The sequence below is a fragment of the Dermochelys coriacea genome, chromosome 6, assembly GCF_009764565.3.
Source record: "Dermochelys coriacea isolate rDerCor1 chromosome 6, rDerCor1.pri.v4, whole genome shotgun sequence".
In the NCBI taxonomy this organism is placed as follows: domain Eukaryota; kingdom Metazoa; phylum Chordata; order Testudines; family Dermochelyidae; genus Dermochelys; species Dermochelys coriacea.
Window position 1 is genome coordinate 117,212,646 of NC_050073.1, and position 269,840 is coordinate 117,482,485.

Consider the following 269,840-nt stretch of genomic DNA (forward strand, 5'->3'; position numbering starts at 1 on the left):
AAGCTGAAAAATAGAAAAGGTTCCGAAATCCATCCAGACATTTTGATCAGAGCAGTGGAACCTCCTGACTAAGGAAAGGAAGTAGTTTTTGTGGGGCAAGTATCTCCTTGTTATATACGGTACCCAGCACCAGTCTGGCTATTATGGCCCAGATTGTGTGACCCCTTCCAATGGAAATGTTAAAGGGGAGAGGGGGGCAGGGAGGAGGAAGAAATCCTGTGGGTTTTCCCAGATGGAGTTTTTTTGCAGAGGGGGTTTTCCATCTGCAGAACAACCAGCAGTTCTGTCCCCAGACTCCACAGATCCCAGGGACTGCACCAGAAGCCAGGGGTAGCTCCGCAGATGTTGGGTGCCTTCACACTGGTGCTGAATCCCCCTGCTTCCCTCCCCAAGCAGGACATCTTACAGTACATGAACTTTGTGCTAGATTCCCTGCATGTCTTAGGGGTGTGAGATGAATCCCTAACCCTCGTGAGCTTGATCTTCCTGGATCTACAATCCCCATGCAGGGTTCTCCGTGGGATCTGGGCTAGACAGTTCTCTGACCACACCTCATAGGTTCCAGCCAGTTTCTGAAATGATTCTGAACATGGTACCTATTTGGCTACACTTACAGCTAAACCACATCCTTTGTTAGCCACAGGCTGTTCCACAGTTCAGACAAAGCTCTAAAGGGTAAGTGCACAAGGCCAACTCATGAGTCAGTGGCATAGCTGGGATTTGAACTCTGGCGCCGGGTGCTATGCTCTGACCACTGAAACACACAACCTCCCATAAACCATACAGGCCCCCCAGGCTGCTGTCACACAGATGTAAAGCAGGAGTAACATTGTTGCCGTCAATGGAATTATACCCCCGTAAAACTAATGGGAGAGAAGCATGAGTTGCGTTTTCTGCTCAAAGGGGAAGGAAAAGTGACCACCAGTGGAAACGAGTACCCGTATTTTACAACTTCAGGCTGGCTGTTCAAGTACAGGCCACTTTTCCTGGGCAGGGGCAACTGTTTTCCATTGTACACCTGCAGTCTACATGACAAAATAGTGATTTACTCCACAACAACAGATACCCAGCATCTCACTTCCCTCACCGCAATATCCTGACTGAAGACACTTAAAAAGAGGCCAACCATAGGCCCCAATCCTGCAATCACACATGCACCAGAGTAATGCCATTCATCTCACTGGGCCTGTTCACAGGCAGGAAGCACAGCACGTGCACAAGTGCATCCGAGAACAGGACATTGGCATCATTGATTCCAAAGCCAGAAGAGCCCTAGGCTATGGCTTTCCATGGTACAGCAGCACCAGCCACGAGGGAGCAACCCAGGCTGCATGTGGACCCCTGCAAAGCATGGGTGTTGGCAGAAGCAGCAGGCTGAGAAACGACACTGGAACTGACTTTGGGAGGAGGCCAGCACCAGCACTAGGAGGCGCTGGCACAGGCCAGGTAAATGCTTCCAGCTCTCTTCTAGCTCCTCTGATGTGGGGCAGAGTGGGGCTTGCTGCCCCCCATCCCTCCTGGCCAGCGCAGGAGCAGCCGGTTGTGTAGAGAGAGAGCATGGAGGGAGGTTGAAAGGGGAAAGTGGGTGAGAGGAAGGACAAATGGACCGGGGGTGGGGGGAACCCAAGAGGGTTTTATATCTCCTCTGTGCCCCCCTGACACCAGGGGCCAGTTTGGTCTCCAGCACAAATTCCTGCAGCTGCCATTGTGAGATCCTGTGGGCAGCACGCTCCAGCCATGCCGCCTCCCTGCCATACTCAATATGTGCAATTACAGTAGTGCCTCTGGCCAGCAAAGAAGCATCTACCCCCTGTGGTAGATGCTGTGTGAGCACAGAGTCGCAGACAGTCCCTTCCCCAAAGAGCTGATCGGCTCCCTTTGCCAATGGCTGTGAGAGGAGTTGGCTCTGCACCGCCTAGGAACTCCCCGTCCCGCCAATTGCACCAGCTTTACGGCTGCTTTGCACCACTGAAACAGCACCAAGGATCCAGCCCATTATTTGTACAGGCGTGCACGTCGCCAAGGAGGCGGTGGCCAGAGCACTGCACTCAATGAGCCTGACCCTCAGCCCCAAAGCTCGTGGGGGCCGCAGGGTTTGGCCAAACAAGATGATGCCATTGGTGTGTTTACAATGATACATTATTGCGAGAAATAACCTCGTGTACAGCAACCTTCAACCGTTACAGCTCACGCCATCCCTCTGCCAGATGCAGCTAATATAAATGCGGAGAGACGTCCAGAATTCAGAATACAGCAAACCAGGAGCGAAGGCACTGGCCTAGTACCCACAATGCACCCGGAAATGATCACAGCCACGGGGGGGGGGGGGTGTCCTGGCACACTGCCCGTACGTACATTGCATTCGGGGATGAGGAGGCAATGCTGTCGCGCTGGGTGTGATGGGCGTTGGCTCAGTTTTGCTCTCTGGCTTTCAGAGCTGAGCTCCTTGCAGCCCAGGAGTTAGTGTGCAGGAATTACATCACATCACAGGCCAATTATCACCTGGGAAGTGCTGAGCGGTACAATGACAAACGCCACCGCCACTGGTTCAAGTCCAGGTGTGGTGCTAGGGAGAACTGCCTGAGTCGGTGGAGGCTTCCTGAACTGCCAGGCTCATGCCGCTTGCAGGCCAAATGCTGAAGTGCTAACTCCTCCGGCAGAACTCCTACTCCCTCTGAGGGTTGAGAGGGAGTGTGCATGTGCGTGTTGGGTGTAACGAAGACCAGCTCAGCTGTGATTTATTTTATTTTGCAGAGCTCAGTAGTCACATGGGACCAGATCCTCGGCTGGTGTCAATCAGCATAGCTCTGTTGACATCAATGGAGCTATGCTGATTTACACCAGCTGAGGCTCTAGACCACTGTGTCTTCCTCTACTACAGCACTGCCTTCACCCCTTCTATCCCCTCTGCATGTATTTTTGCTCACTTGCTGCCCTCTGTCCCAGTTTCAGAGTAGACAGGAAGAATATGGGTGAGTTAATTCCTTGGTGGGAGAGAACGCCTGTTTGCTGGTAAAGGTATCTTTTCCCAATGTAGTCATGGGGTCAGTACAAACACCTAGGTCAATAGACTGCTAGTCTGATTTTATTGACAAGGTGCACTTGTTTTCATGAACGAACAGCTAAAACAGGAGCAAAGCTCGCACAGCTGTAGTACCCCCCTTCAGAACTCCAGCAAAGCAGCTGTTTTCACACTGTCAACCAGATGGCTTTGCCCACCCAAACAGACCCCAGGTGCTGTCCAGAACCTATGTGTCTACTCCTCCTGCACATTTCAAAGTCCTCCATGAGCTGAATGCACTCAACCTGTCATTTCACAGTCAGTGCAGTAACCGGGGTGTGGGGAGTCTGGCGAAGGATTGAGTATTTTTATATCAATCCCTTCAGGACAACACTCCAGCTGACAAAGTTTTTGGGCTGCTCTTAAAGCTCAACTCTCCCACCAGCTTCTCAAATCCACTCGATCCCACCTTCTCCAGACGAGCCAGGCCTCTGTGAGGCTCTCCCCACTTTCCAGACTCTTCAAAGGTGGATGGTGGGTGCTGCTTTACTTAATGCCTTGGCCAGATGAGCCCCAGTCCTCCTGGCTAGGTGGGGGCTGGCTTAGGTTTCTGTATCCTTTCTTTCCCGACACTGGCTGGCTGCATCATGCGTCACCAGACTGGAGTACACTCAGCAGCTGCCTGGTAAAGGAAACCCTCAGTCACCTGCCTGGACCAGTAGCAGCAGCCTCTAGGGTCAGGTGGCTGAAATGCAGAGCTTGGAGTGTGCCACAGTCTGTCGCTGTGGCACATAAGGAACCATCCACACTGGGGATGACCGTGGAAAATCTGGGGATGGCTGCCCTCTTGCTGGGAACTAGGCGCCTGTGGTAAAGGTTTCATGAAGTCTTGTAGCCTATTCAGAATAATGGATGTTTACTACTCTGTGGCTAGGGTGACCAGACAGCAAATGTGAAAAATCGGGACGGGGGTAGAGGATAATAGGAGCCTATATAAGAAAAAGACCCAAAACTGGGACTGTCCCTATAAAATCGGGACATCTGGTCACCCTACCTGTGGCGTTTGCTCTATTCCTAATCCTTAAAATATGAACTACTACAAATGCAGTGATGAATTTAAAGGTCTGCTTAGTAAAGGCACAAACTGCCATTGGCTGGCTGTTCCTGACCAATGTGTTTTGTGTGACGTTATTCTGAAATTCAAGATGAATCAAACGTTTCTATAGAAAAAGCAAAGGCTATTGCACTCCCTCAGCATTCATTCAAGGGATCATTTGAGTCTATTTACCTTCACCACAGCAGGCCGGGCGCTGCACCATGTCTGAGACACAGAGACTGTAAGATCAACGATTCAAAGCAGGTTGTTTATCAGATTGTTTATCAGATCCTTAGACAAAGCTCCCAACAGGGAGACATGAAGTAGTGAGAGTGATGGATTAGGATTATCCCCTACTAGGGATGAAATCAGGAAGGTGTGCTTTTACTTCTGTTTCTAATTAGTATGGAAAGAAGTGGGGGGAAGAAAAGAACATCCCCCACCCCAAAAGGGTTTGGATCCCTCCAAAGAATGCTAGTAGCTTGTCCATCTCCCCAGCCCTTGGAATAGATAGGCGAAAATATTATTGTGTGATATATTTTTACATGTTAAATGTTACTTTAAACCCTTCCTTTCTCCTTGGTTTTTCCTTGGCTTTTACTTCTGTTTCTAATTACTATGGAAAGAAGTGGGGGGAAGAAAAGAATACCCCCACCCCAAAAGGGTTTGGATCCCTCCAAAGAATGCTGGTAGCTTTTCCACCTCCCCAGCCCTTAGACATAGGAATAGATAGGAGAAAATATTATTGTATGATGTATTTTTACATGCTAAACGTTACTTTAAACCCTTCCTTTCTCCTTGGTATAAAGCCCTGCACTGATTTCATGTTATGTTAACAATCAAACCATATGGTGAAACTCTGTAACAAACAGCTGTGATGTTAATCACCATTACATGTCAGTGCAGCTGGAGTTTGACAAAACATGAGGTCACACAAGCTCTCTTCAGTGGGAAGCACTGGTCTATAAATAGGAAAACCATCCTGTATTTGCCAAGACTGTGGCCACACCAAAAGGAAGCTACAACGAATAAAGACTAATGGTGAGCTGGACGGAGGTGCTCTGAATTACAGACATCATCAATGTACAGTGTTGTGCTTAACGGGTACAATGTCGCTGTTACTGGCCAGCTTGAAATTAAAGTTTTTAAATGCAGGCACTTCTTTTGAGCAAGAATCCTGGAAAAATGAGAAAGCACTGAAAATCCAGGAACCTTGATGGAAAGTGTATAGAAAGAAGAATTGCGTTATGATGGGGGATTTCAATCTGGAGGATATATGCTGGGTATGTCATGCTGCAACTAGTAAAGTAACTCTGGAGTTCCTAAAATCATAGATGATAACTATCTAAGGGTTTCTACACTTACTGGGGGATTGACGCATGGTGATAGATACATTGGCAGCCGAGTTAGCAGGTCTAGTGAAGACCCACTAAATCGACTGCAGATCACTCTCCCGTACTCCATCTGAATAAGAAGTGCAAGGGGAGTCAACGGATCGACATAGCGTAGTGTGGACCCTCCGGTAAGTAGATCTAAATACGTCGACTTCAGCTATGTTATTCATGTAGATGAAGTTGCATAACTTAGATCGAGCTCCCCCTGTAGTGTAGACAAGGCCTAACACAACAAATATTGTAACTCAGTGTAATTCCATATTAGCCCTCATTTTGACAGATAAAGATAAATTGATCAGTGACCTAAATATTGACGGTTGCCTAGGTGCAAGTGATCATGACCTAAACTCATTTGCTGTGTGCAACCGGACTACAGTCCCAACAATAAATATATTTGGTGCTTTTAAAAAAGCGGTTTCCCAAAGCTGAAAACAATTGTGAGCAAAATTGAGTAGGAGAAAAAGAATCTGAATGATAATTGGGAATTGTTTAAGAATGCTTTTTAGATACCTAAACCACACAATACCACAATCTGGAAAGAAAGCTTCTTTGGGTAAAAAACATCCTGATTAAGAGGAGAGATGAAAGTAGCAATGCAAAATAAAAAAAAATATTATATAGCAAATGGAAAAATGTGGAAGTTAATAGCAATGAGCACAAATTGGTACTTAGTACATGAAGACGATTGATAAAGGAAACTAAAGGTACCAGTGAAACATCTGTGGCCAATAGGTGAAAGGAAAATAAGGAATTCTTTAAATCTATCAGTAACAAACAAAATCCTAGCAATGATATAGGTCTGGTACTAGATAAGGATGGTGAAATTGTAAATCATGAAGTAGAAAAAGCAGAAGTGTTCAATAAATATTTCTGTTCTGTATTCAGAAAGATGATGATGTATTCATAACTTACTCTGATAATACAATACTTTCTACTCAGTCAGTAACTAGGGAGGATGTTAGACAGCAACTATTAAATGTTTTTAAAACTGCAGGAATGGATAACTTGCACCCAAGAGTATTAAAAGAATTGGGCAAGATGCTATCTGAAACATTTATGTTGATTTAAAATGGAATGGTAAGTAATGAAAGAGACAAGTCAGTTATTCAGGTCAACCTGGACCACTTGGTAAGGTTGGCTTGTTTGAGTAACGTGCTTTAATATGCCCAAATGCAATAGCAACAAAGAATATAGGTTACACTTACAAGATAGGGGACTGCAGCGTGGAATGCAGTGAGACAGAAAAGGACTTAGATATAACAGTAGATAATCTATTAAACATAACCTCCCAGTGTAATGCTGTAACTAAGAGGACAAATACAATCCTTGGATGCATAAGCAGGAGAATACCAAATAGGAGTAAGGAGGTGGAATTACCTCTGTATAGGGGAAGCGTGAGACCATTACTGGAATACTGTGCCCAGTTCTGATATCCACACTTCACAAAGGATATTGTTGGAATTAATATTAGATAATTACAAATATTAATATGGGTGTCGGGGGGGGGGTGGCTCCAAGTTAATAAAGGAATTTATGATTAAGTTTGAAGGCCAAATGGTATTTTATACAATTGCTCTAAACCTGCCTACCAGCCTAATCAGCTGTCACTACACCTAAGACCAAGACAGTAAGGTAGTCTTCAGAAGCATGTGATTGGTATACTTACGAATAGACAGCCAGTGGGGAAAACCGTTTCATCCTGGTGTGCTCTAGCCCCTTCAGGTAAGATCTGACAAAGAACTCGCCAATTCCAAATCTTGTTATACCTTTTCACAAATCAACAATGTCACCACCAATTACCACTGGAGCTAAGAACTAATTTAAAGGCAGTTCACCCGAATGTTCAATTTTAATCCAGAGAAGAATTACAACCTCCTTTCTCCCTAAGATCTTTCCTCCCTATCTTTTCCCTTCCTTCCTGCTGACCACCAGCTTTTCACTGCACCTGGTTCACATAGGCTTGGCTTTGCAGATAACACTGATATCCGGGGTGGAAGTTCCATGTTGGCTCCTTAAGACAGATTCTTATTGTCTTATTTAAAGCCCTCTGCAGTCACCTCTATAGTCAGAGACCTTCTTTTTTTAAACTTCCCATTATCTCATCAGTTGTTCTTTGAACCAGATACTCTCCCTACCTCATTCCTTCTGGCCCTATTGTTTTCAAGGCCTTCCTTCTCCTTGCTGGTCAAGGCCTTTCTTTACAACACACATTTTTCCTTAACCAAACTTAAGCTAACTTGAATCTGTTGATTTCATATTTATCCTATGGATGTTGACAAATTAAAAAGGATTCAGAAGGGCACCTGAGGCTTCTGAAGCTCAATCTGTGTAGTTTATCCAAGAGAAGATGATTTGGTCACAGTCTACAAGCACCTATATGGAGAAGAGATTTCTGATAGCAGATGGCTCGTTAACGTAGCAGATAAATGTATAACAAGATCCACGGGTCAGAAGGTGACTCTAAAAAAATTCAGACTAGGAATACAGTGCAAATTTTTAACATTAAGGGCAATTAGCCATTGGAACAACAATGTGGTGGTTTCTCCATCACTTGAAGTCTTTATAATCAAACTAGCTGCCTTTCTAAAGGAGATGCTGTCCCACAAACAGAAGTTATGGCTCAATGCAAGAATTACTGGGGGAGGTGAGATGCAGGAGGTCAGCTGAGATGAGCATCAGCTAGCCTTCAAATCTATGCATCTCCCCTGAGAATGAGGCACTTCCTGTTGGCACTATGTTTTCTCCCCCACGAGTGAGAACACATCACATCCCAGGACAGCCACTGCCCAACAATTGCTTCATCTTCTAACATGGGCACTTGTTTTGATAAATGGCTGATAAATACTTTCTTCATGCTCAGGATATATGTCGTTTTCCCCAGCACCCACTTAGACTAGTTAAGGTTGAAAAAGCAAGAACTCAGCAGATTCGCTCCAAATGAGCTGATGCCCTGTTTTGCATGTTTTGATGAATATGCATTGCCTAATTTACATAAATGTCAGCAAATAGCCTGATTACCCCCAATTTAAGCCTGACAAGTCTGCAGCATGTAGCATGCTTTAGGAATAAAGCAATCGCTGTGCTCCTCCCTGGCTCTTGTATCTTATCTGGGTTGGTGGCCAGATAACCTAGGCAACTCCTTGAAGCTTTGTCCTCTTGCTCCTCCTTTGGGAGGGGATGTAGCTGTGTTGCCAGCCCTAGACTGGGAGGGGGAATCTGGCTGCTTCCTGCCACCACTTGGGCTTTCTCTAGCTGGGCTGCTGGACCCAGCTGGGGGCTCCTTTCCCCTCACTGCCCCCCCTGCTTGCTACTCCAATCCCTTGCTTGAGGGAGGAAGGAGGGTCCTGGCTAGGCTGGTTGCTCCCTGGCTGGAGATGGGGCCACATCTCAAGGTCATTCTAGCCTTAACCTTGAGTCTCTGGACAATGGTGGATTGGAGGTAGGGTGACCAGATGTCCCAATTTTATAAGGACAGTCCCGGTTTTTGGGGATTTTTCTTACATAGGCTTCTATTACCCCCCACCCCGTCCCAATTTTTCACACTTGCTATCTGAACACCCTAGTTGCGGGACTATGCTCTTGGCCTCATTCTGTGGTTAGAGTCCTCCCAGCTGCCCAAAGGACTGACCACCCTTCCCCCGCCAGAAAAATCCCATAGGTTATAAAGCCTAGAACATCTCTTCAGCTTCTCCAGAACAGGCCCCTCCCTGCTGGAGCTGGATCCCCGTACCACACAACTACTGGCTGTCCTTGCATTGTGGTGGGCAGGGTAGGAGCCCTGGATGTCTTTGGCTGCTTTAGAGCCACAAAACAGATGAGATATTGAACTTAAAACATCACTGAGAGCTTCCCATAGGCAGACCAGGGGCTGCAGGTGGGTTGATAAACCACATTTGTCTGAAACTGAGGAGCTATTGGCTAGACCAGTGTTTGTTAACCAGTGGGTCGCAATGCCCAGGGTCATGAGAGGCAGTCAGGGGATGGGGTAGCAAGACATTGAAAATTTTATACTCTAAGCACAGAAAAGCTCTCTCCCCCGTTCCCCTCACTGTTCAAGGCAAAATATTCTCTGTTAACCTCTAGAAACACACACACACAACTTGTATTGGCCTTTCGGTGTTGTCACTGAGATATGTTTTACTCATATTTATACAGTAAATGTAAGCGGACGCAAACATTTTTGACTATAACTAAGGGGCTGTGAACTGGAAAGGTTGAGAAACACTGATCTTGACTAATATTATTATTTGTTACACAGAAGCTCCTAGAGGCCTTGACTGAGACTCTGTAAAACCATGTTATAAGAGACAATCCCTGCTTCAAAGGGCTAGTTTAGAAGCTAAATTCTGCTCTTATTTGCATGTGATTAAATCCAGAGTTACACCCATGGTTTTCTCTGGAGTTACTCCAGATTTACAGTGGTGAAATAGAGCAGATTTGCTTCTAAGTGTTTATAAATGTAAATATCCATTGCTTGAAAATAGACCCAATGTAACTGAACACAAATGTCTGCCATAGAAGTCTGCATATAGGACCCAACTCAGCAATGGAAATCTGGTTAATGAGATGTCATTTTTCACCTACTTTTCCCCTCTGCATTTGGGCCTCACTTGTCTTGGCTCTTTTGTGACTTCCCCCTGGCTTTTTTTCTTCTTCTGTCCTCTTTGTGCTTTTCAATTATTATTATTATTTTTCTTTTAAATCTGATTTCATGGTTTTCATGACTTTTTTCTGAGCTGATTTTTCCCCTGTCATTTTTTCTGTCCCTTTTGGTCAGCAGAACAATGACACTTCACACATGGACAGCTAAGGAAGGAAAGAGAGGAAGATTCTAGTCAGTTTCCCCCTCTGGTCCTCTGTGGTTTTTGCACTTCATAAGACAGGAAACTGACTAGGGGCCTAATCTTGGAAACACTTATTGCCAGGTGTATGCGTCCCACAGCGAGCAATCTTATGGATGGATCATTTGTAGGATCAGGCCCTTGTATCGCAAGATCACCATCAGCCTTTGTGACCAGCTCCCTGTATAAACAGCTTTCCCTAAAAGGAAACTGACTGATCAGTTAATCTCTCTTTGCATCAAATGCTTTTCACAGGAGCTGATTATTAGGTACCAAGGGCCAGATTGTTAAAGGTATTTAGGTGCCTAGTGCGGTTTTCCAAAAGCATCTAGGCACCCAACACATCTAGATGCTTTTGAAAATCCCACAAGATGTCTAAATATCTTTCAAAATCTGGCCCCAACTGAGTAAGTCACCAATCCTGCAAGCTGATCTGTATGAGAGGGCTCCTGCACAAAGTTGTGCCAGTTTCTCTAAAGGCATGTAGTTAAATTGGAGCACCTCTGTGTAGACATTTTTAAATCAATTTAAAGGGTTTCTAGCAGCTTAGCTTGCCTCTATACATTTACAAAGTCAAGTTAAACCAGTATAACCCATTTTAAAGCAATGTGTGTGTCTACACAGGGGTTTGCATTAGTTTAATTTAAGCAGTGTGTGTGTGGGGGGGGGGGGAAGACAAGCTCTCAGCTAGGCACAAGGACTCCTTAGAACCAAGGACAAAGGAAAGGAGATTGTCTTGACTAACATGTTTCTTAAGTCTCCTAGCTTGGCCAGAAAGTGCCCCAGATAAAAAAAATTAGTGCCTCTCCCTGGTACTCATTATTGGATGAACAGATTCCCTGCTGCACCAAAACACATTCTGATTTCTTCTCCCTTCCTATCTACATTAACATTAGAAAGTGGAGAGGTAGCATTTCAACATCTATTCTCTGGGAGGCAGGATGGGTCTTGGCTGCCGAAATGGAAAAACAGTGCCTTGAGCCTGCATAACTCGAAGAGTGAGTACATGCTGAAGGATCTATAAAGCTTGTCTGCTTTTCCTTAGTGAAAACCAAACCACATTTGAATTCAGTAATCAGCATTTGTATCTTCATCCCACATGAAATCACGCTAGAGTATGGAAGAGGGGGCAGGCTGAGAGCTGTGTGCAGGGCTTCCATGATGATCTGCTTCTGCTGTCATTTCAGCTGCAGGAAATCCTTTGTTTACTACAAAGGAAGCACATACATGGTTTTGCCCTCCCTGGTTTTCTTCCACGTGAGATCTGAGATGAAAACTTAATGCTGTTGCTGAGGCAACTGCTCTAGAAATGAAAAATAATTGCTGGGAACATAAAGCCACAGTACAACCAGGTTCTGCTGCTGTAGTCAGGGTGCATTTTAGACAGTTTACCCTCATCGTTTGAGAATGAATTATTTCAAAGTGATCCATAGTGCTTTTCAGCTGGGAGATCTGAAAGCACTCGCTAAAGAAAGGGAGGTGCCATTATCCTCATGGTGAAACAGAGGCATAGAGAGATTAAGACTCAGAGCCAGTGGGAGTTAGGATGTCTTAAAAAGAACAGGAGTACTTGTGGCACCTTAGAGACTAACAAATTTATTTGAGCATAAGCTTTCGTGAGCTGCAGCTCACTTCATCGGATGCATTTGGTGGAAAATACAGTGGGGAGATTTATATACGCACACAGAGAACATGAAACAATGGGTTTTATCATACCCATTATCATACCCATTTATGATAGCTGCTTTCAACTACTTGAAAGGGGGTTCCAAAGAGGATGGATCTAGACTATTCTCAGGGGTAGCAGATGACAGAACAAGGAGTAATGGTCTCAAGTTGCAGTGGGGGAGGCTTAGGTTAGATATTAGGAAAAGCTTGTCCATTAGGAGGGTGGTGAAGCACTGGAATGCGTTACCTAGGGAGGTGGTAGAATCTCCTTCCTTAGAAGTTTTTAAGGTCAGGCTTGACAAAGCCCTGGCTGGGATGATTTAGTTGGGGATTGGTCCTGCTTTGAGCAGGGGATTGAACTAGATGACCTCCTGAGGTCCCTTCCAACCCTGATATTCTAGGATTCTAAGAGACAAGTCATTTGAACATTCCTGTGCCTCAGTTTCCCCATCTGTAAAATGGGGATAATGATACTGCTCTCCTTTGTAAAGTGCTTGGAGATCTACTAATGACAAGCTAGGTGTTCATTGTGTGTTCAACTTTATGCACATGCTTAAGTGCTGTCCTGAAGCCAGGCTGTGGAACTTAATATTCCCTGACCCCCAAGGGAGTTAAATAATTGATCTGATCAAACATGTATTTTAAGCATTAATACTGCAAATAATCACTGTGCTCCAGTATGGAATTTGCTAGGCCCTGGGGGAAGCGTGCTGTAGAAATAAGCTTTGCCCTGGATTTTAGCTCCCTTTATAGCCCTGAAACAGAAGCTGTGACTTCACTTCAGTGAAACACAGAGCTTCTCTCGGGCACCAGTCTCCCCCATGTCGCTGGACACAGCTCTCACCCCTCAGCCCGCGCACTTTTAATGCTTATTGGGAATTTTTTTTAACCAAACTAATGCCCCGACTCAGGCCGACCAGAGGAAAGAAAAATTCAGTCCGGGCACTGGTTTACAACCAACCAACCCACCCAGAGACAGGTAAGTTGTGAAAGGATAAAAAGACGATTGACTCAACAAAACAGAGTTAAGGGGAAAGAAAGTAAAAATGCCAGACAATGGTTCACGTCAGGCACTTGCTGCCATGGTAACAATTTGGTTTTGAACCGATGAAAAAGCACAGAGAAGGCCAAAGAGCACGTGAGACCTTTTCCTCTGCAACTTGCTGACTGGCATTTTTCACATGGTCTTTGTGCTGCTGAGCAGCTAATGCCTCCTTCACTCGCCTTTCCACAGTATGTGTGTGGGGGGGTGATGTTCAGATTCAGGCCCCATAGAGACAGAAACGGTCTCTGCACAAGGGACTATTCTTCAGTACGTAGCAAGGAGTTTCTTCCACTCCCTGTCCCTGCAAACCAGTCACCCCCCACTTCTGCATTTTGGTTTGGGGTGGGCAAAGCCCACTAGAGCAGGGCAGGAAGGGATTAAAGGTCTCTGTTGGGCTGCTGGCAGAGGCCAGCCGCATCCCACACCACTTGCTGACAGTTCTGTTCTGTAGCCCAAGGCAGAAGAGAGCAAGTGGATGCTCCGAGCAGCCTGGGACGAGAGGCCCTGGAAGCAGGCCAGCTGGTGGTTAACCTGTCTCACTGATCTTATTTGTTAGTGGAATCAGATCCCAGGCACGAGGGCCAGATCTTAGAGCCAGAGCCCTAGCTGTGCTGTATCTCCCCCTTCCTCCCCACACCTGCTGGCCCTACTCCCACACCGCACCCCTATTTCCATCCCAGAGAGGCCAAGATGGGAGCAGCAGCAGGGCCTCTACCCCCACTTCCAGAGGGGGGCCCCCCCAGGACTTACCCCAGCTGCTGGGGTAGAGTGGTATGCTCTCCCTGCAAAGCAGTGGGGCTTAGCCTGAACACCCAGGAGAGACGAATGGGGCAATGCACACCTCTGGGACTTATTGCTTCAGGCTGGCCTCAGACTCAGCAGCGTTAGTTAGACTCGGCTTGCAGTGCCAGGCTTTTCTTTACAGACATGAGGACCAGAGATTTCCTTTTTATTTTTAAATCTGAGCTCCTGACACTCCCATGACTCCAGGTACTGCGCCCCTTGATACAAATCCACACTGCCTGTGCCTAACTCCGGCCCTGCCTGGATCTGGTGGGGAAAGTCACCTACTTCCAGCCTTCTTTTAAGAACCGATTTTTGTTTAGCCATTCAGAGTTTGTGGAAGGGACAGCTCATGGGACACGCTGTGTAGCGCCCAGCACAGTGACTTCCCCAGTGACCGAGTTTGGCTGTTCACATCTCTTTAAAACGTTTGTTATCCTGCTGTCATCTGGTGAGGGAGAAGATAAGGTCTACTTTCCCAGTAAGCTAGGCCCTAGGTGGGTGGGTTCTGGCTATGGATATTTATTCACAAGCCGGCTGAAGTGCAACATGCAGATCTCCCCCCCCTCAGCCCACAGGCAATGAAGGAGAGGCTGATCTCTCTTGCTCCCTGCAGTCCCAAGGGGGCTCCTTCTTGGCATGGAGCACAAAATGCTGCCTTGGCACCCAGGGCCATTTGCAGGAGTGGCAACAGCTGAGCAGAACATTGCAGGGCCATGCTACCTATGCAGGGACCACATAGGGAAGTGCTGCTGCTCCTGCTCCAAACAGGATCATTGTGAATCACTGCCCCTCTGCTCCACCCCGAGCTGGCCTCATGGCAATAAGCATGCTGGGCCCAGGGCCCGGGCGCACCTCTGGCTACACCCGCTGGGCCCTGGCTGTTATTCAAGGAGCTGCTACATTAGGATTCTGTCTTGTATCTGCACTTCAGAGACAGGAGATGGGGGGGGGGGGGGTGATGAGGATTCCTGAGCCCTCTCACCTTCCCTGTCCCATGCAGCCAGTGGGCAGTTTGCCTGAAGTAGGTAACAAGGTGGCTGCCTGAGAAAAGAAATTAAACTTCATGGAGGATAGATCTGTCACTGGCTATTAGCCAAGGTGGCCAGAGACCCAGGTGTCCCTAAATCTCTGACTGCCAGAAGCTGGGACTGAGTGACCAGGGATGGAGGAAACACAGTTGTACTGTTCTGTTCATTCCCTCTGAAGCATGTGGCACCGGCTGCTGTCAGAAGACAGGATACTGGGCTAGATGGACTGTGGGTCCAGCCGTTCTTATGTTCTAAAGATTTCCAGAAACAAAAGCACTAGGAGCAGCAGATGGGCTACATCAATGCGTTCAGAAACATGGCAGGTGCCACAACTCATCGTTCTGCTTGGCTGCAATCGGTACGCAGCCAGCAGTGTCTCCTCGGTATTGCACAGCCCTGTCTTGTTCGTGGCACCAGAACCAAGGGCACCCGCAGGGACGCGCTGTTCCCCTGATCCAGGCATAAGGAATTCAGTAATCACAAGAGACAGTTTCAAAGGTTAGGAAGAGGATACATGTAAACGATTCTGCCTCAGAAACAAAGAACCTTTTCCATTCATGGTCTCAGCGCACGTTAGTAAAACAAGCACCGCGCTGACTGCTGCATCCTCTTCGGGGGTAACGCCTTTGCCACGGGCCTCAGTTAACCGATACAGCAACCTCCTCTCCCAGGGCCTCCCCCACCCGCAATCTCTTCTGAGCAGGAGGGGTGGGGGCTGGATGCACGATCTGTCCTGCAGGAACGTCGGAAATTGGTCTCTGCACACTGGAATCTGGGTCTCATTCAGCCTGGTGCAGAGCAATGGCAGGAGGTGGACGCACCACTTATGTCCCACGTCAACTCACACAGCTGGGCGTGAGTGGTGCAGACACTTCACACTGACTCTGCGCCCGGGTGGAATGCAACCTCAGACTGCTATCAGCAGCCGACCTGCTCTTTTGATCACACAAGGGCACTAGACAAAATATTTCTCCCCTCAGCCCCTCACTTAGCTGTTCCCTGCTCAGGTAGCCCTGTTCTCCCCTTTCTCCTGTTCTTCTCACCCTATCCATGTCTATGCTATTCCCCTCCCATCCACGTTTTCATCTCCCTGCCCTTCAGATACCCCAATCTGACCAACCTCATTGCTCTGCCTGCTCTCCCCCTTCCTCAAACCCCCTCTGCTCCACAGCAAAGACTAGATCTCTCCCTCCTCACTTTATTGCTCTGCCTTGGGCCAGGCTCTGTTTAACTGCAGCACCTCCTCCACTCTGGGCTCCATTCCCGACTGCCACAGACTTTCTGAGTGACCTGGGGTGAGTCGCTGAGCACAAAAGGGCCTTACCTGACTAAGGAGTCCAAGTCCCACTGACTTTCAGACTCCCGAGTCAGTTAAGTGCTTTTGGAAAGCTTTGCTTTTAAATCTTTTGTTCCTCAGTGAAATAGAGACAGTAATTCCTTCCCTTACAGGGGCGCCACCAGAGTGAATTCACTGGCTGTGAGGTGCTCAATATGCAGACTGTACCAGCACACAGGTTGATACCCCAGGCTTACACCGGCAGACAGACAGATTAGAATCTGGCCCTCTGTGAACTCATTTAAAAAAAACCCAACAAGTTTTTTGTTTCATCTGTCCTTAGGAATCAGCAGCCTACTCGAAACTATCCAAAATACGCCGCTTCATTTTCTTCTGAGGACACACAGGAGCGGCTGCTCTACAAATCGGTTTGAAAAATAACTTGTGGGCTCTGTGGATGTACACTCAATGCAATTCTTTTGCTTTATTGCATATTGCCATCTTAAAAAATGTACAGTCTCATAACATACACAGCATTTCCTGGCAGCTAAAACTACTAACATTCTTGCGCCTAACTTGGTTGACTATTAAGCTACGAAGGTCCATGACATATACTTCAGTTCACAAGTAATTTTTTCCTTTTTGGCATTATTAAAAAAAAAATCTGTAAAATACACACCCAAGAGAAAAGAGTGGCTACCGACACCAGCACCTGTTTAAAAGTAGCTTTCAACAATGGCACATGAAATTACCTGCACACGGCCTTTTGTTTGGAAAGAAAACTAAATAGCAAATGCAGCCCAATAACCAGGCTGATGGAAAACAAGAATGATCTGGAAGGGCAACTAAGCTCCCGAGCCTTCACTGGAATCCCATAGGGTGAAGCTCAAGAGCACCTCATGGCTACCATAGGCTGTGGAAGCGGGATCCCAATGCAGGACTGGAGGCCTTTTCAAAATGCATTATTCTAGCTAAACAATTAACTGACCATTCCTCAGATCATCAGACATGAGACTCCCCCGCCCACCAAAAAGAGTCCGTTCCCTAAATTGTGTCAGCCCAAATTTCTTAAGCCATAAATAGAAAATATAAATAGAGGCACTTTAGTTAAGGAACAAGAATCACCATTAAACGTTTTTTTCCCTTCTTCTTCTTAAAACAAAGTGCTTCACTCCCAATCTTTGAAAATTTGCAGGTTTCGCAGTTGCTTTGATAGGAGGTGCAGGACTTTACTGAGCTGTAACTTTATATTTATTACTGCTTTATACGCTTTTTTATACTTACAGTGCGTCTAACGTTGCAATGAGGAAAAACAAAAATCGTAAGACCACCGTTCTTGACAACTCTTTTTAGAGTGATACTTCACAGCTTTCAGAAAGCACAGACACCCCGGGCCGGCTATAGGTGCCAAGAACCATATTTTTATACAATTAGGTTAAACAGCACATTTGCTATACAGTACATATAGGAAAAATGACATCCCAATCCCACCAATAATACCCATTACATGAAAAACGTATTTTGAATAGTGTTAATATCTAGTACAACAGGGACAAACTAATCTCTCCACAGGAAAAAGAACAAAAAACAAAAAGATCATAAGAATATTGATGGTATAAAAGTTTGTTGGTTTTAAAAAAATAAAACCATCACAAATAAATAAAAGCAAAAAGTAACAGTCTTCCATATATTCTGTATAATTTAAGAATATTAAGTGTTACTAGGTTAATGGCATTTACTTTTTATTTTCCAATTTTTTTAATTTTTTTTTTAAATTTATGTATTTATTACTTGTTACTATTTTACTCCCTGAGCTTTGGGGTTTTTTTGGACTGACATTTTACAGGTAGTTTTGCTAACAAATTTTAATGACAATATAAACAGCAAACCACTTGAAAAAGTACATTGTTAAGAGAGAAATATTTCTTGGCATCATTGCTACTGTATGTCTGTTAAAAACAAGCGGCCCGGTTCAAAGCCCACTGAAGTCAATGGGGGCCTGTCCATCGACACAATGGGTTTCGGATCAAGTCCTTTGTGCATTGGTTTAAATGACTTTCAGTTCTGACCTACATTTAGGTTACGTCTACACTAAAAAAGCTACAGCGGCATAACCGCAGTGCTGTGCTGCTGTAGTGCTTCAGTGTAGACACCCGCTACGACTACAGTCACTGTAGGTTGTCCATCTCCTCAAGAAGAGGTTGCTAGGCCAACAGAAGAATTCTTCCATTGACCTAGCACCATCTGCACCAGGGGTTAGGTCGGCTTAACTACATTGCTCAGGAGATTTTTCACATCCCTGAGCGACATAGTTCGGTTGATTTAACTTTTTAGTGCAGATCTGGCCTTACAGAGGATACAGTTTGTCCCACTGAATAGAAAAATGGAGGGGAGGGGGAATGACAACACAAAGTTGATGCTCTGTCTCAGCAGAGAGCCCCTCCTTCCCCCGCTTCCCATTTGTCGTGGGCAAGAAAACGCGGTCAAGTTAGAACTATGTCTATGTATTGTTATAGCAATAAGCACACTGTGATAATCTGTCTTCAGCAAGAACAAGGATTGTGGAAAGACAAGTACGGTGCTTCCCAAAAACAACTGAAAAGGGATTATCAAGAGAGTGTACAGTACGGAACTCACTGGAACCCGCACAAGAGCACAGATGTTCAAGTCTTGAATAATAATAAAATGGATTGTTTCCACTTGACTTTTTTTTTTTTTGTTAAACACACTTCAGACTGTGTGCAAGGCTTTCCTAATAGACTTTAACATAACTGTATTCTTACACCACCACTGCGGTCTCCAGGCTGATCCCCAGCAGTCCGTGATGACACCCCAGCACCAATGGTTAGGACAGCAGTGCCATTTTTGTTTCTCTCTGTGTTCTCCGACACCAGTTACACGAAGATAAAAAATTCCAAAGGGAGACCAAGTAGAAAATATTTCTCAATGCCTTTGTTTACTACAAGGAATGTTTTTGTCATCTCTTTCTCAGGAGACACAATGTTGTGCTTGTGCACCAGAATAACTACTTTTTGAACAATGTGGTTGAAGGAAAGAAAATGGAATTTGCATTCAGTGACCAGTGACTATATATGCGTTTGTGTGGCACACATATATACACTGTCCTGCTTGACAGAGACATACAGACACTTATATTCTCCATACATACCAACAATCAGATTTTTATATACACAACACATACACACACACACACACACACACACACACACAGAAAGAGTGTGTCACTGTTTCGGTTTGAATTACAAGGCAGTATAATGAAAAATCCTAGCCACTTCAAAAAGACTGCTAATCAGTTTTCTAAAAAATGTTTACAAAACCAAAGGATCAGAAGTTGAGTTTGGTGACCGGCCTCTCGCGGCTGCTGTCCGTCAGCTGGTTGGTGATGCGCTTCCGATTCCGTTTCAGTTTCGAAAGGTCTTTGTCAAAGACTTCACCTGACCGTAAAGCCGAAACGAGGTCGTCAAACTCCCCACCTTCCTCACTGTTTTCCTTAGCCTTTCTGGCCTTGCGTTCCCGCTCGCGCTGTTCTTTCAGCTAGAGGGGAACCAAGAAGAAAAATAATCCAGCTCATTTTTTGTAACACATTGACCTGAAAGGACGCTGACGTATATAATTTAAGGCCTTGTTTTGGTTTTTTAGCCTGGTCTACATTTAAGTAATTTACCATCCTCACTCTGTGGATTGGGGCGTGATTTTCTTTTTAAATCAAAATGGCTATACTGCTACAACCACTTGAATGGATGCAGTTATATTAGTACAGAGGTGACTGACTGGTCTAGTTATTCTCCCTCTCAAACCGGAAAGCGTTAGCAATATAAAGCACATACATCCCAGTATACCTGAATCCAGAGTACGGGGCTGTATTGCTTTAACTGTGCTGATACAGGTCCTTATAGACTGTAATCAAGTCACCCCTTAGCTTTCTTAGCTCAGACTCAGAGATGAATTGACTTGTCCGAGGTCACAAGAAGTCTGGGCCACAGCTGGATAGGCTGGACCCAGGTCTTCTACATCCCAGTCCAGTGCCCTATTCACAAGACCATCCTTCCTCTCAAGGGGAAGAGACAGACCTAGGTGGTTCCCAGGTGGGATTTCCAAAATTTCTCAGCATAGGCTTACCTGTTCCTATTGAAGTCATTGGAAGTTCCACCATCAATGTCAAAGTCAGCAGAATTAGGTCAAGATGCAGAACTTCCAAAGTCCCACTGCACACTAGCCCAGAGGACTGAAATGAATCCTACATTTCTGAGCACATGCTAATGAAACAGTCCCCATCTCAGTTCCTCCCCACCCTTCTCCTCCCTGTCAAGCATCCTGACGCACACACGGACATTGACTCAACCAGGCCTACAGTACGAGCACTGGAGATCGTAGCGAGCGGGTTTTCTTCTAACCTGTGCTTCCATGCGTGCCCGACGCTCCTCCTCCTCCTTCCTTTTCCTCAGGTTTTCGTTCTCCTGCTTGGCCTCAATCACAGCTTGAAGAAACTGATCAAAGATTCCAAAGAACTCATCCGGCTGCATTTTGCCCGCATCTTCCCCAAAGTACTTCACTGCCTTGGTAAACTGCGAAAAGAACAGGAAGGAGTAGTTTAGTAAGCTAGTGAGAGAATCCACTGAACCAATAAAATCTTTCCTAAAAACCATCTGCCTTTCCTAAAAACCATCTGGGGATGGTTAACCATCTGACAGATAACCAGAGTACTATTTAAGGTGGTATTTGATGGCACATGGAATTAAAGGGGAAATGATTATCTATTAATTCTAGTCTCGGTTTACAAAAAAAAATAAAAAAAATCATACTTTGTCTTCTGCTCATTAAGTGATGGCTTTTAAGCAAAGATTTTCCAATTGGCTGGTCCTTTAAATGCCCCTTTTTTAAATCATGTAAGAAGTTTTACACTCCTGTTTCTGCTTAACATCCTTTATTACCTAACTCGGTTTTATTAACTAAGCAGTAGTAAAAACAAGGAAGCAAAATATTGTGGTGCCAAAGACTGAAGACATAAAACTAATAGTAGACACGGCAGGGGCAGGAAACTTGCACTTTTAAGTTTTCTTTGAAGTATTTTTTGGGGGTATTATTTATTGTTGCCACATGGTTCAATATTAAAACCAAATGTGTTAGTGAAGCTTTTAAAAGGAATTTATTATTCAGCTCAGAAACTACTCCAGTTAGAGGAGTAGGAAGTTTGCAAGACCTATAGTACCATTCATGGACAATTAATGTGATTATAGCAACACTGCACCTAAGGTTGACGCAAGACGTCCAGTATAAGCCCCTGCTTCTAGGTTTCTTTAAAACTGATAGAAGTTGTCCTTTGGACCGAGGTTCCTTGCACTTATTTGCAGCTTGGGAGAAGGAAAGGCGAGAGAGAGAGAGTGTATAAAGCTTGTTAAAATTGTGATTGCACGTTTTTGAGATTATCGAGCTTTAAAAAAAAACAAAAAAAAAAAAACACCATTTACTATTTACTTTCGTTTCCACTCTGCTAAGTAAGGATAAAGATTATGGGTAACATTTTTGAAAGTGCCTAACTGCACTTATTTTCAAAAGAGACTTAGCCACTTCCTAAGTCTCATTGAAAGTCAGTGGAACTTAGAATATTAAGGACCAGATTTTAAAAGGTATTTAGGGGCCTAAAGATACAAATAGGTGCCTAGTGGAATTTTCCAAAGCACCCACGTGACTGATTCCCATTGAAGTCAATGGCAGCTAGGCAGTGCTTTTGAAAATCCCACTAGACACCTATCCTCACCTTTTAGCCCCTAAATACCTTTAAAAATCTGGCCCTGTATAGTCTAAGTCCCACTGACTTTCAATGAGACTTAGGAACTGAAGTGCTTACAGGGGTGTGAATTGCATCACACACCAGTGTGCTGCGCTGTTACTCCCCTCTGTGGGCATTGAGGGCACAAGCTACAAGATACCTACCTTGTGCTAACATAGTCCCATTGGAAAGAGGACGATGTTCACGCGATCTAGGTACCTTGCACCCTCAGCGTCCACACAGGGGAGGTACAGCACAGCAAAACTAGCATGTTCTGCAATTCACACCCCTTAGTCCGAACTGCAGGGCAAAGTCTTAGGCAAATTCTGAAAACATTACCCTCCTACCACCTGGAACTTTCCAGAAGATTGACCCAGCGTCCCCAAAAATAACGATGGCGAGACTCAAACCCAGAGGAGCCTTTTAAAGGTGGGCATCACATTAACTGAACACAACGCGGGGCCCAGTGCCTGGCTGCTGCACTGTCTGACAGCTGTCGAAGCAGCAGCTCAGCCGTTTTAGGGCAGGCCTTGAGTGACACTTAGGACTTGTCGACACTAGAGCAAGCCGTCAACTGGAGCGTCTCCGCTGACTGAAATGCATCTTGTGTCTATACATAAGAGTGTACCAGCTGATTGGCCAAAGGGCAGCATTAAGTTACCCTGATAGCTGGTACTAGTAAATGCCCACTGCAGCTCAATCTGCTGAGTGCCAGCATGGATGCGGCCCATGGGGCTGTGACTACCAACAGGTCCCATCTTCGATCATTCCCTCAGCGAGGGAACTTCAGAGACCTGCTGGCTGAGAATCCCACAACCCCACTCTGCACCCTGCAGATCAGGAGTGGAGGTGGCATTTCTATGGAGTGGAGTGGTACAGTGGGGAGACATGGTCATATGGGGCAGGAGGGGGACTGAAGACCTGTGGCGCTGGAGTTGGGGAGAAGATATCTGAGGGCCATGCCTGAAGGGCATTTATGGGCAGACGGAAGTGTGTGCGCGCGCGCGCATGCGCGCTCGCTCCACTAGTAGTGACGCCGACTGAAACACAAAGTGCTCTAGGGCAGACGAGCCCATAAATTGCAGGATTTGAGAAAGACTTCAGTCATCACGGGTTAGTCCTCTCTTTCTCCGGAGATAGCAGGGTCAGCCACACAGGTCTCAGAATAGAAGACTGAGGTTATGTCACTTTATCAATCAAATCACTAGATACAACAGGATGCCTGCTCACTATCCTCAATCTTTGTAGGAGACCACTTACCACAACATCCAGCAATAGCGTTTCTGACTTTGAAATGCTCAACTGTTCAAGTTCTTAAAAAAAAAAAAACAAAAAAACAAAACAACCCCAAAAAAACCAAAAAAACCCCACCATTGGGTTTGAGGGAAGGTTTTTTTGATAAAAATCTAATGCGAGTAGTTGATCTATTGTTTCTATCCTTTGGGGTAGATCTATGGACATACGAACCACTCCCCTCTAAAGTAATTCTCTATGGATTATACCAGGGATCTTACCAGTTCTTTAGCTTCCATCAGAAGATCTTCAACGTCTGAGAAGCCAAAGCTGGCTAATGTGATGAACTGGCTGACGACCGACACAAACTTGTCTCCAGGCTGAGAGAGCTGCGATTTCTGGTATTCCAGTTCCTTAAGGAAATAAATTTAATTCTGGTCAGTGTCCGTTTAAAAAGGGACATAGGATAAATTTGGGGTTTGTTAAATATGCGCAATCCTATCTTAAAACACACTTTATACTTTCCCCACATAGAAGCTATAACACAGGTAAGATTTCAATTACTTTACTAGATGGTCTGACAATAAACCCTAGGACCTAGATGTCTGATCATGGGCACAAAGATGTGACATTGACTCTGTTCTTGCGAGAAAGCAGGGTGTCGAAATACATCAGAACATAAGAACAGGCATACCGGGTCAGAGCAAAGGTCCATCTAGCCCAATATCCTGTCTTCTGACAGTGGCCAATGCCAGGTGCCTCAGAGGGAATGAACAGAACAGGTCATCATCAAGTGATCCATCCCGATGCAGACTCCCAGCTTCTCGCAAACAGAGGCTAGGGACACATTCGCTCTACTCAGAGCAGGTACACTGAGCAGAAGTGATGCATGGCAAAACACACTCAGAGGTGGCAGGCCTCATTCTAGGACTACCTGTCCGGAAAGCGTTGCCAGAGCAATAATTGATTCCCATCTCTTCCCATTGTGCCCAATTCCTTGGGGGCGTGACTGTGCAAAAATAGGACAATTTTCTGTTTTATTTCCCCTCTGAAACCAGCTAAACTGTTTGGAATTTGTCTGCCAAAGGAGTGGTACTGGCAGAACCACTGCTTCCCAGATTAGCATTTTGCTGCCGTGTAGCTACAGAAGGGAACACAGCATTCTCCATAGTTAGTTGGCTGTTTTCTAGTTGTTCCTCTTGAATTTTCACGTTAAGGCTGACAACATTCCTCAAGCCTCTGCAGAAATCAAATAAAGCTGAACAAACCATATCAAACCTACAACCTGGTCTTATTTATGCAGGGCTTTCCCCTAAAAAGGGCAAAACTGAAGCTTTAACTCCACCACCATCTCTTTAAACTGTCAAATGCAAGAGTTATTGGAAAAACTATAGAAAGCCTATTACTTTTCTTGCAGTAGTTAGTTCCCCAAACTGCTATTATTTTTATAGATATGTTCACACGCAGTCAGTACTGCTCAAGGCGCAGTTGCTATCATCGAAGGGAGCTGGGCACAACACTTTAAGGAGCACAACAGATTGCTTAGGAATTGCACGGCAAAACGTGCCCTCTCATCTTTATAGGCTCAATGTACTGTCAGGTTACCAGGTCAGGATTATTTTGGTGCTCACTCTCTGTCTACATCTATACATGGAATTATAGAGAGCCACCCAACTATCAATAGATCCCCTTTTTCTACGTGCATGGAGATATCTTCCAGTCCATTTGTTCACCATTTCTTTCCCATGCCTCATGTGAGCTCAAGATCAAGCAAAAGAAGCTGCTGTCTGATCCGGGGGCTCCATGATGGGCAGTTTTAGAGTTGCAAGCCGAGTACTCTTCATGGTTTTGGTCAACACAGCAAATAACTAAACTTACTCCAACTCCCTGTGAATCTATTCGGCGTTTGGCTGATTTATACCAACGTACAGCAACTCCCGTCCCGAAGCAGCCTTGAAAGAACAGGCACACATGCAGGGCAGGAAGGAAAGACAAACTGATCTCCAGGAAGTAAGATAAAAGCAGCTTTGCTAAGGGCTTCCTGTCCTGCCTCCCTAAGGATGGATGCTATGAAGCTTGGAATCAGAGTGGACTATTAAGTGAGTAAATAATACTTACAGTTTCCACAGCCCTCAGTCCGCTCCTCAAGGTGTTTATTTCTTTCTCCAGCTCAGTCATGCTGTTGAAAATTGCAACACTTTAATTGTAAGCCTTTTCCAAAGAATTGCAGAACTTTGTGCTTGAGTCAACTTTGTTTTCCCCATTTAAAATAATCCCTCACGGTGCTTCCTGTTTTCAGATGAGCAGCTTTCAGGCGACAAGTTATGTTGACACAGTGGCCAGAGAGACTGATGAATGTGAAACTGGTTATGGTTGTTTATTTTGAGCTACTCACACTTAGTTATAAAAGGAACAGTCTCAAGTTAAAAATCATGGGCCAAATCTTGGCGTAGAACCCATCTGTGGAGACTTGCATATGTTTGGGGGGAGGCAACCTTATCCGCGACCCTCCCGCTAGCCAGGTAGCATGGTGGGGCCACCAAATTCTTCCTCAGGGGTACTGTTTGTCTCCCCCTGTTCCCCGTTCCCTTCCGCCTCCCAAATGCCACATATAGCCATTGGGACACAGGGGAATGACATCAGATCAAACGGGGGCTCCGTGAAGTCCCAAGACAGATCAAAATGGCTGAGTGGGAAGGCTCGATAGGCCCAGCAGCCTGACGGCATCTCTAGAAGAGCTGTCAGTTGTGGAAAGGTCTTATGGCTTATTGGGGAAAAGATTTTTCCTCCTCTCCCTGAGGGGCTGGGGAAGGAGACAGTAAGTTAGACCCTTCCTGCTCCCCAGCTGACAGTCCCTCAATCTTCCAGCCCCAGGAATTTTTAGATGAATACCATAGGGGAACTCTCCTCAGTGTCTTTCCCCTCAGAGTGGCAATAACCACCATCACCCCGGAGTGGAAGGATACAAAGACCCACAGCGTCTGCAGGGAGCTGGTTGTAGGGTTAGTGGATTAATCTCATTTATATAAGGCCTCCCCCACCCCAAACACTGCTCTCTGCTCCCGTGGTGTCTCCACCCATATTCAACACCAGATCTAAGCATCCTCTTGACTGGTCTACCTGGTGATGGCATTTTGCATGTCACTGGTCTTGGACAGTGAATTTAAACTTTGCATTAAAAGGGCCCTTTGAAACTAAAAGAACCACAAGCCATTACGAGGTTTTGTAAATTCCACACATACCCATCTCACCCCAATCCGAGAATTTAGGATTAAACAATCTAACATTGTTCCTTTTAATATATATCAATATATCCTCAGACACATGCAGTTCAGCCTTAGACATGCCTGCACCTTTGACTTATTAATACACACTCAAACCCCACAACAGCAAAGCATACACATTTTGAAACCTCATTCATTTTAGTGTGACTTAAGCATGTGCTTAAGGGCTTTACTGAACCAGGGCCTCAGTCTGGTTACAGAGAAATCCAATCCACTTGCAACTGGTTTAAAAAACAAGTGGGCAGAATTTGGTAAGCAATAGGCCACATTTTCAAAGAATGCAGCAGATGCCACAAGGCTTGCATTATTGGTTTAGACATGCTTGGGTGAACAGCTCCCCGCTTTGCATGCCCTAAAGTCGGGTCACATGCAGAAAAAGAAGTACACACATTTGTGCAGACAATGACATTGCATTCACATTTAAATATCTGACCTATATCTGCAACTCCATCTTTGCACAAAATTCATTCATTTTAAAATTGTGTCTATACTCAGTTTATGAATGTAAAGGCTTCTGCAGTAAGCGTAACAGGACACGGCTATTCTGAATGGCTCTAATTTTGAGAGATTAAGAGATTGATTAAGAGATTTACAATTCTTTTCTGTTATGTCAGGGGTTTAAAACCCTCTACAGTTGACGTGTGCTTTGTCAACAGCCTCTCTCTCTCTCAATGGTGGATTCCAGTCACCGGTCGGGGAGAGAGCTCATCTGAAGAAATGCAAGCAAAGAAGAACCCAGGAATATTTTCACACGTACAATATTCTGTCGGTTTAAAGTTGCCACTTTAACTTCTACCTACTTTACTTTGGCTGCTTGAGGGATGTCTCGCAGCTCTTCATGAAGACTGAGGACTTTGGGATATTTCTTCTCAACTATAGTTATGAGATAGTGCAAAAGGGTGATGTTCCTATGAAAAAAAAGAAAGACGACATTAGACATTAAACTGTCACTAGCCTCAGAAGTTGGGTATTAGCCCCAGTGTCCTGGCCAAATTCTTGTTTGGGTCATTACATTCTACGTGTCTAAACTCTTCCGGGAGTTCCAATTAGTTATGACATTCTTCACTTCCTGTCCTGATGGCTGGGTAGCATTGGGCACACTGTCAAACAACAGCTGCCTTCCACCCCCGAGGTGGCTAATGCTCTCCACCCAGGCCTGATGTAGAAGGTGGCTGCTTGTCTGTTAGGCAACATTAAATGCAGGGGACATGTTATCTTGGTGCTCCAGGAACTGCATCCATTTCCTATGCAGTTCCAGGTGTGGACTTTGGTTTATAATTTCTTACCAGGCTTGGGTCTGGCTATCATGGAGGCTGCCTCTCTCCCCGCAGGAGCAGAGGTCAACTGGGGAGTTCAGGCCAGGAGCCCCTACAATCAGACATCTAGGGGCTGGTGATCAAGGATTCTCAATGGAGGGCACTAGACTCTAGAACAGGGGTTCTTGAACTGGGGATTGTGACCCCTCAGGGGATTGCAAGGTGGTTGCATAGGGGTTGCGAGCTGTCAGCTCCATGCCCAAATTAAATTACCCCTCCATTTTTAATGTATAAGGGGCTCACACTCAGAGGCTTACTGTGTGAAAGGGGTCACCAGTACCAAAAGTTTGAAAACCCCTGCTCTACAACATCATTTCCCCCCTGGTCCAACACAATTCAAGTCTGTTGACAGCTAGGTCACAGGGCAAGGGCCCATGGATTCTCTCAAGCACCTGCTGAAAAGGGTGGCTGGAGGGAGACAGTCCAGAGAAGTGTCCTCCTCCCTGCGTCTTGGCAAAGAAGAAACGGCATGTTTTATTACATTTTGTAGGGTGCCAGCATTAGACACAGACTGCCCCTGGGCCCATTTAGGATACTATTTTGTACTGGTGCCTCCAGCCTGGCTGCTTCTCACTGCACCCTGCACCATCTGAGAGCCGTCCCAGCATGGCTGCAGCCCCTTCGAGGGGGCCCCTGCACTTTGCAGCAGCTCTCATTCACCATGAGGTGACTGGAACTTGGAACCAGTCTGGCCAACCCCCGACTCCAGGACAGGGGGGGGTGGAGTGTGAGAGAGAGAAGCTGGGGCTTCCCAACCATCCCCCTCCCCACAGCACCAGCAGGATACCTGGGTGCCCCACCAACACAGCTCTGGCCTGGCTGCATGGCCCAGCACTGGAGGGATGCTCAAGGCAGCAAAATTCCTTATGTTGGTCCAAGTGGGGGATGTGCCCTGCAATGTATTCAGGCGCATTTTATAAATTGATCTATAATTCTACAGAAAGAGACCAAAAATCATCCCTGGCCTGCAGCACAAATACTCCATTCAAAGCGGACCCAGCGACCAACCACCCCAATCTTCGGACTGAAGAGTACAATGAGGTGTGCGTGAAACCTAAACGATCCCGCCTTTGCGGGATCCGCTAATGTTCCTTCCCAGAGTCTGCTAGAGACAAAGAGGTGCCCTACTCATGGTAACTGGAGGGAATCATTTCAATGGCATTTCCTCAACTCCCTGATGTTATATGGTTGGTGTCTATCCAAGGGATTTCTTAGGTGCCTACCACTGTGATGTCTAAGGTATCCTTGAGCATGCCCAGAAATGCAACTGAGATGCTGGCAGACCAGGTGCCTGCTCATGCCAAAGCCACTAGGCCTCACTGAACACTGACAAATGCACAGCTGGAAACCAGTCTGTCTCAACTGTGTGTTACTATTGTTAAAACAGATAGTAGTGTTATAAGAGAGTGTTTATACTTGATGAAAGCTTGTAGGATGCTGCATGTATTGATCTCACAGATAACATCTATATCCCCGATAAAGTTATATTCAGTGTTTGCATTGTAAACCTCTAACTGTGTAACTCAAACAGGGAAGATGCATGAACTAGTATAAAATACTGGCTTTCTACTGAAGGTATTAGGTCTTGCTTACAAGAGGCCCATTGAAACCAAATTAGACATTGTGAAACACTGACTGCTCCCCCCACACCGATGAAGAAGGGAGTAATTATGGATCCTCTGAGCTATTCAAAATCCATAAATGCTTTCACCAATGTGACAGGATGAGCCACTCACTTGTCAATGCTGGACTTCGTGTCTGCAATCTTGTTTAGGCTGACTATTTTGAACCCAAAGGCATTGCCTCTCTGGCCTTTATTCATGTAGTTTCCAAAGGCTAGAACCACCTCCAACAACTGCTTCAGGCTGTTACTCTGAAGCACCTCCTTTGAGCCAGCACGGATTGCTAAAAGGGGGAAAAATGTTTTTGCTGCAGTTAGGTTCTGGCAATACATAATACACAGACTAGTTTGATGGTTACTTTAAATACCAAGCCACCACAACAAAAGCTATCTGGAACTGCAGACCAAATGTTGCAGATTACCACTGTGATGCTGGCAGACCAGGAGTCAGCTAATGCCAAAGCCCCTCGCCTCACTGAGCACTGACAAATGCATGCCGGCTCACCTGTGTGTTAGCATTGTTAAGAGACATGTTAAGTTGATAATGTGTTAGTGTTTGGACTTTATGAAAACATTGTGAGTTGCTGCATGCACTTGTAATGCCTGTATCCCATGTTATAAGGTAATATTTAAGTGTTTGCTTTGTAACTATAGAAGTGTTGGCTCTGAAATTGGAAACCCCACAGTCTGAAGAGAAGCATTTCCAAGTGTGACATACACCTCTACCCCAATATAACGCGGTCCTCAGGAGCCAAAAAAAATCTTGCCGCGTTATATGTGAAACAGCGTTATACCAAACTTGCTTTGGCCCCCCTGCTCCTTGTCCCCTGACCGCCCCCTCCAGAGACCCCCGTCCCTAATCACCCCCAGGAGCCCACCTTCTATCCAACCCCTCTTCTCTCTGTCCCCGACTGCCCCGAGCTCTATCCGCACCCCCGCCCTCTGACAGGCACTCACTGGAAGCAGCGGGAAGTGGAGCAACGTTGCTCCAGCCTGCTCCACTCTGCCAGCTCCCAGCCACGGTGCTCCTCTTCCTGCTGCTGGTGACATTGGGGAAAAAAGACACCCCCCGCACTAACCTGCGGCGGGAAGCGGAGCGCCACGGCTGGGAGCTGGCGGAGTGGAGCAGGCTGGGGCCGGGCTGCTCCACTTCTGCCGCTGCCGGTGAGTGCAGGGGGGAGGAGAGGAATCCCTTCCCCCAAGGCCCTCCCCCAAGAGACACAGCTGGGGCCAGGGCAAGGGAAGCGGAGTGGGCTGCTCCCGGTCCCCCGCTAATCAACTGGGCCACTGTGGGCCCGCAGGGCCCCAAAAGTGCCCCCCCCACAGCTCCTGCCTCCAAGACCCTGGCTGTGGGGGAGGCCTGCTTTACCGCATTGTATGCGAACTGGTGTTATATCGGGTCGCGTTATATCACGGTAGAGGCGTACTACATTAAACACAAGAGGTGTCATCTCCTGATGACCCGAAGAAGGCCTAGAGACATCAGACAAGCCATTGTGGAACATCAGTGGACAAAAGACTTTGTTGATCACTCCCCCCATACCCAGGAAGAGGAGATGTGCATGAACCCTCGCCCCATCACACTAAATCCATGACCAAAGGATCTGTATCACTGTGCTGTTTGGAATTTGAGAGGGAAACTTTTCTAAGCAAAAGCAAGGGACTCCGAAACTGCTTAGCTTGGCTTAGCCCTAAAAGCCATACTGAGCTTGCACATTACAGCAGTTTCTACTACTTTTGAAACCTAAAACTGTAACTCATCTATGCGTGTATATTACCTACTTTAACCTTGTAAATAACTCATTTCTTTTTCCCAGTTAATAGGCTACAAGTGCTGTCTTTGGTGAGAGATCTAAGGTACAATGACCTGAGGTAAGTGACTGGTCCTTTGGGACTGGGAGTAACCAGAGCATTGCTGTGATTTTTGGTGTAAGGGACCATCTATCACAAAGGCAGGCTTGCCTAACTGTCAAGATAGGTCCCGAGTGTCCAAGGGGACTGTCTGTAGCTCCATGTTAAGGCTGTTACAATGCTTGAGAAGTTCATGCTTGATACTTGACTGGTGAAATCTAAGTACAGATCACACAACCAATTTGGTATTTGAGCCCTAGCTTGTAACAGGCTGCCCTGAGGTTGGCACTCACATTCGTGAGCCACTCCAACCAGCTTGACAACCACCTATTGGGGTTGATGAATTCAAGCTATTCTAAATAATATCTCAAACATCTGAAAGTATTAATATTCATCTCCTCCTTAAAGCAATCCTGTCAATACCAATACATCCAAAATCTGACCTCTCCCTCTTCGTATATATTTGCTACTTCCACATAGCTTGGGTTTATTTAGATTTGAGATTAAAAACCTCAGTGCTCTGCCTCCAATCCCCATTTAAAAAACAAACAGACAATGGCAATGCTACAACAACAAATCAATACACCACTGCATCAGGAGGGAAACTATTTCTGTTTAGAAACAAATTTCTGTTTCTGGATTCCAGGGACTTGTTAGACACAAACATATTTGGTTTTATTGTGAAGAATACATTGAGCGAGTCTGGGCTTTATGAGTGATGTGAAAATTGGGGAAGACTTCACACACCAGCAAAAGCTGTCTAGCAAACCAGTAAAAACAACAAAATCCCCATTTACTTACATTCAATCTTGGGCTTAACTTCTGCAACTCTCTCTGCAAACTTCTTTTTGAAGTAAAGGGACTGCAGCCTTTGCTGATAGTGATTTATCCTGTCAGAGTAAAAGATGCACACATTGAAATTCATTTGCTACTGACGGGACTCAGCCACTCCACTATTCACAGCTGCAGATAGGAAGGGCCAATTTTACCCTGAGAACACCTCTCTCTTTGAACTGTAGTGGGACAGAGAAGATGATGCCTTAAACTGCCATCTCTTAGGCCCCAATCCAGGTAAATGCATACTGAAGTCCATCCCCCTTCAGGGCATTATATCACCACTTGCTTAACTTTAGACACAGATTTCAGTCCCATTGGATTCAATGGGCCTTAAGCATGGTCCTGCTTTGAGCAGGGGATTGGACTAGATGACCTCCTGAGGTCTCTTCCAACCCTAATCTTCTATGATTCTATGACTCTCATGAGCTGTCCTGAACAGAGATGCACTCCTGAACTGAGTCCTCAATACTTTTGTAATGGGCCATAGCTGCACAGACAGAGACAGACAGACAGACAACACAGCTACCAGCTATGTAGAACCTGCAGCCTTCAGTACCAAAAAAGCTGCCCTCTACAGTTGGCCACGTTCCTCTGAAGCATTAAAGATATATCACTGCTGGAGGCAAGGCAAGGCTTTGGAATCTGTTGGCTTGAAGATCTTTGCCAACATGGCAAATCTTATGTTCATAGGTCCTGAAAATGCAGCACTGTTTGCAAGGTTATTTTTTTCCCCCTGGGTAATGCAAACTACAATTTATGGTAAAAATTTCTAGACAGAGGGCCAGATCTTCAGCTGGTTTAAATCCATGAGAGTTCTACTGTTTTATATCAGCTGAGAATCTGGGCCACAGCACTGAGAAAGGAAAAATTGCTCCTGTCTTGCATAATTTGGACAGTGCTTTCTACTCTTAACCACACTCTCTGCAGAGAGTTCTAGCTTTAAGCATTCCGCACTGGGAGATGAAGGTTGCAGATGGAAGTTCCTAATTTATCCCCAGGGCAGCAAGGCAACAGGCTCACACAAGTATATGTGAGCTGCAAAATAAATAAAAATATCCAAGTGGATTTTCAAGCCAGGCCTCATTAGACTCCAGCTGCATTACAAAAGATTATCTAGCTCCATTAGCCAAATATTTTATAGAAGCACTGTGACTAATCTACTCAGCTGCCATTCCAATAGGTCTAGTGTGTAATCTGCTGACATTCTGCAGCTGGTAGATTCAAGCATACCTGCTCATTTCAAAGAGGAACCTGTCAGCCTTGGCCATGCGATCCAATTCATGTTTGTGCTCCTCCAGGAGGTCAATATCGCCTTTCTCAGGAACAAATTTCAGGAGCTAAAAGGAAAAACAATTTAGACACGAGACCCACACTTGTTTTTATGCAGTCCCTTTCTTATAAGGAGCTTTGGCTTCATTAACATTAGAAAATGAAACATTGCTGTGTCTACTTCCACACCAACACCTCCCCCACGTACAGAGGGTGCAATATGGAGCTATTACAGTTTGCCTAGGAAATACTGAATGTCTGCCATTTCCCACACACATAACTGTTCAATACTTTCCACCATGCCCTGGAAATATGGTTTGGTTTTACATTGGCTAAGCTGAATCTTCACCAAGTCTGTTGGAATACAATTATTTTAGATGGTAGCACATTGGTTCTGAAATTTCCTAGTGGTCAGATCAAAAGAAAGAAAAACTGACTTGTTGCAACTAAAGACATTCTCCCCCATTCCCTCTCCCAAAAAACCCACAGTTGTGTTGAAACCAGAATGTTTCCCAATGAAATGTTCATTGACACCACTATGTTTCTGTGAAAGTTTCTCAGGTCCAGAATGCAACAGAGAGCGAGAACCACCCCAGACTATTCAAGAGCCCACAATAGAATGTGGATGACTCAGGTTCATGTCTTGATTCTGCCTGATCCAGAGCAGGGATTCCTGGGTCTCCCACTTTCCAGGTGAGTGTCATGACCATCAAGCTATTCAGGGGTGTGTCTCATGCTTTTTCCATGAAAAGTTTCAAAAGGTCTTAGCCCCATGATGATAAACCTCAAAACTTTTCAGAAAATAGAATTCTTGTTTTTTGGCCAGCCCTGGTTGCCATTAGGGTGTTTTTACTTGCAAATTATATTCCAGCTAATTAATCCTCCCAACTCTGCTCTGGAGGTAGAAGTATTATCTCTGCTTTACAGACAGTGGATAGTTCTTTGTTTATTTCCCTGAGATGCCCAAGGTCTCACAGCGATTGAATGTCAAAGCTGGAATTAGAACTCAGGTATTTTAGCTCAGGTATTGAGTTGGCTAGAATGTAGATCAGTGCCTCTTCGGTACTGCCGGGAAAGCGGCCCTCAGTCTGCTGTCAATGCACCACCACTAGTGCTTGGCTGATATCAGCTCCTGGATAAGGAACAGCTGATTGAAGCAGAACTGGAGTGAGAGAGAGGCGATGCTGGTGGGCAGAGAAAAGCATGTGTGGGAGCTTACAGCCATGGTGTCATCTCATCTGGTTAAAGTTACACACCCACAAACTGGTCAAAGCAGCCTGCAGCTTACGGTGGCCCTCAACCCCTCACTGATGCTAAGCTCTCCTATTCCAGCATCCCCAAGTGACTTGCTACCATCTCTCGCCAGCTAGGAGACCCTGTGCCAGGCTGGCGGATGACATGCCTTCTCAAATGGACACCAGCAGTGCAGCCACCTGGGCACAAAACCGTCAGCCCTCAGGAAATTCCAACGAGAATAAACCAACAGAGTAGCTCTCAATTATACCCAGCTGCCTGCAGCCCCTAGGGACTGGACAGGAGGGCTAAAGCTGTGCCCCCTTTTGTCTGGAAAGGCAGGGAGCTGCCATCTGGGGATATCCCCATAGCAGGTGGTTCCTCAGATGGCTGACTGTGCCAATGCTGCTGTGCAAAGGGGTACACAGCAAGATCAAGACTCTTGACTTGCCCTTTGAATTCTGTCCATTTGGCTAAACCAATGGCCCTTACTTTTTAAGCAGATAAATAAACCCGTAATTTCACATTTCTGCCTGGAGTGAATCGATCCGGCAGAGCTAGAGTCCCCTGGAGACAACATTGCTCAAGCAATGAGGCATTCCAGGGTGCGGAGCTGCCCTCCCACACGGAGAGCTTGGCTCGAGGTGTGGTGATGTTAGTCAGGCAGCATCACCACACTCTGGTGCCTACTGCTTTTATAAAATGGCTCTTTAAATAAAATCATGCCAAGGAGGGGCAGCTGCCCCGCCTCCATTAGGAAATAACAAGCCTTTCCTTTTGATTCACTTTTAAATTCCTACCTCCACCGCACCGCATGTACTGTGCGTCACTAATCTGAATGAAAGCACTTACTCTAAGGAGCTGGAGCCTTGTGTCTGGTTTCTTTGTGAAGGGCCAAACGCCCTGTAGAAGTTCAATCAATAAAGAAATCAGGATTGTGACAACATTGCCTGATAGCATTCATGGGCTGGGAGTCCCAGTGACTAATCAGATTCGTATGGAAGTAACATGGTGTGCACCGAAGTCAATGAATCTACACTTGCCAGTTCTAGCTTGAACAGAATGTCATCTTCATGCTCTGCATACCAACGTGAGCCCTAGCTCAGGGAACCTGCAAAACAGCACTGCAAGGAAAGGATCTGGGGCCAGACTCACTGCTGCACTGCTCCAGCTATGCACCAGCAGAACTCCATTGGTTTTAAAAGGAGGGACAGAAGCCTAAAACTGGAATAGCACTGGTGCAGGAGACTCCTCATCTGACGTACTTCCAGAAATTGGGATTTTGTCTAGCAACAGCAAACCATTGATTGGAGTGAGCAGTCCCCTATGATGTCAAATGTATTGCTGGAATCTGAGCACAAGGATCTGTGGTTATGAAAACATGATCAGTAAATACTGTTTAGGTCACATTTTCTGAGTGGCACATCCTCTGCTTTGGAGAGCAAAGGTGTTGTAAAGGCTCTGTGGACAAGCTCATTTCTGTGTCGCAAATCCCAGCTACTCACTCGGAATCATTTTAAGCCTACCGTTCAATAATCTGTCACAAGTCGTTGCCTTTTTTTGAAAGGCATCCATTACTAACAACCAGGCACAACAATTAGCATGACAATAAGCGTCTGTCATTCACCTGCTCTAACATGTCTTTCGGCAGGTCCTCTTGTTCATCCATTGTTAAAATTGCATGTTTGATTTCATCATTTGATAATTTCAGCCTGGGAAATGAAATAAAAGGATGTTCAGAAGACTTATTCACACATGAAATGCAGCCTAGTATTTGCATTACCAACATTGGTTCTTCATGATGCTGTTTTGCCTGGACAATTTAGGCAAGACTCATCCAGTAACCCAAGCACACCCCTCAACAATACGGCAAATCCTTTCCGCAGATCTGAACTTCCCTCAGGGCCTTGCATAAGAATCAGAGATCAGCTCAAGGGATGCAAGCAGGACCCTTTTCTGTTTGACTCACTGCTGTAGAATTCCTCATATTACAAGGTCGGGGGAGGGCAATACAAGCTGGAAGGAGAGGTTAGTTTCATCCAATTATAATTTAACACCTGAACAACAAGACAGCTCTTCTACTCCATGCCATGAGTGACACAGAAGGAGAGTGGAGGTGAATAATATCTTCCTCCCTTTGACTTATTACCTGGTTGTTTTTCAGCAGACACTTATTATTTGGCCAATTAGCATGTTAAAAATTGGCAGTTATATAGGAGTAAGATTGCTAAGGAAAGTGTTTACAGTTAAAATCCTTCCTTTCAGTCCATTCCACACCCTTGGCCTGGGTCAATCACTTCACTGTATGTACTCCACCTTGGAGGCAACAACGCGGCTTGGTCAAGGACTCATTCAGTTACAAGACCAGATCATTTGGAAGCACATGTAAAGCTGCAGAAGATCGATCTTCACAGCTGAAGGAGACCTGGTGATATTTACCTTTCCTCCTGCTGCAAAGTGGCCTGGGAATGTTCTCTGAAAGTGCGCGTGTTCTTGTCGGCCACCCTTTTTTAAAATACCGCTACACAGTCTGTTATATCCATAACACGGCAATTCATTTCTTTTCTATGGAGCCAAATATTAAGGTCCTCATGTGACAGCCGCCATCTTGGCCGACACACTGGGGATTGACTACCAGAGCTACAATAGTTTGAGCTAGAGAGTCACTACTTCCTACATGGGGCTGTAATATGCTCATATCCTCTGTGGATCGGGTACAGACAGGGGCCTGCAACTCACCAGTTGATTACGCTGACTCAGGCAATTTCCCCATCGACTTTAATGGGACTTTGACTAAGTCACGATCGCTGGATTTGGCTCATTATTATTATTTTCCACGTGATTATAGGACAAACTGTGTGTGTAAACTAGCAAACTTTTGCTGCCCCTTGACATCTTTTTGAGGTTTAATTTACTTTTTCCACTTTCTCTGACATCAGACAACCTCAGGTTGGAGTCTATTAAAAAAAGAAACTACCTCAAAAAACAAGAGCTGAAATTTTCAGCCGTAACTAGTCATTCTGGGTGTCTCAATTTTCAGGTGCCCAACTTGAGACACCCAACTGCTTGATTTCCAGAGAATGGGGGCTCAGCGCTTTTTGAAAATCAACCCTTTCCTGTGTCTCAGGCTGGAAGCCAAAAAATGAAGGCACCCAAAATTACTAGGGCTTGTCTACATGGAGAGTTCATGCGTGAACTCTACCGTACTAGTTTACTGCACATTGAGCCTCCATGTGGACCCTGCTACAGCACTGCTGTTTCCAAACAGCTGTACGTCAGAGCTCACTATGGACCATTTAATGCACAGCAGCATGGTCCACATGGCCAGTTAGTGCAAAGCAAGCTAGTGTGCTGTGGATTCACAGCCTAACTCTCAACATAGGCAAGCCATTAATCCCTTCTGAAAAGGTAGGCAAATGCAGAACAACAAATAAAAAAATCATTTGCTATACTCCCTATTGATTTGGCACCAAACACCACAGAATCTAGGCACTTTGGATAACATCCTGGCCCCCACTTCAGTCAAAGGAGTGGTGGTGGGGAATGTGGGGAAGGGGAACAAAACAACAAACAAAAACCCTACACCACATTCAGCTCCTCCTCCTTGGTTTCACCAGCCAGTGATTAGGGCTAAATGCATCTGCAGAATTCCCTACCCCGCTCACTGGGAGGGCTTTGCTTGCTTCTCTTCCTATTTTGCATTATGGTGGATGGAATAATTTAGATACAAACGGAAAACACCCCCCCTCTGTAGAGTTAATGAAAGAGTGTTCATTCCAGGGAGTGAGCATGGCATTTGCATATTATTGGAACACTTGGGCTGTTTTATTTTCAACACTGTGTCTATTTGTGTGCTCTTAGCACCCTCCGAGGCTTTGTCTGGATTCCACCTCATTTAGCCTAGGTTTGAACAGCACAGCCTCCGTTTCCCTTTAAATGCATGCCTACAAGAGAGAGCGTTATAGGGTGAACTTGCACAAGGAAAAAAAACCAACAGAACTTGCACATGTTGCAGTATCAGGAGCTGGTAGGGATGGTTCAAGTCAGCATTGTGATTCCCTGGATTTCACACACACCAATCTACTGAAAAATTCACTTTCTTGCATTGATTGTCTATGTATTCTCTGTGCCTGAAAGCCATTTCCCACCCCTGCCCTTGGTAAAATTTGAGCACAATCCGTTCAGCTGTTTATTTACAAGTTATGCGAGAGTGACCACACACACTTTCCCAATTGTAAAATTATTCTAACCATCATCCCTATGGGCTTAAACAGGATTTGAGTGGTGCATGGGCATCATGCTAGTCCCCTGCGCACAGAGCGAATTACACCCTGAGTGAATAAATACCACATTCAGCTGCACATGAAATCAGCTCCTAACCAAAGCATGGCAGTGGTTTAGCCACATAACAGTTACAGGAAATAATTTAGCAAACATAATCATTTTGGTATTCCTGTGCAAAAATAACTACAATGCATTTTCAGAAATAGAATTTGCTCATTTGGGGGAAAATTGTCTGAATTCTTAGGATTCAAAAAGCATTGTTAAAAGCAGAAAACTACTTCTATATACACAGAAAGAGTCTTTAAAAAGAACAAACCACCAAGTTAACATTTGAAAACAGCCAATTGTGCTTAATTAACAGGATCTATTAACGTGAAGTATTATTTGTTGCGATTGTATAAGGCATTGTTGAGACCATTACTGGAAACATTGTCCAATTCTGGTGTTCATGCTTCAAAAAGGATGTTGCAATATTGGACAGATTTCAGAAAAGAGCCACAAGAATGATTCAAGGCCTATATAAACAACGAGGAGTCCGGTGGCACCTTAAAGACAAACAGATTTATTTGGGCATAAGCTTTCAGGGGTAAAAACCCCTCTTCTTTAGAGGCATATGTATAGTAAATAAAAACCATGAATTCACACAACTGTAGCTCTTTTGGATAATGTTGATCACTAATTTGGCTTCTGAACTACTGAGGTCTGAGTATCACTGCTTTAAAAAGAGACTTAAGTTCCATCTATTTAGCTTAACAAAAAGAAGGTCAAGAGGGGACTTGATAGTGGTTTAATAGTACCCACACTGAGAGAAGATTTCTGATAATAGAGTTCTAATTTAGCAAACAAAGACATAACGAGATCTGATCGCTGGAAGTTGAAGATACAGACATTCAAATAGGAAGGCACATCTTGATTTAAACAGTAAGGGCAATGGCCCATTGGAATAATCTATCACGGGATATGATGGATTCTCCATTACTTTGAATCTTTAAGATTTCAAGATTGGGGGTGAAGAGTCAGGAAAAAAAAAAAGTCCTGAAAGTATTTGCTCAAAGTTCACTTTAAGCTCAGTTTTATTCTACGCTATTCAGTTCTCCTTTACTTTCGACACCAATGACCACAATACAAGGGCATCACAAGAGAGCTCATCCAAAAACAAGGAGGAAAAACGGTGCCTGACCTGGGGGGAAGAGAGCAATGATGGTACCATGCGGTGCCCACATCAAAAGCTGCCACCAGAGAAGGCATGGGTACTGCTGTTAAATGGACATGGGGGTTGGGGGGGAAGCTGTCACACCTGCAGCAACATGTAGCTGTATGCTGGGGGTATCCTCCCTGTCTCGGACAGACATCTAGCAAGGAAGGAAGGATGGCCTAGCGGACAGGGTTCTAGCTGGAACTCTGGAGAATTGGCTCCAATTCCCATTTCAAACACAGATTTCCTATGTGACCTTGGGCAAGTCACCTGGGCCTCAGTTCCCCACCTGCTAAATGAGCATAACACTTCCCTGTCATCACAGGTCTGCAGTGAAGACAGACACACAAATGCCTGCGGGATGCTCGGATGCTACTGCGATAAGGGCCAAGACTGAGATAATCAGACCTGTAGGGTCATCCATCGGGTTTGTTTATTTAGGATTACACACTTCAGTCACGCTTGCGTAGCTTGCCGCGCCAATGAAATCTCACTGCATCGCCTCAAACAGTTGGACAAGGCTTATGCTGCTTGTGGTCTGCAAACGGTTCAAAGGCTGAAACAGGCATGAAATCATTGGTTTCATATGACAAAACTATAGAATGGTTTTCTCTGGAGGACACAGAAATGCAACCGCTCCCTTACTTTGATCAGTCCCAATGGGGTGTTGAACTTGTCCTCTCCTGAAGCCTAACTTGAGGGCCACTACATTAGCTTCACTCCTGCCAGGGAGCAGCCCTGTCGCTCTGGCTTTTAGATGGTTAAACGGCCTCCAGGCAGACTAATCACATCAAAAAGCTTTGCACCTTCCCCCAGAAATGAACACATTAGCTCCACTGAACAGCCACCTTTTACCAGATGACAGAACCAGAACGCAGGGAACTGCAGTGGTCTTCGGGGTGGTTTTCTGTGTGGTTTCATGTTCTAGCACATCCAAACCCTCTGACTTGGCCAGTTACTAGGTCAGTCTGGCCGGTACCAAGATCACTGAAGACTGAATTTAAACTAAAAGCATGGCCTGAAAAGTGGCAATGCCACCTTCTCTCATGCTCCACCAGTGATCCCTATTCTGGATCTGTGAGGTACCACCTCTAGGGAGAAGCACACAGCTCAGTCTCCTTACCCAGCTAGGCCCTGGTTTTCCTGTGCAGACTACCAACAAGGGTCATAATTAATGCCAGGTGTAACAGTGCATTTTCTAGGTGACTACATAAAGCTAGTTTTACACCCATGCATGGGAGCTAGGGCAGAGACCACTAACTGATGCCATGTAGGTCACTGTTCAGCCAATAGGTAACAATTACATTTCCATCACAAACATCCTGGGCCCTATCTGAACTGGAGTCCTACTACAGACTTTTCATAAAGCCTGTTCGTTATATGCCAAGTTTAAAAACTTTTCCCAGAAGTGACCCAAAATGAATGCCAAGAATTGCAATGCTTCTTAGAACTAGAGTGTTCCTTAATATCTTGAGAGAGAAATCACCCGGTGCTGGAATTAAACAACTTCTCAGACAATTTGATGGGAAAGAGGCCAGTGAAAGCTACAAGCCTATCACTGCTGGCAGCAGCTGTCGAACACAAACCGTCTGAGAGGAACGGGGTCACAATATTTGCTGTCATGGGGATTTAAACCCCGCAACTTAGAGATGCAAAGTGACAGTTCGCAAGCTTGGCCAATGCAGGGTATTTGGGGCGGCTTTGGAGAGGTGAATGGAGAACCTAATAAAAGTGTGAAAGGAAAAAACAAATTCCACATTGAAAGAGGCGTGGCCTCTTGAAAAGCTACATTCAATTAAGAAACATGCTCGACACAGGCTCGCAGAAGAGAGAAACAAAACCAGCCCTTCACCTACACAAGATTTAGAAATAGACACACTAACGTATTAATTTGCATCTTATAAAACACTCTACATGCCTCCTGCACTAGAAAAACCTGACCAGAGCAGAAGCTGTGATGCGGTGGTTTGTTGAAAGAGGCCCAAAATGCATTGACATCAGCATGCTTTGAGCTATACTAAAAAAAGAAATGTCAAAAATATTTCCATGTTACATTACTAGTTTGAGGAAAATCTAGTGATCTCACTAAGCAGCAATTTCTCCCAAAACAAGAAAAGCAGGCAAACATCAAGAAAGAGAGATAAAGTATCTAGCCAGCCATAATCTTTCCACGCTGCCAACCAGACAATGGTTGTTTAGCTTACAAATGTCTAGGCTAAATGAAGAGCTGACTGTGCAGTCTTTTCACATGCAAAACTCTAATAAAAATGTCTACTGGTGTTCCACAGATACAGAAACATGACAGCATTCACTGTGAGACAACTAAGTAACTCTCTCTAGGTTCACACAATACACCATAGAACAAAGTGCATGAATTTGTCCTCACAATACCTAGGAGGCAGGGCAATGCTATTATCCCCATTTTACAGATAGGGAACTGAGGCACACAGAGGCTAAGTGACTTGCCCAAGATCACCCAAGAAGTCTGTGGCAGAGCAAAGAGTTGAACCTAGAGCTCCAAAGTCTCAGGGTAGTGCACTAAACACTGGGGCATCCTGTGCAGTTCCTTCCCCGCAAGGCAAGGCCCTCCTTCCTCTCATCCATTTTGTGTTAAGAGTAAGCAGTCTGCAAGCTTTAAGGGGCAGGGACCTGATTTCTCACCTGCTTGTAAAGAGTCGTGTAGCTTTATGGCACTGCACAAGTAACTTAACATGGGCCTTGATCCAGCAAACACTTGGGCCCAGATCCTCAAAGGTACTGAGGTGCCTAACTCGCACTGACTTCAACAGGAATTAGGCACCTAAATATCTTTGAGGATGTGGGCCTTACTGCTGAGCATAGCGCTTGCTACTGTAATTCTATTGGCTTCACTACTTACAGCAGCAAAGGTTTGCAGGATCAACCTTAGGGCTGCTACCGAAGCTCTGAAAGTTAGTTATATAAACCGCACAAGCCTCTCCAAACATGCTGTGAAGTAAAATGTCGGCATGACAGAGTGGCTGGTCCTCCCGTGTCATTAAATTGAAAACAGGCACCAAACTCACGCAGTCAAAGACAGGCCTGTCCTTCAAGCTCAGTAAAAGCTCACACCAGGTCAAATTACCTCTCAGCTACAGAACTACTATTGTCCAGCACACAGAGTCCAGGCTGTACTTAACTGCAGGCTGAAGATCAAGGAAACATCAAACGGCCCATTTCAGCAAATAAGCTCTATTTGGATCTGTCAAGTGTCTATTTCTGGCTTATTTCACTTCTTACATTAAGGAGAATATAAAAAAATAATACACTGTAGTTTAAAAATTCCCGCAAAAGACCATAGCATTCCCCTGTAAGACTATTTGGTGTTTTCCACAGTCAAATCAACTTACAAATATTAACTAATATTCAACACATTCTATAAGGGAGATAAGAATATTTAAGCCAATCTTACAGAAGGGGAAACTGAGGCAGACACGTTATGTGACTTGTTCAAGGCCACAGAAGAAGCCAGTGTCAGAGGCATGAAGAGACCACCATAGTCCTCAGTCAGGCTCAGGTCACTTCCCATGAAGAAAGGAATCAGCTGGCTAATGCACTGCCCTCGTTACCAGTCTAATGAGAGGGTGGGTTATGAAGAAAAGAGGCTACTGGTTCCTCACCAGCTCCACACTGGAGGGGGAAGGCTCGTTAGAAAAACAAACTGAGGTCCTGAGGCCCTTAAAAATATGCTTTAAAATTCAGTATGTGAGTAGCCCCAACCAAAGTCAAAAGGACCATTCATGTGTTTAAAATAAGCACATGCTTAAATGCTTAGTTAAACTGGGGCCAAAGCCAGTTCACAATGCAAACACAATCAACTTAACTTGTCAGGAAGTGAGGCAACCAACTTCCTAAATGTTAAGTTATTTTCCTTTAAATTGCCCTGTTTAGGGAAATTTCCTCAATGATGAGACTTTTTTTATTCAATATTTTCCCACCTCTTTGAGCTTATTCTGAGTTAAGATTTCTTTTCCTGTCCCCCTTTTTTTTAAGCAAATCTTTGGAGATAAGGCATCAAATAGCTATGGGAGGGAAGACATTTAAAATGCAAAGGTTTACATACAGCTTGCTGTACTGAGGGTTAACTTTGTCTCCAGGACAAAGCGAGACATCTAGGATACACTGAAGAAATGCACCCCAGGGAAAATTAACCATGCTTTTTAAAAAGAAAAAAGAAAAAAAAGGTATTTTTAAAAGAGGTATTGCATAATTTTACAAGGAAAATAAGCTTCCCCTTTTCTGAAACATTAGTTTTATTTATTCTTATCTAGACATGGTGTTGGTGAGATGAAGGAGACTAAAGGAGTTAGCCAGTGGAGTTAGCCAGTGGCGTTCACCAGCAAAGGCAGACAGAGAGATCGGGGTTGGGTTTTTTCATCTCCTTGACTTGCAGATATTATACAAGGAAGATCCCACAATGGGAGGAAAATGGCACATCAACTCCACTGCTAGCGCTCCCTCTGCTTGCTCATGACAGGCATTTTGATTCTGGACGCTTCCACCCAGGCCCTGGGTCTTGACTTGCTAGGAACGTGGCCAGAGAGTTCTTTAAATACATTAGGAACAAAAGAAAGAAAAAGCAAAACACGCCTGCTTAGTGGGGAAGGATTGCTAGTAACTGATGACATCAAGAAGGCTGAGGTGTTTAATGCCTATTTTGCTTCAATCTTCACTGAAAAGGTTAATGGTGACCAGATACTCAACACAATTAATATTAAAAATAAGGGGGAAGGAACTTAAGCCAATATAGGGAAAGAAGAGGTTAAAGAACATTTAGATAAAGTTAAATGTATTCAAGCTAGCACGGCCTGATGAAATTCATCCTAGGGTACTTGAGGAACTAGCAGATGCAATCTTGGAACTGCCAGTAATTATCTTCTAGAACTCATTGAGGATGGGTGAGGTCACAGAAGAGGGGTAAAGGGCAAACATAGTCCCTATCTTTAAAAAGGAGGGCCCAGAGAATTATAGACCAGTCAGCCTAACTTTGATACTTGGAAAGATACTGGAACAAATTATTAAACAATCAATTTGTCAACGCCTGGAGGAGAACAGGGTTATAATGAACAAATATGGCAAACCAACCTAATTTCCTTCTTTCACAGGGTTACTGGACTTGTGGAGAGGGTGTGGGGGAAAGCAGTAGATGTGACGTATCTTGATTTTAGGAAGGTTTTTCACACAGTCCTACATGACACGCTCATAAGCAAACTAGGGAGATATGGTCTAGATGAAAGTACTACATGGTGGGTGCATAAGTGGTTGAAAGACTGTATTCAAAGAGTAGTTATCAATTGTTCACTGTCAAACCGGGAGGGTGCATCTTGTGTGGTTCTGCAGGGGTCAGTTGTGGGTCTAGTACTATTCAATGTTTTCATTAATGACTTGAATAATAGAGCGGACCGGATGCTTTTAAAACTTGCAGGTGACACCAAGCTGGGAGCAGTCATAGCCAAGTGGTGAGCAGCCAGACCTAGCAGCCAGAGCTAGAATCCACATGCACGAGACAGGAGTCAAGAGTTGGCTGGGTCAGGATACCGAGAGGTCAGAAGCAGGAGACAAAGAGGAGACTGGGAACCACAATTCAGGTGTCAGGAGTCAAGCCAGGGAAACCGGAGTGGGGCGCACAAGGCACATAGTGCACAGCAGGGTGGTGCCCAGTTGTTCGGACAGCTTCCTGTTCCTAATGCTGGCTTATGTAGGAGGAGTGCCCAATCAGCTGCTCTGGGACTTTGCCGATAGGACTTCGGGGCAGAACCTCACATTGGGGCTGGCTTTCATAGGTCCCAGGCAAATTATTGCAAGCAGGCTGCCAGGCGGAGGGTTGGAGCATGGCTGCTCCTAGGAAGCTTGTGGGCCTCCGGTCAAGACCCTTAGGCCATGACAGGAGAGGTTGCAAGCACTTTGGAGGACAGGGTTAGAATTTAAAACAACCTTGACAAATTAGAGAATTGATCTGAAATAAACAAGATGAAATTCAATAAAGACAAGGGCAAAATAGTTTACTTAGGAAGGAAAAAAAATCAAATGCACAACTACAAAATGGGGATTACCTGGCTAGGTGGTAATGCAGCTGAAAAGGATCTGGGGTTTATAGTGGATCACGAATTGAATAAGAGTCAATAAGGTGATACAGTTGTGAAAAAAGCTAATATTCTGGGATGCAATAACAGGAGTGAAGACAGACACAGGAGGTAATTATCCCACTCAGCACTGGTGAGGACACACATGGAGTCCTGTGTCCATTCTGGGCGCCACCCTTTAGGATAAATTGGAGAGAGCCAGAGGAGAGCAACAAAAACAATAAAATGTTTAGAAAACCAGACCAATTAGAAAAGGTTAAAAAACTGGCCATGTTTAGTTTTGAGAAAAGAAGACGGGGGGGGGAGGGAGGACAGGATGGGGACGGACCTGATAACACTCTTCAAATGTAACGACTGCTATAAAGAGGACTGAGTAACTGTTCTTCATGGCTGTTAAAAGAAGCACAAGTAGTAATGGGCTTAATCGACAGCAAGGGAGATTTAGGTTAGACATCAGGAAAAGTTTCTTAACTGTAAGAGTAATTAAGCACTGGAACAGGCTACCAAGGAGCTGTGGAATCCTCATCACTGGAGATTTTAAGAACAGGTTGGACAAACACCTGTCAGGGATGGTCTAGGTTCATTTGGCCCTGCTCCCACACAGGAGGCTGGATTTGGTGATCTCTCGAGGTCCCTTCTAGCCCTACATTTCTATGAAACATGGAATTTAGGCATTGAGAAGTTGAAAAACTGGACCTACCCAAATTCCACATGATACCTTTAAAGTGATTCTTAGCTTATACGCAATATCAACATTTTCATGTACGGAAGGAGACATTTCCTAAATGGGTCAGGAAAGGTATTTTTTAAAAAGTATTTATCATTTATTTAATCATTCTCATTTGCACTCCAGACTAGACTGGCTTGTATTTTCACATAAAATTAGTCTAATCCATTTACTTTGCTAAAGTGCTCCTTTTAGCATGTAAACAGAATTTAGTTTTAAAGACTAGATTAAATTACTCATAGTAATTAAGCAATGATGTAATCCCTTCCAGATTGTGAGACTAATTTCATCAAGGGAGTCCAATGACATCACATCCAGGGCAAAGTCAGAGGGGTTTTGCTTGTAGCTCTGAACCTCTTCAAATGAATTATAGTCTTGATGAATGAAAATATCTTTGGAAATGTAGTGGGGTCTATAATTCTCTCTCTATTCTTTAGAATCTCTTGCCAAACCTTCCCTTGTTGCCTCCTAATCCTAGAAGGATAGTTTGAATCTGAAAATCATTCACACTCCAAAAATCAAAAGTCGTGCATTGAACCCTCATTACTAGTATTGGACATCAGTTTCCAAACAGCACTCCCCACCATTCAGAAGCCTAAATATAATTACCACCTCTCAGAGACCACTTACCCTTGGGTGTTCTGCCTAATTGAGCATTTAGAATCTATTTCCCTTTATGATTTTAACAGAGTCCTTCTTAAATATCCCCAAAAAAGTAAAGAAAATCTGCGGTATAAAAAGGATATAAAAATTAAACCTTTCTGAACAGCAACAATGGTTCCCGTAGCATTCCCGCACTGACATCAGGCATTCTTGTGTATCCTTTTAAATGCACTTGCCTCTGCAAAACTATACATAAATGGAAGATGTAATTCCATATCTGGGTTCAGGTGTCAGTGAAACTCCTCTGGTTTTATTCCCAGAGTTTCAGTTATTAGAATCCCTCGAGAGGGAATTACAGCATGATCTCCAGTTCAGGGCATTATTCTTTTCAGCTCACAAGTATCAGAGCTTAGAATGATACAGTTAGTAAAAAGTCTCTAGGTCCTCTCACAGGACACAAGTAGCACCTAATAACCAGTTTCTTTGAAGGGAAAAAATATCAACAATACCTGGAGAGAAGAATATTGCAGTTCTGAGCTCTCCGGCCATCTATTACCGAAAGCTCCTTGACTTTATGTCTGGAACTCAGTGCGTCATCGATGGCATCTTCTTTCTACAAAAAGCATGATGAGAAAATATGAAGAAACACAGCATATCAACATTTGGAACCCTCCGCACACACCAGTATCATATATAACTGGTCTTCATTAATCATGAATGTCACAAAGGCTTAACATTAAAACTTGTAGCCTGTAACTGAAATATAATAAGCCATTTTATAAACCAGAGCTTGCTTTGAAAGCCACTAGTAGATATGTAAATATGTTTTCACACAGGAAAGTCTGAGAATCTACTAACGCACATACACTAATAAATAAATAAAGCAAGCCTTTCCTAGCATATGTATTTGAGATACTTCATTAGATCTTCTATTGAAATGCTGTGTTATGGATGGTCACAGACTCACGTTCACTTTAGTTTTTGTACTGCCACTCTAAACATCTGCAGCATCCACTTACACAGTAATACTCAATTCATGCAAAAAGAAAAGGAGTACTTGTGGCACCTTAGAGACTAACAAATTTATTAGAGCATAAGCTTTCGTGAGATACAGCTCACTTCATCGGATGCATTTGGTGGAAAAAACAGAGGAGAAATTTATATACACACACACAGAGAACATGAAACAATGGGTTTATCATACACACTGTAAGGAGAGTGATCACTTAAGATAAGCCATCACCAGCAGCAGGGGGGGAAAGGAGGAAAACCTTTCATGGTGACAAGCAAGGTAGGCTAATTCCAGCAGTTAACAAGAATATCAGAGGAACAGTGGGGGGTGGGGTGGGAGGGAGAAATACCATGGGGAAATAGTTTTACTTTGTGTAATGACTCATCCATTCCCAGTCTCTATTCAAGCCTAAGTTAATTGTATCCAGTTTGCAAATTAATTCCAATTCAGCAGTCTCTCGTTGGAGTCTGTTTTTGAAGCTTTTTTGTTGAAGTATAGCCACTCTTAGGTCTGTGATCGAGTGACCAGAGAGATTGAAGTGTTCTCCAACTGGTTTTTGAATGTTATAATTCTTGACGTCTGATTTGTGTCCATTCATTCTTTTACGTAGAGACTGTCCAGTTTGGCCAATGTACATGGCAGAGGGGCATTGCTGGCACATGATGGCATATATCACATTGGTAGATGCGCAGGTGAACGAGCCTCTGATAGTGTGGCTGATGTGATTAGGCCCTATGATGGTATCCCCTGAATAGATATGTGGACAGAGTTGGCAACGGGCTTTGTTGCAAGGATAGGTTCCTGGGTTAGTGGTTCTGTTGTGTGGTTGCTGGTGAGTATTTGCTTCAGATTGGGGGGCTGTCTGTAAGCAAGGACTGGTCTGTCTCCCAAGATCTGTGAGAGTGATGGGTCGTCCTTCAGGATAGGTTGTAGATCCTTGATGATGTGTTGGAGAGGTTTTAGTTGGGGGCTGAAGGTGATGGCTAGTGGCGTTCTGTTGTTTTCTTTGTTGGGCCTGTCCTGTAGTAGGTGACTTCTGGGTACTCTTCTGGCTCTGTCAATCTGTTTCTTCACTTCAGCAGGTGGGTATTGTAGTTGTAGGAATGCATGATAGAGATCTTGTAGGTGTTTGTCTCTGTCTGAGGGGTTGGAGCAAATGCGGTTATATCGTAGCGCTTGGCTGTAGACAATGGATCGAGTGTATGATCTGGATGAAAGCTAGAGGCATGTAGGTAGGAATAGCGGTCAGTAGGTTTCCCATATAGGGTGATGTTTATGTGACCATCGCTTATTAGCACCGTAGTGTCCAGGAAGTGGATCTCTTGTGTGGACTGGTCCAGGCTGAGGTTGATGGTGGGATGGAAATTGTTGAAATCATGGTGGAGTTCCTCAAGAGCTTCTTTTCCATGGGTCCAGATGATGAAGATGTCATCAATGTAGTGCAAGTAGAGTAGGGGCATTAGGGGACGAGAGCTGAGGAAGCGTTGTTCTAAGTCAGCCATAAAAATGTTGGCATACTGTGGGGCCATGCGGGTACCCATCGCAGTGCCGCTGATTTGAAGGTATACATTTGAAGGGATAATATGTTGGTCAGAGGTGTGTTGGAAATATTCCTTGAGTCTGAGACGTCGAAAATAGCTGACTTAGAACAACGCTTATAACATTCAAAAACCAGTTGGAGAACACTTCAATCTCTCTGGTCACTCGATCACAGACCTAAGAGTGGCTATCCTTCAACAAAAAAGCTTCAAAAACAGACTCCAACGAGAGACTGCTGAATTGGAATTAATTTGCAAACTGGATACAATTAACTTAGGCTTGAATAGAGACTGGGAATGGATGAGTCATTACACAAAGTAAAACTATTTCCCCATGGTATTTCTCCCTCCCACCCCACCCCCCACTGTTCCTCTGATATTCTTGTTAACTGCTGGAATTAGCCTACCTTGCTTGTCACCATGAAAGGTTTTCCTCCTTTCCCCCCCCTGCTGCTGGTGATGGCTTATCTTAAGTGATCACTCTCTTTACAGTGTGTATGATAAACCCATTGTTTCATGGTAACTGTGTGTGTGTGTGTATATAAATCTCTCCTCTGTTTTTTCCACCAAATGCATCCGATGAAGTGAGCTGTAGCTCACGAAAGCTTATGCTCTAATAAATTTGTTAGTCTCTAAGGTGCCACAAGTACTCCTTTTCTTTTTGCAAATACAGACTAACACGGCTGCTACTCTGAAACCACTCAATTCATGGTGAACACAACCTGCAGCATTTATTACCCTTTAAGTGGGAGACTTCCAAAAACATCTATGGGATTCAAGAGTACAAGTCAACAGGACTTGTGTTCCTAAATCCTTGGTAGGTTTGACAATCTCCCTCAAATGATTTACAATATATGAAATTGCAGTTACACATGCAGCAGAACAAAAATGGTCAGAGATTTAGTAAACCTGGCTTATGAGGAAAGGTTGAAATAACTGGGCATGGGTAGTCTGGAGAAAAGACGACTGAGGAAGGATCTGAGAACAATCTTCAAATATGTCAAGGGCTCTTATAAAGAGGATGGTGATCAATTGTTCTCTATGTCCACTGAAAGTAGGACAAAAGGTAAGCAGCTTAATTTGCAACAAGGAATATTTATGTTAGGTATTAGGAAAACTTTCTAACAACAAGGATAATTAAGTACTGGAACAGGCTACCAAAGGAGGTTGTGGAATCCCTGCCATTAAAGGTTTTTAAGAACAGGTTAAACAAACACCTGTCAGGGATGGTTTAAGTTTACTTGGTCCTGCATCAGCACAGGGTGGTATGGACTATATGACCTCTCAAGATCCCTTCTACATTGCTATGATTCTATCCATGGTATAAAATACATCGTAACAAACAATGAATATGACTGAGCTACACAAGTGGTCACGTTTCCTCTGATTTTATTTACACTGTTGCAATAATCTTGATTAATGTTAATAGGTGAATACCTGCCTATTCCATTGATTTCCCAAGGAACAGAACCCTAGGAAGGAAGGTGATAATGCTAGCAGATGTGTGTCAAAATGCACAGCCATTTAGCTTGGGCATCAGACCACTTCATACTTCCAAGGTTTAAAGTGAGCAAAGACATGAATTTCTGTTATGGAAGACATTTGCAGTCCAAAATAACCAAGTGCCTTTTGATCCTGTTACCATCTAGGAATGAGATTTTTCAAAAGTATTCAAGCATTGGCCCAACTCTGCTCCCAGGAACTTCAATGGGCCTACTTTGAGTGCTTTTGAAAAAGCTTATCCCTAGGAATAAAACAAATTTTCAAAAGCATCTTAGTGACTTGGAAACTTAAGTCCCATTTTCAAAAGAGTTGCAAGTCCAACTCTCATTAAAAGCCTTTAGGATAAACTAAGCCACTTTTTTCCCCAAAAGCATTTAAGACCCATTTTAAATTTTACACTTGTTCTCAAACTCTTGTACCTAAGGCAAATCTGCACAGGACATGTCAAAAAGCATGGAGGAGGTTTGGTATTATCGCTATACTTTCTCAGGTTATGCTGTGTAGAATTTTTTTAAAAAGCACCAATTAAAATATTAATAATCTTTTACAATTATTAAAATATAATATCCAGTAGTACTGCATATAGCACTATCCTACTTCTAGATAAGTGTGCTAAACCTGCGGTAATTGCCCAAGGTAAACATTAGCAAAATCATCACGTTAATAAAAACATAAGATTTCAGCAGAAGCTCACTTACCTGTTTGGAGTTATTGTTCAAATAGAAGTCCTACAGCCATAGCAGAAGCATGGAAAAGGCAGTAAAACCAAGTGCAATTCAGTGGTCACAGCAAAAGAAAAAAGAGTCAAAGCATAGTCAGGAAGAACGTATAATACAGAGGTATCTACTGCAAGAGAAGCACCTGGGGCATATGAATTCTGACAATGGATAATGAAAATGCATTGAGCAGTAAAAGAATATAAATGAAAGGGCAATGAATGGGAAAAGCACGCAAAACAGTGACAGGCAAGGGAAGAACTGGTATCTGCTGTTTCATCAATGAACCATGCAAAGGCACTCTAAAACAGGGTATTAAAGCAAAACATGGAAGACAAACAACAGAAAGTCCGGTGGCACCTTAAAGACTAACAGATTTATTTGGGCATAAGCTTTCGTGGGTAAAACCCCCACTTCTTCAGATGCATGGAGGCCTAACAGACTAACACGGCTATCCCCGATACATGGAAGATAGGGAATCCCTCCAAACGTTCTGAAATTCTGCGATCCTTTCATGCAAGGATCAAAAAAAGCTGTGGAACAGCACCAGTGCTTGTTAAGCAAACACTGGGGAGAAAATTGCAATTTCAATGAGTTTTTGGGAATTTAAAGGAGTGAAATGTCAACACATCTGCCAGGAAAAAACAGGGCTTTGAAATGAAAATGAGATTCTCTTCCGGAGCAAACTTTGCAATGGCAAAACTTTACCATTTGCCATGGCAACATGTTTGCCCAGAAACTGTCTCACACGGGAAAAGCTACTTGGGAGCTAGGCAACCTTGCTAGGACAAGAGAAATACCCTCCCCATACCCAGATTAAACTTTGCCATTGCTCAGTTCCCCAGATATTTGATGGACTTGGGCATGCCCCTGTAGCATCAACCACATTCAACCAGGCTGCAAATTTGTGCAGCTGGGGTTTTATCATGAAACCACCACCATGGGTTTTCCCTATTTGTATGCTAGGGTCACTCTGCATAGCTCTAAAGACCCCATCGTTCAGATGTGCAATCTGGAGTAATGTTCAAAGGTGCAGAAATACACCTTTTTAAATCAAAATGACTTCAGTGTTAGATTTACCCCAAATCAAGTTACTACACGATCGTGTTTCCTTCCTGGCCATTACACTAGAAAGCAACTGACAGTCCGGATGGCTGTTTTAAGTTATTATTAATCCCTAAACAGCTTTCCATCACTACAGCAATTTTAAAGGAAGCCTTTTTACGTAGATTCCTGCTGACTTTCTGTCAATCAGTTTATTAGCTCATGAATGGGGGGCGGGGTTGGGGGGGGAAGAGAGAAAGGGGAAGTGGTTATATAAATTACTCCAGAAGTTTTGGGCATTGATTAAACTAACAACTAGCAATTAACCTGAGTTTTAGCCTTTTCTTTCCACAATGCTATTTTTCGCTTCAATAAAGATCCAAAATGAATTTGTAAAAGCTTCCTAGAGTTTTGAACTAAATTTAATCCAACCGGGGAAAAAACCCCTAGCCAAAATACAAAGGAAGATCAGCAAAACACTGGCCTGAACTCCACTGTCACTGCCTGCTCAGCTGACATGCCAGAGATCTCTTTCACAAACAGCAATACATGAAGCTTCACAAGGACCTAGAGTTGTGACTAGCTGGAGAAGAGCGATGATGCTCTAACTCCACCTTGAAACATTGCTGGAGCTAAGCATGTTTCTGCTCCCATTAGGGACAGGGCCTTAGTTTCCAGATTCTTCATTCCCTGGGTAGAAGCCCCCTTTTTGCAGGTTTCACATTTCTGTAGCATTTGAACAGCAGCAGCAAAAGTGATGCCCTGAATCTTGCTTTCAGCTTTGTTGGGGGTGGGGGGTCAGTATTCCTTCCTCTCCCTCAAGATTCAGTGCATTTCTCAGGAAATCTGCTTGATACACAGGGAAGGGAATAAATGGGTGAGAAGAGGTATGGGGAGTTTGGTCCCAATCCACAATTAACTTTACCACTGGGAGTGGTCCCACTGGCACATGCCTAAATCTTTGTGGGTCTAGACCCTTGGAATGCATGTCTGCATGGGTGTCTAAAATGTAGGAAAGGAAAAGTGACGGGCACCAAATCAATATACAAGCTGCCTTAGTGGGTTTTTTTTTTTTTTTGTATTCTTAGAAAACTTGCATGGGCCAATTCAGATCGATCCTATGCAGCTCTGCCTTGCACAGCCACGATTTAACTCCACGGGTTACCCAACTCTGGAAGAGCTCTCAGGAGCATCATTCCACACAAATGAGCTGTTCCTGAACAGCTTCCCTAATAAGTTGGGCACAAAGGATGCCCAAAACTTTTTTTTTTTTTAAAAACATTCCCAGACTTGAGCCCCCTCCAAACATTCAGTGAGAACACAGCTCAGCAAGGATAAAAGCAGTTATAAGAACATTGTAATCATCTCCAAGGATGCATTGCATTGCTGGGACATTTTAAATCAATCCAAAGACATTAAGGTATGGAAATGCAGAGTTACAGCTCCCAAACAACCTTCACTCTGTCCTCTAGTGAGGTCATGAAGGTGGAGAAGAGGGTTAAAAAGAAACTGATTTCTTTCTTTACAAAAATCCTCCATCTAATCAGTCCCCACGAACCCTTAATTCTAATCTTAAAGTTTTTGCATGGGTCATGCCTTCTTACATTGGTACCCTGGGGAGGCGATCCCTTTGTCCACTTTGCTTTATTAAAGGGGAACTATTTCCTAGCGTCAGGGATAAACTCTCAGCCCAAAAAAAGCACTGAAGGACCTGTTCTATTCTGTCCTATCTAGGTTCTTATACCTTTCTCATCATGGTAGTAACCATAGGCCGTGGGAGGTGTGTGTATGGGAGAGGGGCAAATCTGGCCAGGACCTGACCACTTTTTGGCCAGGCCACAGCACCACTCAATCAAATGTGGCCGCGGCCACCTCTCTATCATGACTTAGGGGTGACTAGGCCAAATTTCAGAGTGGGTGGCGTTGTAACCTGATGTGCGTGGGAGTCAGAGGCAAGGTGCTTCCAGGAGCTGTTTGAGGTAAGTGCCGCCCGGAGCCTGAACCCCTGGGGCCCTCCCACGCCCCAACCCCTACCCCGATCTCCCCCCTACCCTCTGAACCCTTCGATTCCAGCCCGGAGCACCCTCCTGCACCCCAAATCCCTCACCCCCAGCCCCACCCTAGAGCCTGCACCCCCAGCCAGAGCCCTCATCCCTCCCCCCACATCCCAATCCCCTGCCCCACCCCAAAGTCCCCTCCCACACCTTGAACTCCTCATTTCTGGCCACACCCCAGAGCCCGCACCCTCAGCCAGAGCCTTCACCCCCTCCTACACCCCAACCCCAATTTTGTGGGCATTCATGGCTCGCCATACAATTTCTATACCCAGATGTGGCCCTTGGGCCAAAAAGTTTGCCCACCCCCAAGCTAGTGCTTGGCTGGTTTGCCATTTTGGCTGGTTTGGGGGCAGAATACAGTGTATCCGTCTGGCTAAGCAGGTTTCCAGAGTGTGTGTGCGGGGATGGGGGGAGAAGAGGACCATGCATAGCAGGGCAAAAATAAAAAAGCCAGACAAATGCTGCAAGTGTGCAGAAATTGTTCATAATTTTTTTCCATAAAGACAGACAACGCACAGAGCTATACAGGCATATGCCATTTTGTAATTGTGCTGAAATGGAAAGTCCTTGGATGTGGATATTTCAGGGAGTGCAGCTTAAATAAATACAGGGTGGCACAAAGGGGGTTATTTACAAAGCCAGGATCTGAGGACCTTCAGACCACAGCTCAAAGTTCACTTTTTTCCCCAGGCATTTGAAAAGGAAGGGAATTTGGCAGGGGTGAGGAAGATGAAGGCTTTAAATGGGGAGTAATTGTTGGAGGAAGATTTGGCCTCGAGTGACCTGGTTTGCTGGTGGTAGTATATTGAACGGCACTGTTCCAAATATAACTAAAGTGGAACAGAACTCAGATCTCCTGACTCCCAGTCCTGTGCTTTGGCCAAATGACCACTTGCCTCTGCCCTGGCCCTGATGCTGCTCTCCAGCTGTGCTTAATGCCTTATGTACTATTATTGTTCACCATGATCACTTGAAAGCAACATTACCACCTAGCTGAGGTCCAAAATCTGGGTTCTGTCATAAAAATGATTTTGCAGAAAACAATATGTCCCCTGAAATATAGTCAGAGATGGGTCTTGAAATGTGTCCCCTCCAATTTCACAACATTCCTTTGAGAGATCAGAGACTCCAATATAAGAGCCCTTTGGACACAGAGCAGAAAGTTCAGCTGATCCATGTAGGTTCCACTGTCCAAGCAGAGTGATGTGCCGGAAGCAGCTGAAATGCTCTACTAATGGCAAAAAAAGTAATATTGATATTAATTAACCCTTTACCTGTATTAGTCACTGGTGTGTTATCAGTACTAGGGATTTGTGTTCTTAAATTTTTGATAGAATCCCTCTAAATATTGTCAAGTATTTTGAAATATTTTAAGACAAATACATATATATTCAATGTTCTCAACATTGTTCTCTATGTGCAGGGGTGTACACACACACACACACACACACACACACACACACACACACAGAGCAAGAACACATGCACACAATGTTGAGAACACAATTGAATTGAAATATGAAAAGGATGCACCATGCTCGGGCATGGGTGATCATTAATACACCCAGGCACTTCGGAGAGTTACAGGCTACAGATATACACCCTTCAGGAAAGGAACACCACTCCTTTCTGCTTTCCTGACCTCCCCCAACACTGCTTATTTAAATGTGTCTTTTGCCAGCCCCTCCCCAGCCTTTTGCTTTACTATGAAATTCCTCATTCACCCAAAAAGTTTGGCTTTGATGAATTCCTGATTCCCCCCCACACACACACACTCACTCTCGTAAAGCTCCTTTTGATTCCAGCTCCTCTCTAGAACTATACACATTTCAACGCTCACTAGTACCCATCTACTCAGGCTGAGCAGTTTTCCTGTGATGTTATTCCAGGAGGTACATTTCTATGCCAAAGACTTGGCAGCAACGGCTGTTCAGAAGTGCTGGAGAACGTGTTTTGCTGGTCATGTCTCCAGCCTCTATGCGCTCTGGTGCCGGGAGGTATTGAGAGCCTTTTAAAAACATCTTTGGTCCATGCTCTGTGCTTTATCTTTCATTACTATCACCTGCTCTCCCAACCAGGCCATTGGCATTAGTTACAGATCAACAGCTGCTCAAATTAGGTATTTTTGTCCTTCCTGAGCCCTCCTCTCCAGAGCATTTGAAATATTCCCTACATATTGGCCCTACAGCCAATACACCTATTTGAGGCTTCATCCAGCTGTACTGTCAGCTGAGAGACAAATTATTTTTAACTCTCTGCCTTGTAATAGTCTAGTATCTAATCTACCTGTGGATTAACTGGCTCACACTGACAGCTAGGAGGACAAAGACACAAGCTACCCACTAGCTCTCCAATTCTTGCTTCCCTCCCATTTCTTATTCCTCTCTCACCTTCCACTGTGCCAGGAACCCTTTTGCAGGCTATTCTACAAATTCAAGAATGGAACCCAACTGCACCTTCATCAAACTCAAAGCAAGGGGGAAAGAATCACTCTTAGTGACCTGTTTCAAAATACACTCTCGCTGTGCTTCCTTCTCTTAGGGAACTCTCGACCTCTGACCTGTTCTAATCTGGTGGTGATCTCTACCTTGATTAGCATCAGAAAGAAATTAAGCTCCTTACAGAAGGTGCACTGTTTATCTGTTGAATCCATTTGTTCCCTGCAAAGTCCCTCTGCACCTGCAACTAGCAGAACACCCACTGATCATTCTGAACAACTGACTAGGCAAATTTCACCATTCTTAGCACTAGGAACTCCCCTGCAGTCCCATCTCTTTTGGCAGCTCTCAGTCTCTGTTGACCCTCATACCATGTTAAAAATCTCAATCTCTTGCCCGTCCATTCTCCCCAATTCAGGAAAGCAGGCAACTATCCTTATGTACTGAAGTTATTTGCTGAAACAGTCTGTAGCGGGATGGTTACCTGCGCCTGCCCTGTGGGGCTTAAAAGCCAGCCCTGGGAGAGAGCCAGGGCTGAGGGCAAGCTAGGCTGATTGGGGAAATGGCTGCAGCTGGGCCATGCCCCAATCAGGCTGCAGCTGGGCCTATCAAGGGGCTGCTAGGCTGAAGCTTAGCCATTCTCTCTCTGTGTTCACAGAGGAAAGGGCCTGGCTGCAGGGACCTGAGGGAATACCTGGAGTGGAGCAGGGCTGAGGGGGAAAGGCCTTGGGAGCAGGGGAGCTCCGGCCTGGAAACCCCCAGGCTGCGAGGCCTAGATTAGGGCCTATTAGGTACTGGGGTTGCAAGGGGGCAGTCCATGGGTAGACAGAGGCAGCAGGTCCAAACCCCCTCGCCTGTGATGAGTGGCTGATACACTGCAGTCTGCCCCAGGGAGCAGGGCTAAGTGATGACTGGCAGTAGCCAAGACTGAAGTGAGGTGGGGGTAGTGGGTGGGGGTTCCCTGGGGAGGGGAGACCCTCAGGGATTATTGGGATTTACTGCCGGGGGCAGCACTCCAGTGGGAGGAGGCACCAGGTCCTGGAAGGGACTGGGGCCAGCGGTAAGGCAGATCACCAGACAGCAGAGGGCACTCCAGAGGCTGATGAGCTAAATCCCAAGGACAACCAGCAGGAAGCGCTGGGTAAGTCCAGCTCTATTACACTGTCCCATAAGGCTTATAACAAATTGAAATTAAAAGCCGAGACTTGTTTGCAGTATCATCTTTTGTTTAATACTCAAACTTCACTCTGGGCTTGCTAAAAAAAAAAATAAGGAACGAGATCCACACATGGCTTGAGACAGACATGAATTTTCAACCCAGTATGTAGAAGTGAAGCATTTGAAGTTAGAAGTGATCCAAAAACATGACTACATTGTAACCACATCTGTGTGTTATTTTTAACCATTCCCAATAATTTCTTTTGCGATACATCTTCCTTACATGCCTCCGCTTACACTGTAAAGCATGCAGTCAGGTGCGTATGCGGTGTGAATAGATCTGTATCAGGCAGCTAACCAACATTTAAATGCAAAACACAGGCATGCACAGGCAGCACAACTGAGCTGAGCTGACAAGTTAAAATGGCATTAGTGTGAAATAATGATAAAATGTATATTCTGAGATCACATCTGACATGGAATGATTGAATCTGTGCAACACACACACCAGACCATTACCTGCTGTCTCTGGTAAGCAGAGAATGTCCTTTCAAGGTCTTCAAGATCAAGGATTTTAAACACTTGTGTATCATCAATGTCAGTCCACACGGTGCCTGCCAGCTTGTTCTGAAACATACCAACGTTATTAGATGCTAGGTTTCTTTATCACAGCAAAATCCGCTGTTTCAAACACTGCTGACATGTGGTGCATCACGCGCCGCCCTCAGTTATACGAGTAGGCTACATAGGCCACGCATCACAGGTCCCAGATACTTGCACAAAGGTCAAGCGATGGAGTGAGACTCTTTTCCTTGCTAGGAAAACAAAATCATTTAATGGTCTGATCCGTGATCTCTTTATGGAGAAGAAAGTGGCGTGTCAAACAGCAAGTGAGAACACAGGGCTTACCTCAGGCAGCTTAGACCAGTTGAAGGATTTGAGGGCATTCGTCGGCTGTGGGATGTTTTTCTTTTTGAGGGCCGAGCCCAGCGGTGCTCCAGGAGGCGGGGTTATCCCACCTAGGGGAGGGGGGCCAGGTGGAGGGGGTGGGCCACCAGGAGGGGGAGGTGGGAGTGGTGGAGGAAGATTTCCACCAGGTAGAGGGGGTGGAGGAGGGGGAAGAAGGGCTCCTAGAGCCTGAGAAGGTAAAGGTCCACCAGGTGCTCCAGGTGGCAACGGGGGCCCTCCTGGAACAGGAGCAAATACTGTCCTCTGAAAGAGAGAGAGAGAGAGAGAGAGAGAGAGCGTAGTTACAAAAGGGGGCTATGGTCAATCATTTTAAGCCCTTATGCACATTAACCTAGACCAGGTGCTGCTCACAGAGGGCTCTGTTAGCTAAGATGGATGTCAAGGGTTGACACATTCTTAACGAATCAGGAAACCAGTTTAGGATGTCCTGCACTTCCCGGCAAAGGTCCAGGACAGCGCATCGGGATAGCTGCCATCCTGGAAGACACTGGAGATTGAACTGGGGACCTTCTGAAAGGCATGAGTCTCTACAGCTTGAGCTAAAGAGCCAGGCTCCATTGCTGTGTGTTGAATCCAGCTCACATACTCAGAGGATGGATACAGAGTGTTGGGGTGGCCAAGGGATTACATATCGCCTCTAGAAGCTCGCCTTGAGCACCAGAGGCCTCTAGAAGTTTGAATCCCCAAAGAGCCACTATTTATATCCACCATCTTGACAGACACCTGGGATTGAACCAGGGACTTTCACAGCTAAAAGCACGGGTCTACAGCTTCAGCTAAGGCACTAGGCCAGTAGCTGGTAGCTATAATGGATTCACATCCTGTTTAACTTCCAGTTGACCCTAAATGGGTTTCTATGTAAAAGAGCATCTAACAAGCCTACATGGGAGGCAACCAAGGAACAAGGCAATAGCCATCGGCCTAATAAGGCTATTTCCATGGTTTAAAGCTGTCCCTTCCCCAATTAACTACAACTCTGATTTCTTGCAAACACAGTTGGGCCTTTCCCATACTCAAGACAGTTTTGTATCCAGAATTCTTCATCTACATTCTCTGTTTACTGCAGTGAAAGAGAATCTGGAATTGCATCATAAATTGGAAGTCTGTAGCGTGCCCTTACCCTATTCAGCTCATGGAGCTGTGCTGTGAGGTCTGCCACCTGTTGCTTGACGTGCTTGTGCTCGGTAGACTCTTTTTCGAGTTTCTCTTTCATCTTACTTAAGGTCTGCATCATCTCCTCTTTCTCCTGAGTCTTGGCATCGCACTCTCGCTCCTTCTTTTCCAATTTCTGCTGAAGCTCGTTGTGTTCTAGCCCCCCCGCCCCCAAAAAATTTCATGAAGTCACTTAACTACATGTTCTTCCTGATGGCAAACTACACACATACACGCGCACGTGCGCATCAGAATAAAATCCTTGATTTCGAAAGAAAAAGTAAAGCCAACAACAAAGAGAAAGGAAAGATTGTTAAGTCAACAGGACAAACTAGGACCATTTACTTCCCTCCCCTCCCCCTTGTGCAAAGGACATTAACCCCTTCTCAAACATGATGGCCAGGACTAGATACTGTATTTAGTGTGACTAAGACAGATCATGCACAGCGACAAGGAGTTTGCCAATGAACTTTTCTTTTTTTTAAGTTACACACAAAACAGGGTGAAATCCTGAGCCTATTGAAGTCAATGGCAAAACTCCCATTGATTTCAATAGCGCCAGGATTTTATCCTTAGTATTCCTGAGAACAGTGGCTTTAGAGAGGTCATATGTCATGGACTCTCTCAAGCGCTGATGTGGATATCAACACTGACATTTCAGGCTTTTGTGTCTAATGCTGTAGTCTAGGTTGCCCTGCCTTAATTTAGCCCCCAATTCAGCAAAGCACTTAACTTTAGCCACCTAAACCCATTCAAGTCAATGGGACTTAGGCACATGCTTAAGTGCTTTGCTGAATCAAGACTGCTGTCCATCCTGTTAATTCTGCTGTAAACATCTAATCCACAATGTAGCAAGAACTAGTTCTTCTGCTCACAAGACCAGGCTTTGGAGTAGCCCAAGTTTAAGCGAGGGTTAAACGACGATGCATAACTGAATGGGAGGCAGCGAGCACTGACTGCTTGAGCTGAGGTCCCAGGGCAGTAAAATAGTATGGCTGGGCCCAGAAAGGCAGGGATCTACATTGCTGTACAAAAGGAGATAAAGAGCAGGCTTGCTCTTGGCTAGCAGAGCATTTAAAATGGATTTAATTTACATGCCATATTAGAACATGACATTCAAGATTTTTCCACCAAAACATTTCCCCTCACAAAAGAACAGCGTTTCAACCAAAACTAAAAATTCTTCAGAAAATTCATATTTTGGTTTAAATATTAGTGGTTTTTTTGGACAAAAAAAGTTGAAAAACATTGGATTTCAGTTTTTCATAATAAAACCAATACATTTTAACTGAAAACAGACTTTTGTCCTCAAAATTTCTTGTAAAAAATAAATTGGCATTTTTGACTATCTCTAGTCATGGGCACTATGGATATAGCATAGTTTTAACCTAGTTAGATGCACAACTCCCATAGATAAAAATCAATGAAGATTCCAGTCTGTGTGTGCATGTGCGTGTGTACACACACACACACACACACACACTCTATCTTAAGGTATGTATGTACGTATTAGATTTAAACTTAATATTTTATATTTCTCTGTCATTCACCTTTTCGCATTTTTTCTGCTTGCTCTTTCCACTGCTTAACTTCATTTTCATTAACTAACCTAAAAAGAATAGAAAAGTAAGTTTAGGAAATAATCTAACATAGAAAATAATACAAAAAGCAATAAACGAGTTTAAAGTGAAGTTGGGTGTAGATTGAAAATAGCATTTGCAAATACTTGTTGAATACAAATCCTAAATTGACTTCACTGGTGTTGAGAACATCTTCTATTTGCTTTCGTGAACATTGACAGACAAAAATTTGCCAGTGTGAAGTCTTTGCATGGCCATCTTAAAAGCTCTGTGGGTTTTGGAGTCACTCAATCAGGAGGCAGAAATGACTTTCAGTTTAGGTGGCCAATCACCGTACAAATACAATTATGAATAAGGAATACAGGAAAGAATAGCCATAGGAAATAGTTCATGGGCAATCCATAGGCTGAGCATGGTTCATAGGCATATTTTATTGAGTAAGTTCAAACAAACAAATTCCTAAACATCAAAGTCTACCATACAGAATACATAAACGGGAAGAGGGAATATATTAAATATCATTCCCCACAAATGGTTCACCCTGCTCTACTTCAGATGTTCAAGAACAGAAGGCTGAAAAGCAAAGTCCACTTTCAAGTTATTAAATACTAAGCTGTTTAAAGGAAAACTAAGAGCAGATTGTTAAAGCTGCCTTGAGTGCGTGAATTAACCTTATAGCTTTAACAGATCACAGCCACGTCAAAACACAGCATTAGGACAACTACTTGTCCTTTGAGCATACGGTTCCCAAAGGAGGCCACACACTTACATCCGGACGACGTTTTTAATATTAAAGTTTTCCAAGGGAGTGGAGTCGGGGTCCTGCCCTTTGTCATTCTGTATGACTATTTGCTGTACAATCCTATCAAGCAGTAGCCAGTACTGGACAGTGTTGCCGGTTCTTTTAACTAAAAAGAGAAAGAGAATAAGTAGTAGTGGGAGGGAAACAAACAAAAAAGTAGGGTTTTTGGAAGCTGCTTTTCCACAGCATCAAACAGAACCACACAAGCATGCATTTGTAAAAATAAAAGCTTATTTATAGTGTGTCTAGAGGCCCCACCTGAGATCAGGCTGCTGCTGTTAGGCATTATAACATATCCAGAGTTTCTGACACAAAAAGCTTAAAATCTAAGGGTGGGTCCACACTTGTGTTGGTGTGTAGAGTACAGACACTGCATGCCCAACTAGCACAGAAATAAATCGCAGTATAGACAGTCAGGCACTGCTTAGGTGAGCAAAGACATGCCTGACTCTTACGGTATGTGTCCACCCTACATTGCTCTCTACACATCCAAGCAGTGCCTCCAATGATTACTCTGCTATTTTTAGCAATGTCGTGTCCAGTTGTACAAGCCTTTCCCTGCCACAGTGAAAAGCTCTCACAGTGGGGAAAGGCTCTGGCAGTTCCCTACCCCTACCAGAGCCTTTCCAGAGTGCATGTAGCTACACGCCGCAGTGTGGATGCAGCCTGCCTTTTGCTGCGGCGTGTAGCTATGCTGACCCCTATATGTCACAAGTGTAAACAAGGCCTCAACAGAGAAGACAGGGAAAGTGTCTTGGCCAAGATCACACAGTAGGTCAGTGGCAGAGATGGGACTAGAAGCCAGGTCTCCCAATTCCTAATCTAGTACTCTGCCCATTTCTGCACTCCGCCTCTCCCATGCTAGCTTTAGTTTGCTGCCAAAGATTAAGAAATTAAAAGGCATTCACATTGTATTATGCACTGTGTACAGTAATTGCTCTATTTCAGCTCCAGGCAAAATCAGAGATTTTCTGGCAGGGCTGAAATACAAAGCCACATGCAACATCAATTCCTTATGCCCTCCTGAAGGGCTGTAAATGGATTTGTCTACTCACAAGGCATTTGGAGACAGTGATGAAGGATAGACATAAAGTGCGGATACGCTTCTGTGTGAGTCAACCTCTTCCTCGTCAGTTCAAACATCTGAGTGGCACTCTTCGTGTCTACATGAACCTGTGGAACAAATTCAACTCAAAGGTAAAAATAAAAAACGCGGACCCAATGATGCTACTTAGCATTTTCACAGCTCTCCCAATGGCAGGTCAACAAGCCAAAGAGAACTTGAGCCAACCAGCTCATTGCTAGAGCACTGCATGAAAGACAAAGGATGTAATCTAAAAAATAAATTAATAAAATAATATGAAATGTGTAGGGCACAATCTACCCTAGGATCAGTCTATTTAGGCACTTATATGGGTCAATCAAAGTATTTCAGTGCCTCCAACATTTATGAATCTATCCTCAAAACATCCCTGGCTAGATAAGAAAAGTATTATCATTCCAAGAAGAAACCAGGGCACAGGGCAGATTAAATGACTTGTTGAAGGTTGCACCAGGAGCCTGTAACTGAGCTAGGAACTCCCGAATCCCATCCCATTGTCCTAGCTGCCTCTTCCATACAAGAGTACTTTCCAAACATCAGTCCATGTAGACTGCAAACCTCTCTGATGCAAGTATTATCCCCATTTTACAGAAAGGGCACAGAAGCAGAGAAGGGATAAGTGGTTTTCCCAATATCAATTCAGAATTCAGGCTTCCCCACAATCTCCCAATTTTAACCAAGACCACAATATGCTGATTTCAAACAAACATCAATAATTGCAACAATAGGCAGCATACATACTAGTTCAAATCTTTTGGCAAATTCCAGTTCATCTTCATTTCTAAGCATTTCAAAAAAATCTAAATGCCTGGTGGGGAAGAAAAAACAAAATTTGAAAAACAGATTTTAAAATAGCACTTATCTATCTTATAAGAGTAATCAACTGATTTGAAGGGTTTCAGAATCAATAATTAGCAATGATTTTCTAGAGAATACCAGCAACATCTACAAATTTATAGGATGGTTAAACAGTAATAGCAAAACGTCAGTTATCAGAGTAAGGCCTGTCAGCTATACACTCTAAAATGCTTAAGAACCCCTTAGTCAGATTTTGGTCTGGTTAAGTATCATAGTAATGCTCTCTTGCTCTCTCTGACAGCCCTGTGGAAGAAGGAAAAATTATGCTCGGACAAACTAGGGGTGAAACTCACAAGGTCTATAATGCCACTTAAAAATTTAAAATTAGGGTGAAGTGGGATTAAGATTAGGGTGAAGATAGGCCCTGCACCTGCCCTCTGCACAGGGTTGAATTTCACCCTAGATGGCTGAGAAGTGTAAGCTTTCAACATACATAACAATGGGCCAGGTGCTGAGTAAACCTCCATTAACTTCAGTGCGGTTTAGGCAGACTTTTGCCAAATGTTATACTACATAGATTCTGCTTAGAGCCAAAGAATCTAGAAACATGTGGCTGTCACTCTGAGCACCAGCGAGGGAGTCCTTAAAAGGAGGAAGCTGGCCCGCAAGAAAAGGATGAATATAGCAGATGAGCTGCAAGTTATTGAATAGTTTTCCTCACCTGTCTAACGTTGAATTTTCATGCTCCCTTAGTTTATCAATGACTGGTTGAATTCCCAGCATTAAAAATTCATATCTAAGATGGAGTCTGAAATCCAGACTTTCCTGAAAAGAAAAGACAAAGGGTGAACATTGCAGGATGCGGCTCTACTAAAACTCTATTTAAAAGAGTCCCCCAAAGAGCCACACAACTTACCACTCCAGCCCCTTGGCTCAGGACCGCGTTAATGAAGGACATGATGGCTGTCTTTAGATTCACTTCATCTCGATACCTTCCCGTGCTTTTATCCAAGTCATTCATCAGCGTCTGCCAAACAGACCGATATGCCAGAGGGTGAAAAAATGCACCACAGAAACAACAAACCATGAAGATTTGAATGATTCATTTGTAGGCTCCCAGAAACCTGATGAGCCCCACGCACTTCTGATAATGGTAACCCATTTACAAGGTTTAAATGACTAGACACAGACTTCTACAGCTGTATAGTGCTGCTTAACATTCCCTGCCTTGACATATACTGCTAATGTCAAATTGTTACATCACATCTTCCAGGGGGTGTTATAGTCCTGGAGCTTTAAGATTCCAGTTGCTCTGCAAAAGCAAGTTAGTTTGTTTTATTTCCTTATAAACCAGTAACTCTTATTCAATGGAATTCAGCTTGCAGGACAGTGGGGTTTTTCAGGCTCCAAGACTACATCCAGCCTCTGCCAGGTAAAACAAGGAGATGCAGGGGAGAGCCCCAGTTCCAATTCCCTAGTTTTCTGCTCAGCCCTGGCTCATACCAGAGCAGCTCAGGGGGTACTCTAACTTGCACTATCTGGCAATGGTCCCCAAAGGGCTATCCCCTGGCTGGAGACTGCCAGAGTGCATTGTGCCCTGGCCTCGCCCACTCTCCATGTGCCCCCTCAGAAGGAGGTGCAGGAGGTGTCTCTGAGTAGCTAGGGGCTTGCATCCGATTTCCAATCAGGTAGCATAAGGGGAACAGAGCAGGGCAGGGCAGATAATCTTCCCCTCTCAAACACTGCGTAAACCTGAGTATAGGAGTTTATGAAGCATGAGGAGAAAACGGAAGACCACGTACCTGAAAGCGAGTCCTTTCGCTGGCATATTTCTGGTAGTGCAGCATGGCCTCCAATACCTTTTTGTGGCCCCCAGGAACCAGGCACACAGCGCCCATGATTTCCAGCACTGCCACCTTTGTCTTTATGTTCTCAGTGCTCAGACTCTGAGCAATTACATTAATACTCTCTGGATGGGCCAGGACATGAGCCCGTCCTTGAGAGTTGTTCATTAGTGCTTTTATACACCCAATGAGAGAGGTATGTATTCGAGACTCCGAGGTCTCATAGTCCATGCTTTTCAGAAAGTTCAGAATACACGTTAAGCCATCCAAGTCGATAAATCTGGTTACAAACCTGTCACGAAGAATATCACATTAAAATCAATGGAAAGAATCCCTTGATCTACACATTAGACTGTATTGCATTTGTTAACTCACTCAGCTGATGCCATGTATGGCAGGTGCATTCTCTCCTGGCAGAAGGCACCTGCTAAGTGGATGAACACACAAAAAGCATGCTGTTGATTCCAGTGTATGGTAACAGATGATGGCAGATGCCCAGCAGTAAAAGGATTAATCACAATCTGAGGGCTTGTCTAGATGGCAAATTAGCGCCTGGCAAACTGGGGGGGTGTAAATCTACAACACACACTAGTTTGTTGTGCACTAACTGGCCCTTTGGATCCTGCTATAGTGTACTAAAAGTGCCTGAGTACGCTTTGATCCACTCCTGTTTCAAAGCGGAGCAGATGAAAGTGCACCAGGGAATGTTCAACATGTGGCAGTAGGGTCCACATGGCCAGCGAGCGCCTGGCACATTAAGTCGCTGCAGATTTACACTCCAGCTTGCCTCACACCAGCTCGCAGTCTCCGCAAGCCCTCAGGAGAAAGTCATTTGATACTCCCAGGCCTCCTCATTCTCCAGCTGAAGCCAGTGGCAAAAGTAACACTCATTTTCAGTGATTTTTAAAGTCCCTAAATCCCATTGACTTTCAATGGGGGATTTAGGCTCCTAAAACACTTGGGCACCTTTGAAAAGGTTTGCCCAAAATCAGAGGCTGGGATTTTCAAAGGCACCTAAGGAAATGAAGTACCTAAATCCCCTGGGATTTCAGTGGGAGTTGGATGCCTAATGCCATAGTCCCCTTTGGTGATGCATCTAGCACTGTTTGTTTCACCACCTGTTTTTTAACTGTGAAGTGGAAATACTTTATGGAGCTACATACATTTGCAGCACTTTTCGTACTCAGAGAGACACCCCATGAAGTAGATATTGAAGTTGGTTGAAAACTTTCCAACAAAACAGTCTTCTGCCAGAAAATACTGATTCAATTAAATCTAAAGGGTTAGCGGGCATGGGTTGATTTCTGCAAAATTTAATTTAGAAAGGGGAAAAAAAATCAGTATGAAGCATTTCATTTTTTTTCCCCAGAATAACTTTCAGGGTTTTTGTTATATTTTAGCAAAATATAAAATGAGTCAAAACCAAAACAAAAGGTTTTGATTGACCCAAAACAATTTTCTCCCCAAGTTTCCAAGGGAAATTCGAATTTCCCGAGTGCCACTCCAATCTGGAGTGAAAGTAAATTTCAAAAACACAGAATTTCCTACAAAATGGGAATTCTGGGTCCCACACAGTCCTAGTAGATATCATCATGCCCCATCTTACAGATGAGGAGACTAAAGGAGAGCTGGTAGTCCCACGAAGTAGCTAAGGTCTGAGCTGATATTGCAGTTCAGGACTCCGCAGCTCAAAGTCTCATGTTCAACACTGATTATGCCTCTCATCTATCAATAATATAAACAGATATTTCTATTTTAACAGGTTTCAGAGTAGCAGCCATGTTAGTCTGTATTCGCAAAAAGAAAAGGAGTACTTGTGGCACCTTAGAGACTAACAAATTTATTTGAGCATAAGCTTTTGTGAGCTACAGCTCACTTCATCGGATGCATTCAGTGGAAAATACAGTGGGGAGATTTATATACACAGAGAACATGAAACAATGGGCGTTACCATACACACTATAACGAGAGTGATCACTTAAGGTGAGCTATTACAGTGTGTATGGTAACACCCATTGTTTCACGTTCTCTATGTATGTAAATCTCCCCACTGTATTTTCCATTGAATGCATCCGATGAAGTGAGCTGTAGCCCACGAAAGTTTATGCTCAAATAAATTTGTTAGTCTCTCAGGTGCCACAAGTACTCCTTTTCTATTTTAAGATTCCTGTGTTGGACCGTGATGGAGATCAGAGTGAGCATCACCCTTTGTAATTGGGTATTTTTACAGGATGGACTAACTGCAGCTGCTTGTGTTGGAAAACGGTGGCACCAAAGCAAGGAAAGAGAAAATAATTGCCTCATTGGTTTTGTCCTCAGTGCCGTCTTCAAACTCTCTATTGTTTTATTTCTCTCCTCCTCATCTTCTTTTTCCAACGCTATCAGCGATTTTCTCTGTAAATGGAGAAAGACGGATTTATACAACAGGGTTCGGCTCTCTGTCAGCAGGGTAAATACATAATTACAGTTAGGGGCACTGCAATAGCAAAATGAACATTCGTTGTAATATGCAACTTCGACCAAACAGGTCACTGAGCAGATGTACCTAGTAATCGTCAAACTGTGTGTACAGTAATATTCTAGGAGGAAATATTTATTTGTATTGCAATAGGAATAAAAGTCCCAGTCACAGACCAGGACCTCATTGTACCAGGTGCTCTACAGACATGGAACAAAAAGACAGCTCCTGCCCCGAAAAGCTCAGATTTTCTTTCTATTTAGTAGCCAGGAAGAACTTCATTCCAAACTCAGCAATTTAACGTAACAGGCAGTGAATCTTGTATCTAAAACTAGTTCCTAATTTGCATTATGGTAGCACCTTGAGGCCCCAACTGAGATTGCAGTCCCTTTGTACAATGCACATTGTAAGAATCTGCCCTTGCTATAAAGAGGTCACACTCTGTTGAGGCACGGGTCACTTGTAGGTTTAAATAGTGCAGATGGCGGATTCTCTGTAACTTGAAGTCTTTAAATCATAATTTGAGGATTTCAGTGTAACAACCATAGGTTAGGGGTCTATTCCAGGAGTGGATGGATGAAGTTCTGTGGCCTGCAACGTGCAGGAAGTCAGACTAGATGATCGTGATGGTCCCTTCTAACCTTATAGACTCTAAGTCTAATCTAAAGGTAGGTCTGCACTTGGAGCTGGAAGTGTAATTTCCAGTGTGAGGAGACAAACCCGACCCAGCTCTGATTGAATGAGCGTGCTGAAAATAGAAGCATAGCCATGGCAGTGCAAGCCGCAGGAGGAGCTAGCCGCCCTGAGTAGGATCCTGAGTTGCTAGGCCTGTCCTTGGGCGGCTAACCCCTCCTGCCGCTCACACCATTGCAGCAACGCTTCTATCATTAGCATGCCAACTTGATCTGAACTAGCGCAGGTTATGTCTTCTCCAGCTGCGATTGACCCCTCCAGCATGAAGTCCAGATGTACCCTGAATAGACCAGACTAATAGACGGGAGTGGCAGCAGAGGTCCAGAGAGAAGTGCCACACAGCAGGCTAGAGGCAGAACCAGGAATTGGACCCAGATCTGAAGAGTCCCATTCCCTCCCCATTGGAGGGCTCTGCCCCTCCTGCTCATGGGTAAAGGCCAATCCATTTCACCACCGGAGCTTCAGCTGCAGTTCCTTGATCATGAGATATGGGGGGATTGTTATGCTGGATACTCAGCGGACTCTGTTTACAGCACAGCTGTCTCTAGATTAAAAATTTAAGCCAGTCCTTCACCGGGTAAGTGCGAGGGCTGTGCATAAAGGTCATCACTCTACACCACCCTGTCAGCAGATCTGAATGGACCACAGGACTCTGTAGCAGAGTGTGTGCCTGAGTGGAAGTCCCTTAAATATCTGAAGCTGACACACCCTTAATTTCAGGTGCTCCACATTCATAGTGGGTCCAAAAAAGAAAAGCCCTACTAAATACTCATGGAAATAATCTGCCAGTAGTAAATAGCCCACCTTGGATTAATGATATGCTGCGGATAGGTCTATATACCGGTTGCATGCATGTTTACACTATTTAGCTTGAATTTTGCTTGTGTGAAGCTTAGCAGTTGTGAAAATTGCCAGACAGATAACCTTGTGAGGGTCTTATCTATGGGCGCAGGCACAGCTAGAGGCATCGCTACCGGCAAGCTTCCCTCACCAGCTCCGTCCAGGAGCCTCAAATATGGACTTGGACAGGCCACTTAAATCAGCACAGGCAAGTGAGTAGTTCAGTCTCGACAGCCAATTCAAGCCCTGGCTGCTGCCGAGGTTGCCAACCAGGGAGCAAATCAATCAGTGTACATCCTGGTGGGGCTCGGGGCACGCGAATGCTGGTCCACCGGGAATTGGGTTCACTCCATATAAACCACTCAACAGCTGCTATTTTTCTGTCTGTCACAGATCCTGCTGGTCCCACTGAGGCAAGGAACCCTGACTGGTAAGGTAGTCCGGACTTTCCAGAGTGGCTGGCCAGATTCCAGCCATCTAGCTGGCCTTTCCGCTTCCCAGATATTCATGCCTTGACCCTCAGCAAGCCTCTGACTTCAAGGGGGGATCACCCCCATTTAATAGCTAAGGAAACTGAAGTAGAGAGGGGCTAGGACCCTGATCCTCAGGCATTCAGGCACCCAACTCACACTGGTTTCAACAGGAGCTAGGGGCCTAAGTACTTTTGAGGATTTGGGCCCAAATGACTTGCACATTGGCCACAGCCAGAAAGAGAAGCCAAATCTCCTGACTCCTGATCTAATGCTCTAACCACTAGAAGATGTTCCCCTCTATCTTTCTCTGTAAAATAGTAACTCCTTCTGCTTTACTGGGGGACAGGAATGTGGGTGACCACAGTACTGCCAAACCCAGTCAAAAATATGATGAGTCAGGCCCCCCAAAATCATGAGGTGGTTTTTTTTTTTAAATTAAACGCTGGATGTCATCCCCCCTCGTGCCCCACAATCTGGTTTTTCAGCCTGTAGAGTTCCCGTTTTCAAGCTTTTCTCTTCCTTTTTAAAATCAAAGCTGAGCTTCTCACATAAAGTCACAGAAAGTCAGGAGCTGGGGCATTAAGATAGACACTAAATATCACAAGACTCACAATAAAAATCATGAGTGGGTAATACCAGGAAGGAATATGCAAGTTTGAACATAAGAGGCCTGAGCCTGCATATAAACACACATAAAATAGGTTTTAAACATGTGTGTTAAATTTTGCCTCTCTCTCTCTTGCACGTTGCTGTTAACAGTGAGCATTATAGATTTATATATCAGGGATGCCCACAAAGGCATCAGTTTGGTCCCGCACATTACCCATTGGCTTTTCCCCTCATTGGACCCCTGGATTTTGTTTCAAAACAGAGGGAAAGGGAGACCAGTGAGACTCCAAGCAAAGGTGAACAAAAAAACCCCGAGGAGGAGTTTTTTTTTTTTAAATGGTTATTGCTTCCGCTCAAGCTGCCTGCTGGTTGGTGATGCAATTGGACAGCTGTCACCGCTGTGTTACAAGGGAGGAAGCTGCCCTGCAGAAATGTCTGATAGATGATGTCACCGCTCCATGAGAGCAATCCACTGTAAAATTCAACTGAAATCCAGTGGGGTACATTTAATCTCATCCAGCACAGCTGAAATGTTTTATATACACCAGGACAATGAATAGTTGAGGCATTTATGATCCCATAACCCAGTGCCCACATCTGAGGAACACCAATATGCGGTTTAGCCACGCTAGGCTTACCGAACCATGGGAAAATTGCAAACACACAGACAAAAGGAACAGAGCTTCTCCGACTGGCAGCAAGTAGGCAACTGCTTGTATTTGTTCCTTTCAGCAAAGGGAGAAGGGGCTTTTCATCCAGGGGATATGGTGGCTTGCAGAATTCTCATTTATACAAAGAAAGGAGGGAAAGGGGTCACATATTGATGAGAGCAGCCCTGGCCTACTTTGAGTAGCTCTGAAACTTCCCACTGGTTAGCCAGGATGTCACAAAAAAAGGGCTCATTGAAGATTCCCTCAGACCCAGCAAGGACGACACCTGAGATACCACCTTAATGTAGCTTTCAGGTGATCAAATAAAGAAAGCCCATCCAGAGAGGGGTCTCTCTCTCTCTGATCTAGGTAGGTGTACTCAGCTGTTGCCCTGCTTCCATTCGAATCAATGGGAAAACTCCCATGATTACAACAACAGAAGCAGAGTTGGACCAACACTGAGCAGTTATGAAGACTTATTTTCCAACATTTCTGAGGACGCTCATGAAGCTGGAGGGGATGAAATGCTGATGCAGCAGGGAGCTTGTGTGTTACATAGTCAGTAGATACTGCTACAACTCAAGGCCTTGTGTGCTCTGCACCAAGCTCCAGTCCTGGGAAAGGCTTCCAGTTTTGATGTGATGAGCCAATGCTGAATTCTGCAGCAGGTTCACTTGGGGGAAAAAAAGCATCAAACTCCAGACTTTTGGGAAGATTACTACAGCCAGTGCATTGTCCCATTTCAGCGCGCCAGAGGTGTTTGAACTGACTGTGCATAGCTGTGCTACTGAAGAGCCAAGCAGGAGCCAGAATGTTAGACAACAGGGCAGGGCGCAGCTGGAGCTTTAGGGAAGCAGTGGAGACTTTTTCCAGTACATAAGGGTTACAGCTTTTTCCCCTCTTCCCCATGTGAGCACATGCATATTTAACTTGACCTCTCACTTTTCCACTGCAGCAAGCCTCGACAGCAGCATCTGCTCCACTGTATCCAACAGCAATGGATCAACATGTTAGCTGAATGACCAGCAGTAAAGTAGTGCATGCCATCCTCTGGGTTACCATTAGGTTCCAGAGTCAACACACCATAGAGATGAATGGAGCAGTTTGTGCAGCTCAGACCTATTGTTTCAGGCTGCCTATCTGCAAACTCATACAGACCACCCAGTGCTGATTCACACTTGGAATGTTTGCTCTGCAACTGTCAGGGCTAGATGAAACTAAATGAAAGTTTAGGGTCCAATCAGTAGGTCAGTCCTTGGAGACCCAGGTTTCCAAGAGGCAGAAATAAAAATACAGTACAAAACAATCACAGTATCTTCTAACAAAACACCCCCGAGGATCTCCATTTCCGCAGACAGATTGATATGCACCATGCGTCCTGGGGAGGATTAGGACTGTAATTCTTTAATCATTTAGGAGAACATTAACCCAGATGCCCAGGGGGCCTGCACAAGAATCACGTCAGTCTTCCACTGTCCCTGCACAGAAGGACAGGGGAGCACAAGAGGACGCTGCAGCATGGTGGTTGGTCATTTTAGAGGAGGATTCGCACTCACAGTGATCCAGTGGGCTCAGACCCTGTGACTGTGCAGGGACCATGGAGGGGTCACAAGACAGCCCTGAAGGGCTTGTCCCACCATGCTGGGGATGGGGAGAGTTGTGCTCCCTGCCAAACCCCACCCCCTCCATTGGGGGGGGGGCATGGGAAGGGTTGTGCTCCCTGCTGAGTTCCCCACACAAGCCTGATTACACAGACTGTGGTGGAGATGGGAGTGAGCATCACCCTTAGTCCATCCTGTAAAAATAGCCAATGGCTAACTGCCACTGCCTCTACCAGAGGGTCACTCCTGCTGGCGTAACAGGGTAAGACGCTGACTGCCCAAAAAGCAGGGTATGCATAGCTACTGTGTCTCTTCTCTTTGATCAAGGGCCTCCTGTTAGAGCTGTTACAGTAACTAGAAACAAATGTTCTGTACACACAGCACACACATGTGGCGCTGCTCCATTGAAGTTGCTTGGACAGCTGGGGGCATCCGAATGGGCTGTTGCGTCAACAGACACTTCCTCCATTGTAGTCACTACAGACCCAGCTCTGCCATCCTTCCAGGAGGTAAACATTTCACTCAGCTGCCCTTTGGATCAGTGGCGGTACTCATGCGGGGAAGTAGTACTTTGGTGAGTGCGGGTGGCAGAATTAGGCCCCCACTGATCGTAGCGGTCTCTGACATGCGTCTTTGCCCACAGTATCATAGGGTAGCTAGTCGCTCTTCGTGAAAGCTGCTTGGGAGGCTTGCCTCATGGCCTGGACAACAGAGTAGAGGTGAAGCCAAAGAGGGAAAGACAAGTTCAGGGCTTCGAGATGCCAATAAAAGCAAAAAGCTACGTTCACCCCTTTCTTCAGGCATGCCCCTTTAACGACGTGCCGCACTGCCAGGAGATCAAAGGCTCTGCAGAGCTCCCGAAGTGCTGAAAAGCTTTGATCACAAAAACTCAGCTCCTACACATGGCTACTCCCAGCCCAGCCAGCTCTCCCCCTTCTCTGAGCACATGTACAAAGATCTTCCCAAACTACACCCCAAGTTTCTCTTCACCTTCTCCAGCCTACGTGTTTCCCTGCTTCTCCAGCTTCCCCCAATCTGGGCTAGCCTATCTTCCCTCATGCTTCTCCATTTGCCTCTCTCTACCCAGGATATTGCTAAGGCTCTAATGCTGTGGTACTGAGCGCCTGTCACATGGCTACATAGCAAGCCTGATGATTTTCATTCATTCTGAGTTACTGGAGCCGAGACTGATCTTATCAACACTCCCGTAACTAAACAGCAACTGACCAGAAGAAAATATATTGCCTCTGAGCTGACACCAAACGTGGGGAGTTTCTGCTTTAAAAAAAAAAAGTTTTTGAGGATGAGAAAACACCAGGATTATAGTGGAAGTCTGAATGTAAAGTTAACTAGGGCCTTGTCTACACTGAAGGGAAAAGTAGATCTAAGCTACGCAATTTGAGTTACGTGACTAGTGTAACTCAAATCGATGTAGCTTGGATCAACTTATTACAGGGTCCTCACTATGCGACGTTGACGGGAGACACTCTCCCATCGACTCCCCTTACTCTTCTCGGGAGACGGGAGAGCGATTGGCGGTCGATTTAGTGGGTCTTCACTAGAGCCGCTAAATCGACCACCAATGCATCGATCACCACAGCATTAATCCTAAGCGTAGACAAGCCCTAGAGCTTTCAATGTCATTAGGCAGCAAGAGCTACAACACTGAGACATGTAGGATTTCAAAGGGTGTCAAACCAGGCCCTTGACTACTAATTGTCTTGAACATTTTGAATTCATTAAGATCTTTTCTTCTACCATTCATACTAATTTTCAGGTGAAGTGATTTGCTGAGCCGCATGCAATTAAGTGTTGCCTCTCAGGATAGTCTCACTACATACCCACTTATAGTGGCAATCAGTGCTTGAAGAAAGATTTTGATATTTGAAGAGAGATGGAAGAAAGGAAAGACTTTAAAATGCCAAGCAACTGTGGTTTGAAAAGCAGCTATTAAAGCAAGTGCACTGCGGTCTCCCAAAGCATTCTTGCTTGATCTGTGTCTTTCAGCATGCAAGTTCTCATGGCAAGGACCATGTCTGTATTTGTGTCTTGCATAGTGCTGGGCAAAGTGACTGCAACAATAATCACTTTGTATCCAGAAACATACTCCAGCCTGCACGCACATCAGAAAGTTGCAGTTATGGTATATGCATAGAACGCTTAGTTGCATCACAATGCAAAGTCCATAGCCCTTGAAAAATGTTTCCATCCATAGTCTCCAAGATTCACATATCAAGAAGCCCACAGTGTAATAACAGTGCGACTGTCAGGGCCAACCAACACAGGAAGGGTCAGTAACAAGATTAGCAGGGATCCAGATTTGTTGCAAATAGTAGATACTGAAGAGACACTGGGGTTGGAATTTTCAAAGGAAAATAAAGGAGTCTGGCACCCAGCCCACACTGGAATTCACTCAGGTTCCTTTGAAAAATGCAGCAGAACTGTACAGCAGCACTGTTCATAGAATCATAGAAAATCAGGTTGGAAGGGACCTCAAGAGGTCATGTAGTCCAACCCCCTGCTCAAAGCAGGACCAATCCCCAACTAAATCATCCCAGCCAGGGCTTTGTCAAGCCTGACCTTAAAAACCTCTAAGGAAGGAGATTCCACCATCTCCCTACATAACCCATTCCGGTGCTTCACCACCCTCCTAGTGAAAAAGTTTTTCCTAATATCCATATTCATCTTCAGTCTAGTTATTGTAGCTGACTCACAGCTCGGCCTGCTATGACAGCAATTGCAACAGGGGAACGACTGGTGAGGCGGTAGTACTGCTGAAAAGGATCCGAGGGTTGGAGTGGATCACAAATTGAATAGGAGACAATGTGAGGCAGTTACGAAAAAGGCTAAAATCATTCTGGGGTGAATTAACAGGAGTGTTGTATGTAAGAGAAGGGAGCTAACTGTTCTGCTCTACTTGGCAGTTGTGAGGTTTCAGCAGGAGTATGGTGTCCATTTCTGGGTGCTAAATGTTAGGAAAAATGTGGACACACTGGAGAGAATCCAGAGGAGAGCAACAAAAATGATATAAGGTTTAGAAAACCTGATTTATGACGAAAGGTTAAAAAAAACAACTGGGCATGTTTAGTTGTGAGAAAAGAAGACTGAGGGGAGATCTGATAAGTCTTCAAATAAGTTAAGGGCTGTTATAAAGATGTTGGTGATCAATTATTCTCCGTGTCCACTGACCGTACAACAAGTAGTAATGGGCTTAATATGCAGCAAAGGAGATTTAGATTAGATGTGAGGAAAATCTAACTATAACGGGTAGCTAAACTCTGGAATAAGCTTCCAAGAGAGGCAGTGGAATTCTCATCGTTGGAGGTTTAGAAGGACAGGTTGGACAAACACCTATCAGGGATGGTGTAAGTTTACTTGGTCCTGCCTTAGCGCCGGGGGCAGGATCTGACATCTTGGGGGCCCTTCCAGCCTTACATTTCTATGAGTAACCTGACATAAGGGTGAATGCAAGTCAAACTGCATGTTACGCATCCTGCCATGACATTTCAGCTACTTACCCTGTGCGTGTGTGTGCGCACACACATACACCTTATGTAAAATGCACACTGGAGACAGTAAGTGTATTGACAGGGAAAGGAGGCAGAATTTAGCATGGATTTGAGGACAGTAATATTCTGAAGTGTAACAGTTGATTATACATAACTACATTGCTAAAGATTTTGTTTATTCTACATATGCCAGAAAAACAATTATAAAACTACTTACAGCAGCCATTGAGTTTAGCTGATCAATGTAAAACTCAGGCCAGCTAGTGGCTCCTTTATTTTCTTCCTGGTCCTGAAAACAAAAAAGAAACTCATCAGGAGAAATAACGGTTACTTTCCCCATCCTTTTACATTCTTTTATGAAGACTGAACACACGGCACACAATAATTCCATTATACCAGTCTAAGTTTGATTTAGAGCAGACTAGATGATCATGATGGTCCTTTCTGGCCTTAAAGTCTATGAGATTTCCTACATTCTGAGCTCACCATCCCAAGCATTCTGATCTAGATATATTATTTGGTCTTTTTAACCTTAAAGCTCTATGGGACAAGGTCTTTCTATGCAATCAGCATTACAATGTCTGCTTTTAACTAAACACTTCCCGATTTAACTGTGGCAATCTTCCGGTTCCAAGATCCTTAGAGAACAACTTTGAACAACTAAACCCAGATCTCTCAGTACTGGCACTTTAAAATTTCTTCTGTTGAAAGTTTTTGACTGCGTAGCTTTGCTGAATGCAGTGAGGCTGCTTTTGATGTAGTTTGCTACAACTGACCCAGAGTAAATAAACTGGATATAAACCATATTTCATTCTTTTAGGAAGTAGCCATCACTTACCAAAACTCAAAATGGGCCATTAGACACTTCACCATAGATACAAGACTCTCTACCTGGGGGGTTATGATTTCTCCACAGATGTTAGAGGTAATGACCATTCAAACTACACTCTTTCAAGGGCTTTCGGCTTTTTTCCACACCACAGTTGCCAGTGGTAATCCTCAGAGATGCTGCAGGCCCCTTAGCCCCCTTGTGTGGAGGATGGTGTATGGGCACTCCAGGCTTAGCTGGAAGTAATGAGTGTGTAGAAAAAGGCTCATAACATTCCTAAATTTAAACAACTGCTGACTCCTGCCTTTGGGTTCATTCTCGAGGGGCTGAAAACCACTCAGCTACGCTGCATGATTTAGAGTCCAGCTCTCTCGGCTGAAGATTACAACACGCTGCTGGGTGGAATACACCAGATAGCTTTTCAGGCTCTCCTGCGTCCTTGTACATGAGTCACAATCAAATTTACATTGGTGACATGGCATAGCAAGGAAGCATACGAGACAGGAAATAAAGCTGTTTATGGGTTCAGGAACATGCTCTCATGCTAACAGTTTCTCAATGACAGACACTTCCAGATTTGTTTTCTCTTTCGAGACCTGCAAAATGCTCTCCACACATCTGAAAATTCACTCTTGATTCTCAAAGCAACAATCTGGATAGTCTTTGGTTATAGAAAGTTAGATGGCATGAGGAGGCATAGGGCGCACGCTCAAGCCGAACAGACACTGCTAACGAAAAATCTCAGATCAAGGGCTGGAGAGACACATGCACACCTGAAGTGCAGTCAAAGGGGCACTACTAGAACAACAACCTAACATCACACATTTACAACACACCAGATTCCATGGCACCAGTCCCTTATAGCAACAGGGTTATGCTGACTGACACAAGGCTACACCCTGTACACTCCTGGGAATAGTTACAGCAATGTTCCTAATACAAAAACCCATGTTTTGCTTTCGTTAGTCTGGGGCTCGGAATTACAAAAGCAATTCAAGCTGTAGCTTTCTGAAGTTTTGTTGACTCATCCTTGTTACACCCAGTTACTACAACACACAAGGCCAATCCCCAGGTAACCAACTCCCCTTTGGCCGCCCGCAGGGATTTGAACCCAAGATCTCTCACATTCAAAGCACGAGCCTCTAACACTTGTGCTAAAACACTAGCCTTTGTAGCTGGCAGGTACAATATATTTGTTATCCTCTTATGTGGGCCTGCCACTAGAGGAGGACAAAGACCCATATTGTCCTACTACAAGACCCTCCCCCAGCCCACACACATCCATCCTTGCAAATACCAGGGTGGTTCTCTCACTGATGTAGGACTGCAAAGATAACATTTAGTTTGGGGCTGGCTTCAGAAACGCTTTGTTTCCCCTGCCGTAGACAGAACTACTGTTCAATTCTGTAGGCGGTTTCCCACATAGCCAGCCAGATTTAAAGGGACAAAATTACTATTTTTGCTCCAAGGCTTAAATCTGGATGCTACATTAATTCCCCCTCCCCCCCATCAAACCTTTTTTCCTAGCTGAGCTATTTAGACCTAAGAAATATAAGCATTTGTAACAGAAATCCTGATTCAACTTTAATTCTAGCCTTGAGAATTGCACTGATAACAGAAATGCCAGGCAGTCATATTGTCAACATTGTTTGGAGTGAGGTTTTTTGGGGAGGATGGAGGAGTGAAGGCAGGGATGGCACAGAGATTATCTGTCCAAAAGTTAGTGTCTAGGATCACACAGAGACAAGAAAAAAGTTCTTTCCAGTTCAAGTGACCCCTTGACATGAGCAGGTTGATGTAAGCTTTAATTGCAAGTTTCCCTGTAGAAATAGCCAGCACACAACGAGCCTGCTGCTGGTGCATCAGAAACACCAGATTACCTTGTAAGAGAGCCAAGTCTGCAAATGAACCTGTTTCCCTCACTTACAAGGCTGGTGAATTCATGGTCAGTTCCCCAGCTCCCCCATGGAGGGAAGGGAGCACCAGCTGTCTCACACCAGCAGCGTATATTACCAAACGATCCAACAGTAAAATTAGGTCAGTCCCAGAGAAAACCGTTAGCTTGCACTAATGGCTTGCAGCCAAGAATCAGTATTAGAATCCACAGAAAAACAATTACACTGTGTATAACCCCTCCTCCCCTCCCTGCCCCACAATGTTGCAACTAAATACAAAGACAAAAGTCACACAGCACTTTTTTTTTTGTTAATAAAAAGACTTACTTTTCAAAGCAGAACATAAACTGCAAGAGAAAACTGAAGTTTGTATTCATAGGTTGATTGGTTTAAGGCAAGATTGTGATCATCTAGTTGGACCTTCTGCATAATACACAGGCCATATAATTTCACCCAGTTATTCTTGTTTCAAGCCCTTAACTTTGTTTGAGCTAGAGTATACATCTTTTAGAACATGAAAAATAATCTATTGGCTTCTCTGCTCCATGGACTTGAGCATTTTATTAACAAACTCCCTAACTTTTCCCTAAGTGTTAATAAGTAACATCTGCATCAGATACATTTCGCCATCTTGGTCAACACCCTGGTTCTGATGGAATTCCCTAATGCCAACAACACAGCATGTCAATAACCAGCACAAACACTCCAGATCTGACCCTACTGGCGTAAAAGCCCCTGAACTGTTGGGCCTGGCACAGCTAAGGTAGCAGCAGCCTCTTCAGAACAATTGTTGTTCCTATTTTGTTAGTGATAAGTCAGACAAACTTGCTATGAAACAATGACCTCATTTTCTCCGAGGTGCTGAGCACCCTCGATTCACACTGAAGTGAAGAGGGGGGTGGGGGGCGGAAGGTTTCAGCTTCTCAGGACATCATCCAACAAGTCTTTGAAAGGACTGGCAGCATCAAGACATCTCGGGTTGTTCTCACATAAGAATCTCTTTGCTCCCTCACTGATTTCAGGGTTCTGATTAGAGCTGGTTGGAACATTTCTGCATCCCACCCTCTCCACTGAAAACTCAACATTTTTTGGGAGAAGTCAAAAAGCAACACCACAGTCTCAGGTCAGTGAGGAAAGACTATGCATCATGGGAGATGTAGTCCCACTGGGGATCCCATCCCATTGAAAGAAAGGGAGCACAAGGCATCCAAACTACAAATCCCACAAGGCACATAGCAGCATTTCAGTATTAAAACACTAAACAAAAATGGTCAGATCCACGAGGAGGGCAAATTCTAAACTCAAGAGTTCTCCACCAAAAAGGCTTTGCCTCCAGCAGCCAACTTCTCCAGCCCCACCAATGATTTACATCCGAGGACCATTAGCAACAGCTCTCCAGCTGATCTCAGTGATGAAAAGACTAGAGACCAACCCATTCCTTGCAATGAGAGAGTCACAGATGGAAATGGAATGTGGTTTTCAGGCTAGCTCCTCTGGCTACACTTTCCAGAGTCGACACACAATGAGATGCCCCTAATGACAAGAGTAAATGTGCTTTTCCTCCATTCACGTACACAAAACAATTTAAGAGCAGGTAACAATACACTAGCAAATGCAGTTCTGATTCTTTAAGCAATAGGATCAGCCTCCAGGCTGAGTGCCTTCAATGAGTTCCAGAACTTGCCCTGGTTTTCTAGCCACTTTAGTTCTCAGCACTTTCAAGGCCATTGACCAGAGATGCTCCCACAATAATAAAAATCTCTTCCTGTGCAGAACTGTAGCAGCCTCTCTCCTATAAAAGGTGTCCTGGCAAATTTCTGCACAGGCCATCAACTCTTCCCACCCAATCATTACCCCTTAGGAAACTCCCAGTGCCTCGAGCTTCTACAGCTTAGTTTAAAGACGTTCAACAAGATGGATTTAGAATCAACAGCCCAGACACCTTCATACCCCCAAGACTGAGGTGCAAACGAAGAGTTCAACCACTTTGACAAACCTGTGCCCCCTTCCGCTTGAGTGTCTTTACTGGGGGAGAGTGGCTGGGCCTGGGGTATATATTGTTCCCCCGTGGCTGTATTTCCTTCTCCAGTGACCTAAGGTCTGAGGAACAAGCACAGCCAGGGCATGCCGATGTTGAGTGTGACTCTGAGCCTGCTGAAGGGGTGGAAGAAGAGAACACCACTAGAAGCCAGAACTTTGGGATCTGCCACTTTTGCAGGCAGGCCCTGTGCCCTTTCCTTTTGGGGTGGGGGAGATAAACCCCAGTCTTCAACTGGACTGTGTAGTGTGTTTGTGAATGAGTGATCTCCATGGGAACATGCTCACAGAAAAAGTCTCCCCTCACCACCCCTTCCCATGAGTGCTGATGAGCTGGCTTGGTGGTAAAGTCAAGTTGATTTTTCTATTCAGTGGCTGCATTAACTAAATCCCTACCCTAGGGAAATCCTGCCATTGATATAAACCTGTCTGCAAGCCTCAGCTTCTGTAGACATCAGGAAGTTTACGAGAAAGAGCCATCTTTCTGACTGAGGAAACCTTATTTGGACCCTCCATCCTCTGCTTTAGTTAGGGTGTTTTCCTACCCCCTCACCCACAAGTACCAGGGGGTTTTAGTCAATGTCCGAGTCAACTCTCCCTGACATTTTACACCCATTAGGGAACAAACAGACTGGAGATTTTTTTAGCAAGTTAGAACAAAAAAAAAAAAAGTGTCATGCCAAGAGACTGGTGCAAAATCTAATGAACCTCAAGCAACTTGTGTTGTTTTACAGAGCCTGCTTCCATGTGGATGGCTCTAAAGTCATTGATATTTATGCCATACATAGTGGGGCGGCTACCCCACTCCGATAGGCAGGGGTTAAAAGAAGCCAAGCTAGGCCGATTGGGGAAGCAGCCACAGCTGTGGCCAGCTCACTCGGTGCCCAGCTGGCCCTTGTAAGAGGGCTGGAGGCCAGGAGCTGAGGAGTCTCTCTCTAGCTCTGGAGAGAGAAGGACCCAGCTGCTTGGGAGAGAATTGTACCTGTGGTAGAGTAGTGCTGGGGAAAGGCAAAAGGAGCTGGGGAGCCTGGTAACTCCCCAGGCTGCAGGCCTTGGGCAAGGCCTAAAGAAGGGACTGGGGATGCAGAGGTGCAGTCTGGGTATAGGCAGAGGCAGCAGGCCCAAACCCCCTGGCCAGTGACAAGTGGTTTACAGACTGCAGTCTGCCCCAGTGAGCGGGGGCTAGATGATGACTGGCAGTAGCCACTGAGGCAAGGTGGGTTTAGAGGGTTGGGGGGTTCCCCCGGGAGGGGAGACCCAGAGAGAGTGGGGGTACTGCTGGGGCAGAACCCTGAAGTAAAGAGGCACCAGGGTCCAGGAGGAATATGTCAATAAGCTTACCTTGGCTGCCAAAGCTCAGAAATGCTAAGCTCCATGTCCCTGCTCCATTCAGGACCTGCATACTCAATTCCAGCAAGAGAATGCAGGTACACTTTGCTTAGATCAACTTTTTTAAAAAATTGCCCAGTAATGTGCAAGAACCTATCAGCCTTCATGCAACACAGGACTGCTTTGGTCTTATACCAATAAGGCTTAAAAGGAAATGTTAATCTTTTAGCTGTGTTTGCAACAGAATGTAATACAAAAATAAAGACAGGTACACAGAGTACAATCTAACTTTACAAAGCAGCTACAACAGGAAGGCCTGTAAAACTCTAGTATCTGTTTGTGCAGTGTAAGCAAAATACAAAAAGTGCAATCCTTTGAAATGCTACGGAGAACCATACATTGCTGTTAAAAAATGTCATTAACCAAGAAGTGTTGCAGAGGATAAACTCAAATCTTTCTTGCTGTTCTTCCTCTCCATTAAATGCAGCATTCATATATTTACTACTACAATTTACTGGTATTGCAGTAGTACAGAGAGATCCTAACCAAGATGACAGCCCCATTGATCTCGGTGCTGTATAGATAGATGGTAAGAGACAGTCTCTGCCCCAAAGAATTTACAAACTCAACAGACAAGATAGACCAAAGGCGGGGAAGAAAACAGAAGACCAAAGAGAAGCGACTTGCCAAAGGTCACCAGGCAGGTCGGTGGCAAGTCCCAGTTTAGTGCCATATCCTCTAGGCCACACTGCCTTACCCTGAGCTTTTCTGAATCTCTCCCCCTTCTACCTCCTGCCTTACAATGAATTTATTGTAAAAACTCATCTTGAGTGACGGCAACAAATTGGGGGGGGGGGGAACCACCAGAGAGAGAGAAAACGTCTTTTGGAAAACAAACACAGTGCTGTAATGTATCAAAATAATCCTGGGTTCATAGAGCTGCCAGTCTCCGGTACATCTTTGGCCACATTCATGACTATGCATTAAAACTGCCGGCTGCGAAAACCCGGTTTGGCCAACTGAAATAACTGCTGAGGAGAGGTTTCCACAACCGTCAGAAAATTTAACACCTACTGTTTTAGCCCAGGTATGTTATTCATGTCCCAGTGGGATCCAGGCAAGGTCGTACTGCCATGAGGAGATGGGCTATTTATTGACCAATTAGCGAGAGTTTAAAGTGAGACAACTTAGTATTTTTAATATTCACTGAAAGCACAGAGTTTACACACTTTCCATAGATCCCTAAAGTAGCTCACTCACTAAAACAGGCAGTGGCAACCTATTTAGACCCCCAAATTTAGCATCCATGAAAAGAACTGATTGTTTAGATGGTACTGGGCAGCACCCAGAGGTTAGTGCTTGGAGGTTAACTCATTAGTTGTATACAATGTTCTGAACTTATTAGCTGTAACTTATGTAGGCAAGAAAACTGCAAGGCACCAACACAGATGACTAGTGAAACTGGGGGCATCAATTTTTTGAGGCCCAACCTGGACACTTTAAAGAAGTCTGATTTTTCAGGAGGCGCTTATCCTTCAGCCTCCAGGAGCCAGACCCTCTGAAGGTGTCACAAGCTGGACACCTAAAAGATCGATGCGCTCAGAATCGCTTGTCACTTTGGAAAAGTCACGATGAGAACTTAGCCTGAGTTCATCCCTGGTGATATGACTGGGCTAAAGCAGAAGTGTGAGTTATTCACACACCATGATGGTCGGCTGAGTCATTTTTTTTCAAACCACACAGGTGCCGTGTGTAGGGCCTGCCCTAGGTGTTTTGCCGTCCTAGGGCGGAAAATGGTTTTGGTCCCCCCGCCCCCCGGAAGCGGCTGAGCAAAAAACCAACCCCTCCAACTTGGCATCCCCTGGATGCTGATTTGGTACACCCTCTGGAAGCTGGCACGCTGAACATCTGCCCCTAAGGCTGGCCCTGCCTGTCTGGAATAGGATCCTGGTGGGAATGGACATGGTTGCTCTTTGGTGTCTCTGTCCTTCTCTTAGAGCACTAGTTCTTAACTTGGTGTGAGATGCCCTTTCTGGAGGTGCAAGACATGCCAGATTTTTTTAGAAGGTAAATCATCGAAGGCACAAATTAAGCTACTACTTTGTTTCATCAAACCTATGTATTTATTAACATTATACATTTTTAAATAATTACTGTAATTTACAAACAAATATCTAGGTTTAAAGAACTGACCTACTTCAATGATTTTTGATAAGGCATGTGAGAACATATTTTGATTTTTGATAAGGGGTCCGAGAACATATTTTGAGAACCAAAGGGGCGCAGGCAGGCTGCAGTAAAGGTTAAGAACCACTGTCTTAGAGAGACCTCAATGGAGAGTTGTGGATGTCTGTGCCTCTTCCTGATGAGCTCTCAGATATGGGGTCCTGCAGGGCACCGTTCTGCCACCCCTCCTGGTTAATGGGTAGGTGAGGGCTCATAAAGAGTCATGGGTTTTCAGCACGCTGATGGCACCCAATCATAGGTCTCTAGCTCATCCAGATTGGATAAAGCAGTGCAGCACTCAGGCCGCGCCGGGCTGATAACTTCAATCTCATCCATGCCCCCTATCTGAAACTCAACCCAAATGAGATTGAGGGGACGACGACTGTGCTGGGCAAAGCAACTGGAGGGAACATCGATCCTTTTGATGGAGGGAGTACGTCTGCCAGTTACTAGGCAATGCAACTTCAGGCCCCCAGCTGCTGTTGGACAATCACATGACAGCAGCGACCCACACGGCAACTTACCATCTGCATCTGGCTAGGCGGATGCAGCCTTCCCTTTCAGACTCAGACTGTGCTCCTGTTCTCCATGCTTGGCTTACCTCAAGATTAGATCGCTGCAATGCGCTCCCCAGGGGGTACACCATACAACTATTTGGAGACGGCAGCTGTATCAGTCTCTGGGAGCTTGTGACATTGGTGCTCCGGGATCTGCCCTGGCTGCCTGTTGCTCTGCAGGTGGAGTTATAGGTTGTAACCAACACCTTAAAAGCCCTAAATGGCCTGGGACTGGCCTACCTGGGGGGATGGCCTCTCTCCCCTAGCCAAACTGCTGCAGCCAGCTGCAGTGCCCAAAACTGGACCCCTGGCATTGTAAAAGAGAGCATGGTAGCTGGCAGGGGAATCTCAGTGAAGGTTCTGGAAGTGTGGAATTTGCCCACCCCTACCCCTCCCCATTTAGTCCAAAACCTTCTGAATTTGGTGACTTTCCAGACATGCCTTGTTATTGCATGATGAATGATGCTCTCCCCTATGCTGGTGTAATTCCAGTGAAGTCAGTAGAGCTGCTACCACTTTTACATCAGCATCGGATAAGATCAAAATGAGACCCTGGCTTCACGTTCAAGGTAACGGACTTGAATTCAGAAGATCTGGGTTCTGTTATTTGCTACAGACTTGCTGCGTGACCTTGAGCAAATCACTCAAGCTCTCTGACTCCCTCCGCCTCCATCATCTGTAAAACGGGGTCAAAACTTCCCTAGCTCACAGAGATGCTGTGAGGTTAAATTCATAATCGTTAGTGAGACACTCAGATAAGACAATGATGAAGGCCACAGAAAAACATCTAAACAAACCCACCCTAAGGTAGGGCACATGATCACTAGCATGTATTTGTACAGGCCACGTTAGCTGTAGCGTCCTCATTTGGCGGCATACCACAGCACCTGACGTTCAGATACACTCAGACCCTGCTTTGCGTGATGGATGGAGGGCTGACAAGTGGACTACCTCCAGAGCCTTCTGCGAGGTGTGGTGGAGCAAGAAGTCCTTCTGCCTTTGTGGAGACTGGGAGCGCCCTCAATGCTTTGTAAGTGGATGCAGGCCTACACACAAAAGTTCTTCCTCTGGCAACTGGGTGTCTAACAGGTCAGTTGTCAGCAAGTGGCTCATGCCAAGATACTTTTGAATCTCAACTAAAGTTAAAAAACCATGGATTTCTTGGAGGTTAAGTTAAAATCTTGTTGCAGACTCACTGAACAATACGCTTCAGTGTTCACTTCAGTGACACATCAAGCATAGTGTTCCTATGGGGAGCCTGCAGAATTTGCTTAATATAGAGCAAAAATAAAATGTTTGCTATAATAAAAGAGCTGCCTCCTCTTATTTGCACAAGCTAAGTGACATTAGCATTTCAAGGGAGTGCAAAATGTAAGCGAGCTAAACTGGTATGTCCTGTTCATGAGCAAAATCATTGCTTAAATATTAAGGAAAGCACTCCCCATATGCTAAGTGCTTCTGCATCTGGTTGCATTGTCATTCATGCCTTCATTTTAGAATTTTGCACACAGACAAATACTTTCTATGCCAACGATAATCCCTATAATAAGCACATCCATTCTCTCACACATCCTTCGGATGGAAATGCAGGTTGTTTGCAAAAATGTCGTAACCCTGGCTTGAGCTGTGCAGCTGCTGTGATTCATGGAGAAAATATTTGGGTCTTAATCAGCAAGAACAATCACTTCTCTAAAAAATAAAATAAATAAATAATTCAGGGATAATATATATTTATGAACGTAAGCAAGAAGAACAAAATATATGGTATCTTTTCACAGAGGAGAATGAATGCTTTATTGCTCACTCATAAGATTATTAAATCTGATAAGCAAAAAATATTTGTAGGGCTGTCAAGCAATTATGATTGATTGATTGTGATCAATTCTTTTGAGAAAAATATAATGGTGATTCATTGCAGTTTTAATCATACGGGGGAGAGGGACAGCTTAGTCGTTTGAGTGTTGGCCTGCTAAACTCAGGGTTGTGAGTTCAATCCTTGAGGGGGCCGTTTAGGGATCTGGGGCAAAAATTGGGGATTGGTCCTGCTTTGAGCAGGGGGTTGGACTAGATGATCTCCTGAGGTCCCTTCCAACCCTGATATTCTATGATTCTATGATACTGTTCAACAAATAGAATACCATTTATTTAAATATTTTGGATGTTTTCTACACTTTAAAATATATTGATTTCAATTACAACACAGAATACAAGTGTACAGTGCTCACTTCATTATTTTATTGCAAATATTTGCACTGTAAAGATAATATTTTTCAATTCACCTCATACAAGTACTGTAGTGCAGTCTCCTCACTGTGAAAGTGCAACTTACAAATGTAGAATTCCCCCCCCCCCTCCATAACCGCACTCAAAAACAAAACAATGTAAAACTTTAGAGCCTACAAGTCCACTCAGTCCTACTTCTTGTTCAGGGAAACGCTAAGCCAAACAAGTTTCTTTACATTTATGGGAGATAATGCTGCCCTCCTTATTTACAATGTCAGTTGAAAGTGAGAACAGGCATTTGCATGGCACTGTCATAGCCAGAGTTGCATGGTATTTACATGAGAGATGTGCTAAACTTTTGTATGCCCCTTCATGCTTCGATCACGATTCCAGGGGACATGCTTTCCACGCTGATGGGTTCTGCTTGGTAACTATCCAATCCAAAGCAGTGCGGACCAAAGCATGTTCGTTTTCATCATCCGAGTCAGATACCATCAACAGAGGGCTGATCTCCTTTTTTGGTGGTTTGGGTTCTGTTGTTTCCAAATGAGAGAGTGTTGCTCTTTTAAGACTTCTGACAGCATGTTCCACACCTCGTACTTCTTAGAATTTGGAAGGCACTTCAGATTCTTAAAGCTTTGGTTGAGTGCTGTAGTTTAGATCCTCAGTGCTTTAGAAATCTTACATTGGTACCTTCTTCGCGTTTTGTCAAATCTGTAGTGAAAGTGTTCTCCCATACATCTGACCAAGTGGGTATTCACCCATGAAAGTTTATGCTCCAATACGTCTGTTAGTCTATAAGGTGCCACAGGACTCTTTGCCGCTTTTACAGATCCAGACTAACACAGCTAACCTTCTGATACTTGTTCTTAAATTGAACATATGCTGGGGTCATCATCCAAGACTGCCATAACATGAAATATATGGCAGAATGCAGGTAAAACTATGGAGCAGGAGACATACAATTTTCCCCCCAAGGAGTTGAGTCACAAATTGTATTCACACATATATTAATAAACATCATCAGCATAGAAGCATGTCCTCTGGAATGGTGGCCGAAGCATGAAGGGGGCATGCAAATGTTTAGTGCATCTGCCATGTAAATACCTTGCAACGTCCACTACAACAGTGCCATGTGAACGCCTGTTCTCACTTTCAGTTGACACTGTAAATAAGAAGTGGGCAGCATTATCTTCCGTAAATGTAAACAAACTTGTTTTTCTTAGTGACTGGCTGAACAAGAAGTAGGACTAAATGGAGTTCAAGCCTCTAAAGTTTTAATTGTTTTGGTTTTAAGTGCAGTTATGTAACAAAAAAAATCTACATTCGTAAGTTGCACGTTCATAACAGATTGCACTACAGTACTTGTAGCAGGTAAACTGAAAAATACTATTTCTTTATCTTCTTTACAGTGCATTTATTTGTAATAAAATAATATTAAGTGAGCACTGTGCACTTAGTATTCTGTGTTGGAATTGAAATTAATATATTTGAAAATGTAGAAAAAATCCAAACATTTATAATAATTGAAAATGGGTATTCTATGTTTAACAGCGAGATTAAAACTGCGATTAATCATGATTTTTTTTAATCCAGTTAATTTGTTTTTAGCTAATTGCTTGAGTTAACTGTGATTGACAGCTAATTGCTTGAGTTAACAGTGATTGATTATTTGCAAAAAAAAATATGCTACTCAAGGAAACACGGGCTACTTTTTGCCTCTGCTGTTAGAGCATTCACACTTATCGTAGTTTGGAAGCTGAACTGGGCAGTAGAAAGAATTTAGGAGTAGCATACTAGTAAATTACAAGTGGCTGACAAGAACCAAGAGGATTCAAGCAGTGCCTGATGCCAGGCTACTCAGAGAGACCATCACTTTCACCGGAAGTAAAAGGAGGTTTCTCCATGCCAAGTTGCAGTAAGTTTATTCAGGAGTGACTGATATCTCCTGCCTGAAGGACAGTCCATCTCCTACATCCTCACAAGCAAGGGTATCTATAAAACCATGAGGCAGTACACATGCGCGCGCACATATACACACACAATTTCTTCAAGTCAAAGGCACCAGTCAGCTTGGTCCTGCGGGTCAGTATATTAACATATTTGAACACACACACACACACACACACACACACACACACACACACACAGAGCACCAAATCTAAAATTAAGGGTATTTCTACTGTTGGATCCTTTTAGCTCAGACCCCACATCTACTAACTGACTGGGTAACTTTTAGGATGATCAGAAGCCATTTTCTAATGTGCTTCCACTTGCTCTCAGAACATAAGTAAAATAACGTGTCATACAAAGTGTGACTTTGCTCAGACCACTACAAGAGGGCAAGAATTGTTAAGAAGGGTAGGGAACCGTAGACCATGGGTTATCAATGTGAGGGTCGTAAACCCATCCCTTTGGGACCCTGAAACTTTCTGTTGCCACATAGAATCATAGTATGGCAAAGGCCATGAGCCAATGCTTCAGGCTAATCCCAGGAGGCAGTTTCAGTCACGTTCCTACAGTCACCAGATACCGACATGGAAGTTTGGAGGCTTCGACGGTAATCCCTATTTAGAGAGTGATGTTAGAAGTATCCCATATGATGTACACACAGGCGCCTAGAGCCACATCATCTTGAGTTCCAGTCACGTAGGACATGACAACCCAAGTAAGGCAGAGGCCTGATCAGTGCTCTTAGAGAGGTCTTCGAGGGGGTGGGGGGGGCACTGTAATCTTCGAGACATGATGCCGACAAGTCAGAACTTGGCATTCTCCTAGTTTAGGACCAAAAATAAATCAATAAATAAAATCAATGCGCCGCATGGTGTTGGAGGGCACTTCTACACTACTGGAACCATAGCAGGAACAAAGGTGACCAGGCATTTAACTGAGATACAGCTCACTTATGGTCATTCAAGATACCATGGCTTCCTCCCTGCACCCCATGAGGGGAGCAGTCCTGGACTCCTGGTCGAATCCCATCCCAACAAGAGTCCGTAACTAAATCCTGCCGACTAAACTTTCTCTTGGACTCCTTAACTTCCCACCCTACCTGGCCCTGCAGCTAGGCTCCACATTCCAACCCTTACACGGCTGTATTTCAGGATCACATGAAGCGAGCCCAGCGCCGGCACATGTATCTGTATTCCCACACACATACACCAGGGGATCCTCAGGGACTGGGGGTGGGGAATACAGACCTCAGATATTATCACAGTCCCCATTGTGATTGCCTCATTTCACTTTCTATCTGGAGTCATTTGATTTTAACGGGGCTCCTCCCCTGCTGAATGGCAATGAGCAATTACCCTTCACTTGACCCCATTCCCCATCTGGCATTTTAGGCCTGGAGGGAAAACAAGCAGAGGTTAAATGAGATGGTTTCCTGGGAGGCTCAGAGGATCCAGAACCTCTGCAGCTAGCAAGAGATGTCAAGAGTAACAAGAAGGGTTTCTTCAGGTATGTTGGCAACAAGAAGAAAGCCAAGGAAAGTGTGGGCCCCTTACTGAATGAGGGAGGCAAGCTAGTGACAGAGGATGTGGAAAAAGCTAATGTACTCAATGCTTTTTTTGCCTCTGTTTTCACTAACAAGGTCAGCTCCCAGACTGCTGTGCTGGGCAACACAAAATGGGGAAGAGATGGCCAGCCCTCTGTAGAGATAGAGGTGGTTAGGGACTATTTAGAAAAGCTGGACGTGCACAAGTCCATGGGGCCGGACGAATTGCATCCGAGAGTGCTGAAGGAATTGGCGGCTGTGATTGCAGAGCCCTTGGCCATTATCTTTGAAAACTCGTGGCAAACGGGGGAAGTCCCGGATGACTGGAAAAAGGCTAATGTAGTGCCCATCTTTAAAAAAGGGAAGAAGGAGGATCCTGGGAACTACAGGCCGGTCAGCCTCACCTCAGTCCCTGGAAAAATCATGGAGCAGGTCCTCAAAGAATCAATCCTGAAGCACTTAGAGGAGAGGAAAGTGATCAGGAACAGTCAGCATGGATTCACCAAGGGAAGGTCATGCCTGACTAATCTAATCGCCTTTTATGATGAGATTACTGGTTCTGTGGATGAAGGGAAAGCAGTGGATGTATTGTTTCTTGACTTTAGCAAAGCTTTTGACACGGTCTCCCACAGCATTCTTGTCAGCAAGTTAAGGAAGTATGGGCTGGATGAATGCACTATAAGGTGGGTAGAAAGCTGGCTAGATTGTCGGGCTCAACGGGTAGTGATCAATGGCTCCATGTCTAGTTGGCAGCCGGTGTCAAGTGGAGTGCCCCAGGGGTCAGTCCTGGGGCCCGTTTTGTTCAATATCTTCATAAATGATCTGGAGGATGGTGTGGATTGCACTCTCAGCAAATTTGCGGATGATACTAAACTGGGAGGAGTGGTAGATACGCTGGAGGGGAGGGATAGGATACAGAAGGACCTAGACAAATTGGAGGATTGGGCCAAAAGAAATCTAATGAGGTTCAATAAGGATAAGTGCAGGGTCCTGCACTTAGGATGGAAGAATCCAATGCACCGCTACAGACTAGGGACCGAATGGCTCGGCAGCAGTTCTGCGGAAAAGGACCTAGGGGTGACAGTGGACGAGAAGCTGGATATGAGTCAGCAGTGTGCCCTTGTTGCCAAGAAGGCCAATGGCATTTTGGGATGTATAAGTAGGGGCATAGCGAGCAGATCGAGGGACGTGATCGTTCCCCTCTATTCGACACTGGTGAGGCCTCATCTGGAGTACTGTGTCCAGTTTTGGGCCCCACACTACAGGAAGGATGTGGATAAATTGGAAAGAGTACAACGAAGGGCAACAAAAATGATTAGGGGTCTAGAGCACATGACTTATGAGGAGAGGCTGAGGGAGCTGGGATTGTTTAGTCTGCAGAAGAGAAGAATGAGGGGGGATTTGATAGCTGCTTTCAACTACCTGAAAGGGGGTTTCAAAGAGGATGGCTCTAGACTGTTCTCAATGGTAGCAGATGACAGAACGAGGAGTAATGGTCTCAAGTTGCAATGGGGGAGGTTTAGATTGGATATTAGGAAAAACTTTTTCACTAAGAGGGTGGTGAAACACTGGAATGCGTTACCTAGGGAGGTGGTAGAATCTCCTTCCTTAGAGGTTTTTAAGGTCAGGCTTGACAAAGCCCTGGCTGGGATGATTTAACTGGGACTTGGTCCTGCTTTGAGCAGGGGGTTGGACTAGATGACCTTCTGGGGTCCCTTCCAACCCTGATATTCTATGATTCTATGAACCTGAAGCACGGCCAGAGGGTTTCTTCTGTAGCGTAGCAAAGCAATGACATCTAGAGAGACACAGCATGAGCTGTCTGAGTTCACCCTGAGGAAGTACAGCATGGAAATATTGCACAGCCCCATAGGGGTATCTGACATCTGGCCTGTCACCCGCATGATCATTGCCCCTTGCAACAAGCACTTAAAATTCCTTTACAGATACATCATTTGGTTCCTAGCACTAATTCAACACTCCAGAGAGGAGGGCCCAGGAAAGATGCCAGAGCTGCTTAGTCTCACAAGCCTAGGCATTGAGATGGGCTAGGCTAACGTAACCACTAGATTCCTCCCTCCCTACTACATCCTGGGCTTCCTCTCAGGAGGGACAGGGAATCAGATACAGAGCAACAGCAGCAAGCTGGAGATAAAGGAGAAATAAAACGGGGAGGGTACAGGTGATCCTCACAGCAGCCCCTCTTCCAATGGCCACCCGCTGTTTGGACAGATGTTACAACTTCCCCTCTGCACCTGAGGCTCCATCACAGCTGTGGGAAGTGTCGGAAGGGCTAGGCACAGCTTCCTGCCTTCTGCCGATGGGCATGCAAGACAGGACACATGCCTGCATCCCAGGCTGAAAGGGAGAGGGAAGCGCTGTTTGTGTCACACTGAAAGGAAGTGGTGGAGCAAAAAGGTCTCTAAAGAGGAAAGCTGAACACCACAACAGACAACTTTTCCCTCATAACTTGCCGAATTATAAATATTTGCCTTTTCTCAGCTTCCTCCTTGGGTTCTCTTATTGCTGCCTCCTCATTTAAAGACCCCTCTCAATTAAGTGCAACAGAACCTCATTAATTCATGCTAACAACCGGGCAAACTCAGTGTAGATCACTTAATACTGCCACTTGGTGAGCAAAGGAGCAAAGTACAGTAGAAGAACAAAGACAATGCAGCACAATATGGACTTCCTTCAGATATTTGCAGAGTCGCTGAGCTGTAATTATTCAGGGCAAAAGCCTGCAGTACTCCAGTGATTGATGAAGCCCCACCGTAAAAAGCAGAACCAGCTCATAAGTCTTCACTGAGCAGAGACTTCACTGCGTGTGAATTTTTGGGTGTGAAAATGAGCAGAGCGCATATGAGTGAGATCTTACTGTGGAGCAGTTTGGTTTCCATGCAATACGTTTCACGTAATGCTTCTCAAGAGTAATGGGATGGATTAACGACAATGCAGTGACTCAGACGAATGCAGAACATGTGCTCAGCGACTGCTCACAAAAGGCTTAGACCTTGGGTCTTTGCAGAGCCCCCAGACTCCCACCCCCAGACTGGGAGGAACTGGACATGTGAAGTTGCATTTCAGCTTTCATTAAATAGTAGTAGTAGTAGTAAGTTCCTAGCCCTTTTCTCTGGGAAGGTCACCTTGGAAATGGAAAGGGATATGAACACTGGCAAGCCAGTTGCTGAAAATAACCAGCAGCTGGGCTCCACGCCTGCAAGAGGTGGCTGGGGGGCCACCTATATATCCTCCCATCCCATACCCCTACAGAAAATGAGACAGTGACATCTGGATGTACCCTACAAATTAACCTCTTTAAAAGTCTTCAGGCCTCACTTGTACAATGCAGGGTAGAAACAGCAGAGAGGAATCAATTATGGGGGGGATGGAAACAAGGCAAAAAGGGGTTTTGAAGGCCTGCCTAAAAATGCTGTGGTTGGTTCAACTTTCCACCCATCAGAACCATCTTACTAAGAAGGGAAATGCTGGGCAGGACACAGAGGCCATTGGATCTTTGGTTTCGATACACATGGCAACTTCTCACTGTACAGCACCTCTAAGTTCTGCATCAGCAGGAGGCGAGCTCTAGCTGTAGAACTGGAATCCATGATCTCTTGTCTGACAGAAGTAGCAACAGCTGATGCAGGCGTTGCCTCATCTTTCCCCCAGGCTGCAATAGCAATCCTTCTGTCGCTGCTGATTAATGTAAGGAAAGAATTGCAAACATGAAGCACACTGGTGCTAATTGTCCATATAATTATAAAGAACAGATGGAAGAACAGAAGAAATTCAGGGTATAGAAAGCCACTCTGCCAGTGATTCTATGCACTGTGTGATCTCAATAGGTAGGTTGTACATATGCTTTTGTGAATGCAGAGGATATACTAGGAGACTGCTATCTAAACGTGTCCAGCTGGCCAGCTCCTGAATTCCTTCAGGTTCTCACAACTTGTTCATTTTCTTTAATAACCTCTTCGGATAATGCCTTTGCTCTCCCTTGCTTAGATGGATGGAGTGAGGATATTTGGAGGTGTCCCTTTAAATTCACTAGGCGAGTGTAAAATGGCTGTACAGGTCGCTCCTCCTTGAGGGAAAGCTTCCTTCACTTGTGTTTTAAAAGCTAGGCCAGATCTTAATCTGATGCTCAGAATCCAATGTCATTTTGTTGCTTACTAGGAACTGCTATTTTAAGACAAAACAATAGGTGAATTACTGTGTATTAAACACTATGTAGCATAATCAGTTGTTTGTTTCAATTTATAATATTTATTGTAAAGCATTTCAGGCAACTGATAGGCCTGTCACCTACATGGTGTATTCTGCAAAAATTATAGGACATCAAACTCTACCAAAACTATCTGATCAACATGCTTGTTGCTCTCTGTCTCCTCTATCCCTTTAAATGTCTTTCAATTCTGGCTTCCAGCAACCTGGCAAATGAAGATGAAATGGACTCTGATCCAAATGACCTCTTGCACAGTACTGTCGCTCTCTGCCGGCTTCTCTTTGCCGTGTGAAATTGACAGATACTGTGAGCGCTCTGTTTCACACCATCGGTAAAGTCATTGGTAACTGCTAATGTACAAGCCTAATTAACAAACCTAGTCAATCTCGTCCCCTCACAGGAAGTAGCAATGAGACAAGGTGCCTCATTAGCACTTTCAGGGGAAAGTCCGTAGTCCCTATGCCCTGGTGGATGTGTACTGGCAGGGCAGTGGGTGACAGTTTTGTTTTCATCATATGGCACATCTTATAAACGAGGTACTGCTTTGCTACAAATGTGATTTGAATTTTAATCTACTCTCTACACCCCATTCACATCTCCCACCTCCTGGGGCATTTTGTATCCTTTTTGTGCCATTCTGCTGCAGGAGACAAGAATGCTCTCCCAGCAAGTCTCCGCCACTCACTATCTCACCATTCTGCATCAACGGCTCGCTGGCTGCTTGTTCTCTAGACAGTCCTAAAGCACCCAATGCCCACAGCAGTTTAATGAGAAGCACAAAAGAGTTTGTTCAGCTACCCTGTTCAGAACTTGTAGAGTCTCGTTTGCCGTGACACGCGCACATGCGAAAATTCGGCCATCATCTGGGCCCTTCCTAAAGCGGTTTTTCATTCGGACATTCGCAGCAGCTTTATGACAAACAGCTCACGCCAACCTGCAAAGAATTTAGAAAACAGCCCCAGTAGCAACATCGCAAGAATAAAGACTACCCTGAAGTTCCCTTCCGTTTTGTAACTACCACCCTAGTCCTCAGCTCACAGCTTCAGACACCCAGATCCCAACACGACTGAACAGCGTTTTGTTGCCCTTTGGCCACAGCACTTCCATCTAGCAGTGAACCCAAGACTCTTCGTTTCTGGCAAGTGCTAAATTAGCATCTCCACAATGAACAAAAGCCAGGCCTGGAGAAGGGAAGAGAAGCAGCTGTGCTGCTATGAACGAGCTGCCATGTCTGCCCGTAATGCCCTTTGCCTGACAAGTGCAGCGCAGACAGCCTGCGGGGCGGTCGAGGTGGGTTTGGAGCTGCGCTGTAATAATTTATTAACACTGTATACTGCCCTGTTTATTGGGATATTTACTGTATGAATTCATTGGGCTAACTCGATAGACAGCTGTCTGGAAAAACAGGCAGGAAGGAAAAGAAAGGCTCAGGATAGCCACCTCTGAGCAAATACTTGAGAGATGCTACAGGACAATGCCAGAATTACTGACTTTGATGATTTCACCTCCCTTTCTAGCCAACCTGCCAAACTGGTTTAGATCAGGAAGGGTTCAAAGCCCAGGAACAAGAAGTACTATAGCAGGGTTTTAAAAGGGCCTCTCCAGAGAAAGGGGGAACCAGACTGGATGCAGGCACCTGCTGGGGTGTCTGGGGCACTCAGGCCTGCGCACTTTGCCATCAGGGGACGGTAAAGCCTTTAGATAAGACAGGCATGTATGCAGACCTTGTTATTTAAAAAAAATAAAAACAGGCACCGTTTTTCTTTAAGTGATTTGTTCCTACTTCTAAAACAAACAATGTTTGTTTTAAGGCGGCTGGCTGGTCAGTATATGTCACTGGCCACTGAAGGAAAGAACTGCACATGCACAAACTTGGTCATACTTGCAGGATAAGAACGGCTGGCACAGCAAACCCGGGCCTGATCTAGGAGTGGGGGAATTACAAAATTCCACCGCATAAGAGGTAAAGGCCTGAGGGGACACACACAGAGAGACCAGAACGGGGAAAATGTATCTGTGCCTTACCTGAAAATTTGTTGGAATAATGAGGTCTACAGATCTGAGACACTGGGTCTCTGCTCAGGAAGGGGACAGAGATGCAGCTAGCCCTGCAATTGTGACAGTGGCATCCCTCAACATACCGTCAAATTTTATCTATGTACTTATATGGATCCCTTCACGATGCTATGAGAGCGCTATGTAGCAATCCAGCCATAGAAGTCTTGAAAGATCTTCTTGAAGTTAAGAGAAACAGCCAATATCTTAGAAAATGAATTAAAAGTAGCTTCAGGTACATCACCTGCCTCTGAGTTTCTCTGCAAATAGCTAATGGCTTTGCAATCACATTCTTTTTTTGCCAAATAATTTCCATCTCCCTTGTTGCTCTTGAAAGACCCAAACAAAACAAGCGAGCAGAGAGCAAAACTGACTAACAGAACACCACTAGGCATCACCTTCAGCCCCCAACTAAAACCTCTCCAATGCATCATCAAGGATCTACAACCTATCCTGAAGGACGACCCATCACTCTCACAGATCTTGGGAGACAGGCCAGTCCTTGCTTACACACAGCCCCCCAACTTGAAGCAAATACTCACCAGCAACCACACACCACACAACAGAACCACTAACCCAGGAACCTATCCTTGCAACAAAGCCCGTTGCCAACTGTGTCCACATATCTTTTCAGGGGACACCATCATAGGACCTAATCACATCAGCCACACTATCAGAGCCTCGTTCACCTGCACATCTACCAATGTGATATATGCCATCATGTGCCAGCAATGCCCCTCTGCCATGTACATTGGTCAAACTGGACAGTCTCTACATAAAAGAATAAATGGACACAAATTAGATGTCAAGAATTATAACATTCAAAAACCAGTCGGAGAACACTTCAATCTCTCTGGTCACTTGATTACAGACCTAAAAGTTTCAATTCTTCAACAAAAAAACTTCAAAAACAGACTCCAACGAGAGACTGCTGAACTGGAATTAATTTGCAAACTGGATATAATTAACTTAGGCTTGAATAGAGACTGGGAGTGGATGGGTCATTATACAAAGTAAAACTATTTCCCCATGTTTATTTCCCCCCCCCACCCCCCACACACTGTTCCTCAGACGTTCTTGTCAACTGCTGGAAATGGCCCATCTTGATTATCATTAAAAAAGATCCCCCTCCCCCGCCACCCCGCTGGTAATACCTCACCTTAGGTGATCACTCTCGTTACAGTATGTTAGTCTTTAAGGTGCCACAAGTACCCCTTTTCTTTTTGCAAATATAGACTAACACGGCTGCTACTCTGAAACCATACATACCCAATGCTGACAAATTCACAAAGCAAACTAAAACTGAGATACAAATCTGAGTTGGCTACACTGAAAGATGATGGAGGAAAGGGGGGAATGTAACAAAAATACGTTTGAAAAAGTGTTCAGACAGCAGCGTGTATGATTTTTAACCTGACAGGACCAAATTCTCTAGTGGTTTAAAACTGGCCCTGATCCACTGAAGTTAGTGGAACTGTGCCAGGTTTGCACTAGCAGAGAATTTTGCTCACATTGGCCCTCTAAATATTTAGCTTCACCCCAGCCACTTAGTTTCAGAAGGTGTCCATTTAATCAACACTTAACTAATGATGTTCTCCACTACAATGCCAAATGCTTTTGAAATGGTACTGCTAGCAGAAGTGTTGCCGAGAAGTGCTGAAATTTAATAGGATTGCTTCTTGATCTGATAATCTCAGCATCCCTATAAGCACATTGCATTATACACCAGTCTATTTTCTCTAATGCTAACACCCCCCTACACACTCCTTGCTTTTCCCAAGGTTTAAAAATTATGCTAACAATAAGCAAATACAGCATGACCAGATGCCTTCATGGTCAGATGGTTCATTGTTTAAAAAGCTTCAGTTTAAAATCCAAAAGATTGCTAACAGCTGTAGTTTTTGGCTGGAGACTGGGAAAAACCTCTCAAACAAAAGAGTGTGTTGTGATTGGAACTAAAAAGGGAATTACCTTTAAAGATAAGAACTACAAACATTTCCTATTGAAAAACACCCCCAGCCATGTAAACAGCTATTTTCTGTACCTTGCAGTGAGAAAAGTTAAAATATCATCTGCAGAATGCTGCATCTAGCATAATATTTCAACCTGTTGTAGCAACAATAATTGTAGGCATATTCAGGATGCAAACAGGCCGTGAAATGTTTTTCATTCAACCCAGATGACCAAACAGGGCAAAGTTCCAAGTGATTTTTTTTTTTTTTTATCATCTTTGTCAGTCTCCAGTACCACAGTGAAAATGGTTTTCAAGTGAAGGAGATACAGATATCTCGTCAAACTACTAAATAAGCCACCGGACAAAGATATGAACACAAATTGTTAACCGGAATATGAAGATCCCCAGAGATACAGGTGAAAGGCACTGAGACAGGAAAAAAGGCCATTTGGCTGGGGGGAGGGGGGAGATCATTTGAGAATCATCACTTTTCTATTTACCCTATTCTTCAAAATCCTCTCTGCACTTAGTTGTTTCCAGTTTATACTACAGTAGAATCCTGACTTGAGAGTTTAGATTTCAAATGTAGACTTTAACTGCACGCTGTTCAATATTTCACTTATTTGGACCTGATATTAATTGCACTAAGATGTCTTTGCACTTTCAAAAATCACGTTACTAATATTGCTCTGAGTTGTACTGTCTCTTCAGCTAATGTTTCATTCCTTCCCAACCCTCACTCTGCTTTTACAAATGTAGTATGTGATCAGAGAGTTAGTTTTTAAAAGTCATAGCCCTACTGTATTTGTTACAGCAGATTCTAGCTAGCAGCCCATTCCACATGGTTATGTGTGATCAGGTTCTGCATGAACCCTGCATTTCCCCATCTGACTTGGGAGCTTCTTCAACAGACTGAAGTTTGTACTTCAGCTGAAATGGGCCATGACATTTTGCAATTAAGAGGTGCTACAGAATAAGTGTTATTTATTTACTCACTTTGTAACTGGGACTTCTCTGCTGTAGGGTCATCTTGAAGTACTCTCTATCCTGACCTCAAAGCCAAAAAACTTAAAAGCTGGAATCACTCCCCTTCCTCCCCACACTTTCTAACAATGTCCTTTCTAGGAGAAAGGGAACAGCAGAGAAGGAAGTGTTTTAGATTAGTTATAAAACAAGTCTTTGTCCAATAATATTACTTTTAAATTTGTATTTTATCCTTCTGTTGATGCATATCCGTATCCTCTTAACCCTTCTTTATTATAGCCATACACTGGACTGACAACTTCAAAGGATCTTTCTACAATAATCCTTAAATCCCTTTCCTGATCCGAGTGCTGCATGACTGTGCTATTTAATGCATGCTCCACTCCCTGTTTGGGTCACTGCCCACAGACTTGCTATTGTACATAACATGGCTTTTTCTCCCCCCTGACCTGGCTCCCATTAAATAATCAATTCAAATCCCTCTAAGTCGGGTTGCTTTGTTTCTCATCAGCTGCCATCTTGTGATACTTCCAGCACCATCAATTTAAGAATCAAAGCAGCCAGTTGTGAGAGAGCCAGAAAACCCTGTGAATCCAAGATGGTGGCTATAGCTGCTGCAAGTCAGGAAGAGCAGCTGCCACACTGGGACTGGCATGCACCAAGGTTGTGTTGGTACCGATAGGATCGTGCAAAGCCTTGCTCCCAACCCAAGGGTTACACCTCAGCTTTCCAGTGAGGGCACGGTGCAGTCTCACATGATGTCATTTGGATGAACCAGTCATGTACATGCTACAAAGCAACTGACTTGAAGGCCGAAGTCAATAGGTTGAAAGACAACCCCTCGCAAAATTTGGCCATGAAGGCCACTCTCCCCTCCCCAACCTTCAAATATGAAAGTTACGGGTTTCATGAGTGTCTGAGTATCCCAAGCCTCTGTTTGCCAGAAGCTGGGAACAGGTGTCGCATTCCTGTCACAGAAGCAAGGGTTCTCAGGACTCTGAAATGCTCCAGACTCTTGTCAACTACCACAGTGTTTAAAAAAAAAAAAAAAAAAAAAAAAAAAAGAGGAGGTCTTGGCACATCTGTTGGTGTTTCATTGCTTTGTGCACATGTGGCTTTGAAGGGGGTATCACATGCCTTTGATATGGGGCAACTGAGTACCTCCTCAACAGCTGCCACAGTCCACATCAAGGGTCCCATGGCATAGCGGAGTCCTCCATAGGCCAGCGCCTTTCAGAGCAAAACAGATTCCTGCTACAACTGAAGATACTGCTACGTTGTAACTGGAGGTGCGATTTCCAGCTTGGGTAGATGCATCCGTGCTAGCTTTGATTGAGCTACTGTGCTAACAATGGCAGAGTAGCCGTGGTGACACAGGCTAGCCACCTGGATAGATAACTAAGGTCCTACCTGGTGTTGTATAAAAGGCGCCACCCATGCCACTGTAGGTACACTGCCTTTTTTTTTTTTTTTTTTTTTAATAATGCTAGCTTAATCAGAGCTAGTGGGGGTACATCTACTCAAACAGGGATTTACAAATCCTGCTGCAGTGTACACATACCCTTAAAAGGTAGAGTGGAGTTAGGGTTTAAAGTACCAGGCCAGTTATTGCAGGATGATGCAACTTCATTCATTTGCAGAAGCTTTAGGACTTAGACAGCGTGTTTAAATAATAATGTCCAGGGACAGGAGATTGTGCCACAGTAAATCCATGAGAATTGTCTCCAATCCGAGAATATATGTGACCATGACTCGAGCATGGACTTTTGGGTTTTGGACCCTGAAAAGACAGGAGATTTGAAAGTAAACCCCAAAGGGGAGGAGGTCACTGATGATGCACTATCTATTCACAGACAGCTACTTTGAAACTCTGCTCTGCCTCGCTGCCCTCTCTGAGGAGGCTTGATTGCTAGCGAGCCCTGTTTTGGTTCTGATCTGCAACTGTGAATATCTAAGCCTACTTCAAGGTCAGAGCAGAGAAGCAGCACCGAATAAAAGGAAGATGGGGGACCCTAGAAATGGGGTGCAGAACTTGTCATACTAGATCAGCCCCAAAGACCATCTAGTCCAGTATCTGATCTCTGACGGTAGCCAGCACCATCAAAGACAGGTGCAAGAGCTGCCATAGTTGACAAATCGTGGACCTCACTGACTGAGAAGAGTGTCAGCTTAATTCAGTCAAACAGTGCTGGAACTAATCTCATTGGTCCAGCCAGGCAGGAGTCAGTGTTAACCTACCTTTTAATTGTTTCAGACAATGACTTGCTATTAAATTAGGGCAAGGCAATCAAAAAATTTCAACCTATACAGAGTTTTTAAAGTCATGTGATAACCTTGGCCACTCTGAATGTGCTTAGCAATTTAAGGCAACGTAGGTAAGACCCAGTCCTAATCCATGGACTATCCTTCCCCTGCTGAAAAACAGAATGTGTTTCTAGCTAGAGAATATCAAAGAGACCTTCCAACTTTTTGCTGAGGAGCCAGATATTCAAGACTAGCACTTAGATGGTTTGCATTTTTTTTTAAATACACAAGCGAGATTTATAACAAAGCAGCTGATCAGAATCAACAATTCTGCTTAGATTGATAACCTGCGATCCTCACTATGAAATCTCAACACCTAAGGCATCCCAGATATAAAATGGTCTCTACTGAATTATTTTAAAACACGTGCAATTTCTTCCTTCTAGAACAGTGGTCTCCAACCTTTTTACGCACAAGATCACTTTTTGAACTTAAAATCAATTTAGGATCTACCTCGACCCTTCCCCAAAGCCCCACCCCACTCACTCTATTCCCCGCTCCCTCCATCGCTTGCTCTCCCCCACCCGCACTCACTTTCACCGGGCTCGGGCAGGGGATTAGGGTGCGGGCTCTGAGTTGGGCCTGGGGCGAGGGGATCAGAGTGTGGGAGGGGGCTCCAGGCTGAGTCTGGAGCAGGCGGTTAGGGTGCAGGAGTGAGGGGTGCAAGCTTTAGGAGGGAGTTTGGGTACAGGGGTCATATGGTCACACTGCACCTAATCTCACAGAATCCACTGGACATTTCATGAGTTTTACTTTTTATTAGTGTCAGTTGTGGTTTATAGATCCAGGTTGTCAGCCAATTGAAGCTGCAGGGACGGTGCTGAGGGCAGGGACAGTGCATGGAGTCGCCTTCCCCTCCTCACCCAGGGGCCACAGAGACATGCCAGTAGCCAGCCTCTTCCAGGAGAGGTGTGGGGCCAGGGCAGGCAGGCAGCCTGCTTGAGCCCCGCTGCGTCGCTGGGCTTTTAGTGGCCTGAACATCGCGATCGACTGGCTGGTGACCACTGTTCTAGAATCTATACCTACCTCTTAAAGCATTTGTACAGCAGCATTTATTTCCTCCCTCAGATAAACTACATATTTACTTGGAAATAAGATTCTTCACGTGCTCTGTGGCTAAACCAGGCTGCCAGGGTTATCACATATTCAGAGTGGGAATGGCTAAGAACCACCAGATTAGGGAGGAGAGCAGAGTACCTGAACGTAACCCAGGATTACTAGAATCCAATTGCTCCACAGGATTACGTTGTTAAGACCTAATATATTTCTTTGATTAGTTACTTAAAAAATCCTTGTGAGGTCAAACTGTTGCAAGCAATTTGTAAAGCGTGCATGTGCTGGAACAGGGAATGAAGAGAGTATGTTAGTCCCAGCAAAACCCTACTTCAACAGGTTAGATAACACGTAGGCTCCATTCACCATATAATTATAGGGCTGTGCTTGATTTAAGACTTAATTGCTCCTGTGCTTATCCAGATGTGCTAATGGATGACTCCATCGAACCTGGAGGCAGTGATGAACCAGAATTTTCTTCTTCTTGTCTTGCTGGTTAAGAACTGTGCCTATTAATTTGTTAACTTTTCTTCTCCCCTCAAATTTAAGCCCGAGACATTTTAGTCCTATTGTACGATAGATTTCAATGTTATTCACTAGAGGCTTCAAACGTAATCCTACAAGAGCAGTATAAGCCTTCTGTTGGCCTAACATTACGAAGGAAAGGGTTGGTGCCATTGAATAGTACATAGTATGAGTGTTATGCCTTTAAAAAAAAGAGAGCGTGGATGAAATTTACGAGAAGACCCCAGAAATCTCTGGTATTTCACGTCCAGCTTTTACAGCTAGGTTGAAAAATTACTAGTATGCCATGGATCCACCACTGAACTGCTGGCATAGGCAACGAGTCCAGCTGTCAAATTCCATGACCCCTGGCATTCTAGAACTCCATGGCCAGACACAAGCTCTCCACCTCAAGATTTAATCCTTTCAGGGGACTGCTCTATAAAGCACTGTCCAAAATTGAAAAGAAAAAAAAAAACAGCCATGTTTGGGTGCATCGCAGGGCCCTGGAAGCCATCACAGGAGGTGAGTTTTATGGAACAAGCAGAAGAATTTGTCTCCCTAAAAAAAAAGTTATTAGGGACGCATGGACACTAACTAATTTTGAAACCAGGAGCATCATGGGCTCAAAAACATCTAAGTTTGTACTCTGCTTAGAGGAGACCACCCACAAAAAAGGGGTGTTGCAGAACTCCTGGCCAGACGGTTTAAATCCTAGGTGCCTTAGAAACACCAGACACACTGTATGAGCTGCAAGTAGATCACTATCTCGTATCTGATCAGACCTCTCTCTCTCTCAGCACATCTGAACTCTAGCAGCTCTCCTTGGTTTAAAATTACAGGCAGGGGAGGGTATGTGGGGGAAGAGAGGAAAAGGTTAGTGAGCTCTGTTGTGAATCCCAAATTCCCCAGGGTCAACCCATCCCTAGATTTGACTTGCCCCACCCATTACAGAGCTAGCACTTTAAAGCCCTCTCAGTACAAACTACAAGAGAGATTCACCATCTGACCAGTGTGAGGAATGATTTAATGCACTGAATAAATCATGGACCACCAGAACATTAGGCTAACGAAAAGGACAAGATGGCGGCTGTTGGGAAGAAAAGGGGAAAGTTTTTTAAAATGCCTTAGTCGATGTTAATAGTTTCAGTGGCATCATTTCAGCAGCATGAAGTTGTCTTTTCCCTTCCCTCGCAATGCCACGTTTAATGGCAACTGTGGTGGGGAGCGATCAGGTCAATAGAAGAACTATTTAAGGGATAGCGCTATATTTTGTAACATCACTCCAAAGCCAGTCTCCTCCCTTCCCAGTTTTATAAGTTGTTCAGTTGTTAGAAGAGACAGTATCATTATTATTAAAAACAAAAAACAGGTCTTTGACTGCCCTTACCCTACAATGCTGGTTATCTGGAGCAGAGGTGTTAGAAACATATGCATCTATATCTATACATCACTTATACTCCATTTTCTAACAGGAAGTTTAACAGCACTAGCAGATATGCTCATGCCACTTGTGCGTAAATTCAAACTTTGAAGTTGTGTGCCCATTAGGAGGGCATCAAGATTTCACTCCATCAGACATGGAAAACGCAGCCAGTGCTGTATCGTACCTGGATTCTATTGTGCCTACTGGCCAATTAACACGGTTTCAGACAATTTCTTTATTAATGAATTGGTGATTTAATGACAGTCTTGGTTTTTATCAGTCATGTTATTTTAATTCTGTAGAACCCTACTGGCTTTATCCCTTTTTAATTCTAGAAGATTTCAGTGTAAGATACATGGGGGCCATCGATCTCCTGGAAGATGACAAACTTCATATTGAAAGCAGTCAAGTATACAATTTATATTCAGTCTTGTTTGGACTATAACTTACTATCTCAGCCTTTGTGCCCTATAAAACTTCCCACCCCACCTACTGTACAGCAGAGTTTTCCAGGTCTTCCATAATGCAGCCAATGTTTATTCCAATATTTTTGGAGAAAGGGAGATCATTCTCTCTGTCTCGTAACACAAGAGCAAGGGGACATTCAATTAAATTAAAAGGTGGCAAATTCAAAACTGATGGAAAGAAACTTTCACACAATGTGTAATTAGACTGTGGAACTCACTGGCACTGGAAGTCATTGAGTCCAAGAACATGATTTTAAAAAGATTAATTATTCTTGATATCCATATGAATAGCCAATGACAGCAAAACTTTGAAAGGAATATTAAACCTCAGACTTTGGAGCTTAAGCCAGTCACTAACAAAAAACCTAGCGTCAGGGCAGATTAGCCACATTTCCCTACTGAGGGGTTCCTACACTGCCCTCCAAAGCATCCGATGATGGCCACCGCCAGAGATCAAATACTAGACTAGATGAACCTCAGGTCTGATCCAGTCTGGAATTTTTTTGCAATACTAATCTCAAATTCATACTCATGTCAGAAGGTTTTCAGAATGGAAACAGAAAGCTATTTCAACAGAGCCTGCCGTCATGAAAAATCAGGACTGGATTCTTGGGACCACCCTCTGATGGCTGGTGGAGCTGCAGATCACAACAGCAGTGCATTCAAACGGGGGGGGGGGGGGGGGGGGGGAGGGGAGGAGGAGAGGGAAAAACTGTTGTGTGCATAATTCAGCACAAACTCCTCTAGCCAAGAACAAGAGACTTCAGCACTGCGGAGATTCCTTCCCACTCCTGCTTGGCTAGAAAGTTGTTTGTGGCAATTTCAGGGCCTTGGAGGGAGGTATTCTGGGGAAGGGAGGAAATAGCCTGATCCTCATCAGTGTGTATGTGTCGGGGGGAGGGAATCTATATTTAATTAGGGGAGGGCAGATGGTCAAACATCCTTTACACTGAAGTCTTCTAGAACTTAAAAGGAATAAAACCATTTTGAGCCCTACAGAAATAGATCAGAGTTTTGTAGAAGTTACTCTAAAATCCAATGAATTTAGCAGGCAAGAAGATGCTTTCTATATTTTTTTCCCCCGAGACATTCTCTAGTACTCTGTAGTACAGATGCATTCTTATTCAATGCTACAGGATGGTTCAACAAGCCTTATAGAAAGGTTACTGCTTTCTAATAAATTTTAAAGAACTTTTCCAGAAAATAAGGAATACAGAAGACAAACCCATGTCCATTTCGCTCACATGTGGACATGCAGAACCAAAGTCTCTTACTTTTTTCTTACTGCAGTAGATCTGCCATTTCTTTTCTGCTGGAAGTGCAAACATGGCTTCTCGGTGTTTGTCTGTGAGGTCAAGTTCATCCTGGTGGGGCAAAAATACAAAACACAATTTTAATCACAAATAAATCAATAAAAAAAAATAAAAAAATCAGGTAGGTGATGTAAGTCAATGGAGAGCTACAACACAGCATAATGACTGCCACATAACCTCTCTCCCTCACAAAGACCATTGATTTGTCAGGATCAATAATGATAATTATCTTTATTATTCATAACCCCTGTTTGACTTTGGCATCACAGGCGGATCCCAGGAACCAATAGGATGTAAATCTCTTTGCACAGTTCCTTCTGAAAAATGCCCTTATTACATTTAGAAAGACATGCATTTTACCAAGTACACCCATCTAAGCAAGAGCTGGACCCAAACTTCGTACTTATGACAGCAGGCTGAAAGTAACTGTACAGAACAGAGAGTTAAAGCTCCATATGAAGTAATATGTCTAAGACAAGCATGATGCAGAATGGGTAACTAGGGCCTTCCCAGCCAACTTGAATAATCACTTCTACTCTGCCTATCCTCATGAAAGCATACTACTCCCAGCATCCACATTCTTATTATTTGTATTACAGCAGTACCTAGAAGGCCCAACCAAGATTGCTGCCCCAACTGTGTTAGGTGCTGTATAAACACATAGCAAGAGCCAGCATCAATCCCAAAGACCTTATAGTCTAAACACACAAGACTGGCAAATTGCTGGAGAAAGGAACTGGTTCACCATTTTACAGATGGGGAACTGATGCACAGAGAAGGTAAGTGACTTGCCCAAGGTCACATAGAAAGGCTGTGGTAAGGGCAGGAATTGAACCCAAAACTCCAGAGTTCATTCCAGTGCCCAGAAGTAGAATGAGTATAGCTGTACAAGGGATGCAAGAACTACTTCAATAATCTACCAGATTTGCTGCAGAAGAAGTCTCCTGTATCTCACCACCCTGTCTACTCTGCTTTGCAACTGGGTGACCTATGGAGCTCAAGGCAGGCCATGGTTGTGACTTGAAAAAGAACACGGTATCATCCTGAAACTAGCACCTGAGTTCAGTTTGCCACAGAAAGAGTCCTCCCTCATACCCAACTCCATTGGCAAGAGCTGGAAATATAAGCTGTATTTTTATAATTAAGAAATTCACGAAGAGATGCTCCACTGCCTTAGGGTTCCCGTTGTGCTAGGGTTTTGTGTTTAAGACAGCCATTAGGTTGGCCACATTTTTTGCTTATAGAGAAACCATCTATTTTTACTTTCAGTCTCGTTAAGAAACATGCCAGTCATCAGGAGACAAACATTCTCGCAGCATCGTCGTCTCCAGCAACTAGACATACGTCAAGACTTTTATCGGGAAATTAAATAAAAATATGCCCAGGCAGAGTAGAAAGGTGCGTTTCCAAAGGGAACACTGATTCCAGGGATGTGGATTTTCATCAGAGAATCTGACATCCTAAAATCATGTTGTCTGATGGATGTTTTGGTGCTGTAGTTAAACATTTTGACCATCCACATTACAAATGGCCCCAGGAACAGACCAGTGCGTGCATCAGCCTCAGGATCTGAGAGGCAAGCTCCGTGGCTTTTTTAGCATACAAGCGTTTATCTGGCTGAATTTTAATTTTAATTAATAAAATTATTTGTTTTTTTGTAACAGGGCAGCCTCCAGGGGCCCATTCAGGGATTGGGGCCCCATTGTTCTGAGCACAATGCAAACACAGAAGAATGATAGTCCCCGCCTCAAAGAATTTACAAGCCATACAGCTAGGGTTGCCAGTTTTGGTTGGACTTATTCCTGGAGCTTTCATCACATGACAATCTTTAATTAAAGATTAACCTTTAATTCCTAGAGACTCCAGGACAATCCTGGAGGGCTGGCAGCCCTACATGCAACAGTCCAGCTGGTATAATCCAGGCACACATTCCATTCAGTATAATCAAGGATATAGGAAAGTAAGTCTACATCTTTTAAAACAAAACCCCAAAAACTGTGGCTGTCCGTGTACAAAGCACATCAGTTCACCCTGTGCAGAGGCACGTACCCTGGCTTTTTTGAATACAGTAAAAAGGAAACTAAGTAGTTTTAAAAACGGATGCATTACCATTGCACACCTCCGTTGGTAGAAACTATTGTGCATCACAATACTATTCATTTACAGTACAGTTCCAATAGGTAGAAGGGGAAAAAGTGAGCTGGATACAAGTTTATCTAAAAATCCATTGCACATATTTGATTTCACTTCCCGAGGACATTAATCCGGCTCAGAACAGATATCTTGGAAAATTTTCAATTACACACACATTGGAGCTTTAAATCTTACATTTATTGATCACTTGTTCAAATCAATGCGCAAACTGACTTTGCTGTAAATCTTCTTGCACATACTAGCAAAGTCCTGGGTTTCTAGAAGCACAGATTACTATAGCAATCATTACAGTTAAAAAAAATTCTATTAAGCAAAATAAGTTGATAAGGGAAAGAGAAAGGAATACAAATCCAAGCACAAAAGGGCAATAAAAACTCCCATCTTTTTTCAACATAGGAAGCACAATAGACAAGCCCTACATTAAGGCACGATTCAGCATCCACTGAAATCTGTGATGATGTTGTGGCTAAGGAAAGGACTGGGACTTGAGAAATCAAGGCTCAATATCTGACTCCGCAACAGGCTTCCTCTATCACCTGCAGCATGTCACAATCGCTATGCCTCAGCTCCTGCTCTGTAAAATGAAGTTAATACTTCCTTTCTCCCATCCTTTGTCTGTTTTGTTTATTTAGACTGTAACAGCCTTTGGAAAAAGTGACGGTGTCTTACTACGTGCGTGTGTAGTGCCCAGCACAATGCGGCATTGATCTCAGATGGGGCCTCTACACACTGATATAATAAATGTTATGAAAATGGTTACACAAGTCTAAATAATGGCTAAGCATGGGTTACTGTTTTTAAAGTTACCATACCCATTGAGTATGCTTTGTAGACTGCCACGGCTTTATATTTTAAAGTTAGACTCTCAATAATATTTACCGCATTGTAAACAATTTGTGCAGAAGTTAAGACTTAATGACATAAGTGGAAATAGAGATCAAGGCAAAGATAGAGCTGGTGAAGAATGGATGTTTCTGGTTCCCGAGCAATTCTGAAAATTTGAAACAAAGTTTGTTTCCAGTTAAAACAAAACCGGAAACTTATCCAAAACTTTTCAGTAATCGAAAAATTTCAAGATAGGTGGAAACTTTTCATTTTGAGCCGACTTGAAAAAAATGTGCCTTGATTTTAAGCATTTTGACAACAAACAAAAGGAGGATTAGTCTGACAAAACAGCCAGAGGAAAAGAAGGTGCTGGGAGCAGAACACATGGTAGGTGCGTAGATGCTAGATTTTGATAAATGTTTACAACTTGAAAATGTATTTACCTTAACACAGTACATTTCACTGTATTCAATTTCCAGTGTTTAATTGTAGAACACAGCACTGTGTTACTCAGAAACACCGACGCAATGACATCCTGGATTATACTTGAAAGAGGGATGTTTAAGTCAATAACATGCGACAACAAATGAATGTGAAATTCCCCTAATCAGTCACTAATGAGTGTTATTGTCAGCAATAATAGAAACATAAGAGTGAAGGCCTGATTCTTCAGTCATTTGGATCCATGGAAACTATGCTGTGCTGTATGTGTAAAGGTCACTTCTGGCTTTTTGGATTTTATGCACTCCAACAGAGGTTTTGTATCCCGGGACAGGGTCATGGTATTCTGCTCCATGGACACTCAAAATTAAAGGAGGACTTGTGGCACCTTAGAGACTAACAAATTTATTTGAGCACAAGCTTTCGTGAGCTACAGCTCACTTCATTGGATGCATTCAGTGGAAAATACAGTGGGGAGATTTATATACACAGAGAACATGAAACAATGGGTGTTACCATACACACTGTAAGGAGAGTGATCACTTAAGATTTGCTATTACCAGCAGGAGAGTGGTGGCGGGGAGTGGGGGGGAGGAAGAAAACCTTTTATAGTGATAATCAAGGTGGGCCATTTCCAGCAGTTGACAAGACTGAGGAACAGCGGAACGGGGATAAACATGGGGAAAGAGTTTTACTTTGTGTAATGACCCATCCACTCCCAGGCTTTATTCAAGCCTAAGTTAATTGTATCCACTTTGCAAATTAATTCCAATTCAGCAGTCTCTCGTTGGAGTTTGCTTTTGAAATTTTTTTGTTGAATTGCCATTTTTAGGTCTGTAATCGAGTGACCAAAGAGACTGAAGTGTTCTCCAACTGGTTTTTGAATGTTATAATTCTTGATGTCTGATTTGTGTCCATTTATTCTTTTACGTAAAGACTGTCCAGTTTGGCCAATGTATATGGCAGAGGGGCATTGCTGGCACATGATGGCATAAATCAGATTGGTAGATGCACAGGTGAACGAACCTCTGATAGTGTGGCTGATGTGATTAGGCCCTACGATGGTGTCCCCTGAATAGATATGTGGACACAGTTGGCAACGGGCTTTGTTGCAAGGATAGGTTTCTGGGTTAGGGGTTCTGTTGTGTGGTTGCTGGTGAGTATTTGCTTCAAGTTGGGGGGCTGTGTGTAAGCAAGGACTGGCCTGTCTCCCAAGATCTGTGAGATTGATGGGTCGTCCTTCAGGATAGGTTGTAGATCCTTGATGATGCATTGGAGAGGTTTTAGTTGGGGGCTGAAGGGTGATGCTAGTGGCTTTCTGTTTTCTTTGTTGGGCCTGTTCTGGAGTAGGTAACTTCTGGATACACTTCTAGCTCTGTCAATCTGTTTCTTCACTTCAGCAGGTGGGTATTGTAGTTGTAAGAATGCTTGATAGAGATCTTGTAGGTGTTTGTCTCTGTCTGAGGGGTTGGAACGAACATGATACAGTTCTGTGGTGACCTAGAATCCTATTTTTCATGTCTCCGACTCAAGGAATATTTCCAACACACCTCTGAACAACATACTAACCCACAGAGACCTTCCTACCGGATTGTCCTTCAAACCCACAATCTCTTTGAAACTGGGAGTAGGAAAAGGAATTCTATTTTCATTTTTTGAAGCCAACAGTTCAACTCTCAATTTACAAGGCTCACTTGCAACTGTGCTACAGAGCCAGAAAAGTGCATAGTTGCAGTGTGCAACCTCAAATTCCTGCATAGATCCAACTAACAATCATGCACTGAACTGACTCAGACACCGGGAAATTCCAGCTGACCATTGACTTTGTAGTCCATTTGTGCTCTCATTCTTAAATCCCCATCTCAGTGATGGGAGAACACAGGCTAGTCTGGCATAGTAGAGGTTGGGTCACACACACACACACACACACACACACACACGTGCGCGCCCCTCCTTTCATTGCACTTCAGCCCTGTCCTCCACCAGCCTTTGCACTCCACTATTGGCACACTCACGCAGAAAGATTTGCCATTTTAAATATTCCATTTCAATTACATCTAAGGCACGTAAAATAACAAAACTCAGTCTGCTACTAAAAGGAAGTCTCTACCCAGAGTGTTTTTACTGGAAACAGATATGCTACTTTCAAATATTTATCCCATACAGTTAAACTATTAACCTTTAGATGAGAACACCCATTTGCACGCCAAAACTCTATTTGAAGAGGAATATGAAAACATATTGGGGATTTAATTCAAAAGGCTTTATAGGTTGCTTTATAGGTAGGTACAACATGGCAGTGTAACGAGTTGCTTTGCTAACATTTCAAGGCATTTCACTGGAAGCAACTGTGGCTGCTCTGAAGTCTCTCTTCCCTATGCACAAGTAGTGCAAGCTGCTAATATACAGTATTTCTCTCAAAGTTAGTTTTAAAACCAGGTGGGTTTTAAGTTCATGACTTTAAATGGTGAACTGTGTTGCAAAGAGCATTGGGAAGCACTACTGTGTGTTTAGTGTAGTTTCCTTTCTGGGAGAGAAAGCAGTAAATTTTAAAGCATGGGGTGAATAACGTGTCTGGAATAACAGCACTGAAGGGTTTAGACGCAAACAAGAAAGTAATAAGAGGCAGAGTGATGCAAAGAGGATAAGCCATGCCAAACAAACAAGAGTCCCTGCCTTGAAAGAGCTTACAGTTTAAAACAGGGGTGGGCAAACTTTTTGGGCTGAAGGTTACATCTGGGTGGGGAAATTGTACGCAGGGCCGGGGCAGGGGTGCAGGAGGAAGTGCGAGGCATGGGAGAGGGTGCGGTGTGCAGGAATGGGCTCAGGGCAAGGGATTGGGGCAGAGAGCTCAGGGCAGGGGTTGGGGTGCAGGAGGGGTGCGAGGTGCACTCAGGGAGTTGGGGGGCGGGGTGCAGGAGGGGTTCAGGCTCCGGCCTGGCGCTGCTTACCTAAAGTGGTGCAGGGAAGCGGCTGGTGTAGTGTATTCAACTGCTCCGCGTAGGAATGTGTTACTGATATGTAATGGATTGTAAGAAACTACTATTGTAGTAAACTGCTACCTACACCAGCTGCTTCTGAAAGCAGCACGGGGCCTGTGGCACCACGGGGGGCCAATCCCACAGGCCGTAGTTTGCCCACCCCGGTTTAAAAGCACAACCACAAGAAAGAGGGCTCCAAGCTGGAATGCTCTACAGAACTGATGGTTACTCAGAAGGTTTTTTTGGAGGGGTCCTTGCCAGACACCCATCACAGGTTGTTCTAACAAGGCACAAAATCTGGACCATGCAAACAAAAACCCAAAAATCACTTGAGAAAAACCTAGGAAGCAGGAGGTGGGAATGGAAAGACTTGTGCAGAAGTTGGGTTGTGCAAGTACCTACATGGGCAACAGAAATTAGATGAGAGAGACCTCTCAATCTAGCAGACAAAGGTAGAGCAAGATACAATGGCTGGAAATTGAATCTAGACAAATTCAGACTAGAAATAAGATGCACTTTTTAACAGTGAGGATAATTAACCACTAGAACAACTTACCAAGGGTTGTGGTGGATTCTCCATCACTGGACATTTTTAAATCAAAATAGGATGATTTTCTTAAAAAAGGATGCTCTAGTTCAAGCACAACTATTGGATTTGAAGCAGGAATTAATAAAAGGAAATCCTATGGGCTGTGTTATGCAGGATGCCAGACTAGACAATCACAATGGTTCTTTAAAAAAAATCTACAAAAAGCTTTGAAGGACTTTGATCTTGATGCAGACAGTTTCATAAGCCACTGGAGGGACCTAAGAAAGGCAAGACATGAGTGAGGTGGCAGGAGATGGTTTTTATAAACCTGGAGGGGAGAGGGACAGAAGAGGTGGGGAATCATGGTGGTGATTACAGCAGAAGTTGAGATGAGAGATGACATGGGCATGACCAAGGGATTCAGAACATTTTTATTCTTAATTATTTTTGTTAATATATTATCTGTATCATTCCAGGGAAAGAGACGGGATTTAGCAGAGATGGGATATGTTGGGAAAATGAGGCGTCATCGATGAAAGAAACAAACATTCAACTACACGAGCAGTAAGAGATCCTAATTCCAACTCTGACTAGTTGGTGTAAGACTCCACTCACCAAGGCTCTGCAGTAGGAACCGAGTCTTAGCCGAATAAACTCATTAACAGATCTTAGTTGGAGGGAAAGACACTAATCAGTAATTTAACCCTTTCTTGAGTGTCACGTATGCCATGGTGGAAAGCTTGATATGCAACATCTTCTGTATTCTGTAAACCAACAAATCCCAATCAATCAGTGAAAGTGGCAGGACAGGAGGAAGTGCTGGGCTTTTAAACAAAACTTAATAATAAAATTCAGCCATCACCAATTCACCCAGAGGAAACGCTTTAAAGTGAAGTAACTTGGAAAAAATAAGTTTATCACATGGCAATACAGGAATGACAACACCAACAAGCATCACAATACTCAAGGGGAGATTTTCAAAGGCAAAAAGAGCAGTTAGGCACCTATTTACTCTTGAATATCTCTGGGAGTTGGGTGCCTTGGAAAATGTCCCCCTTATTTTATATCCACTGATATTTAATAGCATCAAAGTACATGTCACAAAATGATCCTGCCAACCCTTTGGATGGACACCAGGCTGTTGTGATTGGATCCAGCTCCTGAATTTCTCACATTTCCAAGCCCCTGGGTCTGGGCAGTGATTTATCACTGTTCCTCATTCTGGGTCTCTTAAGCACACTCCCATGTGCAGACTCCACGTCCAATGCCCTCCTTGGGCAGTTGGACTTTGCAGTCCAGCTGCCTGGATCCTAGAACCAGTGCCACAGCCCTCCCAGCTGCTTAGCCATGTTCCCCAGGGTCCGCCTGGCTAGGAACGCACTAGTTTTCTAGTTTCACCTTTCAGTGACCAGGTGGCAGTAAAACAAGCGCACACGGGCTGAGCAATGGAATTTCTTGCCTCCTTTTTCCTCCTAAAGAGCACCAGAGCTGGATCTGAGGAAAATGAACGAACTCCTGGCTGCATTCCCCTTGGTGTGACCTTATCATCCCCATGAGTCCTGGGTCTGACCAGACTTCTTACGCCAGGAGGTTCTTCCAATCTTCTTGGTCATGTGTCAGACCTCTGGCACGGGAATAGCCTCTTGCTTAAAAATGGATGCTGCTATTAAAACAAAAAGAAAAGGAGTACCGGTGGCACCTTAGAGACTAACAAATTTATTAGAGCATAAGCTTTCGTGAGCTACAGCTCACTTCATAGCTCACGAAAGCTTATGCTCTAATAAATTTGTTAGTCTCTAAGGTGCCACCGGTACTCCTTTTCTTTTTGCGAATACAGACTAACACGGCTGCTACTCTGAAACCTGCTATTAAAACAGTCTGTCAACCTTCTTGCCCATTTCTCTGGGGAATTTCCAAGCTCCAACTCCCCTCCCCTGCCCACCCATCCCCAGCCCTGGTTGGCTTTGAGGTATACATAGTTTGGGTTCAAATTAAATAGCCCCTGCCGGCAGCAAACCCATTGTTCCACTAGGGCTGAGCCATTCAATGTTGATCGCCTTTGATTGGTCTGTCACAGTTTCCCAAATGTAGCCTCTCCAGTGGCTGTCTAGTCCCTGCTACAAGACAGAGGCTCTAAATAAACAATGAAGGTTACCCGCAAAGTGACATTCAAAAGACAACATGGAACACATAACTTGACACAGACCTATTTCCAAATGGTCACAGTGCCAGATGGAAAAACTGGGCTATGTCCACACAAATCAAACTAATCAAAGCTGGCAGCTCCAGTTATTGCATTACAAAGAGTCAGTATATGAGCATCTCTCCAGGGCAACACCACAGCCCTGTTCTGTTTTGTACAGTGCCTAGCACGATAGGGGCCTGGTCTGTGACTGGGGCTCCTAGGTGCAATGGCAATACAAACAAACAACAGTCTGCCAGTCAGTGTATATGGTGTGAAGTTTCAAGAGGTCTATTTACCTCATGGAATTTCTTTTACACAATGGCCAGCACAGCCTACATTCATTAAATAATTACCAGGTTTACGCAACCAAACTCCTTCGTCTGTCTGTCTTAACCGGAATTAAGAACAGTCGGACGGGTGCAAAACAGCCTTTTGAAATGCAAGCAACAGCACCACTTTCTTTGGACTGGTGGGCACATACTTGTAAACGCTTCTGTAGAAAGAGTCTTATGAAGAACGAAACCCTGTTAGCTTGCCCAGATAAATAATTGAATTGCAGGTTGGGATGCTGCATGTATTGCTCTTTGTCACACTTCAGGTCTGGTCTTCGTTCAAGTGGCATAGCTAGGTGGAACAAATGGGCAGCAGGCATAAAAACCAGGGGCAGCGGATATGAAAAGAGGTGCCACCCGCTTGTACTCACAGGGCGGTGCGCCAGGTCCGAAATGCCACCAAAGGACCCGGAGCGAGCGAAGGCCCCCGCCAAGCCGGAGCAAGTGAAAGCCCCTGCCACCAAAGACCTGGGACGCCGCCGGGTGAGTAAAAATTAAAAAAGGCTGCCTACAAATTAAAATGCGCCACTTGTGCTCAGAGGGGGAGCGGCCACTCCCCCCTCCCCCCCCGGCTACACTTACTGTCTACACTACAGAATTAGGTTGATGCAAGGCAGCTTATGTCGACCTTAACTATGGAAGAGTCTACACTTAAATTTCACTCCCACAGATGTAACTCCCCTGCTACGCCAACTTAACACCACCAGTGGTGTAGATCCGAGGTCGATGCAGCGTCAGTGAAGACACTGCATTGCTTAGGACAACTGTTACTGGCTTTCAGGAGCCATCCTACGATGCCCCATAATGACAGTACTGTACAATCAATACAAGTGTTCCTGGTTAGGACACACATCACCGACACAAGAAGCAAAGTGTAGACATGCACAAGTGATGTAATTACTGTGGCAGCTGTATGCCGATGTAAGTGAGGTCAACTTAATTTTGCAGTGTATACATGGCCTTAGTCTAGTCTGCCCTATGACGCTGAACAGACACTTGGGTACCAGTGTAGTTTTAAACACAGCATGTTGAGGAGCCTGTTATAAGGAGGGGAAAAATGAACTTATGCAAAATGTAGCAGGGCTCAGGGTTTGTTTGTTTTTGTTTTTTTAAATAAACTTCTTGAAAATCAGATGTTTATATTTTGGTTTTCCTCCACATCCAACAGTAAGCAGTGACCAGTGAATGAGCAGCATTATAAAAAGCAGGTGCAACATATGATTGCAGGATGTAATTACATGAATATCGCTAAACCCTCCAAGGACTGGGAAGAGTCCACAGGGATGAGACACTCAAGCAGATGGATTAGAAGGATGCCAATAATACTAGCTGCTCAGAAACTAGAACTTTTCTTCTTGAAGCTGAGACTCACTTTTGAAAATAGGTAGCAATTTTGAAAACATTTTGCATTAACTGGTACAATATGGGAATTTAAAAAACACACTGGTTGAAGTCTGCATCTACTTCTTTTCTTGAAGGTCCCACCCATGGTTTTGTTTCTTTCCAGTCATTCTTCTCAGAGGTCATCAATTTGATTTACCCAAGTATGTTGCAGTGTGAAGGAAAGTTGCAATCAGCATTTTTCCCTCTGCACCCCATCTAATCATCTCCTTCCTTTAAGCAAATGTGTTGCCTCTTGTGACCTCTTTGCTGATGTCAAATGGAAACTTTTTTCTTGCTGTTTAATTAAACACCCAGTACCAGCAAAGCGCGGATTACTGCACCAACCACTCTGAAAACAGCGTTCCATTGCAAGCTACTGCACCCAAGAGTGAAATCTTACATCCTAGCTGGACTGTGGCTGTATTTAAAGTGAGGAGCCCATGTTCCCATAATCCTCTTAATATTTACAGTTACAGGCTCATTTTGAAAACAAAATAAATAGTAACTATTGTCTTATTGATGATCTGTTACTGTGAAAGACTGCTATTTCTGGAGATTAATACAAATCATAAATCAAACAGACCATAAGCTTCTCTGGGCAATGACTGCACCTGATGTGTCTATCCTGTACTGCAATAAGTAGAGTTGGCACTTAAGTGAAGTTTCAGGCACCCAAGTCTGTATTTATACATCTAATAAGTGGCCAAGTTGTTACGAGGTGCCAAGAACCCCCCAGTGCCGCAGAACTCAAGGGAGCAGCAAGGACTCAGCACCTCTAAAAAGAAAAAAAAATATGGCCAGTTTATTAGGTGTATAGATATGGATTTAGATGCCTAATGAGAGACACCCATGTTCAGCTGGTTTTGTACTCATGAATGATTGGTTTTGCAACAAACTGCTCAAAAATTGCCCAGCTCAATGTGCTCAGCTGCCTACCACCAAAGATACATTGAAGGATCTAACAGGGAATAAAACAAGTGTTATTGAAACATCACTGAGATGAACAGCTATGCATGCAGGACTGGACAAATGCAGCCAAAGAAGACTTTGCTTATTATGTACGCAGACTGCAGCTGTGCCAGAAGGGGCAGCTCCTAATTGGTTTTGGACATTGATATAATGTGAAACTGGGTTCCTTGGATACAAGAGGTGGCTGTTCCAGGGTGAACAGGAGAGCCTGGTTTTCTTACAGCCCTGGACCCCTAAACTTCTACCTCTGCTACAGGGATATTTCCATTGAAAGAGCCCAGAACTCCTGGTTCTGTTGTTTTTGACACTCCCGCCCCATAGGGCAAGTGTGATTTTAACTCACAGACTGTACAAAGCAAAGACATCCCTGGAGGACGGAATTTCTGGATCTTGTGATTCAGCTCTTTAGTGAGATGTTTAGCACAAGCTGGCAGCAGCTGGTAGCTGGCAGCTGGTGTTATAATATGCAAGTCCCCTCTTGCTCAACTAATATTCTTTGTAGCTGTGCTCACATTCAGCTTAATGTCTAGGCTATACGCCTGAGCTAACCTTTGCCTTTAAGACCCAATTTGTAAGGCTAGTAAAGATGTGGTATTCCATTTTGGGGTGCCCTGTGGAGGGGGAAGCTTTTGCCCAATCTTAAAGAGCAGTGGCGTAGGTGTCTACGGTTTGTCCACATTTAAAACTCTACTGCGGCCCAGCTACAACACTGTAGTACTTCAGTGTAGATACAACTTATGCAGTTGGGAAGGATTCGCCCATCGGCGTAGGTAATCCACCTCCCTGAGAGGTGGTAGCTAGGTCGATGGAAGAATTCTTCTGTTGACCTAGCTCCATCTACACAGGGACTTAGGTCAGCTTAATGCCGCGACTCAAGAGTGTTGACTTTTCATGCCCCTGACAGATGTAGTTAAAGCAACCTAATTTTCTAGTGTAGACAAGGCCTTAGGGCCAGGGGAATTGTGATTCCCTTTCTTTGCATGGTGCTCTGAGGAAGACTACCTTTGGGGTCAGAGAGACTGGACTGAATGGCACTGATACTGGATACAATGTACAACGTCTGGTTCCACAGACCTTATGAAAGGTTTCAGAGTAGCAGCCGTGTTAGTCTATATCCATAAAAAGAAAAAGGAGTGGCACCTTAGAGACTAACAAATTTATTAGAGCATAAGCTTTTGTGAGCTACAACTCACTACAACAGATGCATAGAATATCAAGGTTCCTTCCCCACTCTGAACTCTAGGGTACAGATGTGGGGACCTGCATGAAAGACCCCCTAAGCTTATTCTTACCAACTTAGGTTAAAAACTTCCTCAGGGTACAAACTTTGCCTTGTCCTTGAATCCTACGTTGCCACCACCAAGCGTGTTAAAGAACAGAGAAAGAGCCCACTTGGAGACGTCTTCCCCCCAAAATATCCCCCCAAGCCCTACACCCCCTTTCCTGGGGAAGGCTTGATAAAAATCCTCACCAATTTCCATAGGTGAACACGGACCCAAACCCTTGGATCTTAGGAACAACGAAAAAGCAATCAGGTTCTTAAAAGAAGAATTTTAATTAAAGAGAAAGTGAAAAAAATCCCCTCTGTAAAATCAGGATGGTAAATACCTTACAGGGTAATCAGATTCAAAACATAGAGAATCCCTCTAGGCAAAACCTTAAGTTACAAAACAACACAAACAGGAATATACATTCCATTCAGCACAGCTATTTTACCAGCCATTAAACAAAAAGAAATCCAACGCATTTCTAGCTAGATTACTTACTAATTTTAAGGAGTCATGAAGAGCATTCCTGATCTGTTCCCGGCAAAAGCATCACAGACAGACAGATCCTTTGCATCCGATGAAGTGAGCTGTAGCTCACGAAAGCTTATGCTCTAATAAATTTTTTAGTCTCCAAGTACCACAAGTACTCCTTTTCTTTTTACAGACCTTATGGTAATTTAACCAACTTTCTGGACATGAAGTTGGTATCACAACTCCATCATGGTATTTCCTATGAATCTGCAAAAACAATCTGGAGGAAAGCCAAGAATGATTTTTAGCAAAACTCCTCCCTGCTCAGGCTATTTCTTAGCCACACTAACAGCAAAGCAATACCTATCTCCATTCACTCTTGCCTGTAATCCTTACTAAAGCATGAGGAACAGTTCAAAACCCGAGCAGGTAGGAACAGGAATAGCCAGACTGGATTAGACCCATGGTCCACCTAGTTTAACCTCCTGTCTCCAACAATGGCCAGCACCAGAAGCATGTATGCTCAAAGAGGGACCTGAACCCGGGACCCTCCAATTAAGGGTACATCTACAATGCAGCTAGGAGGTGCAATTCCCAGCTCAGTAAGACATTAATGTGTTAGTTCTACTTGAGCTAGCATGCAGAAAATAGCAGCATGGTTGCGGCGGCATGGGTGGCAGGTCAGGCTAGCCCTGTGACTACAACCCCATCAGAGATCCTAGGTATGTTTTCAGGCAGCTAACCCAAGTCACCACCTGCACCACTGAGGCCACACTGCTATTTTTACAGCATTAGCTCAAGAGGAGCTAGCACGTGTACATCTTCCCAGGCTGGGATTCACACCTCCCAGCTGCTGTGTACGTGTAAGCCTACGAGTCTGATGCGCTAGTGACCAAGCTATCCAGACATACACCGCTTACACTCCTCTTCTATTGTATACAGCATGGAAGCCACTTCACTGGTGGAATGTGTCATTTTTCCACCTTGGAGCTGTTTTTCTCTGAAGCAAACGTTTCCTTGCTTGCCTTCCACCTGTGACCGGTGTTCACACCGTATTATAATACGGTCTCCTTCACAAAATTACAAGTTTGGCAGAGCGAGGCCCTTACACCAAGGAATGCCTGAGTGCTGTTTTGGTAGTTGTAACAGATATTGCAATTGCACAAACAGTTCATCTGAGATACAGAGTCGCACTGGATTATTTTATTCCAGTCTGTAGAACGTGTGGGCAGAAATTTCTCATTTCCTAGATTAGTAGGCGTGTGACTTCTAGATCAAACAGTTACTGATCAAAACATATGTTTAAGAGATTACTCGCAATTGCGTAAAACATAAAGGTGGTAGAAACAAGTATGGGTTTATTACCTAATGAGTGACAGGTGGAGCAGAGAAAGACAAACAAACAACTATATAGATCACAAATACAGAGAAATCACTAGCTCATAAGGTTTTGAAAGAAGAAAAAAGCAAAACCCAGCTGTCCAAGTGGTTGGTATTTAATGAGCGGGAATTGGGCATCCCATTGAAATAGTCTTTGCATTGCCGTGTCCTCCTGGAGCGATTTTAAGAAAACACATGAACCAACCATTGGTTTTTCCCCACAAGAAGTGAATTTACATTTGAAAGGAAGCTGGTTTTGTGCTTAAGGACTCAAGAGATCTGGGTTCAGTTCCTGGCTCTGCTACAGAACCCCTGTGTGACCCTGGGCAACTCACTTACTCTCTCTTTACCTCAGCTTCCCATCTAGAACATGGGAAATATAATCTTTCCTTTCACCTGCCTCTCAGGGTGTATATGTGCAACACCTACTTCAATGGTGTCCTGATCTCTGTTGAAGACCCTTGGTGCTACCGTAATTCAAGTAGTAACGATCAAAATGACTCCAATTCCTGTCCCCTTGAGGGAATAACTAAAGTGAGAGTAACCATAAAGAAACACTTCATAAAAATGGGGGTCCTTGAAGCTATTTTTGTGGTCATTTACACACTATTACCAAGACACCAAAGTCAAACCCTCGTTCTGCAAAAAAGCAATGTCACAAGATTCTCTGACCTCCGTTGTGTCTCCTAACACCCATGTGACTTCTCAGGAATAAGTATGCAGCAGACCCAACCACAGGATCCACTGTGCACAAATGGGAGTTAGTCCCATGAGGTCCACAGAATCCAACCCAATGGGGCAAATATTAAACTTCTCATAGCTCCATTTGATTTGTGCAATAAATACATCTCCATTTTTGAATGGGACACATTTTAAATAACTTTAGAATAAAATTTTGTCTTACATATGCTCTTCTCAGACTAAGGGGATCTTAACATCATGAAATTCCTGGTAGTGCAGTGACCATGTGGCTAGGAACAGCACTTATGCCCATAGCATTCATTTGCATGTAAGTTTTAAATATGAAAGCTTTTGCCTTGCATCTAATGCATCAGCTGTTGCCTGAATGCCATGTCTTCTGCATCGGCAAAAATTCACATTCTTCTAACCAGAAACTAAAAAGAACAGAAACCAAAAAGAGCGAAATCATTTACTAGCAGGATCAATTTTAAATTACAATCTCAATTAATAATTAATTTCCCAGTTGCCATTCTTATTAACACATACAGTGTTTGATACGTCACCTTCTTCTAATTTCTGTGTTACTTCTACTGACAATCCTGAGTTCTAAACAGCATTTTGAACGCTTAGTGAAGTTAATGGATTGCTAATGCAGCTTTTAAAAAAAAAAAACTATTAATTTACAAGCATTAGCATGCCCACTGCTGTACAGAGTTCATAAACATTAAAAGATAAACACCAAATAACTAAGTGCTTAAGGGGCTAGTGGCTAGGAGGGAGGGCTGCCGTTCTCAGAGTCCCCAGAGGAAAGCCATGAATTATTGATCTGCTAAAGTTTTACATACACAGTAATGTTGCAACTAGTGTATTACTTCAAAAAGTGAAGCTTCAACAGTTTTCCCATGAGTAGTTAATTGCTCTGGGATCAGAGTTTAAAGATACCATGAACAAGTATACAACTAGGCCCTTGGATTCAAAGACTCCATTCTTTTCTACATAAGATCACCCTCATCGTGATAGCATCTGAGTGCCTTCCAGTCACTCACTAAGTGACATCACTAACATCTATCCCATGAGGTTTGTTCCCTCTCTCTCTCTCTCGCTCTCATCCTCCCTATGAAGTCATCTATACATGCAGAATGTGAAGCCTCAGCAGATGCCCCAATGCAAACACACATGTCAAACACGGAGAGTGGAAATCCTTCAAAAGTGCTCAAAGTCGCCAATGGAATAAAACCGCTGTAATCAAAATGGGTCGCACAAAACAGAAGCCTTCACACGATTGACTTATTAAAATGCATGGAGCGTTCCATCTTGTTGTTGGCTGCTTTTCAATGTTGGCATGTAGGCTTAGCCATGCAGTGTTCACAAAGTTGTATGAAATCCCAGGATTAAAAATCGTGATTATACATTTTAGGACCATCATGTAAGGTAGGGACAGAGTAGTACAAACAGCGCAATATAAACACGATGGGCTGTTTAAAAGGTAATGCAGTGTTAATCTCAATGATTTGGGATGTTCTTTCCTACACGTAGTAGGATAATTGAAAGTCAAATCTCTAACACTACACTGAAGAATAGAAACGTTACAAGTATATCAAAACAAACGCATATTAGAACCACAAACTGCTTTTTATTAATAAAAACCATCTCTCATTCCAATTGATCCATCATGCATCTGAATGAAGTAGCAGAGTTCAGTGTTATAGAAGGGGAAGCTAGAAATTGCGCCATGTCAGAGAACATATCTTCCCCTCCAGTAGATTACCGCTTAATGCGGTCACATATAACTCAGAATATCAACGATTCTTTGCACTTAAGCGTCTGTTCCACCCAGGCCAACTGGAGCTAGGGATGCAGGTCTCCCTGCTCAGCGCTCCACAGCTTTTGGGATGTAGAAGTGTGGGAGAAAAGAAACACACTGCTCTGGATGAATTCCTGGTTGACCAAGGAGCGGCAGTGGCTGGCCCCATAGGGAGCGGTGAGTGGGATTTTCAAAAGAACCAAAGTGATTTAGAGGTAAGCGTCTCATCAACCTTCAAATGTGACGTGTCCTCCTGAGTCACTGAGGCATTTTGGTAAATCCCTCTGAGTGTTTGGATTTCATCAGCTGGAAAAATGAGTCAGCCTGATACAGGGCTTGGCAGCAAGTCAGGCTCTGGAATATTTCTAAAGGTGCAACTGTGGTGAATCATCTGCTCTTGGAAGCAGACTAGTTTTTTTCTCCCCCATGCCCATTTAACAAAGGTTGGGGAGCAAAATATCTTACATGAGAAGCTACAGTATCTCTGCTTGGAATCTCTTTACCACACCTTCAGACACACGAGGCAGCTCACTGGACATGTGAGCAGAAGGGACACAGGCCCAGATCCTCAGAGGTGGTATCACACACCCTTGAAGATCTAGGCCCAAGTACCTTGGCAACCCCTTCTAACTAAAACAATGGAGAAGATGCTGAACAGAATACAATTGGTTTCACACAGCCTGCTCCAGGCATGAGGTACCCCACTGGGAAACAATGCAAACCTGGATCACCAGCTTATTTGAAGATTCAGGTGGTTAAATCAGTCCATTATCTTGCGTGTTGCTATTTTATTTATGGGACGATAGTGTTGCTGTAACCAATTCTGCAGCGAACACGTCTGACGCCACTTAAAAAGCTCAGAGTGAGGAGAAGACAGACAGACAGACAGACAGAGAGGATGAAGGGACCGTCACACTGGTTGTGAGAGTCAATCCTGCTATTTAAAGGGGGAGGGTTAAACCTTCATCAGCAGACACTCTGGGAATCTGGTAACCCTTGCTGGTAACTGTGTCCCATTGTGTTGCTCTCTCTCAGCTGGGCTTCCTCCCCAGCGTACCAGTCTTCACACACCAGCTGCCTCCCTGCTGCTCTGAAGGGGAAGCCAAAGTGATATCCACAGAACAGCACCAAGACTTGCAAGTTTTCCTGATGGCGAGCCCTTCAGTGTGGGGACTGTCTCTTGCTAACCGTATGTACAGCGCCTAGCACAATGGGGCCCTGCCTTAGCCAATGCTCTGTGGTGCGACCCCAAAAGAAAACGATAAACAAAAAGCAGGCAACTTCACAGCCCACATTTAGCAGCAGCTCAGAGAGCATCATCTGATTCCCAATGAGGAGCAGGAACATAATACCTACAGCATCCAGTCCTCATACCCCACCCTGACTGGAGTCGTTCTTACAATTTTATTAAGATAACTGTGTGCAGGAAGGACAGCATCCTGCAGCAGCCACAAGCCAAACAGTAGCTGTTTCTGTCCTGCCTTGGGAGAAGTATCTTCAGCCAGCCGTAAGTAAATTCATAATTAAAATTTACACTAAATTATCCCCCAGTGCCGTCATCACTGCCTTCAGCACAAGCCACAATAAAATGTCTTTGTGTCAGGGAATATTTTGGAGAACTGATCTAGTGATTGGAACTGAATTCCAATCTATTGCTACAAACTTATTTTGACTTTCCTTGGGCAAGGCATTTAACTTCTCTGTGCTTTCCTTTATCCATCTGGAAGTGCATATAAAGTGCACTTGCCTAACCCATGGGGGATGTTGTGCAACACAACACACTCCATGTTTTAGAATCATAGAATCACAGAATATCAGGGTTGGAAGGGACCTCAGGAGGTCATCTAGTCCAACCCGCTGCTCAAAGCAGGACCAATGCCCAATTTTTGCCCCAGATCCCTAAATGGCCCCCTCAAGGATTGAGCTCACAACCCTGAGTTTAGCAAGCCAATGCTCAAACCACTGAGCTATCCCTCCCCCAACTTCAGCATAACAGCAGGTACTAAGGCGCTGTAAGGGAATCAATCATTCACTAAATCCATGGAAAGACTAGTTGTAGGCATGAAATGTGAAGTATTGTTATGGTAGAAGCTACCAGATGGTGCTGTTACACGTAGACTTGAAAATTCTTTTGCTTAGCGTGCAAACAAGTTTTTAGTCTTTGAAGAAATGCTATATTGTTGTTAGCCTCGATATGCAATAGCATTTTAAGAGAAGCTGTGGAAGATGGCAGAGAGTTTGCTCTCTGCCTTTTCACTGTATTTGGAGACAATTCTTGAAAAAGATGAGCCTCCTGGAAGCCATGCATTGGTGCGCGGGCTGACATGCCTGCATGCTGTTTGCGACTGCCTCTGTTCCAGGTATAGTGTATATGTGGAAAAAGAAAGTTACAGTGTGACTATACCAAGAATCCACGTCACTGGTTTCCAATGGGAAGCCAACCTGGAAGTCCCCAGAATTCTGCTACCATTTGGCAGAGGGGCAATGCTGGTGTCACAAGTGGGACTCGGGTATCTGAAAAAGGGGCAACAGTATAAAACAAACCAATGTTGCCTGCTGGGGCTAATTAGGTCCTCATCATTAGGTCCAAGTGAAACTGAACTCTTCCTGTCTAGAGCTCATAGAACACATTGGGCTGTTTTGGTTAGAGTATGAAAGGATTTCTCAGCAAAACTTGAAAGTCCAAGCTGGTGGCATCACCCAGCTCGGCGTTCAGTGAAAGCCCTGCAGGTTGTCCCAGCAACCTGAACAGTTCCCAGGGAACCGTGAAGCACACAGCAGCTAACTTGCAGTGGAACACGTTGCTTTTGTGGAGGCCTACGTCCATACAGCTGCTCCTCCTTGGGTGGCTCTGGGTCGCTGAAGCCCTGACTGAACAAGAGACAATGAACTCTTTCAGATGGGGCATAGTGCCCATTGGAGCTGCATTCCCAGAACTCCCAGCTGCAAAGTCATTGACGTCGTGTGGAAGGAAGAAGGGGAAGAGTGAACCTCTGCCATCAAAAATTGCAATATTTTCAGTTTCTTTAAGTCAAAGGAGGCCACAGTCTGCTAGATTTTCCTTTGTAGCCAGTATGAATTCTCCTCTTCCTGTCGGGATCACTAGGAGCAGAAGTTTAGGGGCTGGCCTGATTAGCTTAACAATCTACCTAAAGAATCTGGCTCTCTGTTTTGTTGCTGTTCCTCCAGAGAAACATCTGTATATTCACAGGTCTGGAGACAGTTCATGGTATCATTAGATCAAAAGCAAACATCACTGTGGAAGTCTCGGTACACCAGCTAAAATCAACTGCATTGCACCCAAGATTACTAAAGACCACAGGTGCGGTGGGCAGCAGAAGGTAAGCCTTTGGCAAACCCGGCTTCGGAGTAGGCAAACATACGGTGCAACTGACGCCCCCATCACACATTCAGTGCACAATCTCTGGTCTTTGGTCTTTGCTCTGGAACTAATTGCTGATTGCTCATGTTAAAAATGTGACAGGTTTTCAGATGAATAGTCACGTCCTAAACATCCAACCCAGATAAGTTTTCCAGGACTGACCCAAAGGAAGCAGACTTGCCACACTAGGTAGGAGAATAAATGGGATTTGCAACACTAAGTTTGCTAACTTGCAACTACTAGTGCTTGCTGTACGATCCTCCCAACAAAAGGCTAGCCTTATTTCATCATCAGGGCTCCTGGATGGTACTGCCAAGTCTCCAGACTAAAATATCTGAGATAATACATTGCTTAAATCCTAATTCTATTTTATTTTTTGGGGAGGGGGGTGCAGAGGGGAGAAAATTCATCATGAGGTCCCATAGTCTACAACAATAAAAAGCAGAGAAATATGGCTAGAAAGAGCCAGCAAAGACAGATGGCCCTTATGGTTAGATGCATTGGACTGGACTCAGAAGATCTGTGTTAAAGCTGTGCCATCAACTTCCTGTGTGATCTTGGGCAAGTCACTTAACCTCCTTGTGGGTAGGTCTGCCCTTTGAGCCGGAGGCATAAATCCCAGCTCAAGCAGACATACCTGCTGTAGCTCTGATCGAGCTGGCGTGCTAAAAGTGGAGCCTAGCCACCAGCGACACACGCAGCAGGAGGGACTCACTGCCCTGAGTACTGGCACACCCAAGACGCTACGCATGTACTTGGGGCAGCTAGCCATTCCCGCTGCCTGTGCCAGCACGGCTACACTCTGCTTTTAGGGAGCTAGCTTGATCAGAGCTAGCTTGGGGATGGGCTCCTTGAGCTGCAATTTACACCTTCAGCCTGAATCTCACTGGGGCTTTGATCTTGGTGGGGACCCCCTAGGTGCTACTCTCGTCAACAACAATAGGATTCCACAAGTCAAACTGGGGGCTGAACGTGGGAGAGTGTTTTTAGACGCTTACCCAACTCCCATGGAGAATGCTTTACAGATTAAAAGCTAAAGCACTGGCAATGTACATTTGAAGCTAGCCTCTCACACTAATGTTTGTTGATTTGTAGAAAGCCAGTGTTTGCACATTGTTTAGCCCAACAGGGCCCTGATCTCAGCCGGGGATGCTGGGTGCTAGTGTAAAACAAATCGTATCACATCACTGATACATGGCACAAATCCATAAACAAGTACAACCTAGAAAAAACCCTATAACTCTAGGCCTGCCCTAACATCAACTTCAATGCGTGAAGCCTCAAGATTCTTTCCGCATATTTCAAATCACCTCATCCCTGTTTGCCAAAGTAATTAAGTGGATTCAAAATGTCTTTTTAAATAAACAGAGGGAAGAAGCCGCTCGTAGAGCGGTTCCAAGTTGTCGAGTGTGAACTGTGTGGCAGCATCAGGGCTGCCAGGGTTTTAAAGACACACCTTTCAGCCCGTCAGGCTTCAGCAAGTGTAAAATCAGCCCAACACCCCCAGCTGGTTTTCCTGTCACTGTTCCAAATGTTACACAGTGGGCTTATACAGAAACAGTGGGACATTTTCCAAATCATTTAACTAATGCTGAAATCTAATACTCAACACCGACAGGTACTGCGAGCAGTAAGAAGAAGGGGCTAGGTGTAGCAAAACGAGCTGGCCAAAAGGATTTGCAGCAACGTTTTTATTTATTTTTAAAAACTCTCCCTGGTGAAAATTTGCCTATTTTTGAGTTTGCAAAATGTTAGAGAAATCAGAACAGTCTTGCAAACACTGGGAAAATCTCTGAAAGTTTCTTATAGATATTTGTAATAGGGAGAGTGGGAAGCAAAAAGTGGGAGCTTAGCTGCAGGGTTTCCACATGGTTTCTTTGAATTTCAGGCAGAGCTGGTGTGTTGCGACTGGTTACACAGTTCTATGGTATGGGGGCTGTTTCCTCCCATTGGATTAGTCTGCCCTCATGCAATCAGGTGGCTAGGATTGGGCCACAGCTGACTCCTCTCACAGGGAGTGGCTGAATTTTGAGCTCATTCTCCCAGCCTGTTAGGGGAAAACAAAAAACTTGACAGCAAGGAGTGGCTGCTCCCTAGCAGTGTGTGTGGGCAGAGGGAGGAGAGAAGTCACTTATACATCACCTAATCACCTGAGGCCAGCCAGGAGGAGTGCAAAAAAAATCATGAATGGAGAGAGTGGTCCATATACCAATAAGGCATTGGAAGAGGTAGCAGGACAGTCTTTCCATGCAAAAAGAAACCACCATATCCTTCAGGGCTAGTGGGAAGGAGAGCTCTCAGGGCCTCTTCTGTAGACAGGGATTCCGTATGAACCCCAGGCCTGGTGTTTAATTGGTTCTAATAAGTCTCCAAACCTGATCCTCCAGGGAGGCTCCCCCATCGCTAGATGGATCTGTAGGCTTAGCATGGCTAAGCTGACGCTGGATCATAGCACGCTCTTATGTTCAGTTTGGCTATGCTAACCAGAGCTGGCCAGGAATTTTCCATTGAATGGCTTTCCAGGGAAAAAAAACCACTCATCTTCCACAAAATCAAGATGCTCCATGGGAAGATTTAGATTTAGCTGAAATTTTTCAATTTTCCATCAGGAAAATCAAATGGAAATATTTTGTTTTGGGTCGGTTCAACCTGGACATTGTTTTATTGAACCAACTTGAAATGTTTCAAATCAGTTCAACAAAATAATAAATTATATTTCCTTATCAGAGTTGTTGATACAGGTCCCAGTATCTCCTATGGGCCAGATGCCCTGGAAGACTGCATCTCCCATAGTGCAATGTGGATTTCCCATTTGACCAAGCTACATGACAGGAGATACAATCCAGGAAGTCTGACCCATATGGGAGGATGGGTGCATTAAGCTCTCAAAATGCAACTTCTATGAGGTAACAAACCACAATGGCAAAATCCATTAATGCTGAACTGACCCGAAATACTTAGTTTTGAGTCAGTTCAACAAACTAAAAACCAAAACATTTTGCCTTCAGGAATGTCAAAATTGGGGCAAAATTCTGTTCCACAAAAAAAAAAAATTTCAATTTTTAATTTTGATTTGGGACAAAAACCAAGTGCTAAAAGGTTGGCATTTCCTGTGGGACAGAAATTCCAAATTTCGCTCAGCTGTAATGCTAACGCTTGGGTTTACACGCACTTTAGTTCCTTCCCCTTCCAATCAGAGCGTACAGGGCACAAGAATCATTGATGCTTTGGGTATACCATGGGGCCCTTTCAAGAGACAGCCTAGCATAGGCACTGTCACACCAGAACAAGAACCAAAACACCACCATTTTGCGCTCAGCCTCATGCTCACTGCCCTCACTCCTGCTGCCCAAAATTACAGTTTAAGAAGCCACATGCCACTTGGGAGAGTACCACATCCCCATGGGCTGCAGAGAAGTAGGAGATTGCAGCAGTTGGAACAACAGGAACACACTATTAGTATGGAGTAGAGGACATGCCCATATTTACTGCTTAGGCCTCATGGCCACCTGCATTGCCACAGCACTGGGATGGATCCTTCTGATCAGCCGGTGCTCTCAGTCCTCCCTTGGCCAGTCATGCCATGTAACAGCAGCCATGGAGCAATGGGAGACCACTCTCAGTTGGGCAAGCCACCTACATTTCTACTTCCAGAGCATTAACTTTCCAAGATGCCTAAGCTCCATCTACCTAGCTGCTTCCCACCCAACCATTCCAGTCCCTTTTCAGGTTACCAGTGGTTCTTCACCACAGCCTGCCCTTCCACTCTGGGAATCATAACTGACAAGGAGATAGGTTTAAACAGGGCTACGGATGAGACCAATCAAAATATTCAGCTCAGTTGGCAGCCTGCCCTTGGGAGAGGTCCAAGACTGGGGTGCAGGTGAGCACTGACTAGGTTGCACTGGCAGCGCAGTGAGTGGAAAGTTACCCACCTACCCATGCCAGCCTACACTACATGCTTATGGCCTCCTGGCTCAGGCATAGTTAGATTCTCTCTTTCACAAGCACTACAGTTGCTCATGGCATCATCTGTGCCTGAACTAGAGCCCAAGCTCCACAGGGCAGGGAATATGCATTTCTCAGGCACATTATCAGACCTAAACAAAGCAATATACTGAAAAGGAAATAGCCACCATGAATAGAATGCGGTCTGGGGAAAAGACTGACGTTAGAGTGGGTTTTCTTCCAGGAGTGAGATTGAAAAGCGCTAGAGCCTCAAAACTCCACATGTTCTGTGGGGAGAGAGTAATACTCTTTTACAGGAGCTCTGTATCAACCAATGGAATTCACCATGCATTGCTGGAAGTCACTGGTGCATCCAATGGGAATTCAAGGCTCAGGGGGCTGTCCAATCACCAACAGCAGCAAACCCCGATGTTCCTGTCAAAAGCTCATTTGAAATCACTCCTCCTGACCTTGCACCTATTAAAGTCAGTGGGAGATTTGCCATGGACGTCATGAGCAGGATGGTGGTGCCCTCCCAAAAATAGCTACCCCATTGCCATGAGAAACATGCAACACTCACCACAAGCTCACTGAACATGACATCCAGCTCTTCCACCGGGGGCATTGGCAACGCCGGCTCCATGGTCTGTAGGGCGAAGTTGCTGTCATTGCGAAGCCGGTAGGTGATCTCCGGATGGTCGTTGCTTCGGAAGCAGCAGAAGATGAATGAGATCCCCCGTCCACTTCTTTTTCTTGGGGCCATGGCCAAAATCCTCTGTGTCCCTTCCTTCTAGCTACTAAATCCTACAGAAAGAAAGAGAGGGGACAGGAAATGCTTGAGTATCCACTTTGTCCAAGTGTGTTGAGATCTACTGAGAAGAGACTCGGAATCAAAGGCACCCATTTACATGCTGAAGATTTCTGTTCCGGTTTGACATTTACAGTTCCAGCAACCTTGATGACTGTGCTAATTAAAAAAAAGACACCTTTGTTCTCTTATGGCCATAATCTTTTTTTTTTTCCAGCTGTAGCTAAATCGAGAAGTTGCCAGTGGGCAACTGCTGTAGACGAAAGACAGTGGGATACACGACCATTCTGTTCCAGTGCTGAGAGCTTCAAGAAGAACTGACCCAAGCCCTCTGATTCCTTCTCTATCTTTTATCGTCTCACTCCAAGACGAGTCAAAAGTCACTCTGATGCCAATTAGCCCCATGCTAGCTCCTTTTTTAGCCGATGTGGACCTCTTGCAGCATTATTAAAAAATATTTTAGACTTAGTGTGTAGGTACCGCAAACAGTTCTGTCTGGTCTACATGGTCAGCTAAAGTTTTCAGCATTAGAGGACAACCTTTATGATTCCAGGGGAAGATCCTCAGTTACTGTGAGCCAGTAACACACCAGGGCAACATACTCAAGAGAACTTGGCACATTTTACACCAGCTGAGGATCTAGCTCTGGAAATGTTATTTTTAATTAAGGGAAGCCATTTTTTAAAGTCAAATTCAAGTAATTTTTTTTTTAAAGGAGGTACAAGCCCTAGGTCTGCACAATCCTCCCCGCATCCAAGCTTAAATTAAATTAAAGTGTCCCTTCTCAACATCACAGCCTGAAATCTCATTTCACACCTTAGGGTTTACACAAATGTGACCATTTGATTTGCTTGCACAGCCACGAAAGCTCTTATTGTCACTTGCTACCTGAGAGTTACAAGTTGAATTAATCTGCAGTATGCTGGAATCAAAGAGTTTTTAAAAAGGTATCCCACACCTGGCAAGAAAGTTTTGCTCCCCACAACCAAAAGTTTCCCAAAACAAAACATGTCTTCTCAATAGGGAAGGCAAATTCATAGATTTTTAAAAGGCCCCAAGTACCATTTCTCCTACTCTACAGATAGGGAAATAGAGCATGGGGAAGTGAAGTAATTTGCCTAAAGCAGGGGTTCCCAAATTTCATTGCACTGCGACTCCCTTCTGACAACAAAAATTACTACACGACCCCAGGAGGGCGGACCAAAGCCTGAGCCTACCTGAGCCCCGCTACTCTGACAAGGGGGGGTGGGGGGTAGGAGGGCAAAGCCGAAGGGCTTCAGTCCCGGGCATGGAAACTGTTAGCCGAGCCCTGCTGCCCAAGGCTGAAGCCCTTGGTCTTTGGCCCCGGGCCGTGGGGCTCAGGCTTCAGCTAAGGCTCCAGCAAGACTAATGCCAACCCTGGCGACTCCATTAAAATGGGGTCATGTCCTACTTTGGGGTCCTGACCCACAGTTTGAGAACCACTGGCCTAAAGCAATGCAGTGAATCAGTGGCAGAGCTAGGAAAAAAAAAAACCCTATTTCCTGATGCTCAAATCCCATACCTTCACCACAGGACCGGAACTTTAGTTCTCTTTGTTTCAGATTTTCAAACTGAAAGCTATAAATATATAGACACTATCCTCAGAACACATCTGGTGTTTTCAAAGATCCTAGCTTACATAAAAACATCAATAGATTTAAGTCTGAATGAAAGAACAAGGAAGAGACTAGGTAAAGATTTATTTCTATTTTAGTATTTAAAAGACAGACGTGGCCACTCAGACAAGGTATTTTTGAGATGGCTGCAGCTCTAGAGCTATTGGGATTCATAATTACTATACAACTGCAGTCTTTATGTTTATGTATCATTTGCAAGACAGATACAAGCCCAGCAAATTACAGTTTCTAACAAAAAACAGTAAAAAACTTGAAAAGGAGAGAAGAACCTTAGCTAGCAGGCAAACAATACAAATGCTGCTGAATATTCATTAATGTGAAGGATAAAAGTCAAAACTCTGCTTCCTGACACGTTCTTCAGTTAGAACGCTTCAAAACATGCCTATTGCATCAAAGTACAAAGTCTGGGGTGCAAGGCCTTATCATTCCACTTTATCGTTTACGCAGAATTTGTTAGACATTTGGAAGGGACAATGTCCCTTTGAGAACAAGTCATTCAGCTTAAGCTTTCTGCAAAAGTCCCCAAATTTCCCGAAGTTACACTTTAAACATGAGTGCGAGCAGGACGTACATATACATGGTACAACCCTAATTAGGTTCACAGGATTTCAAGGTCAGAAGGGACTATTACGCCATCAAGTCTGACCTCCTGTATAACACAGGCCATAGAATCGAGGCCCAATAACTTGTCTTTTTAGCCATACTTTTCAGAAAGCATCTAGTCTTGGATTTGAAGACTTCAAGGGAGGGGGTGGATTCTTCAGCTCCTGTTAGGTTTAATTACCCTCCCGGCTGAGATTAAGTTACTACAATCTAAAAGTACCTGGTCAGATTGTAAACTCCTTGAGTCAGGGATTGTGTCTTTTTGTTCTGCGTTTGTACAGCACCTAGAACAGAGGTGGGCAAACTACTGCCCGGGGGCCATATCTGGCCCTCCAGATGGTTTAATCCAGCCCTTGAGCTCCCACTGGGAAGCAGGGCCTGGGGCTTGCCCCACTCCGGCACTCCAGCTGGGGAGCAGAGTCAGGATCTTGCCCCACTCTGCACGACTCCTTGAAGCAGCAACAGAGAAAGTTAGCCTGGGGAGAGCCCACTGAGGCTTAGATCTTGCCGGCTTCTCTGAGTAGTTACTACAACTCCTGAGGAAGCTCGTAGAAGGAAGGTAATATGGATGGGGAACGGTCAGCTGTTGTGACCTGCTCTGGATGTGCCACGTTTGTCTTTCTTCCACAGGACAGAAGCGACTTTGTCTGTACAAAGTGCAAGCTGATCTCCATATTGGAAGAGAAGGTTCAAGGTCTAGAGAAATAAGTATCGACCCTGCGTTGCATAAGAGAAACTGAAGATTTCCTGGACAGACGTCAGGATACGCTTCTACAGGCACAATGTTCTGAAGATTCAGAGCAGGCTGTGCAGCGGGGATAGGACAACAGTGAAGAAATTTAGCAGCATGGTGACCTCCAGAAGAAGAAAGGGGAGCGTCCATGTACCAGCAGCGCAGATACAGGTAAGCAACCATTTTCATGTTCTGTCCATAGGTACTAATGCAGAGAGTGGACTAGATGATGCATCTGAGGGAAGGGAACAGAAGGAAACTCCGCCAATTGGAAGGCATGAGATGCACTGTCCTAGGGATGGGGGTTCCACGACCACCGCTCCCAAGAGGAGGCGGCGGGTGGTGGTGGTCGGGGACTCTCTCCTCAGGGGGACTGAGTCATCTATCTGCCGCCCTGACCGGGAAAACCGAGAAGTCTGCTGCTTGCCAGGAGCTAGGATTCACGATATGACAGAGAGACTGCCGAGACTCATCAAGCCCTCGGATTGCTACCCCTTCTTGCTTTTCCACGTGGGCACCAATGCTACTGCTAAGAATGACCTTGAGCGGATCACTGCAGACTATGTGGCTCTGGGAAGAAGGATAAAGGAGTTTAAGGCGCAAGTGGTATTCTCGTCCACCCTCCCCGTAGAAGGAAAAGGCCTGGGTAGAGACCATCGAATCATGGAAGTCAACGAATGGCCTCATAGGTGGTGTCGGAGAGAAGGCTTTGGATTCTTTGACCATGGGATGGTGTTCCAAGAAGGAGGAGTGCTAGGTAGAGATGGGCTCCACCTAATGAAGAGAGGGAAGAGCATCTTCACAAGCAGGCTGGCTAACCTAGTGAGGAGGGCTTTAAACTAGGTTCACCGGGGAAAGGAGACCAAAGCCCTGAGGTAAGTGGGGACGTGGGATACCAGGAGGAAGCACAAGCAGGAGAGCGTGAAAGGGGAGGGCTCCTGCCTCATACTACGAAAGCAGGACAAACAGCAAGTTATCTCAAGTGCCTATACACAAATGCAAGAAGCCTGAGAAAAAAGCAGGAAGAACTGAAAGTCCTGGCACAGTCAAGGAATTACGATGTGATTGGAACAACAGAGACTTGGTGGGATAACTCACATGACTGGAGTACTGTCATGGATGGATATAAACTGTTCAAGGAGGACAGGCAGGGCAGAAAAGGTGGGGGAGTTGCACTGTATGTAAGGGAGCAGCATGACTTCTCAGAGCTCCAGTATGAAACTGCAGAAAAACCTGTGTCTCTGGATTAAGTTTAGAAGCGTGAGCAACAAGGGTGATGTCATGGTGGGAGTCTGCTATAGACCACCAGACCAGGGGGATGAGGTGGATGAGGCTTTGTTCCGGCAACTCATGGAAGTTACTAGATCGCAGGCCCTGGTTCTCGTGGGAGACTTCAATCACCCCGATATCTGCTGGAAGAGCAATACAGTAGTGCACAGACAATCCAGGAAGTTTTTGGAAAGTGTAGGGGACAATTTCCTGGTGCAAGTGCTGGAGGAACCAACTAGGGGCAGAGCTATTCTTGACTTGCTACTCACAAACCGGGAAGAATTAGTAGGGGAAGCAGAAGTGGATGGGAACCTGAGAGGCAGTGACCAAGAGATGGTCGAGTTCAGAATCCTGATACAGGGAAGAAAGATGGACCCTGGACTTCAGAAAAGCAGATTTTGACAACCTCAGGGAACTGATGGGCAGGATCCCTTGGGAGAACAACATGAGGGGGAAAGGAGTCCAGGAGAGCTGGCTGTATTTTAAAGAATCCTTATGGAGGTTACAGGGACAAACCATCCCGATGTGTAGAAAGAATAGTAAATATGGCAGACGACCAGGTTGGCTTAACAGTGAAATCCTTGCTGATCTTAAACACAAAAAAGAAGCTCACAAGAAGTGAAAGATTGGACAAATGACCAGGGAAGAGTATGAAAATATTGCTCGGGCATGTAGGAGTGATATCAGGAAGGCCAAATCACACCTGGAGTTGTCGCTAGCAAGAGATGTTAAGAGTAACAATAAGGGTTTCTTCAGGTATGTTAGCAACAAGAAGAAAGTCAAGGAAAGCGTGGACCCCTTACTGAATGAGGGAGGCAACCTAGTGACAGAGGATGTGGAAAAAGCTAACGTACTCAATGCTTTTTTTGTCTGTCTTCACTAACAAGGTGAGCTCCCAGACTGCTGCACTGGGCAGCACAGCATGGGGAGGAGGTGACCAGCCCTCTATGAAGAAAGAAGTGGTTTGGGACTATTTAGAAAAGCTGGATGAGCACAAGTCCATGGGGCCGGATGCGCTGCATCCGAGAGCGCTAAAGGAGTTGATGGATGTGATTACAGAGCCATTGGCCATTATATTTGAAAACTCATGGCGATCGGGGGAGGTCCCCGACGACTGGAAAAAGGCTAACGTAGTGCCCATCTTTAAAAAAAAAAGGGAAGGAGGAGGATCCTGGGAACTACAGGCCAGCCAGCCTCACCTCAGTCCCTGGAAAAATCATGGAGCAGGCCCTTAAGAAATCAATTCTGAAGCACTTAGAGGAGAGGAAAGTGATCAGAAACAATCAGCATGGATTCACCAAGGGCAAGTCATGCCTGACTAATCTAATTGCCTTCTATGATGAGATAACTGGCTCTGTGGATGAGGGGAAAGCAGTGGACGTGTTGTTCCTTGACTTAAGCAAAGCTCTGACACTGTCTCCCACAGTATTCTTGCCAGCAAGTTAAAGAAGTATGGGCTGAATGAATGGACTAGAAGGTGGATAGAAAGCTGGCTAGATTGTCGGGCTCAACGGGTAGTGATCAATGGCTCCATGTCTAGCTGGCAGCTGGTATCATGTGGAGTGCCCCAAGGGTCGGTCCTGGGGCCGGTTTTGTCCAATATCTTCATTCATGATCTGGAGGATGGTGTGGATTGCACCCTCAGCAAGTTTGCAGATGACATTAAAGTGGGAGGAGAGGTAGATACGCTGGAGGGTAGGGATAGGATACAGAGGGCCCTAGACATATTAGAGGATTGGGCCAAAAGAAATCTGATGAGGTTCAACAAGGACAAGTGCAGAGTCCTGCACTTAGGATGGAAGAATCCCATGTACCGCTTACAAACTAGGGACCGAATGGCTAGGCAGCAGTTCTGCAGAAAAGGACCTAGGGGTTACAGTGGATGAGAAGCTGGATATGAGTCAACAGCGTCCCATTGTTGCCAAGAAGGCCAATGGCATTTTGGGATGCATAAGTAGGGACATTCCCAGCAGAACGATCGTTCCCCTCTATTCGACATTGGTGAGGCCTCATCCGGAGTACTGTGTCCAGTTTTGGGCCCCACACTACAAGAAGGATGTGGAAAAATTGGAAAACGTCCAGCGGAGGGCAATAAAAATGATTAGGGGACCGGAACACATGATTTATCAGGAGAGGCTAAGGGAACTGGGCTTGTTTAGTCTGCAGAAGAGAAGAATGAGGGGGGATTTGATAGCTGCTTTCAACTATCTGAAAGGGGGTTCCAAAGAGGATGGATCTAGATTGTTCTCAGTGGTAGCAGATGACAGAACGAGGAATAATGGTCTCAAGTTGCAGTGGGGGAGGTTTAGGTTGGATATTAGGAAAAACTTTCACTAGGAGGGTGATGAAACACTGGAATGCGTTATCTAGGAAGGTGGTGGAATCTCCTTCCTTTGAGGTTTTTGAGGTCAGGCTTGACAAAGCCCTGGCTGGGATGATTTAGTTGGGGATTGGTCCTGCTTTGAGCTGGGGGTTGGACTAGATGACCTCCTGAGGTCCCTTCCAACCCTGATATTCTATGATATCCCCACTCCAGCTCCTATGCATAGGGGCAGCCAGGGGGCTCTGCATACTGCCCCCACCCCAAGCGCCATCCCTGCAGCTCCCATTGGCTGGGAACCACAGCCAATGGGAGCTGCAGGGGTGGCACGTGCACACAGGGCAGAACGCAGAGCTGCCTGGCTGCGCCTCCGCATAAGAGCTGGAGGAGGGACATGCCGCTGTTTCTGGGAGCTGCTTGAGGTAAGCACCGCCCAGAACCTGCCCCTTTCCTGTGCCCCAACCTTGATGCCCCTCCCACCCTCCAAACCCCTTGGTCCCAGCCCAGATCACCCTCCTGCGGTCCCAGCCCCTCCCCAGAGTCCACACCCCCAGCTGGAGCCCTCACACACCCCAACCCCCAATTTCGTGAGCGTTCATGGCCCACCATACAATTTCCATACCCACATGTGGCCCTCGGGCCAAAAAGTTTGCACACCCCTGGCCTAGAACAATGGGATCCTGGGCCATTGATGAGGGCTCCTAGGCTCTTCTCCAATATAACCACCACCCTCTAGGTCATGTAAGAATTATTTGTATCTAGCATTTCCTGTAGAAATTTCAGCCAAAAAGGCAAGGAGAAAAACCCAGTGAAGTACCAGAATATTATGCAGCCCTGGAGAACTAAGGCAGGAGTTAGGCCTTGATCCTGAACAAACTTACACACAAGTAATCTCACTGAAATCAGTAAGGTTACTCACATGAGTGAAGCTATTCATTTGCTCAACTGTTTGCAGGATCTGAGCCTTAAATTATAATTGTTTCTCGGAGGTCTCAAAGACTTCCTTGAACCTACATGAACAGGGCAAGGAATAGCTATGCCACTGAAATACCCTGATAGTTTCCTTTTGCTGTTACACCAGAGCCTGGAGAACATACAGAATTCTCTCTATTGCAAAAGAACCATTCTATCTATCTATCTGTCAGGTGGACACAATACTGGCCTTTGCCAAGGCTGCTCACGTGTCAGGCAGCAATGAGTTATGACTTGCAAGTAAACCTTGTTTTCCACAAGGCACTAGTATACAAGTATATTCTAAAGCAAAAGGGTTTTTTTTGGCCGTCTCCCTTCTTCCTGCATTCATGTCTGGTTTTATTCCCTAGGGGGAATCAGAGGAGGAACCGTAATGATAGACTATATAATTAATTACAGAGATGTACTTTTGGCAAATGGGAAAGACTAAGGGAATTTGTTCTCCAAGCTTAGATAACCAGTCATTCAAGCAGCTTTGCAAGAGAGTTCTCAGTCACCACACACCTGCAATAGACACTTTCTCATTCTCATTACAGGATACTCATATGACACCACCACCTTTCAGCATTCACAAAGCACTTTTCATTTCCAAGAGGGCTTTACTAACTTTAACTCTCAGCACACTCTGGTGAGGTAGATGAGCAATTCTTAGACACTTTGCATAGATGGAGAAACAGAGGCAGAGATGTGAAGGAAAACAATTTCCAAGCATGCCCACTAATTTTGGGGGGCTCAATCTGGGACACTGGAGGTCTGATTTTCAGAAGTGCTGAGCATTCACAACTCCAGCCAAACTCAGTTGGAGCTCATTGCTTCTGAAGATCAGGCCCTGTGAGTCAAGACGGCTATTCAAAGCCTGACACACCAAAAATGAGAGGCTGCTTCTAAAAATTCTGCCTTACGTGGCTTGTCCAAGGTCTTGAGGCAAACATCAAGGCTGGGATTAGACTTGAGAAGTTCCAGGTTCCCTGTTCTGTGCCCAGACCAAAGGTAGTGAACGTTACCACCCAGAGAGATTAGAGAGGGGGGGAAAGGAGTGGTGGGCCAACGATGGATCCCAGGGGAAATCACATCATTGAGGGAGGAGAAGTGCAGCCACTACAGTGAGCAAGAGGGAGCTGAAAGAAGAGAGGATTAAGGCGTAATATGACATTATGAGAACAGAACTTTGCCCAAACATGTTCTGGGAGCAGCTTCAGTTGCTATGATTGCAGACAGAACAAGGACTGGGGACAGCAAGGTGGAGGGGAGTGAAGGCACCAAAATACTGAGTCATCTGCAGATGGCCATCCTACAATCAGTGTAAGTGGAGGGGAGTGAGTCAGGAACCTCAGAGAGGCTAGAAAGCACAACAGACTGGCAATCAGGAAAGGTACTGATGACTGGATTTGGAGAAGGGGATGAGATAGCCAATTTTTCAGGACAGAAAACGGCGATCAGTGAGAAGCATCACGTTTTGGGGTCAAAACCATTTTAGCAAAAAAATTTGCAAGAGCAATTTCCATACAATTTCCATGAAATCTTAAATGACCTGGCAGGATGTTGCCAGCTGCACACATACCATACCGGATTTGTTCATGATATTGGACAAAAAGGAAAGTTACTAAGGGTATGTCTACACAGCCTTTGGCAGGCACCATTTTTCGTTCTGTGTCTGTACAGCAGTTAGCACAGTGGGGTCCTGGTCCCTAACCAGCTCTCCTAGGTGCTATCCTGTCCTACAAACAATAGACTGGCTTTCAAATGACTTTTCTCTTTAGTTTCACATGTATATTAATTCCCCTACAAAATGGTGTCTCTCTGCCTTAAACATGAAAAAGATTGCAATTACAGACAGCTCCAGTGAATTCCTAAAGAACTGTGTTTCTTTGAAAGAGACCATTAAATATCCTTACAGATACCTGCCCTGCTCTGACCTTGACCTGAGGTCACTCCCAATGGGAAGTGGTGGTACAACACTTAATCCAGATTCCTTTGAGAAAGGATGGTCCAGTGGTTAGGGCACTAGGCTAGGACTTGGGAAGCTCAGATTCAATTCTCTGCTCTGAGGCAAACTTGCTGTGACCTTGGGCAAGTCACTTAACTTGTCGGGGCTTCAGTTCCTCATCAGTAAAATGGAGCTAGAGCATCCCTACTTTATAGGGGTGATGTGAGGATAAATATATTAAAGTTTGTGGATTGCTCAGACACTCTGGTGATGGGAGCCAGAAAAGTACCTAATATAGATCGTGTACTGAACAAAAATTTATGTAGTGGCAACAAAGAAGAAGCCTATAAATTTCAATATAGAATTTCAATAGTGCAAATAACAAAGGAACAGTCTCTAGGATAGCTGAGGCTGAGGCAGAGGCATACATGGGGGGAGGGATAGATCAGTGGTTTGAGCATTGGCCTGCTGAACCCAGGGTTGTGAGTTCAATCCTTGAGGGGGCCATTTAGGGATCTGGGGCAAAAATTGGGGATTGGTCCTGCTTTGAGCAGGGGGTTGGACTAGATGATCTCCTGAGGTCCCTTCCAACCCTGATATTCTATGATTCTATGATTTTAGGTTTCATCAAAGCTAGTGACAAAGGAGCGGATACGTTCAGCTTGCAGGGATTTTGGTATTAATAGGTGATTACTGCACAGAATATTGTGAATATGTCACAGGCAAAAGACAATCAAAAAGATTAATGGCAGGGAAAGAGAAGGAGGAAGTTATGAGTACAGAGGCACCTGTATTCCAGGCTCCCTATTAAAAGCAGAACTCCTTTGTCCAGCCTCTACTTTTTGCCTCATTCAACAGAATCTAATTTTCTCTGTCTGGTCTTCCACGACCTTGAATACTGTTCTACAACACAAGGCTACACCCCCAGATTCCTCTCCTGTGGCTGCCTAGAAATACAAAGCAGCAGGGAGGTTTTTTTTTAATCAAGCCACCTTCCCTCCCTTTCATGTTATTTGGCCTGCTTTTATGCAAAGTTCTTTTAATACAACCGCGAAAAATGAAACACAGCATTAGTTCGAAGTTAATCAGAGCTATCTTTCCAGCCACCCCCAAACAGTCAGAAGATACAGGTTAGGCTTTAACAGAAACAAGGACTTATGGACCCAAATCCAGACATACTTGCCAAGATAGGACCCTAATGTTACAGTCTTCAATCCATTTTTAGGTGGCTACATAAGTGGCCTGATTTTTCAGAGGCAATGAGCACCCAGCAACTCCCGCTGAGTTCAGTAGAAGCCATGGTGCTCATGGTAGCTTAGGGTTTTCACCCAGACAGTCCGGGTTCCAGCTTGCGTGCCTGGGTGCCATTTGACAAGCCCTCGTGTCCGTTTTGTTTTTTTATCTGTGGCAACCCTAAGTGGAAGGAAGGAGGCAGCGTAGCAGCTGCCACCACCTCCAGGGCCAAGCTGCTCCTGTGGCTCGTGGCGGTGCACGGTGTGGGACCTTATGGGTTAAGAGGCGGTGAAGGGGACAGGGCCTTTTGGGAGTTGGGGGGGGGAGAAGAGGTGGGATAGGGGCAGGGACTCGAGGATACAGTTACCAGCCATTAAAAAGGAGACAACCCTTATGGTAGACCCCAAGTAAGCACATGTTGCGCGCACGCGTGCGCGCACGCACACACACACACACACACACACACACACACACACACACACACACACACACACACCCCATGCCTGAGCCAGAGGATGAGAGGCTGTTACAGGCCAGCTACAGAACCTGGCTCTTGAGCTCAAGCGATTCATGCTTTTAGCTCTGGGGGTCCCTACATCAACCCCTGGGGTTGGCCAAGATGGCGACTGTCACACACCGCACTTTTGAAAACATGGCCGACTATTTAGATGCCTCAAGATGGACTTCAGGAGCTGAACTTCAGGCTCCTGTTTTTTTAAGTCATGGCCTCCATGTAGATTAGATGGGACGTGGGGCAGGGGGAGAAGACGAAGGATGGGGAAATGCTGAGATAATGCTTTTTTACTTTTACCACCAGTGGTGTTTGTAACAGAAATATTATCTAAATTTCTTTGCACTGACGGTACTATGCTTTGGCGTTGGTCCAAATTTGAGAGGACAGATACTGGTCTTGTCATCAAGCGTCCAGCCAGCATGGATCCTTCTAGTTCCCTGCTCCTGAATAAACTGGAGAGAGAGACCAAAACCGCTGCTCATTTAGTTTAACTGTGTGTGAGGGGCAGCTTGTTTTCCATAAATGCTGTAACAAACAATGTGCTCCTCTGCCCAACACTTAAGGAGTTAAATATCTTCTACCATATTTAAACTCTTCCTCAGCGCACACAGTTTCATCAAAGCCTATGAGGTTTTAACTATCAAAGCTGATGTAAACTCCGAGACATTTCTCTCAGGTCACTGAATCAGTGACCTCATCTGCTTTTTCGGGTTGGGAGGCATTCTGCCTGCACGGGAAAACTTGTGAGATTGTCACAAATGCTGCTAACTAGACCATGGATCACTAGAAATGTATGGCACCCAGAAACATTCTCTCACGCAGCCCTGTCCTACAAACACAGCACAAACATTTTTGTAATATTCAAAACTCTTTGAATTTCTATGCACTCATCACTCGCTAATGTGGCACATATTCAAGCCTGATAATCTAGTAGTCATGTGGTAACTGTAGCTGTCCATTGAAGTTAGGGTGTGAAGAGCAACCCACAAGGGAATACAGACTCCACTCTGCCCCCAAAACCTTTGGTTTCATCTTCCCTTAAGGTCTTAATGGGGACACTCTTTAAGAAGGGATCAGTCTTCCTATATGTGTACAGTACCTAGCACATTGGCAGTGCTACTGCAAAACAAATAAAAATAATCACTCAAGCAGGCTTTATGTTGGCAATTTTCTGTAAGAGGAAAAAAAAATATTCCAGATTTTTTTCTCCAGCACTAACCCCAGTGCAGCCTCCCATAGCAGCACAAGCTAGAAGCTCCCTCTGGATTTTCTAATAGAACCATACACTAAGATTTAAGAGATCCACAGAGAAGAGTCAGTCAGGCAATTGACAACATGTTGTTTCCTTTCACCATTTTAGTCTCAAAGTTACCTTGGGCTCTCCTTGTCTGTCTGCCATACCTCCCTGTCTTCTAGTCAGACTTCAATTGTAAGCTCTTTGGTTCAGAGAGACAGGATGGTGCCTAGCACAACGGGGCCCTGATTGGGGTCCAGCAGAGCCATACAAATCACTCTTGGAGTGGAAACTTTGGTTGGAAAAAGCATTAGAGCAAAACTGGTCGTGTCCAAGTGACAGCTAACAGCTAATGTCTCCTTAGGATCAGGAGCTTGGAGTACTTAAAACCCAGCACCAGCCAACAGCAGCAGCAGCAGCAGCTTACATCAGTATTAGGGAGTCGCAATTGTGAGCCCTTAGTCAAGGAAGCAAGATCGTTTCCATTAGATATAAATATAGATGCCTGTCACCAGCCCCAGGTAGATTCCCAAAAAACTCTTTCTTGCATAAAAATATCTTTGGGCCTGGACTGCACAGGAGGAGAATTTTTGTGTTGGTTTTAAATGCAGGTGCAACCGGAGGAGTTGTTTTTGACCTGAGACTTTGAGAGAAATAGCCAATTTTCAACGTTTGAAAATTGCTCTTTTCTTGATCCACTCATAAAACAGCTTTATACATAAACTGCAATGGTTTCCACACGCTCCTGAGGAGACTCACGCCCAGGGATGTTTTTACCAAGGTGAAGCATGGCAGCAATTAGCAATTGGAGAGCTTAGAGATGTTTTATACACTCTCACAGTGGACTGGAACCAGCTCTCTAGCTAAGCTTTGACAGAGACGTTACCTCAAGTTCTTGCTCTAGTCCAATGGTTCTCAACCCACAGGCTGCAGCCCGCTTGTGGCCCAATCAGCACAGAGCTGCAGCCCCATGTGACATCCTCATAGCCATACAGGTAGCATATATATGTTGTGTGGATGCAGCTCACGTAACACAGAGAGCTGCATATGTAGCTCACAATGGTAAAGAGTTAAGAACCACTGCTCTAGGCTAAGTGACCAGCACCCTTACCAGGCCCACCAGCTCTTCACCCTTGTGCATGCCCCTTGGGTCCCTGATCACTCACACACATACACTTCCTTGTTTCAGAGTAGCAGCCGTGTTAGTCTGTATTCGCAAAAAGAAAAGTAGTACTTGTGGCACCTTAGAGACTAACAAATTTATTTGAGCATAAGCTCACAAAAGCTTATGCTCAAATAAATGTGGCACCTTAGAGACTAACACAAGTACACACTTTCTTGTGGGGATATCACCGCCCAAATATCCATTTTTACCCTGGCCAGTCAATAGAAACAGCCACAGACATGGCTGTACCTGAGAAGAGAATTGCCTGGCATGGATGGGAGCCTCCTGGTACTTCAGGTAACCGGGTACTGCCAGCCCCTTGCTCCTTTTCCCTCAGATCAGTCACAAAGTCACCGGTTCCCACTGAGATCCTACACACTGCACTGGCACCAATCAGCTGCGCAGCTCATGACAAATGTAGGGATGTTTCCAGCATCAGTAGCAAAATCCCCTGGAGATAAATGTCTGTCCTTCATACCCCCAACAAACAGCGGGTGTTCTCCACCTCCCCCACTGACCTACTCCAAGCTAGAAGGGTGACTTATATCATTATACCACTGCATCCCAAGAGCAGGTGCTCCATATACTCAACTATAAATATTCATCAGGACAGACTTCATTTGCACGTGCCAAATGGGATAGTCTCCATCCTGTATGTGGAAGGTGGACAGAGATGCAGGGGCAGAGTTCAGGTTGATGTTGAAACCTGAACATCTCCCCCTTCCCCCCACAATGCATTACTGTCACTATCAGCAGAGGAAACAGCTGAATTAACAGTGAGACTGACCTATCCCCTCTTCCGTAGAGGTTATTCTTCCAGGCCCCCGTTGTGAGAATATTTCAATCTCACAGTCCTACAATTTGGGAGATTATAAACATATACATCCTGGGTTTTTTCTGAATTTATAGTCTCTTATCCCTCATGAACTAAAACAGATTTTACACCCTATACTTTTTGATTAAATATAAATTAATTTCAAATTCACAGTTTCACTAATTTCCTGTAGATGAAATTGGAAAATGCTCAGATTTGTATGCTAACTCTGTCCTGCCTGTCAGCTAGATCCTCGCAAGCCCCATCTGCTAGCACCATGAAAGCTCTCACATCAAAGGTGTTTACTACCTTTTGTATTTCTATATAAGCTACTATAGTGTTCATCAAAAATTAAAACGTACATCTGGGCCTGTTGTCTTGTAAGAACACATTTCACTCCATTTAAGGCCAAATAAGTTTATAACAAGGCTGTGAATTTAGCCATTAAAAATACAAAGAGGTATCCAAAGAACTCATATCAATCTATACACTGATCCAGTAAACAATCAAGTGCTCATAGTCAAAGGTTAACAGATTAATCTATTTCACAACACCATACCTGGTACTGGAAAATCAGCAGTTTTCTTTCTAATACATGCACATAGTCTAAGCACATCACTGCTAAAATGCTGAGGCAAGAACAGTAATTTATGTTGTATTGGCTACTGAAAGGAGGAGACGTCAGCTGGCGCTATAACAGCCTCAGGTTTTTTCTTGGCACGTGAACAAGTTTCTAGTCTTGGAAAGCATGCTTTGTTGTTCTGATGCACTTCTTTGGGGCACGATGACAAACAGCAAGGCAAGTTGTTCTCTGCCTTAATCTCTCTAATTAAGGTAAATTCTTGAAGCAGAGTTGCTCCCTGGGAACTGGGCTGAAATTCCCAGAAGAGATTGCCTCATGCTGTTTGCTGCATCTCTGTTCCAGGACTGGTGTGTGGGTAAACAACAAAACATGTCACACTTAGAATATACTCAGATGCCACATCACTGATTCTTCCTCCAATAGGAATCTGACCTGCAAGACCTCAACATCTGCTACCAAGCGGCAGAGGAGGGATGACAGTATGCTTGCTGCTAAAACAGAAGTAAGGGCTTGATGCAGGAATTGCTGGGCAAGGTTCTTTGGCTTGTATTATTACAGGAGGCCAGACAACAATCCTAGTGCTGCCTTCTGGCCATAAAGTCTATGAAGATATGGAAAAGTTTCTCCTTGTCATACATCTACTGCGTCCTTCAGCACTACCTATGCCATGGCTATATAAAAGTGCAGAAGATATTCCTGGATCAAGAGTTTGGGGCATAAAAAGCACTACATTTACTGTGCTGACAAAGGTTTTCTGGTCAGCCAGATGGAAGATGATATACGATTTCCAGGAGGCCACAATTACTTATTTAAACAGGAAGCTGAATTGCCTATGAGCTCAACGCATGTTTCCAGCAATTCATTGCACACCTTCTTTTCTTACTTGCACTCCATCAGCACCATGGAATTAACTGCCACATACTTCAGGAAAAATGAAAAACCCATAATGAGGGGCAAACCTTGAGTTTTGGGCGTGCTGGGGTGTAAACCAACCCAATATTAGAAATCTCATCCTTGCACCTTTCCAAAAAAAAAAAAAAAAAAAAAAAAAAAAATTATTTAAAAAAAACCACAAAAACCCCTTTGAATCTTATACTCCCACAACACACATAATTTAACTTCTCAAGATCAGGTCACTACACTTTCAAACATGCATGCACAGCTTTGCTTCACTGCTAGATCCTCTCCAAGAGTCTGGGAGGAAGGTCAAGATGTGAGGCTTAAAAACAGGCAAACTGCTCTCCAGGAAGGGCACTGTATGCAGGTGCTGGGGAGGTCCCCCCCAAAATGCTGAAAAAGCAGCTTCAAAGGGAGCCATTTAAAGTTTTTGCACTCAAGAATTCTTTTGCAATGAAAATCCTGTCAAGGGGCCTTTCCATTTAAATCCTCCTCTTCTTCCCCCGCCCCATTTTTTTCCTCCTTTTGGGAAGCAGCTGTTGAAAAGGCTATTGTGAGAACAAACATGCATTGTAGTGGAGCTCCGAGGGTAAGAGATAGCCTTTTCAGGACCATGTTAACATTCAAAGGAGGGATTAATAGCAAAACTGGATGCCGATAAGTGCCCTGAAAATATGAAAGCTAGTAGACAGGATGCTTACGAAATTTCCCAAGCATGCCTGCATTTAAACCCTAGACCTCGGGGTGTTTACACTAAATATTGACCAAGCAGTACCAGAGAAATAAGAGTACAGGGAACAAGTGAAAAGGCCCTAGCTCCACGGACAATAATAGAAAGACTAAGCCCTGGTCTACACTAAGGGGAGGGATCAATCTAAGTTACGCAACTTCAGTTAATGTGAATAACGTAGCTGAAGTTGATGTACTTAGATCAACTTAGTCGACTGCTGCCGCTCCCCCGTCGACTCCGCCTGCACCTCTTGCGGCACTGGAGTACAGGAGTCGATGGGAGAGCGCTCAGGGGTCGATCTATCACGTCTAGACTAGACGCGATAAGTGATCCCTGCTGGATCGATTGCTACCCGCCGATCCGGCGGGTAGTGAAGACATACCCTAAGATACCACTACCTGGGAAGCAGCTCAACTTCCATAGCATAAGAGTAAATGTTGTTGGAGCCGCTCCAGGAGGCGGGAAAAGGGGAGCTACTGATAAGCCAGTGAGACACTAACACCATGCTTTGAGCGAAGTGCAGCAAAGCAGGTCAATAAAATGTTACTAAATGGTCTGTCAAGTACATCTAGGACAATAATGATGGATGCGCCTAACAGCTATTAATTTCAAACGTATACACAAAACAAAAGGTCTCGGGGGTAGCTGGGCTGGCCAAAGCTGCCCTAGCCAACCAAAGTCCACACCTCTTAACAATCACAAGACCCCTTTCAGTTTCAAACTAAGCTAGCTCGTTTCTGAAATGTACTAGGGTTAGCAGAGGGGCTTGCAAGGAGATCATCAGCTTGTCCATGGGAGATGGGGCTACCCCTCATTTCAAACCCCGTTACATAGACAAGGGACTGCCAAACTGCAGGCACACCCCACCTAGATCCAGCTCAGTAGAGGAGAAGAGTGGGGCAGAAGCTGGTACAACTGTCACAGCTCAGGCAGGCCATTCGTCGGATTTTGAGCCAGCCAGGCCTATTTTGCTAACGTTTGTCCCTGTCTGGTATGGATATAAAACCGGATGCGGTTTTGTGTGGAATCACGGTGGACGCAGGGAGGATGCCATTTGGCAGAGTGCCCTGCTCCGCCCCTGCCACCGTGAGCTCTCACACATCAGGCCCCGGGGGGCAGGGTAGTGGACTCTGCAAAATGGCAACTTGTGTATGGTGTGACCTCGCAGGCACCATGTGTGTAAGGTCACAGCAGGGCAGCGCACTCTGCAAAATGGCATCCTCCATGTGGTAGATGCTCGCAAGAACCATGTGTACGAGGTCACAGCAGCAGGGTTGAGGACATGCCATTCCCAAAGTCCAGTATTTTCAGGATGTGCCAGCAGCCATCCTAGCCCCCGTGCACTGTGCCAATTTGCCCCAGCAAGGGATATGGCCCCAGTATCTTTGCTGGGTTTAATTACTTGTTTAACCAAGCCTCAGTGAGAACAGCTACAGGCAAGCCTCAGAAAAGAAGCCTAAAGGAGGCTGACGTTATCTGGCCATTTAATCCCTTCCATTGTATCATTCACTTTACCTATAATTAGCTGTGTATGGCAATTGCTTTATTGGATAATTAGGCAGCCATCCAAACTGCAGATGTACAGACCACCTTTCAAAAGAGCCGAGAGCACACAGGGCTGCCAAAAGAGGGCTCTCATCTCAACATTCCCCTGCATGCTTTAACAAGTGACTCCAAGCTGCTTCATTTATGAGACATATTCAGGTTCAAAAGTATTTACTTTGATGATGGAAAACTTTGTAAATAGCAACAATTCAACTGACTCTCATAGCAAGTTGGGCAGGAGTTGCGCTTACAGTTGTTTGCCAATTAATCTTTTCCCTCCAGGACAATTAAAACAGTTACTTAAATGCCAGGCTTTAAACTCTCCTTTTTCTTCCTTGCTGAGAGACAGTCACCGTTTGTACTCTGACCTCCATTGATTGAATGCAAAGACTCGGTTGCTAAACTTTTCATTTCACTGCTCCCCATTTCATTGTTAATCCCCATAGTGCGAGAACCTGTGCAGTTGTAAGGCACCAGTGTAAGTAATGGAGTTTTCCCAGGTAACACTGTAATTAATTTGGTATCAGAAACAATTTTCAAATCATTCAGTACCAAACATTTAACGTACACCAATGCAAACCGACCTAGTCCTATCACCATAGCAACAAACGACAGCTTCCCAGGCTAGTCCCAATTGGCTAATTTGGGGTCAGGTTTTGAGATTTGCGATTATACACACTTAAAATACAGGCTACTGCCCATGGAGTGTGTCCTTTACCTTTAAATTAATAAGCAGAAACATGTAATTCATTAAACTCACATCTGAGACCAACATTTAGACTCCAGAATATTATGGCATTAAGTCAGCCAATTTTTAATTTTAGTGACAGTCAAATAGCATCAGCCCACATTTTAGTTTTGAAAGCGAGAGGTTTTTAAAATAACCCTAACGTTAATACATTTCTAAAGATCTAATTCTACATTCCCTGTAGGATTTGCCCAACAAAGCAAAATGCCAGTAGCAGTCAGGATAAATTAACAGTATAAATTAGAAATAAGTTAATTTAAAAAAATAATCTTAGACTTATGTTAAAATTTATTACTAAAAACTTTTTTCTTAAATATGATCTTTTTACCTTAAAGGTTGACAAAATGCTCATGTTACAAAAAAACCTACACTGTTGGTGAATTTTCATTTCCACAGCAATACAAAAATTCTTCCCAGTGCTTTAATCAAATATACGCATTAAAGCTGTGTAAGAGACACTGCATTTTACTCAAGATCTGATTTTTCACGGTTCCATAGAAAGAGTTCTGTAAATATCCTATTGTACCCAAGCTAATTCTGTTAATAAAGTGGCTATAAACACACCACATTTTAATCTAATACATAAAACTAAAAGACTTCTGTTTCCATTGAAAACAAATAGGCAACTTAACTGGCAAAAGGGAAAAAAAAGTCACACAGACCAGTGAACGTGAATGCAGTATCACAATATTCATCACAAACCACTACTTTAAAGATCCTGTGTTCTATTTAACATCATCTTTAAAAAGGAGGGCCACTAAGCTACAGGAGAATATTAATTCTCCAGAGAGAAATTTAAATTAGACAAAAAGTGAAATTTATATAATTGTTTAAATTACCTACCCTGAAGACTAATCAAGGCTTTACATTGCTTGAGGTTTATTTAGCTAATTTAAATGGGAACACACAGAGAAATTATGGCCCTGTCCCATTTTGCCAGTAGATTCTGCCTTGTGTATTACTGCAGCACCCAAAAGTCCTAATCTTGACTGGTGGCTGGTCTATATTCAAACTTGTATTAAAGTCACGTCTTAACTGATGCGATTTAGTTAGTTCAGCATAAATCCCCGGATGGACACACATAAATAGATTGGAGCCATTTTAAAACAGATTTAGCTTAACTGAGTAAGGGATTGACTTTAACTAAAACCGATATAAACCAAATTTAAATCAATTTAAGACCATGCACTCAGGTTTTGACACCGGTTTAACTAAATCTGATTTTAAACCAATTTAGAGATAAACCAATGCAGCTCTAAATAAAGGCCAGGCATTAGCTACTGTGTCTACCTCCAAGTCCCAGCACTGAAATGTTTATAAAATTTAGGAATACCTTCTCCATTTAACAAGTTTTTGCTTCTAGTACCAAACCTTTCCTTCTAAAGGTTCATTACCTCAGTTCTCACAGCAGCCATTTCCCACATTTACAGAGAAGAGTGCGTTGTTAAGAGTTTCTACTGATTATGGACATGAACATTTCATAAAGGGTCCCAACTCCTGTGATTTCCTTGTGAATTCTAGGACATTTGCGGTTTTACTTAACCTTCCTGCTCCTGGGGCAATTACATGAGAATCTCAGCTTTCATTTTAAAAAGTTTCTAGTCCTCACAGTTGCAGAGAAGAACTTGAAAAGGTGACCTTAGGGCAGCATGGCTGAGAAACCAGAAGGCAACGAAAAAGGACCCAAATTTTTTTTTTTTTTTTTTTTTTGGGTAATATGATTTTTAAGGATCAGACTCGGGGTTTTTGAACTTTAGGAGTTTGCAGCGTGACAGGTATGCCCGTGCACTCTGCCATGACTGACTTAGTAGCTGTTCCTCCACCAGTCCCTGATGTTTTCATTGGCTATTCACATTCAGGCCAAACTTCAATGTAGAGCAAAAGCAGGAGAACAAGCATGCTTGCTCATACAGGAAATGCTGCCATAACAAATGCTTAGGGTGTACACATCTCTAACCCCGGTATGTCAAGATTTAAGTTGGCACAGCTGCTGTGCTAAATCAGTGCACATGCAAAACTGAATGGTGTTACAGACATCAGAAGAGTTAGTGTAAACAGAGTGCTTACAAAACCTAAAGGTTTTCCTAATAACCAAGCAAAGAAACAAAGGTCTTGTGCAACAACAACATTCTGGCTGTGAGAGAAGCAATCATGATGCGGCTGTAATTTTACCTTGGAGGAGAAATCTGAGTCACCAAATAAGCTATTTTGTTTGCACAAAAGTGTTCCTCCGATCTACGTGGAGGTGTTTGGGCTTTTAATTTGGCCAGTTTTACAGCATCTTCATACCTGCCCATGTGATTCAGTCATGCCTTCTTACCAATGCTGTAAAAAGATGAACACCAGCCCTTCCTGTCAAGAAATTTCCTCAGCTGAGATAGTCCTCCCGTTTTTTGTGAGTAAGAATACTCAGTGCTTCCAGCCTCCCTTAATATCACTGTGCCTGACCTCAGTGATCCACTCGCACCCACTTGGGGCTGGAATCCAATACCTTTACAAACAAGGAGACACATTCCCACTGAAGTCGGTCAGAGCTATTTGCAAGGTAAGATGTTCCTCACTGGGGCTAAGGGGTTCAGAAGCTGGTCCTTCAAGGTTTCTGCACTTGAATCCTGTACATTCACCTCAACCTACAAGCATTTTCAGGGACACCCAGATCACCCATGTTTTTGATATAATGCTGCCCACCCCCACATCCACCACTGACATTTCTCTTCACAATGCCTGTGCAATGACTCTACCCTTCTCCCTTTGGACTCTGGGTTCTAGAGTCCCTGTTTAGAGGTTTCTAACTTATTTCCAAGATGTTTTATTTGGCTGACATCACTTCAGACCTGCTCTCCAATGAGAGAGTATCTCCTGCACTCTCCTGGACATTGCAGAAGAAACCCCGGAAACCTCTTTTATGGACTCTGAAGCAGACCTTGTGCTAGAAGCTGAGGTGCACAATTGTGCTTCTCACTGGAAGCCTGCAACCTAGAGTAGCCTTTATCTGGCTTTTTTGTGCCCATCAGCCCATCATATCTTCCCTGCCCATATTCTGATACTGCCAGTGTTTTATAGTTTGTTCAGTCTTACTGACCCTATCTCTTTTTCAACTCATGGTCTAGTCATATCCACAATCAGAAAATCAGTGAGCGAGACAGAATCTGTGTATTTTCTCAGTTCTCTAGGATGAGCATGTACCATAAGGGGGAAAACCCCACTAGTACGAAGAGGCTGCACTTTCCTTACTGGTTCAAGGGATTCAATTATATCACATACTACAGTTCAAAATATACAAAAGGTAAGGTTTTGTAAGCTTTAGTCATAAAGGAGGAAATGGCAGGTTAAGACTCATGTCGTATTACAAACTAAAGTTCTGATAGGAAGAAAACCAGGCATGAATTTTCTGTGAATTTCCCCGTGCAAACATGAGGAGCTGCAAAAATCTGTGTCTTGGGAAGCTGAATCTCCTATTTGCAATATTGGGATAATCCTATTGTGATTAGTTTCATAGTAGCAGCCGTGTTTGTCTATCTCACCAGTGCCTTGTATAACGGTACTAAAACCTCCTTATCCCTACTGGAAATGCCTCTCCTGATGCATCCCAAAACCGCATTAGCTTTTTTCACAGCCATATCACATTGGCAGCTCATAGTCATCCTATGATCAACCAATACTCCAAGGTCCTTCTCCTCTTCCGTTACTTCTAATTGATGCGTCCCCAACTTATAACCTAGAATACTGTGTGCAGTTCTGGTCTCCCATGTTTAAAAAGGATGAATTCAAACTGGAGCAGGTACAGAGAAGGGCTACTAGGATGATCCGAGGAATGGAAAACTTGTCTTATGAAAGGAGACTTAAGGAGCTTGGGTTGTTTAGCCTAACTAAAAGAAGGTTGAGGGGAGATATGATTGCTCTCTATAAATATATCAGAGGGATAAATACAGGAGAGGGAAAGGAATTATTTCAGCTCAGCACCAATGTGGACACAAGAACAAATGGGTATAAACTGGCCACCAGGAAGTTTAGACTTGAAATCAGACGAAGGTTTTTAACCACCAGAGGAGTGAAGTTTTGGAATAGCCTTCCAAGGGAAGCAGTGGGGGCAAAAGATCTATCTGGTTTTAAGATTCTACTTGATAAGTTTATGGAGGAGATGGTATGATGGGATAATGGGATTTTGGTAAGTAATTGATCTTTAAATATTCCGGGTAAATAGGCCAAAGCCCCTGAGATGGGATATTAGATGGATGGGATCTGAGTTACCCAGTAAAGAATTTTCTGTAGTATCTGGCTGGTGAATCTTGCCCATATGCTCAGAGTTTAGCTGATTGCCATATTTGGGGTCGGGAAGGAATTTTCCTCCAGGGCAGATTGGAGAGGCCCTGGAGGTTTTTCGCCTTCCTCTGTAGCATGGGGCATGGTTGACTTGAGGGAGCTTCTCTGCTCCTTGAAGTCTTTAAACCATGATTTAAGGACTTCAATAGCTTGGACATGGGTGAGGTTTTTCATAGGAGTGGGTGGGTGAGATTCTGTGGCCTGCGCTGTGCAGGAGGTCGGACTAGATGATCAGAATGGTCCCTTCTGACCTTAGTATTTATGAATCTATTCGCAAAAAGAAAAGGAGGACTTGTGGCACCTTAGAGACTAACAAATTTATTTGAGCATAAGCTTTCGTGAGCTACAGCTCACTTCATCGGATGCATTCAGTGGAAAATACAGTGGGGAGATTTATATATACAGAGAACATGAAACAATGAATGGTAACACCCATTGTTTCATGTTCTCTGTGTATATAAATCTCCCCACTGTATTTTTCACTGAATGCATCCAATGAAGTGAGCTGTAGCTCACGAAAGCTTATGCTCAAATAAATTTGTTAGTCTCTAAAGCGCCACAAGTCCTCCTTTCCTATTGTGATTGGGATACTCAATGAGCCAATGTTCCATGAAGAGTGCATATCACTGATTGAAACAAGGCAGTGGCCAGTTGTGCAAAAGCTGTGCAAAAAAGGTCCTTTATCCGCACTGGTGCTCATGGAATTATCACCTCTAGTCACTGATCAATACACGTACTAGAGAGAGTATTGTTGCAGTAAAGACTGGACACTTTTCAGAAGCCACTGCCACACCATTATTCAGTGTTTCCATGCATGACTCTCCTATTATGGATGAAGGCTCTACATCTGAAGAATGAGGTATTACAGGGTTAGAAAGAAATCCTTCACGCTGTGTATCAGTTTCACTACAGGTGAAAGCGTAGTGTTTCTCTACAGTGAATAGCATACAAAGGTGAATGCAAGTGCTGTCTCTTTTAGAGAGAAAGTCTGCGAATCAGGATGGGATGCCCTAAATGGATATGAAGAAATGTCTCCACGAGGATTCGCATGAGTTCCTTTGTAGTCCTATGATCATCATCTGTAGTGGGCCGCAAGAAAAGTGCTCTTGGATTCTAATTGTTTTATAGCACATTCCAGTTCTAACAACTATTTTCACCTTAAATAGCTGTTTGGAGAGATGTGCATTTGATTTAGTTACCTTACCAACTCTTGATCCACTGCACCAAGACCATGAATATGGCTGCAAGGAGCAAAATACCTGAAAATATGCCTTTATAACAAGAGATGACAGGCCAAAACATTCAAAGTTGCTTGCCTAAAATTTGGCACCTTAATTCATATTTAGGTGACTACATAAAACTGGCCGCGATTTTCAAAGATCCTGAGCACCTGCTGTTCCCAATGACTAATGTGAGCTGCAGAACGAGACCACTTTCTGGAAAAATCATCTGTGCCTTTACTCTGCTTGGTGTTCAAAAATCTAAATCACCAGAGTGACAGGAGCACTTGAAATACATATATGGTATATAAATTAGGCCTTCAGTAGTTTTCTGATACATAATGAAAAAATGGAATGCGCACTATGCAACTCAATCACATGACTATTCTCAAGCTAATCTGGGTGTTTATTCAGCACACATGGCCATGGTTCCTAATAAGCTAATGCATGTTATACAGTATTAATGTGGCTCCCAGTCCTTCAGCTGTGTTCTTACTAGGGAAAACAGAAAGCAGATGTAGCTAGGATGAAAGAGATAAGTAAAACATTAACAGGAATAAAGAGAGAAGTGGAAACCGGAGAGAACGGCGGGGTTTGGAAAGTTGACCTGACACCTACTAGCCAAGTGGTAGATCTGAAAAAAGTTAGGAGCGCATCAGTGAGGTTCAGTGAGCTGACGAGAAATCAACCTTCCACCTTCTCTCCCCCACATTCATGTCCAGGGAAGTAAGAGGGTGCTTGGATTTAGACTAGTGTACTGTTCTTAAAACCTGTTTGGAGACTCCCGGGTTTCGTATCAGCTTATGGATATGGCTGCTAGGGATCTTGTATATGAACCTTTAATTCCTCTAGCTACAGACAATACAGCCCAGGGTTACAGCAGTACTTAGAATTTCTGTCAGCGTTTTCCCTGCCATGACAGCAAAACTCTTTGCAAGCATTAAGCTGACTAAGTCTCAACACTCTTGTGAAGGGCACAGGTATCATCTTTGCATTTTACAGATAGGGATACGGAGGCACAGAGAGGGTAACTGTCTTGTCCCAAAAACTCTCAGCTCCCTGCTCTTACTACTAGGCCAGGCTGCCTCCCCGATACTACACTAAACAACACACAGAAGCTCTGGGAAATTCCTATTTGAATTCTACCAGCTGATTTTTTAAGGAGACACAGATGAGCCATCAAAGCACCAATTCATTCTTGTTTCACACTAATCATGTACCACAGATTGTTGCTTAAAATACATATAACTTCCCAAAACAAAACCCAAACATTTACTTCAGCCACTTACACCCCCAGTGAGCTTAAATAACGTATGTCCTTTTAAGACCATGCAGGAGAAACAATTTTACAACTTCAAACAAGACCTGAGCATGAGGGAAGGGAATTTTACATTTCTTTGCCAAGTAGATCTGTGGGACAGTCCCTTGCCACGGAGAGCGTGTATTGCCTAGTAAAGAGGGAAACACACCTATCAACGTCCTTAATAAACCTTGCACATCATTAATAAGATTACTAGGCTATGAATGAAGCACTCAACTCTTACTTTCACCATGCGTCAGTAAAACAACTGTCAAACCCAATGTGTTGAACACATTTGGGAAGGGACTGAATATGCAGCATTACTGTAAATGCTCAATTTTAATAAACCATTCCCCCAAATACACACAACAATTTCATGCTTCAGTCACATGATTTCCCCGCACCCCAATACGCTATTACAAACCTACATCCCCCCACCTACAGTTTTCTGTAATATTTTATATGCCTAATTGTGTCTAACCGTGCATCCTTTGCATCTCTGTCAAGTCTTCAACAGATGGCCACTTACAAGTTAGTCTGCAACCTTATGCTTTCCCTGGTATTGCATGATTTAATTGGCGGATGTGAAAGCATGTTAGGCTTTTGATGAAGAACAGAATACAAAATTTTAGGTGCCAATCCTGCAAAGGGCCCAATCAGAAGTGCAGACATTTGCTTCCAGAGTCCTGCTGAAAGTCAACGGAACACTGAGCCCATGCATTTTCTCGCACAACTGAGGGTCTTTTAAATGATGCACATTACTGTGCTACATGAAGTATAATGTTGCCCCTGTCAAACACGGATGTTCTATGTTTATTTATTAAAAGAAAGTTCCATCATAAAAGAGTTTGCAGCTCTCTCATAACCTACACGGTGACTAAATGAACAATTCTCATTTGCTTCACTGCTAGCACACGTACAATGTCGATCACTGGCATCAAGTTCACGTAGGCATAGGCAGTGACCATTTTCCTTACTTCTGTTTTATTTACCTGCAGCATAAACATTTCTTTGCCAGTTTATTCACGCACTCTTTGCCCACATAGCTGGCTTTCAGAAGAAATGGTGATGTTACAATTAATTGGCACATCGATACAGTTAAAATCAAGATGGTTGACCTGCCAACAAATGCTCTCATTCAGCCAAATATAAATATACAGTGAACATATCTTAGACTTGTTACAGATTGGAATTTTAGATAGACTCAGTCATCTTGCCAGACAATTTTATAATAAAAATAGAAGTAATTGACATTGATGTAAATAAAGCTGCTATTGGATTATAAATTAGAAAGAAAATGAGTCTTACTGAATAGATTTGGATCTTTAATGTTTTGGCATCTTGGATTTGCCATGAGCAAATCAAGTGCTCCGTGTGCATTGTCCAAAAACCCAAAATAAAGATCCAAAAAGAGACGCTTAGCATCCTTCCTTGGTAAGTCTGTGCATGTAAAGAGTTTATGGATACTCACCTATTTGAGCGGGTAGTTCATGTGTGGTACTAACTAGAAAGAATCCTTGACAAATAGACCTAGCCTGACCCATTAATCTCTTAAAAATGGGCTTGATCCAAAGTTGGTTGGAATTGGTAAAAAGAATGGCAAGTGAATGGATTTTAGCCTAGAGCTACAGGTTCTCAAAATCCTAATGCTGACATTGGAACTCAAACCTTCCCTTTGTGGCCGTGTCTACAGTGGCAAAAAATGGGTCCCTTAATTGGCCACACTCCTGTGTCAGCGGTAGCTGTATTGCTACACAAGGTTTGGGCATCTTTCCCACTGCGATCTCTATCATTGCTATTAAATGTTTGTACAATAGTAAGGAAGATGGGACCCTGGCCTGATTGGAGCCTCCAGGCGTGACCACAATACAATTAACAACAGACGTAAGGGCTACTGAAAAAAGAATGCATTGCTGCCTAATGAGTTTTCATCTCTGCAGCACTAGTTGTTTAAGGCAAGCTATGGTTCTGGTGTCTTAGCTATTTTTTTTACTTGCATGACACACACAGTTGAGCAGCTTTTCATTTTTTAAAACCCCTTTTAAAAAAAAAATTCACACTAGCTTAGCACTAAGACAGTGGGACATATAACAAAGTTGTTACCACATGCCTTGAATAGCTGGAAGTCACCACATGGCCTCCAGTCTCATAACAGACAAGGAATTCTGACACTATTCGTCCATGTCCACCACTGCTTGTGCTCCAAGCTTGTAATCTAAAGCTCACTGAAGTAAATCTTCTTAGCGTACGCGCAATGTGCCTCAGGCGGCATGTGACTCCAGGATTCATCACCAAGTTTGGTCCACTGATTGGCTCATTAGCTTCCCAGCCCCAGCTGGGTACTGATGGGGAGTGCAAAGTGAACGCTGATCCATGCCCTGACCGGAAGTCAATGGAAAGACCACATTGATTTCAATGGGGTTTGACTCAGATCCCAAAATGGTAGCTACACTAATTACAAAATATTAAGAGCCCCCAACTGATTACAGTGTCAGTCTTTTTATTGGGACATTCCCCCAGTACTACTATGCCAATTACTGCATCTATAATTTTTAAAATGCAGGAAGTTTTCCTGAATACTCTGAGCCTGATCATGAAAAGGGCTGAATGCCTGCAACTTCCATTTACTTCAATGGAGTATGATGCCCTGGTCAGCTCAGGATCAGGCAAACTAACAGGGCTCTCTAACAGCAAATTCATGTTACATGCCAGAGGGAGATTACAGGGTAAATACAGTACAAGCTATGCACCAAGACCAAACAGCACTGAGTGAATGCTAGAGGGGTGGGAAACCATTGGGATATTAGTTTGGATAGTTAATGTAGATATTCCCAGAGCCCATTCTGCAAATACTTTAGCATGAGTTTGCTAGCAGAAGTGTGCATGTAAACAGCAGCTTTTTAGTTAATACTGCACAATATTTCTAGAGTGCAGTTGAGAATTCAGAACTGTATCAGAAATCTGATTCTAGGAGTGACACACATTCAGTTAGTGATTGGAAAATACCCTGGGAACTTTGTGTGTCCAAAGCAGCTGGAATTTCAAATGCCTGCAGTGAACTGCACTTGGATTTACTAGAGGCCAAGGATTAATCTTCAATATCTGTTCAGCAAATAACATTGAATACATTTAAGGCAGCACACGCACACATTGGTCAACAATCAGCAAACAGAAAGGGGTGGGGGGAGAAACCATCATAGGAATTAGATTAGAAGTTACTTGCCTGAATCTCCTACAACTAGGATTGTGTGCCACTAGGACTGCCAATTTTGGTTGGACGTATTCCTGGAGGTTTCATCGTATTACATAATCTTTAATTAAGGATTAATCTTTAATTCCTGGAAACTCCAGGACAGTGATACTCAGACCTCAGTGGTTCAGGAGCCAAATGAGCCAATCAATATTACCCAAAAGAGCCACAGTTGTATGAATTCACTGTTGCAGATAGTACTATATATTCATATTTAAACAGTAGGATGAGAACTATTTAGTTTGTATAGGTTATTCTCACAGCAAAATGGCTGACCAAGTATTATTATTTTATCAATGACAATTGGTTGATAACATAGTAAAAGCATTGTGATTGGTTAATTATATCACACTGTTTTAATATTGTGTGCTGCAAAGATCTGCAAAAGACACATTAAAGAGCCACTTGTGGCTCACGAGCCTCAGTCTGAATATTACTGCCCCAGGACAAACCTGGAAAGTTGGCAACCCTATGTGCCACTTTTACACTACTATAGTTTGTGGGCCATATTTTGTCCCTCATTTACACCTGTGCAACACTGTGGAAATAAAAACAGCTGAAAGGGTGTAACGGAGAGCAAAATTTAGCCTTCAGGGCTTTTTACAGAACCCCCTCACACACATACACTCACTCAATCCAGGCTATGTAACAGTGCTCTTTTTTAAGAAAGGAGCCTAACAGACCCAAATGCTGAGGTATAGTATCCTTAGTGTTGCAGTTTTCAGTCCACGTTTGCCTTTCTAGCTGCAGCAGTGCCATCTTCCCCACCAGAAGGCTTGAAAAGGCCATTTGGCAGGGACACAGTAGAGCCTGTAAATTGACTCTAAACTCCAAATTTCTCTGAAGCCACAAAGTCCTGGAAGCCATACTTAGGCCAGACTGTCTACTGTGCGAGGACACAGCCCCCGAAGGACGTTACATAAAAGGTACATTATACTGGATTCTAACAGCAGGCCATGGCCTGTCCACATATTTATATGGTGAGCTCTCAGTGGGTGGTCTAATTAGGAGACTGACCATTAGCTCTGTGTTACTCACGAGTCATGACCTGCACAGAAGTCCAGGTTTAAATTTGTAGTTCACAATATATTTTCAAAAAAGAAAAGGAGTACTTGTGGCACCTTAGAGACTAACAAATTTATTTGAGCATAAGCTTTCGTGAGCTCATCGGATGCATCCGATGAAGTGAGCTGTAGCTCACGAAAGCTTATGCTCAAATAAATTTGTTAGTCTCTAAGGTGCCACAAGTACTCCTTTTCTTTTTGAAAATACAGACTAACACGGCTGCTACTCTGAAATATATTTTCAGTGTAACATACCATATGGGGTGCATATATGGCTCAGCTGAAGAAATGCTTTATAATATACTAATCAACATTAGGGCTGGGTCCTTCCTGTATCAGGTAGTAGGAAGCAGAGGTTCAGAAGCAACATTTATTAACATGTTAAAGAATGATGTGCGGAAAAGAGGATATTCCAAGAAAAAATGTCCACTAGTTTTTAAGTAGGGTGTTTCATATCCAACATGGCTTTAATAAATATACTGCCCTTCTGGGAGACAGAACTAGAATCCGAACATCAACAGATTTCCTCCTTTTAATTAGGTCTCCAGAGTTTTATTCTCAGCATCTTGAGAAGTGACAAAGATGGCTAAAGTTCTAGTCAGCAATGGCTAACCCGTTCCTTAGTATTTATACCAGACTTGAGTGAGAGAAACTTAGATAAATCCAGCTGACATCGTTTGGATACTATTGCTCTCGTGGCCCACACCTGATGATCACGAAAAGGGGGAAAATTCTGTCTGTGTTCTACCTGCACGTGTGTCAGTGCGGAACGCATGTCTACACGAAGAGTTTGGGGCGCGATGCCCCTGCCCAGGTACACATAGCCGCAGTAGCACTCAGTGATGGTGGGAGTGTTGGCATGGAGTACCTACCTGCCGGTTTCAGGCTGGTTTATACTCAGCCTGCCTCCACGTCTGCTACCATGGCTATACTGCTATTAATACTTTTGTTAGCTTGATGAGAGCTAGCATGAGTACGCGTACACAAGCTGGAGGGAAGCGGGGGTCGCATCCCTAGCTTGTTCAGCCTTCGGCACAGAGAAGCTAAGAGTCACCGAGCCGTAATCAGGGGGCGACACTTATCTACTTAGTAGGGCTGCTAGGAGGATTTGTGAGTTAATGTCTATACCAAGCTTAGAGAATGCACAGTGCTACCAGACACAAATATGCACATTTTGAGAGTTTGGAAGGGCAGTATCGCACAGAGGAAAAATTCCTCACTGCTCCCTGTACCTGGGCTCTGCAGAAGTAGGAAGACCTAGGACAGAGTCCTGTTCAGCAAGAAGAGCTGGAATGGGGACAGGAGCAGAGTTTTCTACAATGCGTGATATCTAACAGTTTCTGTAGCACACGCCTGAGGACAGGATTCCAATGGCCAGATTCTGAGGAAGGGATCCATGCTCCTCGCAACACAGAACTACTTGTGGGACAGGAGAGGTGTAGCAGATACAAGGCACCAAGTCTCAGGTAGCAATTTAAGCTATGTTCAGTATCATTCCCCATTCACATGTTAGAGGTCATTTAAAAAGGCAGCATACATTCCAGCCAAAATTAACGCCCTAACTCACACCTGATTTAATGGAGCAGGGCTTTAATGCAGGTTCTAACGTTCCAAAGGGAAGCTAGAGTAGTAATATACTGTGCAAGAGACAAGTTGTCTATTGACTTTAATTTCATAACCCACCACCCGGCCTAGTCATATCAAGTTGGGGGCAGGGGGAAGAAGGACAGTTACTAAAAGAAATATTTCCATCCCAAACATTAATTATAGAAGGTACAGGTTACTCCCAAAACGATTAGAATGGAAGAGATTAGAGAAAATGATGTGTCTGTTTTGGTCACTGGGCCCACAATGCAAAGGCACAGAGTCAGTTTCATTGTTTTATTGATGGGCAGTTGCATTTCCTGTTTCATGTACTACCATGATGCATTCCTCAGGGGGTAGCTCCCTACAGAGTCTTACGAGTAGCTGCAGCAGAGTTGAAACAAACGAAGGGCAGAAGGCAGGAACATGCAGAGATGATAAAGGGCTGGAGGAAGAATAAACCCAATCATGTTTGTTGTCACTGTCAGGCTCACCCAAAAAAGGGGACTTCTGAACATCAACAGGGGGCAGGAAGATCATTAAAACTTTAAATTTCTTTTTTAAAAATTTGAGGACATTATTTAAAAGGTGTTTGTCACGAAATTGGCTTTTTAAGCTTAGTCAAACCTGCAAAAAATTCATGCTGACAGTATCCCTTTTAAGTTTTCCCTCTTAAATTGACTTCTTAAAAAAAAGGACTGTTTACTAACACACAGAGACACCCCTCATTAAAAAAGATTGCAGGTTGCAGTAATTTGCAAAGCAAGTTTCTAGACCTTTGTTCTTTTCTTGGTCCTGGGAAGTCAGGAAAAGGAGATACTCCTTAAAAATCAGTCAACAACAACTCAATATATATTGCCCATGGTGAACCAGACATGATAAAACTGCCTATTTACAAGAAACCTCAAAGGAAGAAGTTCAGCTTTTTTCCAAGTTTCCTTCCAGCCACAGCTTCCTAATGGAATATACAGCATCCACCCCACAGAACATACAAGTGTAAAGCATTTCAAATGTAAGCATGTGCCCTACCAGGAGATAGGTCATGAAGGAAACCAACAGCAGCTCATGAGATGAGCTGGACTGACGGCCAAGGAAAGAGAGATTACTTTAATCACGGTAAATTAACATTTCTGAGCAACGGCAGACAAAAACACTGGAATCCAATACACTATGTACACACCATCAAAAAGTTTGTTTTGGAAGTGAACTCTAGAACTGGGTTAGTGTCACTGGCAACCTCATTCCCAATTTAAGTCCCACAGTAAATTTGCCATTTTACCATCTGATGAACAGCAAAAAATGCTAAATTCTTTTCTCCCTCTAGTTATTTTCTTACATTTTCAGTTTAATATGCTCAGAGGACTGTGGATAACTAGCATTTTGCCTCCAGATATGAGTCAGTTACGGTATATGCTATCACTGTTCAAAACTCCGAAAGAGGAATGCACTAAAATGTTACAAGTCCTCCTTTTCTTTTTGCGAATACAGACTAACACGGCTGCTACTCTGAAACCTGCACTAAAATGATCATACTTTAAACAGCAAAGTCACAAGACCAGCACTACATGAATTCCTAACCCAAGGCAAGCTCATAAGGAAACATACTGTGCGTTAAAAGGATGGCTTTTAATGCCAGGAAAGGTTAGAACAGAAAACATGTTTAAAATACAAATGTCTTCTAATGGCAGAAAGTGGAAAAGGTAAACTCTGTGAAATGCTATATTGCTGCACTTGAATGTTAGATTCTAGCCCAAAAGAGATCCTAAGAATTATGTGCTCTAATATTAGGATTCAAATACAGTATTTTAAAAACCCTAAAATTCCTCTTGTAGACAGAATTTTTCTGCTAAAATTCACATTATAATCACTGCACCGGTAAGCAGGAAGATGCTTTCTAACGCATTTAAGGTCAGATTTGCAAATTTCAGTGCAAGGATAGCATGGAGCTCTGACATGCATTTCTCACCTAATACTTCCTCTCCCGGCCTGCTTTCCAAATTATAATCAAAGCACGGTTCAGTTTGCAGAGAAGAGATTACCCTTGGTGTCTATAGACAAAATTCACCTATGCAGAGCTCGAGCAAAAGGACTATGAATCACTGAAGTCCCATTTAGGCCCTGTTGGCCCCACTTAACAGTTGTGTTGGCCCTCCACACAGAGGTGAGTTTCATCCCATGATAAAAGCTAATTAAACGCCAGTTATTAGGTGCAATAAAGGAGTAACTAGAAGAAATTTGCATTCTGGTGGAGGTCAGAGTAAATTACCATAATGGTCCCTTCTGGCCTTAAAGATATTTCTCTCACACAGGCAGAAAACCACAAAAAATAGTCAAAGTGCATACTATCAGCCCCTAAATTTACATACAGGATATTCAACACAATAATCTACAAAAAGAAAAGGAGTACATGTGGCACCTTAGAGACTAACAAATTTATTAGAGCATAAGCTTTCGTGAGCTACAGCTCACTTCATCGGATGCATCGGATGCTGTAGCTCACGAAAGCTTATGCTCTAATAAATTTGTTAGTCTCTAAGGTGCCACAAGTACTCCTTTTCTTTTTGCGAATACAGACTAACACGGCTGCTACTCTGAAACAATAACCTACAGTCACCGATACAGAACGTAAGGGCTACAGGTGCCTCAGAATCACAGGGGTTGTTCCATCACCATTTTAGTACTAAGCAAAAGGGAAAACAAAGGCAATCAGCTAATTCTGTGTAGTTTCCAGCCACAATTTAGTCACACTTCCTTTCTAATTGTTTCCCCTCCCATCAGTATGATAATACAGGACCTGATCTACTCAACTGCTCTTTGGGCCTCTGAATGTTAAAGGGACATCATCAGACATAATTTCTAATTGGGTCATTTCAGTACCACACCTGCCTCCTGCTGTGGTTTCACAATCACATTTTCCTGTTTTCCAGTGTGCTTTCCCCCTGTTCCCCACACAAACAAAAAGGGGAAACTGACTATACAAAATCAAATGCAACATACTGAACAATGACAAGGTCTCTCCAACTGAGATCACCATAACTGAGGGGAGAGAAACATGTTTCTCGACAGAAGGGTGATTTTTAAGTTGGCAGTGTCCCTTTCCCATTCATAAATTAAAAAAATAAATTCAAACACTATAACCAAAATCCCTTTCTTCCCATCAGAATTTTAGAAGACGTTAAAAAAAGTAGCATTCAGGTGATATAATCAGATTATCCAGTCCAGGAGGCTATATTAAAATTTGATTAAAAGCAGCCACATTATATTGGTTCGGTCAGTAAGCATGAATCAAAAATACAGTCCTCTGGTCTTTAATATTTACTGCTACATAATGACATGGGGCCAAATCCTGTTCTCATTTACACCAGTGTAATTTAGGAGCGGTTCCATGTTTTCGACTTACATAAGCGTGACAGAGAACTTGAGGAAATGAGATGCTGTCCTAAACAATTAAGCAAAGCTCAGACAGAACGCTGAAAGACAAATATGCCCTTTGGAAGCTCCGGAGCAAAAACAAAGTTACAAACAGACAGTAACTAATTATCCTGATTAAATCTCGTAAGAATTCAAAAACCTGTCCTAGCCAGACTGTAATTGAGAGCCAAGGTGATATTTTTGTGTATGCTGTCTGCAAAAGAAGAGAAACCAAAAAACAATCACACCTTTCAAAACAAAACAAAAAGAAGGGAAGGGAAAAGAAGGGAAGGGGGAGGTTTAAAGTCTAACATACCCTTAAGGGATTCTGTCGACATTAGCTAAAATTAGACCACAATGAAAGTCAAGTGCTCTGAGCAGATATTCACATGACTCTTGAGCGGCTGGCCACATTTCTAAACATGCAATACTTAAAAATTCTTAGCTGTGTTCATGGGAAATACTAGGTTTCTCCCCGTATACACAAAGAGTGGCCAGACGTGTTCAAACCCACTTATTTTTACATGAAGGAAAGAAAGAACAAAAATAGAATCCCTGTTGGGGAGCATGGTGTATCTGTCTCTCTCCTCTGATGCAGTCTGCAACTACTGAGAACGAGAATGGCTGAAGTCTACTCAGAGCTCTGGGGAGCACATGAGACAAAAGGGTACTGCAGCTTCCTGGCTATGTACAGCACAGGCAAGGCTGGACAGTCATGCAGGGAGGCCTGGATGGCCCATCAACAACTTCCACCTCCCCCCACATTGCAACAAGGTGCATTGTTTACCCTGTATTACAGCAGTGCCTGGACATTAAACTAAGGACTGTATAAACAGAGTAAACTACCAGAGGTGTGCTCACCTGACCAAATATGAACACTCCTTTTCCTCCCTCAGACAGCCCATTTCCACCCTCTCTTCTTCTCCCCCATCCTGGTATCTACCAGTATGGCAAAAGGGGATATTTAATCTCAAATCCAACGTTGGTAACCAATTGATTTGACTTTGTGCATGAGAGCGCGTCACCACCATCAAGTATCCAATCCCATTTACACCCAGAGATACCAGTGTTATATAGACAAGCTCCCTTTCCAAGTGCAAATCCTGATTTGGTGACCCCCTTCCAGGGGGGAGAGAGGAACTCCAGAGAAAGAACATCAGCAATTAAATTGGTCTGGGGATTATTTAAATGGCATCATTATATCACTACTCCAATTTGTTTTAGCACATCAGTGCTTTGGCCCTGCATTTCGTTCCATTCTGCCGTCTCGTGCAAAAAGCAGTCCTGTATCCAGCCTTCAGAGTACAAGCGCTGGGTGCTGCATCATTTTTATAACTGCATGTCAGAGTGTGCATAAAATAAAGGAGTACAGTAAAAGCATAAAATAGAAACACCAATTAAAAAAAAAGGCTCTAGCCAGCCTTCAGAAAACCACCTGGCCTCTCTTCCAGCCAAAAAGAGCCTGATCCATCTTTCAGTGGATTTCAAAGGGCTTTGGAGCATGCCCTAGCAGAGTTATTTTCTTCTAGGCCAGAGCTGGATATTTAGGACCAGACACTGGCACCAATTAGCCTAAGGCATGTATAGGAGAAAAGGGATTCCATCAACACTGATATATGGGATTTCGCTCCAAAATTAGACATCAGATGGTGCAGAAAGGTGCTAACAGCAGGTAAGTGTTAAAACAAAGGGAAGAAAGGTTTTTGAAGGGAGAGGAGAAGGTAAAGGCTGGGAGTATAGTGTACAGCTTCTGTGCTATTATAGAGGAAATAAAGGAACCCAGAACCAAACTCACTCTTTCCTCTAATTATTTGGGGTCTGTGGATATTTCCAGATTCCCAGTCTCAAGCCCTGAGCCTGATCCTGGAGAAGCACAAAGTGACCTGAAAACTCTACCTGAGGGTTCTCTTGGCAAGCGAATTTAGATCAGGGAAGCTGATGGGATGGGTACATAACTGGAACATGCAGTGCCGTGATGATCCCAAGCTGGAGGAATAGTCCTTAGGGACCATTCTAGCCCGCACTAGTTAAGAGTAGCTCTGGGCTGGAACAGACATGAAGAAGTAAGAGAACAAAAGTCTAATGAAGCAGTTTCACTCTGGTCAGCCCAGGAGCAGGCGTGGTGCAAAGATGGCCAAAAGCCACTTTCCCTCCCCTCTGTGTTCTGCAGCTGTGGATTGAGTTTGCTTCTCATAGGAGGCTACTGTATTAGGTCTCCTAAATAAATACACATGCTAGCATGAGATGCATATTCTTTGGCTCACAAAAGCAGCGTTAGGAAGAGACTGTGGTGCATTGCAAGAGGAATTTTTCAATTCCTCTTAGCAGGAAATGCCATGCTGAAATATGAAAGGGAAATGTACCTGTAACGGAGATTTCCTAACAGTGTTATCCTTCAAAAGCCATAATAACCCCATTCTTGGGTTAGGTTTCCTCAGTCCTATAAACATCAGGAATTGTTTGGCATGTTAACAAATTCCCCAAGTTCCACATGCATCCTAGAGAGAGATTATTTTACATACACACACCTATCTTTATCCCAAATTATGAAATGCAATTTCAAAGGGGACAGAGAAACGTTGGATCTACAGAACACATTGCCTTTGGTGGACTCCAATAACGTCCCTCCCTCGAGAAGTGAAAAATCTCTGCAGCATGACACAGGAAAGGGCAACATTTTGTGCAGTATGTAGAGCAAATGAAGCCTCCAAGGCATGAAAACAGGATAGATGTATTGATTCATGGAAAATGCCCTTAGAAATGACTTCATTCAGATAAACAGGGTGAGACAAAAATCAGGCTTGTGGGCTCTGCTGTTGATGCAGTTCGAACCATCCACGCTGCTATGCGAGTTGCTCTATGGGACAGAGATCCAGAGTATAAGAGAATTATTGTCCTGGGAGGAATGTTATTTATTTATTGCTGCTGTATTTTGAGAAAGAGAGCAAGCGAGCGAGCGAGCATGTTTGTTGGTAGGAAAATGGGATAGGGTTTGCTCCCCTAAGGAAATAGTGACCCAGCTAAAGTACCAATGTCTAGCAAGGTCAGGAGCAGACAGACTAGTTCTAGGACAAAGGTCACCAATTTTACAGACACAGAACCCTTCACACACCTCCATTTGCATCCTTAGCTTAACTGTGATTGCCCCCACCTGGAAGAGTGTGGTGAGGATGGCGGTGATGTTGCCACACAACAGGATGGGAAAGCAGTTAGCTTGACAGAGGAATGGCCCTTTTGTTGGTTCGCCCAACTTCCCTTCTGCAGCTCCAAATAACCATTTGAAAGTGCACAGAGAACCACTGCACTGTAGGAAGTCTAACCACCCTGGGATGGAGGATGGATAGTTCAGGAAGAACCCTTCTGATGAAGTTAGACACCCTCCTGTGTTGATGTAGCGGTGTTTAGTAACTGCAGACAATTGACTCCATGTGGCTCCTAAGCAAACCTCATGCAACCCTGTTGCCAAGATCGTCTGACAGCAGCAGTTACACAAGTCTTGACACAAGACAACTCCCAGTGCTCCTGAGAACGACGAGGCACTTGTGACAGTTGTTCTGAACAGAATTCCAGTTGCTTCAGATATAACCCATAACTTTCTCTTAATCTACTCATTTTGTCCCACAAAGTGACTGTTCCCCACTAAAGTGGGCACGCCAACTTTCTATTTGCAGAAAACCGAACACCCTGGTTCGGCTCCCTGCCCTGTCCCTTTTCCAAGGCTCCGCCCCCACTCACTCCATCCCCCTCCCTCCATCGCTCACTCACCCCCACCCTCGCTCACTCGCTCATTTTCATTGAGCTGGGACAGAGGTGTGGGAGGCATGGGTGGTGAGGGCTCCGGCTCCGGGCCAGAGATGAGGGGTTTGGGGTGCAGGAAAGAGCTCCAGGCTGAGACAGGGGTACAGGAGGGGATGAGGGCTCCAGCTAGGGGTGTGGGCTCTGTAGTGGGGCCAGAGATGAGAGGTTTGGTGCAGTAGAGGTCTCCAGGCTGGGGCCAGAAGTGAAGGGTTCAGGTTGCAGGAGGAGGATCCAGGATGGGGCAAGGGGTTCGGATGTGTGGATGAGGGTGAAGGCTCTGGCTGCAGGTACGGGCTCTGGGGTGGGGCTGGCAATGAGGTGTTTGGGGTGCAGGAGAGGGCTCCAGGCTGGGGCAGGGGGGGTTAGGGCTCCGGCTGGGGATGCAGGGTCTTGAGTGGGGCCGGGATTTGGGGTGCAGGAGGGGGCTCTGGGTTGGGGCAGGGGATTGGGTGTAGGAGGGGGTGTGGGCTCCAGGCAGCACTTACCTCAGGCAGCTCCCAGGAAGCTGCCAGCTTCTCCCTCCAACTCCTAAGCAGAGGCGTGACCACATGGCTCTCCGCACTGCCTGCGCCTACAGGCACCGCCCCCATAGCTCCCATTGGCCGTAGTTCCTGGCCAATGGGAACAGCTGAGCTGGCACTGGGGGCAGTGCACAGAGCCCCCATGGCTGTCCCTCCACCTAGAAACCAGAGGGAGATGTTGGCAACTTCCTGGGAGTCACGCGGAGCTGAGTAGGGAGACTGCCTAACCCGCCAACCAGACTTTTAATGGCATGGTCAGTGTGCTGACTGGAGCCACCAGGGTCTCTTTTCGACCGGGGCATTCTGGTCAAAAACCTGGCAATCCTACCTTAAAGGTCTCTCTTCCCTGCAGAATTAGCCCAGGCTCTTACTCAGGTGTTGCCCCTCACCTGCTCTCATCCCACACACCATCCTCTTTGCCAGCTTTCGTGGTGCTTTCAACTCACAGCTGGGACATGGGTTAAAGCCAGAGTTCCATTTCCATTCAGGCAAAAGTTAGGAGATGGAGAGAGAACTGCACAGTTTGTGGTTACATCACACTCCCTATACAATGGGTTTTGTTGGCTCAATCAGCTTAGTGAAAAATGCTTCCACATCAGGAAGACTAAAACCTGGACCTTCAGTGGCTCCATTGGCACAGCAGCATCTGAACAAGAGGTCCCGTCATACATGCTTTGGAGAAACCAAACTAGACAGGTTAAACTGCAGCTCAATATCCTCTGCAGCAGCTCAGGGAAGTGAAGCTTCAAACAGCAGAGCTGAACCCTCTGACAATGTCAAGAGAACATAACTAGACACCACAGCTCATGGCCCATGCCTCCCAGAGATTGGATCAGACACAGCCGCCATGTTTAGTCTTTAACAAGAAAGAGCGATAAGAAGACCCAGGGGGTTTCTCTATATAACCCCAGCTGCCTCTGTTCTCTCCAAGTTGAATGCCCCAGTGTAACATGAGAAAACCAATGATGAAAGGGAGAAGTGAGATTTAGGTTAGATACTGGAAAAACCTTTCTAACTCTAAGGGTAGTTAAGCTCTGAAACAGGCTTCCGAGGGAGGCTGTGGAACCCCCATCATTGGAGGATTTTAAGAACAGGCTGGACAAAGACCTGACAGGGATGGTCTAGGTTTACTTGGACCTCAGAGCAGGGGGCCAGCCTGGATGACCTCTTGAGATCCCTTCCAGACCCACATTTCTATGGAAAGAGGCCCTTTTGTGGTGTAAGGTGCTATGCCTCTCAGAAACATCCTGTACTGGGGACAGAGCAGGGAAATCACTCTTTTTGAAGTCACCCAGCCCTACCCAAAGAGCAATCAGGTTGTCTACTCCAGGCCGAGTCTGCACTGGGGATCTGTGCCTGCTATGGCCATTGGTGATGTGCAATCAGTGAAAACCTCTTGTGTAGATCAGAAAAGCCTCTATAAATTCCAATTAGCACCAGTGCATTTTATCCCTGCTTGAAACTGGTGCAAGCGCACGTCGCAGCCTATAGCAGCTTTGTCTGCCTACGCAGGGGTTTTGCACTAATATTGCAGACCCTGTCGCTGGCTACCATTGGTGGAAATCCTCAAGGCAGACAAGGCCACAGATTATCAGAGCTCTCCTTCTGATCAGCCCATGGAACAATCTTTCTCTGCCATTCCATGAGTCTGGGAATGGCCCAGGATAGGGGCTCTGCCCAACCAAGACAGAATGGAAATGTGACCCCAAACAAAGAGTTGAATGGTTGTAATTGTTATTTTACCCCTGTGGACAAGGAACTAAGGGCACCCATGGAAGACCGGGGATAACCATCTCTCCAATTCTGGTGGCAGAACAGGTAGACTATGGTCTTTCTGGTACCAAAAGAGCCTCCAGCATCCAAGTCAGGGATACAAATGCTGCTTTAAAAATGTAATGGAGGAAAAGGAACCCTTACACTCACGTGCTGGAGAGCTTTCAATGAGCCATACCTTCTAGCTCTACATTTCTATTATTCTGTCTCCTCAATACCTCCTGCATGGTGCAAGCAGGAGACAAGCCTGCTCTCTCACTCTACCAACCTAAGCCAAAAACATTGCCTGGCCTTATTAAACCTACAGGAGAAGTTTTGTACCATGTTATGCTACTAAATCAAGACATATCCCCAAGAGCAGGTGGATCATGGCAGGGAGCAACTGAGACACATGCACTGTAGAGGTATAAATGACAAATAAAAGGGCACATTCTAAATACACTCCCCACATTGCTTTTTTTTCTTTTAGAGAAGGATCATGCTACCAGTGGGGAGAGCTAGTCCAAGGGTCCTACCATGTATGTCCCATTCGCTGTACCAACTGCTGCTTCCCTCCTCTGTCTGTGGGCCTGAATCCAGTAGTTCTCCAAGTGAAAGACAGACAGCATTCCCATAAGCAAGCTCCCACTGAATGGGCTCAACACAAATAGGAGAAGACTGGGGACACCCCTGGAACACCTCAACTGGCAGCTATGTTTATAGAATGCTTTTTAAATGTCAATTTGAAGCAAACTTCCTCCCGTTAATGTGTCATTTACTCCCCAATTCCCAGGAGCACATTGGTTACCATAGAGAACCTCTTACCAATAATCTATGCGCAAAAGAGGGCAAGGAATGTGCATGGTCAAATGGTGATGAGCTAAGAACTAGCATCACACTCCTGTGGGTTTTGCAGTACAGGTATCTGCTTAGATCCTAAGCAGATACCTGAACAGCAGACATTACTTTTTTATGCAACAGGGTATCAAAATGCAGTGGCCACAGTTCGGAAGTCAGCAATTTGACACTGCAAAAACAGTAGGAAGTCAGCCAATTTTTACAATACAGGGGTATCTGCAATGCCACAGCTTTCCTCTGTGTTTAGGCCAGGAACAGGAAATACGTGCGGGTGAATAGTTGTGCCACATGTGTTGACAAATGTAGACTTTTTAAAACAGTGACTATTTTGTGAGAGAGAGAATTTCGAGACAAACAATCCACAAGTGCTGCATGTTGAAAGCGTGTAGAAGTGCCTGCCTGTGGGAACAGGCACAGGTGTTTCCTTATGGCAACTTGCGGTTCTCAGGTGACAGCCTTCTTCCCATGCAAGGGGAAACTAAGCTTTCAGTTACAGAGTCCCACAAATAATGAAAGCAGCATGCTTGCAATGCTGTTTAACAAAACCAAATCGCCACACAGTGCCTTAGTCCCATTTATTTCATAGGCTCGGTCATTTCTGAACAGCAGCTAGAATTGTTGAAGAACGCGCTAGCAGTTATTTCTTTGTCCAGTATTGCAAGTTTATTATGTGTCAAGTTTTTCTGCTCTCACAGATGTATGCAAGGTCTTTTCTGCAACTGATCCACTCTATATAGTTATTTCAGAGGCACATGGCAAGTGCTGATGTATGAGAAAAAACACATTTCCGACTGAACAGGAAGTGTTGCTTGCTTAACAGCTTACTGAATAGATGGATACATCAACAGTGCATGTTTCAGAGCAGCAGCCGTGTTAGTCGGTATTCAAAAGAAAGGGAGTACTTGTGGCACCTTAGAGACTAACACATTTATTTGAGCATAAGCTTTTGTGAGCTACAGCTCACTTCATTGGATGCATATAATTCTTTGACATTCAGTCCTTCCTCTTCCCCCGCACCACACACACACACACACACTCACACACACACACAAGAGAGGGTAGTCAAGAGATCCTCTCACATAGTTGGAGAAGTCTGGAAACCAAGGCCCCAATCCGGCAAAGCGCATGGCTTTAAAGCATGCAAGCAGTCCCACAGAAGCCAAAGGAGATATAACGAGTTAGGAGCCCAACCTCAAATTCCCTGAGAGAATGAAAATCCCCAGCCCAGTGCTAACTGCTGAAATTGTTCTCTTTCACATATTTTTACAGATGGGGTAGAAAGATGTGGTTGCACAATACCCAGCATGAGGAGGTCCTGTTCCATGACTTGGACTCCTAGGCACTACCTCAATAAAAATAAGCTCAGGTTTTCCAAATAAGACATTACTTACCAAAACCTGTTGAACCTGGGAATAAAAATGTCTCTTTCTAAACTTCAAACCTGCGGCATAATTAAAAATACGTACATCATCCCAGTAGCTTTCGTCTTTCTGATCTACTAACCCTGTCATTTTCTCTCACACACACCCTGACATCTTGGCCCAATTCTAAAACTAAGATTTAATAGCAGAGCATTCACTGAAGTCTCTTCTGCGGCAATGAAATCTAAAGGTACTAAGATAAATGTATGTATCACTTGCAAACTATGAAGAATCATTTTCATAGATTAAGGACAGATTAATCTATGAAAATGATTCTTAGATTAATTCATAGATTAAGCCTGGTATTTTCTCCTCATGAAGGGTACGTAAACACTAACAAAATCATCTCTGAATTTTTTGTTTGATAAACTGAACAGATTGAGCTCTTTAAGTTGTCCACTGTAAAGCATTTTCCTCCAGTCCTTGAATAGTGTTTGCGTGTTTCTTCTCTGCACCTTTTCCAGTTTTTCCAATCTCCTAAAAATATGGACAACAGATCTGTACACAGTATTCTAGTCTCAGTCTCAACCACACCATGTACAGAGGTAAAAATCACCTCCTTATTCCTGCTCATTAGTCCTCTGTTTATATATCCAACGATCAGATTAGCCATTTTTGCCACAGCACCACACTGGGAGTTCATGTGGCATTGCCTATCCACTATAGGGATGTCTACACAGTGCTAAAAAACACCCTGGCACTGAGTCTCAGACCCCGGGTCAGCCGACTCAGGCTGCAAGGCTAAAAACTGCCCTGTAGACATTTAGACTCAGGCTGGAGCCTGGCCTCTGAGCCCCTCCGCCGTCATCTCCTACGCAGGAGCTTAGAGCCCAAGCTCTAGCCCAAGCCTGAATATCTACAATGACATTTTATAGCCCCACAGCCTGAGTCCCATGAGCCTGAGCCAGCTGCAGCTGTGTCACAGGTCTTATCTCTATGCTGATGCACCCTATGACTCTGAAATCCTTTTCAGGGCACAGTCCCCCATTCTGAAGATATGGCCTGCACTCCTGGTCTCTAGAAGCATGACCTTGCATTTAGCGGTATTAAAACTCATTTTATTTGAATGGGCCCACCGTACCAAATGATCCAAATCGCGCTGTAGGACTGCCATTTACCGTTTCTCCAATCATTGGGGCACCTACACATTTAATCCTTCCAAATCACTGATGAAACTAATGATGAGCATCAGGCCTGGTGCCAATCCTTATGGACCCCCCCCACTAGAAATACCTCACTCAATCATATCAAAACTAGGCTAGTTCTAAACAAATAGATTACATTCAGTGATGCAGTATCCTTCATTCATCTGCACTGAGATCACCCAGCAGTTACTAGTTCACATTAACAAGGGCCCATTACACACACACACTGATTTTTCACAGTAACATACACTTGTCATATATTATCACTTACCCCACTGTCAAGAAGCTATTCTGCACAAACTAACTTCACAGAATAAATGTCAATGAACTTTGAGTTCTCAACCGAAGGAGCCAACATTCCCCACCCCGCTCCTTTAAGGACAACAGAGTTAAAGGTTAAAAGCCACATTGGACCGATCTTAATCGGAGCCATTCACCTGCACATTCCCCTAACACTATATTCTCCATTTTTCATATCAGAAACTGCTTAGGTTAAATTGTTCCTCCTGCTGGTATTCTGGTTAACTCTTGTGATAAAAAGAATAGGTATTTCTCCAACTACTCTCTATATATAGTTAAATTCTACACCGTGATAAAGATATCACATCTGACCGCTGTGGATGTAACTAGAGCTTTTGTTTTTGCTACTGAAGAGCTTTGACTACCAAAAGGAACCACCGGCCATAGGCCCAGAGGGCATGTTATCAGACCTTTGTGTCTGAAAGTAATGGCTTATGTGCCATGCTATATTCTAGAGATACATGGACGAAGGTATTTTTTTGAGATGGGGGAAAGTTTGCATTACCTTTGCTTCATGCTAGTCGAGATGTTTCCCCATTACTAGATAACTCACCAGGGCCATGAAGTTTTAAGAGGATCTGTACAGAAAGAATGCAAGATGGACATCATATAAAATGTGTTTGCTTTGTACAGAACTGAAAAAGCAAAAAACAGGACATTCACCTGCTTACCATACTCCATAGGGAGAGCCACCGACAGGGACTAGGCAGGCTAAGGCCTTGTCTGCACTACGCTTATTTCCCATCACTGCAGCTCACTAGTAGTCACAGTGGCTACGCTAGCACTGACAGGTCACCATATTGAGTAGGCCTACTCTGGCTGGTCTACCACTACTGCTACCACGGACAGTGCAGCGTAGATCGCAACAACAGTGGGAAGTCTTAAGAAGGAAGTTTTGCACAAAAACAGCCTCAGGAATGTCACAGGCAGTTTAGCCTGAGTAAGGGCTGCAGGATTTGGCTTTCAAGTGAGCAAATCAGGTTCTGTGGGGGTGAAATGCAGAAAAGTTGGGCGTGTGCAAAATCCAGCTCCCCAACCTGGGGCGAAGCACCTGTGCACACCCCACTTATCCTGGTAGCCTCGCTACTGCAGGGTGTAAGAACAGCCAACTGAACCACTTGTGTAGCAAGTTAGGATCCATGTAAATAATGATCCCTTGACCTCCCTCACCACTGCCCTGAAAGTCAGGCCATTTTTACTTTGGTACCTACATAGGGACTAATGAGCCCAACTGCAGAATTTTCAAATCAAGGTGCCTAGCCTTTAAATAGCTGATCCTTTCAGAGTTAGAACCGGCACCAATATCAGAGAAGTATTGAGCAGAAAAGCACCTCAAGAGGCCATCTAGTCCAGCCCCCTTCACTGAGGCAGGACCAAGTAAACCTAGACCATCCCTCACTGGTGTTCATCTAACCAATTCTTAAAAACCTCCCATGACGGGGATTCCACAACGTCCCTTCAAAGCCTAGTCCAGTGCTTAACTATCTTTAGAGTTAGAAAGCTTCTCCTCATATCTAATCTAATTTTCCTTTGCTGCAAATCAAGCCAATTACTTCATGTCCTACCTTCAGTGGACACAGGAGGATGATTTATTGCAGCAATTTCATAGCACTCCGTGTAATTAATAGAGAAGAATTTGCTCTCTTTCTGCACATGGAAGTGTTATTGTAACCAGACCAACCTCAGCATATTGCCATACCTGTGGCTGTCCCATAGGAAGACAAGGAAAAGAGATTACTGTCGAAACCAAGTAAGAGGGTGTGTGTCTCTTTAAGAGGGAATTGATTTACATTTAATTCCATAATTGCAGTAGCAAGTTTCCTTGGCTAGCACACGCAGCCAGTGATACCTGTAAACAGCAATTGAGGGTTTGCAACCCACAGACTATAAGAGTCACACAGCCTGACAATTTTGAAGTGAATCCAGTTTCAGAAAGGCACCAGCTATTTGAAGTGGAGAGTTATCAAAATTCAGAGCTTTCAGCACATGTGCGTGCATGCAGATACATACACAAAATATTACCACGCAGTACATAGCTAACAAGTGCATGATGAGATATTCCAATAAAGCCTTTAGAGATCTTCTGCCCCATTAAGACAAGTTAGTGTGTATTCTATTTTCTGTATTTTCTTATACTGTGCATTCTTGGAGTTCAGTCTATCAGACTTCCATTCCCTGCCTCTCCCCAGTCACGTATACCCAGGAGAGAAGGGTAGCAAACTATTCAATGCTTACTCTTGATTACTGTGTATTCAGATTGTGTGAGGAAGCAGAGAGAGAGAGGTATAACACACTGAAGGAAGACATCAGGAAAGAGGCATTTGATCTTTCACGTTGCCTGGTTTTCTGGGGGCAGGTTCTATAGAATCGTATTGCTGTCCTTTAGTTATGTTGGGGCATTCATTCACTCTCTTGCATTTTAAAGTTAAATCAAGGGCGGCTAGAACCTCTCGGCTAGCATTTTTTCTTATGGTGTGTGCATATGTGCAAACCTAAAGAAGTTAAACAGTGGGCATTTTATTTAGCTGCCATTCACAATCAACATCCAAACTAACAGGACAATCTAAGTGCTTTATTCTGAAGCAATGTAAAAGTCACATAATGCAGCTCTACAGGACACCTTCCAGAAAAACGCAACCAACCAGCATAGATTATTCTCAACACTTCCAGTGAGCACCAGCCATTCCAGCAGGAGGAATGGGGGAGGCTGAAGATACCAAGGGGAATTTCCCTGAAGAACAAGGTTTCAGAAAGGTTGAGGAAGAAGGAGAGAGAGATTCCCAACATCTTGCCCTGTAATTGTAACCCTTCCAAGTGACAGATTTTCATGCCTGGTCTTATTCAAACACAGTTTGAATAGTTGCTATCAGAGCAATCTACCATGAGGGAAGGAAGACCAGACCTAGTAACAGACCACTTCTTTCCATAGTCTGAAATCAGGTACCAGCCCTGAGTGCTGCTCTGTTTCAGATAGCTGGATGCATTATAGGAGAGAGACAACTGTATTAATGTCTTAGCAGATATTTTAGTCAACCACGAGTCATTTAAAAAAAAAAAAACTGCAAATGTCAATTCAAGGGGCAAGAGATCATGCTGGTCTGTTTATTTACATACAAGTGCGCGCGCACACACACACACACACACTTTATTTTTAAAACCTGCATATCACCATACGAGGTGTGATATTTACTTGTTTCTCATGCCACCTTCTCCTGTGCTTCTAAACCTTTATCTTAACAGTTAAAGTGCCCCAAACTCTTCCCCCCCAAAAGGCTTTTAAACCAATCACTTCCAAGAGGGTAAACATTGACTTCCAGTAGGACAAGCTCTGACTTCCAGCTGTCAGATCAGCTCTCTGGCTGTGGAGCCTCTACTGCTCTGTCTATTCCAATTCAAGTCACATCACGAGTCCACATACCAAAGAGCACTTTAAATAAGATATGCATGCGAGCAATTCACAGTATAATCCAACCTTTTGCTTAAGCGATTAGAATCAAGTGCAACCCTTATACACATACTGTACATTTGCATACAATATTATAAGATTCACACAACTCTTGCTTACCATGAATGCTGCATACACCGAGAATTTTAACATGCATTCTTTAAATGATCCTGAAGGATTAGTCTTTGCTGTTTTGAATTCCTTACCAAAGATGCTTCAGAAAAGAAGAGCAATCCCCAACTTCTACACTGCAGGCTGTGACCAGAGAAAAGGCATTGGCAGGGTTGCCAACTCTTGCAATTTTCCTCATGACTCTTTTGATATTTGGTGTTTTTCTTAAAGCCACAGCTCCTGGATTCATGTTACTACAGATGAATATCAGATATAGTTTTAAAAAAACATTTCTAGTGCTCATGTTTTCAGATGAATGCTTGAAAACATGACCCAAGTGCACCCTGTAGGCTCAAAAACTGGATGGCAAAAAAAAAAAAAAAACACACCCAACATTTATTTTTTAAAATGTCATGGTTTTTCTCACGAGTTCAGAATGCTCGGCACTGGCAATACTGCAGTGCTCACATCTGTCCCCAGACTTACCCAATTCCCTGCTCATTTGCAAGTACACATACCTTACTGGACAGCACCCCTGCAACAGTAGTTACTTCTGCTGCTTGCCCTAGCGTTTCCAGCATTGTTACCTGCACTATGCTTGAAATGCACATATAAAAGCCATGTCAAAGTGCATGCACTGCCACTGCATTAGCGCATTTCTACATCCTACTCTTTACCTGGGTATTGAGTTTAGGGTTAGGGTTATTTGAGAGCTGCTCAAATTACCATTTGAAACACAGCCATGTACTGCACTTTATGGACCAACATGACAGCTCCCTGCCCCCAAGGAGATTGATCCATGGCCCTAATCCTGCAACTGGATTTATATGAGCAGACCCTTGTATCTGTATGGAGGCCCATTGCTTTTACACAGGGCACTATTCAGGCACAAGGTCTCACCCCTACAGAGCCAACTGCAGGATCAGGCCCAACGTTTGCTGTTCTCCTAATCCTTCCCCTTAGATTGGCCGTTCTTGTGTAACAGGAGGCAGGATAGTTACATTTTACTTCCTTTTACTCAGAAATATATTCTACCCTAGCAGATCTACCAGAGATAGAGAGAATTAATTTCCGTTCATGAAATCTTTGGTTATGGTTAGATGGTTGCACCACAGTCACTGGATTTTAAAATATGCAAGAAAAAAAAAAAAAGATTTTCTAGCCAAGTGGTTCTCTCACATGTACCCCCTGGGGGTACACAGAGGTCTTCCAGGGGCTACATCAACTCATCTAGCTATTTGCCTAGTTTTACAACAGGCTACATAAAAAGCATTAGCAAAGTCAGTACAAACTAACATTTCATACAGTTACTTGTTTATACTGCTCTATGTACTATACACTGAAATGTAAGTACAATATTTATATTCCAGTTGATTTATTTTATAATTATACAGTGAAAATGAGCAGTTTTTCAGTCATAGTGTGCTGTGACCCTTTTATATTTTTATGCCTAATTTTGTAAGTGAATAGGTTTTAAGTGAGGTGAAACTTGAGGTACGCAAGGCAAATGAGACTCCTGAAATGAGTCCAGTAGACTGGAAAGGTTGAGAGCCACTGTTTTAGCCTGACAGTCTGTTATTGCCTTTGCATCCCAACGTGATCCGCATTAGCACATTTTCAGACATCCATTTGCCTCATAAACCCAGAGCTATAACTCCTCACTGTTATAGATTGACCCGTCTGCTTCCGTCAGAGCAAACCCTCCGGCCTAGACTGACTGCGTTCTGAACCTGGGTTAGTACAAGCCAAAAAAACCCTTAGCTTTTAGCAATCAGATGCTTTTCCGACATGAGGCTCTCTCCCTCCAGAGTCAGCGTGAAGTTAGCCAACTACAGTTTGGACTGGCAATAGTTTGAGTCCAAGTAGCCCCAGCCTAGCAAAGTGGGGTGTTTTTTTTGGTGTGGTGGAGTTGGTGATAAGTAAACAGAAGTTGAAGGGATTTGCGCCCACCATACTAAAAAGTCATTTTAATCCATGCTTCCCCCAGGAATTCATCTCCCATTGCCCAAGTCTCACACGTTTGCCCTCCACAATCTAGTAGCAGGTGGGGGATGAGGAGGAGGAGGAGAGTTCTGCTCCTGGGCAGCTTTAATGGGAAAATATTTGTATACAGCGAAGGACTGTTCAACACTGGCTAGGCAGCAGGATAGGCACAAAGGTTCCTCGTTGCCTTATATATACACTGCTCTAGAAGGGCTCCCATCTAGAGGCTAAGCCACCCTAGTTAGCAAAGACTGGGATTTGCAGAGGGTTCTGCAGTGGCTCGGGAATTAGTAAATGAACCTTTCCTCTACTCCACTAGATCCAGGGAGCAGAACCTCCTATTCTGGGCTGTCTGCATCCTGCCTATCCCTCTGCCTCCATGCCCTGCAGTAGAGCCAGCGCTGTTCCACCACTTTTTGGGCTGTACACTCTCTCCTTCCCCGACAATGAGAAAGGCCAGGATTCCCCCCCCCACTGGGCTGTATACATCAGCACTGGGTGCGCTGCATGCTTCCTCTGTTCAGACTCTGTTAATGACACCTGATTCCTTCCTTGTGGTTTGTTTGGATTCAGGTAACTCAGACACAGCAAACGCTTGGGGTATTATTAGATTCTTCTGCTGAATAAAGAGCGTCTCCGCCAGCTGTGATAGCCATGTCTTATCACCTCACAGCTCTTGCTCAGACCCACAACAACAGGAAGCAGTCTGGGAAAGGAAGCAAGCTCCTACCCCCTGGGTAAATATAAGCACTGGTGTGGCCTGCTACAGAGCATTTTTACATCTACTAGTGTTAAGCACCTTGTTTTTTCAGTTATGGACTTCACAAGACAAACTTGCTAACACAGCAAGGAATACATGGGTTGACTTACCCATACAGCCACTCAAGTCACCAAAAGACTATTTGGCCATCTGCCACATCCATTCTGAAACATTACAAGATCTCAGTAAAGATAGTCACTCACTTTGCATTTGTTAGCAGAAGGCGTTCAAGTAAATAAATGTGTCTGTTATAGAAATGGGCTGACTGCATTTCAGATTTATTCTCATTTTTCCCCTTAGATGTACAACTCAAGTATCACATTGCACAGAACAAGTATGGATTGACGTGAACGGGACTAGACATATGCTTAAAGTTCGGCACATGCTTAAGTGCTTCACCAAACTGGGGCCTGAAAGCAGCCTAATTAGCTGGAATCTCTCAAATCTTGAAATCCATGTCTTCATACCTCCTACCTGGCTTTTATATTTTAAAAAAAGCCAAGTATTTCCACAAGTAATTTAAGAGCAAAAATTCCAGTCTTAAAGATGCAGGTTGATGGAGAAATGACCCATGCAGAATAGAGAGACATAGCAATGTTAGATTGGCTTGTAAGTCTACTATATCTGATCTAATATAAACCACTGCAACACTGGTTCTTTCCTCTGTGTTTTACAATAAAGGTGCACTACCGTATGACCTAGTGGCCAATGAAATAAGTGATATCTGAAACCTAACATTTGACCCACCACATACAAAACATGTCAACACTTGAGACATGATCCTTCTAGGAGTGTCACAGTGAAGTGCTGGCATCATACGTGTCCAGTCCACTTTGAACTGAGCCACATCCCGTTATTGATAAGCACCGTAAATGATACCCCAAACGCAACAGTGATCAGATTAATGACAGTGACCAGATGATCGGTTCTTCTGCTCATTTTATAGTTTGTCTTATATCCCTCCTTCTCTTACCACCTTGGTAGATAAGAAAAAAGATATAGGGCATTAATGCAATAAATAAGGTGATTACATTTCATCCTGTTCTCTATACCATCAGTCTCTTACTTTAAATTTGTAAAATAATTGTTTTCAACCTTAAAAAAAAAAAAAAGATGGGGGCACTTGTTTTCCAGTTTGCCTGGATTAAAAACCATACAGCTTTGCAATTCTACATCATGACCTAGAAATATTTAGGGGAAAATATATACCAGTACCTTCAGAGAACAGCATAAAATGCATCTTCATTTTTTTATTTTAAAAGTGATCACAGAACTAGTTTCTCTTGTTGTGGATGGAGTAAACATTTGGGGTACTCTTAGCAAATGCTCACATCTAGATAGCTTGTGTTTAGATTTCTTTCCAATTAAGGCTATGACACACAATGCAAGGCTTGTTGCACTATTACACACAATAATCAGTACCACAAAGGCAAACCGTTCTATTGTAGCTGATAAAAAAAGCTGAGTCGCTTTAACCAAGCCCTTTTTAGATAAAGATTTTCAAAAGTGACTAACGATCCAGGGTTCTGCCAAACTTGAAGTACCTTAATGGGACCTGATTTTCCAGCATTTTTTGGGGGGGAGAGAGAAAGACAGAGAGAGCCCCTTTTAAAAAAGGGTATCTCAAGTTAGACAACCAAAATATATACATCACTAGTCAGTTTTAAAAGTCTTGGCCTTCCTGTTTGGCATTATAGAATTACACAGTCATGCACCAAAAAAATCTCTCTCTCAAGTAGATGGCTGCATTAATATCCTGATCCAAAGTCCACCAAAATCAGTTAGGAGACTTTCATTTTGTACAACGGGCTTTTGGTAAGACCCTACATCTGTTGTGCTATACTTGGGTTTCGCACATAAGTAAGTAACCAGAGATTTCAATCCTAGGAAATGAGCTCCAAAAACAACTGAAGAGACACAAGTTTATGCACCTATGGAACCCTCAAGCACAACTAAATTCTTCTATATTTATCCAGCATACAGTCTACACCATCGGTTATTTTAATCCCTCTGTTAGTGGATAGTAACTGCAGTTGGAGAAAGACATTTGACAAAAATCTTATTTAGAGATCAGGACAAACTTAATTGGTTTTTAGCCAGACCTGCACAAAGATTCCACAAATACGGTTGTTAATCTGCCCATTATACTCTGTGAACTCCAACTGAAGAAGAAAGAGATGCTAGAAGGAATGTAATATTTCAGGAGCACATTTTTCTGTGTGTCCTTAAAACGAGTAACAATTACTAGATAGTGAATTAGGAACAAGAAGACTGTGTGTTTTAAAAAGCAGATTAGCTAGAAAAGAAAACCGTTCGGTCTCTTCTGCCTCACATTTGAAATACACTATACCTAAAGAACACTACACCTAATGAACAGCTACTGTATTTCAGTTTCTTTAAACAATAGCTAATGAGAATTCTTTAAAGTTACATTTTAATAAGAGAGCTGACCGCCCATCCTTTCCACTGCAAACTGACATTTCCTCAACTAGATGCACGTTTTTCCATGGTACTGTCAAACAGCTAAGACTCAGGAAATATGGGTCCACTTCCCAGCCTGGGCGCCTTTAGATCAGGTTGTACATGACTTGTTCAAAGCCAATGGAAAAGAACTCAATTGACTTTGATAGTCTTTCCATCAGGCCCTTGGATGATCCATGCCTCAGTTCCCTCTGCACTCACTCTCTCTCCCTCTCCCACATTGGGTGCTAAGAGGTAGGCTACGTTCATCAGTGACCGTAAGGTGATGAAATGCTATGATGTTTGATGGGAGAGAGTATAAATGCAGAGATAGATAGAACACATTGCTTCTATGCTAATATGCCACAAAGATTCCAGGGGGCTGGGGTTCTCTCTCCTGGAAGGCAAATGCTCCTAGTTTTTATATAATTCAAAAAAGTATTGTTTTTGTTATAAAAGTTTCTTAAACACACAGAGTGCGAGGTTTACTACCAGTTCCCCTGGCGCCTATGCCCACTCAAATTGCTGTACAATAATTTAAATAACATAAAAGCCATTCTCATAACTGCCTATTAGAAATTATACAATAGCTAAATTACAGGGCTGCAAAAGCAGCAAAGATGCTGAAATGGGTGTTTGGTGAGGATGATGACTTCTTTTCCCCTGTGAAACAGCCTAGAATCATTGGGTACATCTACACCACTACCACAACAACAAAAAAACAACCCTGAGGCACCAAGTTTCCAAACCCAAGTCAGTTGAGTTGGGCTCACAGGTTAAAAGTTACAGTGTAGACACTCGAGCTCAGCGACTCACCCCCTTGCAAGGTTCCCAGTGCTCGACATGAAGCTAGCAGTGTCAGGTATAGCACATGGGGCTGTCAGAAAATTTTCTGTTGAAACTGTTTGATAGAAAATTTGATTTCAACCGAGTTGCACTTTTCACAGCCAACAAGTATGTGTTTTCTGCCAAAAAATTTTGATTCGTCAAAAAGCCAAACACATGAAAACTGAAATATTCTGATTCAGACATGCCATCATGGTGCCTCATGGGAGCTGTAGTTCGGTTGTCTCATATCCCCATTCTCCTCTATTAGTTGGACTCCACAGCTGGATTGCAACCACCATTACACACCACCTCTCCTCAGCAATAGGGCAGGCCACGGACAACATAATCCCACCAGGGAGCTTGGCCCATACACAATGGGGACATAAGACAACTGGACCACAACTCCCATAAGGCACTGCAGCAGCACTTCCAAATCAAACTACCGTGATTTTCAGTTGAAATATTTCAGTTTTTCACTGGGAAAAAAAAAGTCAACATTTTCTGTAGGGAAAGAAAACCACCACCATTTTCCAGCCAGCTCTCTGTAGAACACTTCACCAGCACTGGGATAACATATACACCAGCCTTGGCACATCACTTAACAGAAGAAATATATTAGCTTCCAGTTAATGTAATATTAGAGAAAGAATGACAGTACACTGACTTATTAAAGCCTCTAGCCATATGGAAGAGCCCTATAGAATTTAATAATGATTTAACTTTGTAGGATTCTATGGAAACCCACAAACTAGACTTTAGGAAATTCTCTTTTCTATGGGATTTTTCAATCCCCTTATAAAATTGTGTAGCAGGGATACAATTCCTGTATATTTATTAGAGAAGTTTTGATGGTTTTTGTTTGTTTCTTGTTTTTTTACACAAAAGCCATCTCAAACTATAGAAAGGTTACCATTTTCTACAGGATTCTCATAAGGGTATAATATGTTATCTGAGAAGACATCCCATTTCTTGCACTGAAATTATATGCTTTATTCATTCAAAAATTATATAATTTGATTCTCGGTATATTGAGTATCTTGTAATTTTAAACAATTAAGTGCAGTTTTGCTTCATTCGTGGATTAAGAAATGTTTATGTGCCTCACAAATGGAAGAATAGCATTTACGACAAAAGTTCCAGAAAATTATTAATATTAAAAGAAATTGGTTTCCAACTACGGATCTGAAAGTAAATTGACTGCACAGATTACAGTATTTAATGTGCTATAAAAATGTTTCCTTTTTTTGTCCTATGCAATTGGTTGAGTTTTTGGTGGTTTCATAGCCACAGTTATTTCACATGCAATTTGCCAGGCAGACAATCGTCATAGAAAATAATTGGAGTTCAAAAATGGAACAATACGCTCAGAAGAGCCTTCAACAAAATGTCTTGATATATTTCAGAACAAGGAAGGAGGTATGTGGACTAACTCCTGCATTCGAGAACGTTTGGTTTTAAAACCAAATACTTGCACACATTGGTGTCTAGCACGCAAATCAGTTACGTAAGATATTTTACCAGGATACACATTTGAAATACCATCTCTTGTAAACAAGATTTTTCTGGAGGCAACAGGGATTAGTATAGTTCAAACAGTCTCTCTTCCATGGGCCCTGCACTGAGTAAAGTGTTTGCATTCACAGAGTTTCCACCAAATTGGGCCTGAAAAGGGTACACAAATTTTCAAGGTCACATTTGCCCCTCACACAAGTCTGTATTCATCCCAGATCAGGAGATGATACTGTGCTGACCAAAGAGCAAAAGTAGCGAAGGAATGTTAAAATGAGGGGTCCCTGGCAGTCATGGAACAGAAGTCTTTAAATTAACAGATTTACAGCCACTTACATACATACAAGCATCCTTGAGGAAACCAGCTGTACGTCCCTTACTTATAGATGAGACATTTCATAGGGTCACACAAGAGTTTACAGCTCCTTTAAGTCCCACCCATTTACTAGGAGATGGGGGGGAGGGGGCAAATAAGACTTGCTTGTTCAAACAGCCTTCCAGCCAGACAAATGGATTACGCCACAGCCCGATACCAGCACTAAAATCCTTTTGGATTCTTATACGTTTGCAAGGAAAAGACACGAGGTAATAGCTACAGAACAGCAGCAAGTTAGATGGCAGAGAGACTGTGATGGAAGGTAGCATCACCCAAACGTGTTTGGACCAGAAGGGATCAACACTGCAAGCGGCCATCCATTCAAAATGCAGGACTACCCTGCAGCTGTGCCATAGCAAAGCTCCATGCAGGTGGGGGCAAGCAGCTCTAAACTGCCTTTCCGCCTGTCTTCCCAATCCTGGGACTGGCTGGGAGCCAAACTGGTCTCTAGCAGCCTAAAGGCTGCTTTAATCTATACTGATTTGTAATGGACAACCTGGATGGCATTACATCAGAAGATCAACAAGCACAGAATGCTCTGGGCTCCTGGCATCAGCCACCCCTTCCCCAGACATGCCCCTGAGGGTCTGGCCCAGAGTTGGCTAAGCAATTTATATTTCCCCATAGTAATTTTCATCCTGACCCTTTCATGCTTCCTCATCTTCCTACTGCGGGTTGCTTTAGCATGGGCCAGAGCAGGAGCCAAGAGCATTGTATGGATCATATTAAAGCAGCTCTGGCCTTCATAGCCTTCGGCACACTGTCCAAACATTGCATAATAATAAAGGACTGCTGATGCATGATGGGAAATTTGGAAGCCATCCAACAGCATAAGCAGTTCATGTGCCCTATTTTCACTTGCTTTGCTCCTGCTGTGGTTTATTCCTCACCTTGAGCCATGGTCTCTGCTTTATGACTTCCCAATCAATTGCTATGGAGGTTATTATGTTATCACTGACAAATGTAAATGACAGGTGAAAAAATAAGCAGCAGAAGGAAATGAACTCAGAAGAACCTGTTTATGGCAGGCAATATTTGCACGAAGAGCAGGAAGAGATACAAAATAACCAGCTGAGTATAGCAACAGGCAGGTTATGGGTATGTCTACACTGCAATTAGACACCCGTGGCTGGACCCTGCCAGCTGACTTGGGCTTTCAGAGCTCAGGCTAAGGGGCTGCTTAATTGTGATATAGATGGTTGGGCTTGACCTGGGCTCTAGGACCCCATGAGGTTGGAGGGTCCCAGAACTTGGGCTGCAGCTCGAGTCTAAACATCTACACCACAATTAAATAGCCCCTTAGCCTGAGCCTTGAGAGCCCAAGTAAGCTGGCACGGGCCAGCTGAGTATCTAACTGCAGTGTAGACATACCATATGGATGTTTTTGTGGTATTTTCTAATAAGCATCAGCAGCTCCTTATGTAAAATCCTGATATACCTTAAGAAGTTCTGAGAGAATGCTGGGTAAGAATGCCGGGTAAAATTTTGTCCTGTCTGTTCAATCTTGGCAGAGAGTTCAGTTGAAACCCTACACACCTCCTTTGTTGGGAAATATGCGTCAGATCCAAGGAGGGCAGCACAGCTAATCCGCACAGAGTACAACACAGGGATGTGGTAACAAGGTCAATCAAAGCTCCCCTCCGTACCCCACTGATCTGGGGGCAGGGCAAGACATTGTCTCCTAGACACAATTCTAAAGGGACAAAACCACAACTGAAAGTCAGCATGACACCAGGTCCTGGTTGTGTCTTTTTCACCGCTACCCCTGCAGCAGGGAAAGGAGAAGTGCAAGAATCCCTGTACCAGAGGGTTCCAGTAAAGTTTACAAGAGATGGCTCCATTTCTCCTGTTCACTTTGAGTCTCTCTCTTTGTGGGCAGGTGCAATATTTAGCCAGATTCAGTATTTCAATGGGCACAGATGCTGAAAGACAGCCTTATTTTTCATAGGAGCGCATCACACTATGGTCAGCGAAACTCATCAGGCTCAATCTTCTTCCCATTTATGCTGGTGGATGTATGGTCATTGACTTCAATGGGTGCTAGAGGTTAGACCTCACAGAATGTACACTTCATTATAAAGAGAGACACTTGTCTGTGATATCAATTAACTTCACCTCATTAGCCCCAAACCTCCTGCATGAGACAAGGAACTACTTGGGCCAATAAGCTTGAATGGAAGCTCACTAACCAGTACAAACATGGAAGACATGATTTAGTTAGCCATCAAGTAGCTAGATGTGCATAGTTTAGTAGTGCCTTCTACATTCCTTTTGATAAGCAAGACATGAAGCCACTTGCCCAACAAGGCAAATTGCTCTTAAATAATTTGTAAGGCCACGTTCATGCACTGGAGCTCAGTTTCCCGTGGAGTGGAATTCTCCCATTAGGATGCCTTCCAAGAGCTCTCAGTGGAGTAGGTGTGCAGAGAAATACTTGAAGAAGGAAGATGCCATTTCTTCCAAAAAGGCCATGCACAAGGGCCTGTAACAAATGCCTTTAGCGACGCTAGGAGAGTACCCATACCCAGCAAGAGGTAATGGCTGCTGTGGCTTGTAATGATATGGGGGGGAAAAAAAAATCGGAAAGGGTTCAGAAAAGAGCTACAAAAATGAACGGAGGTCTGTGAAACCTGTCTTATAGTGAGCCTTGGGCTGTTCAGTGTCTTTAGCTTATCAAGAAGGTTAAGAGGTGACTTGACCACTGTCTGTAAGTGGGGAGATTTCCAGCAGAGGACTCCTTAATTTAGCATACAAAGGTATAACAAGACCCAGCAGCTAGCACCCAAAGGAAGATAAATTCAAGCTAGAGATTAAAAATTTGCCCCTTAAGCCATTGGGAACTAATCAATGGAACAGTTTACTAAGTAATGTAGTGGGTTTGCCATCGCTTGAAGTCTTTATATCAAGACTGGATGCCTCTCTGAACAGAGCACTCTAGCTCCACCACAAGATATGGGCTTGATGCAGGGATTACTGGGTGAAATGGTTTGGCCTGTTTCATACCGGAGGGCAGGCTAATTGATCATAAATGATGCCTTCTGGTCTTAAAGTCTCTGAATATTTCAATACCCTAAAATCTTCCATTGCTTGGTGTTTAAAATAGACTCTTGCATTTCCAAACGCCATCCTTCTGTTCAAGATACCAGACAACCGGTTGCCAAGCATTAATTGCCTGGGAGTGTAAACGCTGCTTTATAGGGCAGCATTTCTTGCATGCAGCCATCAGGGGCTTTTCTTGTGGCCACAGCCTTCAGGGCAGTGATGGAGGCGGGGAGAGGGAAAGCAGCGACAGTTTTCCAGGGAAGCTGGTGAACAATTTTGAATACCAGTGTACACAAACCCAGAGTATGAAATGCCTATTAGGAAAATCTACATGACACTGTGTTACTGTCTGTTCTTTCAGATGAGAAAAATGGGCTCCATGTCCCTAGGTGCAAGAGTCGCCAGAGCCCCGCAGCGCTGGAAAGTCCAAGAGGAAGTGCTGCACTTGGAGTGGGCAAGGCCAAAACACTGGAATGCTGTGTCCATTCACTGCAGCTCTTCCCTCTCTCCTGCTCAAACACAGCTTCTGCAAAGTGACCTATCAATCCCTGACTGCAGTTTAAAGTCCAGTATTGCCAACCCAAGCATTCCAAAAATCATGAGATTGTTAAAATCTCCTGGCTTTTAAAGACAAACACTAATATATTTGGGTTCTTTTCATTTGTCTTCAGGTGGTAGAATGCTTACAGTGCATTATGTTCTTTATTCAGGCTTTTCTCTGTAACCATAAGGGTTAGAAGCTTAATTTTATTTTTATTTTTTAAAGGAAAGCTGAAATTCTCACAATCACAGGACTCCAGGCCCTGGAGTTTAAAAAATAATTACTGGACTACAATAAAATCATGAGAGTTGGCATCACTGAAAGTCTCTCTACTGGCTCAATCCCTAGGGGAGGGTAACAGGGCAAATGTAGTGATCATCTACTGTCAACCCAACTCTTCCCCATCAGCCTTCCTGTCTGATTTAGACTCCTGGCGCTCTCCCTTTCTCTCCTCAGATTCTCCCACATGCGTCCTCAGTGACTTCAGTTTTCATGTCGATGACTCATCTGATCCTTCACTGCATATCCCCTCTTCCTCACCTCTTCATTTGACTCCCACACACCAACAGGACTGTTCACTCGACTTGGTCGCCCCCACACACAGCTCTCTCACTTGCTGCATTTCCCCTCCCTGAGCATCATTGGTCTCTCTTTCTGCATCATCCGTCACCCCCACATCACACCCCCGTCCCTTGGCCATTCTGGGACTTCCAGTCCACTGGCATTGAGGACTTCTCATCTGCTCTCCGCCCTCTCCTCCCTTTCTTCTGCCAATCTGGTTGTTGATTCTGTCCCTGCTTCACTCCTCCTCCACCCTTGATTTTTTTGCCCCTCTCTTCCATGACAAGATCCACCCTGCCAACCCTCATTTGCCCTCAACACCCACTTCCTCGACTCTGGAGCGTGCTCTGCAGAGCATCTCTGGTGGAAATCTTGTGACCAAGCTAACTTACTCCATGGCACATTCGTTCTCTCCTCCCCCCGTGCCGTCACCTCCCTGGCTACACAGCTCCTAGACACCTCTTCACCAACCGCAACTCATTCCTCAAATCCTCCCCACCCCCACCCCCTCCTGCCTTCACCACTCTGTCTGCAAAGGTTATCCATTTCTTCCAAGTGAAAACTGACAGGATATAACCAGACCTTCCCCCTCCCCTGAACTTGCCGTCCATTCCCTCCTCTCCTGTCACAGATACAGGGTTTTCTCGGTCACATCAAACCCAAGCTGCTAATCTTCACTTTCAAGGCCCTTCCCTCTCATTGACCATCAAGAATGTCGACTCCTGCCTCAGATAGGCTCATGATGCCAGTCACCATCAGTGACATTTTCAAACAAGCACCTTTCTGCTACGCTGCCTCTCATGCTCGGGCAGAGCTCCCCACAAACACCCCGAAAACTACCTCTGCTCTCTTCTTTCCTGTGATGCCTACCAAAAAAAAAAAAAAAAAGAAGAACTTGACTGCTGTTAAGCTGCTGGTGCAAAGATGACTGCCTATCATGCTCACCAATATTGTCTCATTGTTTCCTTGCACTCTCCTGTCAGTCTGTCGGCATCCACCTGCTGTCCCTTGTTTTTAATACTTCAATAGTAAGCTCTTCAGGGTGGGGAACTGTCTTTTGTTCTCTTTATACAGTGCCTCGCAGAAGGGAGTTCTAGGCTATGACTGGGGCTCTTAGATATTTGTATACAAATACCACCACCGGTCCCTAGCTAACGGTGCACAACCTCCCTTCCTCTTTGCCCCCTCCCACCCCACCCTTCCTTATTAGCAAAGAGTGTGCTGTGCAAATTGCAATCTCACATACCGAGGAGGGGCTGGAGAGCAAATCAAGCCCAATGGTTTTGTAATCTGCTCGGTAGGACTTCTTCCATTAAATGGAATGTTAAAGATAGAGCAACTGGAGGAGGGACTGATGCAATTGTTTAGTCAAGCTAATACTCACATACTTAACTGCTTTACAAACACTTACTAATTAATTCTCACATCCCTGCCACGTGGCAGGCAAGTACTATAATCTAAGTTATACAGATAGGGAAACTAAAGCAACAAGTTTAAGTAACTTGTCCAAAGCCACAGACGGAATCAGTATCAGAACTGGAAACTTTTGAGCATTCCTAGCTTCATCTCCAGTCCCAGGATTAAATCATGCCTCTTTCTATAGCCCATCACTTATTTGTTACAAAGTGCAACCACACACACATTATATTAAAATTCAGTTCATGTCCTTACTGAATTTTTTAAAAGCATGAAACTAACAGCACTTGGAAACGGAACCATGTGAGCTTTTTAGCTCAACAATAAAATGCAGATTTTTTTTAAAAAAGCTGTATTTTTTTTTTTAATCTGTAGTGCATTTTCAAACAGCATACTTAACAGCTCTGGTTAAGTCATCTTCAATCAGAACAGAGGAAGCAGACCTTGCTTAACATGGCACCAAGAGCGGATTCATGGCAGTTGCAACTTTTGGAAAAGTTCAATTATTTAATTATGACAGTCAAGCCAGGAACCCAAGCGTCCAACAAAATCCTCGTTTGTGAAAGAAGCCTGGAGAAATCTTGTCAAGCAGGCTTCAGAAATCGCCCAAGATGACAGCTGGGAGCCTTGACTTTATCTGCTGGTGGCACATGAAAGAATTAAACCCATGAATACTTGAAGCATTGCTGGAAAGGACATTCTGACACTGCGAGTCATCCCAGAGCTCTCTTGAAAGATACAAAGATTGACAATTTATGTTTTAAACACTTAAGAGAAATAGGAATGACTAATGCTAACAATTTAAGTGTATATTTGAATACCAAAAAAGAAAAGGAGTACTTGTGGCACCTTAGAGACTAACATTTATTTGAGCATAAGCTTTCGTGAGCTACAGCTCTCTTCATCGGATACAAATGAGCTGTAGCTCACGAAAGCTTATGCGCAAATAAATGTGTTAGTCTCTAAGGTGCCACAAGTACTCCTTTTCTTTTTTGCGAATACAGACTAACATGGCTGCTACTCTGAAATCTGTTATTTGAATACCGGTGTGGGGGGGGGGGGGCAGGCGGAGAACCACACTTTATGAAAGGTGGGCTTAGTAAATTTATAAATGTTGTAATAAGCATGTTAGACCATCTCAGATTGTGTTAGAGAGGATTATATGCACATCAACAGAAGGGCTTATAAACAACTTATTGAACGCTAACTATTTATTAAAAACATCTATGAATAATGAACCCTTTATAACTGGAACCTCAGAAAAAGTCTAACATTAATCTGGGTCAGCCCCCACAAAAAAATACATAATAATGTGAGTTTTTATTCAATTCAAAGGTTTCCAACTTTGGGGTAAAAGTGTTTCTACCAAAAAGCCCGAGAAGAGTTGCAGATTTATCAGGGATTTATCATAAGATAAGTTTAACTACACACATTCTGTTCCTTTTCTCACCCAAAAAACCCTAAACTTTTGCTTGTGACACTCCATAGTCCTCCTTTCCCTGCCAGGTTCCTGCTGTTTTTTTCAACAGCTGATAAACAGAGCATATAAAGGGCAAGCAAGTCTGGGAAGTCCTGGCACTTGGAAGAACCTAGATTGCAGGGGTTGTGTTCCGGACCAGCAGGTAAACAAGACTTGCAAGAAGCCGAGTACTGAATATCTTTGCACCTCCTGAGTATTTTCAGTAGGAGGGACTTCTCAGTTGGGAGGTGAATAGACACAATGACAGCTCAGAAGGGAAACAAGCAAAGAGATAAACATAATCCAGTCAGACTTGCTGTCTCGCCCTCGCCCTCTTCCCATCTTCTGAATCTAAGGGAAGGGCTGTCTAGAGTGCCACAGAAGTGTTAGCAGAGAGTGCAACTGAAAGAGGGCATCTTCCTGCTACATTCTCTCATTCCCCCACTGAAAGCAAGAGGAAAAGGAGCCTCAGATAGAGACTGGGTTTACTCAGTTTAAAGTATTAAGGAACAAATTCTACACTACCTTATACTCTACCCATCCTGTTTACTTCACTGGGGCCAGCACAGGGTCTAAATCAGATACTAAAACTGGATGTATGCCTGGTTCACTGATGGAATCTGAAGGACTTCCTATAGTAACACCAGAGGAAGGGGCCAACTCCACTCACAAATAAACCCAGGAGCAAACAGGGCACAGAACTGTGAAGCACAGAGTGCCTTCAGCTGCCACTGAAGTCACACCTTGGAAGACCAAGGCCATAGTTACAAAATGAATTGAAAAGCTTGAAGTTCCTTTTGCTATTTTGTTCCAATATAAGGAAATTGCAAACAGAACATATTCAGTGTAGACACAACACCTGCATGCATATTTTGTACTATACTTGGGGTTTTCCTATTCTTCTGTAATTGATTAATCAAGACAGTAATATGGGAGGTGTATGTTTGGCTTAAAAATAAATACCATACATAGTTCAATCTGTCGGTTTGAGGAGCAAATTTGATCCGACTCAGGTAACAGATTCTGACACTGTGGGACTAATTTAATCCTCATGGAACTGACAAATTCAGTGCTTGCAGGAAGCCGGTTCACTGATCCCCCTAGCAGAAACTCATTGCTATGAAGAAATGTAGTTTGTATATTTCACTTCCAGAAAGTGGAAGGAGACAGACATTTATGGCTCATAAAGAGTTGGAAGAAAGAACGAGGAGTACTTGTGGCACCTTGGAGACTAACAAATTTATTTGAGCATAAGCTTTCGTGGGCTAAATCCCACTTCATCAGATGCATCAATCAACCTCTAGGGGACAAATTGGCAGAACAGGATAGCTGAGGCATCAGGGTGGATCATGACTGGTTTGAGATTCGAGTTAGAAAAGGAAACAACTATAATTTTGCCCTATTCTGACTACCATCATCTGGGTCATTGCCCCAACAGTATACCTCTTCTTTCTCCTCTCTGGCTGGTATCCAGCCACACAAGGGATAAGTGGGACTTGTTTGAACCAATGGATCTTCTATCTTTAAAGTCCTCCAGAGATCTTTTGGCATTTTACTTTACTAGGAGATAGTCTCAAGGCTCAAACTGAGGAGATGTGTGAGTGGGAGAGACATTTCTTCTGGTACATTGAGTTGTTTAATATTAGAGGGGAAGCAAGGAATAGACGTTGCACTTTAAAACTTTTTTGTTATTTGCGTCCCAGCATCCTGTCAACATTCCCCATCACATAAGCTATAATGTCCAACACTGAATGAGCAGCATTTTCAGAAGTGGCTACTACTTTTAGGCATTCATCTTTGGACGCTAAGGATGAAATCTTTACTTCATTGGGGTTAATAAGTGTTTTACCATTGACTTCCATGGGATCAGGATTTTTCAGAGGTGTTGGGGGTCCAGGCACTCAGCACCTCTAAAAAACAGAATATTAAAAAAACCCAACAAAGATCAGATCCTCAGTGTCAAATTAGTCACTGAAAAATGGGAGCAACAAAAATGAATGGACACTGTTGAAAACTGTGGCTTGAGAGACTACCCCAGGTCACAGAGCAAATCTGCAGCACATCCCAGATCACCAGTCTTATGCATGAACCACACACCCATTCTCCCTCTAACACTGGTGTTTCATAGCTTCATTTGTAAGACCCTGGGAGCGTGACCCTCTTTTTGTTCTGTTTGTACATCACCTCCCACAATGGGATCCTGGTCTATGATATTGCCATAACTAGGATATCGTATTACAAATAACAACAACAAGTTAGTATACACAGTAATTCCCCCCACCACACACTACTGTAATGCTGAGTTAGACTGTAATGTGCTCAAAGGAGGGGACCTTATCTTCTTAGTTTTGCAGAGTGACAGGAACTCTTCCTGATACTCCATAAATGATGGCCATTACTCTGTTAGCAACAGTATGCATCTCAAAGACTATCCCAACCACCAGCCAGACAACTGGAGACTTAGGAAAACTGTATTTGAAAAGCAAGTTTTGGACTTTGTGTCTGTAAAAATCATGTTTAAAAGCCTACAACTCACACTCCTCTTGCCACAAGTCATCAGTAAGTGGTTGTGTCAGCAGGAGGATAAACAGAAACATCCTGTGGGGTATTGTGCACATTCTCTACATGTCTATTCAGATGCCATTAGAGAAACAGGTGGGCACAGCATCCTCACTCCCCCAAAGGAGCGAGAGCAACCAAGGGGAAGCAGTAAGTAGAGGGAGGAAGAGAAATAGCTAGGCCAATGGTTCCCAACCCACTGACAGAGGCCACCATGTACTTCCCCCATCTCAATTTGCGACTTGTCCAAGTGCAGCAACCACGCTCAGTTTCCCTCTCCCATCCTCCTCCGCTCCTGTTCACCCCTCTCCCGGCTGTTCATTTTTATTCTCTCATTCAGTGGCTTCCCCGCTCCAGTCAGCAGAAGGTTGCCAGCTAGAGGTGGGGGGGGGGTTCATTGGTGGCTCCATAGGGGCCAGATCACAGATGCCCAAGCAAGCCAAGGCGAGGAGCTTGAGCCCACGAGCTGCTGCTTGAACCGGCAGCCAGGTCAACACCATCCTTTGGCCAGTTTCATGGGGGATACAGTGGGAGCAGAAGGCAGCTGGCTTCCAAGGCTGCTTTACACACAAACCACGGTCTGTGCCATGGGACGGCAGATCCAGGTCTGCGGTTTACTCCAGCCCTGCTGTTCTTCCTTCAGTATTCTGGGGGGGCGGGTCGACAGTAGGAAACACACCCCCAGGTTAATGGGGATGGCACTGGACACACCCACTAGCCACACACCCTCCCCAGCTATGAGCAAGAGCCCCCCCCCCCCCCCCAAGACAGAGCAGAGGAAATACTAGAGGCTCCAGTGGCAGGAATAACCATAGCAACCAGATTCATAATACCCCCCCACGCCCCCCCCCTCCCCTGCTCTTGCAGACACTCTCCGGCAGCCCAGCTCGCTCCGGATTTGACGACAACTAGCCAGGATGCGGAGCCGCCAGGTGCTTCTCCGCTCCCGCCCTGCCGAGGGTGCAGCGCCCCCGGCTCACTGCTGATCTCCTGCCCCGGCGGGGCTCCAAAGCGAGCCCCCAGAAGCTCGAGCCCACGGGAGCCCCCCCCCCCGGGCCCCCTCCGCCCAGGGAGCGGAAACCCAGCCGCAGTTTCAGCGTCACCCACTGGGGAAACCTGATTCGCCTCCTTTCCGCCCAGCGGCTTCCCCGGGGCCGCCGCCGGCACTTGGCTGCAGACGCGAGAGGCGGCCAAACCCCCGCCCTGCCTTGGGCTCGCCGAGCTCGGCAGGGGGCAGCGAGCCGGCCAGGGCAGTGCGGGGGGTGGGATCCTAGAGAGAGGCCGCCCCGCCGCGGGTGTCACACCCCTCCGGGGGGTCCGAGGCGCTCCAGCGCCACACCCCCAGGGAGCTCGGACGCCCGAGCCTGGCCGCTCCGTTTCAGGCGCCCCTAACGCCCAGGTACGGCTCCCCGCTGCACCTTGACCGGCCGCTCGCTGGGAGCCAGGCGCGGGGCCATGCTCCGGGGGCAGCGCCCAAGCCGAGCGAGGGGGAACGACCCTCTTTGTTAGCCGGCCCCGGGCGGGGATGCAGCTGCCGCCCGGAGGAGGCGGGGGGGGGGGCTGATTGGCCCCAGCTGCTCGCCCAGCCCGCCCCCGGGGTGGGAAGCTCGCCTCGTTGGCGAGGGGGCATCCCCGCAGAAGCCGCCTGCGATCAGCCATTTTCCGCGCCGGCAGCCACCCGCGGACCCGGAGCTGTCCTCTCGCGGTCCCCGCCGCAAGCTGAGCGGCCGGTTCAGCGTGGACCGACTTTCCCCGGGGCTGGGAGCGAGCGCCCGGCTCGGCGCAGCCCCCCGCGCCCGGGGCTAGCCCAGCCCAGCCCGCCCCTGCGCTTGCCCGGCGGGAGAGCGAGAGCCGCCGCCCGCCCTTACCTGCAGACCCCGGGCATCCTTAGCAGCCAGCGCCGCAGCCCTGCCTACCCGAGCAGCCGCTGCACCAGTTCCCGTCCCCGCCGCCCGGGCGCTCGCCAGCCTGCAGGTGACATCATCCTCGCTCGGCCTGATAGGATACACAGTAGCCGGGACGGCGCATGCGCTGGCCTCGGGGAGGGGGGCCCCCCCAGCGCCTGCTGGGAGTTGTAGTGCGGCGCCGCCTTGCCGTGCCCACGGCCGCGCTGCAGCTGGGACTACACTTCCCAAGCCCCCTCTGCCCCCAGCCCCGGCTGGAATGCTTCCCCAGCGGGCACGCTGCAGCAGCGGGGAGCTTGCCCGGCAGGGAGGATGGAGCCGGCTGGCGCAGCGGGGCTGCCCTTTGTCATTCAGCAGCCCCCCCCCCTCCACCCCCTTAGGGTCCTCGGTTTTGCTTGGACTGTTCCTGGAGGCCTCATCCCATGACACAGCCTTTAAGATGAATTGTTAATTCTGGAGCCTCCAAGAGACGCCTGGTAGCGGGACCCGATTGTCCCCGTTTTATAGGGACAGTCCCGCTTGAGGGTCTTTTTCTGCTATAGGCTCCTGTTACACCCCTACCCCCGTCCCAGTTTTTCACATGTGCTGTCTGGCCGCCCTAACGCCTGGAGGGTCGGCAGCCCTGCCCCCCGCTGCCCCCGGCACAGACCTAGCGAAGGAAGAGTTTGCTGTGCACACTGGGACGCTGCCCTAGCAGGGTCAGCCGAGCCCCGATTCCCCCTGCCACTGCCCCAGGCGCGGCCCAGCTGTGCCTTCTTGGTGCGCAACTAGCACCCCTGGCTTTTGTTTTCCTCCCAACCACCTCTCCGTTTCTTCCACTACCCCGTTCTCATGGTCAGCGCGCCGCTTCCCTTTGGCCGGGGTTGGGAAGCCTACCCTTAGCGTGCCATTTAGAGCAAGGAAAAGTTCCCTGTTCGGGGCTTGGCAAACAACTGAGCTCGGGGGGGACAGATCTAAACGCAGTGAACACAGTTCACTCGGCTAATCAGCCACAATAACGGACTCATTCACTGGAAATAACTCGGTGAAATCCACAGCCCCAGCTGTTTCTCATGCCAGAGAGACAGAGACAGAGCTGTCAGCTGCTGTTGTAATAACTGCCTCCCTAATAACAGGCAGCAATTCTTTGTTCGGTGCTGCTACAGCCGGGCTCCTCTTTCTCTTCTAACTGCTGGAAACGCCAAGGAAATTAGCATCCCTTTTAATTTGCATAATCTAGGAGGCTAAAGATTTCCCCCCCTAAAACTTGCATCGCCCCACCCAAAAACGCACAGGCACACAAATAATATTAGACCTCTTTAATAATCAACATTAAAACATTATCAGAAGTGGGAACAGGCATGTGCTTTTCACAATGGTGCTGGAGAGACAGAACATGCATTTAAAACGTGCACAAACGTTTCACAAATTGTTTTAATTATTGAAGCATTTAACAAATGCACATAATATGCAAAAATAGTCCAACAATAATAAGACATATACACAAAGGCATAAACATGCTAAGACCAACATATAAGACATAATAAAACATTAGATTTATTATTCTTTATTTATATTGCAATAGTGCCTGGAGTACCTGTCAAAGAACACAGCCTTAAATGGACACAAATCTGACATCAGGAAATATAACATTCAAAAACCAGTAGGAGAACACTTCAGTCTCCCTCGTCACTCAATAACAGACCTAAAAGTGGCAATTCTTCAACAAAAAAAACTTCAAAAACAGACTCCAACATGTTTCAGAGTAGCAGCCGTGTTAGTCTGTATCCGCAAAAAGAAAAGGAGGACTTGTGGCACTTTAGAGACTAACAAATTTATTTGAGCATAAGCTTTCGTGAGCTACAGCTCACTTCATTGGATGCAAGTGAGCTGTAGCTCACGAAAGCTTATACTCAAATAAATTTGTTAGTCTCTAAGGTGCCACAAGTCCTCCTTTTCTTTTTGCAGACTCCAACATGAAACTGCAGAACTGGAATTAATTTGCAAACTGGACACTATCAAATTAGGCCTGAATAAAGACTGTGAGTGGTTGGGTCATTACAAAACCTAAACCTAATTTCCCCCATACTAATTTTCCCCTACTGTTACTCACACTTTCTTGTCAACTGTTTGAAATGGGCCACTCTCATTACCACTACAAAAGTTATTTTTTCCTTCCTTGATATCCTGCTGTTAATTGAATTGTCTCCTTAGACTGACCACACACTTGGTAAGGCAACTTCCATCTTTTCATGTATTTATACCTGTTCCTGGTATAAATTTTTAGTGGAATATAAATTTTCCACTCCATCTAATGAAGTGGGTTCTAGCCCATGAAAGCTTATGCCCAAATAAATTTGTTAGTCTCTAAGGTGCCACAAGGACTCCTCGTTTTTGCTGATACAGACTAACACGGCTACCACTCTAAAACAGCCTCATTGTGCTTGGCATTATTCTAGTATGCCGTCAAAAGACAGTCACTGCACCAGAGTTCACACTCCAGAGTCCTGATCTTGCAAACACTTATATGTGCATGTAACTTTATGCATGTGTGTAGTGCCACTGATTTTGGGACCAGGGATGGCTTAGGTTATGATTAAAGTGGATGGAACAAATGGAAGGGATGGAAGGATGAGGTAACATTAAAATGAGCCTATGGTCAGACCTCAGGAGATCTCAGCCCACCACCTTGCCACTCTCAGCTGGTAGCACTTTGTAGATGGCAGAGGTGGGTTTTAAGAAAGGAACAGAAGTAGGATCAGGTAGTGGCTTTATGGATCTTTCCAGGTTGTTTGTTTGTTTGTTTTTTAAATGAGATATGAGATAGGAAGGAAAAAACAAAAACCAAAACAAACAAATAAACCATCAAAATAAAATAAATTTGAGAACCTGAGTCTGATGATTCTTTTCACATGATAATGTGGAATGTTCTATTAAGCTGTGCTGACATCAGCTTGGTGATGCAAGTTATCATGTATACGCAAGATTAATGTTCGAGCCGCTTTTAATGTGGCCCAAGAAAATTCTCCCAGCCTACACGGTTCTCTGGTTTTCATTCTGTATTTTATAAATTACTCTTTCAAGAGATCCAACTTCAATTAAGTCAGCATAGCAATCCTGGACCACTAGTATACGACTGGGACTCTAAAATAACCTATTTGCACAAGATAAAGCTGTGGACAGTCATCCAGGAGGATTAATTGTACATTTGGGAGGAAATTAAAATTCAAGGTAAAATTAATCGTATGTAATATTTTAGCCTAAGTAAACACAAATTTGGATGCAGGAGTCAAGTTTTCTTACATCTTACTATGGCATTTCTAAGCAATAGTAGTAAGCAAAAGGTAAAAAAGGCAAGAAGAGAAGATATCCATAAGGACTGTATTTCATACTCAACGAGATGCATAACATATACAGCCATAGAGATATCAGGAAAGTCCAGTGAGGGCACAGTAAAAGAGAAAGGAGGAACAGCCTTATGGGAATTGCCACGAATGGTATAGAACACAATATAATATGAGAAGCACAGGCTGGAATAGAATAAGTTATCCAGATTTTAACATAGTTATCTTCTTTAGGCCCAATGACAGGTTTCAGAGTAGCAGCCCTGTTAGTCTGTATTTGCAAAAAGAAAAGGAGTACTTGTGGCACCTTAGAGACTAACGAATTTATTAGAGCATAAGCTTTCGTGAGCTACAGCTCACTTCATCGGATGCATCCAATGAAGTGAGCTGTAGCTCACGAAAGCTTATGCTCTAATAAATTTGTTAGTCTCTAAGGTGCCACAAGTACTCCTTTTCTTTTAAGCCCAATATTTGCTTTGCAGTCACATCCAAGACCCATAATGAAATCACTGGGTGTACAACAAAAGAACTGGATCAGACCCCCTGGTCTCCCCCACATCATGTATCCCATCTCCACAGAGTGGGGAAGGGGAGACAGTGTTCAGGGGTCAGGACAGAGCAGGAGATCTTTCAGTGAGTTCCTTAAAGAGACAGCGCACGGCATCTCTCAGAAACTCCCCAAACAGCCAGCACACACGCAGTCTCCATGTCATACACACACTCACAGAGTCTATATGTGTCTGTGTGTGTCTCTCTCTCACACACACACACACACACACACTCTGTCTCTGTGTCTCACACACACACTGTCTCTTTCACACTCACCTCCCAACAAGTACTTGTATTATTGTTGTTGTTACTTCTTGGTACTTCCTGCAATGCACATGTATTCTCTGTAATTTTGTTCTTTCAGTATGTGTTATTTTACTATTTTGACTGGTCTATGCATGTCATAATTTTTATTTCTCTTACACTTAAATTTAATTCTTTGAGTAGTGAGTTCTAAAATGCCTAACCCGTCCTGGCTGGAGTAATTATCCCTATGGTAACGTTTACAAAATATATATTATATCTAGATTTTTTGTTTCTACTGGTGGTGCACATCCCTTGGTGCACATAACAACATTTATTCCGTGCATGGATGGAAAAAATTAAAGGTGGTGGCAAAAACAGCCCCCTGCCCGTGTCTCAGGCCCCCTGCCCAGGGCAGGAGGAGGGACCCAGGCTCCCCACAGCTGCCCCATCGGCTCTCCCTAACCTGGCTACAGTGGGTGGGGCGGGGGGGGGCATGGAGCCACAGCCTGGCCAGGATAAGGGCGGGGTGGGAAGCTGTGGGGAGTCCAGAGCCAGATTAACCATTAGGCTAATAAGGTTATAGCCTAAGGCCCTCCTATTTTTAGGCCCTACTGGTCAGGCAGGGGGTGCAGCCGGGGTGAGGGGAAAGGCAAAGCAGCCCCCTCTGGGTTGGAAGAAGCTCAGCTGGCAGGGGCGGATGCCGCGCTGCAGGAACACCCTGCCAAGGATCCAGTTAACATTGCTGACCGGACACTAAAAATCCAGTTACCACGGGAACCATGCCAGCTGTGGCTGTAGTTTGAGCAGGCACTGTCCCCCCCCCACCCCATTTCTCGGGAGCTCTGCTTAGCTGTCAGGAAAGCAGGAGACTCCCCCTGTCCCACTCCTGGGCTGAGGCTGTCAGTCTGCTCCCAGACGCTGCCTCCGGCTCCTAATGCCCATCTGCATCATCTTCTATGTGTGCTGGGTGGGTCCTGTTTCTGAACAACTGGTGAGTGCCTGTGGGGTGGCAGGGGAAGAGGCAGCACCAGAGCAGTAGGGAGGAAGCTTGCACAGAACCTGCACACACGCTATCCAGCTCCAGCCAGAACGATTGCCCCTCACACGTATAAGGAACGAATTCCCACACATCTGTAGGAAAAACAAAACAAAACATCCCATTCCGGATACCAGTCCTTTAACTTTTACAGAACCTTCCATCGAGGGGCTTCAGAGTTATGATGCACGGTGTTCAATACTGTATTGAACTGTACTAAAAAGCAAAGACATCCAATTTTTTTCTTTGATGTATTTTTCTGTACTGGGATGCACAGGCAACCAAGTTCTTTCCTTATGCTCAGCCCAGTTCCACAGGCCAACGCATCTTTGTACTTTTAAGGGGTTGCAAAAGCACTGGAGGAAGCTGAACACACAGTGTTGTAGGTTTCTCCCTCCCTCTCCCTCGAGGATTTTAAATCCACTTCTTAGCAGGCTATGATAGAAAGACTGGCTGAATAGGCTGAAGGCAGGTTCTGTCCATTTGCGGGTTCTCTAGTAGTTCAAGCCATCATAAAAGTACCTCACATTTGATTTCTTTTGAGTTTCATTCCAAAAACTTAAAGCTAAATAAACCTGAAGTTAGGCCTCTTTTTTGTGCCCCAACTTAAACTAACTTCTTTCCCAAGTGGAAAATGTTCAGCAAGCATGGAAGGTATGTGATTCAAAAAGGGAATGAGAACACAGGCCAATTCCTGCTGACCGTTACACCTGTGTAGCCTTATTGACTTCAGGGAGAACAGATTTTTGCACAAGAATAGATTTTGATCCCTTCTGCTTTTTCACACCTGGTATAAGCAGAATCTCATTCACTTTTCTCCCGTAAACTCTGAGCACTTTAAAAGGGAAAAAGAAACAAGGTCTGCTTGATTTACGCATGCAAATGAAACAGGAAGCTCTCCTTTCATTCTACACCAGCCTTAAACAAACACCAGATCTGATACAACAAGGGTATCACTACAGCAGCCTTGGTTGGACGGTTCTTTTGAAAGATCCTTAATGGTTCTTTTAAGATGCTGATTTTCAGGGAAGTCTTTTTGTTCAGGGGGGCAGAGAACACAACAGGGAATAGCTCTGTTTTGTCAACTCCTAGTCATTCAAAAGCTGAAAGGCTTTATATTAAGTTTATTTAATGTTTGTACAGTGATTTTGAAGAGCTAACAAGTACAGAAGTGCTAAATATTATGAGTGAGCAACCATCTAAAGATCTGTCACTTCTAGCTGTTACCTTTTTCTTACAGAAAGCTTAAAACAAACAAATGCAAACTATAGGGGCTGGCGCACACAGAACTCATGCTTAAAAAACCTCATGTCAGAGCTGCTGATCACACATTCTAGAATAGATAATACTTGGTCCTGCCATGAGTGCAGGAGACCAGACTAGATCACCTCTCGAGGTCCCTTCCAGTCCTATGATTCTAATTGTGGAAGAGCTTGGTAACAGAATGGCCTGATGTGGTGAATCACTGCAGATTAACTACACAAACTGGGTATCATTCCACAAATAATATTTGGCTTCAATTTGAAAACAGTAATTCATTGTCCTCAGCCAGTGCAACACTGGGAAACAGCTTTCAGAGCAAGACAGCCTAAAATACAATGCCACCCAATGTAATTTTCCCACTACTACTTCCTCTACTTCAGTGGATTTTACACCTGAGTGGTTTTCTTTTACATAATAAAAGCTGGCTGCCTCCCAGACTGCAGTCACAGGGAGATAGGCTATGTGGTGTAGAGGCCATCGCTTGGGGGAAACACCTGCAGGGCTTGGCTTTGCACTGTGCCAAGGATAGAAGCACAAGATTGAAAAAGGTGAGCAGGATGGGGAATGTTGCAGTGTTCACTCCACTATCTCAGAGGAAGGGGGCCTAAGAGAAGGACAGCGTAGCATCCCTCCTGCTACCTCTTACTCAGAAGTATCTGTTTGAAGAATTGAGTGTGGTGAGAGTAGACTAAACTTGTTAATTTTACATAAATAAATATGTAAATATGCATGTAGAGAAATGTTTGATGACTTAATAATTTGTTTTGCAATATGTAATTTATACTTAGGCCTTTCCCGCCCATTGGCCTTAGGCCCCTCATAACCATAATCTGGCCCTGGGGGAGCCGCGGTGGACCCTCTACCTGCCTGCACTGTAGGGGGCCTGAGCAGTCTCTTTGTCCCTGACCCCCGGGCTCCCCGCCCGCCTGGGGCAAGTGGAGGGTCCATGACTCGGGGCTCCTCACAGCTGCCTGCACAGTTCTTACTGTGGCCGGGCTGTGGCTCTGAGGCCCTGCCCCCTGGGGCTGGGTCCAGGTTGGGGAGAGCCACGTGGGCAGCTTTGGGGATGCAGCGTGTAGTCTCGGACCATGGGGATACGGGCTGAGGGCTGCTCTCAGCCCCCCGGGCAGGTGTAGGGTCCACCATGGCTCCACACAGCTGCTCGGGCTCCCTGGCCCAGCTCCACATTGGCCTGGGGAAGGGGGCAGGGTCTGCCCCTGCAAAAATTGGGAGTGCTATGGCCCCCTTTCCCACACCCCGGTTCCGGCGCCACTGGCCCGGGGCCCCGACCACATGGGAAGGAAGATCTGCGCCCGCAGCAGAGCACAGTGAGAAGCAGGAGGGGGTCTGGGGGTGGAGTAGGCAGTTTGGGTAGGCTGAGCCTTCCCCTGCCTTGGATACCCGTCGCCCATGTGTGACTGCACAGCCCCCTCGCCCTCCAGACCCAGCAGATCCACAGCTCCGGTGTACTCCACGCAGGAGCGCGCCTGTTGCGGAAAGCCGGCATGGTCCGCTGGGAAGATACTGTGTGAACGGTCCACACCAGCAAACAGGAAATAATTTTCAAAAATTCACAGGCCTTTAAACGGGGGAGGGGCACACGGCACACGACTGCGCACTGCCTGGCAGTGGAGGTCAAAGTGATGACCAGAGCGGCCATGATGGGCATTGTGGGACACATCCTGGAGGTCAATTAGGGCAAAATAAACAAGTGCAGTGTCTACACTGATGCTGTGTTACTCTAACTACGTCGCAAAAAGCTCCATGCCGCTGGTTTTATTTTGTCGGCATAGCAGGGGAGTTAAATCGGCAGGAGGAGCATTGCTGTGTGTACAGCTCCACCGTTTTGTCAACGAAACTGTGTAGGGTAGACTAGGCCTTTAAATGTGATGTTATTTATTGATTTTGTGTCTAGATCGAGTCACTCTTTGCTGGAGAAAAGTCTCATAGGGAGGTGTGGGGTGCTCATTGGACCCAAGAAAAGTTTTCTGAGCTAGACATAGGTAAGATCAATAATGTTAGTATCCCTAGGACATAGCTTTCATGTGGCTGCTGAAGTGAAATTTCGGTTAGTATGTAAAAGGGCACTGTCAGGGACTGCACAACTCAGGCAATTGGATGCAGAAATGGTCACATTTTTAAAAACTGTTTAGGGCTGCTTTTGGACAACAAAATAGCAGCAGCTTGTGCTATGGTTGTAGATCCTTGCTCTGCCCCCAACTGATCTACTGAACAGAAAAATGGCCAGTAGCCTTTATTTAATCTTTGCTAAGGCTAGGCTGTGGACTTGTGCCACATTGTTGCAGACAAACATCTAAACAAAGCCCTCATTTTTTGTCTCACAAAGGTCAAACATCTTCTACTGCTCCTCTGGAGCTCATTGAAGGGTCTCTACTGGCTTCCATTGGAATTGGGTCAGGCCTTCGGTTTGGGGAAGGTATGTTTTCTTTTGTCTTTCTGAGATCAGGTGTGATGGGGTGTCTACTTGGCTAGGTAAAAAGGGCCAATTAACCCTTAACAGGCTGCATCTGGGGGAGAGCCAGGGCTGATAAGGCCTAGAGACGAAGCCCAGCTGGGGAAGAGCTTAGACAGGCATAAAGGAAGCTGGTGGTAAGAAGAGTAGGAAGGCACTCTGCAGTTACTCGCACGGCACGGCACGGCACGGCACGGCACGGCACGGCACGGGGAAGAATAAGCCGTAGGATCCTGTCTGGGAATACAGACTCTGGCAAGAACCTGAGGGGAGGTGAAATAGCTACAGGGAGCAGAGGAAGTTCCACTGGTAATGTCGGGGGCAGAAGACAGAGAAGAAAGGTAGGAAGGAATCCAAAGAGCTAGTGACAAGGCCTGGGAGCTGTACCAGACTGTGGTTGCTGGGCATTGGGTCCTTGGGCTGGAACCCAGGGTAGTACGTGGGCCCATGTGCCCTTACTGACCACTGGGGAAGTGGCATGTGAGGACAGTGGATTGGAAGACTGCCTGATTTGGTTTGTCCAGTGGGACTTGATCTGATGATGGAATGAATTGCACCCTCAAGTTCACAGATGACATTAAGCTGGGGGGAGAGGTAGATAGGGTCCAGGGTGACCTAGACAAATTGGAGGATTGGGCCAAAAAAAATCTAATCAGGTTCAATAAGGACAGGTGCAGAGTCTGGCACTTAGGACAGAAGAATCCCATGCACCACTGACTGGCTAAGCAGCAGTTCTGCAGAAAAGGACCTGGGGATTACAGTGGATGAGAAATTGGATATGAGTCAGCAGTGTGCCCTTCTTGTCAAGAAGACTAACGGCATATTGGGCTGCATTATTAGGAGCATTGCCAGCAGATCAAGGGAAGTGATTATTCCCCTCTATTCAGCACTGGTGAGGCCACATTTGGAGTATTGCATCCAGTTTTGTTCCCCCCACTACAGAAGGGATGTGGACAAATTGGAGAGAGTCCAGTGGAGGGCAACGAAAATGATTAAGGGGCTGAGGCACATGACTTACGAGCAGAGGCTGAGGGAACTGGGTTGTTTAGTCTACAGAAGAGAAGATTGAGGGGGGGGATTTGATAACAGCCTTCAACTACTTGAAGGGGGGTTCCAAAGAGGATGGAGCTTGGCTGTTCTCAGTGGTGGCAGATGACAGAACAAGGAGCAATGGTGTCAAGTTGCAGTGGGGGAAGTCTAGGTTGGATATTAGGAAACACTATTTCACTAGGAGGGTGGTGAAGCACTGGAATGGGTTACCTAGGGAAGTGATGGAATCTCCATCCTCAGAGGTTTTTAAGGCCTGACTTGACAAAGCCCTGGCTGGGATCATTTAATTGGTGTTGGTCCTGCTTTGAACAGGGGATTGGACTAAATGACCTCCTGAGGTCTCTTCCAACCCTAATCTTCTATGATTCTATGACTTTGATACCCAGGAAGGGGGAACTATAGTGAGCTGGGCAGAGGACCAAGCTATGAAGAGGGAGTAACCTGAGTCCAGAGAGAGAGAGACACACACACACACGACAGGTCAAACAACCCAAGGAGCGGGTATCGGACCAGTGAAGAACGAACCCCCAGGTGAGCCACAGAGGAGTGGTAATGAACTATGAAGCACAGGCTTGCTGATGATGGCCTAGCAAGCCATTAATAACATAGGCCCTAAAAGCCTTTGTAGAGTCTTTCACTCTACAGCTGTTGCAGTTGCCAGGATTGGTCCCTTCTCCCTGGACACTCAATAACAGACTTAAAAGTGGCCATTCTTCAACAAAAAACTTCAGAAACAGACTTCAACAAGAAACTGAAGAACTGGAATTAATTTGCAAATTTGACACATTGAAATTAGGCCTGAATAAAGGCTGGGAGTGGATGGGTCACTGCAAAAAGTAATTTTCCCTCTCTTGATAGTCCCCCCCCCTTCTTGTCAACTGTTGAGAATAGGCCACTTCCACCTTATCTGAATTGGCCTCATTAGCACGACCCCTGACTTGGTAAGGCAACTTCAATCTTTTCACTGGAGTATTTTTCACTCCATGCATCTGATGAAATAGGTTTTAGCCCATGAAAGCTTATGCCCAAATAAATGTTAGTCTCTAAGGTGCTACAAGGACTCCTCATTGTTTTTGCTGATACAGACTAACACGGCTACCCCTCTGAAATATGCCTAGAATGTTCATCTGCTTATTATGCTAATCAGAATCGCCTCCATGTTATCTTGCGCTTCCCGTCTGTCATCTCTCCCTGTTGTATTTCATTAAATATTTAGAAGGGAAGGTCTCTGAGGCCCTGGCCAACATTTTGCTGAGTGTGTACAGTGTGCCACAAGGGAGTCCCTCCCTGATCACTAACTGAGGCTCCTAGGTGATACTGCAATACAAATAGTAAATAATAATAATAAAGCCAGAAGTTGGGTCTCCTGCGTTCAGGGTCTTCTTTCTAGGCAACTCCCTGCCTGTGCCTATTGACCTCAGTCCCTCAATAGCTGTCTTGTACATCCACACTCAGCCAAACTCCTTCCCCTCCTCACTCCGGTGGCAATGAGTCTTGGAGCCCAGGTAAATTGACTTGGGCTCACGGTAGGGGCTAAAAATCAAAGTGAAGACATTACCACTCCAGCTGGAGCCTGAGCCTGGTGAGGGGTTGGGTCTTGGAGCCCGAGCAGCAGTGTGTACACTGCTATGTTTAGCTCTGTAGCATGAGTCCAGCACTCAACCCAGGCTCAGTGTTGCTGCTACAGGATTTTTGGCATTGTAAACATTCGAGGTTCAGGGTAAACCCAGCTTTGGTCATTACTTTTTTCCCATTCAATGCAGAAAAGAGCTGACATTGTGCGTATGGAGGTTGCTTCAAAGAGCCAGAGAGACTGTTGCTCCAAGATACATGCTATGGAAATACCAGCTAACAAAAGCTAACAGACAATTATCTATCTTGTGTTAGGTTTCAGAGTAGCAGCCGTGTTGGTCTGTATTCGCAAAAAGAAAAGGAGTACTTGTGGCATCTTAGAGACTAACAAATTTATTTGAGCATAAGCTTTCGTGAGCTACAGCTCACTTCATCGGATGCATTTGGTGGAAAATACAGAGGGGAGATTGATATACACACAGAGAGAACATGAAACAATGGGTTTATCATACACACTGTAAGGAGAGTGATCACTTAAGATAAGCCATCACCAGCAGCAGGGGTGGGAGGGGGGAAGGAGGAAAACCTTTCATGGTGACAAGCAAGGTAGGCTATTTCCAGCAGTTAACAAGAACATCTGAGGAACAGTGGGGGGTGGGGTTCATGTTCTCTGTGTGTGTATATCAATCTCCCCTCTGTATTTTCCACCAAATGCATCCGATGCATTAAATAAATCCAATAAATTTGTTAGTCTCTAAGGTGCCACAAGTACTCCTTATCTTGTGTTAGACACTATTTATCTACAGAGAGAAGCATAAATATGAAAGGTGATGAGATGCCTTAAGCAAGAGGGGTAGTAATCTCAGAAGACATGGAGCTCCATGATGGCCTGGAGAAAGGTGAAAAGGGGCATTAAAGTCTAGGATCTACACTTATTTACACCAGATGAGAATCTAGCTCCATAAAGCCAATGGACCTATGCAAATTTACCCCAGCTGTGGATCTGACCCTGCTTGTTTGAGTAGAAGAGACTTTAAGGAGAGCCATGGCTTTTGAGTAACAGGGTATGTCTACACCGCAGCTGCAGTTATCATCTCCAGCTCCGGCAGACATTCCTGAGCTAGCTCTGATCCAGCTAGTGTGCTAAAAAGCGGTGTGGCGGCGCAGAAAGCGGGGCAGGCTAGTCGTTCTAGTGCAATCCCATCCGAGATCATAGGTACATACTCAAGGCGGCTAGCCTGTCCTGCCACTTGCACCGCTGCAGTTGTATTTCTATTTTTAGTGCTCTGGCTTGCTCAGAGTTAGCATGAGTGTGTTCACCTGAGCTGGAAATTACACCCACACTATGTACAGCAAGAGGAGTGCAGTATAAAAACCTAAAGCAAGAGACTTTGTTTATATCCCGTATGGGTGACTTTTACACTCACACCTGTGCAAAGGGGTGCAACATCTATGCATCACTTAATCCCACTGAAGACCTCAAATTAGTGCTTCCAATGGAATTCATGTGGTGGAGATGGAAGTGGGCTGGTTGTGAATTTCACCTTTTGCAAAGCTGCCTTGCAGTGGTTGCTCAGTTAGTTGGATGAGGCCACATCTTCAGAAATGGAAAGTTCTTAGTTCCACAACTCTTGCAAAGCGAGATGGGCTCTGTGATGTGCAGCGGAAGCTCAGAGCCGCCTACGCAGGTCTCAGCATGGCATGATGGAAACATGATGTTCCTGCTGCATTCTGAGGCTTGCACACCGGCAGAACTTCACCCTCTGGAACCAAAGGGCTTTTCACCTCTAGGTTGCAGGTCTGATTGCAGCCCAGCTCTGCTAGCCAATGGGAAGTAGGTGCCTAGACACTTCTGAAAATCCCACTAGGCACCTATCTGCATCTTTAGGTGCCTAAATGCCTTTATAAATCTGGCCCTTGGGAGTCTCTCACTGGCTTTCAATGAGCCCAGGGAAATAGCAGCAGAGGATTGGAGTAAGCAGTACGTGGCTGCTGTGGGTAGGTCCCTGGGCTGGAACCTGGAGCACTGGCGAGCTAGGTTCCCTGACTGGCCACAGGTAGGGTGGCATAAACCCCAAGAAGGGGACAAGGCTTAATTGGGAGCCCAAAGGGCTGAATTTCAATCCATCCATGTGCCCCCCAGAGCCAGGGCTGAAGACCCTAGCAAGGGCAAAAAAATTATTCATTTGTTGGACTCTTTAATACCCCAGAAGCGGTTCACTTGGACTTTGTGACATGGCTGGGGGTGCCGAGCCACTGGGGACCTATCAAGATCTGCTGGCAGCCTGCACGTTCAGTAATTGCAGTGCTAAGACTTCTTTGTACCTCGGAGTAATGTTAGGTTGTGAAGATGCAGTGAGCAGCACACTTGTACAAATTCCCCTTGCTCATTATGTCTGTTTTTTAATAAGAGGTACATGCTTATGCTATCTTTCATATTGTCACAAGCTACTGTAGTTCCGTATCTGGATTATTTTTTAATACAAAGGGCTTGAGACTGATTTGATAGTTACATAAATCAGCTATAACACTGTCAAAGTCAGTGGCTCTATACTGGTGTAAAAACTAGTGTAAAAGAGGGAATTCAGACCCAAAGTCTCTGGCTGGGCTCCCAGTTTAGCCTGGTAGGTTATTGGTTGAATGTAGCCACAGGTGATTTTCCATGGAAGGGGCAGGTGAAGGTTTCTATTTGCTCTGGTTATAGCTTCAATGCTGCAAATCTGTTGGCAGATTTGTTTTTTTGGTTGCACTGTTTGTGCCTTATGCAAGATCCTTGCTTTGCCAGAGGACGTGCTAGTGTTCGTTGCTAAATCTGCGGGTTAGGGATACTGTATTTTTGTGACATAAAATGTCTCATACAAAGCTACGTTTCCCTGTGTGATAGCCTAAGACTCTCTCTCTAAATTGTACCTGCAGGAGCACTCTCATAGGGAAGCTCTGCTGACAGAGGATTGGGCGGCGTGCCCCCTCCTACTCCTGGCATATCTCTCCCTGCCTTGCCTATACCAGCTCAGGACTTTCCCATGCTGAAGCTAGCTACAGTAATGCAAATATTCACAGGAGGACAGAGGCGCTGACAGCAGGCAATGCATGAGCGTTGGCAAACTGACTTGGGGGAAAAGCCATGGTCAGTCCCATTAGCAGTGGGTCCATTGCATGCTGCTTAGTCACTGGTAGATTACCAACTTCAGTTTCAATATTTTTCCCCGACGGGTGGGGATGTGAGTAAGAGGTGACTTTGAATTCGTGTAGCTACCTCCAGTAACTCTGTCCATTGAAAAGCTGACATTAATATTTTGCGGTTTACAGGGTATGCCAAACAGAGAGCCAGACAGTCATGCAAGCAGTGGCTGGCTGACTTTGCCCAGGGGAATGGAGAAGTAGGACAGCAGCTGAAGCTACACCACAGCACTGCCCAGCAGTGGAGAACATGGGAAAACAGGAGAGAGACAACTAAAGAGAAAGCAGCACTGAAGACAGTGGCTGGTACCCAATGGCATTTGGCAGCTGAGGTGAGGGGAAAAAATGGACGTCCCAATCCTCTGTCCCATGTATCACAAAACCAACTCCATAGCTGGTTGGCACCACTGCTGACATTTCAGGACTGACTCCAAAGACCTAATGTGTGTGCAGACTGAACTACACTCTGACCCACGGTAACTGTTAAGGGAGTGCTCTATAGCTGTGTATATGTAAATAGATTTAAGGGCCTATATCTCATTTTCAAATGAGAGATTTAGGCACTAAATACCTTTAAAAATCTAGGCTAAAGTGCCAGGTAATAGTGCTCAGGACATAGGTGCCGAGTGTCTAATCTGCTGGGGGGTGCTCCCCTGGCTCCACCCAGGCCCCGCCCCCACTCCACCCTTTCCTCCAAGGCCCCACCCTCACCCTGCTTCTTCCCACCCTGACTCCTTCTGCCCCCACCCCACCCCTTCCCCTGAGCACTCTGCTCCCTCCCTCCTCCCTTCCATCAGTGCCTTCTGATGCTGTGAAACAGCTGATCCGCGATAGGCAGGAGGCGCAAGGGGGAGGGGGAAGTTCTGGTAGGAGGGCTGCTGGGCATCCACCTTTCCCCCCCCCCCCCCCAGGTGCTCCAGCCCTGGAGCACCCATGGAGTCAGCACCTGTGGCTCAGGAACATACAGCATAGTTCCTGGATTTTATAGGCCCAAGACAACTTGTACAGCACATGGATTTCTCTAGCAGCTCTTTAAATAGTCTCTGACCAATAGGGGGTCTCTGCAGAACATCATTCTGTTTCATTGGCTGGGGAACCCTGCCCTGTCATTGCCTCTGTGTTAGTGATTCTGTGCAGATAGAACCTGATTCTCTTCTACTGCCTGTCATCTGGTTGTAGCCCTGTCAGCCTGACCGATCATGGGCAAGCTAATGGAGCAGCTGATACAGGATTCTTATAAAGAGTTAAAGGAGGGTCATGTAATTCATGCAAATCAACATGGGTTTGTGGGAAATAGATCCTGTCAAACTAACTTGATCTCTCTTTTTTTTTTTTTTTTTTTTTTTGTGGTGGTGGTGTTGAGATTACACATTTGGTTGATTAAAAAAATAATAGTGTTGGCATAAAGAAAAGGAGTACTTGTGGCACCTTAGAGACTAACAAATTTATTAGAGCATAAGCTTTCGTGAGCTACAGCTCACTTCATCGGATGCATTTGGTGGAAAAAACAGAGGAGAGATTTATATACACACACACAGAGAACATGAAACAATGGGTTTATCATACACACTGTAAGGAGAGTGATCACTTAAGATAAGCCATCACCAACAGCAGGGGGGGGAAGGAGGAAAACCTTTCATGGTGACAAGCAGGTAGGCTAATTCCAGCAGTTAACAAGAATATCAGAGGAACAGTGGGGGGTGGGGTGGGAGGGAGAAATACCATGGGGAAATAGTTTTACTTTGTGTAATGACTCATCCATTCCCAGTCTCTATTCAAGCCTAAGTTAATTGTATCCAGTTTGCAAATTAATTCCAATTCAGCAGTCTCTCGTTGGAGTCTGTTTTTGAAGCTTTTTTGTTGAAGTATAGCCACTCTTAGGTCTGTGATCGAGTGACCAGAGAGATTGAAGTGTTCTCCAACTGGTTTTTGAATGTTATAATTCTTGACGTCTGATTTGTGTCCATTCATTCTTTTGCGTAGAGACTGTCCAGTTTGGCCAATGTACATGGCAGAGGGGCATTGCTGGCACATGATGGCATATATCACATTGGTAGATGCGCAGGTGAACGAGCCTCTGATAGTGTGGCTGATGTGATTAGGCCCTATGATGGTATCCCCTGAATAGATATGTGGACAGAGTTGGCAACGGGCTTTGTTGCAAGGATAGGTTCCTGGGTTAGTGGTTCTGTTGTGTGGTGTGTGGTTGCTGGTGAGTATTTGCTTCAGATTGGGGGGCTGTCTGTAAGCAAGGACTGGTCTGTCTCCCAAGATCTGAGAGAGCGATGGCTCGTCCTTCAGGATAGGTTGTAGATCCTTGATGATGCGTTGGAGGGGTTTTAGTTGGGGGCTGAAGGTGATGGCTAGTGGCGTTCTGTTGTTTTCTTTGTTGGGCCTGTCCTGTAGTAGGTGACTTCTGGGTACTCTTCTGGCTCTGTCAATCTGTTTCTTCACTTCAGCAGGTGGGTACTGTAGTTGTAGGAATGCATGATAGAGATCTTGTAGGTGTTTGTCTCTGTCTGAGGGGTTGGAGCAAATGCGGTTATATCGTAGCGCTTGGCTGTAGACAATGGATCGAGTGGTATGATCTGGATGAAAGCTAGAGGCATGTAGGTAGGAATAGCGGTCAGTAGGTTTCCGATATAGGGTGGTGTTTATGTGACCATCGCTTATTAGCACCATAGTGTCCAGGAAGTGGATCTCTTGTGTGGACTGGTCCAGGCTGAGGTTGATGGTGGGATGGAAATTGTTGAAATCATGGTGGAATTCCTCAAGAGCTTCTTTTCCATGGGTCCAGATGATGAAGATGTCATCAATGTAGCGCAAGTAGCGTAGGGGCATTAGGGAACGAGAGCTGAGGAAGCGTTGTTCTAAGTCAGCCATAAAAATGTTGGCATACTGTGGGGCCATGCGGGTACCCATCGCAGTGCCGCTGATTTGAAGGTATACATTGTCACCAAATGTGAAATAGTTATGGGTCAGGACAAAGTCACAAAGTTCTGCCACCAGGTTAGCCGTGACAGTATCGGGGATACTGTTCCTGACGGCTTGTAGTCCATCTTTGTGTGGAATGTTGGTGTAGAGGGCTTCTACATCCATAGTGGCTAGGATGGCTTATCTTAAGTGATCACTCTCCTTACAGTGTGTATGATAAACCCATTGTTTCATGTTCTCTGTGTGTGTGTATATAAATCTCTCCTCTGTTTTTTCCACCAAATGCATCCGATGAAGTGAGCTGTAGCTCACGAAAGCTTATGCTCTAATAAATTTTAGTCTCTAAGGTGCCACAAGTACTCCTTTTCTTTTTGCGAATACAGACTAACACGGCTGCTACTCTGAAACCTGTGATTATGCAAAGTGTTGGCATAATATACTTAGACTTTCAGAAGGCGTTTTGATTGGATACTGCATGACATCTTGATTAAAAAAACTAGAATGATATAAAATTAACAGGGCACACATTAAATGGATTAAAAACTGGCTAACTGATAGGTCTTAAAATGTAACTGTAAACAGGAAATCATTATCAAACGGGTGTGTTTCTACTGGGGTCCCAGGGGATTGGGTCTTGACCCTAAACTATTTAATTTGTTGTTAATGACTTGAAAAACTAAAATAAAATTGTCACTAGTAGTTTGTAGATGACACAAATTGGGAGGGTGGTAAATAAGGAAGAGAACAGGTCAGTGATTCAGAGCAATCTGGATTGCTTGGTAAATTGGGCACAAGCAATGTGCACTTTTATATGGGTAGATTGATTGTGTGTGTGTGTGTGTGTGTGTGTGTGTGTGTGTGTGTGTGTATGTGTATATATATATATATATATATATATATATATATATATATATAATCTTTTTCAGAGATATGGGGGTCATGGTGAATAGTCAGCTGAACATAAGTAGGAGTAGAGAGGTTATTTTACCTCTGTATTTATTCCAGCAGCAGTCGCACCAGCATTGTGTCCAGCGATGCCCACAATCCAAGGAAAATGTTGAGAAATTGGAGAGGATTCAGAGAAGAGCCACGAGAATGATTCAAGGATGAGAAAACCTCCCTTATAGTGATAGACTTGAAGAGCTCCATTTAGCTTAACAAAGAGAAGGTTAAGGGATGACTTGCTTACAGTCATATATTAATATTAATAATGGATTCTTCAGGCTAGCAGAGGAAGGTGATCCAATGGCTAGAGGTTGAAGCTAGATAAATTCAGACTGGAAGTAAAGGGGTAAATTGTTGACAGTGAGAGTAATTAACCATTGGAAGAGTTTACCAGGGCTTGTGGTGGATTCTCCATTGCTGACCATTTTAAAATCAAGATTAGATGTTTTTTCTAAAAATCTGTTCTAGGAATTATTTGGGGGAAGTTCTCTGGTTCTACAGGACATCAGACTAGATGGTCACAATGGTCCCTTCTGGCCTTGGAATCTATGATGACCACTTACACGTGGGCAAGGTTAGGGGAAAGTGGTTGTCAAATGCTACCAAAATGAGTGACAGGATTTCACCCTCACTTGGTACAGGTGTAAATGACTAGAGCAGGGACAGGGGAAAATCAACCCCACAGATAGGCCTTCAGTTTGTAGAACTGTCAATCCAGCATGTTTCGAAAGCTCAAAGATGTCTTGCACATCTCAACATCTATGATGCAAGGTAAAGCTCCAGTTTTTCCCATGGTCTGGCATCCATGTAATTAATCTTCACCCCAAAAACCAATCTTAAGTAAAACCTGTCCCTTCCCACACCCCAACTCAGGACTGTCCCTTGACCATGCCAAATGTAGGAATTACAGATGAGCAGAGACCAACCCCTAGAACAGCACTGCTATCGAGATGGGAATGTTATCACAGATCCCATGCAAGTTAATGGGATTTTAAAAGGAAACTGTTATCAGGCCTATTCTGAAAGATTGTTGGCAACAGGCCAGCTACAAACCTTCTTTGATTCAATAAATACACCAATATCATCATCCAAAGTGGCTCAGGTTTTGGGCTGCTGAAGAGGCATTTAACTCACTTCAGTCTAAAAAACCCCTGGGCTGTAAAGAGCTTCTCTGCTGCTCTGAAAAAGTCACCCCTCTTTCAACAATTTTTCTCTATTTTTCTCTGATTATGCAGAAAATCATGGATGTCGCGCAGCGAGAGCTACGGAATCCATTCCTCTCAGGATTCCTGGTGATTTCATAAACCACAGGACTGCAGCTGCTGTGGTCTGAGTTCCCCAGAATGCTGGGATAGAATTATTTCCCCTTTTCATTGCTGTTTATTAGAGATCGTGTGTGTGTAAAATGTTTTTTTGGTACTCTATGAAACTCAGGCCGTTTGTACGGTTTCAGATATTTCATTCAAGCACTTTGTAAAACTGCATGAAAAGCACCTCCTTTCAGAATGATAAGGTTAAAGAATAAATGCATTGTTACTGGCATTGTCACTGTAAGAATTTCTCTCCTCCACCCAGCACAGGGAATTGCTGGCTCAGATTCTGCGTACTGTCTTGTAGCACAAAAAAAATTAAGTTTGCCAAACATACCAAAAGTTCTCAGAGTTCCATTTCCAATTCATGAACCCCTTAAGCTCTTCCATCTCCTCAAGGTGTGTCAAGGTCTCTTCCCCGCTCTGAACTGTAGGGTACAGATGTGGGGACCTGCATGAAAGACCCCCTAAACTTATTCTTACCAGCTTAGGTTAAAAACTTCCCCAAGGTACAAGCTTTGCCTTGTCCTTGAACAGTATGCTGCCACCACCAAGCGTTTTAACAAAGAATAAGGGAAAGAGACCACTTGGAGACATCTTCCCCCAAAATATCCCCCCAATCCCTACACCCCCTTTCCTGGGGCAGGCTTGATAATAATCCTCACGATTAGTACAGGTGAACACAGACCCAAAGCCTTGGATTTTAAGAACAATGAAAAATCAATCAGGTTCTTAAAAGAAGAATTTTAATTAAAGAAAAGGAAAAAGAATTACCTCTATAAAATCAGGATGGTAAATACCTTTCAGGGTAATCAGATTCAAAACATAGAGAATCCCTCTAGGCAAAACCTTAAGTTACAAAAAGACACAAACAGGAATATACATTCCCTCCAGCACATCGTATTTTACCATCCATTAAACAAAAGAAAATCAAACGCATTTTCTAGCTAGATTACTTACTCACTTAACAGGAGTTGGAAGGCTTGTATTTCTGATCAATTCCCAGCAAAAGCATCACACAGACAGACAGAACCCTTTGTTCCCCCTGCCTCCAGATTTGAAAGTATCTTGTCCCCTCATTGGTCATTTTGGGTCAGGTGCCACAGAGGTTATTTTAGCTTCTTAACCCCTTACAGGGTTTTGTTTCTGGCCAGGAGGGATTTTATAGCACTGTATATAGAAAGATGGTTACCCTTCCCTTTATATTTATGACAAGGTGGGTTTTTATTAGTTTCAAATTGCTGGTGACTTTATTCCCCCACAGGTGTTTTTATTTTCTTCAGATTACACAGCACCTACACTTCTTCAGGACTTTCTGGTATAAAATCTGGGATGTTCAAAGGAGCCTTAAGGAAGTTAAGTGCTTCTCTCCTTCAAATAATCCCAGTTTAAAGCAAGGACATCATTATTTTTATTCAGCAGTTTTTCTTAATCTAAATGGAAGTTTTAAAAGGTATAATCCGCTGCTGTGAGGCCAGATTGATAGATTATTCATTCTGTTGAGTGTTCTCTAGTTTGTTTTGTACATCTATACATTTAACAATCTCCTCCCAGCATGTTCTTTACACTGTCAACTATAATTTAGCCTACAACTCTGCTGAATTCTGGCATTACAATTTCCTTTGTCTTCCTGTAGTGCCTGCCATATGAGAGATGACAAAATGGTTCACAAACATGCATTGACTAAGCCTGACAATGTTAGGTGAGGTAGGTATGTATTCTCCCCACTGGCATGGTACAGTAGAAAGGGTATAGGACAGAACTCCAGAGAGGTGGGTTCTATTCCTGGGTCTACCAGAGACCTGCAGGGTGGCCTTGCGTAAATAATTTCACTTCTCTGTCCCTCTAGCAGGCAGGTTTGTTCGCCATGGCAGGCAGTCCACCTAGGAGAAGGAAAACTATTTTAAACCAAAACTGTCAGGCCTGGCCAGCGGGTTTGTAAAAGATTTGTCAGTCACACATTCAGTAAAGACAAGTGCAAAGTACTTGACTTAGTAAAGAGAAATCAGTTGCAAAATGGGGAATAACTAGTGAGGTTGCAACATGAGTGAAAAGTATGTGGGTGTTATGGTGGATCAGACATTGAATAAGAGTCAACAAGGTGATGCAGTTGTGAAAAGGCTAATATTCCATGGTGTGTTAACGGGAGGTAATTGTTCCGCTCTAGCTGGCATTGGTTAGGCATCAGCTGGAGTAATGTGTCCAATTCTGGATGCCACACTTTAAGAAAGATGTGGATAAATTGGAAAGGGTCCAGAGGAGAGAAACAAAAATGATAAAAGGCCCTGACCTATGAGGAAAGATTTAAAAAAAACGTGCATGTTCAGTCTCAAGACACCTGATAGTCTTCAAATATATTAAGGGCTGTTATAAAAAGGATTGATCCAATTGTTCTCCATATTCACTGGAGGTAGAACAAGAAAGAATGAGCTTAATCTGCAGCAAGGGAGCTTTAGGTTAGATATTAGGAAAAACTTTCTAACTATCAGGATAGTTAAGTTCTGGAATAAGCTTCCAAGGGAGCCTGTGGAATCCCCATCACTGGAAGTTTTAAAGAACATGTTAGATGAACCCCTGTCAGTGCTGGTCTGGGTTTAGTTGATCCTGCCTCAGTACAGGGGGTGACCTGATTCTTTCTCAAAGTCGTTCCAGCCTTGCACTTCTATTAGTCTATGCTCTATGCATCTGCACTGCTGATGCTGACTAATGCAACAAGGAGAAGCAGGTAAATATTCGCCCCGCTTTTCAGGTGAGGTAGCAGACGCAGAGTGTTTAGATGACTAGACCAATGATCACACAGTGAATGAGTGGCAGAGCTGGGCTCAGAACAGAATGGGATTCCACTTTCTAGTCCTTTGCTCAAGAGCGCAGTGCTTTTCCCATCACTAAAGCCTTTCAAAGATTAATGAATTGCTGGGACAATGTAATCACCAAGGCCAGGGTTAATAAGGATTCTGAGTGGCTTCCATTCTCCCCCAAGCCCTCCTCCACCCAAAGTATGGCATTAGCCTCCACAACACAAAAGCTAGGTGGAGTTTTCACTGAAATCAATTTCAACTGAATTCATTAGGGCAAGGCTGGGTTAATAGAAGAGTTGCCTTCTATGGTAACCAGACATCTCCTATGGTGTCACAGCTTACCTTGTCACTGTGAGACAGTTACTCACCTTTTATGGATGTTTCAAGTGATGCTGAAAAAGGATCTGACAGGGTGGAGTGGCCCTGCCACTTTCTCTTTTCATTTCACCATCTCTTGTTTTGTTTTTTAACTCTATTCAGTTTATAGGTTTCAGAGTAACAGCCGTGTTAGTCTGTATCCGCAAAAAGAAAAGGAGGACTTGTGGCACCTTAGAGACTAACAAATGTATTTGAGCATAAGCTTTCGTGAGCTACAGCTCACTTCATCGGATGCATTCAGTGGAAAATACAGTAGGGAGATTTATAGACACAGAGAACATGAAACAATGGGTGTTACCATGCCTGATCACTCTTGTTACAGTGTGTATGGTAACACCCATTGTTTCATGTTCTCTGTATATATAAATCTCCCCATTGTATTTTCCACTGAATGCATCCGATGAAGTGAGCTGTAGCTCATGAAAGCTTATGCTCAAATAAATTTGTTAGTCTCTAAGGTGCCACAAGTCCTCCTTTTATTCAGTTTATAGACTTCTCCTCACTCACCACTTTAACCAAGAGACTCATCACTAACCCATTTCTGTAGAAATGCTCAGAAACAATGGTACTAGTTACACATCCTCTACCTCTGCCATAGGACCCATAATCATAACAGTGCAATATATTAGGCTAATCTAAACAGTTTTATTAATATGGTTGCCCTGAAAAGTTTATAGGCCAGAGGTTGAAACTGAAAACTGGTGCTATGCTTCATCATAACAATAATAAGCAGCACTTACATGGGATATTTAGGGCCTGATTCAATACCCATTGAAATTAACGGAAAGACACTCTTTCACTTCAATGGGCTTTGAATTAGACTCTTAATATTCAAAATAGGAAGTTTGAGTACTATACACTTCCTTCCACATTATTTAATTACACAAGGCCAGGTCTACCCTAGAAACTTTCCCAGGAATGCTAATGCTGTGTATATCAATCTCCCCTCTGTATTTTCTACCAAATGCATCCGATGAAGTGAGCTGTAGCTCATGAAAGCTTATGCTCAAATAAATTTGTTAGTCTCTAAGGTGCCACAAGTACTCCTTTTCTTTTTGCGAATACAGACTAACACGGCTGCTACTCTGAAATGCTGCTTAGGTGTGTGATTTTTATTTTTTTAATAACTATATGTTTATATTGGCAAAAGCCCTAGTACAGTTGCAATTATTCCAGCATAAAAGTCCTTTTGATGGTATAGCTCAGTTCATATGGAGAACTGGTATAAGCTATACCAGAGATAGTGAAGAGGCAGACCGTGGGCCAAATCCATATCGCCAGATGCTTTTGAATGGACCACAAAATCTTTTTATTTACTTATTGTTATTGACGTGTGAAATATGTTTCTCTGGAATCTGGACTGTGACTATACCGTGACCAACAAATCTGGATCTTGACAAAAATAATTGACTACTCCTGAGCTACACCAGCAAAATCAGTTTTTTCCAGTATAAGCTGCAGAGTCTACACTAGGAGGTTTCAGAGTAGCAGCCGTGTTAGTCTGTATTCGCAAAAAGAAAAGGAGTACTTGTGGCACCTTAGCGACTAACCAATTTATTAGAGCATAAGCTTTCGTGAGCTACAGCTCACTTCATTGGATGCATTTGGTGGAAAAAAAAACCTCAGAAGTGAGCTGTAGCTCACGAAAGCTTATGCTCAAATAAATTGGTTAGTCTCTAAGGTGCCACAAGTACTCCTTTTCTTTTTAAGGGGGTTGTTAGTGCATGATAGATTTTTGTAATAAGATAATTCCAGTGTCCCTATTTTATTCATGATTTTTAGTGTCTAGCAGAGTTATGAATTTAAGCTTCCAGGCTTGTCTTTTGAAAGTGTTGTGCAGGTTTCCTTTGAGGATGAGGACTGAGAGGTCAGATGCAGAGTGATCACTTTGAGAAAAGTGTTCACCCACAGGTGATAAGGTGTTTTTGTCTTTTATCATTTTCCTTTGTGAGTTCATGTGAGAGCATAGTGATTGTCTGGTTTCACCCACATAGTTGTTGGGGCATTTAGTGTGCTGGATGAGATACAACACATGTTGTGGTAAGTATGTGTAGGACCCATGGATCTTGACAGAAGTGTGCATGAGGGAGAGGGCGGCGGTATTGATCATTGTAATAGTGGAGATATGTCTACAGGTTTTGCATCTGTTGTTCTGACAGGGTCCGGTGCCATTGTGAATTGGTGCATTCTGGTCTGCGGGGAGCTCACTTCTGATGCTGAGTTTGGAGAGGTTCGGGGGTTGCTAGTGTCAGTTAATTAATAACTTAGTTTGAATTATAAAGAAGTCAAGTAATTGAGCACCTAACAGTAGTTATTCAGAAACAAGACAGACAAAGACATCAAACATCCAAGTCTTTACTGTGAGACAAAGATAGTTTAAAACACTTGAGTTGCTCCATGTAACTGATTAATTGTGAGGGGATAGTCTGCAACTGCCTAACATAAAGCCTTTGTTGGGGGTAATTCTATATTCACTCACAAAAATATCCAAGGTCTGATTTTCCTCACACTTGACTTAATTGTGGATAATGACTGATTATGAGCTCTGCTTTTCCTTTACTATGTATCACAGAATTAGACAGACTAACTGTAACAATTAAGAGTTGAAGTCAGTGATTAAAAGATTTGGAGGACTGCACAAAGAGGCAGGAATATTTCAACTGAGTAAACCCTGAGGATCACAGATGGAATAACCGACCTTGTGAAAGTCAGTCTTCCACCATGATAAAGGGCCCTTTTCTGACATGGTATAACATACCTGGCTAGCCTCTCTTTTTTCCCCCCAAAAGGCCACAATCCGGCTTCCAATTTTGCACCTACTTGTGATTAATTGCAGGTACACCTCATGTTATTAACTTATCCACAAATCTGGTAGTTAGATGCACAGAATTAATCACAGGCATAACATTTCTCTTTGCAAAATTCCAGATCATGTCTCAAAATCAGATTCATAACATTTCTGGTCACACAGTATCCTGAAATTCACCCAGCATGTGCATGTTCAGTTTGATCTTGCCACCCATGAGCTCTGGAGATGTGTACAGTTCCAACATAACATACAATGTGCTACTCAAAAGACTTTCCAGTAATTTTACACTAGCGGATTTGATTTGGTAACAGGCACCTAGGGCTTGCGATAGGAGTTTTTATAGACTTTTTTTTTTAAAAAAAGAAACTAAATAGCCTTGTTTTTATTGGTTTTTAACAGCAAGAAGAATCCATATCAAACAAAGCGACAGACCTATTACAAAACATGCCTCAATACATAACAGCAAGGACCTACTAAACAAACACAGCAGTGAACGTTCAGGTCCATCTTCTATATGTCTTTTTTTTTTTTTTTGGGCCATTCAACACTCATTGCTCCTGGATTAAATCAACTTTGTAGCTGCCTATAAAAGTTGTCATTGTTTCTATTGGGCTACTGTCCAACTGTTTAAAGCAGGGTTTTCCCCATCTCCCATATGTTGGCACAGATGCAGGGAAAGAAGTTCCCTTTAAAGTGTCATAAAGTGATCCTGGTGTCCAATAAACCTGAAATAATTAGATGTTATCTTTCTACAGTGACACTTAACATGTTTTATCTTTCAAGTCCTTTACAAATACTGACTGATCCTATGAAGTAGGTATAAATGTTATTAGCCCATCTTCATAGACAGTGAGAGACTAAAGGCTAGACTGTACAATTACGGTCTCCCCTGCATTAGCTGTGCCCCACCAAAAACACTTCAAAAAGTAAATTGTGACTCAGAGATACGATTCCTTTTCTGCTATTGGCCCATCCCCATAGTAGATTACCAGCCCTCTGTGCTGGTTCAGCAGTGCTGGCCAGTGCACTAAGTCAGAGATAAAGTTTAACCGACTCCTGTCCATTTCCCATTCCTGCTTTGGAGTAGCAGACACATAACTTCCACCTACCTCTATAGACCTACAACCAATGTCCAGGGAGGCCATATGGCAACATGGAGGGGGTCTTATGCCCCCTAGTGCCATTTTGCAGCCATGCAGCCTCAGGTGCAGCCTAGCCCTAAGTGACTGGCCCAAGATGAAAGAATGAGGCAGTGTCAGAAGTGTGTCAAATTATACCAGCTGAAGAGCTGGCCTCTTTTATTTTAGTAAATTCAGTACAATACAGTACTGAATTTGGAAGAGAAACAAGGGAGCTGAAGGACATCAGATAACAATTTAGTAGTTTGCAAAACTTTTTACAATTATTACATGAAGAAAACATTTCTCAGCATTTTACATTTTCTGTCCTAACACAACGCTTTAATAAATTTCACATTGAAAATAAACTAGCCAACCTAGAGAGAGAAAGAGAGTGAAAAGAAAGTTGAACTGAATTCAGTGCTTATTGAAACTAAGCCACCTGCTTTGCAGAAAAGTCTTGCAATGCCACGTTAGAACTTTTATAGTTCAGATACTTTGCATACCTGTTTTCAGGCAGGTGTGCAGATTTTTGCCCTAAAACTACCTGCAGAATCTATATATTCAATTGATTAAGCCAGGGGTGCCCAACCTATAGCCTACCAGAGCAATTCATAAGGCCCATGACCTGCTTCAACACAATATGTTAACAACCGATTCATTAGCGTGTTGTCATCATGTTTACATCATTTTAATTTACACAAGTGTGTAAACAGACAATACTGTATATAAAAACAACCTATCTAAATACATATGAAACAAGCTGAACTTAAAATATAAATCAATATGGGTGACTTTAAATCTTATTAAAATATGAATCTGTTTGAATCTTATTAGAATCTGTTTGGCCCACACAAGGTTGTGCTTAGGTTTATATGGTCGTAATAAATTTGGGCACCACTGGATTAAACAGTCTAAAAAATCTCATCAAACAAACCTGAACTGCATGTGAAAAACCATCCCAAACTAATCCTACTTGCTGAGAATTTGTAGGAAGATGTACAAGAAAAGAATTATGAACTACAGGACTAATGATTTTGGTTAGGATGTATGTTATCAAAGCAATAGTTGGGGGGTGTTAATCTGTGGGCTAATTTCAAGCAAATTATTTTTATTTCCAGTTACAAAATAGCAAAATAGAGTATTGCTTAGACCCTGAAAAGCATGACACATCACTGCTGGTAGTAAATGAAGGAAAACACAGAGCTTGCTTGTACGTAAACACACAGATTACAGGTTTCAGAGTAGCAGCTGGGTTAGTCTGTATTTGCAGAAAGAAAAGGAGTACTTGTGGCACCTTAGAGACTAACAAATTTATTTGAGCATAAGCTTTCGTGAGCTACAGCTCACTTCATCGGATGCATTCAGTGGACACAGATTCCAGGCATTCTCCTTAATTAAGACTGTGCCCGTGTTTACATTGTGAATGATTTCTGAGGTATTTAAACTTGCCCACACAGGCTGTGCTTTTCAAATGGAAGGCATGAGGTCCATGTGCAAAACATATCAATGATTTCACACTAAGGCCCCAATCCTGCAACCTACAAATCTGCACCTGCTTAGAAGGCCAGTGAAGTATGTGGGGCTCCATGTAGGTGCTAGAGACGGCGCAAGGCCCTGATCCTGCAGCTTACTATGCAGAGGCGAACTGCTGTGCAGAGCCCCATTGAAGCCAAGTTGTAAATTGCAGGCTCACTGCCTCAATGTGTTCTTGGACTTTCAAATCGTTCTGGCTTGGTGCTATTCTTTAAATTGAGATCCAATCTGTAAGCTTTCTTTCTTGCAAAATTATTTACTACAGCAAAGAGACTCCTGTCTGTACAGTATTGCAAATGTCAAGTATTTAAGGAATAGGAGTTGGGCCGCCCAGACCATGAGATTTTTAAAAATAGTAGAAGTTGGGTCTTTTTATTTTCTTTCAGAGTACACATTTTCATGGTTTTTTTCAGCAACTATGAAAGCCAGAAACTCCCTTAAAAAAAAAAAAAGTGAATACAGATTCCAATGTAATCACATGACTCCAGGAATTGAGAGCTTTAAGAAAAACACCACATACAACAAGTACAGTGGCCACCAATGTAGTGCAATCTCTTTATTGTTAAAGTGCAAGTTACAAACGTATAATTTTTTTTTACATAACTGCACTCAAAAACAAAACAATGTAAAACGTTAGCGCCTACAAGTCGAAGCATGAAGAGGTATACAAACATTTAGCATAGCTGGCATATAAATACCTTGCACTGCCGGCTGCAACAGTGCCATGCGAATGCCTCTTCTCACTTTCAAGTAACATTGTAAATGAGAAGCGGGCAGCATTATCTCCTGTAAATGTAAAGACACTTGTTTGTCTTAGCGATTGGCTGAACAAGAAGTAGGACTGAGTGGACTTGTAGGCTCTAAAGTTTTACATTGTTTTGTGCAGTTATATAAAAAAAAGTCTACATTTGTAAGTTGCAATTCCTCGACAAAGAGATTGCACTACAGTACTTGTATGCGGTAAACTGAAAAATACTATTTCTTTTGGGGTTTTTTATAGTGCAAATATTTATAATAAAAAATAATAATATAAAGTGAGCACTGTACACTTTGTACTCTGTGCTGTAACTGAAATCAATATATTTGAAAATGTAGAAAATCATTCAAAATATGTACAACAAATTTAAATTGGTATTCTATTATTGTTTATCTGTGCGATTAAAACTGTGATTAATCATGGCTATTTAAAAAAATCTGGTTAATTTGTTTTGTGTTAATCACTTGTGTTTACTGTGATTAATTGACAACCCTACTTTCAACCTTAGCTCTGATTCAAAGACAGCTTTTGTTTGAGAGCACAGCATGCGTGAGCTGAAATGCCCCCTCTTTACTGCTCACCGAGGATATGTGACGGTTACTTTAGGCGAGCAAATACAAGTAATCTGGTGAAGGAGTTACAATTGTACTCTGGTGATGAGTTACAGCACAGAACACTCTGTGTATACAGTCATAATGATTTATGACTCCTGAGATATTTACAAAGACTTTGTTTGGAAGTGAGGAGTGATGGGGTGGTGTCTCTTTAAATGCTTATAATTTCTAAAAGCATGCAATTGGACCCTGTTAACAGACAAAATAAAACAGATAAACATTTCTTTTGTCATCGACCAGTTTCTGAAAAATGAAGCCCAGAGTTGTTATATTCCCCCATTTTCTAAATTAGTTACAATGCTGCATGTTTCGTACCAGCCAACCCAAAAATGAAGGTAAGAAATCAGGGCCATATGTTCCCCTTTGTAGTAAAAAAGTGCCAAAATATAAACAAACTACCAAATGAGCCATTTAATATATTAAGTATCATGCCATGAGAAAAAAAAGTCCTTTGAAGTGGTCACTCTGTCTGGAGTGGCTCATGACTGTGAGTGCCAGTCTCAGGGCAGACTGTCAAGAGCAGGGCACAAACCCCAAACTGATTGCATGTTCTAGAATTAGATTTAACCTACCCAATAATAAGTGTGAACTCCTAAAAGCACTATTACGGTCTTACGCTGGAGTCAAAGACAATTCCCTTGGGCATTTGAGTCCATCTTGCTATCCAGGCAAGCTGGACTATGTGATAGATGGTGCCTTACATCAAAAAACACAAGAATCCTCAGGTTACTTCCAGTCCCAAAGGACCAGTCACTTACCCCAGGTCAGTTGCATCTCAGATCAATCCAAAGACAATGCTGGTAGCCAATCCTGTAACACAGTAACTAAAGATTTATTAACTAAGAAAAAGAAATGAGAGTTATTTATCAGGTTAAAGCAGGTAACACATACACACACAGATGGGGATCAGCCTGGAGTTTCAAAAGATTATAGAAACTTCTATCACAAGCAGACTCTCTATGTCCTTTGGGGCTAACCCAGGCAAAACAGCTTGGGGGGGGGGTGTCTTTTGCTGATGCTTAGTGATTCTTGCGCCTTTAGAGTCCGAGGAGCAAAAAGAAACAAGTTTCCCCTTGTCAGGGATTTTTAACTCCTTCATCCCAGAATCCAAGATGATGGGATGAGTCCATGCGCAGGTCTCCCCTTCCTGGAGGAGGTGAGGAATGCAGTCAAAAAAGCTCTCTGTCCTTTGATGCTTCATAATGAGCCTTCATTTGTGCACCATGAGCACTTTACATTAACTAATGCTTCTTTTCTGTCTGGTGAGTTACACAGTTACAGAGTTCAGAGTAGCAGCCGGGTTAGTCTGTATTCGCAAAAAGAAAAGGAGTACTTGTGGCACCTTAGAGACTAACAAATTTATTAGAGCATAAGCTTTCGTGAGCTACAGCTCACTTCATCGGATGCATTACAGAGTTTTACAATTACAGTTTTACAATTACAGTTACAGAGGTTTACAATGCAAACATTTACTATTGCGTTATAACACTGGGTACAGAAAAGTGAGATTAATACATGCAGCATCCTATGGTCTAAACACATTCTTATCAACTTAACATCTATTTTAACAAGGCCAACACAGAGGTGAACAAGACTGGTTTCCAGCTATGCATTTTTCAATGTTTAGTGAGTCCTGGGGCCTTGGCATGACCTGGCACCTGGTCTGCCAGCATCACAGAAATAACACAGAGAGCATGGCTGGAAGAACCCTATCAAGTGATTCAAAATCTGTAGACACACTGTGTGAGTGAGGCAGAGCACTGGACTCTCACACATGCAGCAGACACGCAAAGATGGGACCAGGATATATGCAGCAAGCTTTCCCAAGACCCTTGCAATCTAGGATGAAGGTCACAAACTCGCAGCATTTGCAGATGCCTCCCATATGCTTTGGACAGCAGTGAAATGGAAAGCTTGCCATGCTGGGATGTGGATTTCTGCCTAAAGCAAGTTAATGCAGCTCAATTGTGTGTAGTAATAATTGACTCGGCTTTTATGCACGGAAGTGACTGTGTCTTAATTCTGACTTTTCCCACATTTCTTCAGATCACACTCTAGAATGTGCAGCTCTTGGGACCATTGTTTGTGCTGTAAATTGGTACGGCAGTCAAGCCAGTAGGGAGCTTTAGCTTCTTCAAGTGCTGCCCATTGCTGTGCAGTGAAGCAAGCAGACAATTGTGACAAGATAAGGGGGTCAAACGCTGACCTAAAGACAATGTGAAAGCCCCTCCACAGGGCTGGAGGTCTGTGGCTTTGGGGTGGTGCCAGCGATGAGGATGGGAAGGAACCTGGAAGCAGTGACTCCATGCCACATGATTACCTCTGGTTTAGGCAGGCTTTCGAAATGAGAATCCACTCAGGAGTTGAGTCATGGGAACTGTGCACAGGCCCCGAGACTCTCATGCAGATGGTGCCATCCCCAGTGGATGGCCTAAGATTTGCTGATTCTGGTGGCCAAACTCCCCGTTGGTTCCATGAGGAGAGCAAACAAAAGCCCATAGCAAAATGATCAGGAGAACACTCAGCAAGTGGAAACTAATGGGTGCAGCCAAGAGAAGTGGGTAGCACTGGGGCAGAAGCCAGAAGCAGGTTTGTAATAAGTTGCTACATGTTGAGGTGTGAAAGAAATGGGAGCACATGGCCCTATATGACTTTTAGGAAAGATCTGTTTACACACTCAATAGGTTTCGCTTGCAGCAGACGTACTGGAGCTGTCTTGACTCTCTATTCAGCTTCATTCACTGTGGTGTTATCGTTTTCTTGGGAAAGCCCGAGAATTTAAATTTTACACCCCAGGAGCTGGCTAGCTTGTCTAACGGAGGTCATAATAATGGAGTCAGAATTCCAGTTATAGTTCAACACAGCAGATGTAGCTGGTTTTGCAAATGATAGAAGTACAAGCCTCTGCCAGGAATGTTGCAGAAGGGAAGCATGTGTGTGGTTTTCAGAGGATTTCTTTAACCCTGGCTGTACTGTGAGCCAGTTGTTCCCATAGGGAAACCAGGATTTATGTGGTAAACAGTGATGGGATATAGTCTTGGGTAACATGTTAGTATACCTCAAAGTGTGGAAGATCTAGTCCTAGTTGTTTTCTGTAATCAATGCCTTCTGTTCTAGAAGATCAATGATTCCATATATCATGACATGAGGTGTGCCAGGGGTCAGAAAGGATTGGTTGGGTAAAACCACACAGTTTTCAAGGTGTGGAAAACTGTGCACTGGTCCTGAGAGAGAGAGAGAGAGAGAGTAATTTATCATTAAAAACCTATGCACACCTTTTTGTCCTCTCATTTGTGCATTACCAAGAGTCTGCTTACAACCAAGAAGGCTGCTGCTGCTGAAGGGGTTGGAATTCAACTCAATATGAAAATATAGAATGGATTCATTCAGTATTGATACAAAACTCATGGAGCTCAATCCTGAGCCTGAGCTGAACTTAATGCACCTGGAAGAATGTGGGACAGAGGTAGTATTATGTTAATTTTCCGCCCACAGTAATCATGGGTCTGGGTGAGGTTTATTCAGCCCTCAGCATAAATTAAAGCAGCCTGTCCTGTTCATATTTACAGCAGCAGGAACATTTCCCTACATCTCCCTATGTGATATTTTGTTGGCACAGGGTCACCAGAGTGCACTGTACCCAACCCATCCCTTCTGACCTCTGGCACACTTCATGTCACGATATATGGAATCATTGATCTTCTAAAACAGAAAGCATTTATTATACAAAACAACTATGACTAGATCTTCAAACAATCAAGCTTCCAACACAGCTTGAGTTCCTGCTCTATCTCCCTGGTTTACAAGGGACTATGCCTATGTGCCTGGAACTCTATACAATATACAAAGACAGCTAGTGGCTGAATAATATACTGCAAGTAAATATAAAATTATCAGGGTGTTTCCCTGTAAGGACTGGCATAGAACTATGTTGGCTTTTTGTCTAAAAACTGTCCTCTGGGGCAGCGCAGATGGGAGTTAGCACAGGGCATGATTGAGCTCATGGGTTTCATTTGGATTGGCTCATATTATGGTTGCATATCTAAATAATACTTAGTCCTGCTGTGAGTGCAGGGGACTGACTAGATGACCTTTCGAGGTCTCTTGCAGTCCTACAATTCTATGATTCTATTTCCTTTTATTTTTAAATGAACACTTTCTCAAAGCTGACTATATAAGCTATATTCTCTCTGGTTTGTAGAAGGAATTTGCAGATGTACAAACAATGTAGTGAGTCTAATCTGTATTTACACAGAATGGCAATAAAGGAATTCCTGGATGACCATTTAAACTCTCCTTGGGCTAAACTGTGCCATCATTCACGATGCTCTGATTCAGCCAAGTACTAGATTACGTTCTTAAATGATTTGCTGAATTGGGAGGACCTTAAGCATGTGCTTAAATTTAAGCACAAACTTAAGTGCTTTGTTGAAGTGAGGTCACTGAGCAGTACCATATTCTGCAAAGAGTCTGTGAAAAAGCTGAGACTATCACTGGAGTTGGGGAGGCACAATCTGGCCCTAAGTCAGCAAGATGTTTAGGACTGTGCCCTATTTTAAGCACCTGAGGAATCCTACTGAAGTTAGCTGGACTACGTGCGAGAGTAGCTGCTCACCAAATGCAAGTAAGAGGCGCACAGCCTGGCCCTGAATGATTTGAAAGACAGGAAACTCTTTGAAATATGTCTAAGGATTTGACGTTGATGTTTGAATTTCCCTTTCATATCACTGTCACATTTTTGTCTAAGCAGTTTATGTCAGCCATGCAAGCTGGCATTTATTTCTAGTCAAAGATTTCATGCATTTGAAAATAAATAAATAAACAAAAGTGAAAGAGAGGGTGGAAAATAGAACAGTTATAAGACACTTTAGTACACTAGGCAAGTATGTATTAGGAGAGATTGATTGATTGTTTTCACCCCTCTGGTGAAAGCATGCATTGTATACCAATAGTGTAGAAAGAGACAAAGCTACATCTCCCAGTAAATATTTCAGCAATGTACAGTGTAAGACAAACAGAATGTACTGTGAAGACAAACAGGGTTATAACATGGCACCAGCTGCCTGTAAGGAACTCTGGGAGAGACAAATGACTCCAACGGATCTAACCTATTAAGGGTCGAATAAATAAGAAATTGTGTCCCTTGGGGATGAAATAATGTTATTCTTTGCACAGGAGCAGCACATACACCACCACAGTACTTTAATGGGAATTAAGATGGGTACTGGGCCTCGTGCACTTTGGTAAATTTCACCATCCGAATACCAGAGAATCATTCGAACCAGAAGTCAGGATAAATCATTTCCTCACAAAGCAGGAAAAGGAAGAAGCATTTGCACTCTGAGGATACATCAATAAAGGAAGAAGCTGCCTGTCTGATAAATTGCATCAGCGTGATTGTAGGGGTTTCTCCAGAGGACAGGCCCAGACATATGAAAGGCATTTTCTCCCTTGTCCGCAAAATGGGCAGGATTTGGCCTGATATGTCAAGCTTGTGTACTCCTAAACTGAGCAGTAAAAAGCATTTTCAGCATGGAATCATTCCCACACAAATATTTAGTTAAGGCAGAGTTAGGGATGAAAGTCCAGCTAACCTCCACAGCCAGGATTGCCTTTTCTTTAGAAACCACCTCCCGCACCCTTGCGAACTCCAACCATTAGAATGCCTGAAAATGAACTGATAAGGGAGCCAAGCAAGCCAAAGGGAGTTGTGCGTGTGTATTAGAGTTTTACCTGGGTGGGACACAGAGGCAGGGGACAGTACAAGTGAATGGAGGGGGAGGCTTTTACCATTTACAGGTTTAAAGGTGCTTAAAGTTTCACATGAATCAGAGACTCTGGCCTAGATCCTCAGCTATGGTCCAGCTGCGGTGCAGGGAGGGGAAAGCTGGCGCTAGTCCACCATTGCAGTTCCCTGACCCAGGACCATTCCAGCCCCTAATGTGATTTAGAGAAGCCTTAGGGATAGTCTAAGTCAGCGGCTCTCAACCTTTCCAGACTACTGAACCCCTTTCAGGAGTCTGATTTGTCATGTGGACCCCCAAGTTACACCTGACTTAAAAACAACTTGCTTACAAAACCAGACATATAAATACAAAAGTGTCACAGCACACTATCACTGAAAAACTGCTTAATTTCTCATTTTTACAATACAATTATAAAATACATCAATTGGAATACAAATCTTGTACTTACATTTCAGTGTATAACATATAGAGCTTATAAACAAATCAGTGTCTGTACGAAATTTTAGTTTGTCCTGACTTCGCTAGTGCTTTCTATGTAGCTGTTGTAAAATGAGGCAAATATCTAAATGAGTTGATGTATCCCTGGAAGACCTCTGGAAGACCTCTTAGTTGGGCCTCTCCAGCACATCATCAAGGATCTACCACCTATCCTGAAGAACGATCCCTCACTCTCACAGATCTTGGGAGACAGGCCAGTCCTTGCTCACAGACAGCCCCTCAACCTGAAGCAAATACTTACCAGCAACCGCAACTACACAACAGAACCACTAACCCAGGAAACTATCCTTGCAACAAAGCCCGTTGCCAACTCTGTCCACATATCTATTCAGGGGACACCATCATAGGACCTAATCACATCAGCCACACTATCAGAGGCTCATTCACCTGCACATCTACCAATGTGACATATGCCATTATGTGCCAGCAATGCCCCTCTATATAAAAGAATAAATCGACACAAATCAGACATCAAGAAGTATAACATTCAAAAACCAGTTGGAGAACGCTTCAATCTCCCTGATCACTCGATTACAGACCTAAAAGTCACAATACTACAACAACAAAAAACTTCAAAAACAGACTCCAACAAGAAACTGTTGAATTGGAATTAATTTGCAAACTGGACACCATTAAGTTAGGCTTGAATAAAGACTGGGAGTGGATGGGTCATTACACAAAGTAAAACTATTTCCCCATGCTTATTTTTCCTCCTACACTTACTCACACCTTCTTGTCAACTGTTGGAAATGGGCCATCCTGATTATCACTACAAAAGGGTTTTTTTTCCTCCTGCTGATAATAGCTTACCTTTACTGATCACTCTTGTTATACTGTGTATGGCAACACCCTTTTTTCATGTTCTCTGTGTGTATACATATCTATCTATCTATCTTCCTACTGTATTTTCCACTGCATGCATCCGATGGAGTGAGCTGTAGCCCACGAAAGCTTATGCTCAAATAAATTTGTTAGTCTCTAAGGTGCCACAAGTACTCCTTGTTCTTTTTGCTGATACAGACTAACACAGCTACCACTCTGAAATAAAATCAATGCAGCTGTTTCTAGCAGGAGGAAGCAAAGTTTCCTGGAGGTGATTCTGGCACTAACTATAAAGCCATAGACAAGCAAGACCTACACAGTGCAGCATGTAAGGGTAACCATTAACCCTAATGAGTTTAGGTAGGGATAAGTCCCAGTTTCTTTTATATGTAGAGATTTCATGTTTTATTCTCATTAAAAGCTATTCCCCCATTAAGCTCTTATGTTTGCTCTGCTATCTCTTGTTTTCTTCTCTCTTCAAACTGAACTTTGTCCTCTGGAAACCTATTGGAATAGTTCTCCCTTTAGTTCCACTTATGGCCCCCATCACCATGGTATCTGAGCCCCTCACAGCCACTCATGGATTTCAGTATTGCCAGACCCACCCATTCAAAAATCATAAATCAGCCTCCCCCCACCACCACCAATTGATATGAGCTTTTAAGGGTCAAAATCCCGGCTTAAATACACATGCAGAAAAGGTGATCTTTCAGCCGGCTGCTCCAAGGGGACTCTCCTTTCCCTTCACTACCCCCAGAGTGGGGGAGCTGCCATCTGGTCCCCTCCATCCTCCACCGCACTCCAAGACTCCTCCTGCACAATCTCAGGTTACCTCTTGCTCCTCATATGACCCCATTTATCTTAGTCTCCTCCTGAGCCCACATCCCCTTCTTGTCTCCATTCCCCTGTAACCCTTAAATCTGCCTCCAGCTCCCTCCTCAGTCTCCCCATGCACCTTTGACCATGCCTCTGCAGTCCCTCATAGTCCCTGTGTTCCGTCCAGCTGCGCAAACCATTGTATGGCATTAAATTTTGCCTGTGGGCATGGCTTCAGTCTCACTGAAAACAATACGAATTTGCAGCCATCTTTATTAGGGGCAGGCTCACTTCCACATGCAAAGCAACTATAGGGAATGGTGGCATTTTGCTGCCTTCAGCCCCATTGATAGTAGTAGGTGATGGTGGCCATTTTGTATAAGGGAAAATTAATGTTTTTCTTGTTCTCATGAGACAGTTAAAAAAAAGACCCTAAATTCACTAGATTCACGAGAGTTGCTAGTATTGGGGTTTTATCCATACAACACCCTGCTAAGGTGCCCAACTTTCTCATCCCCATTTTACAGAGGACATTAAGTGACCCAAGGTCACGCCGTAAAGATATGGCTGATCTAGACATTGAACCCACATCTCCTGAGTCTCCAGCTTGTGCCTTAGCCACCAGGACATCTTCCTCCCTAGAGGCCTATAATTTTCCTGGAGTCTTATTTAACTACCCAACAGTTTCAATAGGGGCTGTAGCAAAAGAAGCTTTTGACAATAGCCTAGCCAATATGCTGAGGGCAGAGCCCATGTCATAAGGCTGAGAGGGTAGTTCAGTCTCCATGTGCATCAAGCCTTACCTTCGCTACTTAGTCTGTGAGCTCCACTAAAGCCCCCTGTATGCTCCCTCCACCCCTGCCCAATGAAGTGCCTCAGGCCAGCTAATGTGTATTTTAACACGCCCACTTATTTGCCCTCCATGACACTTTGAGGAATAAGTCTGGGTCAATTTATACATCCTTTTTTGCTTTATGAACAGCATTGATGATTGTAACCTTCAGTGTAGAACAGAACCTGTTTTGAAGCTGAAACAGACTATGTCTGGGAAGACGAAACAGTGCCATCAACACTGGATGATTCTGTTCTGGTGGGAAAATGGGGTTGTACCAGCATAGCCATTGGCTTTTAATGGCTCTTTGCCCAGCAACTGACACGGGAGTTGGAGCACAGAAAGAAGAGAAACAGAAAAGGTGTCAGAATATGCTCTGAGCAAGCCATACCAATGCCAGAACCAAAAGACACTGATGGAGGAAGGGCTTTGCCTTTACCTAAAGTTACTGACCAAACCCAAGGACTCTCAGGAGCAATGAGGGCACTGAAGGGGGATTGCTGTGTTCAGGCATTTATTGTTTACAAAGATCTGTAACGCACTTGTGCAGGCTATGAATAAAGTGAGCATGGTTGAGAAGTTGCTGTGCATACCCCGTGTTCCTTACTTTACTTGCCACCAGTCCCCGAAGAGTTAAATGATAAACTAGAGTGCCCAAGAAAATGGAATTCTGGGAGAGCATGAATAATTAACTGGGGAGGGTTGGGAGGTCTCGACACTGGTTTCAGCCCCTAGGACCATTGGACTATGGAGTCCCTCATTCCAAGGAAGGGAGCCAGAGAGGAAGACTGCACCTTGGGTACATCCACATTGCAAAAACATCCCCACTACAGTGAGTCTCAGGGCATGGGTCAAAAGGCTTGGGTTCACAGGGCTTGCACTCCAGTGTTAAAAATACCAGAGTAGATGTCCCTGCTCAGGCTGGAGCTCAGGCTCTTAGACCCACCCCTGACACCAGGCTTCAGAGCCGAGACTCCAGCCTGAGCAGGAATGTCTACACTGATATTTTTAGCACTGGAGCACAGGCCCCAGTCTATAGACGAGCAGCTGTGGGTTTCTTTGTGTTTTGCAGTGTAGATGTACTCCTTGTGCCCGCCCATCATGCCTAGTACGATAGTGTGTTAGATACGGATACTCTTCACCTACAGTTATTTTTAAGGCTGGATTAACTCTTTGTCTAGAGTTGTGAAAAATGACCAAGTTTTACTCCACAAAATGATCACTATGAATGTTGAAAATTCTCCCCCCCAAAAAAAAAGTTTAAAAATTTACAAACTGTGAAATTTTGCATTGATCTCCAATATCATTTGAAATTCAATTGAGGCAAATAAATATGTTGTATGCAAATTTTCACAGCCACAGCTTGTCTTTGCAATGATAAATATAGACATTAGGCATTTCCAAGTGGGAAGATCATTCTGAGCCTTTTTGGGGGTAACATATATATTGGAAACCATAAACAACATCAACAGAACTGTACCAAACTTTTGAGAAATCTGGGAAACCATTATTTAACATGAGTCTTGTCAGTGCTGAGAATTATTTCATCCAGCTCTGTCTAGATGCTAATTCAATATTTAAAGTACCAACAAATTATTCTAATTCGTGGAGTCAAAAAATTAGACACTCCCCTAACTTATTTGACTGGAACAGGTTCTGTAGCAATTAAAGTTCTTTCAGTTGTATTGTAGAAACTGGTTTATACATTTAGCTTTCAGTTCATTCCTGTGTCATTTTTGGAGTCAACATAAATCTCAGGCAGCAGGTACAGAACAATTAATTTCTGAGCTACATTTTTGCTTTTAAGTGCCTATTGACTATTAATAAAATCACATTTGTTATCTCTTTCTTAGAAACCACAAAATATATACGCTTTGGGCCCAATCTTGTGTTCCTTGCTCCCCTTGGGCACTTTGCCTAAGTCAGCAGTGGTGGTTTGGGCCCTTTTTCCAATAGCCTGAGGGAAGAAAACAATTTTGAGATGGAAAACAACTGGCAAAAATGCCCATAATTGAGTCAATGGGCGTCTCTCATAGACCAGGAGCGCAGATGTGAGTGCACAGAGTTGATGATTTTAGAGGGTGAGGCTCGGAGAATGAATGTTACATTTTGCTAGAAAGCGACTAGTGTTTATACAGCCCAGATTTAATAAAGATATTTTATATGCGACTGAGAGCTAAATGCCTGCACTGAGTATTTCATGGGATGTACTGTATGTTCTGTGTCTGGCCCACAGCAGAATTAATGATGTGTCTAGAAACACAGATGCGTTCCAATTAGCACCTCTGTGAGTGTAAGTCAGGAGGGCTAAACTCTCTGCTGGTGGCACTGAAGTCAATGGAGCAGTGCCTATTACACCTGGGAACTAGGCTCAGGATCTTTTAGCTTAGCTTTTTTTAATAAAGGAGATAGTAAAAAATAGTAAACACTAAGCAGTAGGCTGGAGTGCAGCTGCTTTGCATCACACCAGCAGTGCAAAGTGGGCTTAAAGGAGAGATCACAGACTGATCACTCCAGCACAGGAGAATCCTCTAGTCACAGAGACTCTGCAGAGCCACTCTCATGCCAGCCCTGCAGCTGGCACAGGGGGCAGGCAGGGGTAAGGTAGAGGTGAACATTTCTGATTTTTCTCAGGGGAAAATCTTAATGAAATATTTTGGATTGGGTCGGTTGACCCAGGTCCTCTAAAAAATAAATCTGTTTGCAGCTCACAAGTTTGCCAAGCAAAACTAGGCCTCTGTGTTCAGCTCCGCCTGTCAGGAATAGGAACAATTAACCATTCACAGCTTTCAAAAGCAGGGCTGATCAAAGAGCCAAGGGTCACAGCCACATAGTCCCTGCGGAGATACAAACAGACTTGTTTCAGCTGCCTATGACCAGGTTGTGTCACTTGAAGCTGCAAGGCGATAGCAGGGATTGACCCCAGATCTTCATCATCCAAAGAGCACAGGCCCCTACACCTGTCCTAACATAAAGTCTCTAACAAGTAGGAGCTATATAGGGTCTGTGTCACACACAGCTGAATAGCTCTGATTCCATCCCACAGACAGCAGTGATTCATATACATATTCACTAACTAATTGCAATTATTTGGACACATTCATCCTGAAATAATTTGAGTAATTTCTAGGGAGGGACATGCTCAGACCTGTAGCTCAGCAGGTTGGACAGGTTGCTTATTTATTAATAGAAACTATTTATTAGGGTTAAACTCAGTAAAAACAGGCTGTAAGGCTGAGAGTTGGATATGTTCCAATATGGGAAGGGAAGCAGTTGCTAAGGATCTGCTGAAGCATCTTTACAAAACGTATCCTATGGTGTGAAAAGTCCTCATTATATGATAACCTGACTCCACAAACATACAATGCCCGTTTAGGGTAAAACCGAATTTTTACCTGGATCATTAAAACTCCAGAAAATAAGTCATTTCCCCAGATGGTTTTTGCCATTCTAGCAGACAGTAGAGATGAGGCCTGATCTCTCTTCTTCCTGTGCAGGCCCCTGAACTGCGCAGCGTGACCGAACAGGCATTGAAGATGCAGTCAATGATGCATGTCAATTCCTTGCAGCCATAAAACTAAGTAATTGCAAATAATTATGACCATTTTATCATTGATTAGATCTGCAGTATTTTAATTTTCAAGACACAGCTTTGACTTTGCATCCTCTCAATTCTCACTAAAGTTACTGTTGTATATATTCCCCCCCCCCGAGTTCCTTTACATTTTAAATGATAACAATGCCCTTCCTCCGCACTGTCCCTTACTTATAGATTCTCGTTTGGGCCCTAAAAGAGCAGTCATTCTCCATTGACTTTAGCCTTAATGCCCAGTTATGATTGTGGGATAGGATAACTGATCTGGGACATACTCCCCATGGGATAACCAAAACCCTGCTCCGAAATCCATTTCCCATTGTTCAGGAAGTTTATCTATATGGCTTGGGTCAATACACAGCTGCAAACATCTGGGCTGAACTCTGCCTCGACTCATACCCCAGGCAATGCTATTGAGTTCAGTGGGGTTGCAGGGCTGTCAGTCAGGAGAGCATATGACCAGATGGCCCCACATCATGCCTAGGCTACTCTAATCTCGCAGCCCTGCCTTTCCTTTCTCTTTGCAGTTCTATTGTAAAGTCCTGCACTGTTAAATTCCCATCTGGTGTCTTCCTGAAGCCTTGTTCTGTGTCATGTGCTAGCCCCCAGCAATGCATGTTCTTTGCTTTGCTAGCCTAAGTGTGCTTCATCAGCCGTTTACAAAGCATGGCCTGTTTCCCACATACATACTGGGAAACCAAGCCATTGCTCTGCTCCTTTTCCTATCACTCTGAACTCCCTTCATGAGCAGAGCATTGGGCATGGAGCCCCTGTTCCCCCCACCACAGTGTCTAGACCCGGTATCTGTGCAGATGGGTGGGCTATAAAATCGTACTGCCTTGTGCTGCGGTGCAGAATTGGGGCCTAGTCTAGCCCATCATGACGTGACTACGTGGAAGTCTTGTGTTTGTTTTTTGCTGATACAACATCCTTCTGAATAGATACATTTAAAAATTAATGTATTTTAAAGTACTGTGTTCTGGCCAGAGCTGGTCAAAAATTGGAATTGCCATCTCAAGGGGAAGTCTAATAATTCTGATATTTTGACACCTGTTTTTGTCATGAATGGGGGAAAACATTTTAATTAAAACATTTTTTGTGGAACGAAGTTTGAAACTATTTCAACTCAGAAATGTCAAAACATTTCAGTTTGGTTTGTCAAACTGAATTGAAATGTTTCATTTTGAGTCGGTTCAACATTTAACTGTGTCTGCCTGAGCTGCTGCAGTGCCTCATGGGAGTTGCAGTTCAGGTTCTTCATGTCCCTATTCTCCTCTAGGGTTGGATTTTCCAGTCAAACTACATGTCCCATGATGCACCATGGTTGTGGCTCTTCCATAAAGACCATAGCAGTTGGCCACAGGGGAAGCTGTGGTGCATCATGGGAGATGTAGAAGAGCCAGGGAACCCAGCCACGCGAGGAGAATGGACACATGAGGCACCCAAACTACAGCTCCCATGAGGCACAGTGGCAGACCAGGAGGATGGAGTTCAGCGTCAAACTAATCTGAAAGGAAATGTTCTACAAATTGCAATGTTTTAATTTGGATGTGAGGAAATTTTCCCATGAGAAAAAATCAAAGTTTCCCCACAAAGAAACTTGAGATTTTGTGGAAACTGTATTTTCTCCAAAATATATATACATTTTTTCCTAATGAAAAATTCCCCAACTAGCTCTAATGCTTACACTATGGTGGCATTCAAAGATTGGACAACAGTTTTAGATTCACCGCAGACACAGAATCATAGAATATTACAGTTGGAAGAGACCTCAGGAGGTCATCTAGTCCAATCCCCTGCTCAAAGCAGGACCAACACCAATTAAATCATCCCAGCCAAGGCTTTGTCAAGCTGGGCCTTAAAAACCTCTAAGGATGGAGATTCCACCACCTCTCTAGGTAACCCATTCCAGTGCTTCACCACACTCCTAGTAAAATAGTGTTTTCTAATATCCAACCTAGACTTCCGCACTGTAACTTGAGACCATTGCTTCTTGTTCTGTCATCTGCCACCACTGAGAACAGCCTAGTCCCATCCTCTTTGGAACCCCCCTTCAGGTAGTTGAAGGCTGCTATCAAATCCCCCCTCAATCTTCTCTTCTGCAGACTAAATAACCCCAGTTCCCTCAGCCTCTCCTTGTAAGTCATGTGCTCCTACCCTCTAATAATTTTTGTTACTCTCCACTGGACTCTCTCCAATTTGTCAACATCTCTTCTGTAGTGGGGGGGACCAAAACTGGACGCAACAATCCAGGTGTGGCCTCACCAGTGCCAAATAGAGGGGAATAATCACTTCCCTTGATCTGCTGGCAATGCTCCTACTAATACAGCCCAATATGCCATTGGCCTTCTTGGCAATGAGGACACACTGCTGACTCTTATCCAGCTTCTCGTCCACTGTAATCCCCAGGTCCTTTTCTGCAGAACTGCTGCTTAGCCAGTCGGTCCCCAGCCTGTAGCAGTGCATGGGATTCTCCTGTCCTAAGTGCAGGACTCTGCACTTGTCCTTGTTAAACCTCATCAGATTTCTTTTGGCCCAATCCTCCAATTTGACTAAGTCACTCTGGACCCTATCTCTACCCTCCAGCATATCTACCTCTCCCCCTAAGCTTAGTGTCATCTGCGAACTTGCTGAGGGTGCAATCCATCCCATCATCCAGATCAATAATAAGATGTTGAACAAAACCAGCCCCAGGACTGACCCCTGGGACCGTTGATCACTACCTGTTGAGCCCGACAATCTAGCCAGCTTTCTATCCACTTTATAATCCATTCATCCAATCCACACTTTTTTAATTTGCTGCAAGAATACTGTGGGAGACCATGTCAAAAGCTTTGCTAAAGTCAAGATATAGCACATCTCCCACTTTCCCCATATCCACAGAGCCAGTTATCTCATCATAGAAGGCAATCAGGTTGGTCAGGCATTACTTGCCCTTGGTGAATCCATATTGACTGTTCCTTGATCACCTTCCTCTCCTTCAAAATGGATTCCTTGAGGACCTGCTCCATCCTAATAAACCTTACATTATTACAGTGCATCCTTATTTGTATCACCTGCATAGAGAGTCTCAATCCATAATATTTGAATCCAGATCTGGGTTCAAATTTGAGAACTCCCTAAATTCTGGCAGCATTTGGAGTCGGGGTTTTTCACAGATTCATAGATTCCTAGGCCAGAGGGGACCATTGTGATCATCTAGTCTGACTTTCTGTATAACACATGCCAGAGAACTTCCCCAAAATAATTCCTAGAGCAGACATTTTAGAAAAAAACATTGCATCTTGATTTTAAAATGGTTAGTGATGGAGGATCCACCATAACCCTTGGTAAATTGTTTCAGTGGTTAATTAAATTCACCATAAAAAATGTACACCTTATTTCCAGTCTGAATTTGTCTAGCTTCAATTTCCAGCCATTGGATTGTGTTAGACCTTTCTCTGCTAGAGAGATTTGGCCATTCCCTAGATCTGTGTCTGTGAATTGAGTGCTACTTTACATGTCTGTAGTCTGCATATCTGGGTGAATAGGTTGTACAACCTCCAAGTGCACTAGCCCACTCTGTCTTTCTGCTCTTTATTTCATCCTATTCCCTTTGTTTTGGCTGTGAAGTCTCTCATGCCATTGCTGTGGAGGCATGTTTCAGTACAGCACACTCAACTTTGATATATGTTTCACTTGGCAGTGTTCTTTGCCAAATATTAATGGATTAGCTTCTGATCTTCGCAGTGACCTAATCTGAAGCATGACCGATGCTTTCACTTGTTTCCTTGTGATCTGTAACACAGGAAAAGAGGCAAAGTTGCAGAAGAAACAGCAGCGGAGTAAAGAAATGGCTACATTATTCAGAGGCAACGTCCATTAATTGCTCATTGGACAGATCTGATTTGGGGACTATTAATGATTAGAAATAGCAGAGTTTCCATTATTCACCATCAGCTTTTTCTGTGCATGTCATTTTAATATGGCTTGTGACAAACACATGAAATGAATGATTGATGTCTAAAAGGGCTTAGCCTACTTTTGGATCTTCCATAGGAATTAGGGCTGTCAAGCGATTAAAAAAGTTAATCACGATTAATCATGCTGTTAAACAACAGAATACCATTATTTTTGGATGTTTACTACATTTTCAAATATATTAATATCAATTACAACACAGAATACAAAGTGAACAGCGCTCACTTTATTTTTTATTACAAATATTTGCACTGTAAAAAAACAACATTTTTTTTTCAATTCACCTCATACAAGTACTGTAGTGAAATCTCTTTACCATGAAAGTTGAACTTACAAATGTAGAATTATGTACAAAAAACCCTGCATTTAAAAATAAAACAATGTAAAATTTTAGAGCCTACAAGTCCACCAGTCCTACTTCTTGGTCAGCCAATCACTCAGACAAACAATGTAGGTTACAATTTGCAGAAGATAATGCTGCCCACTTCTTGTTTACAATGTCACCTGAAAGTGAGAACAGGCATTCACATGGCACTGTTTTAGCTGGCATTGCAAGATATTTACGTACCAGATGCTCTAAAGATTCATATGTCCCTTCATGCTTCAACCACCATTCCAGAGGACATGCTTCCATGCTGATGATGGGTTCTGTCTGACAACAATCCAGAGCAGTGCAGACCGACGCATGTTCAATATGTTCATCCAAAAATATTTAATACATTTCAATGGGTATTCTATTGTTATAAATGAGATTAATTGCGATTAATTTTTTTGAATTAATCGTGTGAGTTAACTGTGATTAATTGACAGCCCTAATAGGAATAAAAAACGAGGAATAACAAAAGGCAACAGAACTCAAAAGAGCAAAGTCCCTGGAGACTTTCTTATGCATTTTCACAGTCAGAGGTATTTTTCTCCTTCTCTATGGAGCTGCAAGAGGGATGCTGATCCCTATCTTGATGTGTGTTTGTCATGCAAGGGAGCCTTGTAATGTACTAACACAACTTGATCTGCCATTAAATCTGTTTGACTGAACTATTGCACCATTGCGTAAACATGAAGCTTGGCATCTCCACTATCCTGGGTTGCTCAGTTGAATACTAAGTCCCAAGAACACAGTCTGGGGAATGTGCCATGGGGATGACTTGGTTATGAAGCAGATATGAAGGAGTTCACTCACTGCAGGTATCTTTGTGGCCAGGCATGGGCATAGCAGGTTCCTCTTTTTCCTGGTGTACCCTGCTGACAGCTTTTCCAGCACTGTGATGGTCTGCCTTTCCCCTAATCACTCAGCCCACCATCCAGGTCACATATTTATGTCCATCCCTTTTCGAGTTTATCAAGAGTCCAACACAAGGAGAGCCCTAAGTTCAGGTGAGGGGCTCCAGGCCTCCCCTCGATGCAGGTCCTGGGATCTTGACCCTCCTGGCATCAGGGCTTCTCTTGTCCAGATTCTCTCACATCAGGGGTAGGTTTTCCATCTTCTGCACCACCCAGGAGTTGGTAGGGGACCCCAGGCCCACCCACTCCACCAGGTTCCAATCTGGGTCCCAGGGATGGGCAACTAAGTTCTGCTGCTTCCTTGGGTCACTTCCTACCCTTTCCCAAGAGGGTAGACACATTAAACAACTGAAATCAAAGGTAAAGTCTCAGACCTTTTGAGTGTAAGGAGTCCCTTCAGTAGCAAGTTGTTTGGAGAAGTCCCCACAGCTAGAGGGCCCAGGCAACTGGCCCTCTTGCTGTGCTCCTTCCCAGGAGCTGAGAGTGGAGGTCAGTTCATCTCCACTGTCTGCTGCTCTAATGAGTGGCCTGCTCTTCATTGGTGCTCCTTCTCCATGCTTTGCAGGTGTGGCAGAGTGGGGCAACATGAACCCAGAGCAGCTCTTTAACCCCTTCCTTACTGGTGCGGGGTTTGTATAACCTGTCCCAACAGGATTTGCTGTATTGTGTGGGTCTCCTCTGCAGGGAAGCCGAGCATCTTGGGACAGGATGGTTATCTGCATTGTACAGGGAGGGCGGATGGTTGGCCATAGCAATCACTAGGGGATGGGGGAGGAGGGGTCTGTGTAGCCCCTCATTGCACACACATTCTGCTCATTAATATGTGCACTGAGGGAAGAATGAGCCTTTTTAATGTACACAATGCTGTGCCTGGAAATCCCAGTGGTAGCTCAGTTTCTGTCAATCTCACACTCATGGTATAGTATTATTATTATTATTATTCAACACCTTTATGGTACTGCCTACGGTGAGCTAGGCAGGTTCCAGACACTGAAGAAAATATGGTGTCTGGCCCCGAGAGCTTGCAGGTTAAGGACCGATTTTAGAGGAAGAGGAACAACAAACAGGCAATGAATGTGTCAGCTCAATTCACCGCAAACGACAGGAGCGACTTAGCTGTCCCACTGGCTGCAGCCTAGAAGATGTGCTTGGGGTGGTCACACCATGCCTAAAGAACCAGATGAAAGGAATCAACTGCTGGAGAGGCCACACGCGCCAGCCTCCTACTTTCCCCGGGGGTGCTCAACCCCCACTCACCCCCAGGCCCTGGCCCCACCCCCACTCCACCCCTTGCCCCAAGACCTCACCCCGCCTCTTCCTGCCCTGCCCGCCTCTTCCTGTCAGTTCCACCCCTCCCCAGAGCGTGCCCCATCCCTGCTCCTCCCCCCCATTGCCTCCTGCACGCCGCAGAACAGCTAATTGCGGCAGGTGGGAGGTGCTGGGAAGGAAGGAGAGAAGTGGATCGGTGGGGTCACCGGTGGGTGGGAGGCGCTGGGGGGGGAGAGGGAGGAGAGGGGAAGCTGTCTGCTGGTGGGTGCTAAGCACTTGCTAATTCTTTTCTGTGGGTGCTATAGCCCTGGCAGAATGGCGTAGAGCTTTGAAGGCCATGGTAAGAAGCTTTATTGACATTATAGTAAATACGGAGACAGTGCCATTCCCTCAACTGAGGGGACTAACGTGCTCAAAGCAAGCAAGGGTGATCAGTTCAGTATCTGCATTTTGGGTAGATTCAAGGGGGATGGAGTGTGTGTTGGGAGGGCCAGAGAGAAGGACCAGTCAAGGCAGAATATAAGGAGGGCTAAAGGAAAGATTTGCCTGTGGAGATGGGAAGAAAAGGACATCTCTTGCTGCTGAGGAGGAAGTGGTGGCAGAATTTGCATACGGCCTGGATGTGTTCAGGTTTGGAATGGAAGATAAGGAGTTCTGGTTGGCCATGTATAGTGTAAGATGATAAGACTTAAATTGAAGGAGGGGAAATTTAGGTTAGACATTAGGAAAATCTTTGCCCTATATGGGTATTTAACCACTGGAACAAAATTACCTAGGGAGGTTGCGGGATCTCTGTCACTGGAGGTTTTTAAAAACAGGTTATACAAACGCCTGTCAGGAATGGTCTAGATAATACTTAGTCCTGCCTCAATGCAGGGGTCTGGACTAGATGAGCCATCAAGGTCCTTTCCTGTCCTACATTTCTATGATTCTGTGGGAGCCAAAGCTGTGTGAGTGAATGAGATCGCTCAGAGACAGGGCGTACAGCGAGAAGAGGGAAGGGCCATGGACACAGCCCTTTTATATTATACCTAAAAATCACACTCCACTTCTTACACCTCCTGCAGGATCTCTCATAGACTTTAAGGTCAGAAGGGACCATCACAATCATCTAGTCTGACCTCCTGCACATCGCAGACCACAGAACCTCACCCACCCACTCCTGTAATAGACCCCTAACCTCTGGCTGAGTTACTGAAATCCTCAAATCATGGTTTAAAGACTTCAAGTTACAGAGAATCCACCGTTCATACTAGGTTAAACCAGCAAGGGACCAGTGCCTCTTTCTGGGGCTTTAGACATACATACAACATCCATGCCAATGCCACTGCTGGAAAGCCATAAGGACAAGAAGTGGGGGAAAAACCAGGGGCTATAATGCATAGGAGAAGTAAAGCTTATTGGCAGAACAGATTGGAAACATGATAAGGAATTTTGCTAAACAAGTGGGAACTGTCCCTCTGCATTAGGATCAATGGAAGATTTTAACCTATATAAGCAGAGCTTTTGGTAGTTTAATTTGAGTTTTACTTTCTTGGGGAAGCCTATTGTATCTAACATATGGCTGCTTTACAATGCAGGACCTCACTCGCTCCGTAAGCACATATGGACTTTTAAAATCCCAGCGTTTAAAAAAAACAAACAAAAAAACCCAACCATCCAGAGTAATTAACAAGGCAGTTTTCCTCTTTGGGGACAAATGTAATTAGAGAGTTGGTTAAAATAAAGAGAGTATCAAAGGTCTCTTGGCACATGCCTTGGGCAGAGGAAGGGAAATCCCAGGCTGTGATGCATGGGGCATCTATCGTAAAGAGAGAGGAAATGAAACACTAAATAAATACAAAACGTATCTAAAAATAACTGCACTGGAGAGGTGTGATAAAATATACAGCTAGAGATACACAGAGACGACCTCCCCAAACCCTTATCTGTACATGTGAACAGGTACAGATTTGTTTTTAAAAATGATCCATTGTGACGCTTTAAAAATAAAACACAGTAAAAACAGCTTAAGATCCTAAATGGGTAGGAAGGAGGAAATCACGGGGAGATGGCTGAATATTAGATGGCAGTGAGGAATTGGAATACCAGTTGTGATACATTTGCAGCCTTGCATGGCCTTTTTCTTCCTGTTTACATTTTTGGGAATTCTAAATGGATGAAACAGAGAATCTTTGTCCCCTGCAGAGCTGCAGCAACCAAGAGTAATAACTACTCAGAGATCAGTAACTGATGAACTTTGATCATTTGTTCAAAGAACAATATTAAAAACAAAGATGTCCAGCATCACTTCATATCTAGAGCCTCTTCAGATACAGAGCTCTTTCCAATAGGAGTGATATTTATCTAACGAGCAGCAACACTGACACCTACCGGTTGATAGAAGCATTTGATGGTTTCCTGCACAGTTTCTAAACTGGTTACTTTGGTCCATGGGCCCAGCCTTTCAGAAGAGCTCAGGGCAGAGATGACCCAGCCCCAGGGACGACCATTCCATTTCATGGCAATTTATGAGGTTTCAAAATTTGTTCCTGTTCCACATTGGAATGAAACCCAAACCCTTGCGAGATGGAATGATGTCAAAACAGCTGTGGTTGGCTCGAAAAGCTCAGGTTTCCCAATGCCTCCTCTCTCTCTCTTTGCCAAAATGCCAGTGGCATGTCTCAGCTTCCATGAAATGGAATATTTTGACAAAAATACATATCCGTGAAAAGGTCCCAACCAGCTCTAGCTCAGGGCCAGATTATCAAGTGCTGTGTACCCAGAGTTGGAGCCAGATTTTCTTAAACTCTCCACACTCAGTGCTCTGCACACTTTTGAAAATCTGGCCCATAACGCGTCAGTCATCTCAGTTCTACCAGCCAGACCTATACATTCAGCAGTGATACTGGCACTGCTTAGCATCCCTCCTTTCCACTCCGCCAGCACCTTCTATGGTACAGCGATTGAAATAGCCACTGAACTGTCCTAGGCTCCTCTTGTTTTAATAAAAGTGCAACAGTTCCCTAGACTAGAGTTCTCAACCTACTGTAATGTACACGAGATGTTTGGGACCATGTGACAGAGTTGCCATCCCAGTGTGCCCTCCTCATGGAGTACAATGGTGATGCCTCAGTTTCCCCACATGGTCTTCAACTCACTTCCACCGTAGATGGGGCTTAACCTCTGGTCAAATCACATGTGAGAGTTCAACCTCTTCCAGGGTAACAGAGTCCATCAGTCAAAATCAAAAACATACCAAATGAAATAATCTTCAGCCTAAATGGCTCAGCTTTCAGCCCCCTTCCTTGCAGGCAGAGTGACCTCTCCCAACACAAGGATCCTGAGCCTCAATCAAACCTATGATCCAGCCAGGCTCACTCTCCTACCCAGGGGCCTGGGCTGGATTAAGAACTCTCGAGGTCCTGGACACAGAATATTCTGAGGCAACCAGCCACATATCCTGGTTAAAAAAAAAGTAAATTTTCCCAATATGATTAAAAACATGTTATTTAGAGAATGAACAGAATAAGGGAACAACACACACATTAAGACATTAAAAATTCGTTTTAGCTCGCAAATAGCATTACCAGCTAACAGGTTTCCACAGAAGCACTGCCGACTCAATATCACATGTCAGCTTCGACACTGGCTACATTTAGCAATTTCATGCAAGCACCAACAGAGAAAAAAAGATAGAGGGGCAGAAAGAGAGATATTTGGTACAGACTACTGTTGAAGCCAAGTATAGTGGAAAATAGATACAAGACTGATCACTGAAGTGAAATTTATGATCACTGAAAATTTACTACCCAACTTTTTCACCTTCCCAGTTCTTCTCCAAAATGGAAAACCAAAAATAGGTCTTGATATCAATACAACTCTGGAACCCAGATAAGCACTATTCTATTGGCTGATATTTGATATAAATGTAATATTTCATATTAACACTCTGTGTGCAACACACAAATTGTAATTTATCTTATCCTTCAAGCTTTTAACACAAATTAAGATTATGTTAAATGATAAAGACATAACAGCAAACAACAGTTGTTGAGAAAAAGCAACTCATTTTAAACACAAATAACTGTGAAATACAGTAATAAACCTACACAATAGTTATCATAATGTAGCGAATGGCGTGTCTGATAGGTGACTAAAACAAACGCTTTTGCTATGGGCATTTTTCTGAATTTAAAACCAATACAACACCATTAATATCTTTTTATGCAATGTTTTCTTCCTAATTTTAAGCAAACTAAAGTCAGGGATTAGGTTGTCAAAATTCATTTCTGGGACCAACTCTGATTCTACTGCCAAGAAGGACAAAGCATTCAAGAGGCTTTGCTGCATTACGGATCTCAGTTCATTTTTTTAATCCTCGAAAATGACTGCTGTACTTCACAGTTAGTCGCAGATATGGTAAGAAAAATTTGTAGGGCAAAGTCAACATGAGGAAACGTAGACTGAAGACGACTGTGCTGTAGCATCCGATCGAGTGCATGTGTAGGCTTATCTATCTCATTTTGTGCAAAGAACTGAAAGAATCTGTCAGGAAAGTATTTGTGGGTAACCTGCAGCAAGTCTTGCACAGCTGCAAACCTTACTGACATCCAGAGAACCCAGGTTTAAATAGGACACCATAGCAGGGGCACCATATTGGATTTTGGTGGGGAGAGGACAACTTTAACCCGTGATTCCAGAGGCTACTTGGGCACCTGAAAACTCTTAATTTTTCGCAGACAATAACTTAGATACAGTGCTCCTGTCAGATAATAATTTCTAATTCCTATATAAAGAAAATTAAATAAATATTAGACCCATTCAGCTCTAATACTAACTTTTTTTGACAGGTTTAACATTTTAATGTATATTCTTAATTTGTTACTAACGCTTGAATATAACAATTGAAACAACTGTAGAAAAAAATCTAGATTTACTTTCTATCACTTTTTTGCAGTTCATCAAGCTTGGAATAGATCATTTAACTTTTGAAAACATCCTGTTATAGCAAGGCCCTGTGAATTTATACTGCACCTGCCTGGGTCTCTAGGGGTGTTACCCCACTGCAAATAAGAGACTGGAAAATGACTTTAAACAGAAGTGACTGTTCATAGTTCATAGTGTCACTTTCATAGTATTGCCAACCCCAAGTGTTCAAAAATCAAGAATCAGGCTGACCAAAAATCATGAGATTGGCTTTAAAATAATGAGATTATGTAAAAATTATAGATTTGGTGGGTTTTTTATTTACATTCTGCTTTTTGAGCCTTTAAGGTGCACTGGCGTCACATTTTGAAGCCACAGCCACAAGAGCTAGAAACTTAATTTTTCTTTAAGAATGAAGGCTGAAATCATCACATATCACTTGACTCCAGAAGCTGGGGCTTTAAGGAAAACAATAATTATCATGAGACTCATGACAAAATCATGAGAATTGGTAACACTGTTTTCACTTATGTTTAAAGCAGGGGTAGGCAAACTTTTTGCCCTGAGGGCCGCATCGGGTTTAGGAAATAGTATGGAGGGCCAGTTAGGGGAGGGGGTCGTGGCCCAGCCCCCACCTCTTATCCGCCCCACCTCCCCCCCGGGACTCATGTCCTATCCACCCCCCATTCCCTGATGGCCCCCCTGGGACCCTGTCCCTAACTGCCCCCCGCCGCCCCATCCAACCCCTCCTCTCATTCCTGACTGCCCCCCCAGGGACCCCGACCCATCCAACCCCCTGTTCCCGCCCCAACCCCTATCCACACCCCCGCCCTCTGACCACCACTCTGAACTCCCCTGTCCTCTATCCAACCCCCCCGCCCCGCTCGCTGCCCCCTTACCGTGCTGCCTGGAGCCCGGTAGCAGGCGGCACTACAGCCATGCCGCCTGGCTGGAGCCAGGCCATGCTGCCACTGCGGAGCACAGAGCACCGGGTCAGGCCAGGCTCTGCAGCTGCGTTGCCCCAGGAGCTCACAGCCCAGCTGCCCAGAGCATTGCACCGTGAGATGAGGGTGCAGGGGAGGGGCCGGGGGCTAGCCTCTCCGGCCAGGAGTTCAGGGGCCGGGCAGGAGGGTCCTGCGGGTCGGATCTGGCCCGTGGGCCGTAGTTTGCCCACCTCCGGTTTAAAAGCTAATTACTTTCCAGAAGGGTCTTAAAAACAACACAACAGTGATTGAGTTGCAGTTTTCACAGGAGAATATTTGAAATCAAACACCAAGAAACTTCCGTGTTTTAAAGTTGGGGGAAAAAAAATTGAGACTTCTGAGGTATCTCAGGGCCACTGCAGGCAGGAAAGGAAAATAAACAGGCACAGGAGCTCTGGGCAGCTCTTCCTTTTGAAAAAAAGTTGGAGGGTCAAATCTTCTCATCCTTAATCAAGTAAAACTTCTATTGCCATCAGTGCCTTCACTCACAGATATAAACATCACCGTGAACATGTGATAACATGTGTTTTCAATAACTATACACTTCATACTTAAATATCTGAGCCATCTTATCCAGAGTTACACATCTTATATGCATTGGCTCAGGGACTACATTTTCTGGAATATTCTGAACAGTGCTGAGCACACAGATGGTGCCCAGAGAATAACACAAATCATGACAATAATCGTTGGCTTTATGGACTCTGTGGATGCAATTTCTCATCTTTGTTCTGGAATTGGTCTGAATACAGCAGAAACGCTAAGGAATTGATATATAATCACATCTGATACTCATACAACACTTTCTCATTCCTTCCTTTTCTCAAACTCAGAACAAAAAATGACAAAACAAAATGGTTTTCCGTTAAAATCTAAAATTGCACAGCAGGCATTGCTGTACAACCCAGCCACTTAACCTGCCACCCCTTGGGGGTTAAGTGCTCTCCTCTCATTCTCTTTCTTTCTTCATCCTTCCTGATTTTTGTGCTGCTTTTCATACTGTCAACCATGACATCCTTCCCAATCACCTGGGACCAATTGCTGGAGTCTCAGAGAACTGGCCTTCTTGGTTTTTCCTCCCATCCATCAGAGGCCTCCTTTTGCACCATGCAGCAGAGAGAAAGGCTGGTCTAGTAGATAGGAGCTAGCCCTGACACACCTGGGTTCTCTCCCCTGCCCCCTCGTGGACTTCCTGTATGACTCAGGTCAGTGCCTTAGGGACAGAGTTTCAAAGGTTTTTAGGCACCCAAAGATGCAGCTAGGCATCTAGTGGGGTTTACAAAGCACCTCACCTTCTATACACTTTTGAAAATCCAAATTGGCACCTAAATACCTTTGAAAATCTGGTTGTTAGTCTCTCTGTGCCTCAGTGCCCCATCTGAACAATGGGGATAACAGCACTGCTCGACCTCACCGAAGGGCTGTGATGTGAGGTGATCAGATACTACAGTGATGGGGCCACATAAGTACCAGAGGCAGAATGGGAACTTCTCTATGCCACTGCTATCCCTTCCCTGGGTTTTGGCCCCTTCTTTTCACTTATGCCCCTCGCATCTTCCTCTTTTCTGAATGTAACCTTGGGTCAGAGGGCTTGGCTGTATTTCTTCTGAGTCTCTCCCCCCGCCCCCGCTGTGTTCTCTCTTCAAAGTCCCCCTCCCCACACCACCTGCAGAGGGATTCCTGTTTGACTGGTTAATCCAAGGACTTCCAGATCCTTAATTTAATTACCAGCCTTTTCTTATCTGAATCACTCAGGGGGACGGGGAGGGGAGGCAGCCCCCTCACCCTACCTAATTGGCGCCTTTGCACCAAAGCGTTCATACCACACATTGTAAACATCCAGTCAGTGATGTAGACAAGCTGGAAGTTTGTCAGTTATGACTGAAAATGCTTCAATGCAAAATTGATGGCTTCCTTCCAGTACTGGCTTGACCTCTTAAGACTCATCCTCAAGCTGTTTTCTTTTACAAGGAGGATGCAACTTGTGTTGATAGTACTGAGAAGTAGCACTGCACATTTTGCACTGAATTCAAAATCCTCAAACTGGTCACGCAACATTGTGACAAATGTTTCCAGGGAGCACAGTAAATTAACAGCAGTACTTAGATCTATGTCCATTTTCTGTAGCTGGATGCTGGTCAGTTTGAGCTGCTGAAGCCCAGTGATCCAAAAGTATGCCATGAAATGGGTCTCCAGTTGGCCCATTTTCTTCGGACGAGAAGCTGCATTTAAATGAGTGTCAGGTGCCCAATTTGTATCTTCTGACAGGTCTTCCAAGGCTTGAGGAATACTGCTCTAATTTAGACACAATGCCTAGGTAGAATCAGCATAACTACAGCATCGCATATCTGACAGACTTGTGAGAGTCAACAATCTCTGTCTAGTGTCAGGATTTACATTGTGGAAAATAGCTTTCCCTGGACAGAAAGACTATAATGATTGCATAAGCTCCCAAAACTGGAGCTCCCAAAACTGACTTTACCCCAGTTTGCACCTCTCTGGTTCTCAAGTATCTACAACCTGATGAATTGCTCAATTATTTGCCCATCTGAATTGAGAAATTGGAAGATGAATGAAAGCTGGTCTGCAAACACTACACCTGGCACTGAATCAACAATATTGAGAAATAGTTGGCTTGCTGCAATTCTCCTGTGATGGTATTTTTAATTTTCTTTTCCATCAATTCAATTAATTTATCACATATAGCTGAAGACGAGTCAGAGGGCTTCCTTCCCCTTCGGTCCCAATTTAGCCAGGTGGTCAGACAGAAATTGATCAACCCTGTGATATTAGCTCCAAAATCCCCAAATAGCTTCTGTTGCTTTTGGATCCTACTACTTCATCCTGGCCACAGAAGCCAAGCTCATGGGAATTTAAAAAAACTCTATAATTGCCACTGCACACTGAAGAATGTCTCTCCAGTGTTGCTGCTTTGAATTAAACTGGCATGCCAAATCAGTCAGTCCTATCAGATGGTGATTTTGTACACGTTATCCAAGCCAGCTTGCAATTTCAGTGTTCGGTACCCCCTTGTCCTCAAAGAGTCACTCAGGATGTTTCCCATTACTAATTGGTGGTGCAGCTTGTGTTCTTGACTATCCTACCAGTTGAGGGTAAGGGCCCAGGCAGGGACATGCGCATCCTGGAGTTGAATGCACAGCTGTGCAGATGGTATCATTGGGAGGGCTTCCTTGACCTAGTATAGCCGTTCTTATGTTCTAAGCTAGGTTCAAAGGGGGCAGGTCACAAAAGCCCACAGGTAAGTATATAAAAGGTAACCTTAACAGAGGACTAGTTTTTGGGGAGGGGGACGTGGAAAATTACAATAGGGTCAAAGGAACAACAAGAAAGAAATCAGTGAGGGAATCTGCTCAACATCTTAGATGTCTATTTCCCATACTCCTTGGATTTGTGTATAAACAGGAGGAACTGGAAGTGTTAGTCCATAAGCTAAATTATTACTTAATTGGTTGTTCAGGAAGGACAGGCAGGGGGAAAAAAAAAAAGGACAAGATGTTGCCTTATGCATCAGAAAATATATACTTGTTCTGAGGTCCAGAAGGAGTTGGGAGGCAGTCCAGTTGAAAGTGTCTGGGTAAAGATAAAAGGGGGAAAATAAGGATGACATGGTAGGGGTCTAATATAGGCCATAAGAGGTGACACAACCTCTCCCTGGTCTGAATTGAATCCCAAAATGTGACAGCTATGTCCAGCTCTGGTGCCCACAGTTCAAGAAGAATGTTAATAAATTGGAGAGGGTTCAGAGAAGAGCCATGAGAATGATTAAAGCTTAGAAAACATGCCTTAAAGTTTCAGAGTAGCAGCCATGTTAGTCTGTATTCGCAAAAAGAAAAAAAGAGTACTTGTGGCACCTTAGAGACTAACAAATTTGTTAGTCTCTAAGGTGCCACAAGTATGCCTTAAAGTGATGCTCAAGAAGCTCAATCTATTTATTTTAACAAAGAGAAGATTAAGGGGTGACTTGATTATAGTCTATAATTATCTACATGGTAAAGAATATTTAATAATGGGCTCCTCAATCTAACAGAAAAAGGTGTAACATGATCCAATGGATGCAAGTTGAAGCTAGACAAATTAAGCCTGGAAATAAGGCATACATTTTTAAATGTGAATGTCATTAACCATTGGAACAATTTACCAAGGCTTGTGGTGGAGTCTCCATCGCTGACAATTTTAAAATCAAGATTGGATATTTTCTAGAAGAGATGTTCTAGGAATTATTTTGGGGACATTCTTGGGCTGGTGCTGTACAGGAGGTCAGACTGGACAATCACAAGATCATTCTGGCCTGGGAATCTATCAGTCATTGGAGGTGTTTAAGAACAGTTTGGACAAACACCTGGTAAGGATGGTCTAGGTATACTTGGTCCTGCCTCAGCACAGAATGAGCTTGCAAGGTCCCTTTTAGCGCTGCATTTCTATGATTCTGTTAAATACGTCTGTAAAAACAGGCCACGTTCCAGAGAACAGAGTACAAAGCAGTACATGGTTCCAGGAGATGGAGAGTAAATAAGTCAATCATGTGCAATCACTTCCCGGTTGTGCAGATGAAAAGAAAAATTTTTTTTAGAAAACATTCTTCCATTCTCTGTAATTACCCATGCAGAAGTCAGGAAGTTTTCAACATCCATGTGTATACACACAGCTGAACCTTCAGCATCACAAAACTGCCTGTCAGTTTCATCAGGCTTTTCTCCACAGTGCAGGATCTGTAGACACTTGGTCATTAGAAGACACAGTTACCTTTTCTTCTTGCACAGCTTTGAATAGGCTGCTGTATTTCTCGAGTCTTTCCTTCTGCTTGCAAATTTTCAACCATTACCAGCTCCAGATGGACCATGTTGTTCCGTTCCCGGTCATCTTTTCAGCCTCTTCACACATTTCTTGTGGGGGCTTCTCTGGGTTTTTTAAAAACATGCCAAACTTGAGCTTTGGAATTTTTTCTAGTAAAACTGCTTCTTTTAAAGATTTTTCTTTTTTCCTTTCCGTTTCCAGTTAGCACCCCCACTCAAGTAGCAGTGGTTGGCACACAAAGCCACAATTTGCAAAGTAACATAGCAGGAACAGCTAGAATGCGCCTTTAACGTTAGCATGCATGGCCTGGGCAAGCACACAGTGGTTATATGCGGCAATGTGCATATTAACATCACAGCTCAAGCATGTTGGCGTTTGTCTAAAACCAGTCAAGTCACATGTCAGAAGTACAAACCGCTTTCAAGAGGTATGTTGGGGGGGAGGGGGTCCAGTGTTATTAAAGAAAAATGTACAATTGTTCACAGCATTTCCTGCTCTCTCAGGATCCATGTGAATCTTAGGGCCCCGTACATAAAACAATGGAAGATGAAATATGTAAGATCTTAAGAGGCCCTTAGTCTTCTGAGGGCCTCTGGGATTGGGGCCAATAGGCCTATCGGTGAATATGACCCTGCCAGGGGCTCGGGCAGGCTGCAGACCAATCTCCAGTAGGACTTCTGGCCCCAACACAGGAGCAACCGATCTGTTCTCCTTCCCTGTCAGGGCTCAGCTGCTGGGCTCTTCTCCTTTTAGGTCCACCTCTCAGGTGTAGCAGGGTGGGGCTAATTGAGGCAATGCCTGCTCTTTAACCCTCCCCCCCCCCGTGGGGTTTATACACACCATCACAGATCATTACTGTAAAAGAGAGCAAGAGGGGATTGTTGATTTTTAATGAGGGTCCCTCTTTTAGGTTTTTTTTTTGTCCTCCCCACTAATGTAATTCGCTCCAGAAGGATTGAGAATTCCCAGGTACTGCATCACGTGCTACTACAAGAGATAGGCCCCGAGCCAGCAAAGAATTTGAGCACAAGCTGAACTTTAAGCATATGTTAAAAGCCATCCTGATTCAGCATAGTGCAGCCTTGGCAACTGGGGGCTGCATCATTAGTGATACCAGTTGTGCTGTGGTACCAGAGGAGAGAGGTTTTGGAACTTTCATGTGTGTGACAGGTGACCCTTGGGTGTGATAAGCTTCCCTTCCCCCTTGGTGCATGCCAAAAGAATCCCCCCTCTTCTAATAGTAGTCACCAAGTTCTGCCTGGTATAGATTCCTGGGTCATTCAGCCAGTCCTTCAATGCAAGTCTTTTCCTCTTCCCTCCCAAGATGCTTAACCACCCGCGCACTCACATTGCAGAATGCAAAATAGAGGAGCCTCCGAAGGCTTTATCACCAGAGATAACCTAAAATGGTATGAGATGTGCCCTCTCTCAGTAAGATTACCAATATCACCTCACTTCTGGCATTTCCTAGCTTTTGAATGCTTGGCTTTGCAACCTAAAGGTTCCTTTAATATAGGATTTTTAATGTGATAATAATAAAGCCGGTTTAAGAGTAGCAGCCGTGTTAGTCTGTATCTGCAAAAAAAAAACAAAAAAAAAAAAAAAAACCACACAGGAGTATTTCAGAGTACTTGTGGCACCTTAGAGACTAACAAATTTATTGGAGCATAAGCTTTCGTGGGCTACAGCCCACTTCATCGGATGCATTGAATAGAACATATAGTAAATTGTGTGTACACACACACAGTGGAATTTGCCATACAAACTGTAAGACGCTAATTAATTAAGATGAGCTATTATCAGCAAGAGAAAAAAAAAACTTTTGTAGTGATAATCAAGATGTATGATGGGATAATGTGATTTTGGTAAGTAATTGATCTTTAAATATTCAGGGTAAATAGGCCTAATCCCCTGAGATGGGATATTAGATGGATGGGATCTGAGTTACCCAGGAAAGAATTTTCTGTAGTATCTGCCTGGTGAATCTTGCCCATATGCTCAGGGTTTAGCCATATTTGGGGTCAGGAAGGAATTTTCCTCCAGGGCAGATTGGAGAGGCCCTGGAGGTTTTTCGCCTTCCTCTGTAGCATGGGGCATGGGTCACTTGAGGGAGGATTCTCTGCTCCTTGAAGTCTTTAAACCACAATTTGAGGACTTCAATAGCTCAGACATAGGTGAGGTTTTTTGTAGCAGTGGGTGGGTGAGATTCTGTGGCCTGCGCGGTGCAGGAGGTTGGACTAGATGATCAGAATGGTCCCTTATGACCTTAGTATCTATGAATCTATAAGATGGCCCATATAGACAGTTGACAAGAAGGTGTGAGGATACTTAACATGGGGAAATAGATTCAATACACGTAATGACCCAGCCACTCCCAGTCTCTATTCAAACCCAGGTTAACGGTATCTAGTTTGCATATTAATTCAAGCTCAACAGTTTCTCATTGGAGTCTGTTTTTGAAGCTTTTCTGTTGCAGAATTGCCACCCTTAAATCTTTTACTGAGTGGCCAGAGAGGTTGTGTGTGTTCTCCTACCGGTTTTTGAAGGTTATGATTCCTGATGTCACATTTGTGTCCATTTATTCCTTTGCGCAGAGACTGTCCAGTCTGGCCCATGTACATGACAGAGGGGCATTACTGGTACATGATGGCATATGTTTATTGAACCAGTATCACTTTTTTTTAAAATCTGTAGGATGTAAAATAGCAAATGTCCAGCAGGGGGCATGGAAGGAAATGATTCCTCCAATGATGCCCCTGTCAAATCAAGTGCACGGACAGCACAATGTTTACCTGTGCAACACCAAAGACAATTTTAAAAGGCAAGTGAAGAATTAAGAATGGGTTTGGTATTCTCAGCATTCAAAGATCATGTTGAATAAACCTGTTTTAATGAAAAGCTGCTTTCTAAATCCTTCTCTCTACTAAGTCTTTACTGGGACTATGTGAACTCTGGGTGAGGAGCAGATGCATATTTGTGAAGTCCTATTTCCTTTAAAACAGCCAAAAAAGTAATTATGTTTTTGATGCCCCAGTTACTATGGTGATGGTGGCTCTATGGATAATCCTGAACGACTGCAAAGATTTGGTGCCCCTAATCACTAATTGTTATTTTCATTTCAGTCTAACACAGAAAAACAATGTAATTGTTAAAATTTGAAAGCCACCCTCTTCCCCCTCAACTTGTCCCTTGCAGGTCAGGGATGAGGGATGTTGGAGGGGCAGGATAAGGAATGCACCTAGGCAATGGACAAATAGAAGACTTCAGTCTCTAAAGCTGCAATATGACACCTTTTGCAGAAATCCAAGAGCCACATTGCAAATGGCCTACCATGAGCTAGTCACAGCCTCTGCATTCCCACTGCTTCTTCCACCCATCCTGAGAAGCACTTGTCATCCCAACGGACCGGACCTACTCCACGTCAGCCCACAAAGCCTCCATGTACTCCAGGAACAGAGCGCATGCCTTCCCCAGGCATCACTGGGGCCGCCGTGGGGCTGCAGCACACTTACTCAGGAATGTGCCTTCAGTGAACAGCTAGAGTCAAGGCTGCCACCACTTATGATTTCATTACAAAGCTCACAATATTTAGTGGTTTTCTTGAAGGCCCAGCGCCTGGCTTCCTGTCAGGAGGGGAGAGGCTCAGCTTTCATTTTTAAGCGGGTATATTTCTAGCCAGTCTGGTTGCAGAGAAAAGCCTGAAAATGCGAGCCATGAGCACTCAGAAATCAGGAAACACATAGAAAGAACAGAATTATTTTTTGTAATCTCATGATTTTAAGCTGCTCTCCTGAATTGTGAAGACTGACTCAGGATTTTTTGAACTCTGGGGACTGGCAGTCCTGGAGCCTGTGCTTAAAGCATTAGGGCTGGCAGTTGCAAAGAGCTAAGGCAGTTCAGCACCCAAACACCTTTGAAAAGCCCAGCCTAAAAACTCACATACATACACATGTGCACACATCATCATTAAAACATGTTGAATAGCTTGAGGTGCAGATGTGCTGCCTTGGGGGCTGTAACCAGGCTCAGACTTACTGGGCAGCGCCTCCTGCTGGTCGTCTTGGGGAATTAGCATTCCAGCCTCCAGAGCGCCCTCTGCCATCTGGTGATCCGCCTTTCACTGGTCCACATGTCCCTCCAGGATCTGGTGCCCTTTTGTCTGGGGTGCTGCCCCTCTGGCAGTAACCCCTCAGTCTCAGGGTCTCCCCACCCACAGGAACCCCCCACCCACTATCTCCACTTCACCTCAGTCTTGGCTACTGCCAGTCCTCACTTAGCCCCGCTCCCTGGGCAGACTGCAGTGTATCAGCCACTCATCACAAGCAAAGGGGGTTGGACCTACTGCCTCTACCTACCCGTGGACTGCCCCCTGAAACCCCAGTATCTATCTGGCCTTACTCCTGGCCTGCAAGGTTTCCAGGCCAGAGCTCCACAGCCCCTCTGGCCTTCCCCCAGCCCTGCTCCACCTCAGGTACTCTCTCAAGCTCCCCAGTAGCCAGGCCCTTCTCCCTCTAAAAGCAGAGGCAGAGAGAGAGATTACTACTACTCCTGGCTGCCCTGGCCTTCTTATACAGGCCAGCTGCGGCCCGATTGAGGCGTGACCCAGCTGTGGCTACTTCCCCAATCAGCCCAGCTTCTAGCTCACAGCCCTAGCCCCAGCCCTCTCCAAGGGCTGGCTTTTCAGCCCTTCAGGGCAGGAGTGGGGGTCTACTGCGCTACACAAGCACTCCATGCATCAGCATGTGCAAAACACACCCCTTCGTGCTGAGCAATGGTGAGCTGTATATGATATAGGCACTGCAAACATAGTTATCCATTAATGCACGCCGACAGAACGCCGCAGATCCCTTTGCAGAAATGTACCCATTGTACATACCCACTGGTGACACTTTTCAGGGTTAACTCAGGTCAATTGCGACCACCTGCTCACCAAGGAAAACTCTCCACCGATTGCTGTAGGCCTGGCTTGACATGGGTGACTGGACATGGACAAGGCCTCATTTCTTGGGAGACAGGATTAGGGAGTAAAGGGAATCAGCAGACTGGAAACAGAATGTCTGGACTAGCAAAGACAAGGGGAGACACCCAGGGAACCATTTACAGTGGACAAGATAACAATGGATAAGATAAGGCAATATAAGATGAGGTAAAGAGGAAGTTGTACGTGCTGCACAGCGACTGTTTCCTACAAAGTGACCAAGCCAATCACAGAGTGTCTGATGTAGTATATAATAAATGCAATGTAATGGGTAAGTGTGTATAAAGGAAAAGGGTTACCATGTAACTTTGGACACATAGATTCATAGATACTAAGGTCAGAAGGGACCATTCTGATCATCTAGTCCGACCTCCTGCACAGCGCAGGCCACAGAATCTCACCCACCCACTCCTATGAAAAACCTCACCCATGTCTGAGCTATTGAAGTCCTTAAATCATGGTTCAAAGACTTCAAGGAGCAGAGAAGCCTCCCTCAAGTCAACCATGCCCCATGCTACCGAGGAAGGCAAAAAACCTCCAGGGCCTCTCCAATCTGCCCTGGAGGAAAATTCCTTCCCGACCCCAAATATGGCAATCAGCTAAACCCTGAGCATATGGGCAAGATTCACCAGCCAGATACCCAGGAAAGAATTTTCTATAGTAACTCAGATCCCATCCATCTAATATCCCATCTCAGGGGATTTGGCCTATTTACCCTGAATATTTAAAGATCAATTACTTACCAAAATCACATTATCCCATCATACCATCTCCTCCATAAACTTATCGAGTAGAATCTTAAAACCAGATAGATCTTTGCCCCCACTGCTTCCCTTGGAAGGTTATTCCAAAACTTCACTCCTCTGATGGTTAAAAACCTTCGTCTGATTTCAAGTCTAAACTTCCTGGTGGCCAGTTTATACCCATTTGTTCTTGTGTCCACATTGGTGCTGAGCTGAAATAATTCCTCTCCCTCTCTGGTATTTATCCCTCTGATATATTTATAGAGAGCAATCATATCTCCCCTCAACCTTCTTTTAGTTAGGCTAAACAAGCCAAGCTCCTTAAGTCTCCTTTCATAAGACAAGTTTTCCATTCCTCAGATCATCCTAGTAGCCCTTCTCTGTACCTGCTCCAGTTTGAATTCATCCTTTTTAAACATGGGAGACCAGAACTGCACACAGTATTCTAGGTGAGGTCTCACCAGTGCCTTGTATAACGGTACTAAAACCTCCTTATCCCTACTGGAAATGCCTCTCCTGATGCATCCCAAAACCGCATTAGCTTTTTTCACAGCCATATCACATTGGCAGCTCATAGTCATCCTATGATCAACCAATACTCCAAGGTCCTTCTCCTCTTCCGTTATTTCTAATTGATGCGTCCCCAACTTGTAACTAAAATTCTTGTTATTAATCCCTAAATGCATAACCTTACACTTCTCACTATTAAATTTCATCCTATTACTATTACTCCAGTTTACAAGGTCATCCAGATCCTCCTGTATAATATCCCGATCCTTCTCCGAATTGGCAATACCTCCCAGCTTTGTATCATCTGCAAACTTTATTAGCACACTCCCACTTTTTGTGCCAAGGTCAGTAATAAAAAGATTAAATAAGATTGGTCCCAAAACTGATCCCTGAGGAACTCCACTGGTAACCTCCCTCCAACCTGACAGTTCGCCTTTCAGTAGGACCCGTTGCAGTCTCCCCTTTAACCAATTCCTTATCCACCTTTTGATGTTCATACTGATCCCCATCTTCTCCAATTTAACTAATAATTCCCCATGTGGCACGGTATCAAATGCCTTACTGAAATCTAGGTAAATTAGATCCACTGCATTTCCTTTATCTAAAAAATCTGTTACCTTTTCAAAAAAGGAGATTAGGTTGGTTTGGCACAATCTACCTTTTGTAAAACCATGTTGTATTTTGTCCCATTTACCATTGACTTCAATGTCCTTAACTAATTTCTCCTTCAAAATTTTTTCCAGGACCTTGCATACTACAGATGTCAAACTAACTGGCCTGTAGTTACCCGGATCACTTTTTTTCCTTTCTTAAAAATAGGAACTATATTAGCAATTCTCCAATCATTCGGTACTATTCCTGAGTTTACAGATTCATTAAAAATTCTTGCTAATGGGCTTGCAATTTCAGGTGCCAATTTCTTTAATATTCTTGGATGAAGATTATCTGGGCCCCCCGATTTAGTCCCATTAAGCTGTTTCAGTTTCGCTTCTACCTCTGATATGGTAATATCTACCTCTATATCCTCCTTCCCATTTGTCATGCTACCATTATCCCCAAGATCCTCTTTAGCCTTATTAAAGACTGAGGCAAAGTATTTGTTTAGGTATTGGGCCATGCCTAGATTATCTTTAACCTTCACTCCATCCTCAGTGTTAAGCGGCCCCACTTCTTCCTTCTTAGTTTTCTTCTTATTTATATGGCTATTGAACCTTTTACTATTGGTTTTAATTCCCTTTGCAAGGTCCAACTCTACTCGACTTTTAGCCCGTCTCATTTTATCCCTACATGTTCTGACCTCAATTAGGTAGCTTTCCTTGCTGATCCCTCCCATCTTCCACTCCCTGTATGCTTTCTGCTTCTTCTTAATATCCTCTCTAAGATGCTTGCTCATCCAGCTTGGTCTACAACTCCTTCCTATGAATTTTTTCCCCTTTCTTGGGATACAGGCTTCCGATAGCTTCTGCAGCTACTTTGATTTAAAGTAATCCCAGGCCTCCTTTACCTTTAGATCCATAAATTCTTCAGTCCAATCCACTTCCCTAACTAATTTCCTTAATTTTTGAAAGTCAGCCCTTTTGAAAACAAAAACCCTAGTTGCAGATTTATTTTTGTTAATCCTTCCATTTAGTTTGAACTGAATTAGCTCATGATCACTTGAGCCAAGATTGTCCCCTACAACCATTTCTTCTATGAGGTCCTCGCTACTCACCAAAATTAAATCTCAAATGGCATCCCCTCTGGTCGGTTCAGCAACTACTTGATGAAGGAATCCATCAGCTATCGCATCTAGGAAATTCTGAGCCCTATTATTATTACTAGCACTGGTCCTCCAGTCTATATCTGGGAAGTTAAAGACTCCCATGATCACGCAGTTTCCATTAGTATTTACTTTATTAA

General features: G+C 44.2%; 1 protein-coding gene and 1 long non-coding RNA gene across 10 annotated transcripts; one reads left to right on the forward strand and one right to left on the reverse strand.

Moving 5' to 3' along the window:
• Positions 1-16,595: 16,595 nt before the first annotated feature.
• DAAM1 (dishevelled associated activator of morphogenesis 1) lies at positions 16,596-202,455 on the reverse strand. Of its 7 annotated transcripts, none has more exons than XM_043516130.1 (27): positions 202,306-202,455; positions 134,220-134,443; positions 108,868-108,957; positions 78,244-78,315; positions 69,493-69,587; positions 67,152-67,485; positions 66,266-66,376; positions 66,071-66,174; positions 65,293-65,359; positions 64,505-64,622; positions 63,708-63,734; positions 63,417-63,555; positions 62,618-62,676; positions 61,036-61,223; positions 59,856-60,158; positions 59,466-59,573; positions 52,232-52,261; positions 47,990-48,093; positions 36,198-36,282; positions 33,299-33,405; positions 32,033-32,121; positions 29,496-29,664; positions 27,244-27,351; positions 25,278-25,338; positions 23,441-23,572; positions 20,551-20,721; positions 16,596-19,690 (listed from the first exon to the last, which is right to left on the reverse strand). In XM_043516130.1, the coding sequence occupies exons 2-27, from the start codon at positions 134,400-134,402 to the stop codon at positions 19,481-19,483; spliced, it is 3,264 nt and encodes a 1,087-aa protein (XP_043372065.1). In that variant the 5' UTR covers positions 134,403-134,443; positions 202,306-202,455; the 3' UTR covers positions 16,596-19,480. The 7 variants fall into 7 exon arrangements, with proteins under 7 accessions (XP_043372065.1, XP_043372064.1, XP_038262662.1 ...); XM_043516129.1 differs by having other exon boundaries at positions 202,258-202,398; XM_038406734.2 differs by lacking the exon at positions 63,708-63,734.
• A 6,707-nt stretch (positions 202,456-209,162) lies between these two features.
• On the forward strand, positions 209,163-221,066 carry LOC122460604. 3 transcript variants are annotated; one of them, XR_006282023.1, is made up of 3 exons: positions 209,163-209,258; positions 211,058-211,147; positions 220,925-221,066. It is a non-coding gene; the product is annotated as an uncharacterized LOC122460604 (long non-coding RNA). The 3 variants fall into 3 exon arrangements; XR_006282021.1 differs by having other exon boundaries at positions 209,187-209,387; XR_006282022.1 differs by having other exon boundaries at positions 209,187-209,387; positions 220,928-221,066.
• The last annotated feature ends 48,774 nt before the right edge of the window (positions 221,067-269,840 follow it).

Coding starts and splice junctions, on each gene's coding strand:
- DAAM1 (XM_043516130.1), bottom strand. CDS start 134,402: ATGGCCCCAAGAAAAAGAAGTGGACGGGGGATCTCATTCATCTTCTGC. Junction 108,958..134,219: donor TCATGTTCAGTGAGCTTGTG/GTGAGTGTTGCA, acceptor TTGCCCCACCAG/GATGAACTTGACCTCACAGA. Junction 59,574..59,855: donor ACTGGTCTAAGCTGCCTGAG/GTAAGCCCTGTG, acceptor GGTATGTTTCAG/AACAAGCTGGCAGGCACCGT.